The sequence below is a fragment of the Oncorhynchus mykiss genome, chromosome 27, assembly GCF_057628025.1.
Source record: "Oncorhynchus mykiss isolate SJ-2025 chromosome 27, ASM5762802v1, whole genome shotgun sequence".
NCBI classification, from domain to species: Eukaryota; Metazoa; Chordata; class Actinopteri; order Salmoniformes; family Salmonidae; genus Oncorhynchus; species Oncorhynchus mykiss.
The window spans coordinates 28035453-28323810 of record NC_143048.1 but is presented as its reverse complement, the minus strand read 5'-3'; the positions used below and the strand labels follow the sequence as shown (position 1 = coordinate 28323810).

At 44.2% G+C, this 288358-nt stretch overlaps 5 protein-coding genes and 1 pseudogene across 31 annotated transcripts in view; all 6 read left to right on the top strand.

The window, feature by feature from the left end:
- LOC110507883 (unconventional myosin-XVIIIa) overlaps positions 1–56787 on the top strand; it is a 168947-nt gene extending 112160 nt beyond the window's left edge. For 11 of the 23 annotated variants that reach the window (XM_090223785.1, XM_090223784.1, XM_090223788.1 and 8 more), the window contains 25 exons: positions 1264–1471; positions 1605–1714; positions 3648–3713; positions 8624–8752; positions 15674–15817; positions 16130–16219; positions 16421–16540; positions 16998–17109; positions 18837–18964; positions 20746–20900; positions 22331–22454; positions 27384–27584; positions 27702–27812; positions 28018–28122; positions 28311–28457; positions 28683–28796; positions 30903–31019; positions 31591–31674; positions 38919–39056; positions 39964–40149; positions 40383–40522; positions 41408–41452; positions 50291–50410; positions 51571–53082; positions 54370–56787. In XM_090223785.1, the coding sequence (XP_090079911.1) occupies positions 1264–1471; positions 1605–1714; positions 3648–3713; positions 8624–8752; positions 15674–15817; positions 16130–16219; positions 16421–16540; positions 16998–17109; positions 18837–18964; positions 20746–20900; positions 22331–22454; positions 27384–27584; positions 27702–27812; positions 28018–28122; positions 28311–28457; positions 28683–28796; positions 30903–31019; positions 31591–31674; positions 38919–39056; positions 39964–40149; positions 40383–40522; positions 41408–41452; positions 50291–50410; positions 51571–53074 (4398 nt within the window). In that variant the 3' untranslated portion in view covers positions 53075–53082; positions 54370–56787. Of the gene's footprint in view, positions 1–1263; positions 1472–1604; positions 1715–3647; positions 3714–8623; positions 8753–15673; positions 15818–16129; positions 16220–16420; positions 16541–16997; positions 17110–18836; positions 18965–20745; positions 20901–22330; positions 22455–27383; positions 27585–27701; positions 27813–28017; positions 28123–28310; positions 28458–28682; positions 28797–30902; positions 31020–31590; positions 31675–38918; positions 39057–39963; positions 40150–40382; positions 40523–41407; positions 41453–50290; positions 50411–51570; positions 53097–54369 lie in introns of all 23 variants that reach the window. The other 12 variants (XM_090223797.1, XM_090223799.1, XM_090223783.1 and 9 more) reach the window with 5 other exon arrangements.
- Positions 56788–98880: 42093 nt separating this feature from the next.
- On the top strand, positions 98881–227626 carry LOC110507882 (seizure protein 6 homolog). 3 transcript variants are annotated; one of them, XM_090223803.1, is made up of 17 exons: positions 98881–99598; positions 168954–169721; positions 171849–171982; positions 189713–189905; positions 207846–208031; positions 209618–209786; positions 214227–214393; positions 215979–216173; positions 216266–216404; positions 220699–220895; positions 221724–221918; positions 222625–222816; positions 225898–226092; positions 226235–226273; positions 226458–226566; positions 226942–227047; positions 227504–227625. In XM_090223803.1, exons 1-17 carry the CDS (start codon positions 99526–99528, stop codon positions 227546–227548), a joined length of 3102 nt encoding a protein of 1033 aa, XP_090079929.1. In that variant the 5' UTR covers positions 98881–99525; the 3' UTR covers positions 227549–227625. The 3 variants fall into 3 exon arrangements, with proteins under 3 accessions (XP_090079929.1, XP_090079928.1, XP_090079930.1); XM_090223804.1 differs by having other exon boundaries at positions 99215–99598; positions 225901–226092; positions 227504–227626; XM_090223802.1 differs by lacking the exon at positions 227504–227625 and having other exon boundaries at positions 226942–227233.
- A 3805-nt stretch (positions 227627–231431) lies between these two features.
- LOC110507881 (PHD finger protein 12) lies at positions 231432–247685 on the top strand. Of its 2 annotated transcripts, XM_090223778.1 has the most exons (14): positions 231507–232300; positions 232836–233017; positions 235032–235104; positions 235291–235901; positions 238896–239140; positions 243297–243429; positions 243776–243937; positions 244181–244327; positions 244560–245424; positions 245694–245864; positions 245956–246051; positions 246145–246227; positions 246364–246502; positions 246879–247685. In XM_090223778.1, exons 6-14 carry the CDS (start codon positions 243307–243309, stop codon positions 247298–247300), a joined length of 2208 nt encoding a protein of 735 aa, XP_090079904.1. In that variant the 5' UTR covers positions 231507–232300; positions 232836–233017; positions 235032–235104; positions 235291–235901; positions 238896–239140; positions 243297–243306; the 3' UTR covers positions 247301–247685. The 2 variants fall into 2 exon arrangements, with proteins under 2 accessions (XP_036821683.2, XP_090079904.1); XM_036965788.2 differs by lacking the exon at positions 238896–239140 and having other exon boundaries at positions 231432–232300.
- A 2028-nt stretch (positions 247686–249713) lies between these two features.
- On the top strand, positions 249714–252354 carry LOC110507880 (dehydrogenase/reductase SDR family member 13-like; annotated as a pseudogene). The gene is made up of 5 exons (XR_016492477.1): positions 249714–249917; positions 250047–250184; positions 250335–250458; positions 251283–251609; positions 251789–252354. The product of XR_016492477.1 is annotated as a dehydrogenase/reductase SDR family member 13-like (transcript).
- Positions 252355–254451: 2097 nt separating this feature from the next.
- LOC110507878 (dehydrogenase/reductase SDR family member 13) lies at positions 254452–260578 on the top strand. The gene is made up of 5 exons (XM_021588264.3): positions 254452–254796; positions 255949–256067; positions 256218–256341; positions 256625–256951; positions 259458–260578. The coding sequence occupies exons 1-5, from the start codon at positions 254670–254672 to the stop codon at positions 259715–259717; spliced, it is 957 nt and encodes a 318-aa protein (XP_021443939.2). The 5' UTR covers positions 254452–254669; the 3' UTR covers positions 259718–260578.
- Positions 260579–261342: 764 nt separating this feature from the next.
- Positions 261343–264973, top strand: dhrs13a.3 (dehydrogenase/reductase (SDR family) member 13a, duplicate 3). Its single transcript, XM_036965786.2, has 5 exons — positions 261343–262343; positions 262461–262579; positions 262728–262851; positions 263292–263618; positions 264479–264973. The coding sequence occupies exons 1-5, from the start codon at positions 262217–262219 to the stop codon at positions 264736–264738; spliced, it is 957 nt and encodes a 318-aa protein (XP_036821681.1). The 5' UTR covers positions 261343–262216; the 3' UTR covers positions 264739–264973.
- Positions 264974–288358: the final 23385 nt, after the last annotated feature.

Below are 288358 nucleotides of genomic sequence, written 5' to 3'. Positions count from 1 at the left end.
TTATGTCCGAGTTTCTCGTAGGATCTTTGTATGACAATTAAGCGTTATACAAATATAACTACAGTCAGGTCCAAAAATATTTGGACATTGAGTTATTATCATGAGCTGAGCTGAAAGTGCATCCTTTCAGCTTTAATTTGAGGGTATGTACATCCAAATCGGGTGAACAGTGTAGGAATTACAGCACTTTCTGTATGTGGTCCCCCCAATTTTAAGGGCTCAAAAGTAAATTGGACAAACTAACATAAATTAAATTGTGAGTTTTAATATGGGAAAAAATTTCAGTCTCTCGATGTGCAAAACTGATAGAGACATACCCCAAGCGACTTACAGCTGTAATCGCAGCAAAAGGTGGCGCTACAAAGTATTAACTTAAGGGGGCTGAATAATTTTGCACGCCCAATTTTTCCGTTTTGGATTTGTTAAAAAAGTTTGAAATATCCAATAAATGTCGTTCCACTTCATGATTGTGTCCCACTTGTTGTTGATTCTTCACAAAAAAATACAGTTTTATATCTTTATGTTTGAAGCCTGAAATGTGGCAAAAGGTCGCAAAGTTCAAGGGGGCCGAATACTTTCGCAAGGCACTGTATATGGACTGACTGTACAGTGCCTTGCAAAAGTATTCATCCCCCTTGGTGTTTTTCCTATTTTGTTGCATTACAACCTAAAACATTTCAAATGGAAAAGTGGTGCATTTACATTTATTCACCCCCTTTGCTATGATACCCCTAAATATGATCTGATGCAACCAATTACCTTCAGAAGTCACATAATTAGTTAGATTGCGCACAGGTGGACTTTATTTAAGTGTCACGTGATCTGTCACATGATCTCAGTATATATACCTGTTCTGAAAGGCCCAAGAGTCTGTAACACCACTAAGCAAGTGGCACCATGAATACCAAGGAGCTCTCCATACAGGTCAGGGACAAAGTTGTGAAGAAGTACAGATCAGGGTTGGGTTATAAAAGAATATCAGAAACTTTGAACATCCCACGGAGCACCATTAAATCCATTATTAAAACATTGAAAGAATATGGCACCACAACAAACCTGCCAAGAGAGGGCCGCCCACCAAAACTCACAGACCAGGCAAGAAGGGCATTAATCAGAGAGGCAACAAAGAGACCAAAGATAACCTCCGCGATGGAGCTGCAAAGCAAATATTTATACATGCAAATGTGCACAAACTTAAGTCTTTGTTTTTATGCTTGTGTGTGAGTGGAAATGCTTTAACTCCCTGTCCTCTTGTTTCTCCAGGATGCTCTGCTGGACACAGTACGCAGGTCCAGAGTTCACTTTGTCCACTGCCTACTGCCCAAAGCAGATGCGGTGGGGGTGGGTGGGGAGCCGCGCGTGGCCCACGGAGAAAGCTGCGACTCAGGCCTCATGCAGCTGGATGTGGGCCTCCTGAGGGCTCAGCTCCGTGGATCGAAGCTTATTGACGCTCTGCGCATCTACAGGCAAGGTAGGACTGGACACCCCACAAGTCAAGCTGAGTCATGGGAGGGACATTTTCCTCCTTAATTCTTCTTATTGAATTGTATAATTAATCAAAATTATTAAACAAATGTTGACCTTGTGCTGTCTTTTCCAAAAAGGATACCCTGATCACATGGTGTTCTCTGAATTCCGTCGCCGCTTCGATGTGTTGGCACCCCACCTGACCAAAAAGCACGGGCGCCACTACATCGTCACAGACGAGAAGCGAGTGAGTGTCGAGGCGTTCCCTCCACCTTGTAAACGAGTGATAATATAAAAGCCTCCCTCTCTTCTCCCTCCCTCCCCCCTCCTAGATCTGCTCTTGTGTGTAATTAATTATGATTACACTGGTTGGCAGCATATGGCTGGTGTGCTGATTATTTACGTGCAGCACAGAGAGCTCTCTCGCTCTCTCTAACTCTGTCCTCCCCTTCATCTCTTCTTCCGCTCTCTCTGTCTTCAGTACCAACTGTATAGTGTAATAGTTAAAAAGCTATTAACCTACCCTACCTACTCAGATGTGTGGTTAAAAGTTCTGAATCTAGCAAAAATAAATCTGATGTAGAAATATGTTAATTATTAACGGATGTAGCTGGAATTGAAGAAATGGAATAGACAGTATCTTGGCTGAAAAGTGTTATTTTCATTGTTGTGTAAGGAGGTTGTGTTTTTGAAGTAGGGCAGTTAAAGAGGTCCACTGTCACAGCTAAAACATACAGTGAGCTATGGAAGAGTTAAAGAGGAAACCAGACTCCTTGGAGACATGCAAAGAAAGAATAGCCTGCTCTGAATTAATGAATGGACAAAAAGGTACTTCATTCTCTGAGGATAGACAAACCAAGAGGGAGAGAGGGAGTTATAGAGAACTCAAACAAAGCACCCTTTCTCAGAGTTGGAAGCCTGTCTGTCACCTCCTCTTAGCTTGGGCTGTATGGCTGTGTTACTGTAGCTGTTTTACTGTTGCTGTGTTACTGTGGCTGTAGTGACTTCATCCTCCACTGAGTCTGTTTACCTACCAGACCCAGTACTCTTGCTGAGATCATCTTTGTCAAAAGTCCTTTAAGTAACTGTCCACTTTTAAAAGTTAGTATTCTTTTAGCTCAAACCCAAATAATGTGGTTGACTCATCCTATAATCGTATTTGTGGCCAAACCATAAAATAAATAAATAAATAAAATAAATACTTTAAAAAAATGCCTCATACAGGCTGTTTAACAAATGCTTGCCATTTCCTCTGAGAGGATGTCATTCTCCTGATGAGGATAAGCTGGCCAATCAGTGGGCTACTCATATTAATACTTTTAATGACCAGTATACACCCACATCATTCTGTTGTTGGGAGGAGAACACAGAAAAACTGCTTTTAACATACTTTATTAAACATTTTTGGAAGAAACTATTTCACTCATTATAGTTCATTCTAGGTCATATTTCATTGAATTCTGGAAACACTGGACAGTTACTTTAAAACAGCTAATTCAGTTCAACTCCCTCCCTCGAGGCTACAGCTGTCTTCCAACTTAACTTTGTACTCAAACGCCTCTCCAGAGACTGATTTAGATACAGTACACAGTCCATATTTAGACTTCTGTCACAGTAGTGACCTGAATCAAATCAAATTTTAGTTGTCACATTCGCCTATATACAACAGGTGTAGTAGATCTTACCGTGAAATGCTTACTTACTAGCCCTTAACCAACAATGCAGTTAAGAAAATAGAATTAAGAAAATATTTACTAAATAAACTAAAGTAAAAAAAATATTTTAAAAAGCATCAATAAAATAACAATAACGAGGCTATATACAGGGGGTATCGGTACCGAGTCAGTTTGCAGGGGTACAGGTTAGTCAAGGTAATTTGTACATGTAAGTAGGGGTAAAGTGACTATGCATAGATAAACCGTGAGTAGCAGCAGTGTAAAAACAGAGACAGGGAGGTTACAAATAGCTTGCTTGGTGCCTTAGCTGTAGCTTTGTTCACTGGTTGTTTTGGTCAGTGTCCTGTTGGATAGGCTGATGTTAGGGGAGCGTGCCTGTTGCTATGACACTATGTGCAGTCCTTTGGGGCGACGACAGAGGGGAGCTGACTTTACCAAAGCACTGTCTGTCTGTTTGTCCGTTCTCTTCATTGATCTGTCTGTCTGTCCATCTGTTTGTTTCAGGCTGTGGAGGAGCTGTTGGAGTCACTGGACTTGGAGAAGAGCAGTTACCACATGGGCCTGAGCAGGGTAAGTAACACACACACACACACACACACACACACACACAGACAGACACTGCATCTCAAAACACACATTATCTATGTCTCAAAACTTAAGATAACTTACATTAGGAGAGAATATGTAAACTAATAATGAACTATGTATAAACCATTAATAAATGCCTCGGAAAAGTGTTATGGCAAGTGATGCTGACAATACGTGTGAAGTCTTAGCACAGTCTAAATCAGGCCCAAGGTGTTCTATCTCTGCCTGGGAGCAGTGATTAAAAAAAGTACCCAATTTTCATACTTGAGTAAAAGTAAAGATTAAAATACATTTTTACTGTACTTAAAAGAACATGTCTCAAGTAACAGTGAAAGTCACCCAGTAAAATACTACTTGAGTAAAAGTTAAAAAGTATTTGTTTTTAAATGTACTTAAGTATCAAATGTATAAATCATTTAAAAATGTCTTATATTAAGCAAACCAGACCACACGATTTTATTGCTTTTTAAATGTACAGATCGCCAGGGGCACAGATCAACACTCAGACACAATTTACAAACTAAGCATTTGTGTTCAGATGTTCTCTTGATAGGTGCTGTAACGAGTGCTCTGAGAGTTGGGAAGCAAGTTCAGGAAGTGAGTGTTTTAATAAATAAACGTAACATAATACAAAACAAGAAAACACAAACAACGCACAGACATGACACAGAGACAGAATCAATAACGCCTGGGGAAGGAACCAAAGGGAGTGACATACAGTGCCTTGAAAAGTATTCATCCCCCTTGGCATTTTTCCTATTTTATTGCATTACAACCTGTACTTTAAGTAGATTTTTATATGGGTTTCAGAGTGAAATGAAAAAAAATACTTGTTTCAGAAAATAAATACTTTTAAAAAACGGAAAAGTGGTGCATGCATATGTATTCACCCCTTTTGCTATGAAGCCCCTAAATAAGATCTGGTACAACCAATTACCTTCAGAAGTCACATAATTTGTTAAATAAAGTCCACCTGTGTCCATTCTAAGTGTCACATGATCTCAGTACATATACACCTGTTCTGAAAGGCCCCAGAGTGCAACACCACTAAGCAAGAGGCACCACCAAGCAAGCGGCACAATGAAGACCAAGGAGCTCTCCAAACAGGTCGGGGACAAAGTTGTGGAGAAGTACAGATCAGGGTTGGGTTATAAAAAAATATCAGAAACTTTGAACATCCCACGGAGCACCATTAAATCCATTATTACATTTTTTTAAGAGTTTGGAAAAACAACAAATCTGCCAAGAGAGGGCCGCCCACCAAAACTCAAGGACCAGGCAAGAAGGGCATTCATCAGAGAGGCAACAAATAGACCAAAGATAACACTGAAGGAACTGCAAAGCTCCACAGTGGAGATTGGAGTATCTGTCCATAGGACCACTTTAAGCCGTATACTCCACCGAGCTGGGCTTTATGGAAGAGTGGCTAGAAAAAAGCCATTCATAAAGAAAAATATAAGCAAACCCATTTGGTGTTCGCCAAAAGGCATTTGGGAGACTCCCCAAATATATGGAAGAAGGTGCTCTGGTCCGATGAGACTAAAATGTAGCTTTTTGGCCATCAAGGAAAATGCTATGTCTGGCGCAAGCCCAACACCTCTCATCACCCTGAGAACACCATCATAATGTTTTTCATTAGCAGAGACTGGGAAACTGGTCAGAATTGAAGGAATGATGGATGGTGCTAAATACAGGGAAATTCTTGAGGGAAACATGTTTGTCTTCCAGAGATTTGAGACTTGGACTGAGGTTCACCTTCCAGCAGGACAATGACCCTAAGCATACTGCTAAAGCAACACTCGAGTGGTTTAAGAGGAAACATTTACATGTTTTGGAATGGCCTAGTCAAAGCCCAGACCTCAATCCAATTGAGAATCTGTGGTATGACTTAAAGATTGCTGTACACCAGCGGAACCCTTTCAACTTGAAGGAGCTGGAGCAGTTTTAAATTGAAGAATGGGCAAAAATCCCAGTGGCTAGATGTGCCAAGCTAATAGAGACATACCCCAAGAGACTTGCAGCTGTAATTGCTGCAAAGGGTGACTCTACAAAGTATTGACTTTGGGGGGTGAATAGTTACAGTATGTAGTTTTCAGTTTTTTTTGTGTTATTTCTTGTTTGTTTCAAAATAAAACATATTTTGCATCTTCAAAGTGGTACAGTAGGCATGTTGTGTAAATCAAATGATACAACCCCAGGTTGTAAGGCACCAAAATAGAAAAAATGCCAAGGGGGGTGAATACTTTCGCAAGCCACTGTATATAGGGAAGGTAATCAGGGAAGTGATGGAGTCCAGGTGAGTCTGACACGCAGGTGCGCGTAATGATGATGACAGGTGTGCGCCATAACGAGCAGCCTGGTGACCTTGAGGCCAGAGAGGGAACACACGTGACAAGTGCGTAAATTAGACAATTTTCCTGTCCTGCTAAGCATTCATAATGTAACGAGTACTTCTGGGTGTCAGCAAAAATGTAAGAAGTAAAAAGTACATTATTTTATTTAGGAATGTACAGTAGTGGAGTAAAAGTTGTCAAAAATATAAATAGTTAAGTACAGACCCCAAAAATCTAGTACTTAAAAGTATTTTTACTGAAGTACTTAAACCACTGCCTGGTGTACCATCTGTTTACCCAGCATGCACTTCTCACTGGAATCATGGATCCTCTGCTGTGGCGCTGGTTCCTGGCTGGGTCCCTGGGCTGGCAGCCTTTGTCTGTTAGTTGGCGGTTGGCGACACTGAGAGACAATTACCCCCCAATTCCCTCCTGTTGCTCCCTGTAGCCATTGATTTTGGCATGCGATAGCTCTCTTTGTTTGTGGCGCTTCGTCGTGACACGCCGATAACCCTCCACAAACACCAATCAGCACAGTGAGAGTCAAACCTTTCAGATGCAAAAGAGAAAATCCAAAGTAAAAGACAGCCTGATAAATTGCTAATTAGCATAGGAGGCTTTTTCTGAATGTCTCCGGAATAGAGGACAGTGAGAAGTATTGTTCTGAAGTAAACAGTAGGAAAAGGGTGTTTAGGGAAGTTTGACATTGGCTGTGTGTGTGTGTGTGTGTGTGTGTGTGTGTGTGTGTGTGTGTGTGCGTGCGCGTGCGTGCATGTGTGTGCGTTCCTTCCCATCTCTCGTCATGCTGAGAAAAATGAACGACTGACAAAACAATAAGCCCCAAGTGACCTCAGCCGACCTTTAGAGTTGCATTCAGAGACAAAGAGGTCCAATATGTTCCCCATGTTCCTTCGCCCACGCTGACAGTCATTGCTATGCAGAAGGTCATCCTGCTAGGGGGGAAGGCCTGTGTGACGGGGCCTTTTACTGTGACACATCACACATCCCATTGGCGTTTCTCAGCGGTTGCATCACTTGCGGGTCGTGATGGTGGGCGGGAAAGTCACAGGCTGGAGAGTTTTCTCTCAGCTCCTCATCATGATGTGATAGTGTGTCTGTGTTCTACTCAATCTACCGCATCGGGAATAGGGAAAGGGGGATAACTAGTCAGTTGCACAACTGAATGCATTCAACCGAAATGTGTCTTCCGCATTTAACCCAACCTCTCTGAATCAGAGGGGTGCGGGGGGCCCCCTTAATCGACATCCACATCTTCGGCGCCCGGGGAACAGTGGGTAAACTGCCTTGCTTAGGGGCAGAACGACAGATTTTTACCTTGTCAGCTCTGGGATTTCAATCCAGCAACCTTCCAATTACTGGCCCAACACAGGCTACCTGCCGCCCGTACAGTGTATGTTAACAGAATGCCCATACAGTGTATGAAAAGTCCTCTACACCTGACAATAGAGGTATCAAACTCAAGCCGATGTGTTATTCTCTGGAGGTGAAGACATCCCTTTGCAGTTGCATGCGTTGCCCTACGACAGAGAAGTGTGGGTGTGTTGGTGCTGTATGTTTTTACCGTGCCCAGCCCACTCCCTTCATGTGATATTTGCTTGGCTGTACACACACTTCCCTAAGAGCTCTGAGCTTTGATTGTCTGTGCAGGGTAGTGTTTTCTCTCCTCCTGTGCCTCTGATAAAGGATAATAGGTGGTTAAGGGCCCTGGAGTACTGTGATAGATCAATCCTGATGCATCATGATGAAATTGCTGCATAACACCACCACAGCTCTTATCTTCAGGAGCCGCTTGGTGAAATCTGAACAAAACACTCTATGGACTAACCATCCCAATAGTTTTTTTTTTAAGTTGAAGAAAACACAGTGCCTATGACTAACTGGAGATGATGGCTAAATCCAAGAGAAGTTTCACCATAAACTTTCCCTGTCATTTTAGAGTTTCCCCAGAAACTTCCTGTCTTTGTTAGTTTACTTTCTGTAACCGTGGCAGCCGCATATGTTGGTAACACAAGGGATTTTAATGAGGATTTTGTGAAGTTAAGCATAGCTCTCCCGCGAACACTATTAGCATGCTAATGCAATTAGGCAGCATTCAAAGAGTTTCATGAGCTCTCAGCTCTGGCCTGAGAAACCGTAGGGAAGTCCACCAGCAGCTCCCCACCCAATCTCCCAGAGCAGATCAGAGAATGGAAATGACTAAAGTGTTTGAGGTAATCCAACTCAATTAAACGTCCGCACTGTTAACACCATTGAAATGCAAAGTAAACGCAGGACATGATGTAGTTGATATGCAATCCCTGAATCCCCAATGTATGGTTGCAGATTTTTAGTCGGATTCCAACTCGGCAACGTTGAATCATGTAAAAACAAATGAATGTAATTTTTCATTTGTAAGCCACAATGACCCCAAACGAAAAAGTTGTATGTTTACTGTACTTCTATTCCATAGTATTGTGCAACCTTGCACACACACATATGCTCCATGTCCGAGCATTAGTGTCCTGATTAATCAGCATCTAACTGTATATCTCTCTCCAGGTGTTCTTCAGAGCTGGGACCCTGGCCAAACTGGAGGAGCAGAGGGACGTCCAGACCAGACGCAACATCACCATGTTCCAGGCTGCCTGCAGAGGATACCTGGCCAGACAGGCCTTCAAGAAGAGGAAGGTGAGTGAGCGCTCTCAACCCGGGCAAGTAGTCCTTACCAACCCAAAGCCCAGCTCAGATTAGATGACAAAAGGAGCAAAACTGACTATAGATCAGTAAAACTGACTATAGATCAGTAAAACTGACCGTTTCTTGCCGCTCGATCACGTCACACAGTGCAGGTAGCTAATGCCTACACTCAAAGCCGATGCTGAAGAGCTGTGTATCCCCATGCTTCTCTGGGACCCCCACATTCCCTGAATCACCACACCAGAACAAACACACAATTCTCAAAGTAATTGTCAATAAAAGCCTTTGACACTTATGAAATGCTTGAAATATACTTCATTATTTTATAGTAACATCTGACAAAAATATCTAAAGACACTGAAGCAGCAAACTTTGTGGAAATTAATATTTGTGTAATTTCCGCTAATGGAATATTTGTGCTTATAGGCTACTACCATGTACGCATTGCTGCGCTTATGTGAAGAAATAGCCTAGTAGTTTATCAACATTTTAAGCTAAACATTCTGATCTGTTGCATCAGCCACATTGCATATAAAAGGTTTGTATTAATTTGGGATCTATCGCAACCCACAACTGTCCCAGACTGTTTGGAATATTGATTTATTACACAGAATAGAATAGGTTGTCTTTCGTACAGTGGGGGATAGTAGATTGACATAGGCTAGTGCTTTTGCTGTTCTTTCTGCCTACTCATCTTGTTGGCTGACGGAAAAATATCTTACATATGCACCTCGGAATTGTATAAGGACGTCCGCAGTTGCATCCCCGATGTGTCTGTCTTAACTTGTAGCCTGTGAGAAAGACCCGATCATGTGACGGAGAGCCATGTGAGTGAGAGGCACTTCGGATTGCGCAGCACACTCAGAGAGAAGGGCACAACGTAGCACTCTGGGCCGCAAAAGGCAAGGATTTTTTTTAGGGTGCATTACGGCCACTAAGGGGATGTCGCCGTGAAATTCGAGGCATTATCAAGTGCTTGTCTAATTGTGAATGAGAGACTATTGGAGTGTGTACAGCCTGCACAAAAAAAACAAAGCAGAGCTCATGCCTTTCATGCAACTTATTTCAAATCATCATTAGTCGTCTCATGCAGCCTTACAATGTATTAAAAATGAAAACCTATAGCCCAACGTTTGTAGAACAACTAAAGTTACATTAATAACTCTACCTTAAGCATATAGGAATACCTATTTCTTTATTAACGGCTAAATACAGATTAGCCGCATGTGCGAACTCCCTTATCGTTTGGAGAAAATATTCATATTTTATTCAGGTTTGTTCAATTTTATTCAGCTTTGTTCAATTTTATTCTTCATACAATAAAATAATATAAAAATAATGCCACAGAATTATAAGCCAATCTTGTCTGCTAAGTGAACTGGTGTAGCCCACAGCCATTTGGCATAGCCACATCAGCCCCTGTACCCTGCCTTTCCCAACAATCTTTCTGTCAAAGCATGTTCTTGGTGGCTGGCACAGTGGAGTGGCGGGGGCAACTGGAGGGGGTAAACAGTGGGACTGGTCTTTCTACAGGGTGTGACTATTATTGTAGACGCCTGTCATAATCCCTGCTCCAGTCATGAGGGGGAGGTCTGGGACTGGAGAGAGGCAGGGGCAGGGCTGTGTGGGTATGTGTGTGTGTGTGTGTGTGTGTGTTTGGCGGATGACAACAGTCCACCCTGCATGCGCCACCACACCAGAGTGATCAAGACGACCAGGAATATAACACCCTCCACTGAGTGACTGGATCCACTGGTGGGGATCTGTTCAGCTCTGTGTGTTGTCCTGTTGTGTGTGTGTGTGTGTGTGCGTGTGTGTGTGTGTGTGTGTGTGTGCTTGTGTGTGTGTGTGTGTGTGTGTGCTTGTCTGTGTGTGTGTGTGTGTGTGTGTGTGTTTGTGTGTGTGTGTGTGTGTGTGTGTGTGTGTGTGTTTGTGTGCGTGCTTGTCTGTGTGTGTGTTGTCTCTGTGTTAAGAGTGTGTGAGGGAGAGACAGTGGTTAGCATGTGTGAACTAACATAGACCTGTGTATGAGTATGCAATGTGTACGTGTGTGGCAGTAGCCTACATGTGAGTCTTGGATTGTCCATGTGTGTTTGGAGAGATTGTGGATTCGACCACTGTGTCTTCCCTGCCATCCCCATCTCTGGTAGTTATTGGGCTCAAGGTTGCTGTCTGTAAATTGCTTTTCATGGACAGTGGGCTTATCTTCATTGCTCTGCCTCCTGTGAAGGAGTCCTGCCTGTTTCATTTGATTGCTGCCTCTCTTTGTAAGTTGTTTACCTTGATTGTTTGTTTTGATTTAGGATTAGGATACTGATAGTTTGCATTGTTGGAGACGTGTTTAGTTGTAAACGTCTCCACTATGAGTGACTGTCATTCCTCACAGTGTGGCTGGCTGAGGATCAGTCAGGACTGGAGAGTGTTGTGTAATGTTGGGAGGTAGAGGTCTTCATGGGTTCAAAAAGTTGGACCTGTTCCGAAATGGACCTGGGTCTTTCACACCCTGACCCGATATGCTTAAATATATTTTTTAAATATAGAGACCCCTTCCGGACAGACCCGAGGACAACTAGACCCGTTCCATATAGACCTGGTCTGGATCCGAGTGAGGGAAGCAGCATAAAAGCTCTTTATTTAAGATACTTTATTAACCGGAGCTAATAAAATGTGAGAGGAGGGGAAAGAGAGTAGCCGCTCTAGCAGGCGGGGAGGAGGGAGGGAAAGAGAGTAGCCCCTCTAGCAGGAGGGGAGGAGGGAGGGAAAGAGAGTAGCCTCTCTAGCAGGAGGGGAGGAGGGAGGGAAAGAGAGTAGCCGCTCTAGCAGGCGGGGAGGAGGGAGGGAAAGAGAGTAGCCCCTCTAGCAGGCGGGGAGGAGGGAGGGAAAGAGTAGCCCCTCTAGCAGGTGGGGAGGAGGGAGGGAAAGAGAGTAGCCCCTCTAGCAGGCGGGGAGGAGGGAGGGAAAGAGAGTAGCCGCTCTAGCAGGCAGGGAGGAGGGAGGGAAAGAGAGTAGCCCCTCTAGCAGGCGGGGAGGAGGGAGGGAAAGAGAGTAGCCGCTCTAGCAGGCGGGGAGGAGGGAGGGAAAGAGAGTAGCCGCTCTAGCAGGCGGGGAGGAGGGAGGGAAAGAGAGACTGCGCACTAAAGTAGACCTATAGCTGCCATAGCTAGGTTATTTATCATGAAATATGTTTACTTAGTACCTGTCTTGACTACATCAAACCAGGAGAAGCAAGTTAAGCTAGCTATGCTAATTGAGGCTACAGTACATGTGCTTTCCCATCCTACAGTTACTAATAACAACGCCATTCAGAATATTAATTAGCAGCCTTTTAATTCCGTCATTTTAATGTAATCTTTTATTGATTAGATATCTTCTAACTTTTGCTACGCGGAGGCTCTATGACTGTAGCCTATTGCCGCTTTGATGACTTATGATTGGCCAACAACAAGCTACATGCGCCATGCTCCACTCTCGTGATAAGCAAGAGCAGCAGGATAAAGGAAAGAAGTCTCTCTCTGCTGCAGCAGTCACATTCAGATCTGTACGGGCCCTTCTGGACAAGTCCGAGACCGCTGACAATCATGTCACTTCTGACCCAGACGCTTTACATTATTTAGAATTCTGGATCCAGACCTGCTACGGTCCCGGATTGGGTCTCGGGTATTCTCAGGTATTCGGGTACAGGTGGATCCGTGAAGACCCCTACTGCGAGGCCCAGGGGGCAGGAGGGGAACAATATCACAACTTATTGGCTCTAGAACACTTATCAGAAGGCTTTTGTGAGCCAAAGCTCTGCTTTACAATGTGTTTCTGTGTACAGTACAGTACCCTACCCTCCAGCAGTTATGAAAGGTACATTACCAGTCAAAAGTTTGGACACACCTACTCTAAAGTACAAGGCATTCTGCAGCGATATGATCTCCAATCTGGTTTGCGCTTAGTGGGACTATTATTTGTTTTTCAACAGGATAATGACCCAACACACCTCCAGGCTGTGTAAGGGCTATCAGCCAATCTCAACCCAATTGAGATGGTTTGGGATGAGTTGGACCGCAGAGTGAAGGAAAAGCAGCCAACAAGTGCTTAGAATATGTGGAAACTACTTCAAGACTGTTGGAAAAGCATTCCAGAAGCTGGTTGAGAGAATTCCAAGAGTGTGCAAAGATTCCATATGTGCTATTTCATAGTTTTGATGTCTTCACTATTATTCTACAATATAGAAAATAGTAAAAATTTAAGAAAAACCCTTGAATGAGTAGGTGTGTCCAGATGTTGGACTGGTTACATTTAGTTCAATGTGTTTTAATTTTGATCATCTGATTCTCAGGAAGTTGAGACAGGAAGAGTAAGTTGAATATTGTTTTATTTAAAGTTGAACTCAACGATGAAGTATCTATTTACACACACGGTGAAGACTTTGCACCATTCCAGCTAAGAAGCCCTTGGCTTCGCCGGATCATGTTGAAGCATGTTTAAGAGGAAAATGTGTGTTGAGGAGAGTGGTACTGGTGAATATCTGAGGCTTGTGTCGTATCTTTGGTACGCTGGTTTGATATTTACAGGAAAATGTGTGTTGAGGAGAGTGGTACTGGTGAATATCTGAGGCTTGTGTCGTATCTTTGGTACGCTGGTTTGATATTTACAGGAAAATGTGTGTTGAGGAGAGTGGTACTGGTGAATATCTGAGGCTTGTGTCGTATCTTTGGTACGCTGGTTTGATATTTACAGGAAAATGTGTGTTGAGGAGAGTGGTACTGGTGAATATCTGAGGCTTGTGTCGTATCGAGGTACGCTGGTTTGATATTTACAGGAAAATGTGTGTTGAGGAGAGTGGTACTGGTGAATATCTGAGGCTTGTGTCGTATCGAGGTACGCTGGTTTGATATTTACAGGAAAATGTGTGTTGAGGAGAGTGGTACTGGTGAATATCTGAGGCTTGTGTCGTATCTTTGGTACGCTGGTTTGATATTTACAGGAAAATGTGTGTTGAGGAGAGTGGTACTGGTGAATATCTGAGGCTTGTGTCGTATCGAGGTACGCTGGTTTGATATTTACAGGAAAATGTGTGTTGAGGAGAGTGGTACTGGTGAATATCTGAGGCTTGTGTCGTATCTTTGGTACGCTGGTTTGATATTTACAGGAAAATGTGTGTTGAGGAGAGTGGTACTGGTGAATATCTGAGGCTTGTGTCGTATCTTTGGTACGCTGGTTTGATATTTACAGGAAAATGTGTGTTGAGGAGAGTGGTACTGGTGAATATCTGAGGCTTGTGTCGTATCGAGGTACGCTGGTTTGATATTTACAGGAAAATGTGTGTTGAGGAGAGTGGTACTGGTGAATATCTGAGGCTTGTGTCGTATCGAGGTACGCTGGTTTGATATTTACAGGAAAATGTTCTCCAGCATTGAAAGCTAAGCATGCAGACTCGCATTTGATTACAAGGCAGTGCAGGGTGTTACACTTGAGCTTTTGGCCTATATTTCTCAGACACAAGACATGACCATGCAAGTGTTGACTTCCTCGTCTGAACACTGACATCCCCTCTGCCAAAAAATATATATTAGTTTGTTTCTCTCTCTGTCTGTTTGATTGCTCCGGGGGGCTCCCCACACCTTGAAGTCCTCCCGGCCTGAGCCAAACCCTCACAGGGATTTTGTTTTCAAAGCGCTTTGAGGGAGAAAGAGAGGGAGAGAAAGAGGCGGAGAAAGCATGAGAGAAAAGAGCGAGGGAAAGAGTGCCGCTGCTCGGAAACGGTGCTTCACCATGGGGGAATAGATGAATAGAAGGGATCCGGCGTGGCGTTTGAAGCCCACAGTCTGCTCTCTCTTTGACATGTTGTGGAATGAACTAGCGACGGCATGGCAAAGCAGAACATTGGTGATTCCTCCTTCAGCCACTCGGCCCATAGTGTCTAATTAAATGGTTGCCTTAAGACAAAGCTTCTTCCCCGACTGGGAACAGGTGTGTGTCAGAGCATGCATCCGTTACATCTATAGCCCTGTGTGCTCAGCAAAGGCCATGTAGCTGCACAGACACTCAAAAGGAGCTCTGTAAAAGGGGAGGCAAAAGTCAGAGTAAAAATGGAGAGTGAGACAAAGAGATAGGAATACATTCTGTTCCTGTGTCTCTCTAAGACCATCAATACCTGTTTGACATAGACAGATCCTATTTCTAAACGAAGGCTGCAAGATCTAAGTCTAAATCCCTCTAGTGGTGTAGATGAGCTCTCTGTATGGCTGAGTAACAGAAAGATCAACACTGACATTTTCAATGGGACCCCCCCCCCTTATTGAGTCTACACAGGATTTGTTAAACTTGTTTAGGTCTAAGCATGACAAACAAACTTTAGGGGGCATAACCTGTATGCCTGTTCAGTCAGTGACTAGGATGGCTAAGAGGCATTTAGGTGCTCTCATGGCGTGACAAATACGTATCGTGTTCTGTCATGGCAACCCCATTGGATGCGGTTGCATTGTGCTGCTCTAATTGGGTTGCCAGATAATGGGTGGTTTATTGGAGATGCCCATGTAGCTGGAGCATGTAGCTCCTCCTAATGCCTTTTTAACAGGCTGCCAAAGTGTTATTGATGTTTGATTTGAATTCTCTGAAGAGCTCTGTCTCAGCTCTTAAACCCAGAAGATCTTTTCAATGTCTTGATTCTAGCTCGCCCAAATTGTCACACTTGATGCAAGTGCCTGTTAACGTGCCAGTAGACAATGACCCTAAGCAATGGCATTTTTTATTTTCTTTATCAAAAGTTACAAATTTGATACTTATTTGTGATACATATTTATATCCATGTCAAAGAACTTGAAGAATCCTACATGTTGGCAGACAACTGCAGACACAAACACACACACACACACACAGGTTCCTTCGTTGTAAGAACCCTCTGCTCCTCTGCGTGCGTTTCAGATCCAGGACCTGGCCATCCGCTGTATCCAGAAGAACATCAAGAAGAACAAGGGCGTGAAGGGCTGGGCCTGGTGGAAGGTGTTCACCACAGTACGCCCCCTTATAGAGGTCCAGCTCACAGAGGAGCAGATACGTGGCAAAGACGTGAGTACACAAACTGTACACACCCTCCATCTACTGTTGATCAGGGGTGCATCATTACGCCAAACAGGGATGGAAACTAGCGTTTATATTGGACAGGTTCAGCAAACAGCAAACCTAACTGAATCTGTCCAATAGAAATGCTAGTTTTCATTGCAAAATGTAATATTTTGCAACTGTTTGGAGTAATGATTACTCCCCTGCATTTGATTCCCTCCCCTTGCTTTATAGACTATACAGATTTAGCTCCCTCTAATACTGTAATACGTTTTCCCTCTTCCCCCTCCCTCTCTCGTTCTGTCTATCTGTTCCCAGGAGGAGATCCAGCAGCTGAAAGGGAGGCTGGAGAAGGTGGAGAAGGAGAGGAACGAGCTGAGACTCAACAGTGACCGCCTGGAGAGCCGGGTACACATACACACACACACACACACACACTGCGCTGCAGACTAATATAAGAGACATTGTACCAGCAGCTCTGTCTCTATAAATAAAGGATGAACAGATGAAGGTTGTAAGTATGTCATGAAGTTGAACTGTATTGCACTATATGCATAAGACCGGGTGCATGTGTAACCCTCTTGCTAATTGTGATTGTGTGTATGCCAGATCACAGAGCTGTCGTCGGAGCTGGCAGACGAGAGGAACACAGGAGAGTCGGCCTCTCAGCTGCTGGAGTCTGAGACCTCAGAGAGACTGAGACTGGAGAAAGACATGAAGGACCTGCAGGTAAACACAGCCAAGGAGAAATTACACATCCTTAACTGTTGTAGGATGTACACAATTATTTCACTCAACCCATTATTTGAACCAGATAGGTAAATGGAAAACCGATTCTGATTTGCAATGACGACCTTGCCAGTTCTGTTGGCTGAAACCTAATGGTGTGATCAGATTGTTGACCCTGCCTCCCCCAGACTTTAGTTTTCTATTTGACATTTGACATGATGTTTTTTTTCCGGGTGTTCCAACTAGCTGGGATAGATTTTTCCACTGACTGTTCAGATTGCACATGCTGATGGGCTGGGCTGGGTACAAATGACCTCGCTTCTAGAAATGAGCGATTGTGTCATTTAGAGGAAGTGTGCGTGTGAGAGCAATGTGAGGCCTATCTGTTAGTATTTCTATCTCTGTCTTGGTATAATGTGTTTGTGTATTAATGCATGGCCTGTGGTTCTCTCCCCAGACTAAGTTTGACTCGATGAAGAAGTCTATGGACTCTATGGAGATGGAGGTGATGGAGACCAGACTCCTCAGAGCCTCCGAGCTCAACGGAGAGATGGACGACGACGACACAGGTCAGCGGCACACACACTTGCTTGTTTTACTATCCTTGTGGGGACCAAAACATTTATTTCCATTTAAAATCTTATTTTCCTTAACCCTAAACATAACCCTTAACCTAACCTTAACCCCTAAAACTAAACCTAACTCCTAAATCTAACTCCTAACCCAACCTTAATTCTAACCCTAATTGCAACCCTAAACCTAACCCCTAAGCCTAAAATAGCCTTTTTGCTTGTGGGGACTGGCAAAATGACCCCACTTGTCTGAATTTTCCTTGTTGTAATATCCTTGTGGGGACTCACAAGGATAGTAAAACCAAACCACACACACTGTTGCCATGGTGACAACTTAACACCATGAAAACCAGCACACAAAGGTAGACCCCAAGATCAGGATGGAAGTAGGCTGTTTCTGGTTGGTGGAATCAAGCTGACCACCCTGTAGACTGATGTGGCTGCCTGAAATCAATGAGGAGACAAAAGGTTTGTATAAATGGATTATAAAAGACAGCAGGCGTCCTCAAATTATATTCGACTGCATGCCGAACAGACTTCCAGCTAGACTGCGAATGCAGTCTTTGTTTGGCTATTCTGAATGTAGAATAGATTTTGTGTCAGTGTTTTGTTTTTAATTTTCAACACCCCTCATTTTAAGTGGAATAGACAACCCTGTTTAAGAGACACTACATGACCAAAAGTATGTGGACACCTGCTTGTCGAACATCTCATTCCAAAATCATGGACATGAATATGGAGTTGGTCCCCCTTTGCTGCTATAACAGCCTCCACTCTTCTGGGAATGCTTTCCACTAGATGTTGGAATATTGCTGGCATACCTGGCATCTGCCAAACCCAGATTCATTTGTCGGACTGCCAGATGGTGAAGCGTGATTCATCACTCTAGAGAACGCGTTTCCACTGCTCCAGTGTCCAATGGCGGCGAGCTTTACACCTCTCCAGCCAACGCTTGGCATTGCACATGGTGATCTTAGGGTTGTGTGCTGCTGCTCGGCCATGGAAACCCATTTCATGAATCTCCCGACATCAGTTTTTGTGCTGACGTTGCTTCCAGGGGCAGTTTGGAACTCGGTAGTGAGTGTTGCAACCGAGGACAGACTATTTTTACTCACTTCAGCACTCGGCTGTCACATTCTGTGAGCTTGTGTGGCTGTATGACAGTGCCACGTTGAACGTCAATGAGCTCTTCAGTACGGGCCATTCTACTGCTAATGTTTGTCTATGGAGATTGCATGGCTGTGTGCCTGATTTTGTACACCTTTCAGCAACGGGTGTGGCTGAAGTAGCCAAATCCACTCATTTGAAGGGGTGTCACATACTTTAGTACATTCTGTACATGTACAGGCCATAACAGTACTGTACCGACTCTAATATGGCTTCAATACAGTTTGATACATTACCTCCTGACTCATGCAAACCCCTTCCATGGTCAAACAGACTTCCTTTCAAACTGGCTATTCAATTTCTACTTAGTTCTATTTGAAGACATATTGAATGCAGTGGAGGTTGCTGAGGGGAGGACAGCTCATAATAATGGCTGGAACAGAGTGGATGGAAACCATGTGTTTGATACCATTCTGCTCCAGCCATTACCACAAGCCTGTCCTCCCCAATTAAGGTGGCCACCAACCTCCTGTGATTGAATTGTGAACTGGTGTGGTTCTTGTAGTGCTGTCCATGACCTGTATGCTAACTGTGCTGTATCATGTTGTGTCTGTTAGGGGGGGAGTGGAGACTGAAGTATGAGAGAGCCATCAGAGAGATCGAGTTCACCAAGAAGAGGCTCCAGCAGGAGTTTGATGACAAGCTGGAGATGGAGCAGCAAAACAAACGACAGCTGGAGAGGAGGGTAAGGCCGCATCGGACACACACACTTCTGACAGCTCTAGAGGAGGGTAAGGCAGCGTAGGACATACACACTTCTGACAGCTGGAGAGGAGGGTAAGGCAGCATCGGACACACACACTTCTAACAGCTGGAGAGGAGGGTAAGGCAGCGTAGGACATACACACTTCTGACAGCTGGAGAGGAGGGTAAGGCAGCATCGGACACACACACTTCTGACAGCTGGAGAGGAGGGTAAGGCAGCATCGGACACACACACTTCTGACAGCTGGAGAGGAGGGTAAAGGCAGCATTGGACACACACACTTCTGACAGCTGGAGAGGAGGGTAAGGCAGCGTAGGACACACACACTTCTGACAGCTGGAGAGGAGAGTAAGGCAGCGTAGGACACACACACTTCTGACAGCTGGAGAGGAGAGTAAGGAGCGTAGGACACACACACTTCTGACAGCTGGAGAGGAGAGTAAGGCAGCGTAGGACACACACACTTCTGACAGCTGGAGAGGAGAGTAAGGCAGCGTAGGACACACACACTTCTGACAGCTGGAGAGGAGGGTAAGGCAGCGTAGGACATACACACTTCTGACAGCTGGAGAGGAGGGTAAGGCAGCATCGGACACACACACTTCTGACAGCTCTAGAGGAGGTTAAGCAGCGTAGGACATACACACTTCTGACAGCTGGAGAGGAGGGTAAGCAGCGTAGGACATACACACTTCTGACAGCTGGAGAGGAGGGTAAGCAGCGTAGGACATACACACTTCTGACAGCTGGAGAGGAGGTTAAGCAGCGTAGGACACACACACTTCTGACAGCTGGAGAGGAGGTTAAGCAGCGTAGGACATACACACTTCTGACAGCTGGAGAGGAGGTTAAGCAGCGTAGGACATACACACTTCTGACAGCTCTAGAGGAGGTTAAGCAGCGTAGGACATACACACTTCTGACAGCTGGAGAGGAGGGTAAGCAGCGTAGGACATACACACTTCTGACAGCTGGAGAGGAGGGTAAGCAGCGTAGGACATACACACTTCTGACAGCTGGAGAGGAGGGTAAGCAGCGTAGGACACACACACTTCTGACAGCTGGAGAGGAGGTTAAGCAGCGTAGGACATACACACTTCTGACAGCTGGAGAGGAGGGTAAGGCAGCGTAGGACACACACACTTCTGACAGCTGGAGAGGAGGGTAAGGCAGCGTAGGACACACACACTTCTGACAGCTGGAGAGGAGGGTAAGGCAGCGTAGGACACACACACTTCTAACTCAACCTCCCCCTGCTTACACACACTTGCACGTTAGTATTTACACCTACCTCATTTACACACGCACACAGGCTGAAATACTTCTCATATCCTTCATTCCTTCCTGAGTTGTCAAGATGTAGTTGACTACTGCTCTTGGTGGGTCTGTCTGTCTCTCCTTTTCTCTCACCTGCCCAGCAATGAGGAAAGGAATCTGCCCATCCCTGTCTTTGTCCAACTCTGTCTGGCTTTTCTTTCTGTCTTTTTCTCAGCCCCTTTCTCTGTTTTTGACAACTCCTCTGAGCTTTCCCATAAAACGTCAAATAAAGCTTTACACTCCCCGAGCGCTCACTCAGTGAGACGTAAAAGGAGCAGTGAAGCAATAACTAGTCTTTTCTTTCTCTCACCTGGTCGGCCACTCAGACAGACAGCTTGACAGAAGCTAACAGATGCTTTGACCTATTTCATGCCTCTGCTTATTTTGAAAAAATATTTTAAATGTTACAATCTCTCTCTCTATCTCTCTCCGTCCCCCTCCAGCTGAGTGACCTCCAGGCAGACAGTGAGGAGGTGCAGCGTACGGCCCAGCAGCTGAAGAAGAAGTGTCAGAGATTGACGGCTGAGCTACAGGACACCAAGCTACACCTGGAAGGCCAGCAGAGCCGCAACCATGACCTGGAGAAGAAACAGAGGAAGTGAGTTCAGTTCATACCGCACACACTCTGTAGGGCGACAAACACACGTGCACACAGACCATAGAAATAGATAGAGGACTATAGTACTCAAAAGTCTGTTTTAGCACGGGCAGCGCCATTGAGGACTTTCACCATTTTGAAGTAATCAACTGCGTAGGACTTCCAATGGGTTAAGAAAGGATCACATAATTCCATCCAGGTCATCAGGAGGGATCAGCCAATGAATTAAACTTTCCTTAACTGCAGTTGGCAGTAAATCGCCAACCTTGGATTTATACCTGTTCAAACAACACACTCCAGGTGGCAGTATGCGCCCTTTCAGTTTGTTTACCAACTCCGTAGAAGAAAAAGAAAATGGTCTACTTCAAAATGAAGATGTCCTGAATGGCGCTGCCTGTGCTTTCCTTGACGCCATAATAGGACAAATGCAATGATGCGATGTCTATCTGAGTCTATGATACAGACACACTCACCTACACACAGGTGTGCGTCACACACACACTCATACAGTACGTTCAGATCTGCAACTACAGCCTGATATTACTCATACACTCACCCTCACTGTGACCTGAAGAAGAAACCAGAGCTCACTACCTTAGATCTTCACTGTAACTTTAAATATTTTAAAGCCCTGGGTAAAACACCACAGTACTCTCTCAATCTCTCTCTCCCCTGTTCTCTCTCTGTCTGTCTGTCTGTATGTCTGTCTGTCTGTCTCTCTCGCTCTCACTCTCACTCTCGCTCTCTCTTTGTTTCTTTCTCTCGCTCTCCCTGTGGTAATGGTCACTGAGTGATGTCACACTGAAGCACAGTAGGCTAGATATAATTAAGCAATAAGGCCCGAGGAGGTGTGATATATGGTCAATATACCACGGCTAAGGGCTGTTCTTAAGCATGATGCAAAGTGGAGTGCCTGGATACAGCTCTTAGCCGTGGTATATTGGCCATATATCACAAACCCCTGAGGTGCCTTATTGCTATTAAACTGGTTTCCAACGTAATTAGAACTGTAAAGGTCTGATATATCACTGCTGTCATCATTCAGGGCTCAAAACACCCAGTTTATAATACAAATGAATCAAGGAGATCAGTAAAGTCTATGAAACTTACTGGGATGCCGCAACCACACTGCAAATGTTTGGTGTGCGTATGTGTACACACTTGGCTTCCAGCCTGCTGACCAGAGACTTTTTCACCATGGACGTCTCCTGGAACTCAGGGGGGAGAAACATATACACACACACACAGACACACTGTGTGGTCTCTAAACTTCGCTGTGCTGGTTAGAGGCCCCTGCTGTCTAACCCCTTTAGTTCACTAAGTAAACAGAACGACAAACACTCGAGTATGTTGTTCTATGTCGATAGGAGACTCACGGCAGGGTGTGTGTCTAGCCAGACAGGGCATTAACATGTCTGTGTGTGTGTCAGGTTTGACTCCGAGCAGAACCTGTCTCAGGAGGAGGTTCAGAGGGAGAAGAATATTAGAGAGATGCTGAGCAGAGAGAAGGACATGCTGACTGGAGAGGTGTTTAGCCTACGACAGCAACTGCAGGTACTGTACTCTACTGGCCTACCACATCTCTGTGTGTGCCAAACATTTATTCAAATAGTATTTGAAGTCTTTCAAGTACTTTGAGCATTTGAGTCTTCCCGAAGTCTCAGGTGACAGACTTGTTGTGACTATTCTAGTGGCTCCATGGCAAGCTCAATCAAGCACAGCTATTTGAACAATTTAAAAAAAAAAATGATTGTGTGTGTATACACCTTTAGGACATGGATATGTGTGTTTAGGATGTTTTCACACATAGTCCTCTTTAAAATAACTGATCTCAGTCCTCTTTAAAGTGAACTCTGGGGTAAAATAACTCAGTTGTCTTTGTATTCTCACTGCCCTTACCTTTTGATGAGGACTCAACTCTTCTGCCAGTTCACTTCACCTATTTTGTGTTCTGTGTCCTCTTTGCATTCACATTGTTATGTTTATAAAGGAACCAAAATCTTTTTCCAACATTCACTCAATGCACTCTGGGTTTTTACAAAGTGCAGGACAAGCCCTTCCATCAGAATGTGTTATCGGACAGCTAGATATACCTACATTTTGGAAGCTAATAGATTGCATTTAGTTAAAAGATGAGACATAATAATTGTAATCAGAAGATACTATTAACATGTCAATATTATTGGTAAGAGAATAAATAGCAGAATAACTGCAGGTTAAATAATGCAGAAATTGAAAATTGTACACCCAATGTAGACTACTGCCCCTTTAAGAGCTAGAATTGATTTTGTCCTCGATGTGATTCTCATCAAATACACTACATTGCCAAAAGTATGTGGACGGACACGCCTTGAAATTAGTGGATTCTGCTATTTTAGCCACACCCATTGCTGACAGGTGTATAAAATTGAGCACTCAGCCATGCAATCTCCATAGACAAACATTGGCAGTAGAATTGCCCGTACTGAAGAGCTCAGTGACTTTCAACGTAGCACCGTCATAGGATGCCACTTTTCCAACAAGTCAGTTCGTCAAATGTATGCCCTGCTAGACCTGCCCCGTTGAACTATAAGCACTGTTATTGTGAAGTGGAAACATCTAGAAGCAACAATGGCTCAGCCACCAAGTGGTTGGCCACGCAAGATCCCAGAACGGGACCACCAAGTGCTGAAGCGCGTAAAAATTGTCTATCCTCGGTTGCAACACTCACTACATCAGTCTTTTCATTAGCAGAAAACTACCGAGTTCCAAACTGCCTCTGGAAGCAACATCAGCACAATAACTGTTCGTTGGGAGCCTCATGAAGTGAGTTTCCATGGCCGAGCATCCGCACAAAACCCTAAGATCGCAATACCAAGCATTGGCTGGAGTGGTGTAAAGCTCACCAACATTGGACTCTGGAGCAGTGGAAACACGTTCTCTAGAGTGATGAATCGCGCTTCACCATCTGGCAGTCCGATGAATCTGGGTTTGGTGGATGCCAGGAGAATGCTACCTGCCCCAATGCGTAGTGCCAGCTGTAGGGAGTTTGGTGGAGGAGGAATAATGGTCTGGGGCTGTTTTGCATTGTTCGGGCTAGGCCACTTAGTTCCAGTGAATTTAAATCTTAGTGCTACAGCATACAATTACATTCTAGACGATTCTGTTGTTCCAACTTTGTCGCAACAGTTTGGGGAAGGCCTTTCTTGTTTCAGCCTGACAATGCCCCCATGCACAAAGTGAGATCCATTGAGATATGGTTTGTCGAGATCGGTGTTGAAGAATTTGACTGGCCTGCACAGAGCACTGACCTCAACCCCATCAAACATCTTGGAACCCCGACTGCGAGCCAGGCTTAATCGCCCAACATCAGCGCACGTCCTCACTAATGCGCTTGTGGCTGAATGGAAGCAAGTCCCCACAGCAATGTTCCAACATCTAGTGGAATGCATTCCCAGAAGAGTGGAGGCTGTAATAGCATGAAAAGGGGACCAACTATATTAATGCCCTTGATAGTCTGTGGTGCGGGAATAATGACAAGCGAACCTGGGGAGCTTTTTGATTACATTACCCTAAAAAAGGGAACCGGACTTGGGAATTCAAGCGAACTGAACTCAGACCCCCTCTGGACATGGTCACAGGTCGGTTTGCTTCAGGGGCTCTTTTGAGGGGTCTGAGTTTTTTTTGGAGTGTTCACACTGCACTAAACATTAAGTGAACCACACTATAGGACAAGGACCTGGAGATGTGTGTCTCCTCTCTCCCTATAGGACAAGGACCTGGAGATGTGTGTCTCCTCTCTCCCTATAGGACAAGGACCTGGAGATGTGTGTCTCCTCTCTCCCTATAGGACAAGGACCTGGAGATGTGTGTCTCCTCTCTCCCTATAGGACAAGGACCTGGAGATGTGTGTCTCCTCTCTCCCTATCGGACAAGGACCTGGAGATGTGTGTCTCCTCTCTCCCTATAGGACAAGGACCTGGAGATGTGTGTCTCCTCTCTCCCTATAAGACCACGACCTGGACTTGTGTGTCTCCTCTCTCCCTATAGGACAAGGACCTGGAGATGTGTGTCTCCTCTCTCCATATAGGACAAGGACCTGGAGATGTGTGTCTCCTCTCTCCCTATAGGACAAGGACCTGGAGATGTGTCTCCTCTCTCCCTATAGGACAAGGACCTGGAGATGTGTGTCTCCTCTCTCCCTATAGGACAAGGACCTGGATATGTGTGTCTCCTCTCTCCCTATAGGACAAGGACCTGGAGATGTGTGTCTCCTCTCTCCCTATAGGACAAGGACCTGGAGATGTGTGTCTCCTCTCTCCCTATAGGACCACGACCTGGACTTGTGTGTCTCCTCTCTCCCTATAAGACCACGACCTGGAGATGTGTGTCTCCTCTCTCCCTATAGGACAAGGACCTGGAGATGTGTGTCTCCTCTCTCCCTATAGGACAAGGACCTGGAGATGTGTGTCTCCTCTCTCCCTATAGGACCACGACCTGGACTTGTGTGTCTCCTCTCTCCCTATAAGACCACGACCTGGAGATGTGTGTCTCCTCTCTCCCTATAGGACAAGGACCTGGAGATGTGTGTCTCCTCTCTCCCTATAGGACAAGGACCTGGAGATGTGTGTCTCCTCTCTCCCTATAGGACAAGGACCTGGAGATGTGTGTCTCCTCTCTCCCTATAGGACAAGGACCTGGAGATGTGTGTCTCCTCTCTCCCTATAGGACAAGGACCTGGAGATGTGTGTCTCCTCTCTCCCTATAGGATGAGGACCTGGAGATGTGTGTTTTAATGTGTATCTCCTCTCTCCCTTTAGGACAAGGACCTGGAGATGTGTGTCTCCTCTCTCCCTATAGGACATGGACCTGGAGATGTGTCTCCTCTCTCCCTATAGGACAAGGACCTGGAGATGTGTGTCTCCTCTCTCCCTATAGGACAAGGACCTGGAGATGTGTGTTTTAATGTGTATCTCCTCTCTCCCTATAGGACAAGGACCTGGAGATGTGTGTTTTAATGTGTATCTCCTCTCTCCATATAGGACAAGGACCTGGTGATGTGTGTCTCCTCTCTCCCTATAGGACAAGGACCTGGAGATGTGTGTCTCCTCTCTCCCTATAGGACAAGGACCTGGAAATGTGTCTCCTCTCTCCCTATAGGACAAGGACCTGGAGATGTGTGTTTTAATGTGTATCTCCTCTCTCCCTATAGGACAAGGACCTGGAGATGTGTGTTTTAATGTGTATGTCCTCTCTCCCTATAGGACAAGGACCTGGAGATGTGTGTTTTAATGTGTATGTCCTCTCTCCCTATAGGACAAGGACCTGGACTTGTGTGTCTCCTCTCTCCCTATAAGACCACGACCTGGAGATGTGTGTCTCCTCTCTCCCTATAGGACAAGGACCTGGAGATGTGTGTCTCCTCTCTCCCTATAGGACAAGGACCTGGAGATGTGTGTCTCCTCTCTCCCTATAGGACAAGGACCTGGAGATGTGTGTCTCCTCTCTCCCTATAGGACAAGGACCTGGAGATGTGTGTCTCCTCTCTCCCTATAGGACAAGGACCTGGAGATGTGTGTCTCCTCTCTCCCTATAGGATGAGGACCTGGAGATGTGTGTTTTAATGTGTATCTCCTCTCTCCCTTTAGGACAAGGACCTGGAGATGTGTGTCTCCTCTCTCCCTAGAGGACATGGACCTGGAGATGTGTCTCCTCTCTCCCTATAGGACAAGGACCTGGAGATGTGTGTCTCCTCTCTCCCTATAGGACAAGGACCTGGAGATGTGTGTTTTAATGTGTATCTCCTCTCTCCCTATAGGACAAGGACCTGGAGATGTGTGTTTTAATGTGTCTCCTCTCTCCATATAGGACAAGGACCTGGTGATGTGTGTCTCCTCTCTCCCTATAGGACAAGGACCTGGAGATGTGTCTCCTCTCTCCCTATAGGACAAGGACCTGGATATGTGTCTCCTCTCTCCCTATAGGACAAGGACCTGGAGATGTGTGTTTTAATGTGTATCTCCTCTCTCCCTATAGGACAAGGACCTGGAGATGTGTGTTTTAATGTGTATGTCCTCTCTCCCTATAGGACAAGGACCTGGAGATGTGTGTTTTAATGTGTATGTCCTCTCTCCCTATAGGACAAGGACCTGGAGATGTGTGTTTTAATGTGTATGTCCTCTCTCCCTATAGGACAAGGACCTGGAGATGTGTGTTTTAATGTGTATGTCCTCTCTCCCTATAGGACAAGGACCTGGAGATGTGTGTTTTAATGTGTATGTCCTCTCTCCCTATAGGACAAGGACCTGGAGATGTGTGTTTTAATGTGTATGTCCTCTCTCCCTATAGGACAAGGACCTGGAGATGTGTGTTTTAATGTGCATGTCCTCTCTCCCTATAGGACAAGGACCTGGAGATGTGTGTTTTAATGTGTATGTCCTCTCTCCCTATAGGACAAGGACCTGGAGATGTGTGTTTTAATGTGCATGTCCTCTCTCCCTATAGGACAAGGACCTGGAGATGTGTGCGCAGAATGTGAAGTTAGAACAGCTGGAGGCGGAGCTGCTGGACCTGTCGTCCCAGGAGACCAAGGATGAGGCGTCGCTGTCCAAGGTGAAGAAGACGATGCGTGACCTGGAGGCCAAGGTCAAAGACCAGGAAGAGGAGCTGGATGAACAGGCCGGAACTATACAGATGCTGGAGCAGGTACAGAGTTATATATACACACAGATACCCACACACTTGTACACACACATGCAGACGCGCGCACACACACTCTACTGAGGATGACACTCATATATACTTTGTCTTTGTGTTGTGCAGGCTAAGCTGCGTCTGGAGATGGAGACAGAGAGACTGCGCCAGACACACTCCAAGGAGATTGAGAGTAAAGATGAGGAGGTGGAGGAGATCAGACAGTCCTGCAGTAAGAAGGTACTGCACACACCGGCAGCACACACCGACAACCTTATATGACTCTAAAGGCAAATGATTAGTTGTGACAATGTGCGACTTTAGTCGCCACAAATAGCTGGTTTCGTCACCAAAGCACAAACATAAACGATGACTTATGTAAACACGTCTCTTTCAGTTGGATCACATTTCCTAGGTCACATATAGTGTTTTCCTGTGTTGTCAGCTGAAGCAGATAGAAGTCCAGCTGGAGGAGGAGTATAATGACAAACAGAAGGTCCTACGTGAGAGGAGAGAACTGGAGACCAAGCTGCTGTCTGCTCAGGACCAGGTACTGTCAGACACCCCACTACCAGTCCACCTTGGACCGTCTTTACTCAGACTAGCTATATGTCCTGTGGCTGTCAACCCTCCTACTGGATAGTTACAGATTATGCAGGCTTTTGTTGGTACTGTGATTAGTGTGTGGTGTAATATGTTGAGCTGGTCGTAATCTGGTTGTGTTGCTGCTGTCCCCAGGTGAACCCCAGAGACGTGGAGACAGAGAAGAGGCTGAGGAAGGATCTGAAGCGCACCAAGGCCCTGCTGGCCGACGCCCAGATCATGCTGGACCACATGAAGAACAACGCCCCCAGCAAGAGAGAGATTGCCCAGCTCAAAAACCAGGTAGGTACGACCCCTAGCACCCTCGCCCAGTGATACACCATGGAGATACTGACACACCGCGGAGATACTGACACGCCACGGAGATACTGACACGCCACGGAGATACAGACACACCACGGAGATACTGGGAAAGTCAAGAAACATCACAATAAGAATTCAATAGAATTTCGATATTGGAAATGAAATCTCTATCTCTCTCCCTCTCTCTCTATCCCTCTCTCTCAGCTGGAGGAGTCAGAGTTTACTTGTGCGGCAGCAGTGAAGGCCCGTAAATCTATGGAGGTGGAGATTGAGGACTTGCATGTGCAGATGGACGACATCTCCAAAGCCAAACAGGCTGTCAGTACAGTTCACCATTCCTTCCTACCTCTAACCTATTACATTCACCATCACTTTTATTCAGAGCACGCAAGGGGTTGGGGAAGAGTGCTGTGAGATTATTTAATATACTATTTTCAAGAGGTAGGGTTTCAGATGGGCAGGGAAGATGGGCAGGGACTCCACTGTCATAGTTTCAAGGGGAAGCTGGTCCCACCATTGGGGTACCAGGACAGAGAAGAGCTTGGACTGGGCTGAGCGAGAGCCAAGAGACCAGAGGTGGCAGAACCGAATACTCGGGTTATGGTGTAGGGTTTTAGCATAGCCTGATGGTAGGGAGGTGCAGTTCCTCTTGCTGATCTGTAGGCAACCATGGTCTTGTAGTGTACTCGAGCTTTGACTGGAAGCCAGTGGAGGGAATCTCTCTCTCCTTCTTTCCTTCCCCGTCCTCACCTCTCTTCCTGTGAGATTGACCACTGCGACTGCCATTATGAGTGCAGGGAAATGATTTCTGCCCATGATGGCATGTTTCATCAACATTTCTAACTTGAACATGACATATCACCTTGAAATCCATTCCAGTTTAATACAGCAGTCATTGGGTGAATATTATCTTTGCAGAGAGAGGGAAAGGTAATTGAGTTCACATAGCAGCAGGTCAGGAACAACAGCTACTGGGAGAGATGAATGGATAGATGTTTTGCAGGTTGCGGTACACAACCTGATTTTCATCAGTCTCAATGTGCTTTTTAATGGAATGATTGTCTATGGTTTATTTCATGTTTTCCTGGCATGGAAGTACAACAGGAACAAACACATCAACGTTGGGGTTGATATTTACTTTACTTGTGCATATTTTTGGGAAATTAGGGTATTTATTTGGTCTAACATAGGAAATAAACATTGAATGGGTATTAATACCAGTATGAAATCTTGCAATTCCTTTCCAAGGAATTCTGTTGGTTCTATTTTGGTGAAATTCATCAGATGTGGTCCATTATCCATTCCCCCAGTCTGTTTTTCCCTCCATGTTAACAAGACGGATGTCATTGTGCCAGCAAGTCCTGTCATCTCTCAGCTATGTACTAAAGGATTAATTATCCTTTTCTGATATCCACATTATTCATCATGTATTAATACATCCCCTGACTGTCCCCAGCCCCTCTCATTTTCCTGCTGCCCCTCTCAGCATTGTTGAAGTAATTATAGAAATGGGATTACACCTCTGAAATTCACACAGAAGTCAGTTAGGAGCAACCTGCAAGCATTAGCTGCTAATTGGCTCAGTTGATCAGTTTTTTTTATTTAACCAGAACAAATTCTTATTTACAATGACAGCCTAGGAACAGTAGGCTAACTGCCTTGTTCAGGGGCAGAACAACAGATTTTTTTACCTTGTCAGCTCGGGGATTTGATCTAGCAACCTTTTGGTTACTGGCCCAACACTCTAACCACTAGGCTACCTGCCACCCCAGGTGACTGGGAACAGTCTTTGTGGGAGGGGTAATATGCCTCCACTGTAAGATTCTACAATATTAAACTGTACTGATGAGCATTCTTATGGTTTATAACATATGGAGTATATTGTGGATATATCCTGAAACAACATTATTCTATGGTCAGTTGGTTGGATCAATATACGTTTCACAATATTGAATGTACCGTTACAGAAGTCAGCATCCTATTTTACACATTCTATAAATCTCTCTCTTTCCCCCCTGGCTCTGTCTCGCTCTCTCTCTCTCTCTCTCTGTCTCTGTCTCTCTCTCCCTCTCTCTCTCTCTGTCTCTCTCTCTCTCTCCCTCCCTCTCTCTCTGTCTCTCTCTCTCCCTCTCTCTCTCTCTCTGTTTCTCTCTCCCTCTCTCTCTCTCTCTCTCTCTCTCTCTCTCTCTCTCTCTGTCTCTCTCTCTGTCTCTCTCTCTGTCTCTCTCTCTCCCTCTCTCTCTCTCTGTCTGTCTGTCTCTCTCTGTCTCTGTCTCTCCCTCTCTCTCTCTCTCTCTCTCTCTCTGTCTCTCTCTCTGTCTGTCTGTCTGTCTGTCTGTCTCTCTCTCTCTCTCTCTCTCTCTCTCTGTCTCTCTCTCTCTCTCCCTCTCTCTCTCTCTCTCTCTCTCCCTCTCTCTCTCTCAGCTGGAGGAGCAGTTGAGCAGGCTGCAGAGAGAGAAGAATGATCTGCAGTCTCGTATGGAGGAGGACCAGGAGGATATGAACGAGCTCATGAAGAAGCACAAGTCAGCTGTCTCCCAGGTAACACACACACACACACACACAGTCACATTCTGGTAAATCTGCATTATTTCAATGGTGTAAGTAGTATTAGCTAGCAGCTTAGTGTTAATGTATATGTGTAGAGCAGATTGCTATCAAGTGGAAATGAAAAGTGAGCTCTGTCTGTCTAACACTGGTAGAAATATGAGTGATCAGCTTCCACTAGATTCAAATGAATGTATCCCGTCTAAAGTGAGAAAGCTGTTCCCCTGGGCTCGCTATGCTGAGCGCTTCATGTAGCAGAAAAAGCACTCATCTCTGATAAGTGATTTCACAATGAGATGTATTGATGTCTCCCCTCCCTGCTTGTGCGTTTAAAAATATGTCCCTGTGACATTGTCCCCATCAACATGTTTGTTTATGGTTGTTGATCAATCTGTTGTCTGTGTAGACCAAATGGATAAGAATATATCATGTTATACTGTGCTAATAAAGGAGACATCACGCAGTACACTGTAGAGATAAATGAGTGTTAAAGTAGCTAACCTGTGTGTGTGTGTGCGTGTGTGTGTGCGTGTGCGTGTGCGTGTGTGTGTGTGTGTGTGTGTAGTCAACTCAGAACCTAGCCCAGATCTCTGACCTACAAGCCCAGCTGGAGGAGGCCCTCAAGCAGAAGCAGGATGTCCAGGAGAAGGTACAGTTTACTGGGACATAGTTGTTTAGCCGGGGAGGGTATAGGATAGTCCTGTCTATTCCCTAATGCAGCACTTTGTCTGCACTTAGAACAACATAATGAGACTCATTGAGCAGGACTAGCTAGCTGACATAAGTCATCCGCCCCATGGAATTTAAATTCATCCACCCCTATCCCCTCTCTTTGCATGGCAGTCTTAACAAATTATTGACTTATAATCGATGTGTCATTTTGGAGAGATGTGTCTATCAGATTAACAGAATTGGTCAACTCCGTTTGACAGTTGAAGATGGAGAACGTCTGTCAGACTGTCGCGGTGCCCAGTCGGGTGTTCAACTTTAGTAGCCTCCAGCTTTAGCATATGCACCCTTCAGTCCTAGTGATTTCAGTCTAGTGCTGTGTAGTGTGGTCACAGTCTGTGGCTGTTCTTGTCAACATCAAATCAAGGTGACCCTGTATGGGATCAAGTCTGTAATACCTTTACCTCTCTGTCTGTTGCCCCTTAGTAGCACCCAGACATGGGACATTTGTGTTGTAGCATGACACTCACGTTGTGCCGCTCCAATCTGGAGATAACCATCAGAGACCCTGGGCTCGGAACAATTATCCCCGCTGTCGCTGAGGGAGAGGTTGGATCTAAGATCATCAGGCTAAGAGGGCCGTGTCCAAATCCCCCCCCCTTTTCTCTCACTCTCTCTTGCTCTCTGATGCCTAGTCAGTCATTATGGCAGTGAAGCTGTCATCTTATTGGTGCTCCCAGGGACTCCCTCATACAGGAGCTTGTAAAGGACAGTTTCTTTCACTTCATTTCACATCATAATAATAATTATATAGTCAGTATGTTTTAAAACTGTCAACTTTTCTTTCCTTAAAGATTACGGCCTATTTAAAGACTTGAGTTGGACTGGAGGGCATAAAGCTAGATGTTCTTTTATTGGTTTCAGATGAAACAAAGAGGCCTCGTCTGACCGCCCACGCATGTCCCAAAGTCAATATTCAGGAAATTGTTATTCCTAGCAAATAAACTCAAGCAAAAAAAGAAACGTCCCTTTTTCAGGATCAAAATAACTTCACAGATCTTCATTGTAAAGGGTTTAAACACTGTTTCCCATGCTTGTTCAATGAACCATAAATAATGAATGAACATGCACGGTCGTTAAGACACTAACAGCTTACAGATGGTAGGCAATTAAGATCACAGTTATGAAAACCTAGGACACTAAAAAAGCCTTTCTACTGACTCTGAAAAACAGCAAAAGAAAGATACCCAGGGTCCCTGCTCATCTGCGTGAACGTGCCTTAGGCATGCTGCAAAGAGGTATGAGAACTGCAGATTTGGCCAGGGCAATAAATTGCAATGTCCGTACTGTGAGACGCCTAAGACAGCGCTACAGGGAGACAGGACGGACAGCTGATCATCCTCACAGTGGCAGACCACGGGTAACAACACCTACACAGGATCGGTACATCCGAACATCACACCTGCGGGACAGGTACAGGATGGCAACAACAACTGCCCGAGTTACACCAGGAATGCATAATCGCTCCAACAGTGCTCAGACTGTCCGTAATAGGCTGAGAGAGGCTGGACTGAGGGCTTGTAGGCCTGTTGTAAGGCAGGTCTTCACCAGACATCACTGGCAACAACGTCGCTTATGGGCACAAACCCACCGTCGCTGGACCAGACAGGACTGGCAAAACGTGCTCTTCACTGACGAGTGCCAGTTTTGTCTCACCAGGGGTGACGGTTGGATTCGCGTTTATCATCGAAGGAATGAGCTTTACACCGAGGCCTGTACTCTGGAGCGGGATCGATTTGGAGGTGGAGGGTCCGTGGTACCCTTCCTGCAGGCTCATCCTGACATGACCCTCCAGCATGACAGTGCCACCAGCCATACTGCTCGTTCTGTGCGTGATTTCCTGCAAGACAGGAATGTCAGTGTTCTGCCATGGCCAGCGAAGAGCACGGATCTCAATCCCATTGAACACGTCTGGTGCCTGTTGGATCGGAGGGTGAGGTCTAGGGCCATTCCCCACAGAAATCTCTGGGAACTTGCAGGTGCCTTGGTGGAAGAGTGGGGTAACATCTCACGGCAATAACTGGCAAATCTGGTGCAGTCCATGAGGAGGAGATGCACTGCAGTACTTAATGCAGCTGGTGGCCACACCAGATGCTGACTGTTACCTTTGATTTTGACCCCCCCTTTGTTCAGGGACACATTATTCCATTTCTGTTAGTCACATGTCTATGGAACTTGTTCAGTTTATGTCTGTTGTTGAATCTTGTTAAGTTTGCTGAAAATTATTACCACAGTTAACAGTGAGAGGACGTTTCTTTTTTTGATGAGTTTAGTTTGTCTCCTTTGAAACAGCGGAGCAACTTTTAGAAATAATGAAAATTAATTCAGTCTGGTGCACGGCTCTATGCTTTGAATAATATAAATTAAATGAGATGTGAACAGCACCCAGTAGAGATGTTTTCAACTTTTCACTCGGGCAAGAACAATGACAAAGATGTGCATGGCTCATAGAGTAACCCTCAGGCCTAAGGCCCTGGTGTGGCTATAGAGAGTAGCCCTCAGGCCTAAGGCCCTGGTGTGGCTATAGAGAGTAGCCCTCAGGCCTAAGGCCCTGGTGTGGCTATAGAGAGTAGCCCTCAGGCCTAAGGCCCTGGTGTGGCTATAGAGAGTAGTCCTCAGGCCTAAGGCCCGGGTGTGGCTATAGAGAGTAGCCCTCAGGCCTAAGAACCTGGTGTAGCTATAGAGAGTAGCCTTCAAGCCTAAGGCCTTGGTGTGGCTATAGAGAGTAGCCCTCAGGCCTAAGGCCCTGGTGTGGATATAGAGAGTAGCCCTAAGGCCTTGGTGTGGCTATAGAGAGTAGCCCTCAGGCCTAAGGCCCTGGTGTGTCTATAGAGACTAGCCTTCAAGCCTAAGGCCTTGGTGTGGCTATAGAGAGTAGCCCTCAGGCCTAAGGCCCTGGTGTGGATATGGAGTAGCCCTAAGGCCTTGGTGTGGCTATAGAGAGTAGCCCTCAGGCCTAAGGCCCTGGTGTGTCTATAGAGACTAGCCTTCAAGCCTAAGGCCTTGGTGTGGCTATAGAGAGTAGCCCTCAGGCCTAAGGCCCTGGTGTGGATATGGAGTAGCCCTCAGGCCTAAGGCCCTGGTGTGGCTATAGAGAGTAGCCCTCAGGCCTAAGGCCTTGGTGTGGCTATAGAGAGTAGCCCTCAGGCCTAAGGCCCTGGTGTGGATATGGAGTAGCCCTCAGGCCTAAGGCCCTGGTGTGGCTATAGAGAGTAGCCCTCAGGTCTAAGGCCTTGGTGTGGCTATAGAGAGTAGCCCTCAGGCCTAAGGCCCTGGTGTGGATATGGAGTAGCCCTCAGGCCTAAGGCCCTGGTGTGGCTATAGAGAGTAGCCCTCAGGTCTAAGGCCTTGGTGTGGCTATAGAGAGTAGCCCTCAGGCCTAAGGCCCTGGTGTGGCTATAGAGAGTAGCCCTCAGGCCTAAGGCCCTGGTGTGGATATGGAGTAGCCCTCAGGCCTAAGGTATTGGTTGGCTGTAACACTGGTAGTGTTCTGAGAACATTAGCACTATTACTGTAGGCTGTTGCATTCATATATGATAACATAATATACGCTGAACAAAAATATAAATACAACATGTAAAGTGTTTGTCCCATGTTTCATGAGCTGACATAAAAGATCCCAGAAGTGTTCCATATGCACAAAAAGCTTATTTCTCTCAAATGTTGTGTACAAATTTGTTTACATCCCTGTTAGTGAGCATTTCTCCTTTGCCAAGATATTCCATCCACCTGACAGATGTGGCATATCAAGAAGCTGATAAAACAGCATGATCATTACACGGGTGCACCTTGTGCTGGGGACAATAAAAAGCCACAATAAAATGTTCAGTTTTGTCACACAACACAATGCCACAGATGTCTCAAGATTTGAGGGAGTGTGCAAATGACATGCTGACTGCAGGAATGTCCGCCAGAGCTGTTGCCAGAGAATGTAATGTTCATTTCTCTACCATTTCTCTACCAACGTTGTTTTTGAGAATTTGGCAGTACGTCCAACTGGCCATCAGCAAGAAGGCGCCGACAGACATGTCAGCTCTGCTTCTAGCTCCTAAGCAACTTTATAGTATTTTTTTGTGTGTGTGTTATTTCTTACATTATTAGCCCGGAACGTTTTTTTACATTACATACAGACGGAAATAACTTTTGGATATCAGAGCGGCGGTAACTCACCAGCATTACGACCAGAAATATGACTTTCCCGATTTGGATTCTTTGTTTGTACCCCACAGGGAAATCAAACTTATCCCAGAGGCTGCTCCAAGTTACCGCCGGCAGAGAAGAGGTGTTTGGAGTGGACTTCTAGTCATCCACCGCTTCCGAGTATATTACTTGCTAAATTCAGTCCCTGGACGGTAAAGCTCAGGGTGAGGATCTCCTTCAAGAGAGACATCCGGGACTGTAACATACTCTGTTTCACATAATTATGGCTCTCTCTGGGTATACTGTCCCCGTCCGTACATCCAGCTGGGTTCTCAGTTCATCGCGCAGTTCATCGCGCAGACAGGAATAAAGAACTCTCCGAGAAGAAGAAAGGCAGTGGTGTATGCTTCATGATTAACTACTCATGGTGTGATTGTGATAACGTACAGAAACTCAAGTCTGTTTGTTCACCCGACCTAGAATACCTCTCAATCAAATGTCGACCGTATTACCTTCAAAGATAATTTTCTTCAGTTATAGTCACAGCCTTCTCCCCCAAACCGATACCACGACGGCCCTGAAGGAACTACACTGGACTTTATACAAACTGGAAACCACATATCCTGAGGCTGCATTTATTGTAGCTGGCGAAACGCTACCAAATTTTTATCAACACATTGACTCTAGCACTCGCTTAGGAAAAACACTAGATCACTGCTACTTGCCTTTTTTCGAGATGCCTACAAGGCCTTCCCCCACCCTCCCTTAGCCAAAGCGTGTGCGAGCCAGGAGGCCTACAAAACTGACTCAGTTACACCAGCTCTGTCAGGAGGAATGGGCCAAAATTTACCCAATTTATTGTGGGAAGCTTGTGGAAGGCTCCCCAAAACATTTGACCCAAGTTAAGTTAAGTTAACAATTTAAAGGCAATGCTTCCAAATACTAATTGAGTGTATGTAAACTTCTGACACTGGTAATGTGATGAAAGAAATAAATGCTGAAATAAATAATTCTCTCTCTATTATTCTGACATTTCACATTCTTAAAATGAAGTGGTGATCCTAACTGACCTAAGACAGGGAATTTTTACGAGGATTAAATGTCAGTAATTGTGAAAAACTGAGTTTAAATCTATTTGGCTAAGGTGTATGTAAACTTCTGACTTCAACTGTATTTCAATTGACTGATTTCCTCATATGAATTGTAAATATTTTAAATTGTTACATCTTGCATTTTTTTAATACATTTTATATATACAGTTCACTTCGAATAGTATTCAGACCCCATTACTTTTCCCACATTTTGTTACGTTACAGACTTATTCAAAAATGTATTAAAAACATTTTTTATTCATCAATCTACACACAATACCCCACAATTAAGGTTTTAGAACATTTTTGAAAATGTATTACAAATTTTAAAAAACGTATTTACATAAATATTCAGACCCTTTGCTATGAGACTCGAAATTGAGCTCGGGTGCACCCTGCTTCAATTGATCATCCTTGAGATGTTTCTACAACTTGATTGGCGTCCACCTGAGGTATATTAAATTGATTGGACATGATTTGGAAAGGCACACACCTGTCTATATAAGGTCACACAGTTGACAGTGCATGTCAAAGCAAAAACCAAGCCATGAGGTCACAGGAATTGTCCGTAGAGCTCCGAGACAGGATTTTGTCGAGGCACCGATCTGGGAAAGGGTACCAACAAATGTCTGCAGCATTGAAAGTCCCCAAGAACACAGTGGCTTCCATCATTCTTAAATGGAAGAAGTTTGTAATCACCAAGACTCTTCCTAAAGCTGGCCAAACTGCGCAATCGGGGGATAAGGGCCCCTTGGTCAGGGAGGTGGCCAAGAACCCGATGGTCACTCTGACAGAGCTCCAGAGTTCCTCTTTGGAGATGGGAGCACCTTCGAGAAGGACAACCAACTCTGCAGCACTCCACCAATCAGGCCTTTGTGTGCATCCGAGTAGTGCAGTGGTCCAGATTTTGCCGGTGTAGGCCGTCATTGTAAATAATAATTTCTTCTTAACTGACTAGTTAAATAAAGGTTAAATAAAAAAACAATTATGATAGAGTGGCCAGACTGAAGCCAATCCTCAGTAAAAGGCACATGACATCTCACTTGAAGTTTGCAAAAAGGCACAAGAAGTACTCTCAGACCATGGGAAACAAGATTCTCTGGTCGGATGAAACCACGTTTGAACTCTTTGGGTTGAATGCCAAGCGTCCGGCCTGGCACCATCCCTATGGTGAAGCATGGTGGTGACAGCATCACGTTGTGGGGATGTTTTTCGGTGGCAGGGACTGGGAGACTAGTCAGGATCAAGGGAAAGATGAACAGAGCAAAGTACAGAGAAATCCTTGATGAAAACCTGCTCCAGAGCGCTCAGGACCTCCGACTCGGCAGAAGGTTCACCTTCCAACAGGACAATGACCCTAAGCACACAACCAAGACAACGCAGGAATGGCTTCTGGACAAGTCTCTGAATGTCCTTGAGTGGCCCGGACTTGAACCCAATTGAACATCTCTGGAGAGACCTGAAAATAGCAGTGCAGCAACACTCCCATCCAACCTGACAGAGCTTGAGAGGATCTGCAGAGAAGAATGGGAGAAACTCCCCAAGTACATGTGTGTCAAGCTTGTAGCGTCATACCCAAGAAGACTCAAGGCTGTAATTGTTGCCAAAAGTGCTTCAGCTAAATACTGAGTAAAGGGTCTGAATACTTCTGAAATATGAAAAAAATCTAAACCTATTTCTGCTTTGTCATTATGGGGTATTGTGTGTAGATTGATGAGAGAAAAATAACAATTGAATCCGTTTTAGAATAAGGCTGTAACGAAACAAAATGTGGAAAAAGTCAAGGGGTCTGAATACTTCCGAATGCACTGTAAATACAGTATACTGTATATACATAATATACTGTCATATCAGTTTATTGCTGCTACAGTATGTTGTTTATTCTAAAACTCTGCCTTGTGTGTATGTTCCTAATCGTGTATTTCACTCTTAGCTCTCGGCACTGCAAAGCCAGCTGGAGTTCCAGGAGACTTCTATGGTGGAGAAGTCTCTGGTCAGCAGGCAGGAGGCCAAGATCCGAGAGATGGAGACCAAGATGGAATTTGAGAAGACGCAGGTCAAACGCTTGGAGGTGAGAGCAGTCAGGGGGGCTGAGGGGCATTCTAGAGGAGGAGTGTTGGTTTTTGCCTGGCAGCCTACCCAGCGTGTGTGTATGGGGGGTGGAAGGTCATTGCTGAAGAATTGCCTAGGGGATGAATGGGCAACTTTTTGGGGAGCAAATGAAAACCATTTCCTCAAGACGATTGACTCCTACTACCTCTGTTATACCATGCAAGTTTTGTCCCCTCAGTGCTGGGTTCAGCCTCACATAACCTTCTTCTAGCTCGGACTGTTAGCATATCACAGTTAGTTAGAAAATCTGCTCTGTTCGTCATCGGACTAGCTCATATTCTATTCACTCCACAATATAATTTGTTATTCTGTCAGTTTCAAATTACATTCTGCGACAAACGTTTACGTGAAGGATAAAGGTTACTGTTCGCACACAGCCAGGGAACATTTTTAATCAATTTTCTGCCCCTCTGACAAATGCATCTTTGCTCATTTTGGCAACTTTAAGACGTAATTACCAGCAATGTGCAGACAGCCAGACACACTGCTTTAACTTGCTCAGATAATTCCTATCTTTCAATGTTCTGCACTGGCTGGAATAATAGAAAGAATGGCTAAGCATTGTTCAGCTTTGGGAAAGATGCATCCAGAGTTAGAAGGGCTTTTAAGGTCGTATTTAGCCATGTCTTTTTGCTACCCATGGCATTTTAAACCACTATTTAATTAGTAGGCCAAGTTTCTTGCCATTATTTGGGGAAATATCTCAAGGCAAGGAAGTGTAGTTTTTTTTTAAAATCCCCTTTTAGATATGGAGTATCTCTCATAGCTGCATGCATGATAAGGTCTCTGACCTGTGCCAGATACTGTATAGGCTGTCAGTGCAGTGGTTCTTCTAACACGGTCCCTGTCTGCTGTTGGTCATTCAGAGCCTGGTGGCCCGCCTGAAGGAGAACCTTGAGAAGCTAACAGAGGAGCGGGATCACCGCAGCACGAGCGAGACCCGGGAGAAGGAGCAGAACAAGCGGCTCCAGAGACAGATCAGAGATATCAAGGAGGAGATGGGAGAACTGGCCAAGAAGGAGGGAGAGGCCAGCCGCAAGAAACATGAGCTGGTAAGACCCAAAGTCACAAATGGGTCGAGGGGACTGGGACACTGTACAGACTGCCTTTTTAAAGTGGGGCACTTTGAAGATATTAAATAACGGCTGCAATTCCCATCAACCTTGCATTGTTCTGGAGTATTAGACATTCAGGGAAATGAGACTGACAAAGAGACTTCAGAAATGGTCTGATGTAGGTGTAATGCTGGGACCTTAGCTTAGATTTTCTCACTCTCTTCCAACAGGAAATGGATATTGAAAGCTTGGAGGCAGCCAATCAGAGCCTGCAGGCAGACCTTAAACTAGCCTTCAAGAGGATTGGTGACCTCCAGGCTGCCATCGAAGATGAGATGGAGAGTGACGACAACGAGGACCTCATCAACAGGTATAGTTGTCTATTTAGTGCCCGAACATTTACCTCATGTCCTCTCATGACAGCAAGTGTCAGCAAGTGAGCACGCACTCAGCATATAGAGTAGCTACTGTTGCACAGTTAAACTGTAGATAAACTTTGAAGCAGAGGGAGATGGAGAGAGAATGACCCAGTCAGGATGGATGTTCCATTGAAAGAGGCTTTGGATAAAGCGATCAGAGAACTCTCCCCAGACTCCGTCATTTCTTATTCACACACTCTGAAAGATTTATGACCTGAAAACTGCTGGGCTTAATTTTCGGGCATTTTTTAAATTGAAATATTACTCCTGTATTTGATGAGATAGGCGGCTAGCTAAAGCTACGTCAGTGAAATAGAGTTCTGTCTCCTCACGTTCCTTATTTATTTACTCGCTCTGTGCTCCCTCCAAGCCTGGTTTGTTTATGAGTGCAGTCCCGGGGAGAAGGCCTTTCTTCCCTCTCTTCCTCCCAGAAGTAAATAGCTCTGTGAGTCAGGTTTGAGTATACTGTGTACTCTTCTCCATGCGGTAACAGGATGTGGATCAGGATGATGTGGGGTGCAATAGGCAGCGGTTGAATCACTCCCACTGGGAGGAAATATTTTTAATAGAACCACATGGTCATCATCATAGAATTAGGGATTAAAATACTTAATAGGATCTCTATGGTCATCATCATCATCACCACCACATCAGCCATGATATCCACAATGATTTAGGATGTAGATCCTTCAACCATTATCCTATTCATCACGTTATTTTGGTTTACTTGGACTGTACCTACCAACTTCCTGTCTCACTTTTCTTTTGTTTGTTTTGTGTTTGTATTCTTTCTTTCTTTCTTTGTGTCTCTGTCTGTCATCCTTCATCATGACCAGTTTACAAGAAATGGTGACAAAGTATCAGAAAAGAAGGAACAAAACGTGAGGAACTTGAGCTCATGTCTGACATTGTGTGTTTTAACTGCTGTTTTGGAATAGTCTGTTGCCCTTCACTGGAAAAGATGCAATATCAAGCAGCAAATCTATTGTCAATGTTCAAGCCATCTCATATAAATTCAAGTTTAGGACTCATATGTCACTGAATAAGGACTGAACTATGGGATACCATTCAACGAACAAGCTCAGTGATACTGCATCGTTATTCCAGGGCTCAGCTATTCCCCCATAACCTAATTTGCTCCACTCTTCACTGCATGACGCCACATGCTGAACTGCATGAATGCCATTGACAACATGCTTTTCTAAACCAAGCATGAAACATCCCCTTCCCCAGAGTGTTTGTGTGGTTATTCATCCAGTAACCACTTCAACTGAGGGTAACACATAATACCTAACAGGTGTAGTAAGCATCCATAGCTGGGTAAGTGTGTTGCTGGTCAGTCCTTGTGGTGTCCCCCAGGGCTCAGTTCTTGGACCTCCGGGGTTCTGTCGCACACCACTATGCCTTGTTTGAACAGTGTTATGTGCCCAGCGGCCACCCCCTGCTCTCAGGGCCTACTGAATATTTCAGAGCCTTGCTCTGGGGTGGATGTGAGACGTGACTGTCTGCCTCTGACGACGGAAAGACGAAGGGTGTGTTCTTCATCAATCTTTCACACTCACTATATAATGCAGTACCCTCAAATGTCTTACAAAAAGCTATTTGCTAGTCTGGGAAGCAGCTCACACGTAGTGCTAACCTCTGGCTCTGGGCCATTTCAGTCCCATGTCAATGTTCCCTTACAGCAGTCACTGACGTTTCTGCTGTTAAACCCTTGTTAAGCAGTATTGTGTAAAGTGCTGCTTTTTGTTAAAGCAGAAAGGGTTCTGAATGTTAAAGGTAGACTCAGCAAAATGATGTAGATGACGTAGACGGTCATTTTCTGCAACAACAAAGAACGTTGAAGCGTTAAACTTCTCCGCTGTTTTGGTCCTGTCGACAGCATGTAGTAAACTCGTGCATATGCACAGACACTGTATGTGACTGTCTGAGAGCGAAGTCTTGCATCTCACATCTCATTATCTGTGGTGCTGCTCGTGGTAAAAGTCATTTCGCTACCTTTAATGACGGACTTGTACATTACAGTAGAGCAGGTATTCCCAAACCCCCAGGGGTACGCGCAATGCCGTCGGGGGTCCGCCAAATAAAAATGTGCATTTTATTCCTTTTTTTTTCCCTTCACATTTTCAAACAGTCCATTTATTTTCCAACGGGACAATTCATTTGGGGGAGTTTTCTCGCCTGAGTAGCATCGTTTCACTTACAAAAATACAATTTAAACTATCTCGTGTTCAGCGAAATAACAACACAATGTCAAATACAGGCAGCCTAGTCAAATAATTAACATCCAATCACATTAACTGTTACTCTCTCGTGGGAATTCCCATAACGGTCTGTATGTAGCCAAACGTAGCTGCTGCTCATGTTGATATCTGTACTGATGGCACAAATGCCATGACAAGGAGACATAGTGGAGTGGTAACGCGCGTGCAAGCAGTTGCTCCTGACGCCACTTGGGTACTGTCACGCCCTGACCATAGTTTACTTTGTATTTTCTATGTTTTGATTGGTCAGGGTGTGATCTGAGTGGGCATTCTATGTTTCATGTCTTGTTTGTCTATTTCTATGTTCAGCCTGATATGGTTCTCAGTCAGAGGCAGGTGTTCGTCATTGTCTCTGATTGGGAACCATATTTAGGTAGCCTGGGGTTCACTGTGTGTTTGTGGGTGATTGTTCCTGTCCTATGTGTCCCTGTGTTCACACTATATAGGCTGTTAGGGTTTCGTTACGTTTTGTTTTGTAGTATTGTATTGGAGATTCGTGTTTTCGTATTATTAATAAACATGGATCGTAAACCACACGCTGCATTTTGGTCCGACTCTCCTTCTCACCAAGAAAACCATTACAGAATCACCCACCACCAACGGACCAAGCAGCGTGTCAACAGGCAGCAGCAGCAGCGTAAAGAGGAATGGACATGGGAGGACGTTTTGGATGGCAAGGGCTGTTACACTTGGGAGGAGATACTGGCTGGAAGAGATCGCCTCCCATGGGAACAGGTGGAGGCACTTAGGAGAGCAGAGGCAGCCGGAGAGAGGAGCCGGCGATATGAGGGAACACGGCTGGCAAGGAAGCCCGAGAGGCAGCACCAAAAATTTCTTGGGGGGGGGCTAACAGGGAGTATGGCTACGCCAGGTAGGAGACCTGGGCAGACTCCCTGTGCTTACCGGGGGGCTAGAGAGACCGGACAGGCACCGTGTTATGCAGTGGTGCGCACGGTGTCTCCAGTGCGGGTGCATAGCCCGGTGCGGTATATTCCAGCTCCGCGTGTCGGCCGGGCTAGATTGAGCGTCGAGCCTAATGCCATGAAGCCGGCTCTACGCAGCTGGTCCCCAGTGCGTCTCCTTGGGCCGGTTTACATGGCACCAGCCTTGCGCTCGGTTTCTCCGGTTCGCCTGCATAGTCCAGTGCGGGCTATTCCACCTCGCCGCACTGGCAGGGCGACCGTGAGCATTCAACCAGGTAAGGTTGGGCAGGCTCGGTGCTCAAGAGCTCCAGTGCGCCTGCACGGTCCGGTTTTTCCAGTACCACCTCCACACCCCAGCCCTCCGGTAGCAGCTCCCCGCACCAGGCTTCATGTGCGTGTCCTCGGCCCAGTACCACCAGTGCCAGCACCACGCATCAGGCCTACAGTGCGCCTCGCCTGTCCAGCGCTGCCAGAGCCTCCCTTCTCTTCAGCGCTGTCGGAGTCTCCCGCCTGTTTAGCGCTGTTAGAGCCTGCCTTCTCTACAGCGCTGCCGGAGTCTCCCGCCTGTTCAGAACTGCCAGTTAGCATAGAGCTGCCAGTTAGCATAGAGCTGCCAGTTAGCATAGAGCTGCCAGTTAGCATAGAGCTGCCAGTTAGCAAGGAGCTGCCAGTTAGCAAGGAGCTGCCAGTCTGCAAGGAGCTGCCAGTCTGCAAGGAGCTGCCAGTCTGCATAGAGCTGCCAGTCTGCATGGAGCTGCCAGTCTGCAAGGAGCCGCCAGAGCTGCCAGTCTGCAGGATGCCGCCAAAGCTGCCAGTCTGCAAGGAGCCGCCAGAGCTGCCAGTCTGCAAGGAGCCGCCAGAGCTGCCAGTTAGCATGGAGCAGCCAGGGCCGCCAGTCAGCATGGAGCAGCCAGGGCCGCCAGTCAGCATGGAGCAGCCAGGGCCGCCAGTCAGCATGGAGCAGCCAGGGCCGCCAGTCAGCATGGAGCAGCCAGTCAGCATGGAGCAGCCAGTCAGCATGGAGCAGCCAGAGCAGCCAGTCAGCATGGAGCAGCCAGAGCTGCCAGTCAGCATGGAGCAGCCAGTCAGCATGGAGCAGCCAGAGCTGCCAGTCAGCATGGAGCAGCCAGTCAGCATGGAGCAGCCAGAGCTACCAGTCATCATGGAGCAGCCAGAGCAGTCTGCCAGCATGGAGCAGCCAGAGCAGCCAGTCTGTGTCGACCAGTCTCTTCCAGATCTGCCAGTCGTCCAGACTCTTCCAGATCTGCCAGTCGTCCAGACTCTTCCAGATCTGCCAGTCGACCAGACTCTTCCAGATCTGCCAGTCGACCAGACTCTTCCAGATCTGCCCGTCGTCCAGACTCTTCCAGATCTGCCAGTCGTCCAGACTCTTCCAGATCTGCCAGTCGTCCAGACTCTTCCAGATCTGCCAGTCGTCCAGACTCTTCCAGATCTGCCAGTCGTCCAGACTCTTCCAGATCTGCCAGTCGACCAGACTCTTCCAGATCTGCCAGTCGACCAGACTCTTCCAGATCTGCCAGTCGACCAGACTCTTCCAGATCTGCCAGTCGACCAGACTCTTCCAGATCTGCCAGTCGGCCAGATTCTCCCAGATCTGCCAGTCGGCCAGATTCTCCCAGATCTGCCAGTCGGCCAGATTCTCCCAGATCTGCCAGTCGGCCAGATTCTCCCAGATCTGCCAGTCGGCCAGATTCTCCCAGATCTGCCAGTCGTCCAGATTCTCCCAGATCCGCCAGTCAGCCAGGATCTTCCGGATCCGCCAGTCAGCCAGGATCTTCCAGAACCGCCAGCCAGCCAGGATCTGCCGGATCTAACCACCTGCCTGAGCTTCTTCTCAGTGCTGAGCTTCTTCTCAGTGCTGAGCTTCCTCTCAGGGCTGAGCTACCCATCTGTCCCGAGTTACCTCTGTCCCGAGCTGTCCCTCTGTCCCATGTTATCATTGTGGTGGGTAACCTATTTAGGGACGTTTAGGAGGGGGATTAAAACTGTCATGGAGTGGGGTCCACGTCCAGCGCCAGAGCCGCCACCGCGGACAGATGCCCACCCAGACCCTCCCCTATAGGTTCAGGTTTTGCGGCCGGAGTCCGCACCTTGGGGGGGGGGGTACTGTCACGCCCTGACCATAGTTTACTTTGTATTTTCTATGTTTTGATTGGTCAGGGTGTGATCTGAGTGGGCATTCTATGTTTCATGTCTTGTTTGTCTATTTCTATGTTCAGCCTGATATGGTTCTCAGTCAGAGGCAGGTGTTCGTCATTGTCTCTGATTGGGAACCATATTTAGGTAGCCTGGGGTTCACTGTGTGTTTGTGGGTGATTGTTCCTGTCCTATGTGTCCCTGTGTTCACACTATATAGGCTGTTAGGGTTTCGTTACGTTTTGTTTTGTAGTATTGTATTGGAGATTCGTGTTTTCGTATTATTAATAAACATGGATCGTAAACCACACGCTGCATTTTGGTCCGACTCTCCTTCTCATAAAGAAAACCGTTACAGGTACACTGAGAGGCTCTTGCTGCCAAGGGAATGCCTGGCAGCTTGAAAGGTGTTTTGGACATTACAGTGAAAATTGTTAACTTTGTTAAAGCATGGCCCCTGAACTCGTGTATTTTCTGCAATATACAATGAGATGGGCAGCGACCATGTGACGCTTTTACAACATACAGAAGTGCGCTGGTCATCAAGGAGCAAAGAATTGACACGTTTTTTTTATTGTAAGAGACAAGCTTAAAGTTTTCATTACTGACCATCATTTTCACTTCCCTGACCACTTGCATGACGACGAGTTTCTCACACGACTAGCCTATATGGGTGATGTTATTTCTCGTCTGAATGATTTGAATCGAGGATTACCCAAACTCTTCGCAACTATATTCAATGTGCGGGACAAAATTGAGGCTATGATTAAGAAGTTAGAGCTCTTCTCTGTCTGCATTAACAAGGACAACACACAGGTCTTTCCATCATTGTATGATGTTTTGTGAACTTTTTTTTGTGTTTTGTGTACTTTCCCCAAACGGATGACGCAAACTGGATTCATGCTTTCATGCCCTGCCTCCAGTCCACTTACCGATATCTGAACAAGAGAGCCTCATCAAAATTGCAACAAGCGGTTCTGTGAAAATTGAGTTGAATCAGAAGCCACTGCCAGATTTCTGGATTGGGCTGCACTCAGAGTATCCTGCCTTGGCAAATCGTGCTGTTAAGACTCGGATGTCCTTTGCAACCACGTACCTATGTGAGAGTGGATTCTCGACCCTCACTAGGATGAAAACTAAATACAGGCACAGACTGTGTGTGGAAAATTATTTAAGACTGAGACTCTCTCCAATACAACCCAACATTCCAGAGTTATGTGCATCCTTTCAAGCAAACCCTTCTCATTAACCTGTGGTGAATTATTCACAATTTTCGATTAACAAAATGTTTTATATGTAAGATGGTTAAATAAAGGGCAGAATTATTGTTGATTATTATATTATTATTTGTACCCTGTTCCTCTAAGAGCTCTTTGTCACTTCCCACGAGCCGGGTTGTAACAAAAACTCACACTCGTTCTTATGTTTAATAAATGTATTGTATAGTGTGTGTGGCAGGCTTACAATGATGGCAAATAACAACATTTGAGAGTGTGCTGACCCTGGTGCTAGAGGGGGTACGCAGCTGGAGGTTGAATGTTTGAAGGGGTACGGGACTATAAAAAGTTTAGGAACCACTGCGGTAGAGAATACAGTGTTGGGAAGTTCATGTAACTTCTTTCCAGGGTTTTTGATATTGAATCATAATAACCATGTACTTTGTTTTTTAGCACTAGGCAGTAATAGTAATATGGCATTAATAGCTACTGATTTGATACATGTTTTGTTTGGATGGGCACGTTTAGATGGGCACGTTTAGATGGGCACGTTTAGATGGGCACGTTTAGATGGGCACGTTTAGATGGGCACGTTTAGATGGGCACACTTAGATGGGCACGTTTAGATGGGCACACTTAGATGGGCACGTTTAGATGGGCACGCACACAATACATAGAAGTAATTGGAGACTATTGATTGACACAGAATTGAGTTATTTCAACATGCTATGCTTTAATTTCTGTTTTCAAATAGATTGGAGATGTAATCCATGTCTGTCGTTGTTTGATCACGAAACAGGCGGCAAGTCATTTTAGACTAAATGAACAACATCAGGATGAAATCATTTTCCTGTCGCTTTAACAAAACAAACCTGCGTCACAATCTCCCCTTTTTAATCTGGCATTGGAGATCACAGCAATTCTCCCAGCATATGTGTCTTAATAGGTTTTGAACAGATGTGTATGCCTGGCTGGCTGGGTTGAACCCCCATAGGGAGCTGCTGTCTAGGCTGAGCTGCCTAATAAAAGCCCCAATATTGTGGGAATCAACACCCAGGGACACCAAGGAGGAGCAGGGCGGAGGAAGCAGAAGAGTGTCCATAGGAGCTAATGATGAATGTAATAGTGTGTAACAGAGATGTACAACCACTGGAGGCAGATTGTCACAGACAATTAATGTCTCCCTCCACACACTGTGTTTGTTTGCCTCCCCTGGGCTCTCGGCACGGCTTAACTAATGGTATGGCGGTCAAAGATATAAATTGTGTGTGACACCATGTGTGAAGTGCTCGATTACAAAGGGTCCGTCATCCCGTCGGTTTGTTTTGGCCCCGGCCTGGGAAGGGAAGGCCTCTGATCTGAATGCATCACCTCCATTTACCCACTGGCTCCTCCTTGGACAAAATGCACAAGGGGAAAGAGAAGCACATCCTTCAAGTCGTGGATAGGTCTCCCCCCAAAAAACATTTGAATCTCAACAGGATTGTACTTGTATAAATGAATAAAAAAATGAGTGCTTAAGGAAATTCTCTCCATGAAGTAATGGAATTATGACTATTTTGTAGAGAGGGTTTCGACATTGATTTTGCATAATGATAGCTAATGTAATTTTGCCCTGGGGAACTCAAGCGATGTCATCAAGGTCAAGAGAAAAAAATACCAGCCTTTTTTTCTTTCTTCAAAGCAACATCAGTGCTCTTAGTATTCCTGGAGCGGCTATAGTTATTTTAAGCAGTATGTTGCCAGATAAGTGAACGGATAAAAGACAAATCTTAAGAGGCTGGTCTGGTGTTGACTCGCAAAGCCCAACAAACACACAAATCCACGTGTTTGTTTTTTTTCTCTGAGGAGACGAGAAGAGTAAACAGCTGTGGAATTGTCTGCTCCGGTTAGCTAACATTAGCTCCTTTTTCCCAGGGCTCCTTCACTCTTTGTTTACTCCCCTTATTGACAAGGCCTCTGTGCCATAGACAGCCAGCCGCTCACTCACAATAACAATTCTCACTGACGTTCCCCACATTGCAGGCCATGCCTGGCCTATTAGACAAAGTTGATTACAGCCTCCCTCCTAGAGAAATGCTTTTATCTCGACTCCCAACCCTTCCCTTCTTAACACTACCATCTTAGTGCCTAGTATTTGAAGTTATTGTACAGTTTTAAACAGAGTGGGCTAGTTATGACCAAACCCATAATTAAATAGTTTCTTCAGCGATCAGGGGAGACTCTTGTATCTCTGCCTCATAATGATTTTAATTGTAGCTACTGTATGTGGTTGTGGGCCAGATTACGTGCTGAAAAACTGATTTGCCTAGTTAAATACAATAAAAATAAAGTGTTGAAAATCTATTTTCTTTCTCTACTCCACAGCAAGACAATAGGTTTTTAAAAGCAGATGTGGGTATTTTGACCCCTCACCCCCAGGCCATGTCTCAGTTTTATTATTAGGCTGTAACACCTTCAGCACCACATGAGTGTTGGGCTCTGACGGCACTTAATGAGTGTCATGCTCTTTTCAACCGTGTCAAATTTCTAACAACCCTCCATTTCTCCTCACGCTTCGCAGTAGGCTGTCGACGGCGTAATGATAATTTAGAGAGAAAACAGCTCAACAACCGAGCTGTGCATCAAATCATTTTGTCAAGAGCTCAACTGCAATTTTGTGAGACTGTGGAGGGAATAGATAAGTGAGAGCGATGAAAGTGAAAATCTCTCCATTTTGTGCCCACTCTCTTCAGTTTCCACTTAGTCCCATTCCTGGTCTCTCTCCTTGTGCTCTGTCTTAACTCGAGTGGCTTTGGATCAGAGTGAATGGAGTTTAGCCCTCTTTGGGCGACACACTGTGCCCCATTTCCAACTAACCACAGGGCCACAGTGATAACCAGTGTAGGGGGGGGTGTTTCCTAGGTCTTCTAGGATCTAGTGCATGTGGTTTTCTGCGGTCTTCTCTTCCAAAGTAATAGATGTGGTCCTCCTCGGGTTCCTCAGTAACACAATATAGAATCTTTCTCTCCCTGTCGTTTTCTCTCTTCCCTCCATCATTCTCTCCTCAACTTCACTCCATCTCTCTCACCCCTCCCTCCCTCTCCTCCTCTTTATACCTTTTCTCTACTCCTCTCTTCTCCCACTGACGTTGTGTTTTGTCCCTCCCCTCCACACAGTGAGGGAGACTCATCTGACTCGGAGGTGGAAGACCGTGTGGACGGGGTCAAGTCCTGGCTGTCCAAAAACAAAGGCTCGACCAAGAACCTCTCAGATGACGGCAGCCTCAAGAGCTCCAGGTCAGTATGGCACCCCCTTCCCCATGGGTCCTATCTTCACCACTGCCAAACACGCACATGCGCACATTCCCCCTGCTTACAAAGCAGACCAAATTGGTTTTAGTATCCAGTCACCCCCTATCAGGATTTTACGTGGTCCAGCCTAGCACTTAGCCTCCAATGCAGATAAAACAATTGGAAGGGAACACTTGGCTAGATATAGGGGGGGTGTTATTATTATTATTATTATTATTATTATTACTGGTGTTTCCTTTATCCTCTTTGTCTTTTATTGTCACTGCCTTGATGACAGCCGCCTCCCTGGCAGATGTATCGACATGCCCGGATGCCAGCTGGCATGCATACCTACACCCCCTCTCCCCCTCACCTCCTCTCTCCCGTTCTCCCCTCTCCCTGAGATTAATGGATGTATCTGCCAGCTGATAGCTTCGATTGCCCTAGATTTGTCTCCTTACCAGAATATTTAACTGTCCCACCCCCCACCCCCCCCTCAGCTGCTCACAACTTTGAACAACTTTTAAAGAGTTTTTAAATCTCTCTTAACTGTGTGTCTCCACGGTCACCCTCCCTTTCTTCAGAAGAGCTCAGTTCCTTGATCCCAGCTCTGTGTGTTGGTTAAGACGTGCACACACACACACACAATTGGAAAATGTGTGTCCAGCACCCTTGCTGAATCACTCAACATATTTCACCACAATGAGATGCTTGACTAGAATTCTGTGTAACATTTACATACAACAAATTCAAATGCATACCCCCATACTAAACTATTTAAATACCGAGACTTTGATTTTGCATAAAGGAGTTGATTAGGACAAGACAGCACATGTTGTTTGAGGGTTTTTCTCCAGTCAGTACATGTCTTGTTTTTGTTGTGTCCATCTTGCGTTGTGAATCCAAACAGGCATTCTCTACCCCACAATAATTTGAATCATTGTTCTATCTACTTGTCTTTACTTTCTTCCTGCTGATTTCAATCTGTTGCTCATCCAATTCCTGTTTTAAGTATCATTCATCTCTCTCCTTTTAAGTATGTAATTCCATCTATCATTCTTTCTCTTCCTCCTCTTCCACTTCCTCTATGTACATCAACGTTTCTCTGTCCTGCCACTCCTCCCTCTCTCTCTCTCTCCTTCTTCCTGCCTCCATCCTCTGTCTAGATTTGCCGTAAACGTAGACGCAGAGGAAGGGAAAGAGGGTAAGGAATGGAAAGAGGGCAAAGAGAAAGCGGTAGATCAGAGCAGGCCGGTGTCTGTGATGAGTTCCCTGAGCTACAGGAAGCGCTCCAACATCAATGACTCCATCGGAGGTAAAGGGGACGACAGCTCCCTCTTCAGTTCCCTCAAGAATGACCAGGAGTCCCAGGAGTCTATCTCCTCCTTCCGTAAGGCCAAGCCCAAAGGCTCCTTACCCCAGGATGACTCCTACTCAGTCAGCTCCAGCTCCTGGAGGAAGTCCCAGACTGGGAACGATGATGGCCGTGGCTCGGTTATCTCCCAGGCCTACACTGAAGCCACCAGCAGGGCTAGGAAGGGCATGGACAGCCGCTGGGGAGATTTCGACAAAGAGTCCACCGTGTCCTCCATGGTCCCCAGCCGGGCCTCCGTCGCTACCACGTGCCGTGGCCTGAGCCCAGACGACACCATTCCCAGTCCCCTGAGCCGCCGCAGCAGCACCTCTCTCAGTCGCCGTTCTGGGGGCAGGAGCCCTGGCAGTGTGAGCTGTGCTGACTCACGCATATCTGACTTCCGCAGCTGCCGCCTGAGCGAGTTTGATGACATGGAGGACAGGCACAGCGTGGCCCTCACTGAGCGCTCCTCGGCCTACAGCTCTCACTCCTCCACGGGACGCAGCCTGTCCATGCCCCCGCCACACGCCCGCTCCTCCTACAGAGATGATGACGAGCTCCCTGACACCTCGGACGTCAAGCCGGCCACCGTCGGCCACCGCAACTACCTGGACCCCGACCTGGAGAAGGCCATCAACGAGGTGCTGAACTTCAAACCCATCAAGTTCAAACGCACCAGCCTGGAAGACTCAGAGGCCGAGGCAGGGAGGAAAGAGGATGATACAGAGGATGACAGGAAGGGTGTGCTTAGTGTCAGGGGGGTGGACAGCGGGCGCAGCACCAGCAGTCTGAGACGGTCCGCGTCAGCTGTGGACTGTAGGAGGTCCTCGAGCAGCATGAGCAGCCACAGTCGCAGCCACAGTCGCAGCCACAGTCGCAGCCACAGCCGCAGCAACAGTCGCAGCAACAGCCGCAGCCACAGTCGCAACAGCGGCAAGAAGAGCCAAGGTAAGAAGAAGAAGAAGAGGAGGGGCCACGTCTCCGAGTCAGACAGCTCCAATGATGACTGCCGCAGCAGGAAGGGCAGCTCCAAGAAGAAGGACAAGAAGTCCAAAAAGGAGTCTTCTTCCTCATCCTCAGATTCAGAGTCTGACTCAGAGTCTGGCTCCAGTTCAGGTGCCTCTACCGTCTCCTACAAAAGCACCAACAGCGTGAAAAGAGCCCCTGGCCGCCAGGCCTCTAGCCCAGAGGGGGAGAGGGAGGCGGGGACGCCTTCTGAGGGGCAGCCCCCTCCTAACAAGAAGGAGGAGAAGAATAGGAAGAAGAAAGTGGACAACCTGATGATGAAATATCTGTACAGACCGGACAGTGACTGAGGCTGGCAGTAGGTGTTGCCTGGTGTGTACTGTGTCTACTGCATGGTGTGATGATGCCAACCACAGAGAGAGTTTCCTCAGTCAATCCTCTTCTGCTGAGTCTCACATTCAGCAGGACCCCCACCCCCCTCCTTTATAATCTAACCCAGTCACCTTTTGAAAACATCAGCTGTGTTATGAATGATACATCACTTTGACTTATTATTTACTTATTCCTGTTAGGGCTTCAAACTTCACTTGGTTCATCTTAAGACATTTTTGTTTTTTAATTACACTCCATCCCTAAATACTAATTGAAGTAGTTGAGGTCCTTAATTCACAGGAGCTCATCCGAAAGCAATTACAGTTTACATCTCTTCAATGGCAGTTGTGACATTGCTTTGCACTGCTGTAATTCCGTTATGGTATTTTGGGGGGAAAGATAGAGAGAGAAGGGTATGAGCGTGTTGTGGATGCATTACAATGTCGATTAGCCTAGTAGCAGGGATGTTAGAGCCTAGGAAAAGGCTAAGCTCACGTGGCTGTACCCATAGTGCTGCTGGCTAGTTCTCCACCCAAGTGTCAGCCTGATTTATGGCACCGGAAATAAGAAAATACCAGGTGTCGTCAATTACGACGGCCACCATAGATTTCCCCCTCCAACCCCCTAAACTCTGGCAGTAATTAGACCCACTGCATCGATTTACACAAGCAGCAAGTACATTTAAGATGCACGATTGACAGTAATTAACCCTAGGTTTGCATAATTTAACTGGGCTTGAATGTTAAATCAGGTTGAAACACGCAGTAGCAGTAGGCAGGTAGAATATCTAAAGACAGAGAGAGGGTACGTCAGAGTTGCTCTACTGACGATTCATACGGAAGATTTGCTCTATTGTTTAGAAGTCATTAGAGTGAAAAAAGGTTCACTGGTATTTTCTTCTTTAAACTGAATGGTATTTGATTGTTCTACACTTGCGAGGCCAGGCAGTGCACGGTAGGTGTGCCATTGTTCTGTTTTTGGAGAGGAAGCCACAGTGCATAGCAGATTCATTCAACCACAAACCAGAACCATACTCCCATCACATGCTCTCTGTGGAATAAGTGTACTTTTTTTGTGTCTAAAAATGTAGTTTTATAACTAGAGCTATGGTAGTATGCATCCGTCCATGTGTTTGTGCACATTTAGTTGGTTGAAGCACAATATGTGTAACATTACATAAAAGATAAGAACATTTGATCAATGTTTGGTAATGATCATGCTCCACTGTGTAACTATCCTCAGGACCTGTCATTGATTCTTTCTCTCCCTCCAGTCCTCCTAGCCGAAGACGGTTCTGCTTTGACAAATCCGACGAAGAAGAGGAAGAAAAAAAAGAAGGTGGTGTGTCCCGAGGGTCCTACCGCTCCAGAAACACACGGGGCAGCTACCTGAACAACAGTGACAGCGAAGACAAGCCCTCTGAGACAACATAGTTCACACACCAGCCAACAAACCCTGCATGTTGAGAGGGCCCCTGTGGTGCTGTCATCACACACAACCACTCTACTGTTCTTCTAACCCTGCAACATGGCAATGATACTATACACTATCATTATTATTCTACTGTTACAAAGCAGCTTGCATTGCTAAGGTCAAGAGAAGTACGTCAGTGTACAGTACACAACACTAATGGTTTCTCTCACTCTCCACTGGGCCAACCATCTCTTAGTGTATTTCACCAGTCACATGTGACAATGTCTCCATCTTGGATCTGGCCCCTCCAGTTGAACAGCACCTCCATTAATAATTTCTTGTCTCTGCTGGCTGCATGAGGACAGATGCTGCTTGGCTGGCGCCATCGTCTCCTACTTCCTAGACTCTGTCATCGTCATCATGGTTGTAACTGAGCCAAAGAACTAGCTATGTTCCCTTGTGTTTTATTTCTGCATCGGGGGACCAGAAAGAAAAAAAATCTAACAAAAAAAGACGGAGGAAATAAGTACCAAAAAAGCCTTTGTTGCCAGTAGGTGTACACTGTGTTATTGCTTATCAAGTAGATGTGTACACTGTGTTATTGCTTATCAAGTAGACGTGTACACTGTGTTATTGCTTATCAAGTAGATGTGTACACTGTGTTATTGCTTATCAAGTAGATGTGTACACTGTGTTATTGCTTATCAAGTAGATGTGTACACTGTGTTATTGCTTATCTGAGTCCTGGTAAAAAGACCAGAGTTTATTTTTGGGAGAAGTGCCGCTGATATACAGTACATAGGGTCCTCTACAGCTGTGCTTAGATTCTGGCTGCAGCGCCGCGCCACCCCCCTGAAAGAAGACACTTTCATCGGCTCATCTGCTTGTTTTAGCAGGAGAATAATGCTTCCTAACAGGAAGACAACAGAAGAGAGCTGCTGCGCCAAACTGCTTCGTGATGAAGGTTTTGCCCTTCTCTTCTTTTTTCCATCTTTTTGTTTTGATGTTTGAAAGAAGATCATTTGTTTTCGAGAGTCCTGCCATCAAGAAAATGAATTTCCAGGAGGTTGGAGCGTAGCATACCCTATGAAATGCCTTGCCTTTTATTTCAACTTGAATTGAACTAAGTACTTTGCAGAAATGCTTTTGGGGTGAGAGTCTTTGACTCAGCTGTTTTTCTTTCTTCCCTCTGTCGTTGTGGTTGTTGTTGTTCTCGTGCTTTTCACTTTTTTTTTTTCTCTCCATTTGACGTTTGCTTTCCAAAGGGAACGATAATGAACACCATGCTTTATGGTGGTTTGCCTTTAGTTTATATCTCCTTCAACACCCACATGTTTTCTTTTTCTGATAAACCATACTGGATTACACATGGTGAGGATTTGGGTTCTTCAACGCGCATGTTAAATCCTCCTGTGTTGCATCACCACTCTGTAAACGGGATATAATGCATTCAAATCCTTTTCAGTGTCTCTGAAGCCTATTTGTCATGTAGGATTCATCAGTATTCTGTCCTGAACCAATGCTACTGTTCATAACAGAGCAGCAGTTTAACCAGGAAGATATTAAAGACCCATGCTTTTACGGTTGCTTGGTGTTACATTGAACCCTTCGGCTGTCTCTTTAGTATTTATGAATTAGCGTTAATGAATTGAGCAGGCCTGCCAAAATGTGTATTATCCAACTGTACAAGGCAAGTGGGGCTGAAAGGATTTTGTTGATACTTTGCGTGAAGGGAGAAGTTTGGTGCGTTTGTATTATACATGCTTTTTAAAGACACACCTATCACCTTTTCCCTCAATGCCAGGGTGTCCCCAACTCGGTCTTGGGGCCTGCCAGGGTGCACGTTTTGGTTTTTGCCCTAGCGCTACACAGCTGATTCAAATAATCAAAGCTTGATGATGAGTTGGTTATTTGAATCAGCTGTGTAGTGCTAGGGGGAAAACCAAAGCGTGCACCCGGGGTGGGGGGGGACAGGACCAAGTTGGGGAAACCCTGCTCTATGCAGTCAACATGAGTTTTAAAAGAAATTGTAAACTGTTTTATGATCTTGTTTTATGATACTCTTAAACCATGTAAACACCAGGCAAAACAAAGAGATGAGCCAACATAACATTGCTGACTGTACACATTAATATTTATATAAATATCTGTACTGATTCATGCTAGCTTTCAAAATAGTATATTTTTATTTTCGTTATTGAACAAAATGACCACTTATTATGAGTAATTTTGCATTACAGTTTAATATATTGTAAATAAATGATGACTCAGACTGTAATTTTATTTTCTCTGTGGGTTTTTGTTTGACATTTTCTGCATTGGTGTTTCAGCCTCCAAGCTCCTATCTGTCTTTTCAGACTTAAATATGCACATTAGAAAATAGTCTCCCACTTAACATTTCTGGAGGGCATACTGTGGTATTTTTTTAAATGAAAGGCAAATAAAAATAAATTCTGTTCTCTGATGCATCCACTGTTTTCTACAGATTTGAGAAATGTCAACAGTATCACTGACCCTGACTCTGAGGCCTTTCAAATCAGGAACACAAGTTCAATTGGCTTTGGCCTTTATCTTGTTTCCAAAGAAATCTTTTCCCTCTCTTGTGTATGTTTTGATGGCAAATGATTATCAGAGCAAGGAGAAATGGATTACGAAGCATAGTGCTTTCTTCATCATCTTCAACACAACAGCTATTAGCAGGGACACTTTGATTACTGTGTGGGAGACGCCACAACCACCACGGTAAATGCCATCAGTTTCCACCATTATGTTAGCATTCTACGTACTGTACGCAAGGTGCAACTGATAGTCGAGTACTGAACTGAACAAATGGAAGCCCATTGTACTTATATGTACTTAATTACAATTACTGTATGTACCAAAACATTAAGGTTCCTTGGTTAGTCTTTGACAATCATCACCTTCCTATGTAACTGGAGGCACGGTGCAGCAGATAGCCAATTACTGCTAACGCCGAAGAACAAAAGGGTAGACGCCCATTGTAGCATTACATTACTGTATGTCCCAACAGATAACCATTGACAGAAATCATCATCTCCCTTTCCACCATTATCAAATACGACAGCCATGCCCACATTGCCAAGGTGACCTTTTAATCCTGCACCTTCCAAATACCATTGTTCAGAATCAATACATATTCTCTACAACAGGGATACTGCACTCTAGTTCCTAAAGTAGCCACTCAATCACGGTCTCTCTCATTGTAGTTGACTGTGTTTGAAAAGTGGTCGCACAATGTCCAGCACTAAAATATGATACAACTCTAGTATAATGTACTGTACTTTTCATTCACACACATAATTGTCTTTGAAATTATGCAATACACAGCACACAAGACATAACTCTCCATGGACCTATATAGGGGAACACTATAACTGTGAAGAATGTCAATGAGCAATATTTTTATGATGGGCCTTATTCTATCGTAGCACTGTCATATAATTGTCTGGTCTTTGAGAATTGCTGACAAGATAGAAATTGTTCTGGAAAATGCTAGAAGGACAATGGATTTACATTTGGGGAGGAGCAATATCTCATCTGTCAAGCGCTCAATATTCAATCTCATATTTTGATTTGGGCGTAGATTGTGCCATGCATTGTACCCCTCATTTAACTCTGTGGCTCCTCTCCTGCTGTGATCAGAAATACAGCCATTAGAGGTTCTGTTCCAGGAAAGATACGAGGACAAAATGACAAAGTATCCAATTCTATCTCATGTTAATGAGTTTAAAGACTGGGCGACAGGTCTGCTTTGTTTTTGTATAAAAGGTATAGGGCACTTAGGGCACAAATGACTGCCTCTCAGCCAAGCCAATGAGTAGTTATCAAAAACAAAGAGGATGACATCTCTGATTATTGGTGTTGTGCCATGTTATAGGCCTTTAGTCAGTCATAACATTACTAAATACTGTAGCCTACATAAAATCACTAAATTATTTCTATCAATATACCCATGGCATTTTAGCAGTGATTTATTTGACACATGATGTGTATTAATAGGTTGTTAATGTCAAGTAAAATGCCACTAGATGGCAGGTGCTAAATGGGTGCTTGACGTGTCTGGTGCACACATGTCAGAAGCTTTAATTGAAACTGAAATGTTCATTTAAAATATAAAAAGCTATGAATCACTTGTTCTTATTATTTTTCATGAAATAACAGTGTACATTTCTCATGTTAAACTTTTCCTGTGAAAGTGTGTTTGGAATTAAGACTTAATCGCAAATAATTATAGACTTTAATAAGTGGGAAAGCTTGTGAGGCCGTTATTTGAGTTTGATTGATCTTCGTCATCGTACCATCTGGTAGGAAATGTTTTTATTGAGATTCATTCATCAAGATCAAAGAGTAATTATGACAAAGATCTTATAAAATATTGCAAGGAATTACGATTATGTATGAAGAATACCTTTAACAGTTTCAAAAGCCTGCTCTTGTTTGATGTCCTTGCACCCAGTTTGACAAGGTAATACTTTATAATTTCTTGGAAATGTCTAAGTACCACATTTGCATTCCAGAATGACATCCAGAATCAAGACATTCTAGAATAACATCCAGAATTCAGACATTCCAGAAGGATGTCCAGAATCCAGACATTCCAGAATGACGTCCAGAATCCAGACATTCCAGAATAACATCCAGACATTCCAGAATGACATCCAGAATCCAGACATTCCAGAATAACATCCAGAATCCAGACATTCCACAATGACGTCCAGAATTCAGACATTCCACAATGACGTCCAGAATTCAGACATTCCAGAATGACGTCCAGAATCCAGACATTCCAGAATGACGTCCAGAATGACGTCCACAATTCAGACATTCCAGAATAACGTCCAGAATTCAGACATTCCACAATGACGTCCAGAATTCAGACATTCCAGAATGACGTCCAGAATTCAGACATTCCAGAATGACGTCCAGAATTCAGACATTCCAGAATGGCATCCCCTCTGTGCTACAGGATGCTTCTCGCAAATTCAATGTCTTTATCTGCCAAACCGTTTTAAGGCACAACATTAGTGTTATGTCATGCTCTAATTGTCTCACGTATGAACACACTCTTGGACTGGCGCTGAGGCCTGTGGGTGGACTCTGATTTGTGTTAGCAGAGTGTCATGCAGAGTCCTCTTCCTGGGTTTAACAGTGTACCATACGGCTTCCTCATTTCAGACTACCTGGGAAGATCTCAATTGCATACTCCTCACGTCCTCTATCCTTGTCTCCTTCTCAGATGGGTTTTGAGAAGGAGATGAGAGAGGACACGAGAAGTATGCAATTGTGATCTTCCCCCTTTTCTCCCTGCTATTCCCACCAACAGCCCGCTAGCAGGAAATGGTCAAATGTGTGCCAGTGTTTGTAAGTGATTCTGCTTCCTCCTGCTCAGTGGGAGTTCTCAGAAAGACTTCCCTAAACTAGCGGGTATCCAGGCATTCGACATCGTGGGCAGAAGCCACCTCTTACTGTAGCTACAGTAGCCAGAGGCAATAGGGGGTAGAACTAGATTTACATCGGAAGGGATGTGTTGCACAGTTTCTGGATGGCAGGCAGCAAATTAAAAATAAATTCTACCTTAATTAAAAAACCTTTACGTTTGGGGCCTTCCTGCAATTATATTTCTCCCTCTTTTCAGATAGAACTGAATTGAAATGTGTGTGAGGCGGATGTTACTCTCTTGGATTCTTTGCTATTGCTAGAGCTAGTTTTCCCTGACTGGAAAATAACCCACTACTCTCCAGTAGATTACTAACTCCCACCTCTTGAATCAGTATAGCACATTATTCATTAGAATAGTGAAATAGTGCCCAAAATAGTGCCCATTTTGTAGTTACCCTTGCCAGAGAGAGAAAGAAGAGGGGAGGAAAGGATAGTGGGAATGGAAGGATAAGATGGGGACAGGAGAGTGGGGAATGGAGAGAAGAGGGAGGGCGGGAGAAATAAGATGAAGAGATGGCGAAGAATGGGAGGGAAGGAGGGAGGGAGGTTTGGTGGGGAATGGGAGGGAGGGAGGTTTGGTGGGGAATGGGAGGGAGGGAGGTTTGGCGGGGAATGGGAGGGAGGGAGGTTTGGCGGGGAATGGGAGGGAAGGAGGTTTGGCGGGGAATGGGAGGAAAGGAGGGAGGTTTGGCGGGGAATGGGAGGAAAGGAGGGAGGTTTGGCAGGGAATGGGAGGAAAGGAGGGAGGTTTGGCGGGGAATGGGAGGAAAGGAGGGAGGTTTGGCGTGGAATGTGAGGAAAGGAGGGAGGTTTGGCGGGGAATGGGAGGAAAGGAGGGAGGTTTGGCGGGGAATAGGAGGCGAGCATGGCTCCTACCTTTGGTGGTGACAAGGAGATCTAAAAGCATCTAATGCCTTCAGTGTTCTCCTTGTCTCCCGGCAACAGTGCCACCAAGCTCATTACACTTCCAAATTCTGCTGTATCCCCTTCCTCCTGGGCCTCCTCGTGACAAGCCCTTGTGTTTTGGCTGACTCGTGACCCCTGCTACTCACCCCCCTGCCACATCAACTGCACACTGCCCAGCGCAACTGTCATTTCCTCTGACATGCAAGCTGTTCGATAATGTTTCATCTTCAACTAGAAGGGAGGAGACGGTCAGTAGGAATAGTACTGTGTGGTCCTGCCTGTTCTGTCTCTGTGTGGTGGTCAGTGTTGTCTGGAAGCAACAAAAAACTGTTTAATAAGCTGTCCAATGACATGTCATGCAGTACTTTACATTTGCTATGCAATTTAGTAAGGGACTAAGGAATGGGATATTGATCGGCCATTTTGCACCATGCAGTGCAGTCCTCAACGCACCATAAACACCAAGATCAATGAATCAATGCACCATCAATACGTACTCTGCCAGTCCTCCTAGTATTTGTTAGGATATTCATCTGAAGCTCTTATTTTACGGTTTGGTTCTCCTTTCCCTATCCATCCCCCTTCAGGAGTAAACTATGACATCATAAACCACTCCATCCACCCCCATGGTTCTCTGAAGGCAGGCAAAGCAACAGCGTTTAGGCTATATTAGTCGAACTACTCAACATATTCATCAACCTGACGAACAGCGGTTAAATTGAGTCAGGCTCCTGCACCTTGGGTCAAGAGAAAAGTAGGATCAAAAGTAGCATAAGTAGGATAAACCAAAGTAAGGGTTATTCCAAATGTTAGGGTTGTGGTTGAGGCTACGTTTAGGGTGAAACTGGGATGTGGACATGAAGCTAGGGTTAGGGTTGTGGTGGAGGCTGGAGTTAGGTTTGTGGTGGAGGCTGGAGTTAGTGTTGGGTGGAGGCTGGGGTTAGGGTTCGTGGTTGAGTCTGAGGCCAGTGTTAGAGTTGATCTGGGATGTGGACAAAGGTTAGGGTTATGCCATAATTTTGGCACAAACCTAACCCTAGCCTCTACCATGAACCTAACCCTACCCTCTACCACAACCCTAGACTCCACCACAACCCTAACCCCAGCCTCCACCACAAACCGAACTCCAGCCTCCACCACAACCCTAACCCCAGCCTCCACCACAACCCTAACTCCAGCCTCCACCACAACCCTAACTCCAGCCTCCACCACAACCCTAACTCCAGCCTCCACCACAACCCTAAATCCAGCCTCCACCACAACCCTAACCCCAGCCTCCACCACAACCCTAAATCCAGCCTCCACCACAACCCTAACCCCAGCCTCCACCACAACCCTAACCCCAGCCTCCACCACAACCCTAACCCCAGCCTCCACCACAACCCTAACTCCAGCCTCCACCACAACCCTAACCCCAGCCTCCACCACAACCCTAACCCCAGCCTCCACCACAACCCTAACCCCAGCCTCCACCACAACCCTCACCCCAGGTTCTACCACAACCCTAAACCTAGCCTCTACCACAACCCTAACCCCAGCCTCCACCACAACCCAAACCCCAACCCTAAGCTGGCTCAATCTTACTCCTGACCCGCCCAAGTAACGTGACCCTACCTCTGAATTCTCAATTTAACCCATGCTGACCAACCTGGCTTTATCAAATGAGCTGAATTGAAACATCACCCTTGGGCTAAGAGCAGCAAACAGTGAGTTGGAATTCCCTGCCTTTCCCTAGATGTGTATTGTTCTGTCCAGTTCCTGTAACTACTTCACCACATGGATGTGTGTGATTCCTCCCACTCTGTTTGCAGGCAGGCAGAATGCCTTGAGTTTTTAACCTCCCACAACCATCATGCCCTGGAGACCTCTCCCTTGCCCTCCTGCTTCATCCTCCTCCCCCGTAGGTCCCTAACAGGGCATGGTGGGTGGATGGATGGTGGATTGTGGATGCCCAGCAGCTCAGTAACCCATGGATACTGTTAATCATGGAAATAGGTGGGCCAACTGACGCCATGCTTGGAGCCTGGGGCTTTGCATGGAAGACTGACCTTACGCCAATGCTCACCTCTGGGGTTTTGTGTGGGAGGGCCTTGACCATATGGCAGTGGTTTACCTCAAAAGGACTATGCTTTTTACATTACAGATGGTGGTGAGGTCATCAAAAGGTCTAAAAACAATACTGTACTTACTGCACAGATTTCACCGTATTTAAGATTACTTAACTTCTCATTGGGATTGTTCCTCAGTTTACATTATGAAATAGCATTTTCTCTCAGTTTCACCTCATTCTGACCTTTTTAAACCATGATCTTCACAGTGGAGTATCTAACATTTAATTTCTTAATGGTGAACTAAATATGGATACATTTGCCACACTATGCAACAAGTTTAGAAGTTACTTTGTACATTTTTGAGTTATGAGGTTAATTCAAACTTTGGATTCATTTAACACTTGATAATGTTGCATTTTAATGTCAAATATAATTATGTTTGTAAAAACAACAACTGATGGATGACATTAGCTCCAAGCAAGCGGAGTATGCTTACGAAACTAATCTTTCAAGTCCAGAATGACTACCACCCAAAAGGTTATTGTTTTAAGTGAAGTAGAGTAGCCCTTGAAACACCCAAACTCAAACTCATTTGAATATTAATAGACAAACACAACCTGTACGTGCTAAAGGCCAAATCACAGCTTATCGTGTGGTAAACACAACATTTCCATTATCATGTGTTACCAAAATGTAACCAGCCTATGGATGTCTCATAGCAGGACTTATTTCCCCCCCATCTGGTCTTCAGTATGAAGGGACTGTTTCCAGTTGTCACCTTGATGCTATTTTGATAACAGGTAATGAAGAGGAAGATGTTATCTGTTAGTAGTTCAGACAGGTGCCTAGACTACCCCTCATTACTCACACCATTCCATTTACCTTGCACAAATTCTTCCAGATCACAGTCATTTCCATGGCTACAGTCCCGTGAAAAAGTATTTGCCTTTTCTGATTCTCTATCTTTTTAACCAAAACCTAATATTAGATAAAGGGAACCTGAGTGAACAATGACAAAAAATACACTTATTATACTTATTTCATTTATTTAATAAACAAAGTTATGCAACACTCAATTCCCCTGTGTGAAAAGGTAATTGCCCCCTTACACTCAATAACTGGTTGTGCCACATTTAGTCTCGCTGATCGCGGTGGAGGAATTTTGGTCCAATTTTGCGTGTAGAACTGGACGACATGGGTCCCATTATGTCTGGCAAAAACCAAACAATGCATTCCGCAGTAAAAACCTCATACCAACTGTCAAGCATGGTGGTGGTAATGTGATGGTTTGGGGATGCTTTGCTGCCTCAGGACCTGGATGACTTGCCATCATTGAACGAACCATGAATTCTGCTCTGTATCAGAGAATTCTACAGCAGAATGTCAGGCCATTCGTGTGTGAACTGAAGTTGAAGTGCAGCTGGGTCATGCAGCAAGACAATGGTCCAAAACACACATTCAAGCCTACATGAAAATGGCTGAAAAGCAACACATTTTATGTTTTGGAATTGGCTAATCAAAGTCCAGACCTAATCACAGTTGAGATGCTGTGGCAGGATCTGAAACGACCCACAAATGTCGCTGAGTTAAAGCAGTTCTGCAAGCAAGAGTGGGCCAAAATTTCTCAACAGCGATGTGAAAGACTGATCAACAACTACAGGAAGCTTTTGGTTGGAGTCATTACAACTGAAGGTGGTGCAACCAGTTATTGAGTTCAAGGGGGCAAGTAGTTTTTTACAAGGGCACTGGGTGTTTCATCATTTAGTTTATTAAATTAATTAAATAAGTATGTAACTGTGTTATTTGTTCACTCAGGTTCCCTTTATCTAATATTAGGTTTTGGTTGAAGATCTGATAACATTCAGTATAAAAATATGCAAAAATAGAGAAACTCAGAAAGGAGGCAAAAACTTTTTCACAGCACTGTACCTAGCATTCACTCGCATAGTTGACAGTCATTTTGTGCTTTCTGACTCTCACACGTTTGTTTTTATTCTTAAGACTCTGACACATCTGGGCCTGTTTAGAAGTCTTGTGACAGATGGGGGCAGACAGAGAGGGGGGGGGGGGGGATGAAAGGAAAACACACTGAGTGGAATCTGTGTTATGCTAGTTGTTTTATCTTACATGGAAGCTGACAGAGCTCTGATTGGTGAAATAGATCAGCCATCGCTCTATTGGCATTGAAGCAGTGGTAGAAAAATATTTGAATATGCAAATCAGAGATGAAAACCTTAAGACCCTTAAGCACATCTTTTCAGATTCATGGCAGGTGTTCTATCTGATAGGAGCACCATTCTTAACCTCTGAACCTACCTGACAGATAGGACAAATAACCCTCCTGAGAGGAGATCATTTTTAAACATTTCTTGTTTATCTGTCTGTGTTACCGCCTTCTAGCAGTGTGGTGATGTGGAAAAAGCTGCTATCAGTGTAAGTTTCCTGTCATTCTCTGAGCTACATTTCTCCCTGTTTCTCCATGTTGTATTGGCAGCAACAAGGGTGAGCTTATGGTTCCTCATGGTGGCTTGTCCTCTCAGGCTACATTCATTCCAGAACCACCAGCCCCCCTTTCCTGTCAGCACAGGTTTCTCTGCCTATACTATAACATGGCCTATGTCTGATTACCTGAGGTTAAAGTCTAAATGCCCACTGACAGACCATCATTATCATTTGACAAGTGCTTAAAGGGATAGTTCAACCAAATTACATGAACTTGTATTTGTGACAAAAAAAAGGCGCTAGCACCCAGAACCATGAAGCTGGATAGAGAAGCAGAAAAAGGGCACTACTTTCAAACGTTACTCTTCTTCTTAAAAGCGTATCCCATACATACATGTTTGGAAATAGATGATCCAGTGTGTCCTTTCCCCCTGAATATTGCTGGGTGAATATTTGCGTTTGCATGTTTAATGGTCTCCTAATTTTCTATCAATTCAAAGTCACTTAGAGCCAAGAGACTGAGTGGTGCGCTGATCTCTCTGCGTCTCGCTATGCCATTTTCTTATTCCCGCTGAAGGCAGTGGTTGGCAACCATTGTAACAGGCTGGCTGGTTAGTGATTCAAATGTTTACATGGGAAAATAGGTACAGGCAAGAGGCACACACGAGCCACTGAAGGCTGCACACTGCACACACACTGCACACACACTGCACACACACTGCACATGCACTGCGCAAAGACAAATGGTTCCACGGCTGATGTCTTTTTAACTATGTGCTTCGCTTGAAAAAGCCCTCATTTGGGAGAGTGAGAAGGGAGGAGGTAGTGATGCATAAAATCATACAAGCCAATAAGGGTGACGTATTTTAAGTTTAAGACCATTTGTCACAGATTAACGCGTTTACAGTCTTACAACAATGTTATAGTTGGACTTTAGACTCACCTCTATCAGCTGGCCTCCCATTATGGCCTTCCTCTTAGACTTTGATTGTTGCTTTCATGATGTGGTTAGATAATGGATGTTTGTTTTGTTATTTTATATTTTATTTTGTGCACTTTGAGATTATTCTTGTATAATTAAAAGTGCTTTACAAATGTAATAAAATATTATTAATATTGTTATTATTGGTCTGGTTTGAAATGATGCAGAATGGGTCCCAGGTCTAAGTAGAGGCTATGAGAGTATGATTTCTCAATGATTATCTAGAAAAGCTAGTCTTTATTTGCCAGCGGCCATTGTTTGTGTTGTATTCAGCCACACTGGTATGAAAATGGTTAAGACCACTGCTATCTTTCAGTTATTCTTTGTGCTGTTTGGTGCATTGAAATCTTCGTTGCTATAGCCAGCGAACCCGATCCTACAGTGCTGACTTGGAGTGGGCTTGGAAGAGTCTGATTCTGAAGTGGGAGAGGTCATAGGAGGGCACTTCTCCCATGACTCAGTTCACACAGCAGCTTGCCAACGATTGGGCCAAACTTAAATCTGTGACCTGGGGGGAGAACCAATCACAGTGAGTGAGGCAGGTAGGTCCTCAATCACCCTATAGGCTTTATATAGCCACTATAAAGGCTTTATATAGGCACTATAAAGGATTTATATAGGCACTATAAAGGATTTATATAGGCACTATAAAGGCTTTATATAGGCATTATAAAGGATTTATATATGCACTATAAAGGCTTTATTTAGGCACTATAAAGGCTTTATATAGGCACTATAAAGGATTTATATAGGCACTATAAAGGATTTATATAGGCACTATAAAGGATTTATATAGGCACTATAAAGGCTTTATATAGGCACTATAAAGGCTTTATATAGGCACTATAAAGGATTTGTATAGGCACTATAAAGGCTTTATATAGGCACTATAAAGGATTTATTTAGGCACTATAAAGGCTTTATATAGGCACTATAAAGGATTTATATAGGCACTATAAAGGATTTATATAGGCACTGTCAAGGCTTTATTTAGGCACTATAAAGGATTTATATAGGCACTATAAAGGATTTATATAGGCACTATAAAGGCTTTATATAGGCACTATAAAGGATTTATTTAGACACTATAAAGGCTTTATATAGGCACTATCAAGGCTTTATTTAGGCACTATAAAGGGGGGAAATAGTGCACTAAATATGGCAACGGGTGTAATTTCAGGTTGGCCTAGAGTCTATAATGTACTGAAATATATAACCTGCACCTTGTGGCACACCACAATGGGCCTCTATAAATAGCCTGTGTGTTTCTGGCCCATTGTCTGAGTCAGGCAGCCTGTTTGAGCCCTGCATGACGGAGCACATTAAAGAGGACAGAAGCTATTGCTCTGACCATAACAGGGCGTCTATTCATTTAAGTGGGCTCAAGCAAGAGCAAAATTAAGGAGATTTTTCCCTCCTTTCAGCGATGAGCGTGCCGTCAGCTGTCAGCCTATGGGTGAGATGAGGAAACAGACACTGTAGTCAGGAGAGGTGAATTATTCTTGTTGCTATGGGTCTGAGGGAGGGAGGAAAACTCTGAATGTCAACCGGGCTTAAGAATGCCTTGCTTTAGTTTTCTCTCTGCCTGATAAAGGTCTCAGAGCTCCCGAGCTTTGAAGTCATAAAAGCCTCAGCACTGTGCGTCCGGGGCTATAGCGAACAAACTGTATGCCACTCTGATATTCGTTTTTTGTTGGAAGAGGTGAGGGGCCCTCGATGGTATGCCCAAACCCACTGGGCGCCTTTGTAACCATGGCAACCCCCAGGACTTGTGCCCATGGCTTTTGATACCTCAAGTGGAGAAGGAGGGGGAGGTGGCAGAAGAGATGCAAGTTTTTTGTAGTATTGCGATTATCCCTGTGCCCTGACTGAACACAGCACAGTGCTGCACAGTCTTTACTAGAACACATGTTAAAACACTGATGATATGATACATGCAAGTGGAACAGGTTAATAGACCGTGATGAACAATCATCCTATTATGGTTACTTTTCCAGATTCCACCACCAAGGGACCAATGGGTTCAGAAGCAAACCACTTCAATTCATACTTTCCCCTGTATTGATTATGTGGCTTCTCAAATGGAGTTAATCCTTCCTGTTATAGAGTAGCACTCTCTCTCTCTCACCAGACAACTGCACTGTGTGCCAGCCAGGTCCTTTAGCATCTATTACAAGTGGAAATGAAGTACACACATAAATACTGTAGGAGGCGGCTATCCGAGCAGATGGAACAGGAGCCAGGAGGACCCAGGCGTCGGCCCTTTGGGACAGGGAGAAGACAGGACCCCTCTCTCTCTCTCTCTCTCTCTCTCTCTCTCTCTCTCTCTCTCTCTCTCTCTGACAGACAGACAGACAGACAGACAGACAGACAGACAGGCAGACAGCTGACAGAGAGGGCCGCTGGCGCCTGAGGGCACCACAAAGACGTTAATTAGTGAATAAAACAGGTCTGGACTCAAAGCTCAACTCTTCACAGCCGGCTTCAAAGACTGTCTAATTAAAAGTTGTCTGACTTGTCCCGTGTAAGATCGCACTCTAAGACACAACTACAGCACATGGTGTTGAAGTAGGTTCAGAGGGCTCTGTGATGTTCAGCACCACTCTGGACCTGAGTGTGTGCCTGGTCTCTGTGGTGATTTCTTTTTTTAAAGCCAAACTCTTTGGGCTTTGCTCATCCACATACACAAAATTAAGATTGTTCTATATATCAGTTTGGGTCTCAATAAGCTTCAATATGAGGTCCTAAACCTAGCAAGATAGTGCATCCTTGAAGCTGCGTGTGCTAATATAGTCAACATGTTTACCTTGGGGTAAGTTGAACCAATGGTTGAGCCAATGGCAAGCTGAGCAAATTGAAGCGTTTTCTTCCCAGGCTTAATGCAAGGCATTATCACTGGGATATGAGGTAACAACAGGGCTTGGCCTATGTAAAAAGTACAAAGTATTTGTTAGGTGTTAAGCCTGTGTTAAAATATACTTAAAATGATTAAAACACTAAAAGTGATTGTGATTGTGTTGAATTGTGTTTGAGAAATAAAGATAGACATGGTTTTAAAAATGTGTGGTAATATTTCATTCAGTACAGAAATGTGTAGTTGGCTTAATTTACCCTGTCCCACGGCTCAGCTTGTTCTGCCAAGAGACCACTTTTTTTGGACAAGCTATGTTTTCAAAACTGTAATGTTTACATGAATTTACAGGGATACACAACATCCTGAAATATATGTAGATATCTTTGTTACAAAGACTCCTATATTTCCCTTGGTGGAGTGATGCTGAATATAAAAAGTGTCTCAACTTCTCCCACTCTCCTCTACAGTGCTTTAATAATTCTCCATGCAGTAGGCTACTCTGACTACGGCGCAGGAATGACATGTGGTTTCCAATCATATTCAGTGTCTGTGATGTTTTCCATTAGAGTTTGAATCCCAAAGGTAATGCAGTCATGCAGCATGTGATGTGATTGGCATGGCAAACAGGACAATGGTTCTCTCTCTGCATTTTCAACCTTAATCATGTTTCTATTCTATACCTTGCCATAGTGGGAAGATCAAATATTAAAATAGGCTTAATTATTTATCATTTAAAAAAAAAAGTCTAACTGAAAGGATGATGGTACACTGATTGTACACCGATTCAGAGTAAATTGCCATTGTGGGTCAATTTAATATGGCCACTACTGTGATACAGTAAGCAGCAGAGATGTTAACATGTTAACATTGTATACATGCAGCCCTGAGAGTATTAATACACACTGTGTACATGCAGCCCTGAGAGTATTAAAACTCATTGTGTACGTGCAGCTCTAAGACTGTTAATACTCACTGTGTACATGCAGCTCTGAGAGTATTAATACTCACTGTGTACATGCAGCTCTGAGAGTATTAATACTCACTGTGTACATGCAGCTCTGAGAGTATTAATACTCACGGTGTACATGCAGATCGAAGACTGTTAATACACACTGTGTACATCCAGCCATGAGAGTATTAAAACTCACTGTGTACATGCAGCCCTGAGAGTATTAAAACTCACTGTGTACATCCAGCCCTGAGAGTATTAAAACTCACTGCGTACGTGCAGCTCTAAGACTGTTAATACTCACTGTGTACATGCAGCTCTAAGACTGTTAATACTCACGGTGTACATGCAGCTCTGAGAGTATTAATACTCACGGTGTACATGCAGATCGAAGACTGTTAATACTCACTGTGTACATGCAGCTCTGAGAGTATTAATACTCACTGTGTACATGCAGCTCTGAGAGTATTAATACTCACTGTGTACATGCAGCTATATGGCTGTTAATACTCACTGTGTACACGCAGCTCTGAGAGTATTAATACTCACTGTGTACATGCAGCTCTGAGAGTATTAATACTCACTGTGTACATGCAGCTATATGGCTGTTAATACTCACTGTGTACATGTAGCTCTACGACTGTTAATACTCACTGTGTACATGTAGCTCTACGACTGTTAATACTCACGGTGTACATGTAGCTCTACGACTGTTAATACTCACTGTGTACATGCAGCTATATGGCTGTTAATACTCACTGTGTACACGCAGCTCTGAGAGTATTATTAATACTCACGGTGTACATGTAGCTCTACGACTGTTAATACTCACTGTGTACATGCAGCTCTGAGAGTATTGTTAATACTCACTGTGTACATGCAGCTATATGGCTGTTAATACTCACTGTGTACACGCAGCTCTGAGAGTATTAATACTCGCTGTGTACATGTAGCTCTACGACTGTTAATACTCACTGTGTACATGTAGCTCTGGGAGTATTAATACTCACATTGCACATGCAGCTCTGATAGTATTAATACTCATTGTGCACATGCGGTTCTGAGAGTATTAATACTCACTGGGTACATGCAGCCCTGAGAGTATTAATAGGTCCGTCTGTCTGTTCCTCTTGTCAAGGTCCGTCTGTCTGTTCCTCTTGTCAAGGTCCGTCTCAGGGCCGTGTGGTATCAAAACAACATCAACTGACCTTTTATGTAAAAAAAACTGTATTGAACTTAGGCTGATTGCCCTTAGCAGGAACATCGACTGTATGCAGAATAGTATAACGCCTATGTCATGTAAATGCAATGTTTTATGAAGTGTTATTTTGAAAGGTAATTAAGTGTGGCAACATTTTCTTTTGAAAGGTAAATAAAATGCTTTAGCCTGACCTGAGCATCAGCCATCTATCTACAGTACATGGGTTACAAAGCACTGTTGACTACACCACAGAGTGAATAATGTGATATGGCACAGCCATCTGTCCATCTCCTTTGCATGCGTGTGCTGCTATTACTCTCCCAACTCCTGTTGGCTCGCCATCATGCTCAAAATAGAGATGGAATAGAAAATGGAAGCGCAACACAGTCAGAATTCTGCTGTGATCATGTATCCGGAAGTGTTGGAGAACTCTGGAGGCATACAATGTTGCTGCAGGTCTGTCTTGATCAGGTCAGGTTACAGGAGACCACAACCCTACAGATTATCTCTCAACCCCAACAGAGGAGGAGAGATCTAGGGCTCTGATGATGTGGGGGGTTTTATGGCCCCTCACGGCCCTGGTAAATCTCTGGTAAATCTCAGGCCACAGAAAAATTCCTTTTGTCCTGTTACTATGGAGAACCATCCTCAGATCATTAAACATGAAATAAAGGGACTTTGGAACAATGGTTTCCGTCAGCCACAGTGGTGGTCATGACGATAGATGGAATATGAGAATGTATGTCATTTTTGTTTTGTTATTAAAGGTTAATAGATGACGTTATTACGAAAACATTGTAACATGAAGGGTTTTCCTAGTATATGTGTGATGTTTATACATTGTACGTTGTGTGGAAAATGTCCAAATCAAAGGGAATGTTTTGGGGAAGATGAAATGTTAAGTTAGTTGTCTAAAATGGGATTTGAGAAAAATCTAGCCCTTGTCTCATTAACTTGGTACGCCCAGAGAATTGCCCTAAAGGCGGCTACACCCACTTCTGACCCAAGGGTATAAAACCTGTTAGTATAGATTTTAAAATATGACTACGTGACCCCAGCTGCAGCAGGGTCTGAAAAAGTCAACCAACCCAGAACACAACGCAAGTTTGAGGACAAAGAAATCCTTTTCTACCCAAGCTACGGATGAGTAGCTGTGTCTAAGCGGGTGAATTCAAGTCAAACCACCTAGCCTCCATCACCCATCGAATAGTGGTATCTAAAGGGTTTCATTCCTATGCTGTGAGCTCTGAGCTACAGAGCTGTCTGTCCTCAGAAGACCCCTTCCAGAGAAAAGGGGGAGGGAACAGACTCCTAAGCCAAAAGGGACACGGACACCGGGAGGACGAGCAACGAGGTGCGCAGGAGAAGTGCGTCATCGAACAGCGGAACGGTCCACGCAGAGAATCCTCAGAGATCATCCCCCACGTAATTACATCATTATATTCTGACCCATAAGAGCGGCAGTTTGAGGCAAGGCTAGGGTTAGAATATAATAGCTGACAAATTCACCCAAATGTATATTTCTCTTGTGTACTTCTTTTTCTCTCTCTTTTGAAATTCCCATTGTGGGTAACACGCGCCATAGTGTGTTGGCCCGTTATACTAAGTTCTAATCAATATCCTATAATGTCTTTTGTCTATGTATATATTTTATCATCATTTTAGCTTTTTAGTAAATAAATATTAAATTAAGATTGGTGTGGTACGAATTCATTAGTGGGACCAGGGTCCGTGCAGATTCAAGGGCTATACGACGTTCAGATTATGAGACTGAGAGAGGCAACTGGTTAATTAGCGGCTGTTGTAAAATCGATATTCTGATATTCTTTGAGTTAATTTGGGAAATAGAAACTCAATAAAAACTAGTTTTCCCATGGTGCCCCAGGTTAATGAGTTAATAATTGCTTGATTCAGTTACAGTTTTTCTCAGTCGCTTTGGTGCATTTTTCACATCATCCCTAACATGTGCAAAATAATAAGTGCATTTCTCAGAACAATTTGTACATACTGCAATATACAATAGATATGTTTCTAAAGCTAGTCAGTCACTAAAAATCCTTAGTACATCTCTCAAAAGTAAATACTCATGCCAATGATCATGTCAGTGTCATCAGAATGATAAGTCATTGAGTCATTGTTCACGAACAAGGTCGTCAAAATGTTTAGGCATGTTGTCAATGTAACTGTGTACTTTGACAATATTACCTGATGTAGGCTACAGTTTGGATGACCGTTACTGTATTGAAAATGCACAAGACTGCACTTCTATGGCATATATCAATTTCAACAGTACTATTTACATATTACTGTATGTGGGTTATTGATTGAAAGATACTGGACAACCCAAGGGGCACAAAGGAAAAAAACTTAATTAGAAAGAAACACAGGAAACCACCCCTAAGGCACAACTTTGCCCGCAGCACTGTTGTGCTGTCTCTACACATCCAGACGTTCCTGTCTGTCGGCCCACATATTCTCATCCACATCACACCGGATATTTTCCCTTCCAATGCAACGTGGAAAGAATCTTTTTGAATGCCTTATCCATCCTCTGCAGGCGTCTACTGTGATGTCCTCACATGCTGCATCAATTGCAGCCAGCAGGGTCATCTGTGTGTGTGGCTGACGATCGTACACCTTCCACCTCCATGCTGAAAATAACTCCTCAATTGGGTTAAGGAATGGTGAATAAGGTGGGAGGAATTCTATGAGCATCCTCGGGTGGGTCACAAACCATTGCCTTATGATGTTTGATCGATGGAAACTCACATTATCACAAATGACCACATACTTTGGCAAATCCTCTCTAAACAGAGCCCTGTAGAGAGTCTCTAAAAAGTTGAGTAGATGCTGGGTGTTGTATGGCCCTATAAGGGGGATATGGGTTAGGACACCATGCTCCGAAATAGCAGCACACATGGTGATATTTCCTCCCCGTTGGCCTGGCAAATCCACAGTAGCTCTGTGACCGATGATATTCCGACCCCGCCTTCTGCATTTGGTCAGGTTGAAGCCAGCCTCATCCACGTATACAAAGTTGTGAGAGGGTTCACTTGATTCCAACTCCATTATACGCTATATCCCAGAACACACAGTTGAATTTGTTTTGGTAAGGAAGAGTGACATAAAATGTACATATATTGCATGTTCCTTCCACAGCAATGTAAATGTGTGCAGTTTATGCTTACTGTACTATGTATCACTATAAAATGTTGCTGTAAAGTAGTTACATAGATATATGTTTTACCTGTACATACTGGTACCGTAGCTCCTTAACTCTGTCCTCAATTCCTTTGGAATGGTACACGGTACAGCTGTTTCATACTCATCTGGTTTCTATGCAGCACCCTGTCGATGGTTGAGATGCTAACCGTATGGATGTTTTCAAAGACATCGTTGTCTTCTATAATGGTCCTTTGTATTTCCCTGAGTCTCATGGCATTGTTTGCTCGGACCATGGTGCAAATAGCCTCCTCCTGTTGAGGTGTGAAAAGGCGTCCTCTGCCACCGGTTTGAGGTAATCTTGCAGTCCTATGTGGGGAAAAATGCAGGGATGCATCGCACACTTTCACATAGACAAAAACTATGCGAACACACATTTTACTGTAAAACATGCAGGTGGGTGCATGTAAGGTGCAGTATGTATCTGTATAGAGTATATCTCTGTATGCTGTGAAATACAAGTGGACTACTGTAATATGAAGCATTGTAGGAAGTATACAGTATACTGCTTATATACAGTAACAGTGCACTGTACATTGGTGGACAGACCTGTTCTCTCTTCGAAACGTTTGAACTATTGAGGACACGGTTGATCTCCCAATATTCAGCTGCACCCTTCGACCCGCCTCAGCCATTGTAAGGCCATGATTGACAACATGGTCTACAATAGTGGCCCTTCTGTCATCAGATATGTGCCTATGTCCTCTTCTGCCTCTTCCTCTGTTTTGCCTTCCACCACGCATCCTTGCTCCTCTTCTTCCTCCTCTTGGCTGTTGACCCTGTTCGTTTCCTGGTCCATCCATTATTGGAAAATTACTACTCTGTGTTGTGGTCTGTCTATATATGCTTGCCAATTGATTCTTCATGAGATGCACCTTTGAGCAATTTAGACAACTGGTTGATTGTTGGTTGAACTAACACTTTACATTCCTTCATGAGTGAGGGTCAATTTCACCTGCACTATTCATCAATTCACGTTTTTGTACAAAAGGTCTAATAGAAATGTGTAAAATTATGCTTGACAGTTTATGACAAATAGTTCAACAATTGTGCATGTAATGGCTTATGCAAGGAACTAATGCCTAGATGTTTTGAGGGGTAAGACTATTCAACAGAGAACCATCTACTATATTTTGATCAACATGACATGAGCAATTGATAATGTGGAAAAAAGCTGACACTTGTACATTATCAATTGCAATTTGTTCAAAGGAATAAGAAATTGCTTTAATGATGTGCACAAGTGACTAGATGATTTGGAATTTGTACAAGTAGTATCAAGAATTGCACTTTTGATCTAAGAAATGCACCAAAGCGACTGAGAAAAACTGTAATCACGTAATTAGAAACTTGTAATTATTCTATGAGCAACAGTCGTCACATTAACCAATACAACGTCACGACAGGAGCAACAGGCAGGCAGACAGACAGACAGACAGACAGACAGACAGACAGACAGACAGACAGACAGACAGACAGACAGACAGACAGACAGACAGACAGATGGGTGCAGGGATTTAATTAAAGAAGATCTTTACACTTGGGAAGATGTTTCCCTCCCCCGTCCACCTCACCTCCCTCTAGTTACCCATTACCATCGTTGTATCTAATCCAATGCGTACACACTCATACAAATCACATCTTCCCAGCACTTGGTAATAAGGATACAATGTATGCTAGCTTTCAGTTTAATGAAGTTACAGGCAGCCATCTCATTCTGGGGACCATCAAAATTCAGTAGAGAGAGAGAGAGAGAGAGCAGTATACCTCATACTTTCTCTATGTGCTCACTCAGGCATGGCTTCCACGGGCCCGTCTCGCTATCCTAAATAATGCAATTTCAATACAAACTCCAATTCTCGACTTAAATAACGCCCAGTATTTCATCAGCTTTTCTTTTGGGTGGGTGACATATTCTGAGATTGCTTGGCTCGATCCCTCCGTAGCACCCTGTGTAAAAGATGGGAATGGTTGTTTTGTTTATCCATCATAGTAGACAGAGTGTTCCATCACAGGGCTGCAGACTCTCCCTCTTGGTTTGCTGTGAAACAACCAGAGCTATGGCGAGTCATCCCCCCCTGCTTATAACCTGGGGGAGGGAGGCTATATTTAGGGAGATTGGACTTGTTTTCGACCTGAGGTTGGACAAAATGTTGCCATTATCTACTGACATTAATGATGTGATGGGGTATGGCTTTTATGGTTGCATGCTGAACTCTGGAATAGAGCTTTAAATCCTTTCTGCTTTAAATCCTTTCTTAAATCCTGTGTTGTCAAATACATGCGCGTAAAGCTTGATTGCAAGTGCCATACTGTCTATTTGTGTTTCAGTGCATAACATGTGTGACAGTGCGGTTTGACCATATCAAAGATATGGAGCGTATCATAGCATGCCTGGTGTGACAGTAGTGGACTGCATTCCACTGGAGTGCCTTAGAGTGTGAGCTCATGTTAGAGGTAGTGAGTTGACTGGTTCTACAGTGAGTAGCCTTCCTGCAGTGTTAGCTGAAGGCCTGTGTGGGACAGCAGGGTCCAGCTGTGATCACCAAGCTCATAGCTATGTATACCCCGCTGACTGTCGTCACCGTTACCACAGAGCCCGGTGTGATGTCAATCACCTTCTGTCCATTCTTAATCACGCCCCGCAGTTTTTGGAACTGTCCCTGGTGATGGAGAAAGAGAACGGTTACTATAGTGTGAGGTACGCAAGGTGTGTTCAAAACGAATGAGACCAAACTGACACAGAGGAACCTTTGTAACTAAATTGGAATAGTATCAATCAGGTAACATATAAATACACAAAAGTGTAAGTGAAGTTTACAGTATATATAAGCATCCAAGGCATTGTGACAGGTGAGTTATTGTGCAGAATGGTGGAGTTGTCTAGAAGTCTCTGTGTACAAAGGTACAAGGTCAAGGAGGCCCAGAATGATACAGTCAGAGAAGGGTAGTCTGTCTGTCTCCGCATGGTAACAGCTGGGTCTGACAGAGCCAAGCTGGACATCTACACCAATCTTTCCCAGAACTACTGTTGATGCTGGAAGTCCAGTTAGAGGTATTAACATGACTGAGATATAAGAAACCTTGGCTTGTGAGAGTAGTTTGTTCATAATCACACAGTTAACACACGTATATTGGAAAAACACTCAAGGTTATGCACATGTGCAAACTCTCAAAGACACAGACCGCCCCTTCACAAAACATCAAGGAGAAAATGATTGATGCTGGCAGATTGTGAGACAGAATGATAGGATGTTATGAAACTAGACATTCAGACAGAATGAGAATGCATGGTGGTAATCTTGGCGGCTGTAGAAACATCTATTATCACGACTAATGACAAGCTGTAATGTATACTTTATGCTTGATCGGCACAAAAGAGAGGACAAATCTGTTCAATCAATACAAGACAGGATAATTGTTCCGAGGCAGCAGTAAAATAACAAAGTGTTTCAGATGGTGTTTTCAGGCTGTTTCTCTCCCGTGCTTTGTTTCTCCTTGCCAATGTCTGAATAAACTCAATTCAATGCTATAAACAATTCCTGAGTAGGTTGTTATCATTGTTGAAAAATACTACTTTTCTCATGGTAGTATGTGTACCGAGGCATATGAATTAAATATGGTATATGAGAGCTACATGTCATTGTTCAGTTCATATGTTCTTTGTTTATTTGTCTCCCTGACGCCATATACAGTATTCCCAAATTGTGTGTACAAGCCATCAAGTATTTCCTAATTAGTGGTCAGTACATAATGGCTAATTACCTAGCTGCTGATAAACACTAATGAATGATCATTACAGAGTCTGACACTCATTGGGGTAATGTAGAGGATTAAGAGAACAGCACTAAAGTAAAGGGAGAGCTGTACTTTATGGAGGTCTTATCACACCCTAGAAGCAGCACTGAGACAATGTGGGTTAAATGTGCAAGGCCAATCAATTAACAGAATCTAGTAATAAGGACCTCTTCTAGGTTGCAAACATAATCCAGAATGCCTTTTAGAGATTTGTAAGAAATACATGCCAAACTGTTTGTCATTTTTACCTGTACCAGTTTCAGTGTATGGTCAGCATACAGCATCTTACCTGTACCAGTTTCAGTGTATGGTCAGCATACAGCATCTTACCTGTACCGTTTTGAGTGTGCGGTCAGCATACAGCATCTTACCTGTACCGTTTTGAGTGTGTGGTCAGCATACAGCATCTTACCTGTACCGTTTTGAGTGTGCGGTCAGTGTACAGCATCTTACCTGTACCGTTTTGAGTGTGCGGTCAGCATACAGCATCTTACCTGTACTGGTTTGAGTGTGCGGTCAGCATACAGCATCTTACCTGTACCGTTTTGAGTGTGTGGTCAGCATACAGCATCTTACCTGTACCGTTTTGAGTGTGCGGTCAGTGTACAGCATCTTACCTGTACCGTTTTGAGTGTGCGGTCAGCATACAGCATCTTACCTGTACTGGTTTCAGTGTGCGGTCAGCGTACATCATCTTACCTGTACCGGTTTCAGTGTGCGGTCAGCATACAGCATCTTACCTGTACCGGTTTCAGTGTGCGGTCAGCATACAGCATCTTACCTGTACCGGTTTCAGTGTGTGGTCAGCGTACAGCATCTTACCTGTACCGTTTTGAGTGTGCGGTCAGCGTACAGCATCTTACCTGTACCAGTTTCAGTGTGCGGTCAACATACAGCATCTTACCTGTACCGGTTTCAGTGTGCGGTCAGCATACAGCATCTTACCTGTACCGGTTTCAGTGTGCGGTCAGCGTACAGCATCTTACCTGTACCGTTTTGAGTGTGCGGTCAGCATACAGCATCTTACCTGTACCAGTTTCAGTGTGCGGTCAGCATACAGCATCTTACCTTTACCGGTTTCAGTGTGTGGTCAGCGTACAGCATCTTACCTGTACCGGTTTCAGTGTGCGGTCAGTGTACAGCATCTTACCTGTACCGTTTTGAGTGTGCGGTCAGCGTACAGCATCTTACCTGTACCGGTTTCAGTGTGCGGTCAGCATACAGCATCTTACCTGTACTGGTTTCAGTGTGCGGTCAGCATACAGCATCTTACCTGTACTGGTTTCAGTGTGCGGCCAGCATACAGCATCTTACCTGTACTGGTTTCAGTGTGCGGTCAGCATACAGCATCTTACCTGTACTGTTTTCAGTGTGCGGTCAGCATACAGCATCTTACCTGTACTGGTTTCAGTGTGTGGTCAGCATACAGCATCTTACCTGTACTGTTTCAGTGTGCGGTCAGCATACAGCATCTTACCTGTACTGGTTTCAGTGTGCGGTCAGCATACAGCATCTTACCTGTACTGGTTTCAGTGTGCGGTCAGCATACAGCATCTTACCTGTACCGGTTTCAGTGTGTGGTCAGCATACAGCATCTTACCTGTACTGGTTTCAGTGTGTGGTCAGCATACAGCATCTTACCTGTACCGGTTTCAGTGTGTGGTCAGCATACAGCATCTTACCTGTACCGGTTTCAGTGTGTGGTCAGCATACAGCATCTTACCTGTACTGGTTTCAGTGTGTGGTCAGCATACAGCATCTTACCTGTACTGGTTTCAGTGTGCGGTCAGCATACAGCATCTTACCTGTACTGGTTTCAGTGTGCGGTCAGCATACAGCATCTTACCTGTACCGGTTTCAGTGTGTGGTCAGCATACAGCATCTTACCTGTACTGGTTTCAGTGTGTGGTCAGCATACAGCATCTTACCTGTACCGGTTTCAGTGTGTGGTCAGCATACAGCATCTTACCTGTACCGGTTTCAGTGTGTGGTCAGCATACAGCATCTTACCTGTACTGGTTTCAGTGTGTGGTCAGCATACAGCATCTTACCTGTACTGGTTTCAGTGTGCGGTCAGCATACAGCATCTTACCTGTACTGGTTTCAGTGTGCGGTCAGCATACAGCATCTTACCTGTACCGGTTTCAGTGTGTGGTCAGCATACAGCATCTTACCTGTACTGGTTTCAGTGTGTGGTCAGCATACAGCATCTTACCTGTACCGGTTTCAGTGTGTGGTCAGCATACAGCATCTTACCTGTACCGGTTTCAGTGTGTGGTCAGCATACAGCATCTTACCTGTACTGGTTTCAGTGTGCGGTCAGCATACAGCATCTTACCTGTACTGGTTTCAGTGTGCGGTCAGCATACAGCATCTTACCTGTACTGGTTTCATTTCATTTGTGGAAATAAAGATAAACTAAGGCCTGGATTCAATCTGTATCACGGAAGATCCGCACAATAGCGCAATTAAAATTTAAAAGCAATGTTTCCACGTTTACGGAGACTGCATTCACGGTATACGCTGCATATGTTGGCTCAACCAGAACATACCTTTACATTTCAATTGCACTATAACGCGGATCTTACACGATATGGATTTAATCTAGCCCTAAGTTAAAATCATGTGGGTTCAGAGATCCATGCTCACATGATGAATAACCAATCATTACTGTGAGCCCGTCCCCCCCAGTTAAGGTGCAACCAACCTCCTGTGAATTCAGACATAGAAGATTCAGGTTCAAATCACTTAGAAATGTGATGACTGGGTTTGAACCTTAACATCTGCAACATACAGAAAGCCTTGTCAATCAATCAACAGCTTGCCACACATTACAGGAGGTTGGTGGCACCTTAAGGACAGGCTCGTGGTAACAGCTGGAGCAGAATGGGTGGATGGTGACTAATAAAATCTATATGTTTGATGCCATTCCATTTGCTCCATTCCGGTCATTCTTATGAACTGTGCTCCCCTCAGCAGCCTCCACTGCCATGCAAGTATTCCATTCAAGTATTCCATTCAAGTATTCCATTCAAGTATTGCATTCAAGTATTCCTTTAATGTATTCCATTCATGTATTCCATTCATGGCCACCGGAGTATTTATATTTATATTAATAAGGGCTTGTAAGTAAGCGTTTCACGGTAAGATCTACACTTGTCGTATTCGGCATTTGACAAATAAAGTTTGATTTGGTTTTGATTTGATTTGTAAGTATACTGTCAATAAGGTCACAGATGGCCTTTTACAATCTAATCTAATGGAAGCAATCTGAAGAAACAACCGTTTGTAAACAGAGTACACTGAGAATAATACATGTTCTAAAATGATAGGGTCTCAGAGTGAAAGTTGAAACACAGGGTGCCCTAATGAAGCAGTATGGTTGATGGATGGCCTGCCCTATGAGTACAGTGCTTTCTAAAGGCTGCTCCAACATTTGTCAACGGACATGACGCATGGGGCAACACCTGCTAACGGCCTTACCCATTCATCAGAACATTTTACGAGTGTGTCTCGCTCCCCATTGTGTGTATGTGCGTTGATGTGTGTTTGTGTGTGTGCGAGCGTGAGTGCATGTAAGGTCTTAAACCTGATGCATGTTTCCATGCCACCCATGTCACGCTGTGTGATGACTGAGTGACGCTGGTTTTCTGGTTGCAATGTATGTGCTTGGCCATAGCGCTACACAGAATAGCCTGTAGCCAAAGGGCTTTTGGTTATCGCCCAACCCATCTCAAAGTCTATCCCCAGGGCTGAGAAACAACAGAGGCGTAAAGCATTGCTCAGAAAGATTCACGCAGCCATAGCATCAACATTTCTCATTGTGCTGCAGTTTTTGCCAGCCCAAGGGCACAGGTGGCCTTAGTTTGGGGATCGATCAGTCATCTGCCAGGGACGGCTGCTCCAAGGGAGAGAGCTTCGTACTGTGTGGGGTAGGAGACTGGTGATTGATTCATCAGTCATCTAACAGTATAATGATCAATGTGTTACGCAGCTGACTGATACTGACAACCAAAAGGGGTTTCAAACTAAGACAATGGTTCAGGGAAGCTTTAGATGGGGAGGCAGAGGTTGAAGTCTCTGACTGTCTGGCTTTAACTTTGATCCTGCTGTAGTATTTACAAGAACAAACCCTCCTCGCTCTGGGAATGAGAATTGGGGTTTATTGAGCTGAAAAATCCCTGTTTCACATTCAAAGGCAGGCAGGGAGCTGTCTGGGGTGACTCAGTGACGTGTGAGGTAATGAGAAAGTCATCCATCTATAGCTCACATAGATTGAGTTGCTGCTTGAACACTGGTGAGACACATTGAATGCGACAAATCTTAGTGTTCTGGTATAACGTTTTTACAATGTTCCATTAACGCTGATTCCCCCTACTGAGACAGACCATATACTTTGCTTATGCCAATCACCTGTACAGCTTGACATTGTCCTCTTTCTCCAGCTGAGACCAGAGCTGATAGCACTCCTCCATCATGTGGGTGTAGTAGTCCTCGTCATAGACCTTGTGGATGATGCGTGTCTGGCCATGAGAGCTGCCTTGAGAGCTGCCATGAGAGTGCGGCAGGACAAACTGAGGAACAAGGAATTCAGAAACAGAGTTGGAGTTGCCATTTTCATATTGACAGGACATTTTTCCCTAGCCTTTTGGGGACCCTAAAGGCATAGAGGAAATGTTGCTGTTTTAAAGCAAGTTTGCGTCAATTCTACACATTATACCATGCATGGGGTGGAGAGAAGGTTTTTTAATTTGATCAATCATGCAATTCTACTCATTGTGCCCTGGCTGGAGAGAAACTTTTGCATTTTCACAGGAAATGTTCTTCCATTTTTAACATTTTGCCATGTTAATATGATATCTGAGTGAGTGACTAACACAATCATTGGGGTTCCCCCTGGAGGTCAGGGCCTCTGTCACGTGCCCTGCATGCCCTGTCAGTAATTTGAACATGATTACTTCAAGATGAGATAGCTGGCTAGACAAATTGACCAATCTAAAAAAATGTAGGTGACATGTGTAACTGTCAGTTATTGACATAACAAGAGAAAAACTTGTGTTTTCTAATATTTTAACGTTCAACAGTACTTTGAAAACCGACTTTGTCCCCCCACACACACACACCAAAAATATAGATATAAAAAATGAAGGAGTCGCTTTTGTCGCCTATGCTTATAGCCGGACCTGCATGTTCACATGGAAGTTTGAAACATGCTGAAACTATAGCTAGGCCTACTCAGCTGTAGGCCTACATACAGTGCCTTGCGAAAGTATTCGGCCCCCTTGAACTTTGCGACCTTTTGCCAAATTTCAGGCTTCAAACATAAAGATATAAAACTGTATTTTTTTGTGAAGAATCAACAACAAGTGGGACACAATCATGAAGTGGAACGACATTTATTGGATATTTCAAACTTTTTTAACAAATCAAAAACTGAAAAATTGGGCGTGCAAAATTATTCAGCCCCTTTACTTTCAGTGCAGCAAACTCTCTCCAGAAGTTCAGTGAGGATCTCTGAATGATCCAATGTTGACCTAAATAACTAATGATGATAAATACAATCCACCTGTGTGTAATCAAGTCTCCGTATAAATGCACCTGCACTGTGATAGTCTCAGAGGTCCGTTAAAAGCGCAGAGAGCATCATGAAGAACAAGGAACACACCAGGCAGGTCCGAGATACTGTTGTGAAGAAGTTTAAAGCCGGATTTGGATACAAAAAGATTTCCCAAGCTTTAAACATCCCAAGGAGCACTGTGCAAGCGATAATATTGAAATGGAAGGAGTATCAGACCACTGCAAATCTACCAAGACCTGGCCGTCCCTCTAAACTTTCAGCTCATACAAGGAGAAGACTGATCAGAGATGCAGCCAAGAGGCTCTGGATGAACTGCAGAGATCTACAGCTGAGGTGGGAGACTCTGTCCATAGGACAACAATCAGTCGTATATTGCACAAATATGGCCTTTATGGAAGAGTGGCAAGAAGAAAGCCATTTCTTAAAGATATCCATAAAAAGTGTTGTTTAAAGTTTGCCACAAGCCACCTGGGAGACACACCAAACATGTGGAAGAAGGTGCTCTGGTCAGATGAAACCAAAATTGAACTTTTTGGCAACAATGCAAAACGTTATGTTTGGCGTAAAAGCAACACAGCTCATCACCCTGAACACACCATCCCCACTGTCAAACATGGTGGTGGCAGCATCATGGTTTGGGCCTGCTTTTCTTCAGCAGGGACAGGGAAGATGGTTAAAATTGATGGGAAGATGGATGGAGCCAAATACAGGACCATTCTGGAAGAAAACCTGATGGAGTCTGCAAAAGACCTGAGACTGGGACGGAGATTTGTCTTCCAACAAGACAATGATCCAAAACATAAAGCAAAATCTACAATGGAATGGTTCAAAAATAAACATATCCAGGTGTTAGAATGGCCAAGTCAAAGTCCAGACCTGAATCCAATCGAGAATCTGTGGAAAGAACTGAAAACTGCTGTTCACAAATGCTCTCCATCCAACCTCACTGAGCTCGAGCTGTTTTGCAAGGAGGAATGGAAAAAAATGTCAGTCTCTCGATGTGCAAAACTGATAGAGACATACCCCAAGCGACTTACAGCTGTAATCGCAGCAAAAGGTGGCGCTACAAAGTATTAACTTAAGGGGGCTGAATAATTTTGCACGCCCAATTTTTCAGTTTTTGATTTGTTAAAAAAGTTTGAAATATCCAATAAATGTCGTTCCACTTCATGATTGTGTCCCACTTGTTGTTGATTCTTCACAAAAAAATACAGTTTTATATCTTTATGTTTGAAGCCTGAAATGTGGCAAAAGGTCGCAAAGTTCAAGGGGGCCGAATACTTTCGCAAGGCACTGTAATTGTCTCGTGAGCTGTCAGTGCTCTAAACAATTGTGGCGCGCTTGTGAACATGGAGAACCATGCGGCAAGGGAAATTCTAAAAACTCTGGATTTTTTTTGCAGACTATAGGTTTGGTCTAAATATAAAGTCATATTTCAAATACAATGAAAGATCATAATTTCATACAATTTCCAAAATGTATAACTTCCAACTGCCGAGGAACATATGTGTCACGAACGTGGTCAGGGATATGACCGGACCAAGGTGCAGTGTGGTGAGCATCCATTATCCTTTATTAAGAATGTCGCCAACAAAACAAGAACCACCAAACACAACCGTGACGCTGACTAGGGCTATACAGGCCACTAACACAGACAACTACCCACAACTAAGGTGGCAAAACAGGCTGCCTAAGTATGATTCCCAATCAGAGACAATGATAGACAGCTGCCTCTGATTGGGAACCACACTCGGCCAAACACACAGAAATACAAAACATAGAATGCCCACCCCACATCACACCCTGATCTAACCAAATAGAAAAATAAAACGTCTCTCTAAGGTCAGGGCGTGACAATCTGTTACTTTACAAGAGATGGCAAGTTTGCAACCCTCTTTGTCTTCAGCATTTTCAGACTGTCAATCCTGTTGGCCAAATACATGAGAAAGAGTGGATTCTCACTCCTTTTAGATGGATGCAAAGTCAAATATATTGAGGGTTTAGTTAGCTCAGAAAGAACAATAGATAGCCCCGCCTACCTAGGATTGTTGATACTGTTAAAGTTGCCATGGTTATATGAGGTACCCCTTCCCAATTTTCTATGAGGACACCTCCATGCTCCAATTGTCCTTATGGTTACAATAATTGCACTCCATTTATGGGTTAGTGTAAAGGTAACGATAGTATCTTCCAACTCAACCAACAACCTGCCACAAACAAATTGTGCGTATGTCTTTTTTCATTAGCTTACTTAATTTCCAGAATTCACAACTTTACATAGAGTCACCTCCTGACCAATTTGGCTTCCTAAAATAACAACAAAAAATGTGTTTTATTGCCACATACACCAGGTAGGTGCAGTGAAATGTGTTGTTTTACAGGGTCGGCCATAGTGGTATGGCACCCCTGAAGCAACTTAACAAGGTTAAGTGCCTTGCTCAAGGGCACATTGACAGATTTGTCACTTTGTCAGCTCAGGTATTCAAACCAGCGACCTTTCGGTTACTGGCCCAACCGCTAGGGTACGCGCCGCCTGCTATCTGAGAATCATATATGTAAATGCACACAACCTCCCATTCGCTTAGAATTGGTCTGGTTGTGACATGTATTGAGAGGAGACTCCAACAGCTCATTGATTTTCCCTCCCTCCCCCCTCCCTCCCTCTCTCTCTCTCACACTCCGCGGACAGATGGTGCTTTTCCCTCTGAATGGCTCTCATTTGCAATCGATCAGCACACAGATAGCTCATCCCCATCAACCCCAGACAGACAGACAGACAGACAGACAGACAGACAGACAGACAGACAGGCAGGCAGGCAGGCAGGCAGGCAGGCAGACAGACAGGCAGACAGACAGACAGACAGACAGACAGACAGACAGACAGACAGGCAGGCAGACAGACAGACAGACAGACAGACAGACAGACAGACAGACAGACAGACAGACAGGCAGGCAGGCAGGCAGGCAGGCAGGCAGGCAGGCAGACAGACAGACAGACAGACAGACAGACAGACAGACAGACAGACAGACAGGCAGACAGACAGGCAGGCAGGCAGGCAGGCAGACAGACAGACAGACAGACAGACAGACAGACAGACAGACAGACAGACAGACAGACAGACAGACAGACAGACAGACAGACAGACAGGAGAATAGAGGGACCATAGGGCGGAGGTGAGGCACATTCTCATTTAAACACACAACAGCACCCAGCACATTCTCCCCTGTATACTCACATCCTGACACTTTGACCAAAAGTATCTTCTTTTCAACACACTTTTTGGAATAAAGACTTTAATCTCAAATATACTATTCTCAATCTCCTGCACTGGGATATGATGAGACCTGTTGAAACTGATATCGATCCCCTCTCATGGTTAAGCGCATGAAGTAGTTAACCTATCGGTGATAAAATAGTCACCACCCCAGTCATGAATTGGATGGAGTTAGAGCTATTGAGGGTGTTATTAGCCTGTATTTACCATATATCTGCAACCTGTACATTAAGAACAGCTTTAGGTGGTGAAAAGATGGAGGGATGAGTATAGGAGGAGAGTGATGGTGTAATAATAAGACATGGGTGGAGGAGGGTGGAGGGCTGACCATAGCAGTGTCTCTGTGTGTAACGGGTGGTTGGGGATGTGGGTGGAGGAGTGTGGAGGGTTGAGGGTTGACCATAGCAGTGTCTCTGTGTGTAACAGGTGGTTGGGGATGTGGGTGGAGGATGGTGGAGGGCTGACCATAGCAGTGTCTCTGTGTGTAACAGGTGGTTGGGGGTGTGGGTGGAGGAGGGTGGAAGGTTGAGGGTTGACCATAGCAGTGTCTCTGTGTGTAACGAGTGGTTGGGGATGTGGGTGGAGGACGGTGGAGGGCTGACCATAGCAGTGTCTTGTGTGGAACGGGTGGTTGGGGATGTGGGTGGAGGATGGTGGAGGGCTGACCATAGCAGTGTCTCTGTGTGTAACGAGTGGTTGGGGATGTGGGTGGAGGAGGGTGGAGGGCTGACCATAGCAGTGTCTCTGTGTGTAACAGGTGGTTGGGGGTGTGGGTGGAGGAGGGTGGAGGGCTGACCATAGCAGTGTCTCTGTGTGTAACGAGTGGTTGGGGATGTGGGTGGAGGAGGGTGGAGGGTTAACCATAGCAGTGTCTCTGTGTGTAACAGGGTTATGGTCTGTGGCGTGGACAGCGGGCAGGACAGCAGGCTGAGCAGATGGGTCCTGTGGCACATCGGGCCTGCAGAGGGTCAGCTTGTCACATGCCCCACTGTTCTGCCCTGTCATGCACAGAGGAAATGTGAGCCTCCCAACAGATCTGGGCTGCCATATCACACTTCATTAACCTGGCAGAGAGCACATCCTTCCTCTTTAGGACTGTCACACCCACAGTGGATTGCTGCTAGACTGATACAAATATTTGATGTTTTCTGATGAGACTTGCTGACATTACAGTATATTTATACAGACTATATTAACCATCTGCATTTAACCCTATTTACACTATAATCATATTACTATATGGTCAATGTTCAAATGCTAGATTACCTGTGTCTCTGCTATTATTTACTGTTGAGGCCTGTGTATCCTGGCCATGTGTACACCGCCTGCTCATCGTGGCATCGCTGATCGTCATGATTGTTCCCAGCCAGAGAGTAGCTAGACTGCTAAAGAGAAACAAACGAGACAGATTGTTGTTTACGACTGGAGAGCCTTGCTGGGACACTGAAATCACCATCTGCCCGGCAGTGAAAGTTTATTCCCTGCCGCTGAGACACCAGCGAAGCACAGCAGTCCTGCCTCTCCCCCTGCTGTAATATGATGAACAGCATATTACCACTTTACTTTGTAAAGTCTGCTCCTCTTGCTGCTCTGCCTGCAGCTAGCAGCATTTAAAACTGCAATGTCAGGACATTCTATTAGCATGTCTCAACATCAGGAACCGTTTGAATGGAGAAGGATGATGTTGTTGCAAAAGTTTTAGTGACTCAAGGGGAAAAGATTTGCAGTTAACATTTCTTTGATGTTGGGAGCTACTCTATTACGTAAACTCTGTTCACATTTTCCACTTAGAACTTTCCAAAGAAAATTTGCAGGTTGTCTTTTTGCGACCTTTACAATTTAGACCAATAATATCAATGATTTCCAGACTTTTGGGGTTAGCTCTAAATGTTTCATGTATGGCTACTGTCATGCTTCTAGACTTCTCCCTGGATAGATTGTTGCCCAGAAAATGTTGGAAAACAAGATGTAGTACCGCTCCATATTGGAAAAGGTCAAGCTTGAAAATAACATCCCGCACCAGTCAGAACCTCAAGTACCATTCTAGTGCTATTTACCTGGCATTTACTGCCAGCTATTTATTTCAAGTCATGTTTAAATATAAAGTACCTGGTGTATAAATTCATGATTGCCCAAGCCAACATTACAGGAGGAGGCTCAGGTCTGTCTAATGAATAACTGAAGAGCCATGAATAATAAGTAGCTTGTGCTTTACCCCCTCGCCTCACAGACTGAGTATCTTTCAGCTGGTAGCTGTGCCCGTAGAGGTAAGAGAATATAAGCACCAAACGGGGGTAGTTTGTTGTCTTATACCCTATGTGATGGTACACTATAATGTAGACAGAGCAAATGTTTTAAAATGTCTCCCAGAATACATCTGTTCTGTTTGACCCAAATCATTCCCCCTTCCCCCTACTTTATGTCTCCATTGGGCTAATGATTCCACCGGAGTGCTCATCTCCTCTCCTCTGTACATGAATGGGTTGAGGATTAGATGGGGAAGGTTCCATCTCTCCATGGCCCTATTGCTGCCAATTGAATTTCTGTTCTTTGGTGCACAGATAGATTTGTGATCACTCAGGGAGAACGGGATTACCTTTGCTTCTGGAGTGTGTTCTTGGATAAGGGCTTTTGGCTGTAATATTTGTGTGTGTGTGTGTGTGTGTGTGTGTGTGTGTGTGTGTGTGTGTGTGTGTGTGTGTGTGTGTGTGTGTGATGATTGTGACGAGAGGCTGATGATTATGGGCATCAACAGAGACACACACATAACTATATTTTGGAATATGTTGTTTGTCCGTTTGGAATATTTGTTAAGCCTGCATTCATGAAACATTTTCTGGAATAATGTACACTCCATCATTAAATACCATATCTCTGGGTAGCCTGGGTCTCAACGGGGGAGGTAGGGACAGATGTCGATATCTCTCCCTCTGGAGCTGCCAGACAAGCAGAGATTCACCAATGAAAAACACAGGGGGACAAAGCCCAGAATCATCCTACAAAGGATAGTTTCATATTTAGTAACATGCATAGGTCATTTCTATTGTTCAATGGAATTGTGTTGAAAATGTCAAGACTATGTTCATGATACATATTGTGTTGAATTCCCTCTACTTTGAAACCCTTTATCACATAAAAAATAACCTAAAACACTTAATGGTTAATGTCTGTGATGCTGCTTCCTCATGCAGGCCTAAATCTCTAGTGATATAGTTGACTTGATTCGAGGTTCCAGGGGGTCCACTTAAAAGGCTTCTTGAACATTGTTTTCTTCGAAACGAGTAAAAACTGTCCTCAAAGTACCTTCTGCTTGCTGTGGTGGTTTTGCCCCCAGGCTGTGTCCAGGACAGTACAGATGAACTTTGCCCTTTAGCTTTTATTTGGGGAGGAGGAATGTCAGTGCAGATGAAATTTGCTGTAGGCTCTGCAGCGCACTGTGAACATTAAACTGATGGTCTGAGAAAGCAGGAAGCTGTGAAGATATGTAGGGCAATGAGTCTGTCAGGACTTTACCTGGTAGAATGCACTATGTCTTGACAAGATGCACAACAGTCTTGGAGATACTAAGGATACATCATATGAAGCCTGCATCATTTTAAGGAAGTAATATTATATGATGTGTTACGCTATTTGAAACATCAGTCAGCTATACCTGAAATACAGGAGATTTTGTTCGATTTTTTATCACATAATAATTATACTTTTTTGGCATCTGGGAAGCTTTCAGTTCAAGGAGATTACCGGCTCACCTGAAGAAACTGTCAAAACTGGTGTCCATACAAAATTAAACTCGAAAACGAAAGACAAAGTGTATTTATTTGAAACAAATGAGTTTTGAGCGCAGAAGTTGCAGGTTCAGTGGATTTCATCCTCTACCAACCAATTCACAATTTTTTCTTCTATGTTTTGTTGTTGAACCAGTCAGCATACACAGAAGCACCATGTGAAACAATTATTCTTTGAGACAGGTGTCGCCATGGCGCAAGGCTCTCCATTCCCCCAAGCTAAATGGTTTCTGCTTCCCGTTGCATTTATCTGGGAGACCAAACACACGGATGTCGGCAGAGAAAATATCTGGCCAGCGGAGATGTGTCCCGGGGAAGAAGGGTGGAGGTGGTGGAGATGAATGTGTCCCCAGGGAAGGAGGGTGGTTTAGTTTAGTTTATTAGGATCCCCATTAGCTACTGCACATGAAGTAGCTACTCTTCCTGGGGTCCACATAAAATGTACAAATACATGACAAAGTACAGAACAATAATAGACAAGAACAACATAAGATATTACATTCAATTCCAAAGAAAATAAATAAATAAGAGTTGGGGGTGGTGGAGATGAATGTGTCCCTGGAGAAGGAGGGTGGAGGTGGGGGTGGTGGAGATGAATGTGTCCCTGGGGAAGGAGGGTGGAGGTGGGGGTGGTGGAGATGAATGTGTCCCTGGGGAAGGAGGGTGGAGGTGGGGGTGGTGGAGATTAATGTGTCCCTGGGGAAGGAGGGTGGAGGTGGGGGTGGTGGAGATGCATGTGTCCCTGGGGAAGGAGGGTGGAGGTGGGGGTGGTGGAGATGAATGTGTCCCTGGGGAAGGAGGGTGGAGGTGGGGGTGGTGGAGATGAATGTGTCCCTGGGGAAGGAGGGTGGAGGTGGGGGTGGTGGAGATGAATGTGTCCCTGGGGAAGGAGGGTGGAGGTGGGGGTGGTGGAGATGAATGTGTCCCTGGGGAAGGAGGGTGGAGGTGGTGGAGATGAATGTGTCCCTGGGGAAGGAGGGTGGAGGTGGTGGAGATGAATGTGTCCCTGGGGAAGGAGGGTGGAGGTGGGGGTGGTGGAGATGAATGTGTCCCTGGGGAAGGAGGGTGGAGGTGGTGGAGATGAATGTGTCCCTGGGGAAGGAGGGTGGAGGTGGTGGAGATGAATGTGTCGCTGGGGAAGGAGGGTGGAGGTGGGGGTGGTGGAGATGAATGTGTCCCTGGGGAAGGAGGGTGGAGGTGGTGGAGATGAATGTGTCCCTGGGGAAGGAGGGTGGAGGTGGGGGTGGTGGAGATGAATGTGTCCCTGGGGAAGGAGGGTGGAGGTGGGGGTGGTGCAGATGAATGTGTCCCTGGGGAAGGAGGGTGGAGGTGGGGTTGGTGGAGATGAATGTGTCCCTGGGGAAGGAGGGTGGAGGTGGGGGTGGTGGAGATGAATGTGTCCCTGGGGAAGGAGGGTGGAGGTGGGGGTGGTGGAGATGAATGTGTCCCTGGGGAAGGAGGGTGGAGGTGGGGGTGGTGGAGATGAATGTGTCCCTGGGGAAGGAGGGTGGAGGTGGTGGAGATGAATGTGTCCCTGGGGAAGGAGGGTGGAGGTGGTGGAGATGAATGTGTCCCTGGGGAAGGAGGGTGGAGGTGGGGGTGGTGGAGATGAATGTGTCCCTGGGGAAGGAGGGTGGAGGTGGTGGAGATGAATGTGTCCCTGGGGAAGGAGGGTGGAGGTGGTGGAGATGAATGTGTCGCTGGGGAAGGAGGGTGGAGGTGGGGGTGGTGGAGATGAATGTGTCCCTGGGGAAGGAGGGTGGAGGTGGTGGAGATGAATGTGTCCCTGGGGAAGGAGGGTGGAGGTGGGGGTGGTGGAGATGAATGTGTCCCTGGGGAAGGAGGGTGGAGGTGGGGGTGGTGCAGATGAATGTGTCCCTGGGGAAGGAGGGTGGAGGTGGGGTTGGTGGAGATGAATGTGTCCCTGGGGAAGGAGGGTGGAGGTGGGGGTGGTGGAGATGAATGTGTCCCTGGGGAAGGAGGGTGGAGGTGGTGGAGATGAATGTGTCCCTGGGGAAGGAGGGTGGAGGTGGTGGAGATGAATGTGTCCCTGGGGAAGGAGGGTGGAGGTGGGGGTGGTGGAGATGAATGTGTCCCTGGGGAAGGAGGGTGGAGGTGGGTGTGGTGGAGATGAATGTGTCCCTGGGGAAGGAGGGTGGAGGTGGGGGTGGTGGAGATGAATGTGTCCTGGGGAAGGAGGGTGGAGGTGGGTGTGGTGGAGATGAATGTGTCCCTGGGGAAGGAGGGTGGAGGTGGGGGTGGTGGAGATGAATGTGTCCCTGGGGAAGGCCGGTGGAGGTGGGTGTGGTGGAGATGAATGTGCCCCTGGAGAAGGAGGGTGGAGGTGTGGGTGGTGGAGATGAATGTGTCCCTGGGGAAGGAGGGTGGAGGTGGGGGTGGTGGAGATGAATGTGTCCTGGGGAAGGAGGGTGGAGGTGGGGGTGGTGGAGATGAATGTATCCCTGGAGAAGGAGGGTGGAGGTGGGGGTGGTGGACATGAATGTGTCCCTGGGGAAGGCCGGTGGAGGTGGGTGTGGTGGAGATGAATGTGCCCCTGGAGAAGGAGGGTGGAGGTGTGGGTGGTGGAGATGAATGTGTCCTGGAGAAGGAGGGTGGAGGTGGGGGTGGTGGAGATGAATGTGTCCCTGGAGAAGGAGGGTGGAGGTGGGGGTGGTGGAGATGAATGTGTCCCTGGAGAAGGAGGGTGGAGGTGGGGGTGGTGGAGATGAATGTGTCCCTGGAGAAGGAGGGTGGAGGTGGGGGTGGTGGAGATGAATGTGTCCTGGAGAAGGAGGGTGGAGGTGGGGGTGGTGGAGATGAATGTGTCCTGGAGAAGGAGGGTGGAGGTGGGGGTGGTGGAGATGAATGTGTCCCTGGGGAAGGCCGGTGGAGGTGGGTGTGGTGGAGATGAATGTGCCCCTGGAGAAGGAGGGTGGAGGTGTGGGTGGTGGAGATGAATGTGTCCTGGAGAAGGAGGGTGGAGGTGGGGGTGGTGGAGATGAATGTGTCCCTGGAGAAGGAGGGTGGAGGTGGGGGTGGTGGAGGTGAATGTGTCCCTGGAGAAGGAGGGTGGAGGTGGGGGTGGTGGAGATGAATGTGTCCCTGGGGAAGGCCGGTGGAGGTGGGTGTGGTGGAGATGAATGTGCCCCTGGAGAAGGAGGGTGGAGGTGTGGGTGGTGGAGATGAATGTGTCCTGGAGAAGGAGGGTGGAGGTGTGGGTGGTGGAGATGCATGTGTCCCTGGAGAAGGAGGGTGGAGGTGTGGGTGGTGGAGATGAATGTGTCCTGGAGAAGGAGGGTGGAGGTGGGTGTGGTGGACATGAATGTGTCCCTGGAGAAGGAGGGTGGAGGTGTGGGTGGTGGAGATGAATGTGTCCTGGAGAAGGAGGGTGGAGGTGTGGGTGGTGGAGATGCATGTGTCCCTGGAGAAGGAGGGTGGAGGTGTGGGTGGTGGAGATGCATGTGTCCCTGGATAAGGAATGTGGAAGTGGGAGTGGTGGCAGGAAGAGAGCCAGATAATGAGGATCTGTTTCTGAGGCCTTGTGTCTTGCCCTTCTCTTTCCACCTCTGAATCAGAGGCAGGGGACTCCAGACAGTTCCTCTCTCTTGACTGATAGTAGTGTAACAACAGGGTTGGTGAGGGGAGTCTTGGTTATGCAGCTCACACCTAGTCAAGGTGCAGTCTGTCTGCGTCACACTGAGAGAGGGAAGAATTAGTAAAACACTCTTCACTGAGTAGCGCGTAGTTGGAATGTTCAAACAGCTACAATTTTTGGACGAATTGAAAACTAGTTGTGGATATAGCATACAAATTGTTAGAATACGTAACTTTAAAGTCTTTATTTTATAATCTATAAATGGATGAACAACATAAAAAAAAGAATTGTTACATGATATGCTATGACCAGAAACATCAATATCTCAAAAACCCTACTGATTTTCACTGTCTCACCTTGATATGTTATGTACATACTTCGTATTCCACTTAGAAAGCCGGCCATGTCTGTATTAAGGCATAAAGAAAACTAGTTATTTATACCACATAGCATATCATGCCGAATAAAACCTTGATTAGATAGTGTTTTGTCTCTTTCTTCCTTATTCCCTTGTTGTGCCAGACAGACTGCACATCCAGAATACCTTCATCAGGAAGGAAGCGACTGGGATCTATCCTTGGGGCAGAATGGAAATGTATTCAGGGGATGGATGTCTAATAGAGCTGGCAAGGACACTTTTCCTTATTAAGACAAATAGGCCCCTGAAGGTGGAGAGCTTTAATATAGGAGGAAGGGAAGAGGGGAGGGAAAGAGAAGTGGGGGGGGAGTGGGTAGGGTTAGGGGAGGAGGGGGGGGGGGGGAAATGGAGGTGAGGGGGGGTGGGGTAGGGGAGGAGGAGGAGGGGGGGGGTAATGAAGGTGGAGAGATGCTTTAATATAGGAGGAAGGGAAGAGGGGAGGGAAAGAGAAGTGGGGGGGGGGAGTGGGTAGGGGTAGGGGAGGAGGGGGGGGGGGGTGGAGGTGAGGGGGGGGGGGGTAATGAAGGGAGGGGAGGTATTTGGTGCCAGTATTACTCCCATTTTGCATTCAATTAAATAACATGAAGCCAATGGGGTGAGTTAATTAGTGTTACTTGCAGGATGAGTATAAGGATTTGATTTATTTATTGGACAACATAACACAAGGCCTACTTTTGTAGTTGGTCACCCAGGTGTTGGTCAACCCTATGGTCTAAAAAGCAATTAAGTCCAAAACCTTGGATATTTACTGTGATAGTTTTCTGTCTCCTAGCCTTTTGCAGCCTTTCACCAAAGCACACAATGAAGAGCTTTTGTATGTGATTTGATTTTCTGTTCCAATGGCTGCTGTCTACGCTGGGACAGTGAGTGACAGTGTGATTGGCAGACTTTGAGTGGAGAGCGTGGGATTTCAGCAGAACCAGAGCAAAGCAACATCTAAAGACAGCTAACTCCCTGAGCTCAGAGCTAAACCATGACTGGCACAATGCGATGTTGGGCTTATTAGATTCCTCAAGACATTACACAAATTGACAAAGAGAAAACTATTGTTGTGGAGGAATGAGCATACAGGAAAGGATTGTAGAAATTGCAGTATTTAAATGTATCAGATGGTATGAAATAAGATTTCACTCTTGCGCATAATTTGAATATAGTTTGAATACAATTATTCATAGTGGCATCTTTTGATTATAATCCTATTGGTACTATTTGAGTATGTATGAGCATATTTGTTTACAGTGTGTGTGTGTGTTTGTGTGCGTGTGTGTGGCTACTTATAGCTGATTTTGTGGGCAAGGCCAGCATTGAGAATGTAAATCTAGTTTCTATGCCAGAGGCTAGTTTGAGACACGGCATACATTTGTTTGTTTTTGGAATCTAATGTTGTCTCAGTAAAAACACCATACCATACTCATTCTCATGGTGAGACAATCGATAGCTGAGGGTCGACACATACAAACTAGGACAGTAGCTGCGTCTGAAATGGCCCTCATTTCCCTATAGCGCTATATAGTAAATAAGGTCCCATTCAACTACAGCCAGTGAGATCAGTTACCCAGTGTACCCGGCTGCTCTGTGTCCGCACAGCATGACACTCTCGTTCAGAGCTACATTTAGCAGGACCCTCAGTTGAAATAAAGCAAGGCATACACATTTTACATTACATTTACGTGTTTTAGCAGACACTCTTATCTAAAACAACTAGGGTTAGCTGCCTTGTTGAAGGTCACAGCGACAGATTTGTTTCACCTAGTCAGCTTGTGGATTTGAACCAGTGACCTTTTAGTTACTGGCCCAATGCTCTTAACCGCTAGGCTACCTAACAGCATTAAGACCAAAGACTCATTCGCAAAGGAGTCCTGCATACACACAATTTACAAAATACACTGAACAAAAATATAAACGCAACATGTAACAAGTTCAACGATTTTACTGAGTTACAGTTCATTTAAGGAAATCAGTCAATTGAAATACATTCATTAGGCCCTAATCTATGGATTTCAGATGAGTGGGAATAGAGATATGCATCTGTTGGTCACAGGTACCTTTATAAAAAAATAGGTAGGGGTGTGGATCAGAAAACCAGTCAGTATCTGGCGTGACCAGCATTTGCCTCATTCAGTGCGACACATCTCCTTCACATAGAGTTGATCAGGCTGTTAATTGTGGCCTGTGGAATGTCTTTCCACTCCTCTTCATTGGCTGTGCGAAGTTGCTGAATATTAGGAGCAACTGGAACATGCTGTCATGCACATCGATCCAGAGCATCGCACAAATGCTCAATGGGTGACATGTCTGGTGAGTATGCAGGCCATGGAAGAACAAGGACATTTTCAGCTTCCATGAATTGTCTACAGATATTTGCACCATGGGGTTGTGTATTATTATGCTGAAACATGAGGTGATGGCAGATGAATGGCACGACAATGGGTCTCAGAATCTCGGCACGGTATCTCTGTCCATTCAAATTGCCACCGATAAAATACAATTGTCCTCGTTGTCTGTAGCTTATGCCTGCCCATATCATAACTCCACCACCACCATGGGATACTCTGTTCACAACGTTGACATCAGCAAACCACTCGCCCACACGACGCCATACAAGCTGTCTGCCATCTGCCCTGTATAGCTGACAACAGGATTCATCTGTGAAGAGCACACTTCTTCAGCGTACTAGTTGCCATTGAAGGGGAGCATTTGCCAACTGAAGTCAGTTATGATGCCGAATTGCAGTCAGGTCAAGAAGTGTAGGACGACGATCACGAAAATGAGCTTCCCTGAGACGTTTTTCTTCGGTTGTGCAAACCCACAGTTTCATCAGCTGTCCGGGTGGCTGGTCTCAGACGATCCCACAGGTGAAGAGGCTGGATGTGGCGGTCTTGGGCAGGCGTGGTTACACGTGGTCAGCGGTTGTGAGGCTGGTTGGACATATTGCCAAATTCCCTAAAACAACTATGCACTCCTTCAAAACTTGAGACATCTGTGGCATTGTGTTGTGTGACAAAACTGCACATTTCAGAGGCATTTTATTGGCCACAGCACAAGGTGCACCTGTGTAATGATCATGCGGTTCAATCAGCTTCTTGATATGGATTATCTTGATAAATGCTCACTAAAAGGCATTTAAATACATTTGTGCACAACATTTGATAGACATAAAGCTTGTTGTGCATATGGAAAACTTCTGGGATATTTTATTTCAGCTCATGAAACATGGGACCAACACTTTACGTATTGCGTTTCTATTTTTGATCAGTATACAATACACACACACACACACACACACACGCACACACGCACACACGCACACACGCGCACACGCACACACGCGCACACGCACACACACACACACACACACACACACACACACACACACACACACACACACACACACACACACACACACAAAGCCTGGAAAAACAAATCCAACATGAGGCAAGATATGCTTTTTAGCAAGAATCTACTACACACCAAGATCTTTAGAGATTGAGGTCTTCAAATCTGTCCTTCTATTTAGCCTAAATTGCTAGTTTCATTAACAGGCTTTGAATGGTTATGAATCTGAGGCAGTGTACCCAGTGTGTGGTCCCACAGTAAACAGGTTTCAGGAGAAAGAAAGGACATTCCCCCTGAAACCGATACACTCCTAGATGAAACACACAGAAGAAAAGCAACCTGCATTACCATTCAATTAGTAATACCAATCCCAATACCTTAGCACTGGCAGCATCACTTAACAATTCTATATTATTTCCATAAACCCATCTGTCTACTCTCTCTCTCTCTCTCTCTCTCTCTCTCTCTCTCTCTCTCTCTCTCTCTCTCTCGCAGATGTATCTATTGCCAGAGTGCCACATACCAATGAGAAGCTCGAAATACTAAAACTTTTTCATGAATAACATAAACAACGTATTTACAGTTCTACAAATAAGAGCAACATGATGTTTTCATTGTAATGCTAGTGCTACATTATGCCTGTTAACAAGACTGTTAGCGTTCACAGTACTTGTGAGTTTGTAATCGATTGAAAACGGGTGTAGTCGATTTGTCAATTGATGCTGCAATCAAAGGTAATGAACTAAACACAGCCATTGTCATATGGAGGTAATTGACTTGAGGGTAGTATTACATTAGGTATGTATGGTAACGGTACAAACTTTCCATGGTTCTGAATTCAGTTGTTCCAGTTGCTGTCGCTAGGAGCTGTCCGCAGTGCTGAAACGACGGTGGTGCGCTGACTTGAAGAAAGAGAACGGCATACCCAACGATCTATCTATCTATCGATTTAGCGAACGTTGAAATTGAAGTCTCTGTCTATCAGCTGATAACGACATGAGAACATAGCTCTCAGTGGAGCGCCAGTGCTGCGCAGTGTGCGATCCCGAGGTCTCACAGCAAGTGGCTTTTGCTGTACGAGCAGTCTCTATTTCATTTTAAGGAAAAGTGTTGATCCCAAGGACATTCCTTTCTATTAGCAGAGGACCAATACTGAAAGCAAGCATGAGTGCGGCACGAGATTACATAGTCGTTCTGATGGTTCTTTTTGCAATGATGACTGACATAGGCGCTAAAGGTAAGATTCTCAATAATATAACGGAAAGCTATTTGGTCGCTTATGCACATGTGTATTGCAATGTAATTATGTTCCCGACCCACCGGTGTTATAGTGCCACTGTATCCAATTATGTGTGAACCTGTTTGTTGGTAGGTTATCTGGGAAACTACAGATGGAGATGTGTTTGTGGTAGGTCAGTCGGCTATCAGTCGTGTTCTTCCTTTAATGAGGTTTAAATGGTCCCCTCCACCGTTATGGCAATTATTCTCAAATAATTAATGTGGAGGAGAGGATATAACGTATACATATCGTTATTTTAAAGGCAGATGTTGTAGCCTATTACTTTCTATAATATTATGATATTTTATAGTGTTGGGCGATACAGTAGCCTATTTATTGCCTGCAATGAAGAATTCACAACAAGCCATACTAATTGCAATCGGCTATAAGGTTAGTTAAATACATTAATTTCATTTAAAAAAGTTATACATTGACTAGTGATTGTAATTTAGCAAGTTCCAAATCCAAACTTTAAATAATTGTAAGTATTGTAATAACTGTTAAACAAACTTAGACTAATAAAGTGTGGTAAACGTATCTTAATTAGTCTCAAATATCTTCCTTTTGAAGTGTATTTTAATCGGTATTTATTATAACCTACATGGATGGAAAATATAATTACTTCTTGCTTCGCAGTGCGCCAATCATTTTGAATAATTAATGATTAATGTGTCAACTTCTATCTCATATTTAAAAAAAATCTGTTTAAAGGAGATCTAATCATGAAAGAAGATGTATTCGTTCTAAGAACATTGGAATGACATGCACTGATTTGCATTGGTTTTACAGCTGGCTGCGCTATTCATGCTTTTGATTTGACGACATTCATTTATTAAAGTACTATCTTATCTTATTGAGAATCCTCGAGCTGCGCAGTGTACGGGTAGGGGGGTTGGGATAGTTTAAAGAGGAATAAATAAACCTATGAAGACAACCAGACAATATTTTCTCGGCCTGCATCTGATCATTCTACCCACATAAATATTTATTAAAAGGTTTGGTCTTGACTTGCACCCATGATGTACTTCACACGAGTCTCTCATAAACATGCATGTCACACAACGTCGATCATGACGGACCCATCAGACGTTTCTGTCCAATCTGCTGAATTTGTTTTATTCTGTTATGTTCCAATATTTTAGTGACCCTGTGCAGGGCTGGAAACTATTACATTTCCGTTCATGTCATATCAGAAATGATTGAAATTCAAATTAAAGAATTGTAAAATCCTCATTGAAAACAAATACTATAGAATATTTCAAAAATTGGTCATTCAATTGAATTGACTTTTGAGGAGATGTTTGATAGAATAGAACAGGAAATTAGCAAAGGAAAAAAAGGGAGGTTATCTATGTTGTGGGATGAGATGTGAGACTTTGGAAGAATCATGCACATACAATATTTACCTGATAAAGTAATACATCAACCTATTATAACACCAATTTACACAGTGTTTTACTAATAGGTATTCGATATTCCATAAAACAAATAGCTATTACGGCTTCTTCATGCCTGCGGCTGGGAAAACCTGGCTCCAGAGAGAATGTTGCATCATATTCTGCATTGATCCCAAGTCATCAGCCTGACCTTATGATCTCAGAGGTCCGTGGGCCTCCCTGTCCTTATCAGTCACCTTCTACTGAACCTCTGAAGCTGCACTTTACTGCAGAGAAGAAGCACCTGTAAAAGCACTCTAGCTAATGTGAGGCTCCATCAGTCCAGATTGAGCACTGAGCGAGAGGTTCAGTGAGCTAAAAGCAGGAGCCCATATTAAATTGATAGCATTGTGCTGTGCTAAAAATGGGTGACAATTGATGAGGAATGGGTGAGTATAGGTTCACTTGGGTGAGTATAGGTAAATATAGGTTGACTTTAGGTCGGTCAGTAATCCTCCATCTTTTTTGTTGTTGTGTCAATATCAATGAGTGTACAAAACACTAAGAACGCCTGCACTTTCCATGACATAGACTGACCAGGTAAATCCAGGTGAAAGCTATGATCCCTTATTGATGTCACCAGTTAAATCCACTTCAATCAGTGTAGATGAAGGGGAGGAGACAGGTTAAATAAGTATTTGTAAGCCTTGAGACAATTTAGACATGGATTGTGTATGTGTGCCATTGAGGGTAAATGGGCAAGACAAAATATTTAAGTGCCTTTGAACAGGGTTTAGTACTAGGTGCCAGACGCACCGGTTTGTGTTTGTCAAGAACTGCAACACTGCTGGGTTTTTTACGCTCAACAGTTTCCCGTGTGTATCAAGAAGGGTCAAGAAGGGTCCACCACCCAAAGGACATCCAGCCAACACGGGCCAACATCAATGTGTAATGCTTACGACATGCTCTGACGAATTGAGCCTGTTCTGAGGGCAAAAGGGGGTGCAACTTAATATTAGGAAGGTGTTCCTAATGTTTTGTACACTGTGTGTGTATACAATCTGTCCATAGATATAATTATCTCATAGGTTGCATTAATTGAGGGCGGGATGCATAAGCCTGCGTAGTTGTGTGTCATGGGCTCTAATGTCAACATGCTGTTTCAAAGTACATTGTGTGTATCTACTGGTTTATGTTGTGTTTGTGAGACTCATAAGGGAGGTGGACGTTTGTGTCTGCTCACAGCGAGAATGCATACCCCCTACTGCTCCTCTCTGATACTAATGAGAATTACAATACAATCTCAGAGCTATCATTGACACTGCAGAGTGCTGTGTCTGTATTGGCCGTTAGGGGGCGCATGAGGCCACTGATGCTGCCGCTTTTGAGCATCCCCTCTTGGTAATGGTCCTCGGGGTGGACTGTAATCATAATGGGGACAGGAGAGAATCAGTTCCCTCTCCCAGGAACATCCTATTCCTCTCTGCCCCTAAAAATGTCCGTGTGAGACGGCTTCCTGTGCTCGGACACCTCCCACAACTCTCTGGCACCACCATGACGTATGAGTGGGGGGACAGTGGACTGGAAAGGGGAGATTTGGGGTCACTCTCTGTGTTTATTTTCTCCAGATTGATGCCCTGATTTAAAGAAAACTTGCCTGGCACTGAACTGGAGGGATGGAGGGCTGGGGGTCTGGAGGGCTGGGGGTTTGGAAGACTGGAGGGCTGGAAGGCTGGGGGTCTGGAGGGCTGGGGGTCTGAAGGGCTGGGGGCTGGAGGACTGGGGGTTTGGAGGGCTGGGGGTCTGGACGGCTGGAGGTTTGGAGGACTGGAGGGCTGGGGGTCTGGAGGACTGGATGGCTGGGGGTCTGAAGGGCTGGGGGTTTGGAGGACTGGAGGGCTGGGGGTCTGGAGGACTGGATGTCTGGAGTGCTGGGAGTCTGCAGGGCTGGGGGTCTGGAGGGTTGGAGGGCTGGAGGGCTAGGGTTCTAGAGGGCTGGAGGGCTGTGGGTCTGGAGGGCTGGGGGTCTGGTGGTCTGAAGGGCTGGAGAGATGGGGGTCTGGCGGTCTGGGGGACTGAAGGGCTGGGGTTCTTATGGCAACTCCCTGCATTGCCACCTCTGTCATCTACTGACACAGATCTGATGGGAGATCAGCATGGCTATTTGAGATAGAGAGAGAGAGCGAGAGAGAGAACGAGAGGGGAGAGAGAGAGACAAACGGCTGGTGCAGGAAAGACTGGCAACAGCTAGAACAACATCAAACACATGCACACACACACATGGATGCACACCCTTGGAGTACACACACACACATGGAAACACACATGCATGTACGTAGAAATGAATCCTCCTGTTTTAACTTATTGAATCGATTAGATCTGAACATAGGAAGTATCCATGTAATGTAGTGAATTGAACAAAAGCTCCCGCCTGTATTCCCTGTTCTGTGTGAGCTCAGAGCACAGCTTTTAATTTTGCAATGATAAATCACCCCAGACACCCAGAAGTGGGATGAAGGGTCGGTTTGAGAACAAGCTTGTGTGTATGTGTGTGTAAAAGAAAGAAAATCAGTGTTAGAGATTATACATGTTTCGGATTTGAAGTCATTGTCAATCACTCTGTATTGGAATATCAGAACAAGCTACATCAATCTGTCTTTGATGTTTTAGTTTAGCTTTCCATGTCGGAACTCTGAGCTTGACCTGAATATGTCACAGTCAGTAATCTCTTCTAATCGTAGCGGTTGTTTTTCTCCCTATAACACGCAAACACTTTATCTGTCTGTGTGTGTGTATACACGCAAACACTTTATCTGTCTGTGTGTGTGTATGCACGCAAACACTTTATCTGTCTGTGTGTGTGTATACACGCAAACACTTTATCTGTCTGTGTGTGTGTATACACGCAAACACTTTATCTGTCTGTGTGTGTGTGTACACGCTAACACTTTATCTGTCTGTGTGTGTGTATGCACGCAAACACTTTATCTGTCTGTGTGTGTATACACGCAAACACTTTATCTGTCTGTGTGTGTGTATGCACGCAAACACTTTATCTGTCTGTGTGTGTGTGTATGCACGCAAACACTTTATCTGTCTGTGTGTGTGTATGCACGCAAACACTTTATCTGTCTGTGTGTGTGTATACACGCAAACACTTTATCTGTCTGTGTGTGTATGCATGCAAACACTTTATCTGTCTGTGTGTGTGTATGCACGCAAACTCTTTATCTGTCTGTGTGTGTGTATGCACGCAAACACTTTATCTGTCTGTGTGTGTGTATACAGCCAAACACTTTATCTGTCTGTGTGTGTGTATACAGCCAAACACTTTATCTGTCTGTGTGTGTGTATACAGCCAAACACTTTATCTGTCTGTGTGTGTGTATACAGCCAAACACTTTATCTGTCTGTGTGTGTGTATACAGCCAAACACTTTATCTGTCTGTGTGTGTGTATGCACGCAAACACTTTATCTGTCTGTGTGTGTGTATGCACGCAAACACTTTATCTGTCTGTGTGTGTGTATGCATGCAAACACTTTATCTGTCTGTGTGTGTGTATGCACGCAAACACTTTATCTGTCTGTGTGTGTGTATACAGGCAAACACTTTATCTGTCACACACGCATGCAAAAATAAATCATAATCGAGCTCTGCTAAGCTTTTTTAACTTCCTCCCCCCTAATTACTGGCTATTAAAAATCAGTGTGAACTCACAATGTGATCTCTGGCTGCAGGTGCCACAGAAGCCCCTTCTCAGCCATTCCACTGATATTCTCAGAATAAACTCACCATTATGGAGCCCCTGAGATAAGCGATAAACTTCCATCCAGCTTCCTTCCTCTCTCTCGCTCTCTCTCTCTTTCTCTCCCCCTCCCTCTCCCTCCTCGTTCCTCTCTCCTTTTCCCTGCCTCAGATAAAAAGCTATTTGCTCTGGGTGTCAATGATCCGACGGAATCAGCATTGCTTCATGGCGTAGGACAGAAAAAGCTGGAAAGAGGGAACATCTCTTTTAATTAAACACCATAGATGCTCTCGAGATCTGATGAAAATGATATAAATTGGGAGAATTGAAAATGTTCAACACATGCTTTTCTATTACGGGTGATTAACCTGTCCCAGCGAGCTCCTCCCTGTGCCATCAGAGGCTATTCAGACCGTGTATACCCTCCAAATTGTGGGGAGTTTCCCTTTTGACACACTCAATTGGAAATGAGTGTCATTGTAAAGCTGCCGTTGGTTCCCGTCTCCCGGGGAAGGAAGAGGGCTCAGTCTGATAGAGCTTTTGACACACTCAATTGGAAATGAGTGTTATTGAAAGCGACCGTTGGTTCCCGTCTTCCGGGGAAGGAAGAGGGCTCAGTCTGATCTTTTGACACGTCCCAGGCGGTGTGGTGAGGTAGTGAGAGGACGGTGGAACCACACACTCTTTCTCTTCTCCTCTGTCATTTCCTCTCTGCATGATATATACCCCAGCTGCTGTCAGCTGGGGTATATATCAACGTCAAAGCAGGTTTCCTGAAGGCTGTGTTCACCTGGTTTACTATATCCCCATCTCTGAATGGAACATTATGTCCCGTTTGTGACAAAAGCCTTCGAGTTATACATCTGAGTAATTCTAAACTCTATCCATTTACGCTCCATTACTGTGAATGCAGCTCCCTGTCATCTTCAAACATAATTTCTGCTCTGGTGTATTTCGACATGGCTTGTACCATCACAAAAAAGAAGCAAAACTCTTCCTTTGTTGTCCTGCCTCTCTGTTACATAGTGCACAGTACCACCCTGTGTTTCTCCAGATCTTTCTTTGGTTCTACTTGAACAAAAGCTCTGCTTTCAGACCGTGGGTCTGGTCTGAAAGCAGAGCTGTAGAACATTAACACTATTCATGTGTGAATGACTGGTGATATCACATAGCAGTCTTTGGTTTCTCTCCCGGCTAGCTGGCTGCTGAGAGGCTTGGGGACAGTTATTACAAATCAATGGCCAATCTAGTCTGCACTCTGGCCCATGTCCTCATGCATTACTCTCCAGGCTGTCTCCATAATGTAAATAAATCTTGCCTCCCATTTGCATTGCGTTGCTTGGACAAATGACCTGACGCACACAGTCAGTAAGAGACATAACATCATGTGACACACAGTCAGTAAGAGACATAACATCATGTGACACACAGTCAGTAAGAGACATAACATCATGTGACACAGTCAGTAAGAGACATAACATCATGTGACACACAGTCAGTAAGAGACATAACATCATGTGACACACAGTCAGTAGGAGACATAACATCATGTGACACAGTCAGTAGGAGACATAACATCATGTGACACAGTCAGTAAGAGACATAACATCATGTGACACAGTCAGTAAGAGACATAACATCATGTGACACACAGTCAGTAAGAGACATAACATCATGTGACACACAGTCAGTAAGAGACATAACATCATGTGACACAGTCAGTAAGAGACATAACATCATGTGACACAGTCAGTAAGAGACATAACATCATGTGACACAGTCAGTAAGATACATAACATCATGTGACACAGTCAGTAAGAGACATAACATCATGTGACACAGTCAGTAAGAGACATAACATCATGTGACACAGTCAGTAGGAGACATAACATCATGTGACACAGTCAGTAAGAGACATAACATCATGTGACACACAGTCAGTAAGAGACATAACATCATGTGACACAGTCAATAAGAGACATAACATCATGCTTGAATTGAAATCCACTAGATAAGTTTCCGAATGTTCTTATTAAGATTAAGTTTGTTGTTTATTTTTTTCACACACTCCTCAGCTGCTGTGCTATTCCCTCCTCCCTCGCTACCTCATCCGTCCTCACCATGAAGCTCGGTCAGTTTCAGCCTCCCTATCTCAGACCCGTGGCTCTATCGATCTGACCACTGAGGAGGAGAGCAAACATTAGTGCAGGGAATCAGTACCAACCCATTCGCTCCCTCTCCTCTCTCTCTCCTCTCATGGATTGGCACACTGTGTACACCAGGCTAATTGGGGCTAGCGTGTGGTGAGCATGCAGAGCTGAGGACCTCTCTGGAACCATTAGGCCCTTGGACAGCTCTCTTCCTCTTCTTCACGTCTGGTTCACACTGCCAACTCCTGTCTGGATGGCTCTTCATCTAGATGGGCAAACCAGGATCAGGCCAGACCAGACCTGGAGGATACCAGAGCTGGTCGTGTGCTCAGGCAGTAGGTCAACACTTCCACAGGCAGCAGGTCAACACTTCCACAGGCAGCAGGTCAACACTTCCACAGGCAGCAGGTCAACACTTCCACAGGCAGCAGGTCAACACTTCCACAGCAGCAGGTCAACACTTCCACAGGCAGCAGGTCAACACTTCCACAGGCAGCAGGTCAACACTTCCACAGGCAGCAGGTCAACACTTCCACAGGCAGCAGGTCAACACTTCCACAGGCAGCATTCAACACTTGTCTAACTCGTCTGAAAGTAAACAAGACACTTTGTTTCTTCTCATCAGACATGTTTTGGACCTTCGTGTTTTATGCAGGAGGGGTCAGGTAGATAAGGGTGACAGTGTTGTTTGTTTGTTCTTAGTTGGTCACCTCCAGTCATTTCTTAAATGCACTATGTTGACTGTCCCCAAAACTTTTGGTGGAATATGGGCCCTCTACCACTTCTACTGTAATTGTAATTTCCTACCATCACACCCACTTCAAACTTGTCTTTTACCATAAAGTCTCTCAGTCCCCATAAAGATCTGATTGATGTGTTGCATTGCCTCCTCCGTTCAGTCGCTTTTGCTCGACTGCAAAGAGTCAGCGATGTTGATGATGGTCGGTCGGTAACCCCTACACCATAACCCTCAACATTCAAATGGAGGTGCAAGCAGAGGGCTTCAACTTTGGCCTATGACTCCTTTCCTGTCTACAGATCCTGCTGGCTCTACCAGCACATCCTTCCTCTTCAGGACATGGAGCCACTTCTTCAAAAGTTGCGGGTCCTTGGTCAGTCGATGGTAGTTTACTGAGGGATTTGTTTTGAGCCAATTCATACAGTCTGGTGCTATACAGTTCATGTTTTAATTACTACTTGTTGTTGCCATCTTCATTGTCTGCACCTAACCTCACTCTCTTTGAGTCACTCTCCGTGAGAAAACTCAATACCACAGACAATTTGCTGATACCTGCCAGTGACACACTGGCGTCAGTGATGACCATGGCAATTTAAAATGGCGCTGACCATAGCTTAAATAAATCTTGTCGACGATCAAAATACTAAATATAGAGATGATTTTATGTTAAATGCACATGTTTAGAATTAGTAGATTGAATACATATCTTTTCTTAGATTTACTTCCTAGTGTTTCCATTCCCCTTTAAGGCATAAAAATCCTAGCCAGTCCTCAGTCCTACTCAGTACAACTCAGACATCCATTCCCCTTTAAGGCATACAAATCCTAGCCAGTCCTCAGTCCTACTCAGTACAACTCAGACATCCATGGCTTACGTATAGGACATCACATTGTTACTAACAGTAGGCCGAAACGCAAAAAGATTGTTAGTTAAAGCTGCTACTAGATAACAAGAGACCTACCTCCCTCTCCATTCTTTCTTCTCTGAATGAGCATTTTTAATGAGCGTTTATTAGGCAGCTCTGTTCATGCCCTAGTGGAGTTGCATACAGCTCTGACAGACTTCAAATATAGATGATGTGGAACAGTTTGTGTAAAGTTCCAGTAGTGTTCTGTTGAGGTTATTGTCAGTAGCCCTCTGTTCATTGCCACATATGTACATACTTTGTAGTCAAGCTGTTTCACAGCTTTTGCTTATTAACAGTTAGCCAAGCCATTATGCTCTCCTTGATGTTGGTATGAAAGCAGAGACTGTCAGTCAAGCTGCTGTGATGAGATGTTGCCATATAAATACTAGAGACTCTTTCTCTCCCCCTTTTCGGTTTGCAAATACTGTATGTACATCACAGTCATGAAACATGTTTTTATTGTAAATGGTTTAGTGAAAGAAATGGTGAGTTTAAATGCATGCTTGCGCCTGTGAATTTGATCCTTCACAACTGATTTAGGGAACATAACACTGAGGTTGTGAGTGAATGTTGGCCCTGAACTTTTGAAAGGATATTATTTTAGGAGAAATCACTCTGGGCTTATCAAGATTGGCATTGGCAATGATATAAGTAGAAGAGGAGCGTAAACGTCCATTCTCCCGTGCATGTAGCGCAGAACGGTCTGTCTGTCGTTAATGAACTGACCATGTGACGCGACCCTGTCAGGTATCCTTGGAGCCCTAGTCTGCGGTAATAAAGATGAATAATGTAAATCCTCGGAAACGGCGGCAGATCCCATCGGAATGTATCAGCATCATCGTTATTTACCTTGTTGTCAGGCTGGCTGCAGCGCAGCATAGAGAGGGAAACAGATGGAGATGCATAATTAAGAAAAATGCTGTAGCTCAGGGTTTAGGTGGTAATCTTACGGCATACACTCTCAGCTCAGGTTGTATACAGAATAGTGGGGGTTTATACAGAGGCATTCATAGAGACACCTGAGACTGGACTTTTAGCCTGTTCATTGTGCATAGCTCACTTAATTTAGGTAATGTGAGGTATATTTCAATGGGTAAAGGTTATTCCTTTTCAAAGTTTACACAGAAGCCGACACTGCTAGTTAGGTTGGGAACACTGCTGTGATGCATTCCACGTCAATAATAGTTGAATTTCAAACCAGTTTTTTTCATAGGCATTTCTGAAAGTCAATAAATAGGGATTATTTAGCCAGGGTGCAGGACAAATTAACTCTGCAGGGAAAATGCTATGTCTCGAGTGGCTAGAGGATGTGAGTAAGCCCCCCCCCCCCCACCCCCACACACACAGAGAGAAAGAGCGAGAGAGAGAGAAAGAGAGAGAGAGAGAGAGAGAGACCTACTACGGTGACAGCCACCTGCATTGATCCACAGAGCATTGTATTCCTATGTTGAAAAGCACAGGCTGTGTTCTCTCAACATAAAGACTGAAGCAGCCTTTTCAATCAATCTTCCATTTTCTCTGCACCACCTAGACATAGATGGATGAGGAAGGCAAATGAAACACACTTAGTTCAACCCCAAAACACTTATTTATTTAGAAATGAGGGTATTTGGGGATATTTATGTTGCTAAAGCAGGCAGGGAGGCCTGAGGGACTGTACATGGTTCTTTGGACATGGGTCTATGTGTCTTTCTGCCTTGGCCACTTTAAACAATGCTACCTTATATAATGTTACTTACCCTACATTATTCATCTCATATGCATACGTATATACTGTACTCTATATCATCGACTGTATCCTTATGTAATACATGTATCACTAGCCACTTTAACTATGCCACTTTGTTTACATACTCATCTCATATGTATATACTGTACTCGATACCATCTACTGTATCTTGCCTATGCTGCTCTGTACCATCACTCATTCATATATCCTTATGTACATATTCTTTATCCCCTTACACTGTGTACAATACAGTAGTTTTGGAATTGTTAGTTAGATTACTTGTTGGTTATTACTGCATTGTCGGAACTAGAAGCACAAGCATCTGCTAACCATGTGTATGTGACAAATAAAATTTGATTTGATTTGATTTGATTAATTTGAGGTATACAATTAATCTACTACTGTAATTGAACATCACAATGGTGAGGTTGTCTGTTTGGTGGTTTATCCAACCCCCTCAGCAATCTGAAGCTTTTCAGGGCTTTTCATGGTTCTCTCTGTAGCCTGGTTCATTTCCTTCCTGAATATACAGTGCATTCAGACCCCTTCCCCGTTTCTAATTTTGTTGTTGTTGACATTATAGCCTTATTCTCAAAATCCTCTTAAATCTACACACAATACCTCATGATGACAAAGAAAAACAGAAATACCTTATATAAATGTGTATTCAGATCCTTTGATATGAGACTGAAAATGTAGCTCAGGTGCATCCTGTTTCCATTGATCATCCTTGAGATGTTTCTACAACTTGATTGGAGTCCAACTGTGGTAAATTCAATTGATTGGACATGATTTGGAAAGGCACACACCTGTCTATATAAGGTCCCACAGTTGACAGTGCATGTCAGAGCAAAAACCAAGCCATGAGGTCGAGGAATTGTCCGTAAAGCTCCGAGACAGGATTGTGTCGAGGCCTGGGAAAGGGTACCAAAAAAATCTTAAATGGAAGAATTTTGGAACCACCAAGACTCTTCCTAGAGCTGGCCGCCCGGCCAAATTGAGCAATGGGGGAGAAGGGCCTTGGTCAGGGAGGTGACCAAGAACCCGATGGTCACTCTGACAAGGCTCCAGAGTTACTCTGTGGAGATGAGAGAACCTTCCAGAAGAACAACCATCTCTGCAGCACTCCACCAATCAGACCTTTATGGTAGAGTGGCCAGACGAAAGCCATTCCTCAGTAAAAGGCACATGACAGCCCACTTGGAGTTTGCCAAAAGCCACCTAAGGGACTCTCAGACCATGAGAAACAAGATTATCTGATCTGATGAAACCAAGAATTAACTCCTTGGCTGGAGGAAACCTGGCACCATCCCTACGGTGAAGCAGGGTGGTGGCAGCATCATTCTTTTGGATGTTTTTCACCGGTAGGGGCTGAGAGACTAGTCAGGATCGAGGGAAAGATTAACGGAGCAAAGTACAGAGCGATGCTTGATGAAAACCTGCTCCAGAGCACTCAGGACCTCTGACTAGGGCGAAGGTTCCCCTTCAGGAAAATGACCCTAAACAGGAAAATGACCCTAAGCACACAGCCAAGACAACACAGGAATGGCTTCGGGACAAGTCTCTGAATGTCCTTGAGCAGCCAAGCCAGAGCCCGGAATTGGACCCAATTTAACATCTCTGGAGAGACCTGAAAATATCTGTGTAGCGATGCTCCCCATCCAACCTGATAGAGCTTGAGAAGATCTGCAGAGAAGAATGGGAGAAACTTCCCAAATACAGGTGTGCCAAGCATGTTGCGTCATACCCAAGGAGACTCAAGACTGTAATCGCTGCCAAAGGTGCTTCAACAAAGTCATAAGTAAAGGGTCTGAATACTTATGTAATATTATGAAATATTATATAATATGTGATATTTCAGTTTGCAATTTGCAAAAATATCTAAAAACCTGTTTTGGCTTTGTCATTATGGGATATTGTATGTAGATTGATGAGTTTAAAAAAATTTCATCCATGGAATTTAATTAAAAAAATTATCCATGGAAGAATAAGGCTGTAACGTAACAAAATTTGGAAAGAGTCAAGGGGTCTGAATACTTTCGGAATGTACTGTACACATCCATCCCATAGGAGACAGCTACTGACATACAATATGCAATATAGATATTGATTATTTAGCACGGGACAAATTGCTGTGCCCCTGTTTACCTCAGACTTCTGGATGTCTCTGTGAAGCCTGTATTTCAGAAAACTGCTCACCCAAAAGAAGTGCTATATTTCCTCCAGCTCAGTCACCATCAATGTGAAAAAAACATTTCCTTTGATGTGACAAGCCATTTCAAAGCACATAAGTTGCTATTGGGGAATACAGTGGCTTGCGAAAGTATTCATCCCCTTGGCATTTTTCCTATTTTGCTGCCTTACAACCTGGAATTCAAATATATATTTTTTGTGGGGTTTGTATCATTTGATTTGCACAACATTACCACTTTGAAGATGCACATTTTTTTTTATTGTGAAACAAAAAAACGAAAACTTGAGCGTGCATAATTATTACCCCCCCCCCAAGTCAATACTTTGTTGAGCCACCTTTTGCAGAAATGACAGCTGCAAGTCCCTTGGGATATGTCTCTATAAGCCTGGCACATCTAGCGACTGGGATTTTTCCCATTTTCAAGGAAAAACTGCTCCAGTTCCTTCCAGTTGGATGGGTTCCACTGGTGTACAGCAATCTTTAAGTCATACCACAGATTCTCAATTGTATTGAGGTCTGGGCTTTGACTAGGCCATTCCAAGACATTTCAGTGTTTCCCCTTAAACCACTTGAGTGTTGCTTTAGCAGTATGCTTAGGGTCATTGTCCTGCTGGAAGGAGAACCTCCATCCCAGTCTCAAATCTCTTGAAGACTGAAACAGCTTTCCCTCAAGAATTTCCCGGTATTTAGTGCCATCATTCCTTCAATTCTGAGCAGTTTCCCAGTCCCTGCTGATGGAAAAACATATTTGGTGGGCGGCCCTCTCTTGGCAGATTTGTTGTGGTGCCATATTCTTTCCATTTTTTAATAGGGGTTTTAATGGTGCTCTGTGGGATGTTCAAAGTTTCTGATATTTTTTTATAACCCAACTCTGATCTGTACTTCTCCATAACTTTGTCCCTGATCTGTTTGGAGAGCTCCTTGGTCTTCATGGTGTCGCTTGCTTGGTGGGGCCCCTTGCTTAGTGGTGTTGCAGACAATGGGGCCTTTCAGAACAGGTGTGTACATACTGAGATCATGTGACAGATCATGTGACACTTAGATTTCACACAGGTGGACTTTATTTAACTAATTATGTGTCTTCTGAAGGTAATTGGTTGCACCAGATCTTTTTTAGAGGCTTCATAGCAGAGGGGGCGAATACATATGCACGTACCCCTTTTCAGTTTAATTTGGTTTGAAAAAAGTAATTGTTTGACTATTTTGTGTATATCCATTGCATGAAATCCAAATAAAAATCAATTTAAATTAGGTTGTAATGCAACGAAATAGGAAAAACGCCAAGGGGGATGAATACTTTTGCAAGGCACTGTATAATCATCAAAGCACACGACCATCCATTTGAGATAATATCTATGAATAAAATACACAAATCAATCTGTGGTTAAAAGGCAAAGGCATAAACTATCAGTGCTCTGGGTCGTTAGGACCAATGGAGCTTGCCACCCTTGATCAAAACATCTAACATAACTGTTAGATCGATTAGAATACACAGTTTGAAAATCAATTCAATTAAAGCTAACAGAATCCTTCTTCCTCTTCTGATCCTGAACGTCTCTCATCTCCTCTCTGAGTGTAATCACGCCATTCAGTTGACCCAGGGATCTCCTCTGGAAACTCAGGGTCTGAACTGTACAGTTCCCAGGGAAATTGTCCAGCTGCTCACTGCAGCCCTGCAACCCTGCCCGCGGTGGAACCTCAATTAAACAACATGTCCATCCTCAACCCCCAGCATGCTCCATTGTGTCATGGCCACAATCTACTGCCACCGCAGTGAGTTGACCGTACTGAAACTGTCCCTAACCTCTGTCAGAAAAGATTGGAGGCGTGTACGAGGGCCTTCTGTACTCTGATTTAAAGGGTTCTTGAGTGGAAAAGGTGGAGAGCTTTGGATAGATCGGTCCTCTTGAGTCAAGGCCATGGTTATCGATCTTGACTAGGTCCACTGCATTCGTTGTGCAGAGTCATGGTTTAGCAAGTCACACAGTGAGTCAAGCATGCATGTGTGGCTGTCAGGAAACTCTCCTATCCAATCAGTAAACTTTTCTGTTAACTTTGATGCTGGTAATATCTTATTCAATGTTGGAATGCATTTTTTTTAGTCCCGTAGCTCATGGAAGTGGGTTGACCAGAACTTTTAGATTTAGGTACTTGAAATTAGTGCTTGAAATGTTATTCTAGTGAACAGTCATTTCCCAATAGAAGATGCAGCTTCATCTGTCAGTGTTTCATTTGTTTTGTGGTGATGGTGGCCCCCACCGTGCACCCTGTGATTAAAAGGCAATCTGATCCTCAAACTTACAACATCATCTACACTTCATTGACAGGTTTAATTGCCAAATCTGATTGCTTGGACTTTAGTCCCCATGACAACACACCTGGGCACAATCGGGCACAGTTATCCTCCTTGGCAAGTGAACTTAAATCACTGTGGGCGGATACTATTGTTCAGAGGGATAGAAAAACCTTTGAAATGACTGACAGGCACCCCAATGCCATGGAGAGAATGAAACAAGGGTGTTATTGCTCTAAGGACAAATCCAATCCAATTATATTTGTCAATTGCACTGAATACAACTGGTGTAGACATTAGTGAAATGCTTTCTACCTAACCTTTTCCAACAATGCAGTAAAAAAATATATATATATATATACACACACAGTACTGTGCAAATTATTAGGCAGGTGTGAAAAAATGCTGCAAAGTAAGAATGCTTTCAAAATGAATAGATTATATATATCAATTAACAAGATGAAAAGTGTGTGGACAGAAGAAAAATCTACATCAATTCAATATTTGGTTTGACCACCCTTTGCCTTTGAAACAGCATCCATTCTTCTAGGTACATTTGCACACACAGAACTCGGCAGGTAGGTTGGCCCAAACATCTTGGAGAACTAAGCACAGTTCTTCTGTGGATTTAGGCAGCCTCAGGTGCTTCTCTCTCTTCATGTAATCCCAGACAGACTCGATGTTGTTTGAGATCAGGGCTCTGTGGGGGCCATACCATCACTTCCAGGACTCCTTGTTCTTCTTTACGCTGAAGATAGTACTTAAAGACTTTCACTGTATTTTTGGGGTTGTTGTCATGCTTCAGAATACATTTGGGGCCAATCAGATGCCTCCCTGATGGTATTGCATGAAGGATAAGTATCTGCCTGTACTTCTCAGCTTTGAGGAGACCATTAATTCTGACCAAATCCCCAACTCCATTTGCAGACATGCAGCCCCATAGGAACCTCCACCATGCTTCACTGTTGAACCTCCACCATGCTTCACTGTTGAACCTCCACCATGCATCTCTGTTGAACCTCCACCATGCTTCACTGTTGAACCTCCACCATGCATCTCTGTTGAACCTCCATCCATGCTTCACTGTTGAACCTCCACCATGCTTCACTGTTGAACATCCACCATGCATCTCTGTTGAACCTCCACCATGCTTCACTGTTGAACCTCCACCTTGCTTCACTGTTGAACATCCACCATGCATCTCTGTTGCCTGCAGACACTCATTTGTGTACCGCTCTCCAGCCCTTCGGTGAACAAACTGCCTTCTGCTACAGCCAAATATTGAGTCAGATTTTGACTCATCAGTCCAGAGCATCTGCTGCCATTTTTCTGCACCCCAGTTCCTGTGTTTTCGTGCATAGTTGAGTTGCTTGGCCTTGTTTCCACGTCGGAGGTATGTTTTTTTGGCCGCAAGTCTTCCATGAAGGCCACTTCTGACCAGACTTCTCCGGACAGTAGATGAGTGCACCAGGGTCCCACTGTTTTCTGCCAATTCTGAGCTGATGGCACTGCTGGACGTCTTCCAATTGCGAAGGGAAGTAAGCATGACGTGTCTTTCATCTGCTGCAGTAAGTTGCACAAGAACGGAGCTATATACAGGCAGTAGCAGTACCAGATCAACTTTACAACTGAAATGAAGATTAAACCTTTGTGGTTATCCAAGTTTGCACTGGTCCTGCTGAATAGAGGACGTTTCAATGAAATGTGTTGTTGCCAAGTGACTCTGTGTCTCATCCTTCAGCCTTATTTAATTTAGTATGGAATTAATAACAGTCTTGCTTTAAACCTGTTGTATGGAAAAAGTGTGTTGACAAAATGTGTTGTGCATTGCATCCACAAGACAGCAGCTGCCAAGCAGTTAATAGGTAGTAACTGATTAAAAAAACAACAGGAGGGGCCTCCCGGGTGGCACAGTGGTTAAGGGTGCTGTACTGCAGCGCCAGCTGTGCCATCAGAGACTCTGGGTTCGCGGCCAGGCTCTGTCGTAACCGGCCGCCACCGGGAGGTCGTGGGGCGACCCACAATTGGCCTAGCGTCGTCCGGGTTAGGGAGGGCTTGGCCGGTAGGGATGTCCTTGTCTCATCGTGCACCAGCGACTCCTGTGGCGGGCCGGGAGTTGTAGCGATGAGACAATTGGATACCACGAAATTGGGGAGAAAAAAGGGGTACAATTTAAAAAAATAAACAATAAATAAATTTAAAATACATTTAAAAAACAACAGGAATGCAGAATCTCATCCATGATTTACAGCTTAGACAGTCTTGTCAGTCAGTCATGCAAGAAATCGGTGCATCAGTCCTTCGAAAAAGGCACGTTTTCATTAATGAGCGAAGGGCTATAGCAATCTCCCTGTGAAGAATAAAGCAGGAAGGACAGGGGGAGAATTGAAAAGGAAAAAAAGAGAGTGGAATGTTTGAAGGAGAAGCGTTCCAGCCACTCTCCTCAGGAATTGCTTCATTCCATCCATGTAATTGTCCTTGGTTCCGTTTGTTGTTGTGGGGATGGAGAACTGTGACACGCACGCACAGACAAGCGTTTAGATTTCAAAAACAGCCCTGCCTTTGACCTCCCTCCAACCCACTCTGGGAGCAGGCAGATTACATTGATAGTGTTGTATAGCTTTCCTTGATTTGCTTTAATTCACAATATGTCCCTCATCTGTGTTTTACTGGGCGCACTGAACGCTGTCTAGGGAGTACAGTGGTGGACCAGTGGCCCTCAGCAACAACACAGCCTGGCTTCAGCTCAATTACCCACAGTTAATTAACAGTCCTCCCACGCCAGTCAGAGCTGTCACTCTGCTGTTGGAACCACTGTGAACACAAATGACGAATACACTGTTTATGTTCTATACTGGATGAATGTTTAGGACTTACTATGGATGTGGGATTTTTGAAAGCATAATATTTCTGGACTATTGAATATAATCGATTTGAGGCATTCATGTGCATCAGTGTACATTAGGCTGGAAATTAAATTAGAAACTGTATGTCTGAGGCATACCAAGTTGGTGAGTTTAAGGTCTGTAGGTAATGTATTGATTTAAAAAGTAAGCATATAAAGCCATCCTTTTCCCCTTCATATTTTTCCCTCCTTTCCTTTTCATGTGTGGTATCTGGCCCTCGCTCTCCTCTCATCTGCCTTTATTACATTACCTCCTCACCTCTCTCTTCTCCTCTCCTCTGCCTCCATTACATGACCTCCTCATTCCTCTCTCCTCTCATCTGCCTCCATTACATGACCTCACTTCTCTCTCATATGCCTCCATTACATGACCTCCTCACTTCCCTCTCCTCTCATCTGCCTCCATTACATGACCTCCTCACCTCTCTCTCCTCTCATCTGCCTCCATTACATGACCTCCTCACCACTCTCTCCTCTCCTCTTCTCTGCCTCCATTACATGACCTCCTCATCCCTCTCTCTTCTCGTTTGGCTCCATTACATGACCTCCTCACCTCTCTCACCTGCCTCCATTACATGACCTCTCACCTCTCTCTCCAGCCTTGATAGAAGATAATCTAGAAGGAAAGGGAATTTGGAGCAGCATTAACCATGGCTTGACCTCTGACCCTGCTCCATGATGTTAAACATTCTACAGTAAAATGCTGTTGCTGTCCAACACACACACACACACACACACACACACACACACACACACACACACACACACACACACACACACACACACACACACACACACACACACACACACACACACACACAACTAACCCTGGGAAGTTCTTCACCTGCAACTAACCCTGGGAAGTTCTTCACCTGCTGACCTCAAACAGAGACAGGGATTATACCAGTCTGTGGGAGGAATGCCAGAGCAGAGAAACAAACTGCCCTTGTGGAAATTTTCTGTATACATATACCGAAATAAATAAATAATCTCATTCCAATAGATTTGTATAGAAAGTTATCTAAAATAGGTAAGATATTGCTACCATGGAAAAATCTATCTGTCTATTTGTGGAAAAATCCCCCTGATTATTAACTCTTTAGTCATATCCCAGTTGACCTATTTGCTTATGGTCTTGCCTACACCAAAATGAAACGGGCCTATTTATACAATGAATATGAATTCGGAGGGCAGAAATGATTAAATATTAAAGCATTAAACCTCTCACCTCTCACTTCAGTTATACAAAAGTTATATTTAAATCCGAACTGGTTCTCTAGCAAATTTGTCTCACTCTATGTTCAAGAAAGACCTTCTCCCTTTATTCAGATTGCAACCGCTCACTTTCAGTTATTTGAAAAGGAAATCATCTCCCAAATATCACTATTTTTAAAACAAGCCATAGAAATTGGTTGTAATTTCAGTTTAATCCACCAGAAAAGACAGAACAAATATTACAACAAATATTGTGGTTAAACTCAAATATACTAATTGATAAAAAAAATATTATCCTTTTTAAAAATTATTATTAAAAAAAAGTCATCATTGTAAATTATATCATAAATAGGACTGGTGGAGTTGTTACACATGCAGCTAACAAAAACATATGGAAGTGTCTGCTACCCAAAATTACAACCAACTAATTGCAGCATTACCGCAAAAATGGAAGAGGAAAGTGGAAGGGGGAAAAAGTAAGGAACTTTTCTGTTGGTCCTGCATTAAAGACATAATTGGTTAAAGAAAAGTATTCATTTAAGATTTTTGACGTACCGATTTCATTGCACATGACTTATGAACTCAAAACGACGCCGGATTCAGAATTGTTCAATATAAATGATTATACAACATTCTTGCAACCAATAGAATATTATTTATATGGGGGATACAACATTCACAGCTCTGCAGATTTTGTTTTGAAGAGACAGAATCATTAGATCATTTGTTTTGGTACTGTCCATATGTAGCATGTTTTTGGTCGCAGGTTGAGGAATGGCTGAAGAATTGCATCATTTACCTGGAGTTAACTCTGCAGATAGCACTACTGGGCGATCTAAAAAGTAATAGTCAATCGATCAAAAATATAATATTACATTTAGAAAAACATTTTATTTTCAATTTACAATCTGTAGAAACATTGAGAATAGAAAGGTTCAGAACTTTTGTGAAACATTACAGCCCAGTTGAAAAATATATGGCAAATAGAAATCCAATATGGATTTTGATAAGCGATTGATGGGAGGTGTTGAATGGAGCTGAATTTTGGGACTAAAAACAACTAATAACAACAAGATAACTAATGTAAAACATACTGTGTCTGTAAAATGTATATAGGTTCAGAACTTTTGTGAAAGAGCACAGTGAAAGATATGGCTAATAGAAATCAAACCGGATGGACATCAGAAATAGATGGGAGAGGTTGAGGGTAGAGGAAGGACATCAGAAATAGATGGGAGAGGTTGAGGGTAGAGGAAGGACATCAGAAATAGATGGGAGAGGTTGAGGGTAGAGGAAGGACATCAGAAGTAGATGGGAGAGGTTGAGGGTAGAGGAAGGACAGGAGTAAAAACAAACTAAATAAAACTATTGTAAAATAGACTGTGTCCATAAAATGTAAATAGTATGTATAAGCTGGAAGTAGAGGCCTAAGCGTTGTTGTTCACTAGTTTACTCAAATTAGAGGAGGGGTGGTAGGGTTAGAAAGTGTCACATGTGCTCCCTCTCCGGTCTCTAGGTCACCAGGCTACTCGTTATGGTGCACACCTGTCACCATAGTTACACGCACCTGCATGTCATCAGACTCACCTGGACTCCATCACCTCCCTGATTACCTTCCCTATATGGTTCATTCTCTTTGGTTCCTTCCCCAGGCATTATTTTTCTGTTCCTGTGCCATGTCTGTGCGTTGTTTGTGTTTCTTATTTTGGATTATGTTGTGTTTATTTATTAAAACACTCACTACCTAAACTTGTTTCCTGACTCTCAGCGCACATCGTTACAGAAAGTAATAAAGGAAAATATATATTTAAAAATATGTTTGTATATCTGTATGTATTTATATGTATACAGTACCAGTCAAACGTTTGGACACAACCCCTTGGATGAATAGGTTTCTTTATTTGGACTATTTTCTACATTGTAGAATAATAGTGAAGACATCACAACTATGAAATAACACATATGGAATCATGTAGTAACCACAAAAGTGTTAAACAAATCAAAATATATGTTATATTTGAGATTGTTCAAAGTAGCCACCCTTTGCCTTGACAGCTTTGCACACTCTTGGCATTCTCTCAATCGGCTTCACCTGGAATGCTTTTCCAACAGTCTTGCAGAAGTTCCCACATATGCCGAGCACTTGTGAGCTGATTTTCCTTCACTCTGCAGTCCAACTCATCTCAAACCATCTCAATTGGGTTAAGGTTAGGTGATTGTGGAGGCTAAGTCATCTGATGCAAAACTCCATCACTTTCCTTCTTGGTCAAATAGCCCTTACACAGCCTGGAGGTGTGTCGGGACATTGTCCTCTTGAATAACAAATGATAGTCCCACTAAGTGCAATGCAGATGGGGTGAGGTATGGCTGCGGACTGCTGTGGTAGCCTTGCTGTTTAAGTGTGCCTTGAATTCTAAATAAATCACTAACAGTGTCACCGGCAAAGCACTCCCACACCATCACACCTCCTCCATGCTTCACGGTGGGAACCACACATGCAGACATCATCTGTTCACCTACTCTGCGTCTCACAAAGACACGGCGGTTGTAACCAAAAATCTCAAATTTGGACTCATCAGATCAAAGGACAGATTTCCACTGGTCTAATGCCCATTGCTGGTGTTTCTTGGCCAAAGCAGAGGCAAGTGTTTTAACAGAAACCAAATGAAGTGCGCTGACAGGAACCTCAGTAATCTCTGGGTTTTTCACTTTGTTATGAACTCCAACTGCTTTCACTGATGCTCAGCTATGTTTATTATTCTTCCTCAGTTTCGATCGTGGCAATAAAATCTCAAGGATTCTGTAGTACTATTTCAAGGTTTGCTTCATTGCTGCTTTTCGCAACCAAATACAATCTTTGTCAGGGAATGCACTTAAGCCACTGAAAAGTGAGAATCGCTTACTCCTCTAATTAAGTGCACTAGCCTCGGCCTCAAAATGTCTACTTTATTATTAATGGCCTAGTGCTGAATTAAGGTAGAAATGTCAAGAGGAACCACCCATTGCTGGCTAGTTTGTGTGCAGGTCTGGAGCATGTTTTTTTCCAGGGTGTTCTTTAGCTTTAATAAAAGACTACCAGCTTGTTTCAGGCACCTGCTACCTATAAATAAACAAAGCTGTGCTTCTGAATGATTCACACCGTGCCGTGAGTCACAACAAGGCGGTGCAAACACATACCGTCTATGATTACTCCTCATTAGTCTACACTTAGTGACTGACTTTCATTCATATCCTAACCTGCTCATCCTGTCCACTATCATGGTAGATGGTACGCCATAGTTGTATCTCCTATCATAAGACGTATAGCAGAGGCCCCAGTCAGCCCCGTGCTGAACAGAACTGTTAAAATGACTCACACCCAGATCATATGAAGTAATAACTGTAATTCGCATGTTTCTCATGGCTCATTGACTCCGTGCTCACTCTGAGGTGGACTCCATTGAAATACGGACTGAGTCTACTGAGGCTTTTCTTCAACAGTCTCCATCAGTTCCCCATTAAAGTGTTATTAGGCCCAGGTCATGCTCACTGCACTGTCTCGGTCTCACCTGGTTCACTATGGCTGTTACCTCCTATACATCATAATGACAATGCCACAGAGACTACAGCCGTATGAGTAAACACTAGTCTTTGTCATGACGTTTAATGACACTGCTAGTGCCAACACACTAGGTTTGTAGCCAACATCTGACTGACTTTTACACATCTTAGGCCTCCATATTTGACACTCAATCCCCTCTATTTGCCCGGAGTCCTGCGAAGCACATTATGTTGTTTCCTTGAAAAAGAGGTCTTTGACCTCAAGAGCACTACCTGGTATTGTAAGAAATCATATTTTTTTCCACGGAGATTTAGGGTGATGAAATGTAATGGAAAGCAATAGGGAGGTACATCATCAGACAGACTTCAATGGGAAATGAAGTTCTGACCTGTGATTTCAAAGTGATACTACTGAGACAGGCTCAGGCTCTCTCTCTAGCTGTTGCATCTGGTGGTTTTCCAGCTAAATCATGCTCCTTGATCTCAGTTTACAGAGAAGAGTAGAGGAGTGGGCTCCTAACAGGAGAGAGCCAGTTGGCTGGGAGATCAAAGGATGCTCCCCCTTAGACAGAGAGCAGAGGAGGCAGTGAGTAGGAAAGGCTGCTGTTTCTCTCTGGGGCTGGTCCAGCTGGTGGGCTGGGAGGGCAGGTGGGCTGGGGAGGTGGGGCTAGTTAGGGAGGGTGGTATGTACATATTCATTACGGACACATCCAGTACTAAATGAGCTGTTGGAATCACTATTGAGTCCAGGCCTACCAGCCTCCTTGCTATGAGGGAGACTCTGCCTTCTCTGCTCCTGCTAATTCAGTCCGCTTCAGTTGAATGGACCATTCTCTCAGTACATAATCAGTTTCTCCAGCAGAACGAGGGAGGGATGAATGCTTTGCTAGGCTGATTTGACCATCCCCTTCTGGCATTACATGTTTTTACTGCTTTAATGGTGTGAATTAGATGTGCTCTGTTTCTGTGTATGTCAACCTTCTTAGGGGCTTTCACATCAAATTGTTTTGGACAGGTTTTTCCTAAATCTGGTGTGTTTTCCCCCTCAGTGCGGTTCTATCTGCACTCGGGAGCGCACTAAACAGCATACCGTGGTTCACTCAAAAAGGGTGGTCTCGGTCTGATTTCATTCGTACTGTGTTGTGTTTTTTATTTGTTTTATTGTCACACACCGGATAGGTGCCGTCTGTTATTTTACAGTGTCAGCCATAGTAGTATGGCACCTCTGGAGAAAATGTGGGTTTACGTGCCTTGTTCAAGGGCGGCAAGATTTTACCCTTATCGGCTCAGGTATTCAAACCTTTCGGTACTGTACCAATACTCTAAACGCTAGGCTACCTGCTGCCCTACCAGAACTAGAGCCGTGCAGTATAAGGCCTATTGGTTGTTTGACTGCCAGCATGTGATTAAATGCGTGCAGTACCATACCTTGATTTCTCTGAAACATTATGTGAGTAGCACGAGCAACACATTTATGAGTGCATCCGATGCAGATTAGGGGAGACAAGGGCTATACTGGGGAAATAGGCTACTGCCTACTAAATATATTGTTGGAAGACCAACGCGAAAGGAATATGCCATTTGAGACACACAGGTTATGCTTCTTGATAATCAATCAATTAGCCCACCCTAGCCCCTGCATATGAAAGGGGGAGAGGAGATAAGTGAGAGGAACGGAGTTGGGAAGGAAAGGAGTGAGGGGAGAGGGGAGGAGGCAGGAAAATGGAGGAGAGGAAAGGAGAAGTCAGGGAGAGAAGAAGAGTGAGGGGAGAGGAGGAGGTAGGGGTGAGAGTATTCTGTAGAGGGGAGACAAGGTGCCTGCTGTGATAAAACAGGAAACATTCTTTCATTTGTCTAGACCATATCTATCTGAAATAGAAAACCCATGATGGAGGACAGAAAAGATCAAGCAGTTGTAATCCTCATCAACAGTTGGAACGCTACATAGTAGTCATTGAACACTGGTCACTTTAATAATGTTTCATACTGTTTTACCCACTTCATGTATATACTATATTCTAGTCAAGGCTCATCCTATATAACTATTGCTGTACACACCTTTCTATTCACATACAGTCCATAATGTCTAAACACACCGTTATTAATGTGTGGAAAATTCCAAATGGTTTGCATAGTCAATTTACACACAGCTCTGACACACACACACTTACCCCACCAGACATGCCACCAGGGGTCTTTTCACAGTCCCCATGCCAGAACAAATTCCAGAAAGCTTACAGTATTATATAGAGATATATTGCATGGAACTTCCATTTCATGTTGCTCAAATGTACAGCAAACTTGGTGAAAAAAACGATTAAAACAACACCTCAAGGCACAACACCGCTCCCCTGTTTGACCTAGATATTGTGTGTATGTATTGATGTGGAGGCTACGTGTGCCTTTTTTAAATTGATGTAGTTCTGTCCTTTAGCTGTTCTTGTCTATTCATGTTCTGTATTATGTCATATTTCACATTTTGTGTGGATCCCAGGAAGAGTAGCTGTTGCTTTCGAAACAGCTAAAGGGGATAGAATACCAAAACCAACGTATATATATATATATACAGTTGAAGTCAGAAGTTTACATACACTTAGGTTGGAGTCATTGAAATTTGTTTTTCAACAACTCCACAAATTTCTTGTTAACAAACTATAGATTTGGCAAGTCGGTTAGGACATCTACTTTGTTCATAACACAAGTAATTATTTCAACGATTGTTTACTGACAGATTATTTCACTTTTAATTCACTGTATCACAATTCCAGTGGGTCAGAAGTTTACATACACTTAGGTTGGAGTCATTGAAATTTGTTTTTCAACAACTCCACAAATTTATTGTTAACAAACTATAGATTTGGCAAGTCGGTTAGGACATCTACTTTGTTCATAACACAAGTAATTAGTTCAACGATTGTTTACTGACAGATTATTTCACTTTTAATTCACTGTATCACAATTCCAGTGGGTCAGAAGTTTACATACACTAAGTTGACTGTGCCTTTTAACAGCTTGGAAAATTCCAGAAAATTATGTCATGGCTTTAGAAGCTTCTGATAGGCTAAATGTGTCATGTTCTGACCTTAGTTCTGTTATTATATCTTTGTTTTAGTATGGTCAGGGCGTGAGTTGGGTGGGTAGTCTATGTTGGTTTTTCTATGTTTGTTTTTGAGTTCAGCCTAGTATGGTTCTCAATCAGAGGCAGCTGTCAATTGTTGTCCCTGATTGAGAATCATACTTAGGTAGCCTGGGTTTCACTTTTGGGTTGTGGGTGTTTGTCTTCCGTGTCAGTGTTTGTTCTCCACACGGGACTGTTTCGTTGATGCACGTTATTTTGTTTTGTTCCAGTGTTCTGTTGTTTTTATTAAACATTATGGACACTTACCACGCTGCGTTTTGGTCCTCCGGTCCTTCTCGCTTCTCCTCCTCAGAAGAGGAGGACGAGGTTCGTTACAGAAACACCCACCACAAAAGGACCAAGCAGCGTGGTAACGGGCAGCAGCAGCAATCGCAGGACTCATGGACTTGAGAGGAGATTCTGGACGGCAAGGGACCATGGGCACAGGCTGGAGAATATCGCCGCCCCAAGGCTGAGCTGGAGGCAGCGAAAGCCGAGAGGCGGTGGTATGAGGAGGCAGCACGGCAGCGCAGCTGGAAGCCCGAGAGGCAGCCCCAAAAATTTATTGGGGGTGGCACACAGGGAGTGTGGCGAAGGCAGGTAGAAGACCTGCGCCAACTTCCCGTGCTTACCGTAGAGAGAGAGGGACCGGGCAGGCACTGTGTTTTGCCGTGAGGCGCACGGTGTCCCCGGTGCGTGTGCATAGCCCGGTGCGGTACATACCAGCTCCTTGTATCGGCCGGGCTAGAGTGGGCATCGAGCCAGGTGCCATGAAGCCGGCTTAGCGCATCTGGTCTCCAGTGCGTCTCCTCGGGCCAGTGTACATGGCACCAGCCTTATACATGGTGTCCCCGGTTCGCCAGCACAGCCCTTTGCGGGCTATTCCACCTCGCCGCACTGGCCTGGCTACGGGGAGCATTCAACCAGGTAAGGTTGGGCAGGCTTGGTGCTCGAGACCTCCTGTGCGCCTTCACGGTCCTGTCTATCCGGTGCCACCTCCACGTACCAGCCCTCCTGTGTCAGCCCCCCCGCACCAGGCTGTCTCTCCGTCTTCTCCCTACAGGTGCTACGGCCTGTCCAGCGCTGCCAGAGTCTCCCGTCTGTCCTGAGCTGCCAGAGTCTCCCGTCTGTCCTGAGCTGCCAGAGCCGCCAGTCTGTCCTGAGCTGCCAGAGCCGCCAGTCTGTCCTGAGCTGCCAGAGCCGCCAGTCTGTCCTGAGCCGTCAGTGAGCCAGGAGCTGCCAGAGTCGTCAGTCAGCCAGGAGCTGCCAGAGCTGTCAGTCAGCCAGGAGCTGCCAGAGCCGTCAGTCAGCCAGGAGCTGCCAGAGCCGTCAGTCAGCCAGGAGCTGCTAGAGCCGTCAGTTAGTCAGGACTGCCAGAGCCGTCAGTCAGCCAGGAGCTGCCAGAGCCGCCAGTCAGCTAGGACCTGCCAGAGCTGTCAGTCAGCCAGGAGCTGCCAGAGCCGTCAGTCAGCATGGAGCTGCCAGAGCCGTCAGTCAGCATGGAGCTGCCAGAGCCGTCAGTCAGCCAGGAGCTGCCAGAGCCGTCAGTCAGCCAGGAGCTGCCAGAGCCGTCAGTCAGCCAGGAGCTGCCAGAGCTGCCTGTCACGCCGGCAATGCCAGAATCGCCCTTCACTCCGGAGCTGCCGGAGTCTCCCACCTGTCCGGCGCTGCCGGAGTCTCCCACATGTCTGGCGCTGCCGGAATCTCCCGTCCATTCGGTACCCGTGGCCAGGGTCCCCAGTCCGAGGTCGGCGGCGAGGGTCGCCGCTCTTAAGAGGCCACGGAGGCGAATAGAGAGGCGGAGAAGGACTATGGTGGAGTGGGGTCGACGTCCCGCGCCAGAGCCGCCACCACGAACAGACACCCACCCAGACCCTCCCCTATAGGTTTAGGTTTTTAGTCCGCGCCTTTGGGGGGGGGGGGGGGGGGGGGTACTGTCACGTTCTGTCCTTAGTTCTGTTATTATATCTTTGTTTTAGTATGGTCAGGGCGTGAGTTGGGTGGGCAGTCTATGTTTGTTTTTGAGTTCAGCCTAGTATGGTTCTCAATCAGAGGCAGCTGTCAATTGTTGTCCCTGATTGAGAATCATACTTAGGTAGCCTGGGTTTCACTTTTGGGTTGTGGGTGTTTGTCTTCCGTGTCAGTGTTTGTTCTCCACACGGGACTGTTTCGTTGATGCACGTTATTTTGTTTTGTTCCAGTGTTCTGTTGTTTTTATTAAACATTATGGACACTTACCACGCTGCGTTTTGGTCCTCCGATCCTTCTCGCTTCTCCTCCTCAGAAGAGAAGACCCTTCGTTACAAAATGACATAATTTGAGTCAATTGTAGGTGTACCTGTGGATGTATTTCAAGGCCTACCTTCAAACTCAGTGCCTCTGCTTGACATCATGGGAAAATCAAACGAAATCAGCCAAGACCTCAGAAAAAAAAATTGTAGACCTCCACAAGTCTGGCTCATTCTTGGGAGCAATTTCCAAACGCCTGAAGGTACCACGTTCATCTGTACAAACAATAGTACTCAAGTATAAACACCATGGGACCACGCAGCCGTCACACCGCTCAGGAAAGAGATGTGTTCTCTCTCCTAGAGATTAATGTACTTTGGTGTGAAAAGTGCAAATCGTTCCCAGAACAGCAGCAAAGGACCTTGTGAAGATGCTGGAAGAAACAGGTACAAAAGTATCTATATCCACAGTAAAATGAGTCCTATATCGTTATAAATTGAAAGGCAGCTCAGCAAGGAAGAAGCCACTGCTCCAAAACCGCCATAAAAAAAGCCAGACTACGGTTTGTAACTGCACATGGGGACAAAGATCGTATTTGGTCATAATGACCATTGTTATGTTTGGAGGAAAAAGGGGGAGGCTTGCAAGGATTAAGTCTTTAATCATGAAGATGATGAGAGCGAAAGATCAGTTTGCCCTCCAGTCTCTCTGTCTCTGTCAGGCTGGTATTAACATGAGAGCTTGTCTGTCCGTCTTGTCTGCCTGGTGGTGAATACATTGTTGATTACCTCCCTGACAGTGTCCAGATGCCCTTCATGTTAGATTAAGTCATTAGCACTGTTTTATTGAGGTTATTTTGCATGTCTTGGAGGGAGCTTTGCTTATGATACAAATAATGACACCAAAAAAAATAAAACATGTAAAACATGAGCTGGCGCACACCCAGAATAATAGTTTGTGTGGAGGTGCTGACTAACGGCGAATAAACTATAAACTGTCAAATTAAAGAAAGTCGAACAGTCCATGTTTAATCTCCCAGCAATTTAATGGGTATTTACCAATGTTTCGGCAACACTGACCCTGAGGAAGATACACTGACCCTGAGGAAGACACACTGACCCTGAGGAAGGCACACTGACCCTGAGGAAGACACACTGACCCTGAGGAAGACACACTGACCCTGAGGAAGGCACAGTGACTCTGAGGAAGACACACTGACCCTGAGGAAGACACACTGACCCTGAGGAAGACACACTGACCCTGAGGAAGACACACTGACCCTGAGGAAGGCACAGTGACCCTGAGGAAGACACACTGACCCTGAGGAAGGCACACTGACCCTGAGGAAGACACACTGACCCTGAGGAAGGCACACTGACCCTGAGGAAGGCACAGTGACCCTGAGGAAGGCACAGTGACCCTGAGGAAGGCACACTGACCCTGAGGAAGACACACTGACCCTGAGGAAGGCACAGTGACCCTGAGGAAGGCACAGTGACCCTGAGGAAGACACACTGACCCTGAGGAAGGCACACTGACCCTGAGGAAGGCACAGTGACCCTGAGGAAGGCACACTGACCCTGAGGAAGACACACTGACCCTGAGGAAGGCACACTGACCCTGAGGAAGACACACTGACCCGGGGGAAGGCACAGTGACTCTGAGGAAGACACACTGACCCTGAGGAAGACACACTGACCCTGAGGAAGACACACTGACCCTGAGGAAGACACACTGACCCTGAGGAAGACACACTGACCCTGAGGAAGACACACTGACCCTGAGGAAGACACACTGACCCTGAGGAAGGCACACTGACCCTGAGGAAGACACACTGACCCGGGGGAAGGCACAGTGACTCTGAGGAAGACACACTGACCCTGAGGAAGGCACACTGACCCTGAGGAAGGCACAGTGACCCTGAGGATGGCACACTGACCCTGAGGAAGACACACTGACCCTGAGGAAGACACACTGACCCTGAGGAAGGCACACTGACCCTGAGGAAGGCACACTGACCCTGAGGAAGACACACTGACCCTGAGGAAGGCACACTGACCCCGAGGAAGACACACTGACCCGGGGGAAGGCACAGTGACTCTGAGGAAGACACACTGACCCTGAGGAAGACACACTGACCCTGAGGAAGACACACTGACCCTGAGGAAGGCACAGTGACCCTGAGGAAGACACACTGACCCTGAGGAAGACACACTGACCCTGAGGAAGACACACTGACCCTGAGGAAGGCACACTGACCCTGAGGAAGGCACACTGACCCTGAGGAAGACACACTGACCCTGAGGAAGGCACAGTGACCCTGAGGAAGGCACACTGACCCTGAGGAAGACACACTGACCCTGAGGAAGACACACTGACCCTGAGGAAGACACACTGAACCGGGGGAAGGCACACTGACTCTGAGGAAGATACACTGACCCTGAGGAAGACACACTGACCCTGAGGAAGACACACTGACCCGGGGGAAGGCACAGTGACTCTGAGGAAGACACACTGACCCTGAAAAAGACACACTGACCCTGAGGAAGACACACTGACCCTGAGGAAGGCACAGTGATCCTGAGGAAGACACCCTGACCCTGAGGAAGGCACACTGACCCTGAGGAAGGCACACTGAACCTGAGGAAGGCACAGTGACCCTGAGGATGGCACACTGACCCTGAGGAAGGCACAGTGACCCTGAGGATGGCACACTGACTCTGAGGAAGGCACAGTGACCCTGAGGATGGCACACTGACCCTGAGGAAGGCACAGTGACCCTGAGGATGGCACACTGACCCTGAGGAAGGTACAGTGACCCTGAGAATGGCACACTGACCCTGAGGAAGGCACAGTGACCCTGAGGAAGGCACAGTGACCCTGAGGATGGCACACTGACCCTGAGGAAGGCACAGTGACCCTGAGGATGGCACACTGACCCTGAGGAAGGCACAGTGACCCTGAGGATGGCACACTGACCCTGAGGAAGGCACAGTGACCCTGAGGAAGACACACTGACCCTGAAGATGGCACACTGACCCTGAGGAAGGCACAATGATGCCGTAACGTTGGTAAATACCCATTAAGTTGCTGGGAGATTATACATGGAGTGTGCGACTTTCTTTATTTTGAAAACGAATAATGATACCAACACATCAGTATGCTGCTATGCCAGGACTGAAGCCACCTCAGTTCTCTACAATGAGCTCTGCTTTTGTCGGTCAGTCCACTCCCCTGCCACCACACTGTACTGTGAGTTGTTATAACAACTGTGCTCCATTTTAAGTTCCACCCAATCAGACTGGAGAAACACATTTAAAGCATCTGTCCTGTGTAGTTCAGAGCTTTCCACTAGAAGGTTGTTTAACATGCTGTCAGTAGTTTAGGCAGCACTGCTTTCACTCTGCACTTACGCTGAGGTATTTTTAGGGCATAGTAGACAACTTTTTTAGATTCGCTTCTATTGAAGAGTTGTTTGCATAGACATCTGGCATTAGAGTAAGCATTCAGATCACAAAATATGTTTTTGTTCTGAACTTCTTGTGGTGTTTAGTGTATTTGTGTCTCAGATTGGGACAAGAGGGATGTAAGCCGTGTGAGCTCAAAGCTCCTGCTTCCCGCAGCAGCAGACCGTGGAGTTGGTGTACATGTCTACAGTTTCATGATCAGTTCCATATGATGAGTCCTTGGTGGTGTTCTAAACTCCATCTGTTTGACCAGTGAAGCAAGTCCAGACTGTGGTTGTCTAACTAATGCTATATAATCACTGTATGTTTTCACAGACGTCAGTAGACTCAATAACCCAAATAAATCATAAGGAACGTAATTGGGTTTTAATGTGCGTCTGGTTGTTCTTACCAACGTTGCAAGAGCTTGTTTTCAAAGGAGCACTACAGGTTAATCAGTAGCATCTTGATTATGATTAGTCGAGCCACAGTAATGGTGCAACCAGTCACAAGCCATTTCTTTATTAATTATGAAACACTTTCGACTTCTCTGGAGAGCTGAAGGATGTTGGACGATAGCATCACCCTCCCTCCCCGACATTTGGATGATGCATAGTGAGCCCTCTGCTAGGCAGCAGCCAATACAAAATGAATACTCACATCACAATATCAACACAAGAGGATCTATACCAAATTATTAAACACTATCACATTAACCCTAATAATCAGCTATAATACAACTCTATTTTTTATTTTTTTTTATCAATGAAGTGTTGGTTGAATTTGGAATTCATATTCCCTTCAAAGAGCTAGATTAGAGAAAAGGCCTACAGTTTAGTCATCTCCAATCTGATTTAGACCACATTTTCTCCAACATTTTGACTGGTGTCTAATGGCCTAAAGCAGATTACATAAATGAAACGGATTATTCCTGCAGATGTAAGGAGCTCCAGTATTAATACGAGGGAGGCAGGGAGGGAGACCTCTCTTTGCTCCAGGCAGTAGCACTCCCATCCACTCCCATTAATTGAACAGTCTCTCATAAGGTGCTCACATACTGTACAGTGCTATTGATTAGTCCAGTCAAGCACATTAGCAGTGACAGAGGATTGCTGTATCTTCGGTCTCTACCTGTCATTGGGAACTAACTCTGTGTCAGTCAGACTAACAGCAGAGGCGTCAGTCTGTAGGGACCAGACTTCTGTCAGACAGCAACTTTGACTCTAAGGACTAACATGGGCTCTTCTGTTAGTTAGGGAGCATTAAGTCCCTAAAGTAGGGAATCCTGCCCTGAACACGAGCCAATGTGTACGCCAAGTATACTGTATGTGTGTGTGTGTGTGTGTGTGTGTGTGTGTGTGTGTGTGTGTGTGTGTGTGTGTGTGTGTGTGTGTGTGTGTGTGTGTGTGTGTGTGTGTGTGTGTGTGGCCAAAGTTATTGACCATTTTCAAATGTCTTCCTGGTTTATGGGTACAGATGGGAGGCTCTTTGACGCTGAGCCATCGCTCACGCACCGTTCCTTACAAAGCATTCCATGTACACTCCCCTCCGCTGGCATGATAGTTCAATCTCCTCTCTCGCTCAAGGTTAGGCTGTTTCATTGGCCTCCCGAGAGCAGGACTTGACAGCTGATCAGGAAGTGGATTGACACACAGGCACATAGGTTGGTTGAAAGAGAGAGAGCAGAGCAGAGCAGGTGTCTATAGCTCCAGTACAGGCAGATCTGATCTGTAGTCTATTTCCTCCAGGTGTCATGTGCTTTATGGCTTTGACTACCTGTCCTCGTGTCTTCTTCTCCCACTCTCTCTCAATGCACTTCCTACTATATCTCCAACCCCAATTGGATTTCAGCATTACAAACAGAAGAGATGTTTCTCAGCATCTCCTGAGGATGCTCTCCACAGGACAATGCAGGAAGATCCTCCATTAAGACACTCAGATTCACCACTTCGCATGTGTCCTCATTGTATGTGCTAGACACAGAGATCTGTACGATGCTCTTACCCTCAAACACAGAGAGAGAAGAAATCTGTGAGGAAGGTTTATACAAAGGTGATCTACAGGGGTAGAACTGAGGTCACAGGAGGCTCTTTATGCTGGACTATATATTTGAGGTTGAATATTTCCTTTGGGAATAGTGGCCTGGCGAAGCCCCACATGCCTTCAGGGAGTTGGTGGGATGGCTGGGCGGTATTAATGAGATTTAAAGGACTCCTTGGCTTTTGTCTCTGTCCCGGTGTGACTGGAACCCCCCTGGAGAGACCAATGCTACACGCTTGGGTCCACACACTCTTTCATTAAGGGAAATCATTGCACTGCAGACATATCTAGAGGGCTTTACTTAATGCCTTAAACACAGCTAGCCACTGGCTCTGCCGTATTTCACCTAAAGCTGTCTGTCTTTGGACGTGAAAAACCGTGTGTGTGTGTGTGTGTGTGTGTGTGTGTGTGTGTGTGTGTGTGTGTGTGTGTGTGTGTGTGTGTGTGTTTGTGTGTGTGTGTGTGTGTGTGTGTGTGTGTGTGTGTGTGTGTGTGTGTGTGTGTGTGTGTGTGTGTGTGTGTGTGTGTGTGTGTGTGTGTGTGTGTGTGTGTGTGCGTGCGTAGGTGGCTTAGGAAGAAAGAATGAAGAGTCTCTGGGAAACAGAAGAAAGAATGAAGAGTCTCTGGGAAACAGAAGAGAGAATGAAGAGTCTCTGGGAAACAGAAGAAAGAATGAAGAGTCTCTGGGAAACAGAAGAAAGAATGAAGAGTCTCTGGGAAACAGAAGAAAGAATGAAGAGTCTCTGGGAAACAGAAGAAAGAATGAAGAGTCTCTGGGAAACAGAAGAAAGAATGAAGAGTCTCTGGGAAACAGAAGAAAGAATGAAGAGTCTCTGGGAAACAGAAGAAAGAATGAAGAGTCTCTGGGAAACAGAAGAAAGACAGGTGCAAGAAAATAAAATGCATACTGGGTCTGTAAACTCCACACCTCCACCACTCCTGTCTGGGACATGATAAATAGTTGTTTGTGGAAAGGCCTTGGCGAGCGGTGTGGAGGCATGGGGGTGGAAAGGCCTTGGCAAATGGCGCACAGCGTGGAGGCAGGGAGGTGGAAAGGCCTTGGCGAATGACGCGCGGCGTGGAGGCAGGGGGTGGAAAGGTCTTGGTGAGTGGCGCGGGCATGGAGGGGTGGAAAGGCCTTAGCGAGTGGCGCTGGCATGGAGGCAGGGGGGTGGAAAGGCCTTGTCGAGTGGAGAGCGACGTGGAGGCAGGGAGGTGGAAAGGCCTTGTCGAGTGGAGAGCGGCGTGGAGGCAGGGGGGTGGAAAGGCCTTGGCAAATGGCGCGCAGCGTTGAGGCAGGGGCGTGGAAAGGCCTTGTCGAGTGGTGCGCAGCGTGGAGGCAGGGGGGTGGAAAGGCCTTGTTGAGTGGAGAGCGGCGTGGAGGCAGGGAGGTGGAAAGGCCTTGGCGAATGACGCATGGTGTGGAGGCAGGGAGGTGGAAAGGCCTTGGCGAATGACGCATGGCATGGAGGCAGGGGGTGGAAAGGCCTTGGCGAGTGGTGCGGGCGTGGAGGGGGTGGAAAGTGGAACAGCCTGTTGAAATGTCAGCAGGATAATGTGTTGGTGGCTGTGGAGCACAGATATCTCTTCAGGAGCAGTTTACTACCACTAATCTGGCTGTGGTGAGGAAAGGTCAGCAACACAGGGAGGGATATCTGCTTCCTCCTCCTCCATCTCCCTGCTAACTCCTTCTGAGGAACACATCACTGGAATGATTACTGTAGGATTCACGCCATCTGAATACATATGAGTTCCAGTCCAAGGTTTGGTTTAAATTCATAAAATTCACCCCCTATGAAAACATATGACTTCCAGGGTTTGGGTTGATGTGTATTCAGGCAGATCGGGGAAGATGCTTGGTGATTTCCAGGCATGTTAAGCAGACAGGTCCAGGGTGAGGAAGAGCGCTCTCAGAAGAGTATAATGAGATGATGATGCTCCACTGGAGAGGACACACTTAAACCAAGGAATGATTAGAATGGCCAAGCACAGCAGAGGCTCAATAACTTACTGCTCAGTGAAGCAAGCACAGGCTATTTCCAGGCTGGTCTTACTGCTGTGTACGGTACATAATGGATCAATTTACGAACTGTTTGCACCTGAACAATGTCTTCTGCTTTTTTCAGAGAGGACTGGAGAGAGAAAACAAAGAGAAAACATGACATTTCATTGACACTTTGTCCATAATTTTCTTTGCACCCTTTCCCTTTAATTTTCATCCGGCCTACACCTTTTGGACTACCAGTCTCTCTTGGTCTTATAATAACGATTGGGGACCTATACACTGTAGCATGATGCAGCTTTTCTTCTCTAGTTTGTATCATCCTGGTTTTTCGCTTGGACAGCTGCAGCTAGTGTCTTAAATGTAACTGGTCATTATCATTCAGGTCCTAACCATGGGGATGTGGAGGGGATTTGCAGTATCTCTCCCTGGAGGATAACGGTGAAATCCCATTATACCTCCTGTACTTCCTGAGGCAAAATACTCTCCTTCCTAAATGCTTTCCTTTCCCCTCGTTTGATATCAGCTTCCCAGAGCCTGCTGCTGCTGCTGCTGTGGAGAGATACTTTACTGTTGACATTCTACTCTATTTCCATTCTTTCTGGTCTTCAGTTTGAACAGTGTCATGGTAATGATCTGATGCAGCACAAACATCTGTCATCGAACGATGGATCTCAGGGACGGCATCTTCTGTCTGCAAAAAAGTCCCCAGAATCTTCTAAAAGAAGAGAAAATCCAACCCTGTTGTCTGATTTAAAGTTGTCTCTCCATAAATGTAACTTTAATGGGCAGTATTTGTCTCTTTCCTGCCTGACCACCACAGGGTTCATGCTGGCTAATGCTATAAATCCCATTATTGCTCAAGGGAGAGTAGATTGACTTTCTCCACTTTTAACCTCTTAGCTTGTTTTGTTTAGCAAACGTGCGGAGCACGTATAAATATTACAGATACATACACCAAATGTGACAGATATATACACCAAATATTACAGATATACACCAAATATTACAGATATATACACCAAATATTACAGATATATACACCAAATATTACAGATATATACACCAAATATTACAGATATACACCAAATATTACAGATATACACCAAATATTACAGATATACACCAAATATTACAGATATATACACCAAATATTACAGATATATACACCAAATATTACAGATATATACACCAAATATTACAGATATATACACCAAATATTACAGATATACACCAAATATTACAGATATACACCAAATATTACAGATATATACACCAAATATTACAGATATATACACCAAATATTACAGATATATACACCAAATATTACAGATATATACACCAAATATTACAGATATATACACCAAATATTACAGATATACACCAAATATTACAGATATATACACCAAATATTACAGATATATACACCAAATATTACAGATATACACCAAATATTACAGATATATACACCAAATATTACAGATATATACACCAAATATTACAGATATATACACCAACTATTACAGATATATACACCAAATATTACAGATATATACACCACTGCCACCCACCATCTTGAGTTAGTGTTGAAATTCCCTCCTCTTCTTAAGAGAAACACTTGCTCAGTTGACAGCTGTTTTTCCCCAAGCTGTCCTCCAGTGTTTAATATGGTATTTGTATTTTATTAGGATCCCCATTAGCTGTTGTAAAAGCAGCAGCTACTCTTCCTGGGGTCCACACCAAACATGCAACATGACATAATACAGGACATTAATAGACAATAATTAAGATAATACGGCACAGTGTGGGAAGTGGGATTCTGATACGGTGAGTGCTACCCACAGCCACTTTTAAACAGCACAGATCACAGGCTTGAGGGAAGTTGTACAGTACATTAGCCTTCCCTCTCTGTTATAGCTCTGGCATATACTTTTGTCAGACAGCATCAGTTTTTCAGATAAATCCTGCAATGTCCTGGATAAGCATCTGAAGAAAGGCAATGTAGTTCTAATTAGAATAGTGCAGTGAGCTTAAGGCTATTGGCTGACAGACATGTTTCATGCTCTCTTCTTCTGCGAGTTTCAAACCTAAAACAACAGCAGTTATCATGTCAGATACTGGCTGCAATACACAGTTTGGTCTCCAACTAAAAGAGTGAAACGGCAAGTTATCTGAAAATGACACCTTCCTGTATCTGTGGTTCTACCATTAAGAATGTTTGTCAGGATTGCGAGAGCCACAACTCCAGATTGTGGATCTGCCAGTGTTTGGCTTCACATCTCTGTAGATAAAGCCAGTGTAGCTGTGGTACCCTCTCCCAATGATCTGATCCCACAGTAAATACAGCTACACACTACAGTGTACCAAATCTAACCTGATGTTAATCTGTCTGGCTCTGGAAGGCTCTGAGTTTTTTCTGCTCTGGAAAATAGTACTACCAGTAGTAGGCTACCTACGCCCAATTTTTGCCCTTCAAAAGTCATATTGCAAGGATGAAGTTGAAATCATATTTGATTAAGCTTTATGTTGTTCTTCAAATCCATTCTTTGGAGCAGATTTGGAGCAGACGAGTATTACTGAATAATTTCCATAACTCCATGTCACTGTGGCTGTAGACAGGGTTTCTGATAAGCACACAGGCGTCTCTCTGTGCTTGTGGTAAACATAGGAGATTAGCTCTAATGTTTCTGTGAAGAGAGTAACAGGCTGCAGAGGCTGATTACAACCTGCCGGACAGTACTCTTAACTCTACAACACACACACTCCTCTTCCTCTCATCTCCTCCAGTCAGCACAGAAAGAACCCACTCACTCTACCCCACAGAAGAGCAGAGGAGAGAGGGAGAAAGTGGATGGATTGGGTGGTAAGAGGAGGGCCATGATAGGTGAAAAGGAGCGAAGAAAGACATTTAATTGAAAAGGAATTGAAAGACAGGAATTGGACACTGTGAGCTTTGGAGGAGGGGCTGGGGTGGTGAATGCATCTGTGGCTAGTCTACAGTCTCGTCCAAAAGTTTTGGGAATGACACAAATATTAATTTTCACAAAGTCTGCTGCCTCAGTTTGTATCATGGCAATTTGCATATACTCCAGAATGTTATGAAGAGTGATCAGATTAATTGCAATTAATTGCAATAAGTCCCTCTTTGCCATGCAAATGAACTGAATCCCCCAAAAAACATTTCCACTGCATTTCAGCCCTGCCACAAAAGTACCAGCTGACATCATGTCAGTGATTCTCTCATTAACACAGGTGCGAGTGTAGACGATGACAAGGCTGGAGATCACTCTGTCATGCTGATTGAGTTCGAATATCAGACTGGAAGCTTCAACAGGAGGGTGGTGCTTGGAATCATTGTTCTTCCTCTGTCAAACGTGGTTACCTGCAAGGAAACACATGCCGTCATCATTGCTTTGCACAAAAAAGGGCTTCACAGGCAAGGACTGCCAGTAAGATTGCACCTAAATCAACCATTTATCGGATCATCAAGAACTTCAAGGAAATCGGTTCAATTGTTGTGAAGAAGGCAAGGTGAGCGCTACCATCAGTCCTGTGTCATGCCAACAGTAAAGCATTCTGAGACCATTCATGTGTGGGGTTGCTACTCGGCCAAGGGAGTGGTGGGCTCACTCACAATTTTGCCTAAGAACACAGCCATGAATAAAGAATGGTACCAACACATCCTCCGAGAGCAACTTCTCCCAACCATCCAGGAACAGATTGGTGATGAACAAGACCTTTTCCAGCATGATGGAGCACCTTGCCATAAGGCAAAAGTGATAGCTAAGTGGCTCGGGGAACAAAACATCAATATTTTGGGTCCATGGCCAGGAAACTCCTCAGACCTTAATCCCATTGAGAACTTGTGGTCAATCCTCAAGAGGCAGGTGGACAAACAAAACCCCACACATTCTGACAAACTCCAAGCATTTATTATGCAAGAATGGGCTGCCATCAGTGTGTGTGGCCCAGAAGTGAATTGAAAGCAAGCCAGGGCGGATTGCAGAGGTCTTGAAAAAGAAGGATCAACATTGCAAATATTGACTCTTTGCATCAACTTCATGTAATTGTCAATAAAAGCCTTTGACACTTATGAAATGCTTATAATTATACTTCAGTATTCCATAATAACATCTGACAAAAATATGTAAAGACACTGAAGCAGAAACCTTTGTGGAAATTAATATTTGTGTCATTCTCAAAACTTTTGGCCACAACGGTACACATCAGGATAAATAAATCTAAAGCTGGAGTGTTTGTGAATGAGAGAGGGAGAGATGAGAGATGGTGGAGGAACAACAGTTAGTGAACAGCATGGGAGAGCCCGGAGGCGGCGAGTGAGAGGACCCTGTATGGATATGAGGAGTACTCAGCTCTGAGAGGACCCTGTACAGATGTGAGGAGTACTCAGCTCTGAGAGGACCCTGTATGGACGTGAGGAGTACTCAGCTCTGAGAGAACCCTGTACGAGCGAGAGGAGTGCTCAGCTCTGAGAGAATCCTGTACGGACGTGAGGAGTACTCAGCTCTGAGAGAACCCTGTACGGATGTGAGGAGTACTCAGCACTGAGAAGACCCTGTACGGATGTGATGAGTACTCAGCTCTGAGAAGACCCTGTACGGATGTGAGGAGTGCTCAGCTCTGAGAGGACCCTGTACGGATGTGAGGAGTACTCAGCTCTGAGAAGACCCTGTACGGATGTGAGGAGTACTCAGCTCTGAGAGGACCCTGTACGGATGTGAAGAGTACTCAGCTCTGAGAAGACCCTGTACGGATGTGAGGAGTACTCAGCTCTGAGAGGACCCTGTATGGATGTGAGGAGTACTCAGCTCTGAAACTCTTGATCTGCCCTGTGTGTCTTTTTGTGTCTTTCATTTTTTTCTGTTTACTTAAAAGGGAGCACGTTACATAATAAGTTACATAAATGTTTAAAAAAAAATTGTCATGAGAAGTCTTCTTGCATTTTCTTCATGTTGTTCAAGTTCACAGTTTGTAGTAAATCACTGTATGTCTACTTTAACCAGCCTCTGTGTGATATTCTGTGGTTTACCAGGGTATGTTTGATCCTGTAGTGTTGGTGCTCTATTCCATCTGTATATCTGAAGCGTTACAGATTGCTCAATGGAAATGTAAAGGTAATTTTTGATTGAGCCGACATGCAGTGTTTGCGGTGATTGCAGTCTTCATTAATGCAGGCACATTGCCTTTAAATTTCAATCACACTGCAACTCTGAACTTCAGAGATACAGAATTAATAGAGCCCTGAATGCAGTGAGCTGTCCATAATGTGTTATATGTGGAGTTAGTCTCTGGCTGGACATCTGATCCTGTAATCCAGAGGACTGATTAGCTGCTACGTGGAGCACAGGGCAGCTAGCCTCTTTATGTTGTTGTTCCGTTGGGCCACGTGGGGAGGGAGAGACGTAAGGATGAGAGATGGTCCAGTTGTGCAGCAGGGCCTCCACAACTAGTCTGCCTGTTGGGGAGTGTCTACAACCCATGGATGTCGCTAGTCTTAGCGATAGATAGGACACCAAGGGCCTCTATTTCAGACCCAGACTAAGCCTGAGCCAAGATTAAAATACATCTGATTTGAAAGTGCTTTTGAGTCCATTAGTAGGTTTCAATTTTTTTTTTATTTTGTGTTGAAATTCAGTCAAGGTTTGAGCATGGTCAAATAAAGATGTTGGAGCTGACACTGGAAGTAATGGTAGTGATGATGGAGTGGATGGTGGGGCTCGTCACTCACAGGAACGCCTCCATTACCTCTTCAGGGGAGAGAATTACACACACAGAGAGAGAGAGAGAGAATGAGAGAGAGAGAGAGAGAGAGAGAGAGAGAGAGAGAGAGAGAGGTAATGGTAGTGATGATATGGAGTGGATGGTGGGGCCCATCACTCACAGGAATGCCTCCATTACCTTGTCAGGGGAGAAGACCAAGGCAGGGGGTGGCAGATGGAGAGGGGTGCTTCAAATAGACTGCTGATTTTGACTGACTTACCTGGGAGAGAATTACACTCAGAGAGACAGAAAGAAAGAAAGAAACAAAGAAAGAAAGAAAGAAAGAAAGAAAAAAAGAAAAAAAGAAAGAAAGAAAGAAGAGAATATAGAGAAAGACAGAGACAGAGAGAGAGAGAGAGAGAGAGAGAGAGAGAGAGAGAGACAGACAGACAGACAGAGACAATGGGAGAAACAGAGAGCACACAGACATCCCGTGTTGTGAAACAAATTAGCCTTGACAATTGCATTTAATGCCATTCTTTCTGTGGGAAAGGCTCCATTGGCAGGGACGCTGTAGTTCTGGAGCCTTACCAAATGTGAACAGTGCAGTGCATGGTTGGTCAGCAGAGCCATTTGGTTCACTGTAGCAGCCCTCTGCTCTGAGACTATAGGCCTACAGTAAACAGCTGCCAGCAACATTTTAGTGTGTTTAGATCCCCAACAGATCAGTGTTGAAACCTTCCAATTGGTATTGATTAGTTCTCTAGTCTACACACCCGCTGGTGAAGTCAACCTCAATATTTTGCCATGTCATAGCTTCAGTAGAAGCCACTGTTCTATTTCAGTCTCCCTCAGTCAGTCTGCCCTCATCAATGATGCCTGCTGTATCCACTGGCATAGCAACCCCCCCCCCCCTCCCCCAGCCCCCAAAAGGTGGGTTGGCCACAAGCTTTGGAAGCCCCAAACCCCCAGAAACCATATTAACACTTCATAAGGCATTCATTTGTTTGTTGAGTTACGGGAAATGAGTTTTGAAACAACACATTTTTCTCTCAGCCTCATGGCAAAATGTGTAGAATTCCAGCAGGGAAACTTTATTTTTTATAGTTGAAGAAATGTATTTTGTTGCATTCATTTAGTTTAAAATTAGCGTTACGGGGAATATATAAGGAAAATATACAAATATATGGGGAATATTGTAAGGAAAATATTTGCTTTTGGAATTTTCCAAATACTTTCAATATTATTCATTTCCATGTTGGATCTATGCCTGGAAATGCCATTGTCCGGAGCAATGGATCCCAATTTCAAAACTCTCCAAAAAGGTGTTAACAAAAAACATTTCACTGGTAATAATGGATATTAGCTGAAAAATGATCTTATGTAGTTTCATGCAATAGCCCTCTGTGACTTTAAAGAATATCTATTTCAAAACTATGATTCCTAAAAGATGTGTCCGGATATTTGGTCAACTGTGAGATTTGTCTAAAATCCTAAATGAATCTGGAATGAACAGGGTCAGTTACACCATAAAGACCCCTTGTTCATGTCCTCATTACATGAAATACCACAAGACCAGTTCTTAAGCTATTTGTAAAGTTCTCTCCTTTTTATAGATTTAAACAAACAATATTGGAATCACCATGGTCACAAACATGAACTGTCAACTCCATCTGCCTGACAGATTACGATAGAATATAAACTTTGGTTCAAATATGTTACATTTAATTATGTTTTATAAAGCAACTGAGGAGAAACTAAATTGCTACTGTATATACCACTTGATTGAAGAAGCAAAAACATCAACTCAGTCAGAGTTTTGTCTAATGTCAACTCCTTCAGAGTGCTGAAAGATCTGATAGAATGGTTGTTTTTATTGGGATTTTCAAATGAAAATGTTCCATATTTTACAAATGTTGCTTTTGAACTTTTCTTTTTAGTGGCAAAAATATGTGTCAGGTCCTGACCATAGAAAGCATTTATTTTCTATGGTGGAGTAGGTCAGGGCGTGACTGGGGGGGGTGTTCTAGTTTATTATTTCTATGTGTATTCTATGTTTTCTATTTCTTTGTTGGCCAGGTATGGTTCCCAATCAGAGGCAGCTGTCTATCGTTGTCTCTGATTGGGGATTATCCTTAGGCAGCTTTTCCCACTTGTTGTTTGTGGGATCTCGTTTTTGTATTGTTGCTTTTGAGCCCTACAAGACTGTATGTTCGTTTGTTTGTTACTCTTCATTGTTTTGTTGCTGGTTCACATTTAAAATAAATTATGATGAACCCAAACCATGCTGCGCTTTGGTCCACTCCTTATAACGATCGTGACAATATGTCTCTTTTGAGTATTTGTTGTCAACTCTGTCTTGTCAACTCTGTCACTGACTCTAATCCCCTTAAAATAGATGTTTTTGTCAATATTCATACAAAATATTTTAATCACTTTTCTGCAACATGTGCTTATTAAACAACAAACTGCACTACACCACAGGCTATATCCTCAGTCTGCCCTCAACAATGATGTCTGCCCTGTCTTCCCACTTGGGCTATAGGCAGGACTTATCAACATAATGGACCTCTCCCTACTGTGGTGTCAGTTCTGCTCCCCGCAGACGTATTACCTGCGTGTTCTCTCCGCAGACTTATTACCTACGCATTCTCCCTGCAGACGTATTACCTGCGTGTTCTCTCCGCAGACTTATTACCTGCGCGTTCTCTCCGCAAACTTATTACCTACGCGTTCTCCCCGCAGACGTATTACCTGCGTGTTCTCCCCGCAGACTTATTACCTACGCATTCTCCCTGCAGACGTATTACCTGCGTGTTCTCCCCGCAGACTTATTACCTGCGCGTTCTCTCCGCAAACTTATTACCTACGCATTCTCCCTGCAGACTTATTACCTGCGTGTTCTCCCCGCAGACTTATTACCTGTGTGTTCTCCCCGCAGACTTATTACCTGTGCGTTCTCCCTGCAGACTTATTACCTGCGTGTTCTCCCCGCAGACGTATTACCTGTGTGTTCTCCCCGCAGACTTATTACCTGTGTGTTCTCCCCGCAGACTTATTACCTGCGTGTTCTCCCCGCAGACTTATTACCTGCGCGTTCTCTCCGCAAACTTATTACCTACGCATTCTCCCTGCAGACTTATTACCTGCGTGTTCTCCGCGCAGACTTATTACCTGTTTGTTCTCCCCGCAGACTTATTACCTGCGTGTTCTCCCCGCAGACTTATTACCTACGCATTCTCCCTGCAGACGTATTACCTGCGTGTTCTCCCTGCAGACTTATTACCTGCGTGTTCTCCCCGCAGACTTATTACCTGCTCGTTCTCTCCGCAAACTTATTACCTACGCGTTCTCCCTGCAGACTTATTACCTGCGTGTTCTCCCCGCAGACTTATTACCTGCGTGTTCTCCCGCAGACTTATTACCTGCTCGTTCTCTCCGCAAACTTATTACCTACGCGTTCTCCCTGCAGACTTATTACCTGCGTGTTCTCCCCGCAGACTTATTACCTGCGTGTTCTCCCCGCAGACTTATTACCTGCGTGTTCTCCCCACAGACTTATTACCTGCGTGTTCTCCCAGCAGACTTATTACCTGCGTGTTCTCCCCGCAGACTTATTACCTACGCATTCTCTCTGCAGACGTATTACCTGCGTGTTCTCCCCGCAGACTTATTACCTGCGCGTTCTCTCCGCAAACTTATTACCTACGCGTTCTCCCTGCAGACTTATTACCTGCGTGTTCTCCCCACAGACGTATTACCTGCGTGTTCTCCCCGCAGACTTATTACCTGCGTGTTCTCCCCACAGACTTATTACCTGCGTGTTCTCCCAGCAGACTTATTACCTGCGTGTTCTCCCCACAGACTTATTACCTGCGTGTTCTCCCCACAGACTTATTACCTGCGTGTTCTCCCCGCAGACTTATTACCTGCGCGTTCTCACTGCAGACTTATTACCTACGCGTTCTCCCTGCAGATGTATTACCTACGCGTTCTCCCTGCAGACTTATTACTTGTGCGTTCTCCCTGCAGACGTATTACCTGCACGTTCTCCCCGCAGACTTATTACCTACGCATTCTCCCTGCAGACTTATTACCTGTGCGTTCTCCCTGCAGACTTATTACCTGCGTGTTCTCCCCGCAGACTTATTACCTGCGCGTTCTCACTGCAGACTTATTACCTACGCGTTCTCCCTGCAGATGTATTACCTACGCGTTCTCCCTGCAGACTTATTACTTGTGCGTTCTCCCTGCAGACTTATTACCTGCACGTTCTCCCCGCAGACTTATTACCTACGCATTCTCCCTGCAGACTTATTACCTGTGCGTTCTCCTTGCAGACGTATTACCTACGCGTTCTTCTCGCAAACTTATTACCTACGCGTTCCCGCAGACTTATTACCTACGTGTTATATTTTTTAGACCATAACTGCGGTCTTATCACCAGGGTTATTATTCACTGTGCAGGCTTTGAAAAGTGCTGTCAAACTGTGAATTAGATTCAGTGCCGTAGTCAAAAGACCTCTCCTTAATATGAGTGTCAACCCTTTGTTTAAACCAGGCAGGTATAGAGGTTTAAATGGCTGATGTGCAGTACTCAGATGTAGGCTGGATGGATATAGACAGGAGAAAAGAAAGGTGTTGGCCTTGTCTCTGTTTGACTTGAACTAATGTAAAAGCGTGACTGCTACAGAGACCTTGAACTGGATGTCAGTGACAGACTATAAAAGAGGAAATGGCGAGGATTCTACTTTTAAATTCTCAAATATTGTCATATTTTATTCTCATTCATGAGCGTATATGTTGGAGAGAATGTAGCAGCCCCTTTGGTGTACTACACAACCAGCCTGTCCTCATATCCAGCAGCAGAACGGGGTGTTCTTTCTCCATCTCCAGCTCAGAAAAATCCAATACATTTGTTATCAGTTTCACGTTACTCAAGGGCATCTCCCGGTCAGTCTATCTCACAAATCCATCAGTTTATCAGCCCACCTGCCTCCCAGATCTCTTCTCCTTTAGGCTGGAGAGATATGCAGGGATCTGCAGAGATATGCAGGGATCTGCAGAGATATGCAGGAATCTGCAGAGATCTCCGCTCCACCTCAGAAATGATGTATGATCTTCATCACAAGTAGAGCTGCTCCCTATTTTTACACATGATTGATCTGTCCTTTATTTATATAGGTGATCCCATTGAAATTACTTGTGTTCCAAATCAAATCAATGCTATACATCACACACTTTGTAAACAACAGGTGTAGACTAACAGTGAAATGCTTACTTACGGGCCCTTCCCAACAATGCAGAGAGAAAGAAAATAGAGAAATAATAGAAAAGTAAGACAGGTAATACAATTAATAATATATACTCAATGAGTACTAATAACTTGGCTATATACACTGGGTACCAGTACCGAGTCGATTTGTGCAGGGGTACAAGATAATTGAGGTGGATATTTAGGAACAAAGTAGCTAGGCAACATGATAGATAATAAACAGTAGCAACAGGGTTGTCACGTTCTGACCTTAGTTCCTTTATTATGTCTTTGTGTTAGTTTGGTCAGGGCGTGAGTTGGGGTGGGTAGTCTATCTTCTTTTTTTCTATGTTGTGTTTATGTGTTTGGCCTGGTATGGTTCTCAATCAGAGGCAGGTGTCGCTTGTTGTCTCTGATTGAGAATCATACTTAGGTAGCCTATTTTCCCCATTTTAGTTGTGGGTGATTATTTTCTGTTTAGTGTTTTTTGTCACCTCACACGACTGTTCGTTTGTGGTTTTTGTTCAGTGTTCAGTTGTTTTATTAAAAATATGAACACTTACGATGCTGCGCTTTGGTCCTCCTCTCCTTCCACCAACAACAGCCGTTACAAGTGTACTTAAGTTTAAAACAAATGTATGCAAAAAAGGTCAATGCAGCTAATCTGGGTAGCTGTTTGGTTAACTATGTATCAGTCTTATGGCTTGGGGGTAGAATTTGTTCAGGGTCCTGTTGGTTCCAGACTTGGTGCATCGGTACCACTTGCCGTGCAGTGGCAGAAAGAACAGTCTACAGTATGACTTGGGCTGCTGGAGTCTTTGATAATTTCTAGGGCCTTTCTCTGACACCGCCTGGTATAGAGGTCCTGAATGGCAGGGAGCTCAGCCCAAGTGATCTACTGGGCTGTGTGCATTACCCTCTGTAGCGCCTTACGGTTAGATGCCAAGCAGTTGCCATACCAAGCAGTGATGCAGCCAGTCAAGATGCTCTCAATGGTGCAGATGTTTTAACTTTTGAAGTATCTGAGGGCCCATGCCAAATATTTTCAGCCTCCTGAGGGGGAAGAGGTGTTGTCATGCTCTCTTCACTACTGTGTTGATGTGTGTGAACTATGATAGAGCCTTAGTGATGTTGATAGAGGAACAGGGTGTTAAAATGGGAGTGTATCAGTTTAGGGGGTACAATATGGTGTGGTACTGTATGACAAATAGGGAGCCTGATGGAACATCTGAGGACGTGCGCCACCTGCACCACATCTCTGAGAACAAGCACCACCTGCACCTGCACAGCCATTGGCCAGATGCAAATCAACAGCTGCAAGCCACCGTCACGCACAGATAGGCTTATTGAATTAAGGCTAAAAGCCGGATGGGCTGCAAGCTCCATAATTATAAGCCAAGAATAATGACAGGAGCATAATTGATGTAGTAATTGTGTTTGCTTTCTTAGAGCCAGAAACTAAAGTCGGGTGGCTGAAGTGGTTGCTGTAGTCAAAACAAACTCACTGGGCAGAGACGTCAGTTCAATGTCTAGTTTTTGTTTACTTTTGGTTGAGTTGTCAACTAACGTGAATTCAACGTGAAATCAATAAAACATTTCATCATGTCATTGTATTTAGGATAAAAGTTGGCTGAAAAAAATAAGAAATGCCCTCACGTTGATGACTTTTTGCAAATCCAATCAGTTTTCCACGTTGATTCAACGTCATCAACATGCTAGTTCATTCAGTAGCACAAGGCAACATTGGAGGAAAGTCCCCCCATTATTTCCAGTTATGGTATACAGTCTATCCCCAACCCTTTAAGGTTGTGTGTCTGTCAGTGAAGGTGTGTGTGTGTGTTTTGGGAGATGAGGAGCTGGAGGGGGCAGGCAGGAGTGGTTGTGTGCCCATCTGTGATTGAATCAGTGTGTGTCTGTCTGGTCTCAGTTATCTAGATGTGTCAGACAGACAGCCAGGTGGTGCTGTGGCCTGTCTGTCTGGCAGGCTGCTCTGATAAGACTGCCACGTCTTTCTGCCACAGGATGCTATCACATCACATACAGTTTGATCCCTTAGATACTGTATCAAATCAAATGTATTTATATAGCCCTTCGTACATCAGCTGATATCTCAAAGTGCTATACAGAAACCCAGTCTAAAACCCCAAACAGCAAGCAATGCAGGTGAAGAGGCACGGTGGCTAGGAAAAACTCCCTAGAAAGGCCAAAACCTAGGAAGAAACCTAGAGAGGAACCAGGCTATGTGGGGTGGCCAGTCCTCTTCTGGCTGTGCCGGGTGGAGATTATAACAGAACATGGCCAAGATGTTCAAATGTTCATAAATGACCAGCATGGTCAAATAATAATAATCACAGTAGTTGTCGAGGGTGCAGCAAGTCAGCACCTCAGGAGTAAATGTCAGTTGGCTTTTCATAGCCGATCATTAAGAGTATCTCAACCAATCCTGCTGTCTCTAGAGAGTTGAAAACAGCAGGTCTGGGACAGGTAGCACGTCCGGTGAACAGGTCAGGATTCCATAGCCGCAGGCAGAACAGTTGATACTGGAGCAGCAGCACGGCCAGGTGGACTGGGGACAGCAAGAAGTCATCATGCCAGGTAGTCCTGAGGCATGGTCCTAGGGCTCAGGTCCTCTGAGAGAGAGAAAGAAAGAGAGAAAGAGATATTTAGAGAGAGCATACTTAAATTCACACAGGACACCGGATAAGACAGGAGAAGTACTCCAGATATAACAGACTGACCCAAGCCCCCCAACACATAAACTGCTGCAGCATAAATACTGGAGGCTGAGACAGGAGGGGCCAGGAGACACTGTGGCCCCATCTGATGTTACCCCCGGACAGGGCCAAACAGGAAGGATATAACCCCACCCACTTTGCCGAAGCACAGCCCCCACACCATTAGAGCGATATCTTCAACCACCAACTTACCATCCTGAGACAAGGCCGAGTATAGCCCACGAAGATCACCGCCACGGCACAACCCAAGGGGGGGCGCCAACCCAGATTTTGGGCGCCAATCCAGTACCAGCCAAAATTTTGGAAACACGTACTCATTCAAGGCCTTTTCTTTATTTTGACTATTTTCTAAGTTGTAGAATAATAGTGAAGACATCAAAACTATGAAATAACACATATGGGATCATGTAGTAACCAAAACAATGTGAAACAAATCAAAATATATTTTAAATTTGAGATTCTTCAAAGTAGCGACCCTTTGCCTTCATGAGAGCTTTGCACACTCTTGGCATTCTCTCAACCAGCTTCATGAGATAATCACCTGGAAGACGTTTCAATTAACAGGTGTGCCTTGTTAAAAGTACATTTGTGGAATTTCTTTCCTTCTTAATGCATTTGAACCAATCAGTTGTGTTGTGACAAGGTAAGGGTGGTATACAGAAGATACTGTAGCCGTATTTGGTAAAAGAAAAACAGCTCAAATAAGCAAAGAGAAACGACAGTCCATCATTACTTTAAGACATGAATGTCAGTCATTGCGTCAAATTTAAAGAACGCAAAAAAACATCAAGCGCTATGATGAAACTGTCTCTCATGAGGACCACCACAGGAAAGGGTGATACCTCTGCTGCAGAGGATAAGTACATTAGACATACCAGCCTCAGAAATTGCAGCCCAAATAAATGCTTCACAGAGTTCAAGTAACAGATACATCTCAACATCAACTGTTCAGAGGAGATTGTGTGAATCAGGCCTTCATGGTGGAGTTGCTGAAAGAAACCACTACTAAAGGACAGCAATAATAAGAAGAGACTTGCTTGGGCCAAGAAACACCAGCAATGGGCATTAGACCAGTGGAAATCTGTCCTTTGATCTGATGAGTCCAAATTTGAGATTTTTGGTTCCAACCGCCGTGTCTGTGAGACGCAGAGTAGGTGAATGGATGATCTCTGCATGTGTATTTCCTACCGTGAAGCATGGAGGAGGTGTGATGGTGTGGGGGTGCTTTGCCGGTGACACTGTCTGTGATTTATTTAGAATTCAAGGCACACTTAACCAGCATATCTACCACAGCATTCTGCAGCGATACACCATCCCATCTGGTTTACGTTTAGTGTCACTATAATTTGTTATTCAACAGGACAATGACCCAACACGCCTCCAGGCTGTGTCAATGCTATTTGGATGACCTAGCTTCCACATTCACCCGACCTCAACCCAATTTTGGACCGCAGAGTGAAGGAAAAGAAGCCAACAAGTACTCAGCATATGTGGGAACTCCTTCAAGACTGTTGGAAAAGCATTCCAGGTGAAGCTGATTGAGAGAATGCCAAAAGTGTGCTGTCACCAAGACAAAGGGTGGCTGCTTTAAAGAATCTCAAATATAAAATATATTTTGATTTGTTTAAGACTTTTTTGCTTACTACATCATTCAATAGAGAGAGAGAGAGAGAGAGATATGATGGGGTGATAAATAAAAAAGAATACACATTAGACTAATCTGAATTATCTCTTTCAATAAGACCCAGTGGTGAAATACAATTAAATTGAGTTGAACTGTGTCTTTAGTTGCAATATCTTATTTACCATACAGGATTCATAATTTAACATAAGCCATGATTCATAATGTATATGATGACTTTCTGACCTTTGAACTTTCTGTTTGAACTGTGAATAAATATTGATATAGAACATATATAATGAAAACATGTTGTGGTATCTAGTATCGTACATAGCCCACGTTAATGCAAAACTGCTGAGTGCATTCAGGGTCAACCTGAGAGTGTTCTGCTCTGCAGACCTGTCTGTAGCCCGGGGCTTTGTGAATTCTGTGTCTACTGCCTTCCCTCCCTCTGTCCTTGTCCATTGAATCTCATTCGGCTCTTTATGCTAATATGCAGAGAACTTTGGTGGTGGAATTTTTAATCATTCTCAGTATGAAATATTTCCCTTTTTATTCAGCTCCAATTCAAACTTTTCTAATCGTGAAAACCCCCATAGGATATAGTGCACAGACAGACAGACAGACAGACTGCAATGTTTGTTTGTTTATCTAATGTTTTATCCCTTAAGTCAACTTTCCTCCCACACTGCTGTGATTACAACTTGCACTTGGGAAATCAAGAGAGAACCTGCACTCAGGCAAGTAAGACAAACCACAAGAAATAACACAAGAGACCTGATTGCCTATTTTCCTGTTGAGTGCTCTCACCGTGGACAGACACCATGTCTAGTTCATCGGTCACTCCTAGCCACAGTGTTTTGTCTAGGTCTGTCCCCTGTGCCAGACAGATCCTTGATGCTGATGTCTCCTCTATTCCACACCACTGAACACACACACACACACACGTTTTCACACCTGCTCGCAGGGCCTGAACGTCTACCAGCACCACATCTCAGTAAGTCCCTCTGTGCTGTGTTTACTGGGCCATGGTCAAAGGTGAAATAGATTGTGACACGCTAAGCCCTCATTTTCTTAGCAACTTTACACACTGAGGGGTGGTTAACAGATTGGAAATATCACAGGAATCATTCATATGTAGGATCTTAATTTGATCACTCTGTTGTTCCAGGACAGGAAATGCAAACTTGTAGTGTATTCAAGGTTAAAAAAGGCAAATAAAGTTGTTAATTTCCACTTTGAAATGTCAGACTTTATTTGCCCTGACAACAATTCTATCAACCCTTGCAAAAATTCTCATTATAATCCATACTATAATTCACATTTCCTGTTGCGCAGGATTATTTTCCTGCTGTGAGAAACTAGTCAAATTTAAGATCCTACACCTGTTATGTGTAAGGAGCATATCTTCCAGACGTCAGTAGAGCTAGTGTAGAGCGCCAGCTACAGGGTAAGTTAAGGCCATGTTAACTGTGTTTAAGGAGATTTAGCCTGCCAGATTGTAACTCATTAAAACCACATCTCTGTCTTCACTTCACTTCCCTTATTCTAATTTTCCCCTCTCACCATGCCTCCTCTCGTCCACACTCTCTGCTCTCTCTTTCCCTTCTCTCCCTCACTCCTTTCTCCTCTCTGCTGTGATCTGAGACCTCTCTCAACCTATTGGAATAGAGAGGCCCATCTCTAGGCTTATCTTGCTGTGCCTGAAAGCAGTAAACTCTCAGTACACTGAAGACAGGCAGCCATGTGGAACACCCTTACACCAGTCACAGAGTAGAGAATCGAGGAGAGATTCGGGACCAAGAGTTTTGAAGCAGCACGCTCCACACAGAGAACAACGTTATTACTGTTTACGCTATTCTGTCAAATTTATTTAGTGCTTATCCTGCGTGTTTTCTGTCTTGAAATGTGAGAAATTGATGGGTAATCTACTGACGTGTAACCTGTTTAACCAATCTAGATGTTAATTTCCACATAGTTTATTTTTGTTGCAAGATGCTTAACTTAATTTTACGATTATAATTTATTATTTGTATTAATGTCACCACAAGCTGCATGGTGGTGATGTGTCTGGTTAGGGTGTGATCCTGTCTGTGGGTAGAGTGTAGAGTGGTTGTGGCAGTCTGGCAGGTGATCCATCAGGGGGCAGAGAGAGACAGAGCCAGCAGCAGCAGTGGTAAGCAGCAGCAGCAGGGTGCTTGATCTTCCCTAACACTGCCAGCCACTGATGGGTCCCTGGTCACACCGTGTCTCCATACACTGCTCTGCCCCCATACTTCACCATCTAATTACATAGCAGCCTGTCGGCAGCTCATTTGGATCTCAGACTCCCTCCGTCTCTCTCAGGCTCCTCTATGGCTCAGGGTTCCCTTTTTAATGGAAGCAGAACCTAGTCTAGTGAGCTATCTTTGAATCTCCATCCTATCTTTCGATCTCTATCCTTAAATATGCCCCTCTTTCTTTCCCTTTACATCATTATTTCTCTCCACCTCTCCCTCCTTCATTACCCTCTGCTTACTCTTGCTATCCTTTACTCTCCTCTTTCACTCTCCTCTGCTTCATGATACTCACCCTCCTCCCTCCATCTCTCTGCCACTCTCCATCTCACGGTCCCCCTTCTATCCTCTTCTGCTTTCTTTCCACCCGCTTGATTTCAGAAAGTCTGTCATTGCTGAATGCCTCAGTGTGTTATATGGGTTAAGATGGTGAAACCTGTGCTTGATGGGGACAGACAGAGAAACAGACAGATACAGGTGTAGAGACAGTACAGATACAGACAGACAGGTGCAGAAGCTTATATTACAAAAAAGGGGTTAGGACAGGTGCATCTGCTACTGGTTCCAGATATCCCACTGCAGTGCACCTGATGGACAGGGCTTCAGAATGGTGAGACTGAATCTGATGGCAATATGAATAGTGAAGTTGGGTGACTGTGACAGTCAGCCTCTGGGCTGGTGGCTCATGTAGTGATTTACTTAGGGGGTCAGCTAGAGTATCTTGTCAAGAAAAGGCTTACAGGTTCAATAAACTTGTCTGTCCAACTTTATGTCTAAATAGGAACATAAGTATCTCAGTCTCTACAGCAGGGCTCTCCAACCCTGTTCCAGTACCACAGGGCTCTCCAACCCTGTTCCAGTACCACAGGGCTCTCCAACCCTGTTCCTGTACCACAGGGCTCTCCAACCCTGTTTCTGTGCCACAGGGCTCTCCAACCCTGTTCCTGTAGCACAGGGCTCTCCAACCCTGTTCCTGTAGCGCAGGGCTCTCCAACCCTGTTCCTGTAGGGCAGGGCTCTCCAACCCTGTTCCTGTAGGGCAGGGCTCTCCAACCCTGTTCCTGTAGGGCAGGGCTCTCCAACCCTGTTCCTGTAGGGCAGGGCTCTCCAACCCTGTTCCTGTAGGGCAGGGCTCTCCAACCCTGTTCCTGTAGCGCAGGGCTCTCCAACCCTGTTCCTGTAGGGCAGGGCTCTCCAACCCTGTTCCTGTAGGGCAGGGCTCTCCAACCCTGTTCCTGTACCACAGGGCTCTCCAACCCTGTTCCTGTAGGGCAGGGCTCTCCAAGCCTGTTCCTGTAGCACAGGGCTCTGAAACCCTGTTCTTTTAGAGCTACCCTCCAGTAGGTTTACTCTCCAACCCTGTTCTTTTAGAGCTACCCTCCAGTAGGTTTACTCTCCAACCCTGTTCTTTTAGAGCTACCCTCCAGTAGGTTTTCTCACCAATCCTGTTCCTGAAGTGCTACCCGCCTGTAGGTTTTCACTCCAACCACAGTTGTAACAAACCTGATTCAGCTTATCAACCAGCTAATTATTAGAATCAGGTGCACTAGAATAGGGTTGGAGCGAAAACCTAAAGGATGGTAGCTCTCCAGGAACAGAGTTGGAGAGTAAACCTACAGGACTGTAGCTCTCCAGGAACAGGGTTGAAGAGTAAACCTACAGGACTGTAGCTCTCCAGGAACAGGGTTGGAGAGTAAACCTACAGGACTGTAGCTCTCCAGGAACAGAGTTGGAGAGTAAACCTACAGGACTGTAGCTCTCCAGGAACAGGGTTGAAGAGTAAACCTAAAGGATGGTAGCTCTCCAGGAACAGGATTGGAGAAAAAACCTACAGGATGGTAGCTCTCCAGGAACAGGGTTGGAGAGCCCTGCTGCACAATATGTATTGTGCAGAACCAGACAACAACCATGACTGTGCTGATGAGATGTTGGATGTTAGTTCTTCCATTACTTGCCAGGCAGTCAATGTCTCAAGCCAATGTTTAAAATAGACATGAAAGTGATGAAGCCAGAAGCGGCAGCTATTCCTAGTGGCGACAGCACCATTCAGACTCTCAACAGCTACAATAATCATCAGTACAATTTCCTTCTCAAATGCCAGACATTGGCTTTATAGTCATTGCTATCCAGGTTCCTTGGGACGTCCCTGCCCAAGGTCCCTACGCTCCCTACCCCCCAAAGAAACCTTTGGTACATCTGTCTTTATTACCAGTTCTGTAGTTGGCTGTGTTGTGTGTTTAGCGAGAGGGGCCTTTGTAGTGTGATGTGGGGGATACGTGGAGCTGTATTGACAGACAGCTGCATTATGGTGTTGTTACACTAAATCATTCTGTTCCTACACTGACACTCTCCATCTGTTGGCTGCTTGGCTTTCTTTCAGCTCCACACAAACAGGTTCATCAGCAGATTTGGCTACCAAGCTCATTTTTACCTGTGGTCCCTCATCTGGGTTTTGAGAGTAAAGCACCCTGTGTGTGTGTGCATGCATGCCTGTGTGTGTGCATGTATATGTGTGTGCATGTCTGTGTGTGTGAGAGTGTGTTTGTATCTTCACTGAGACACTGCTGACATTGCCTTGCCATAACACCACTCTGATCCCAGCCCTGGATGGATGAATCACTCTACTCCACGGTCCTGTTTCCTGAACCAGCCTGTCAGGCCATTGGCATCAAAGTGACTGCAGTGACAGACTAAGTGGTTTTTATGAGCCACAAAATCCCATCTGAGCTAATTGCCTAATTGACCACATAATGGTTTGGACCACTTCTATGGTTTTCAACACCAGCTAATCAGCATTGGCTTTGAATCAGACGTTAATTGATCCGGTGGCTATAATTGTTTAAATTACATATATAATTATATATATATGTGTATGTATATATATGTATATATATGTTGCTGATGCTCAAGATACTCAACTAGTTTAATAGAGAAGGCCAGTTGTATTGCTTCTTTAATCAGCAGTTTTCGGTTGTCAGCTGTGCTAACATAATTGAAAAAGGTTTTCTAATGATCATTTAGCCTTTTAAAATGGTAAACTTGGATTAGCTAACTCAATGTGTCATTGGAACACAGGAGTGATGGTTGCTGGTAATGGGCCTATGTAGATCCATAAAAAAAACTGCTGTTTCCAGCTACAATAGTCATTTATAACATTAACAATGTCTACACTGTATTTCTGATCAATTTGATGTATTTTAAAATGTACAAAAACAAGGACATTTCTAAGTGACCCCAAACTTTTGAACGGTAGTGTTTATGCTGTACATATATAATATATACATATACATACATATACATACATTATTATATTATATATGTACAGCATATACACTACCGTTCAAAAGGTGTGGGGGTGCTTTGCTGGTAACACTGATTTATTTAGAATCCGATGCACCCTTAACCTGCATGGCTACCACAGCATTCGGCAGCAATATGCCATACCATCTTGTTTGCGCTTAGTGGGACTATCATTTGTTATTCAACAGGACAATGACCCAACACACCTCCAGGCTGTATAAGGGCTATTTGACCAAGAAGGAGAGTGATGAGTGCTGCATCGGATGACCTGGTCTCCATAATCATCTGACCTCAACCCAATTGAGATGGGTTGGACCGCAGAGTGTAGGAAAAGCAGCCAACAAGGGCTCAGCATATTTGGGAACTCCTTCAAGACTGTAGGAAAAACATTCCAGTTGAAACTGGTTGAGAAAATGCCAAGAGAGTGCAAAGATGTCAAGGGTGGCTACTTTGAAGAGTCTCATAAAATACATTTTTATTTGTTGAACACTTTTTTTAGTTACATGATTCCTTGTGATATTTCATAGTTGTGATGTCTTCACTATTATTCTACAATGTAGAAAATAGTACAAATAAAGAAAAACCCTTGAATCAGTAGGTGTGTCATGTTTAATGATAAGAGAGATTTTATTTCTGTACCCAAAAGAGTACGTCATAAACGTAATAAATGACGGGGAAGAATCCCCACATTACACACACGCACACGCACACCACAGGGCTGTAACCCAAAGAAAGTGTGAGGTGTAAATCTCTAATAAACACGGGACAAGACCCGTAATAACACTACACGGGATAACAAGTGCACACTAACACGGTAACCGATACAGCAGAGCCCAGCTACTCACAAGACCAACGTACATGGAACAATAATCAACAAGGACAATGGGGAACAGAGGACACATAGTATATACACATACTAATCCGGGGGAATAGGAACCAGGTGTGTGTAATGAGACAAGACAGTCCGGGGTTGGTGGTAATGATCCAGTTCAGTGACGCCTAGAAGGCCGGTGACATAGATCTCCGGAGCTGGTGAATGGAATGAGCAGCAGTACCGGGGACAAACAAACCTCATTCAACTCATCGAGGGCTTGATGATTAATATGCAAGTTGAATCAGGTGTGCTTGTCCAGGGTTATAATACGAATGCGTACTGTGGGGAGGGGGAGGGGGAGTGGGAGGGGTGTACTCAGGGTTGGGAAACACTGGGATAGACTGAGGAATCACCAAACTCCTGAGAGAAGTTTTGAGCTCCAGTGGCAGGCAGACAATTGACTGTGCATGTTCGTCTGCCTGCCTGGCTGTATAAGTGACAGCAGAGTTTAGTCTCTGAATACTCCCAGATGATTGCTACACTTTGAGAGCTAGCCTAGCAGGCCCATTCTGTCTCTCTCAGTGCTTTGGCACAGCCAGCCAGCGAGAGAAATGAAATAAAATGAAATGAAAGCGTGTCTGGATTAGAGCTTGTTAAGGGAGAGAAGAGCCTTTAATTGCCCTGGCTTTGTGCAGCTTCACAAAGAACCAACATCGCTAATCTGTAGCTCAGGGGTGAATGTTTGCAGCAAACCAAACAAAGACGTACACTAGACAGGCCTATCTAGTAGAATAAAAATAAAATTTCCTGGAAGACGATTTAGAAGGAATTGGCATAAAACTGCAGGATTTCAATTAGAGAAGCAGATGATAGCAGAAAAACATTTTAAGTATTGCAGGAGGGTGTTAGCATGATATTAAAGCACCTGTTTTTTGAGGAGTGGAAATGTGTTTGACATTTCTAGAACATGTTGCTTCAATGTCTTCGTTTTTGGTTTTTGGACATAACATATTTGTCTTTCTCTGCAGTATTTTCTTAGTGTACAGTATACTGGTAATCTGAATCTGAGAAGATTTTACACTGCATTATAACTTTACTGCCATAGCGATCGCAGCTGTTTCAGATAGCCTATTTGTTCCAAGCCTCTCCAGTTGTGATGTGGTGGTCTGGTCATCCAGAACAGTAATCTGTCTTGTCATGCACCGGTGGTATCTCTGCTCTGTCTGCACGCCTGGAAAGAAAAGCAATTGCTCAACTTTCCAACTTCAAACCAAGCTGAGCAAATCAGTCTTACACATTTTAAGGAAAAAGGATAGGGTGGCAGAAAGTCTAGAAAAAAACACTTGTTGAAGAGGAAGCATTTGACCAATGTGTCCACTTTATAACATAGAGACCTGGCTGCCAGAAGTGCGCAATTTGATGCCTTCCCTGATTTACATCACATTACTGTGTCGGTCTTCTCAGTCAATAGGATTCTATTTTGTGGCACATTCTTCCTGATAGAGATGTTTCAGTATACTTTACATCTATCCAATCTTGAAATATACTTATTCTTCTCAATACCTCCGGACCTCTGGCCGTCTCTATGGGGGTGCCACAGGGTTCAATTCTCGGGCCGACTCTCTTCTCTGTATACATCAATGATGTCGCTCTTGCTGCTGGTGATTCTCTAATCCACCTCTACGCAGACGACACCATTCTGTATACCTCTGGCCCTTCTTTGGAAACTGTGTTAACTAACCTCCAGACGAGCTTCAATGCCATACAACTCTCCTTCCGTGGCCTCCAACTGCTCTTAAACGCAAATAAAACTAAATGCATGCTATTCAAACGATCATTGCCCGCACCTGCCCGCCCATCCAGCATCACTACTCTGGACGGCTCTGACTTAGAATACGTGGATAACTAAAAATACCTAGGTGTCTGGCTAGACTGCATCTCAGCCACGCTCAAGGTCCTTAACGATATCATAACCGCCATCGATAAGAGACATTACTGTGTAGCTGTATTCATCGACCTGGCCAAGGCTTTTGACTCTGTCAATCACCGTATTCTTATCGGCAGACTCAACAGCCTTGGTTTCTCAATTGACTGCCTCGCCTGGTTCACCAACTACTTCCCAGATAGAGTTCAGTGTGTCAAATCGGAGGGCTTGTTGTCCGGACCTCTGGCAGTCTCTATGGGGGTACCACAGGGTTCAATTCTCGAGCCGACTCTCTTTTCTCTGTATATATCAACAAATTCGCTCTTGCTGCGAGGTGATTCCCTTATCAACCTTGACTCAGACGACACCATTCTGTATACATCTGGCCCTTCTTTTGACACTGTGTTAACAAACCTCCAAACGACCTTCATTGCTATACAACACTCCTTCCGTAGCCTCCAACTGTTCTTAAATGCCAGTAAAACAAAATTCATGCTTTTCAACTGATCGCTGCCCGCACCTGCCCACCCGACTAGCATCACTACTCTGGACGGTTCCGACTTAGAATATGTGGACAACTACAAATACCTAGGTGTCTGGCTAGACTGTAAAGTCTCCTTACAGACTCACATTAAGCATCTCCAATCAAAAATGTAATCTAGAATCGGCTTACTATTTCCCATCAAAGCCTCCTTCACTCATGCCGCCAAACATACCCTCGTAAAACTGACCATCCTACTGATCCTTGACTTCAGCGATGTCATCTATAAAATAGCCTCCAACACTCTACTCAGCAAACTGGATGTAGTCTATCACAGTGCCATCCGTTTTGTCACCAAAGCCCCATTTACTACCCACCACTGCGACCTGTGCGCTCTCGTTGGCTGGCCCTCGCTTCATACTCGTCGCCAAACCCACTGGCTACAGGTTATCTACAAGTCTCTACTAGGTAAAGCACCGCCCTATCTCAGCTCGCTGGTCACCATAGCAGCACCCACTCATAGCACACGTTCCAGCAAGTATATCTCACTGGTCACCCCCAAAGCCAATTCCTCCTTTGGTCGCCTTTCCTTCCAGTTCTCTGCTGCGACTGACTGGAATGAACTGCAAAAATCACTGAAGCTGGCGATTCCCATCTCCCTCACTAGCTTTAAGAACCATGTGTCAGAGCAGCTCACAGATCACTGCACCTGTTCATAGCCCATCTGTATACAGCCCATCTATCTACCTCATTCCCATACTGGATTTATTTATTTTTGCTCCTTTTGCACCACGGTATCTCTACTTCCACATCCATCTTTTGCACATCTACCATTCCAGTGTTTAATTGCCATATTGTAATTACTTTGCCACCATGGCCTTTTTATTGCCTTAACTCCCTTATTTGACCTTATTTGCACTTACTGTATATAGACTTTGTTTTATTTTTTTCTACTGTATTATTGACTGTATGTTTTGTTCATTCCATGTGTAACTCTGTGTTGTTGTATGTGTCGGACTGCTATGCTTTATCTCGGCCAGGTTGCAGTTGCAAATGAGAACTTGTTCTCAACTAGCTTACCTGGTTAAATAAAGGTGAAAAAAATAAATAAATACATGGGTTGGACCTCAATCAATAGTCTTACCTTGTTTCCCTGTGTCCTCCTCTCACCACCATCCTTCACTGGCTCCCTACTCAGAACATCAGAAGGAAGCAAAGAATATTGCTGCATTGTTAGAGCTAGAAACAAAAGCATGCACCTGCAATAACATCTGCAAAACTGTGTATGCGACCATAAAACTGATTTGATGATTTGAGATAGAAATATTGAAACAAGGCTGCAACAAGGACTCGTAAGAAAGGCGCATGTCCTTGTCCAAGACTGTGTTGCACTTTGTTGCAAGGGAGATAGATATCTGGTATTGGTCCTGTGCTGCTCTCTGCTCCCTCTCCTCCCCCTCCTGAGTAAAGTAGCAGGCTCAGTTCACCTCAGCAGAGTTCATCAGTGCTCTCCTCTCATATCCACAGATCAGTACAGCTCCACTGATTGCAGGTGTCCTTGCATTGATCTAACTGGCTTGGGCTTTGTCCCTAGTCATTAGGGAGATGAGACAATGACCTTTTCCAAAGGTGCCTAGCTGGGTGTGATTGGGTAAGTGTAAAGGACATGGTTTTACAGGACAAGAGGGGAAATGGGCTCTTTGTGAATGTGTTTCTGGCCTCAGCCTCTATTCTCCCCTATTAGGAAGTGTTCTACCATAACCAATCAATATGAGCTATCACCCAGCCCTATATTGTCTGACTTTTGTGAAGTCAATATTACATTTCAGACATGCTACTGTCCTAGCAGAGAACTGTGCAATTGATTGTTCATACGGTATTATCTACCTACTCCTCATATTCTGAGGGAGGGAAGCAGAGTCTGTTCAGACAGGACAAGGGAACTCCAAAGATTGAGAGAAATCAAATCAAACTGTCTTATTGTGCATGTTGCCATGCAGAATACACTATTTTGACATCTGGTTGATATTTTTTTCACACACCACTTGATTGATTTGCTCAAGGCTTGGAAGCGTCCCATCATTCTCTTCTCACTTCCTGTTTGCATGTTGAAGCAGTGTCTCGTGCAGCTGCTGTAAATGGCCTTTTGTTGTGTGATAAATTGTGTAAGATGTCAAATATATTCTATGTGCTTCAAAGAAAAACTGCTTATCATATTTTTACAGAATACGGTTGGAGAGAGAATTTCTGCTATTTTGAAATACGTATAAACATTTATTTGAAATATCACGTCGCTAAACTGCAGTACACCCCTGTTGTGCTTGTGTGAGTCAAGTGCCCTGTATTGCATGCTGTCTGTAGCTCTGCGCTGTGTGGAAAGCTTGGTCTATGTATTGTAAAGGATAACTGGGCTAAAGCACAGTGTCTCTCTTGATTTCACTGCCCACGTAATTAGCCTGATAGCAGCATATGGCCAGAGGGTTGCCATCTCAATAGATTCATTATCAGGCCCTGTGTGTGTTATACTTAAGTGGGCGAAACAATCTAGCAAGTAGGACAACAAATCAAAGACATTACATTTGAGACAGTCAGAGTTTTCTCTTTTCCTCTTCATCCTTACTAGTTTTATATCTCTAGTCCACTTTGAATATGTCCTCCATAATATGAATGTCATTGGTCAAGATGCTCCTCACAATAAGTGTGTGTGTGACTGTGGGGGACGGGGTAGATGTGAGGAGGAGAACTGCGCTGTTCAGGAGAGGGTACGAAAGAGAAACCATTGCCTGAACCAAGGGTTGCTACCAAAATTATGTTCCAATAGTTTCTTCTGAACAGAGGCATTATTCTTTTCGTTCCATTCCACTGTTCTGACCAGCAAAATAAAAGTCTGAACAAGTTAGAATTTTAAAAAAGTATCGGTTTATATCTTTCCTTTCTGTTCCTTTCTAAACCTCTGAAATCATGTTTTTTTTTTAAACAATTAGCTCAACATTAAATTACTTCACAAATCACGCAGTGCGACTAGAGAAGCTTGCTATGGAGCTGGCAAGCTACAGCATAGTGAGTCGTTTACAGACGTGATAGAAAGATAAGTGTACGGCGCGACTGGAATTTTGCGGGTTGGGAGAGAGAGAGAGAGAGAGAGAGAGGGTGGAGGAGGAGGCTTGGCTTTAAGTGGTGGGCATCTTGTGATGACATGCAATTATCTGAATTTGGCTCAAAGAATTATACCTATGGAGGAACTTTGAATGTCTTTGAACTGCAGAGTTGGCGTAATGTTGGACCAGAAAAGCTAGCTAGCGAACAAGTGTGTTTGTGCAGAGTGGCACCAGAATTAAAAATCCATCTTACCTTTTGTAGTTAATAAATCCAATGTGAAATGTGATAACTATAGTATCCCCAACTAGCATTGAAAAAGTTAATCCATTCTCTCCCAATCTTCTGAATCATGCTTGTAACGTCAGGCTACAGCTATGCTTCGGAGGGTAGGCTACACACACACACACATTAGCAAAGATGTTCAGCTGGAAGGAAAACACTGGAAGAGGTTTCTGATCGACAGAGGGAGGGCTTTGCATAGGAGCTTTCTCGTGTTTTTTTGTGGGACTGGAACAATAATAATCAGAATGTAAAAGAATGTTATTAACTGGTTCTCATGCTTTTAAAATAACAGTTCTGTTCCAGAACAGTAGATATCACTTTCGTTCCCGGTTCTGATTCTGTTGCTGGAAAAATGTAGTTATTTTCCGGTTTTTGGTTCTGTTCCCTAGACTGTTTCCAACCAGTTGATTTATGGCACACTGTGTACTAGTGTTGATTCAAGAGCGAGAGCTTTAAGATCCTCACCCAGGCCCTGACCCAAGGGAGACCCAGGCTACTCAGATGAAAAAGACACCAACTTAGCCAACTTGCAGTGTGTGTGTGTGTGTGTGTGTGTGTTTGTGTGTGTGTGCGTTCACCCATGTGTGCGTGTAATGTAGTTTCAATATAAAATGCAATCTACTGGATTTCTTTAAACTGAATTGACCGTGCTTCCACAAGAAGGGGTTTTGCTTCCATGTTTTGAAGCCTTGAGCCGAGGCCTCACTGAACAGCGCAAACTGGCTCTAACCAGAATAGAAAGTGGAGTGGGAGGTCCCGGTGCACAAATGAGCAAGAGGAAAAGTACATTAGAGTGTCTAGTCTGAGAAACAGACGCCTCAACTGGCAGCTTCATTAAATAGTACCTGCAAAACACCAGTCTCAACGTCAGCAGTGAAGAGGCAACTCCGGATGCTGGCCTTCTAGGCAGAGTTCCTCTGTCCAGTGTCTGTGTTCTTTTCCCATCTTAATCTTTTCTTTTTATTGGCCAGTCTGAAATATAGCTTTTTCTTTGCAACTCCGCCTAGAAGGCCAGCATCCCGTAGTTGCCTCTTCACTGTTGACGTTGAGACTGGTGTTTTGAGGGTACTATTTAATGAAGCTGCCAGTTGAGGACTTGTGAGGCATCTGTTTCTCAAACTAGACACCCTAATGTACTTGTCCTCTTGCTCAGTTGTGCACTCCTCTTTCTATTCTGGTTAGATCCAGTTTGTGCTGTTCTGTAAAGGGAGTAGTACACAGCGTTGAACGAGATCTTCAGTTATTGGCAATTTCTCACATGGAATAGCCTTCAGTTCTCAGAACAAGAATAGACTGACGAGTTTCAGAAGAAAGTTCTTTGTATCTGGCCATTTTGAGCCTGTAATCGAACCCACAAATGCTGATGCTCAAGAGACTCAACTAGCCTAAAGAAGGCCAGTTGTATTGCTTCTTTAATCAGACAACAGTTTTCAGCCGTGCTAACACAATTGCAAAAGGGTTTTCTTATGATCAATTAGCTTTTTAAAATGAAAACTCAGATTAACTAACACAACGTGCCATTGGAACACAGGAGTGACAGTTGCTGATAATGGGCCTCTGTACAAGCAGAGGACCATAGTCCATATGCCCAAGAACACGAAGGCAACCTGCCTAAATGACTACAGACCCACAGTACTCACGTCCATAGCCATGAAGTGCTTTGAAAGGCTGGTAATGGCTCACATCAACACTATTATCCAAGAAACCCTAGACCCACTCCAATTTGCATACCACCCAAGCAGACCACCCAACCTCTATTGCACTCCACACTGCCCTTTCCCTCCTGGACAAAAGGAACACCTATGTGAGAATGCCTTTCATTGAATACAGCTTAGGGTTCAACAGCATAGTACCCTCTAAGCTAAGGATCCTGGGACTAAACACCTCCCTTGGAGGAGCCCCGCAGGGGTGCGTGCTCAGTCCCCTCCTGTACTCCCTGTTCACCCACGACTGCATGGCCAGGCACGACTCCAACACCATCATTACGTTTGCAGATGACACAACAATGGTAGGCCTGATCACTGACAACGATGAGACAGCCTATAGGGAGGAGGTCAGAGACCTGGCTGGGTGGTGCCAGAATAACAACCTCTCCCTCAACGTAACCAAGACTAAGGAGATGATTGTGGACAACAGGAAAAGGAGGACTGAGCACGTCCCCATTCTCATCGACAGGGCTGTAGTGGAGCAGATTGAGAGCTTCAAGTTCCTTGTTGTCCACATCACCAACAAACTATCATGGTCCAAACACACCAGGACAGTCGTGAAGAGGGCACGACAAAGCCTATTCCCCCTCAGGAAACTAAAAAGATTTGGCATGGGTCCTCAGATCCTCAAAAGGTTCTACAGCTGCAACATCGAGAGCATCCTGACTGGTTACATCACATCAATTGCTCAGGCCTACGACCGCAACGCACTACAGAGGGTAGTGCGTACTGCCCAGTACATCACTGAGCCTGAGCTGCCTGCCATGCAGGACCTCTACACTAGGTGTGTCAGAGGAAGGCCCTAAAAATTCTCAAAGACCCCAGCTACCCCAGTCATAGACTGTTCTCTCTACTATCGCATGGCAAGCGGTACCGGAGTGCCAAGTCTAGGACAAAAAGGCTTCTCAACAGTTTTTACCCCCAAGCCATCAGGTAATCAAATGGCTACCCGGACAATTTACATTGTGTGCCTCCCCCAACCCCTCCTTTACGCTGCTGCTACTCTCTGTTTATCATACAGTGCCTTGCGAAAGTATTCGGCCCCCTTGAACTTTGCGACATTTCAGGCTTCAAACATAAAAATATAAAACTGTATTTTTTTGTGAAGAATCAACAACAAGTGGGACACAATCATGAAGTGGAACGACATTTATTGGATATTTCAAACTTTTTTAACAAATCAAAAACTGAAAAATTGGGCGTGCAAAATTATTCAGCCCCTTTACTTTCAGTGCAGCAAACTCTCTCCAGAAGTTCAGTGAGGATCTCTGAATGATCCAATGTTGACCTAAATGACTAATGAGGATAAATACAATCCACCTGTGTGTAATCAAGTCTCCGTATAAATGCACCTGCACTGTGATAGTCTCAGAGGTCCGTTAAAAGCGCAGAGAGCATCATGAAGAACAAGGAACACACCAGGCAGGTCCGAGATACTGTTGTGAAGAAGTTTAAAGCCGGATTTGGATACAAAAAGATTTCCCAAGCTTTAAACATCCCAAGGAGCACTGTGCAAGCGATAATATTGAAATGGAAGGAGTATCAGACCACTGAAAATCTACCAAGACCTGGCCGTCCCTCTAAACTTTCAGCTCATACAAGGAGAAGACTGATCAGAGATGCAGCCAAGAGGCCCATGATCACTCTGGATGAACTGCAGAGATCTACAGCTGAGGTGGGAGACTCTGTCCATAGGACAACAATCAGTCGTATATTGCACAAATCTGGCCTTTATGGAAGAGTGGCAAGAAGAAAGCCATTTCTTAAAGATATCCATAAAAAGTGTTGTTTAAAGTTTGCCACAAGCCACCTGGGAGACACACCAAACATGTGGAAGAAGGTGCTCTGGTCAGATGAAACCAAAATTGAACTTTTTGGCAACAATGCACAACGTTATGTTTGGCGTAAAAGCAACACAGCTGAACACACCATCCCCACTGTCAAACATGGTGGTGGCAGCATCATGGTTTGGGCCTGCTTTTCTTCAGCAGGGACAGGGAAGATGGTTAAAATTGATGAGAAGATGGATGGAGCCAAATACAGGACCATTCTGGAAGAAAACCTGATGGAGTCTGCAAAAGACTTGAGACTGGGACGGAGATTTGTCTTCCAACAAGACAATGATCCAAAACATAAAGCAAAATCTACAATGGAATGGTTCAAAAATAAACATATCCAGGTGTTAGAATGGCCAAGTCAAAGTCCAGACCTGAATCCAATCGAGAATTTGTGGAAAGAACTGGAAACTGCTGTTCACAAATGCTCTCCATCCAACCTCACTGAGCTCGAGCTGTTTTGCAAGGAGGAATGGGAAAACATTTCAGTCTCTCGATGTGCAAAACTGATAGAGACATACCCCAAGCGACTTACAGCTGTAATCGCAGCAAAAGGTGGCGCTACAAAGTTTTAACTTAAGGGGGCTGAATAATTTTGCACGCCCAATTTTTCAGTTTTTGATTTGTTAAAAAAGTTTGAAATATCCAATAAATGTCGTTCCACTTCATGATTGTGTCCCACTTGTTGTTGATTCTTCACAAAAAAATACAGTTTTATATCTTTATGTTTGAAGCCTGAAATGTGGCAAAAGGTCGCAAAGTTCGAGGGGGCCGAATACTTTCGCAAGGCACTGTATATGCATAGACACTTTAACTATACATTCATGTACATACCACCTCAATTGGCCCGACAAACCAGTGCCCCCGCACATTGGCTAACCAGGCTATCTGCATTGTGTCCCACCACCCACCAACCTCTCTTTTACTCTACTGCTACTCTCTGTTTATCATATATCCATAGTCACTTTAACCATATCTACATGTACTGTAACTCCAAGTCAATCACACTTCTGTGAAATCAAACTGTCCACTTAGGAAGCAACACTGATTGACAATACATTTCACATGCTGTTGTGCAAATGGAATAGACAACAGGTGGAAATTATAGGCAATTAGCAAGACACCCCCAATAAAGGAGTGGTTCTGCAGCTGGTGACCACAGACCAGTTCTCAGTTCCTATGCTTCCTTGCTAATGTTTTGGTCACTTTTGAATGCTGGCGGTGCTTTCACTCTAGTGGTAGCATGAGACGGAGTCTACAACCCACACAAGTGGCTCAGGTAGTGCAGCTCATCCAGGATGGCACATCAATGCGAGCTGTGGCAAGAAGGTTTGCTGTGTCTGTCAGCGTAGTGTCCAGAGCATGGAGGCGCTACCAGGAGACAGGTCAGTACATCAGGAGACGTGGAGAAGGCCGTAGGAGGGCAACAACCCAGCAGCAGGACCGCTACCTCCGCCTTTGTGCAAGGAGAAGCAGGAGGAGCACTGCCAGAGCCCTGCAAAATGACCAAATGGTTAGAAACAGACTCCATGAGGGTGGTATGAGGGCCCGACGTCCCTCAGCAGCCTCCTGGTAGGCTGTTGTAGAATGACAGGCTCCTGGAAGGCTGCTGTAGGATGACAAGCTCCTGGAAGGCTGCTGTAGGATGACAGGCTCCTGGTAGGCTGCTGTAGAATGACAGGCTCCTGGAAGGCTGCTGTAGGATGACAGGCTCCTGGTAGGCTGCTGTAGAATAACAGGCTCCTGGTAGGCTGCTGTAGAATGACAGGCTCCTGGTAGGCTGCTGTCGGATGACAGGCTCCTGGTAGGCTGCTGTAGAATGACAGGCTCCTGGTAGGCTGCTGTAGGATGACAGGCTCCTGGTAGGCTGCTGTAGGATGACAGGCTCCTGGTAGGCTGCTGTAGAATGACAGGCTCCTGGTAGGCTGCTGTAGGATGACAGGCTCCTGGTAGACTGCTGTAGGATGACAGGCTCCTGGTAGGCTGCTGTAGGATGACAGGCTCCTGGTAGGCTGCTGTAGGATGACAGGCTCCTGGAAGGCTGCTGTATGATGACAGGCTCCTGGAAGGCTGCTGTAGGATGACAGGCTCCTGGTAGACTGCTGTAGGATGACAGGCTCCTAGTAGGCTGCTGTAGGATGACAGGCTCCTGGTAGGCTGCTGTAGGATGACAGGCTCCTAGTAGGCTGCTGTAGGATGACAGGCTCCTGGAAGGCTGCTGTAGGATGACAGGCTCCTGGAAGGCTGCTGTAGGATGACAGGCTCCTGGAAGGCTGCTGTAGGATGACAGGCTCCTGGAAGGCTGCTGTAGGATGACAGGCTCCTGGAGTGCTCTAGATTACATCTGAAGGTGCATAAGGTGGAGCGGGAGATCCATTTAATTTCCCACATTTGACAGGCCATCATATCCTGAAAGCAGCTAAATAATTAATATTTACTAATTGATGAGGAAAAATAAGCAATCACAGAGAATCTCTTTGGGCTTCACTGCCCTGTGTTTTCAGAAGGGACTCTTATCAAAACCTACAGCATGTTACAGCGCTACGCTTCACTGCTTTAAACAGTTTTGGGATATTATCTTTCCTGTGACACAAAATGTACCTGGTATGTATGTGCTCTGTGTGTGTTGTTCCAGGCTCCTATTCTGAGGATGGGACGTCCGTCACACAGAGGGGACAGTCTGAGAGTGGTGGCCCCAGCCTGTACCCCACCACACGGGACACAGACAGAGAGGTCCCCCTGGTGACAACCGCCCCGACCCTGAATGTCCCCAACCACCACCCTCTCTACAAGGGCTTCCTCTTACAGGAGTCCCTCCAAGGACAGGGGCATTTCTTTGAGGACAGTGGGGGTGTGGAGACCCACCCCGCTATGCCACCCTCAGGTCCCCACTTTGCCAGGGACCCCTCCTCCACTCACACGGTGCCACACAAGGACGCGCTAGTTTTCTCCGATGTTGCCTCAACCACTACCACTGTGGCAACAGCCACGTCACCGTTGGCAACAAAGGGCAGCATTGCTCCAGAGGGGCGTGTCTCTGTGAATCAGAGAGTAGCGTTGACCAATGGCAGGGGAGGGAGGACAGAGGAGGAAGCTGATGCCATGGATACCCTGACCACTCCTGTCATGCACACCTCCGCTCCCTCACCCCACTCAAACACCCCCAACCTGGCTGCTCCTATGGGTGATAGGTACTCTGAGGTCCCCACTGCATCCACCATGACTCCCCCAGCCTTGACCACTTTGGTGGAGAAGGTTGCAGGGAAGTCAGAAGAACACAACATGGGCCACGCCAGTGATGGGATAGAGATTGGGACATCGGCAGTATCTGGTGTTGTGGATGAGGAGACCACTTCGACCACTATAACCACAACCACCATCATCACCACCATGCACTACCCAGGTAATGTAACACAGACAGGCTACACACTTGTAATGATCACCTACTCTTACCCAGAGTAGGTACCCAATATCCTGCAATACACCTAACACCAGTTTCCGTGATTCTGTCTTCATTGTGAAGGTATAATGAACAGCAAGCTCAGATTCTCATTATGCAGTCCTAGAGATAATCCTGGGCCTTGGTGGGTTGTAAAGTGCCTGTGTTTCACCATCTCCAACAGAGCAGCCCCGTGTCTGTCTGTTTGTCTGAGACACCAGTGTGCTCGCTCTCTCAATCCTCTTTGTTTGCAGCTCACATATCTAAACAACCAACGGGCTTAAATTAATTATAACATCAGTATTCCTCCTCCTCTCACACTCAATCAAGTGCTCCTGAAATGGAATGGAAACCAGATTACAAACATGAGATACGGAGACACATTTGTGTTATGGTGGGAGAGAAGAAAGAGAACTTTCAGCCTGGTCTCATAGACTAGACATAACATAATAAATGTAAATACAGGACACTCAAATTATTATGTTAGGTTTGGTATGGTTACTTAAGACAGAAGGTTGCTTAAGGCAAAAAAACAACAACAAAAAAACAAGAGGGTGATTAGTTGGGATGGATGGGTTGACATTTAACGTGAACGTCTAGCAACCCAAAGGTTGTGTGTTTGAATCTCATCACTGACAACTTTAGCATTTTAACTAATTAGCAACTTTGCAACTACTTACTACTTTTTAGCTACTTTGTTAGCTAACCCTTCCCCTAACTTTAACCCTAACCCCTAAACCTAACCCTTGGCCTAGCAAACGTTAGCCACCTAGCTAACATTAGCGTTTAGCCATCTAGCTAACATTAGCCACACACACATCACACCACACACAACACATCACACCACACACAACACACCACACCACCACACCACACACACACACCACACCACACCACCACACACCACCCCACACACACCACACACACACCAAACACTACACCACCACCACACCACACTCACACACCATACACCACACACACACGTTCCTACACACCTTTATATTTATTTATTTTATTGAACCTTTATTTAATTAGACAAGTCAGTTAAGAACAAACTCTTATTCACAATAAAGACGGGGACGGGGGCTGGGATTAAAAATAAAAAAAGTTAATAGAAATATAGGACAAAACATACATTACGACAAGAGAGACAATACTACACAAAGAGAGACCTAAAGACAACAACATAGCAAGGCATCAACACATGACAACACAGCATGGTAGCAACACAACATGACAACAACATGGTAGCAACACAACATGGTAGCAATACAACATGACAACAACATGGTAGCAACACAACATGACAACAACATGGTAGCAACACAACATGGTAGCAACACAACATGGTAGCAGCACAAAACGTGGTACAAATGTTTTTGGACACAGACAACAGCACAAAGGGAAAGAAGGTAGAGACAACAATACATCACGCAAAGCAGCCACAACTGTCAGTAAGAGTGTCCATGATTGAGTCTTTGAATTAAGAGATTGAGATAAAACTGTCTAGTTTGAGTGTTTGTGCAGCTCGTTCTGGTCCCTAGCTGCAGCGAACTGAAAAGACAAGCGACCCAGGGATGTGTGTGCTTTGGGGACCTTTAACAGAATGTGACTGGCAGAAGGGGTGTTGTATGCGGAGGATGAGGGCTACATATGAAGCACACACACAAGCACACAGTAGCGTCCTGTGTCATCCCTCTCTCTGGAGGAAACTCAAAGATAGAAATAAAACAAGGCAGTCGAACAGAAAGACCTCAAGGCAACCAGAAAACCGTCTGTGGTCATTCCCTCCACCTGATCTGTCCCTCGAGCACACAATCAAAGAGGAGAGAGAAAGGGCCCCACACTATTAAAGTGGGGGGTGCTGGTGTGAGTGAGAGAGAGAATGGGACCAGGGAGGGTCCTTTTGGAGTGAGGGGGTGTCTTACTTACTTGGGCCCATCGCTCCTTTAGAGCATAGACCATCGACAAAACCTATCCAACGCACTCTGCTCTGGGCAGTCTTCTCCAGATTGTTCCCCCCATGCCGGGTTAGTTAGGGGGTGTAACTGGTCCTCAATGTTTTGCTCTCTGTATTTTTTGTCCTTGCAGCTCCCTGCATCTTCAACTTGACATCACCAGAGGGCTACATAGAGACGCCCCAGCCGTCCAGCTCTCATTCCTACTCCTCTGTGGACTGCACCTACACCGTCACGGTCTACACGGGCTATGGAGTAGAGATACAGGTCAGACCACCACTATTGTTGCCAGAAGAGTATTCATTGTGTCCATCAAAAGCAGTGATTGTCTATACAAAGATGGTAGATTAAACATGGAAACACACAAGACTGGCACATTCTGTTGAGAAATTACATTAGATATCCAAATGCAACATCCAAAATGGGCAATTGGCTCATTGGCAATAGCACACTAGTTCTTCAAAATGATGATGGCCACTCAGTCACCAAGGTCTTTACTGTCATTCTGCAGCGACTGACCTTTGGAAGCTGACACAGTGATTTGAACAGGGAATCTGCCTCCACCTGAACCGCCTCATTCACATGACTAACTCTCCAGCTAAACTTCCTGCTCTCATAAAATATAAAATAGCCATTACCCCTCTGACCGTCCAGATGTTTGGCCTAATATATTTAGGATGAAAATGGATATGTACCACAAGTCATTCTCAATGATGCATCCCAGCTGCTTCCTGTCTTCAGCGAAAGAGGAGAAAATGAGGAGGAGGGTGGAGAGAGGTGAACATTCCTCCTCTCCTCTGTTCCTCCTCTCATTGGCTGCCTGTGCTTTCTATCACCCGGGACAGCAGCACATGTATATATCCATCTTCTCTCTCATTGCCTTTAATTATTCTAAGTGATTTAGATTTAGAGCTTCTTCTCTTCATCAATTACTTATGGATTATGTTGGTCTACGGGACTCTTTTAATGCCATCCTGCTAAAATGTCTCCACAGAACCTCTTAACTTGATTAAAGAGACCTTACCCTCGGGTTGATTGACTAAATAGTATGGGATTTAGACAATGGTTGGATCACGCCTTTACACCCGCTATACTCCTCTACACCTAGTCTACACCCCCGTACATCCCGCTACACCCTTCTACACCCATCTACACCATACAGCCCCTCTACACCACACTATAGCTCACCACACTGAATCTACATCATCCTATACCCTTCTACATGCAATCTACACCCCTCTACACCCCTCTACAGCCCTCTACAGTCTTTTACAGCCCTCTACAATCCTGTACAGCCCTCTACACCTCTCTCCACCCAGTCTACACCCCTCTAAACCCATCTACATGCCTCTAAACCATTCTACACCACTCTACACCCCTCTACAGCTCTCTACACAACCCTACACCCATCTCCTTCTCTCTACACCTCCCTACAGCCTACTATACCTGCAGCCCTCTACACTCGTCTACACCCCTCTATACCATTCTACACCTCCAGCCCTCTACACCCAGTCTACACCCATCTACACCCCTCTAAACCCTCTACACCCCACTACACCTCCAGCCCTCTACACCCTTCTACACCCCTCTACACCTCCCTACACCTCCAGCCCTCTACACCTGTCTACATACCCTTACAACCCCCTACATTCTACCTAACCCCCAACCCTCTACAACCCTGTACATCTCTTTACACCTCAATACACCCCTCTGCACACACCCCTACACCCCACTACACCCAGTCTAAACGCCCTACATCCCTCTAAACCCTTCTACACCCATCTACACCAAGTCTACACCCCTCAACATCCCACTACACCCCCCATCTCTCTACACCCTTCTACACCCCTTTACAGCCCTCTACACCCAACTACACCCCTCTACATGCCTCTTCACCCAGTCTACACTCCTCTACAGCATTCTACACCCATCTACTCCCCACTACACCCCACTTGACGGTGGAGAGGAATGTATGTTTTAAGTGCATTTCCTGCTATTTTTTTTCTTCTAGTTTTACCATATTCACCTCTACATCAAGTCTACACCCCGCTACACCCCACTAAATCCAGTATAAACCTCTCTACACCCCACTTCAACCCTCTACACCCAGTCTACACTTCTATACACCCCTATACACCCCCGACACACCCATCTACACCCCTCTAAACCAGTCTAAAGCCCTCTACAACCCCCTACACCCCTATACACCCATCTACACCCCTCTACACCCAGTCTACTCCCCTCTACACACACCACATCCCCATACACCCTATAGCCCTCTACACCCCTTTACAACCCCCTACACCCCTCTTCACCCCACTACACCTCCTCTATACCCCTCTACACCCCCTGACCCTACACCCCACTACACCCAATCTACACCCCTCTTCACCCCTCTACACCTCAATACACCCCCCTGACCCTACACCCCACTACACCCAGTCTAAACGCCCTACATCCCTCTACACCCTTTTACACCCCCCACACTCCACCTCTACCTTATACACCCCTCTACATCATAAACCCCTCTACATCACTATACACCGAGTCTATACCCCTCTACACAAAGTTTACCCCCCTTTACACCATCTACAACCCTCTACACCTGCCTACACCCTCTACATCCAGTCTACACCCCTCTACAGCCCTCCACCACCCTCCACACCCATATACACCACTCTACACCCCCCTACACCCACCCGTCTGCACCCCTCCACACCCTACATCCCTCTACACCCCTCTACATCATATACCCCTCTACACCACTATACACCCGTCTACACAAAGTCTACCCTCCTTTACACCCATCTACACCCCCCCCCCCACTTGCCCTGCGTGACTGGTTGGTATTCGGCCATGATTACTACAAGTTTAGACAGCTGATGAGACTAATTTACCAATCACATTTTTTTTTATCTGACATGGCATATTGAGTGACTGTCAGTGACTAACATAAGAAAATAAAAATTGCTGATGCATAACCAAATGTCAAACTTGCACCTTATATATATTCTACTTTTCTAACTCTCTTTTTTTGTTGTTGCGTTGGGGGCCCCTTAGCAGCCTGGGACCCTAATCGACCACTTATGTCGCTTATGCCTGGAGCTGGCACACCCCTCTATAGCCCCATACACCCCTCTATAGCCCCATACACCCCTCTATACCCCCATGGACCCCTCTATAGCCCCATACACCCCTCTATAGCCCCATACATCCCTCTATACCCCTCTGCACTTCAGCTGGTATCAAGTCTACTGCCGCTCTCTCTCTCTGGCGCTCGTTGTCGCCAGTTTACTCATTATTACACACACCTGCCACCATTGTTACGCACTCCTGCTCCTTATGAGACTCACCTGGACTCCATCACCTTCCTGATTACCTCCCCCATATCTGTCAGTCCCCTTGGTTCTTTCCTCTGGCGTTATTGACTCTGTTTCTATTTCATGTCTGTCCGTTTTTGTGTTTCTTGTTTTGTACTATGTTCTGTACTATGTTCTGTTAATTTTGCGCTCCCTGTACTTGCTTCCTGACTTCCAGCGTACACATTACAGGTAGCTTAATGGTCAGATAGTCGATTTGTGTCATCCTTTTCTTAAAGACTGGGTTGATTATTCCTCTTATCTGGAAATCTTTTGGATTAATCTACTTCAAAGGACTTCTCTAGGCCAGGGGGCTTTATAGAATGTGGGTCTGAACAACTCCAGTTTATCCTCCACTTTAGAGTAAGGATTTAAACGTTTGCCTTCATGTAGGCCTTAGAAGATCAAGACTGATGTGGATTAACCACCCAACAGTGTAGTTGTCATGTGAAGGTAGGATAGTCCGCAGTGATTAACTTTACGCTGTAGGCCCAAGTCTGTGGGAGTTCATAGATTAGTGCACTGCTCTGCACCCAACTAAAATATGCTCATTTCCTAACCAAGGACTGCATTTGATATGAGAGTCCAGACCAGTAGTTATGTCCACTCCAGCAGTGTGTAGGTGGTGGGACAGGATCTTTAAGCAGCTCACTGAAGCCATGGTGGGTAGAACTGTAGAGTATTGACTGATGGGTCAATATTCACAACTACTCTGGCTTAAGTGGACCTTGGTACGGTTCAATAAAGTACAGTTCTATCTGCAGTCTCTGTCTGGGTTGATGGCAGAGATTGATTAGGATGTATCTGTCACTGCTTTAATAAAGGGTAGCGCAATCTGTCAGTTCAATATCCGGTGAGTTTCACCCTGATACTTTTTTGGAGGACTGAGGAAGAGTGCTTCACTAAAGACTGTCTGGGATGATAGTTAATATCTAAATATATGGAAATATTGACTACTAGGCTACAACAAAATTGCTAGAAAATACAGTGGGTCTTCACAAGGTTTTCACACACTGTTGCTGGTATTTTGGCCCATTCCTCCATGCAGATCTCCTCTAGATCAGTGATGTTTTGGGGCTGTTGCTGGGCAACACGGACTTTCAACTCCCTCCAAAGATTTTCTATGGGGTTGAGATCTGGAGACTGGCTAGGCCACTCCAGGACCTTGAAATGCTTCTTACGAAGCCACTCCTTCGTTGCCCGGGCGGTGTGTTTGGGATCATTGTCATGCTGAAAGACCCAGCCACGTTTCATCTTCAAAATCTCACGATACATGGCCCCATTCATTCTTTCCTTTACACGGATCAGTCATCCTGGTCCCTTTGCAGAAGAACAGCCCCAAAGCATGATATTTCCACCCCCATGCTTCACAGTAGGTATGGTGTTCTTTGGATGAAACTCAGCATTCTTTGTCCTCCAAACATGACGAGTTGAGTTTTTACCAAAAAGTTATATTTTGGTTTCATCTGACCATATGACATTCTCCCAATCTTCTTCTGGATCATCCAAATGATCTCTAGCAAACTTCAGTCGGGCCTGGACACGTCTGGCACTGCAGGATTTGAGTCCCTGGCGGCGTAGTGTGTTACTGATGGTAGGCTTTGTTACTTTGGTCCCAGCTCTCTGCAGGTCATTCACTAGGTCCCCCCGTGTGTTTCTGGGATTTTTGCTCACCATTCTTGTGATCATTTTGACCCCACGGGGTGAGATCTTGCGTGGAGCCCCAGATCGAGGGAGACTATCAGTGGTCTTGTATGTCTTCCATTTCCTAATAATTGCTCCCACAGTTGATTTCTTCAAACCAAGCTGCTTACCTGTTGCAGATTCAGTCTTCCCAGCCTGGTGCAGGTCTACAATTTTGTTTCTGGTGTCCTTTGACAGCTCTTTGGTCTTGGCCATAGTGGAGTTTGGAGTGTGACTGTTTGAGGTTGTGGACAGGTGTCTTTTATACTGATAACAAGTTCAAACAGCTGCCATTAATACAGGTAACAAGTGGAGGACAGAGGAGCCTCTTAAAGAAGAAGTTACAGGTCTGTGAGAGCCAGAAATCTTGCTTGTTTGTAGGTGACCAAATACTTATTTTCCATCATAATTTGCAAATAAATTCATTCAATATCCTACAATGTGATTTTGTCATAGTTGAAGTGTACCTATGATGAAAATTACAGGCCTCTCTCATCTTTTTAAGTGGGAGAACTTGCACAATTGGTGGCTGACTAAATACTTTTTTGCCCCACTGTATATATATGTTCAAACACAGTCGTTTGTCCATTTTCTTTCTGTGTGAGTCGAGGAAATGTTTCTCTCATATGTAAATCATTCTCCACTGTGCACACGCTTCGTAGTGAAATGACATACAGTTTGTGCGCCACAGACTGCAGAAGATTACATAAACCTGGGAGCAGAGGGTAATGGATTTATCAACCTCAGCCATGAGCCACCCACAGCTGGAACACGTAGGCTACATTATGCCTGTAAATCATTATTACCATAAACATGATGTTTGTCCTGAACCTTTGACTAATGTATTAGGTTACTGTGTGCCAGAGGGAGGAGGCATGCAGCATTCAGTCACCTGGATGACGCCGACAGAGATGGTCACCTCGCTTCGCGTTCTTAGGAAACTATGCAGTATTTTTTTTAATGTATTATTTCTTACACTGTTACCCCAGGAAATCTTAAGTCTCATTACATACAGCTGGGAAGAACTATTGGATATAAGAGCAACGTCAACTTACCAGCATTATGGCCTGGTCAAAATAAAACACAATAAAAAGTACATTTGAATGACACTAAGTGGCAGTGCAGGTGTTTGTACACATGCATATACACACACAGTCTCATTCAAATAAACACATACAAGGACAGACATGCACACAAACATATACAGTTGGCATTGCTGTTATGATTTTAGATGTCCTTGATGTCCTTTGTTTTGAATATATTATTTTGCTTCATTATTGTTTGCTGTTTTCTGTCTTTTCCTTTTTTCTCTTTAGTTAATTCTCTTGGTTGTTGGTGCATTGGGGGGGGGGGGGGGGTTCTTGGGGGGGGGGGGGGGGGTGGAATTAAATGTATTTTCTATTTTTCTTCCTGGGGGAGGACTGTGGGAGGGGTCTCAAATGGTTGAGGGACAGTGATTTGGGAACTGTGGGGGGGATCTTGGAGGGTTCGGCTTCACGTTTTTTGGCCTGGTGGTAGATTGGTCAATGTGCCCTTGAGCAGGGCAATGACCCTGGATGCTTCTATGTGTCGCTCTGAATGCGAATCTGTTGGATGACTGATATTGTATGTTTCGAAAATTCAATAAATAAAATAATAAATACACATATTAAAACATTATGACCAGGAATACGACTTTCCCGAAGCGGATCCTTTGTTTGGACCACCACCCAGGACAATGGATCGGATCCCAGTAGGCGACCCAAAACAACGCCGCCGCAGAAGGGGCAGACGGAGCAGTCTTCTGATCAGGCTCCGTAGACGGGCACATCGCTCACCACTCCCGAGCATACTACTCGCCAATCTCCAGTCTCTTGACAACAAGGTAGACAAAATTCGAGCAAGGGTTGCCTTCCAGAGAGACATCAGAGACCCCCCCCCCCTCTCCCCAAGCAGACACCTCGACGGCCCTGAAAGAAATTCATTGGACTCTATGTAAACTGGAAACCACATATCCGGAGGGTGCATTTATTGTAGCTGGGGATTTTAACAAGGCTAATCTGAAAACAAGGCTCCCTAAATTTTATCAGCATATCGAATGCACGACCTGGGCTGGCAAAATTCTGGATCATTGCTACTCTATACAAAGCCACCCCTTCCCCTCCTTTCAGCAAATCTGACCACGACTCCATTTTGTTGCTCTCAGCCTATAGACAGAAACTAAAACAGGATGCTAAGGACTGTTCAATGCTGGTCCGACCAATCTGATTCCACACTTCCAAGATTGCTTTGATCACGTGGACTGGGATATGTTCCGGATAGTCTCAAACAACAACATTGATGTATATGCTGATTCTGTGAGTGAGTTTATTAGCAAGTGCATCGGTGATGTTGTACCCACTGTGACTATTAAAACCTTCCCCAACCAGAAACCGTGGATGGATGACAGCATTTCGGCAAAACTGAAAGTTCGAACCACTGCTTTTAATCATGGCAAGGCAACCGGAAACATGACTGAATACAAACTTTCTAGCTATTCCCTCCGCTAGGCAATCAAACAAGCTAAGCGTCAGTATAGAGACAAAGTAGAGTCACAATTCAATGGCTCAGATACGAGACATATGTGGCAGGGTCTACAGTCAATCACAGATTACAAAAAGAAAACCAGCCCGATCGCAGACACCGACGTCTTGCTCCCAGACAAACTAAACAACTTCTTTGCTTGCTTTGAAGATATTACAGTTCCACTGACACGGTCCGCTACCAAAACCGCCGGGCTCTCCTTCACCGCAGCCAACGTGAGTAAAACATTTAAACGTGTTAACCCTCGCAGGGCTGCCGGCCCAGACGGAATCCCTAGCCGAGTTCTCAGAGCATGCGCAGACCAGCTGGCTGGTGTGTTTACGGACATATTCAATCAATCCCTATCCCAGTCTGCTGTTCCCACATGCTTCAAGAGGGCCACTATTGTTTCTGTTCCCAAGAAAGCAAAGGTAACTGAGCTAAACGACTATTGCCCCATAGCACTCACTTCCATCATCATGAAGTGCATTGAGAGACTAGTCAAGGACCATATCACCTCCACCCTACCTGGCACCCTAGACCTACTCCAATTTGCTTACCGCCCGAATAGGTCCACAGACGACGCAATCGGAATCACACTGCACACATCCTAACCCATCTGGACAAGAGGAATACCTATGTAAGAATGCTGTTCATCGATTACAGCTCAGCATTTAACACCTTGGTACACTCCAAACTCGTCATCAAGCTCGAGACCCTGGTTCTCGTCCCAGCCCTGTGCATCTGGGTCCTGGACTTTCTGACGGGCCACCCCCAGGTGGTGAGGGTAGGAAACAACATCTCCACCCCGCTGACCATAAACAGTGGGGCCCCACAAGGGTGTGTTCTCAGCCCTCTCCTGTACTCCCTGTTCACCCATGACTGCGTGGCCATGCATGCCTCCAACTCAGTCATCAAGTTTGCAGACGACACTACAGTGGTTGGCTTGATTACCAACAACGACGAGACGGCCTACAGGGAGGAGGTGAGGTTCCTCAGAGTGTGGTGTCAGGAAAATAACCTCTCAGTCAACATCAACAAAACAAAGGAGATGATCGTGGACTTCAGGAAACAGCAGAGGGAGCACCCCCCTATCCACATCAACGGGACAGTAGTGGAGAAGGTGGAAAGTGTTTTAAGTTCCTCTGTGTACAGATCATGGACAAACTGAAATGGTCCACCCACACAGACAGCGTGGTGAAGAAGTCGCAACAGCACCTCTTCAACCTCAGGAGGCTGAAGAAATTTGTCTTGTCACCAAAAACACTCACAAACTTTTACAGATGCACAATCGAGAGCATTCTGCCCACAAGCGTAAGGCTCTCCAGAGGGTAGTGAGGTCTGCACAATGTATCACCGGGAGCAAACTACCTGCCCTCCAGAACACCTACACCACCCGATGTCACCGGAAGGCCAAAAAGATCATCAAGGACAACAACCACCCGAGCCACTGCCTGTTCACCCCTTTATCATCCAGAAGGCGAGGTCAGTACAGGTGCATCAAAACTGGGACCGAGAGACTGAAAAACATCTTCTAATTCAAGGCCATCAGAATGTTAAACAGCCATGACTAACATTGAGTGGCTGCTGCCAACATACTGACTCAATCTCTAGCCACTTTAATAATAAAATATTGGATGTAATAAATGTTTCACTAGTCACTTTAAACAATGCACCTTTATACAATGTTTACATACCCTACAATACTCATCTCATATGTATATGCTGTGCTCTATACCATCCACTGCACCCTCCTATGCCGTTCGGCCATCGCTCATCCATATATTTATGTGTACGTATTCTTATTCATTCCTTTACACTTGTGTGAATAAGGTAGTTGTTGTGAAATTGTCAGATTACTAGTTAGATATTACTGCATTGTCGGAACTAGAAGCACAAGCATTTTGCTACACTCACATTAACATCTGCTAACCATGTGTATGTGGCCAATAAAAATGGATTTGATTTGACCTGCAACATGTTAATAGCATAGTGGCTCCCTCCCTGACTGAACCCTGATAGAGTTCAGGCTGTAGCCCACAGGGCTTTAGCTGTGCTTAGCCAGTCTCACTGACTCCCAGTACACTAAAGCACACGGCTCAGACCTTTTACTGAATCAATACCCTGGCCCATTCCACTCTGATCTCCTGATAGATAGTCCACAACTCAATCATAACTAGGCAGCTGGAGGCAAGTGAAAACAAGGGCCTGTTGATGACCTGTCCTCATCTGTGGGAGAGAGTGCTCTCGCACATTGGCTAACCGGGCTGTCTGCATTGTGTCCAACCCACCACCCGCCAACCCCCTCTTCTACGCTACTGCTACTCTCTGTTCATCATCTATGCAAAGTCACTTAACCATATCTACATATACATTCTACCTTAATCAGCCTGACTAACCGGTGTCTGTATGTAGCCTCGCTACTATTATAGCATCGCTATAAGCCTGTCTTTTTACTGTTGTTTTATGTCTTTAGCTACCTATTGTGCACCTAATACATTTTTGCACCATTGGTTAGAGCCTGTAAGTAAGCATTTCACTCCTAAGGTTGTATTCGGCGCACGTGACAAATAAACTTTGATTTGATTTGAGTGAAACCAACTTCATATAGCAACCCAGAAGAAAGGCACACGGACACCCACACTTCAGTTTGACTTAGTTTTTATCTGCAGTAAAATATATAAAACAGTGATGACCGGCATTGACAGGAAGATCACACTCACACGTTCACTACTCTCAGAATATCTCTCTCTGACTGAAGAGCAGACAGACCAACTTTCCAAATAGGGGAGAAGCACTTAAAACCCACTAGTTGTTCTTTCAAGGAAAATAATAGAAAAATGTTACGTCTGAAGACCTCTCATATTGCCAACCTTATTACAATGGCATCAAATATTTACATGACAACACATAATGAAAGGACACTTTATTTATATCACACCTTTTTTTTTAAGTGAATGGTTTCACCCACTACTCTGCCCGTGAACTGTGGTGTTATTTGATATCTACATTGCACGCAGTGCGAGCGAGGTTGAAGGAAACTCTACATTTTCGCTTTGTCACAAGAGCAGTATCTTCAGCAATGAGAGCTCACCAGTAATATGTAGTATACATTAACCTAGTAGCATGTGTGTATCAAACTTGTATCTATATCTCTGAAATAAGATAACTTTGCACTCCCAAATGGCTCTGATGTTTCAGCTCAGGCAGAAGAAGCTGTCAAACAGCTACCTCCACATCCTATAAAATGTAATTTTATAGCCTCTTCTCTCCGATCCTCTCTCCTCCTTCACAATCACCAGCTCTCTCTGTACCAGGCCTCTCCTCTCCTCTCCTCTCCTCTCCTCTCCTCTCCTCTCCTCTCCTCTCCTCTCCTCTCCTCTCCTCACCTCACCTCACCTCACCTCACCTCTCCTCTCTCTGGACCAGGCCTCTCCTCTCCTCTCTTCTCCTCTCCTCTCCTATCTCTGGACCAGGCCTCTCCTCCTCTCTCCCCACCCCCTCCTCTCTCTGGACCAGACCTCTTCTCCTCTCTCCCCTCCCCTCCTCTCTCTGGACCAGTCCTTTCCTCTCCTCTCTACTGTCTGGACCAGACCTCTCCTCCTCTCTCCTCTCCCCTCCTCTCTATGGACCAGACCTCTCCTCCTCTCTCCTCTCCCCTCCTCTCTCTGGACCAGACCTCTCCTCCTCTCTCCCCTCCTCTCTCTGGACCAGACCTCTCCTCCTCTCTCCCCTCCCCTCCTCTCTCTGGACCAGACCTCTCCTCTTCTCTCCTCTCCCCTCCTCTCTCTGGACCAGGCCTCTCCTCCTCTCTCCTCTCCCCTCCTCTCTCTGGACCAGACCTCTCCTCCTCTCTCCCCTCCCCTCCTCTCTCTGGACCAGACCTTTCCTCTCCTCTCTTCTCTCTGGACCAGACCTCTCCTCCTCTCTCCCCTCCCCTCCTCTCTCTGGACCAGACCTTTCCTCTCCTCTCTTCTCTCTGGACCAGGCCTCTCCTCCTCTCTCCCCTCCCCTCCTCTCTCTGGACCAGAACACTCCTCTTCTCTCCTCTCCCCTCCTCTCTCTGGACCAGGCCTCTCCTCCTCTCTCGTCTCCCCTCCTCTCTCTGGATCAGGCCCTTGTGTTTTTCTTTCCTCACAGTGAATGTTGTCCTGTTGTCAGTTGCACTGATGCCTGTTAGGAACCATGCAGGGGCCATGGAGGAGCTGGGAGAAGCGCAATTAGCATGTTCCACATGGGCTCTGTGAACACAGCACTGGGGGAAAGAGAAGCAAGGAGATGCACTTAGTGGCAGTGAGAGAGCACAGCTCTCTCTAATCTCACTGTACTTGTTTGTCTTGTCAGCACTACTGAGCACCGGTACTGTGCACCACCTGGGTGACAGTGTAAATAACTTGCCATGACAACGACGACTGTTGTTTTCTCACAGCTCTTCCCTCACTGAGTCAAGAGAGGGTTGAACACCACAATCTGGAGTCTGTTTCAGCCCAACGGCATCCCAGCACTAGGGCTCCCGAGTGGCGCAGCGGTCTAAGGCACTGAATTTCATTGGTTTGATTCCAGGCTGTATCACAGCAGGTTGTGATTGGGAGTCCCATAGGGCGGCGCACAATTGTCCCAGCGTTGTCCGGGTTAGGGTTTGGCCGGGGTAGGCCAAATTAAAAAGTCTCCGGGACACCAGGTTTGTGAACTTGAGCTTTCTGGCTAAGACAACAAAGGTCTTTACAAGACCGTAATGTCCTCTGACTGGTTATTTTCAGTGTTATTCATTTCTATCCCTAACACTGAACTCAGCGGGACAAGTGGCAGGAATGGCAGCCATGTTAGTTCACATCCTGAGTTTCCTCTCCTTTCGTGATGTGCACCTGCTGTCTCCAGGCAGACACTGACAGGATCAGGCAGTAGATGAGACTGCTGACCTCTATCTGGGAAAGCTCCCACATGGTGACCCTCACAACACCACAGCCACTCTCTGGAAGTGGCTACAGTCACACCTGCTGCCACACAGGCAAATCTCCAGTGCCATGGCTGATAGTCAGAGAGTCATAGAGGGAGTGTGAAAGGAAAGAAAGAAGAGAGGGAGGGAAAGTCCATTACTCATCTCTCCTTCTGCCTTGTACTCGGTTTGCCTCTTTTGTACCTTGCTATTGTTGGGAGAGGATTTGAAGTTCACCAATGTGGCGGTGGCAGGGTTTTTAGATGTGGAGAGTGCAGCACTTTAGAATCCTTTCTGGTGGGGTTTTTAAAGATGCATTTTGTCCTGGTCAAGGTGGGTCAGCTACACTATCAGCTATCAGCAGCCTGCTCATCTGTCTTGGATTCAGTCTGCTGTAAGGCTGTAGGCTGGAAGACAGCTCCCCTTACTCTCCTCTCCCTACCCCTCCCACATCACCTTGTTGTAAACTTCACAGACCATTTTATGAGAGGAAATAACAAGGAATGGACAGAGATTCGAGGAATTAAGAGATCAGAAAGGGTTTCAAGAGGTCTTCTGAGATTTAGAGACAGAACAAGGAGGACAGAGAGAAAGAAAGCAAAGAATGGAGGGAGAGAGAGAGATGGAGAATTGTATGAATGAGAATCGGATAGAAAAGTTCCAGAGTGTTTCAGTTGGAAGACTAACAGGATCATTATAACACAATGTTAATAAACATTATGCAGGCTCCTCCTCTTAGGAGTTGTTATATTGTTCAATCAGTGTTAATGTTAATAAACATTATGCAGGCTCCTCCTCTTAGGAGTTGTTATATTGTTCAATCAGTGTTAATGTTAATAAACATTATGCAGGCTCCTCCTCTTAGGAGTTGTTATATTGTTCAATCAGTGTTAATGTTAATAAACATTATGCAGGCTCCTCCTCTTAGGAGTTGTTATATTGTTCAATCAGTGTTAATGTTAATAAACATTATGCAGGCTCCTCCTCTTAGGAGTTGTTATATTGTTCAATCAGTGTTAATGTTAATAAACATTATGTAGGCTCCTCCTCTTAGGAGTTGTTATATTGTTCAATCAGTGTTAATGTTAATAAACATTATGTAGGCTCCTCCTCTTAGGAGTTGTTATATTGTTCAATCAGTGTTAATGTTAATAAACATTATGCAGGCTCCTCCTCTTAGGAGTTGTTATATTGTTCAATCAGTGTTAATGTTAATAAACATTATGCAGGCTCCTCCTCTTAGGAGTTGTTATATTGTTCAATCAGTGTTAATGTTAATTCAGCTCATCTAGACAATGAGATTTAGAATCAGCAGCTATTAACCTCAGTAAAACAGGTCAGAAATGAGAATGGACAGATAATGTTTTTCTGATGCTCTACTCAATTCAATTCAATTCAAGGGGCTTTATTGGCATGGGAAACATATATTAACATTGCCAAAGCAAGTGAGGTAGATAATATACAAAAGTGAAATAAACAATAAAAATGAACAGTAAACATTACACTCACAGAAGTTCCAAAAGAATAAAGACATTACGAATATAATTTGATGTATATACAGTGTTGTAAAGATGTACAAATGGTTACTCTCTACCCTCTAAATAATAGTGTAGAGGAGATGCAGCTTTAGCACTACTTACACTTTATACAACTGGATCCTTGACTTCCTGACGGGCAGCCCCCACGTGGTAAGGATAGGCAACAACCCGTCTGCCACGCTTATCCTCAACACTGGGGCCCCTCAGGGGTGTGTACTTAGTCCCCTCCTGTACTCCCTTCTGTACTCCCAAACATGACTCCAACACCATCATTAAGTTTGCTGACGATACAACAGTGGTAGGTAGGCCTGATCACTAACAACGCAACGACAAGACAGCCTATAGGGAGGAGGTCAGAGAACTGGCTGTGTGGTGCCAGGACAACAACCTCTCCCTCAATGTGAGGAAGACAAAGGAGCTGATCGTGGACTACAGGAAAAGGAGGGCCGAACAGGCCCCCACAAACATCGACCCGGCTGAAGTGGAGCCAGTCGAGTTTCAAGTTCCTTGGTGTCCACATCACCAACGATCTGTCATGGTCCAAACACACCAAGACCGTCGTGAAGAGGGCACGACAAAACCTTTTCCCCCTCAGGAGACTGAAAAGTTTTGGCATGGTTCCCCAGATCCTCAAAAGGTTCTACAGCTGCACCATCGAGAACATCCTGACCGGTTGCATCACCGACTGGTATGGCAACTGCTCGGACTCTGACCGTAAGGCGCTACAGAGGGTAGTGCGTACGGCCCAGTACACCACTGGGGCCAAGCTTCCTGCCATCCAGGGCCTATATACTAATCAGGTGTTAGAGGAAAGCCCATAAAATTGTCTGAGACTCCAGTCACCCAAGTCATAAACTGTTTTCTCTGCTTCAGTATGGGAAGCGGTACCGGAGAGCCTAGTCTAGGACCAAAAGGCTCCTTAACAACTTCTACCCCCAAGCCATAAGACTGCTGAACAATTAATCAAATGGCCATTGGACTATTACATTGACCCCCCCCCCCCCGCCCCCCCCATTTATTTTGTACACTGCTGCTACTCGCTGCTGCTACTTTATCTATGCATAGTCACTTCACCCCTACCTACATGTACAAATGACCTCTAGCCTCTTAACCCGATCTGTGGGATCGGAAAGGCAAGCTGATGGGATACATTCAGTATGTTTTTAGCATGTTCTACAAGTGTTGAGCATGGACTTGAGTCTTTCGAGGCCAATGGATTTTTTCTCTACATTTTATCTTTTGTCCTCAGTACATAGTTTTGGTGCCTGCTGTCCAGTTTGGTTCCACATACTGTAATCTCTTCTCTCTGTAGACAACTACTCAGCTCTTCACCTTCAGCTGACCTTGGCTCAGCAGGAACAACCTCCACAGATCTGCATTCAACTGGCCCCTCAAGCCAGGATTACTCAGGTGTTCAAGTAGAAACAGACTTTCAGGAAGAAAGACTCAGCTCAGGGTGACACAGTCCAATTTCCTCCGGAAGAACTTAACTAGTTTTACTGCTTCTCTCTTACCATTCAGTGGCCTCAGGTCTCATGTAATAGCAGCTTTTGTTTGTGCCTGACTTGCCAGAACCTTTCAAGGACAGGCATATCAATGCACACAGGAAACCACACAAAGTCTCCCTTTTCAGTGTGTGTGCCACGATTTGTACCTGTGTGATCTACACAAATTTGTGTTTTTTTGTGTATGGTATTATGTGTGTTATATATGGTATGTAAATTGTCTATCAGTGTGTTTTGTGTCTGCAGTGTCAGCCCAGGTGTCACTGTGTCAGGTGGCCCAGACAGACAGACCTCTCAGCCTCCCTCAGTATGGGGCCCTCACTGTGGGGGCCAGGGGACGACTGTCTCTTTATCTCTCCTCTCCTCCTCATGGCCCAGTTCTCCTGTCTGGAACAGATGTTAGTGCTGGTGCTCTATCCCTTCCCTACCCCCAACTGAATCATTCTCTATAATTAGCTAGCAGCCCTCATACTGTAGTACCCTCACAGACACTCACACAACGTACACCTAATTAGTGGAGATTTCTCCTTTATTCTCTCTCTTTTATGTTTCCCTCCTCCCCCTATTCCTTCATACCTCTGTAGAGGTAGAAGGGAAATCTCTGGAGAGGAGGACTGGTTTGCTGCAGGGAGAGATACAGAAAGCTCACTGTCGACTGCATACGTCTCCTCCCCCACACGCGCTCCAAAATATGTTGTTTATTTTATGAGGAAGTGTCACATGAATGATTTAGTTTTCATGTGTTGCTTTTACATAGTTAGCAGCACAGTCCGTTTTGATTGGGACGTATTTTATTATTCTGGCGGAGGAGCTGAATTCATATTGTAGTAATTCCCCTTGAAGGGATTATGATGCTTTTAACCTTAATGTGCTGATGACCTCCTGTTTGCATATTAACGAAACAAACCACGTCCGTATCGTCAGACAGACGTGTGTTGATCCAGGATTAGATCAGTGTGAGGTAGACAGTCGGGACTAATGCCAACACAAATTGGATTATCCCAACAGTTTTCTAGAAGTATTTCATTGTCATGGGGATTTCAGTATAATAATGTGATTAGGTCGTATTGCCCTTTGTTGAATGGGACTATTATCCAATGCTTTAGCTATGAGTTCATTCATTCATAACACTACATTAACTTGTTGTTGTGCATTATGTATGTCTTTAAGTTGACAGCTGTTGCTAGGGTAGCACTGTCCTCATATGTCACACCCTGACCTTAGTATTCTTTGTTTTCCTTGTTCTTTTGGTTAGGTCAGGGTGTGACATGAGTGATGTATGTGTTTTGTCTTGTCTAGGGGTTTTGTATGTTTATGGGGCTGTTTCCTTTCTAGGTGAATTGTATGTCTATGGTTGCCTAGATTGGTTCTCAATTAGAGGCAGCTGTCTATCGTTGTCTCTGATTGGGAACCATATTTAGGCAGCCATATTCTGTGGGTACTTTGTGGTTGATTATCTATGTCTATGTTAGTTGCTTGTGTCAGCACAATTTTCATGTTACAGCTTCACATTCGTTTGATTGTTTTGGTTCAGTTTACTTCATGTTCTTTCTTCAATAAAGAAGAATGTATACTAACCACGCTGCGTTTTGGTCCTCACCTTCTACTCCATACGACGAACGTGACATCATAAGAGCATAATCACAGAAGCTTTATATAGTTACATCATAAGAGCATAATCACAGAAGCTTTATATAGTTACGTGTTTAGTAAACATATGTCAGATGAATACTCATCCTTTCGTGCGCACTTAGAGGCCCCACAGAGTGCCCCTTGCACCCACAGAGTGCCCCTTGCACCCACACAGTGCACCTCTCACCTCTAACCCTTTCTCTTTTATGTGGTCTCTCATTCACATCAGGGCAGTTTGGTGTTTTCTGTTCTTCTGTTTTTCATTTTTCTCATCCTTCTATCTGACATGTCTATTGCCCCTGTGGTACAGAGCTTTCACAGGTCAGGCCTGGAACCATCTTCTCTGTCCACACGTTCTCCAATCATACACTGGAAATCCAGCTGATGGATTCTGCCCTACATGTTCATTATCTGTTATTTAATGTTTCCATCCACACTTTCTCTGAGGTGGACTGCCTGAAATAATGACTTTTTTCCCTTCCTGGGGGGAGGTACTGTAGTTGATATGATTTCATATGGAGTGACATGGAGGCATATCTCTTAAGTGTTTTTATATGAGAGTAAACTCAGTGAAGTGACATTGAGACATATCTCTGGGTTTTAGATGAGAATAAACTCTGCAGAGTGACATGGAGGCATATCTCTTAGGTGACATCGTACGATGGTAAAAGCTCAGTGAAGGAGGCAGGCGGCTTCATCTCAACACATTTCTCTGTCACCCTGTTTACAAGTCTATGTACCTGTATGTATTGATGTGTGTCCTTTACTGAACTGGTCTCCTCTGTGTGTGTTTGTCCATGCAGGTGATGAACGTGAGCCTGTGGGAGGGGGAGCGGGTGACGTTTGAGGACCTGGGGGGCGGGGAGCCCTCTGTTCTGGCCAACGAGTCTATCCTGTTGAAGGGCCTGGTGGTACGCAGCTGGAGCAACCACATCACCATCCAATTCCACAGCCAGAGACAGACCCAGCCTGGGTCCTTCCTGCTCAGATACCAAGGTAAGACCCGAGGGCAACCAAACACCCCAGCACTAGCACAGTCACCAACCAAACACCACAGCACTAGCACAGCCACCAACCAAACACCACAGCACTAGCACAGCCACCAACCAAACAACACAGCACATCGACCTAATCAAATACTGCACAACATCTAACCAAGTTTCAGAATGTGAGTTGCAACCCATATGAAGTGATCATATAGACAGGGCCTGAGAGGTTGAACTCTCCTCTCCTCTCCTCTCCTCTCCTCTCCTCTCCTCTCCTCTCCTGTACTCCATTAGCCTCCTCCATTAGCCTCCTCCAGTACACTGGTGCTCACCCTCCCATTATATCTTGTCAACATATTGTGCTCATGTTAGCCACAAAATGACAACAGCTGTCAATTGGCAGCATAATCAGGTGGAGAAATTGCTGTGATGATGCTCTTCTAATTGTCATTTACCAGAGATTGCAGAAGGAGACTGCATGCAGTTATGAGCCGTGTTGCTTAGACATGGTGGTAAAATAGAAAAGCTACAAATATTTTTTTCCAGATTCTTTCGTTTTTGTGAGCTAATGAACTGTGGCAGGTTTGCAAATGGGGTAGTTCCATTCTGAACAATGCCTAGATTACAGGTTGAATAAGAATTGCATTTCCCACTCACCCATCCCTCTCTGAATCATGCTATGACCCCCCTCTCGCTCGCTCTCTCCCTCTCTCTCTCCTTTGTAAGGTGTGTGGGTGGTGTTCACCACCCAGTGAGGGGGACCTTCAGGGCTTTCTGTGGCAGGCTTCTGCTGCTCTATTAAATAACATGGCAATCATACGGCAGGGCACGGAACAGCACCACTGATAATAACTTTCCGCTTCTTTACAAAACTTCCAATTACCTCACACAGTGGCGTGTGTGTGTGTGTGTCCCCGCTCCACCTGTTTGATATTCTCTGAGCAGCGCGTCATGCTGATCTGTGCTGGCAATGAGGGTGGCCTATAACTTTGATTATATTTTCCCCTGTCTCTGACGTACAGTATGGTGCATTCTGTAGCGGACAGCAACAGTGGAAATAAATAACCTAGGGGAGAGTAGTTTGACGAAATCTGGCATGTTCATAGACGGAATCTCTCTTTCTTTTGTTTTTTCTCTATCTCCCTCTCTCTCTCTTTCTCTCTCTCCCTCCCTCCCTCCGTCTCTCTAGCAATGTTAATAACTGTTAATAAAAAAAATATGGTTCTGGGGGCATGCTGAATAATTTGCATATCTATTGGTCACCTTAATCACAAGTGCATTAAATCTCAATGAAACACTGCCTGGAAACAAATTGAGATCCCATTAGGATACATCACATTTAAGTTATGAATCCAGCAATCAACGAGTCAGCCATCTTTCTGCATACCTGTGGCAGAACAAGAGTTATCCTACTACACCAAGACAGTGCTTGGTTAGAGGAATTGTTTGCTCAAAATACATATATTAATGATTTCCCACATACTTTGGCCGTTTCAGTTTTTTTTATTTTGGTATAGGCTACCTATAGGCAACCTGTACAAACTCTGTGCGTGAAGCATTGCTCTTCTGATTACTTTGGAGTCACTTTGAGGACATCTTCATGCTTTTAAGGGCTTCCTACAATGTTCCCTTTTGGCTTCCATACATTTCTGGTCCAAGGACGCAAAAATCATCAATCTGGTATCTTCTGCTCTTTTGATGTGTTCAGAAAGATCTGTAATTGTATATTTTAACACCAAAACATTGATGTCTATGTTAATAAAAATGTTATCTCAAAGTAAGCTAAGAGTCTGATTGTCTACCAGGTGACATAAGCTGGAGATGGAGGGCGGTAACATTTTAATTTATACCCCATGACAGTTTTACGTGTATTGAGATGATTGCTCTGATGTTACAATCTTTTTGCTCTGCAAGATCACCTTGTCCCGTAATGAGGTGTGGAGAATGTGATCAGACAAGCAGTGAGCAGGAGACTGATTTGTTTTAAAGATGGACGCCGGGCAATCGGAAAGTGTCTGTCATTAAATCCTGCATAATCATCTCCTCTGGCTGAGGTGGCCGGTAATGAAATCAACACTGTCTTCATAGATTATTCCTGGGCGCAGATTGATCAAACAGTGAATTTGAGGGAACTAAAGAGCAAATTGTGTTGATCATTGCGGGTGATATAAACATTTGCTCAGTATTTATGAAGCAAACATATATAAATGAGTTCTGTATTGGCATTTTACATTTAAATCGATAACCCTAGGAGAATTGGAATGCGTGCTCTCCTGCCTTGTCTTATCTATTTGTACCTTAAATACCTCTCTTACTCTCCCTCTCTTTCTTACTCGTGTCAGGTATATACAATCAGTGTTGGTGTGTTTCTCTTCATGTACAGAGCCAAGGATTTTTCTTTCTTTTTACTATTTTCTACATTGTAGAATAATAATGAAGACATCAAAACTATGCAATAACACACATGGAATCATGTAGTAACCAAAAAAGCCACCCTTTGCCTTGACAACAGCTTTGCACACTCTTGGCATTCTCTCAACCAGATTAACCAGGAATGCTTTTCAAACAGTCTTGAAGGAGTTTCCACATATTCTGAGCACTTATTGGCTGCTTTTTTATTTTTATTTTATTTTATTTCACCTTTATTTAACCAGGTAGGCCAGTTGAGAACAAGTTCTCATTTACAACTGCGACCTGGAAGCAAAGCTTTGCGACACAAACAACAACACAGAGTTACATATGGAATAAACAAACGTACAGTCAATAACACAATAGAAAAAAGTATATTTACAGTGTGTGCAAATGGCGTGAGGAGGTAAGGCAATAAATAGGCCATAGTACCAAAGTAATTACAATTTAGCAAATTAACACTGTAGTGATAGATGTGCAGATGATGATGTGCAAATAGAAATACTGGTGTGCAAAAAAGTAAATAAAAACAATATGGAGATGAGGTAGGTAGATTGGATGGGCTATTTACAGATGGGCTGTGTACAGCTGCAGCGATTGGTTAGCTGCTCAGATAGCTGATGCATGAAGTTATGGAGGGAATTATAAGTCTCCAACTTCAGCAATTTTTGCAATTCATTCCAGTCATTGGCAGCAGAGAACTGGAAGCAAAGGTGGCCAAAGTAGGTGTTGGCTTTGGGGATGACAAGTGAGATATACCTTCTGGGATGCGTGCTACGGGTGGGTGTTATCGTGACCAGTGAGCTGAGATAAGGCAGAGCTTTACCTAGCATAGACTTATAGATGACCTGGAGCCAGTGGGTCTGGTGACGAATATGTAGCGAGGGCAAGCTGACAAGAGCATACATGTCATGTATTGTCATGTTGTGTCTTTCTGTCCTTTCCTTTCACCCTGTCTCCCTCTGCTGGTCGTATTAGGTTACCTTTTCTCCCCCGCTTTCCCCCAGCTGTTCCTTGTCTCCTCCTGACTACCTCGTCACCCCGTTTCCCACCTGTTCCCTTTTTCCCTCTGATTAGTCCCCTATATCTCTCTCTGTTTTTGTTCCTGTCCTTGTCGGATTCTTGTTTGTTGTGTTTCATGCCTGAGCCAGACTATCGTCATGTTTGCTGTAACCTTGTCCTGTCCTGTCGGAATCTGCCGGTCTATCTGAGCCTACCTATGTTTGGTTATTAAAGAAGCTCTGTTTAAGTTAGTTCGCTTTTGGGTCCTCATTCACTCACCGTAACAATACAGGTCACAGTGGTGGGTGGTATATGAGGCTTTGGTGACAAAACGGATGGCATTGTGATAGACTGCATCCAGTTTTCTGAGTAGAGTGTTGGAGGCTATTTTGTAAATGACATCGCTGAAGTCGAGGATCGGTAGGATTGTCCGTTTTACGAGGGTATGTTTGGCGGCGTGAGTGAAGGAGGCTTTGTTGTGAATTAGGAAGCTGATTCTAGATTTAATTTTGGATTGGCAATGTTTAATATGAGTCTGGAAGGAGAGTTTACAGTCTAGCCAGACACCTAGGTATTTGTAGTTGTCCACATATTCTAAGTCAGAACCGTCCAGAGTAGTGATGCTAGTCGGGCGGGCGGGTGCGGACAGCGATCAGTTGAAAAGCATGAATTTAGTTTTACTGGCGTTTAAGAACAGTTGGAGGCTACGGAAGGAGTGTTGTATAGCAATGAAGGTAATTTGGAGGTTTGTTAACACAGTGTCAAAAGAAGGGCCAGATGTATACAGAATGGTGTCGTCTGAGTCGATAAGGGAATCACCCGCAGCAAGAGAGAATTCATTGATATATACAGAGAAAAGAGTCGGCTCGAGAATTGAACCCTGTGGTACCCCCATAGAGACTGCCAGAGGTCCAGACAACAAGCCCTCCGATTTGACACACTGAACTCTATCTGAGAAGTAGTTGGTGAACCAGGTGAGGCAGTCAATTGAGAAACCAAGGCTGTTGAGTCTGCCGATAAGAATACGGTGATTGACAGAGTCAAAAGCCTTGGCCAGGTCGATGAAGACGGCTGCACAGTACTGTCTTTTATCGATGGCGGTTATGATACCGTTTAGTACCTTAATATCATTTAGCGTGGCTGAGGTGCATCTGTGACCGGCTCGGAAACCGGATTGCACAGCGGAGAAGGTACGGTGGGATTCGAAATGGTCAGTGATCTGTTTATTAACTTGGCTTTTGAAGACTTTAGAAAGGCAGAGCAGGTTGGATATAGGTCTGTAACAGTTTGGGTCTAGAGTGTCACCCCCTTTGAAGAGGGGGATGACCCCGGCAGCTTTCCAATCTTTAGGGATCTCGGATGATACGAAAGACAGTTTGAACAGACTGGTAATAGGGGTTGCAACAATGGCGGGGGATAATTTTAGAAAGAGAGGATCCAGATTGTCTAGCCCAGCTGATTTGTACGGGTCCAGGTTTTGCAGCTCTTTCAGAACATCTGTTATCTGGATTTGGTTGAAGGAGAAGCTGGGAGGCTCGCGCAAGCAGCTGCGAGGGGTGTGGAGCTGTTGGCTGGGGTTGGGGTAGCCAGGAGGAGAGCATGGCCAGCTGTAGAGAAATGCTTATTGAAATTCTCGATTATCGTGGATTTATCGGTGGTGACAGTGTTTCCTAGCCTCAGTGCAGTGGGCAGCTGGGAGGAGGGCTCTTATTCTCCATGGACTTTACAGTGTCCCAGAACCTTTTGGAGTTAGAGATGTTCCTCCTCCTTCATGTTTCACATTGGGAACCACACATGCAGAGATCATCTGTTAAACCTACTACGTGTCTCACAAAGACACAGTGGTTGGAACTCATCAGACCAAAGGATAGATTTCCAGCGGTCTAATGTCCATTTCTCATATTTCTTGTCTCAAGCAAGTCTCTTCTTATTATTGGTGTCCTTTTGTAGTGGCGTCTTTGCATCAATTCGACCATGAAGGCCTGATTCACGCAGTCTCCTCTATGAACAGTTGAGATCTGTTTCTTGAACTCTGTGAAGCATTTATTTGGGCTGCAATTTCTGAGGCTGGTAATGCTAATGTACTTATCCTCTGCGGTAAAGGTAACTCTGGGTCTTCCTTTCCTGTGGCGGTCCTCATGAGAGACAGTTTCATCAGAGCGCTTGATGCTTTTTGTGACGGCACTTTTGCAACTACACTTTCAAAGTTCTTGAAATGTTTCTGATTGACTGACCATGTCTTAAAGTTATCAACATATATTTGGATTTCTTTAATAATTGTTTGGTTATTACATGATTCCATATGTGTTATTTCATAGTTTTCACTATTATTCTACAATGTAAAAAATATTTAAAAAATAAAGAAAAACTTGAATGAGAAGGTGTGTCCAAACTTTTGACTGGTACTGATAATTTGCTCTACTTCATCATACAGAACAGTATGTTAGTCATCTAGTGTAGCAGGCCAGTTCTGAGAGTCTATTTCTGGCACAGTGTACTGTAGCTCTATTGGCATGGAAACACTGATGGTTATCAAAGCTTCAGCTACCATCTCCCATTTGGCCAGCAGTCATAAGAGCAGTAACTGCGTGCAGATAGATTTCAAGCAGCAGGTGGTAATATCATCGTCATCTATCAGTGAAGAGAGTCTTTATTTACCAGCTGCTCTGGGAGAAAGATCAATGAAACAAGAGCAAAACAAGAATCAAATGGAGGAAAACAATCTCCACACAGATTTTGGATAAAGTTGATCAGTGATCGTGATCAAGACCTTGTTCCAACACCTCCCCTTGGCAGCTGTTTAGTAACAACCTTTCACAGACTTGCGAGAGAATGTGATGCTCAGCACGAAACTTGCCAAAACACTTGTTTCCTTTCCTTGTCTCCTTTTCTTTATAACCATTATATGAGAGTATTGGGGCTTCATCATCATTATCATCAAGTGATTTGCCAGGTGGTTAGTAGAAGTTAGACACCTAAGAGAAGTAGAGAGATGAAGATGGAGGAGAGTGAGAATGAGAGACAGAAATAGGTAGAGGGATTGTGTGCATGAGCGAGTGCCATGCGTGTATACACAAGTTAGAGTAGAGGGCAGTCGACAGAAACATGTCCTTCCCCAGGCTCCCCTCACCCTTGGTGACGTCTCACTACTGACAGCCACATCTGTCTGTGTCGTCCCCTCGTCTCAGAACTCCACAGGCTGCCCCCTGGGGTACCACTCCAGCTCCATATCACTCTCTGTCTCTCACACACTTGTTTATCAGCCCCTCCATCGCTTCCCTACTGAGACAGTGCCTCTGATGGTGCAGAGACTGGGCCAGATCAGGGCCAACCCCAGAACCATCCACACACATACTACATATGCAGTGCATTCGGAAAATATTCAGACCCCTTGACTTTTTCCCCCTCATCAACCTACACACAATATCCCATAATGACAAAGAAAAAACGTTTTTAGAATTTTTGAAAATGTATTAAAAAGAAAATCTGAAACATCACTTTTATTCAGTACTTTGTTGAAGCACCTTTGGCAGTGATTACAGCCTCAAGTCTTGGGTATGACGCTACAAGCTTGGCACACCTATATTTGGGGAGTTTCTCCCATTCTTCTCTGCAGATGCTCTCAAGCTCTGTCAGGTTGGATGGGGAGCGTTGCTGCACAGCTATTTTCAGGTCTCTCCAGAGATGTTCAATTGGGTTCAAGTCCGGGCTCTGGCTGGGCCACTCAAGGACATTCAAAGACTTGTCCTGAAGCCACTCCTGCGTTGTCTTGGCTGTGTGCTTAGGGTTGTTGTCCTGTTGGAAGGTGAACCTTCGCCCCAGTCTGAGGTCCTGAGTGCTCTGGATCAGGTTTTCATTAAAGATCTATCTGTACTTTGCTCCATTCATCTTTCCCTCAATCCCGACTAGTCTCCCAGTCCCTACCTCTGAAAGACATCCCCATAGCATGATGCTGCCACCACCATGCTTCACCGTAGGGATGGTGCCAGGTTTCCTCCAGACGTGACGCTTGACATTGAGGCAAAAGAGTTCAATCTTGGCTTCATCAGACCAGAGAGTCCTTTAGGTGCCTTTTGGCAAGTTCCAAGCGGGCTGTCATGTGTCTTTTACTGAGGAGTGGCTTCTGTAAAGTTAGAAAATGTGGAAAAGGGGAAGAGGTCTAAATACTTTCTGAATGCTCTGTACAGTGTATGGATTTAGCATTAAATAACACACATCTAATTTTCTGATTGAAAATGAATGTGACTGTAGCCCAGGCAGATCAGATCAGTATTACCAGTATAGCTTGTGTGATTTAATGTGGAAAACAATATTTGTTTCACCCTTCACTCTCCCAAACATCACATTCCCCCTGTGTTTCTTAGTCTCTTGCCAAATACTGCTGTTAGTCTGCCTGCCTGACATTAGGTCTCTGCTGCCTCTCCTTTCAACAAATACATCTAAATTATTCCACAGATGAAATATGGATAAGGGCGGAGTGCTTGCCAAAACGGTCAATAGTGACTTAACTCAGCTTAGAAATGTATGCCCAATTTCAGCGATACAGCGGTTATAGTTTTGACACGCCCTCTAAGGGCATGTAAGATTAGACGACACGGTTTTCATAAATACTGTAATAAGTTTGAACCCGCTATCTCTGCTAACAGATCAATGTAAAAAAAAAAACACTGTAATTCAGAACAAACCATGAAGCTTCCAACAATTGACAAGATGCTCACAGCAATCTTCTATAGAAAATGTGGGTCCTGAGACAAACCAGTTGAGAACCTCTCTAGAAGATTAAAGGTTAAAAATGGACCCTTTTCAGTAAGTACAAGGCCTTCAGGCCCAGACTCCATTGCTATTGAACCCTGAATAGCAGTGGCGATGCAGAACCATAATGATTGTGTTGATGATTACTTGTGGTGTAGTAGGGAAACCATTGTAGTGTATATGATTAGAACTGTAAAGTATTGTATGAACAGGAGAGCATTTTAGATTGACATGAGTCAGTAGCAGACACAGTAGTGTGGCTGATGTGTGAGTGGTGACAGAGAGAGCAGTGGGATTGAATTGGAGTGTGTCTCTGTCAAACTCCTTTGTCCCTTGTGGCCGTCTTCAGACACACTTCACATCACAGCCACCGTTAGACAAGTGTGATTTAATGTGCAGTACGTTAGACAAGCGTCCCCCGACACCCTGTCAGACAAACATGTCAGAAATGCTGCCACTGAATGACGCAAGATTAAGACCCACTGACCCTCAACACTACTCCTCATCCTCCTCCTCCTCTTCTGATCTGTGTACTCTTGTCTAGTCGGCCTCCTCCTCTCCTCTCCTCTCCCCTCCCCTCCCTCCCTCCCTCCCTCCCTTCCTCCCTCCCTCCCTCCCTCCCTCCCTCCCTCCCTCCCTCCCTCCCTCCCTCCCTCCCTCCCTCCCTCCTCTCCCTCCCTCCCTCCCTCCCTCCCTCCCTCCCTCCCTCCCTCCCTCCCTCTCACACACTCTCTCTCTCTCTCTCTCTCTCACTCTCACTCTCACTCCCTCTCTTTCTCGTTCTCTCTCTCTCTCTCTCTCTCTCTCTCTCTCTTCCTCTACTTTTCCACTGTCTGGTAACCTACCAGTCTGGTTAATAATCATTCTCTTGTAGAAAGAACCCCATGTTTCACTTAATCCTTTTTTAATGAAAACCATTAAAGTGGTGGCAAATTGATTTCAAACTTCCACTGATATAATGATCTTTTTAAAATTCACTTTGTCCTCGCCCAGTTAACAGTGATCCATCTCCTTATTATTCAACTATTGTTGAGAAGTAATTACAGCCAGAGGATTTCATTTGAACTTAATTGTAGAACAGAATAGATTCTTACTAAATTCAGTTACCAACACATTAGTGTTTAATAAGAAGGGAAATGGCATGGAATGCAATGGTTGCAAACAGAATGAAGTACTTTAAAGAGCAGGTCAAGCATAAACAAGGCAAGGACTGATAAGAACCAAACCCTGCTTAACAGCAATAAACTGGGCTTGTCTGTGAATAAACAGCAGTGGAATTATGAATGAACTACCGTTAGGATTATTAAAGTCATTGTGTTTTGTAAGGTAAAGGTTAAAAAATGCACCAAATTCCAAAGTACTATCAAACGTCTAACTCTATAGCTCTAATGTGTAAGGTACCTATAAAATATAACAAAAAAATAAGCAAAAGAGTCACAGAGAAAAGTTCATGGGAATGTTTGTCATTGCAGTTCCCTATCAGGGTTGATTAACAGGCCATGTGCATCCTGATTCTGGTCTACATCTTTCCACAGCAGAGCAGAAGTGAAGACATTAACATGTCAGCCACGCATTATTATGCCTAGCATAATCACCACCCCACTCAGAGAGGTAGCATGACCGATTCGCCTCTACTGCCTTTCATGTGTTTGCATCCTAATGATTCTGTCCCCACAGATTAGTCTGTGATGATGGGATGTTTTAAGTCTGTTAGTGATAGTGAACCATCCAGGCCACCTCAGAATAACCCAAACCTACGGCTAATCATCCAGCTAAGCTTAAAATAAACGAAATTTAGGGCTAATTTGGTTACTTTTTCTGTGTAAGACTTTGGTAGATGCCCAGTGAGCGTGGAATAAACCTCAATCAAACCCCAACATTTCATAGAACCACACCATCCATGTGTCCAGTCAGTCCGTATTTCAGACATTCCAAGTGAACCTCCTGAAGTTTTGCTGTACTTGGGCCTTTCCCTCTCTCTCTTCGGGCCTTTTCTTTGTAGACCCCACATCACAATCTCATTAGCAAAGCCATATAAAAACTGAGGACCATGGGTTTTTAACTGCATTGGCAACCAATAGTCTATTCACTTTTAATGAAGTTATTATATTTGCTGGCAGTTAGCTCCTATAGCAGCTCCATGGTGCTCTGCTGTAGTGAGACATTTCATGGACTCATATTATTACACCATTCACCCGTTACCGAGAGAGCATCACAGCATGCTGTAAATTTAATGAAGCAAGAGCCTTTTATTGCCTTTGTGCTTTAGGCACCTGAGGTTTGAGTGGGAATAAGAGGTGTGTGGGTTGCTACTGTAGTATTTCCATGGGAACGTGGTAGACTTGTGTCTCTATGAAGTCTATGTTTCTCTGTTTTCATGTCTGAATGACAAACTAGGCTACATCCTGGAACCAAAACCCAACACCGAACTCAAACCGGCTGAGCGCGTGCACCATTGCGCGCAAGCGCCATCGTGTATTTTGTCCGCCCACACCAAACGCGATCACGACACGCACGTTAAAATATCAAAACAAACTCTGAACCAATTATATTAATTTGCGGACAGGTCAAAAAGCATTAAACATTTATGGAAATTTAGCTAGCTAGCTTGCACTTGCTCGTTAATTTGTCTTATTTAACTAGCTAATTTGTCCTGTTGTTATTTTACCTGAAATGCACAAGGTCCTCTACTCCGCCAATTAATCCACACATAAAAAGGTAAACGACTCCTTTCTAGTCATCTCTCCTCCTTCCAGGCTTTTTCTTCTCTTGACTTTATATTGCGATTGGCAACTTTCATAAATTAGTTGCATTACCGGCACTGACCTCGTTCGTCTTTCAGTCACCCAAGTGGATATAACCAATGAGGAGATGGCACGTGGGTACCTGCTTCTATAAACCAATGAGGAGATGGGAGAGGCAGGACTTTCAGCGCGATCTGCGTCAGAATAGAACTGACTTCTATTTTAGCCCTTGGCAACGCAGATGCTCATTGGCGCACACGTGGAGTGTGGGTGCAATAATTGAATAACATGTATGTCTACATTTATTTTGCAATGCTCGTGCATGCGATGCCAGCGGTGTAGTCAGCCTGTTAAACGTAAGAGTATGAAGCTATGAAATAAAAATAAAATGTATTTCTGTTGGTCCCTAAAACTTTCTGTCTGCTCTTAACATGAATTTAAGTGTACATAAATATGGTACACTATTTCCCAAAATGGGAATATGGCATAGAAATGCATGCCATTTGCCAGGTAAATTAAATGTCATTCTCGCAGGTGTTTTCTCCTTTCCATGATGGGCAGAAGGACACCCATTCCACACCACCTCATCTTGCATATCCCATAGGGGCCTTCAGACACACAGTCACAGGTCTGAAAGGTAATTTAATCCTTCCTTTGCTCTCCCTGCTCTGTGGGGTTAATGTGAGGCAGCGTTTAATCCAATCTAAACACTGAAACAGATTTCCCATGTGCCCCTGTCCTCTCTCCTCAGTGACCCTGTCACACACGGTTATTCTCAATGAGACCTGATGAGCCTGGCTGCAAATGAATCCCCTCTGTGTTTCATAATTAATGCCCGTGGATGGTTTGGAGGAGGATGCATCTTCCATTAGGTCATGTAAAATACAGGAGTTTTAATAGACCATTAGTCTCTGTTAGCGAGTTATCATTCCCGACAGTGTGCTTACGTTGGATTCATAAAAGATACTGAGCATAAAAAACCTTGCTTACGCAGGTTCTAAGAGGCCCATTTGTAATTTACACAGCTGTGATCTATTAATCTAAAATTTACTTAAAATTGACGGCACCTGAACGTGCCTTACAATCAGCGATTTCCCCTTATAGAATGCTAGCACAAATGAGGGTTTAGTCAGGAATAACCATGGACCAAAAGAGAAAAGCAAACTTTTTGGAAGACGAGATCACTTGTGGCAGGATGCGGCTGAATGATGGCTGTGATATACCCAACCTGTCACTCATTCCCTCTGGGATGTCCCAGTAGCGAGGAATCCCAGAGTGGACAGTACTTGGACATATACGGGTACGGCATGATTAGAGCATGTCTTCCTTTCCAGATTAGGGGCTAAATCTGCTCACAAATCTAACAGAACGTTTATTGGGAGACGATAGCGACTTATAAACAATGGATCATCATGCTCAAAAAAAGTCATTTGAAGAAAGTCTCTGAAAACTCTCTCCCTTCTACAAGCACGGTTTCAATGTCTTCCAATAACGCAAGAACAGCCATGGTTACTTTTTTTCTAATTTCACACAGTATTTATAGAACATCACATCCTGTTTTTAATTCAGAACACCTTGCGTCTAGCAATTAATTCCTCACACCTTTAATTGATCATTCCTAACTGCAATACATAATACATAACCAGAAGGAAAATCACTTACGTCAAGTCTAGACTTTGCGTAGAGAGAAGATTATTTCCGCGTCAAAGGTTTTATAAATAACTACTTATGTGGTTTTCTGCGTAAGTCATACTTAAGATCAAAATTGATCGTACGTCCGTTTGAAAAATGAGGCCCCAGGCCTCTCTCTGATTGCAGGCAGAGCGAAATGGCTAGGGGACTGCGGTGACCTCTGTGATGGCAAACTGCCACCCGTTCTGCATTTCTTCTGTGCTACGAAACGAGAGTGTGTTTGGAATCAGTAATAAGACTGGGCGCTTAACAGTGTTTTCAACGTTTGGTTTGGTAGGGTGACCACGGATTGTGAACATGTTTAAGTTCTGGCAGAGCAGGAACCTGAGGAGGGAAAACTGGCCTGAGAATTCTGCTAACACTTCATTACAACTAGGTTGTGAGAAGGTTGGTAATGTCTTTACCTAGTCACTAGCTTACAAATTCACTAGCCTTGTAGTTAGAGTGTCTGCCCTGGCATTGGAAGGTTGTGAGTTCAGAACCTGGCTGAGTCATACCAAAGACTGTAAAATAATGGGACCTGATATATCTTGACTTTGGCACTCAGCATTAAGGAGATACTGTTGATTGGGGGTAAGGTCCTGTGATAGACTAGCATCCTGTACAGCAGGGGTACTTGTACATCATGCTGCCTCACGCTACAGAAACAGGAGCTAGATGCCTGCACTATTAGCTGTTCTGGCTTGTACAAGCCTGGGACTATCAGGTTCTATCTGCATTTTTTTTTTTTTAAATCAAAACTGAGTTAATGACATACCCTTGTTCTGTTCAAGGTATAGTATATAGTACTCTAAATACCCCAATTCATGTTGTTACTGTAAGTTCAAAAGAATACAAGATAGAGATTTCTGACACCATTCAAACCAATGAGTTCAGAACTTTAAATCCAATTATGTCAGAATCAATTTTTGCAGATAGAACCTTAGAGTCCAAAGCTCTCGTAGTGACAAAGGTTTACAGACAACACTATAAAGTCAGAATTTTGGTAAAAACATGGTGACGTATTTTGGCTAGATTTGGTTCCTCTGTCCCTGTGTGGTGTCCTAAATGTGGACTGAGCTCTACAGCCCAGTGTGCACTCTATCATATCTCTCCGGGGGGAGTTGAGGGCCTCTCAGAATATAAACATGGCCATTGAATCTGCTAGTGCTACTTAGCCGTCAGCTAATCTCCCAAGCCAGTTGTTCCAACAGCATCGTTACCAGTCTGAACCCATCTCATTTTATGGCCTCTATAACACAGTAGGAGGGGAAGACTGTGTAGATAGTGAAGAGGAGGAGGCTGGCTTCCAGTGTGATTTAGTACCTGGAGGATCAGCTCCACATTAGGCCAGCCTCCAGTGCACTCTCTTTATTAGTCTAATTGAAACAGAAACGGCGGGGTGATGATGCTATAACAACACCCCCATGCCTTCGCCCCTGAGCCAGAACCCGCTGCGCTGATACGCCCGCCGCAGCCTGCAATAAACCATAAATAAAATGGATAGCAGAGGGGACTGGGCCATGCTCATTGGCTCATTGACTCCGAGGAGCACTTTAACTTTCAAATCGCATGCACTAGAAAGATTAGACAGCAGCCAGCAGCAGGCCTCTTCTCTATGTCTGCATGGCCCACTCTTTCTGGCCTTTTCTCGCCATTGGTTTTTAAGTGTGGGAAGACCCAGCCAGTAAGGCCCAAGACGATAGACCTGGACCCAAGTTTTACACTCAGAGGAGCTCCTGTGAAACGCAGTGTGACTTAAACTGAACTGTACAGTATGTGTCATCATCTCCTCTATGGGTACCATGTTACAGGCATCATCTCCTCTATGGGTACCCTGTTACAGGCATCATCTCCTCTATGGTACCCTGTTACAGGCATCATCTCCTCTATGGGTACCCTGTTACAGGCATCACCTCCTCTATGGGTACCCTGTTACAGGCATCACCTCCTCTATGGGTACCCTGTTACAGGCATCATCTCCTCTATGTGTACCCTGTTACAAGCATCATCTCCTCTATGGTACCCTGTTACAGGCATCATCTCCTCTATGGTACCCTGTTACAGGCATCATCTCCTCTATGGGTACCCTGTTACAGGCATCACCTCCTCTTTGTGTTCCCTGTTACAGGCATCACCTCCTCTATGGGTACCCTGGTACAGGAGTCATCTCCTCTATGGGTACCCTGGTACAGGAGTCATCTCCTCTATGGGTACCCTAATACAGGCATCACCTCCTCTATGACAGGTAGCCCAGCGGTTAAGAGCGTTAGGCCAGAAACTGAAAGGTTGCTGGTTCTAATCCCAGAGCAGGTGAAAAACATCTGTCAATGTGCCCTTGAGCAAGGCAGTTAACCATAATTGCTCCTATAAGTCGCTCTAGATAAGAGCGTTTGCTAAATTACAAAAATGTCCCTTGTTATTGGCTTATTAGTGTCACCTGCTAAAACCACTAGCTATATCAAATTCTCTCCACTTCGTGAAAACACTTATCTCCTGGTTGTTGGGTGACACACCTCCCCCTTGGACACAGAAACGTGTCAGACAGAGAAATTTCCCTTGAGAAATCCTGTACCCAGCTCACCAAAGGGTTTTAATTTCTAGGAGGAAGTATTTGGGGTTGGACAACAACATAAGAGTTGGTTAAGTTAAAAGCTATCTCGCTTTGGTTAAAGTAAGAAAATGATTTTGTATTTTGAGACAGGAAAAATAGACATAAAAATAACAATTTTGCAGTTGCAAGGCTATTTGTCTTTGAGAAAAGACCATAATAACGCTGCTGTGATGACACTTCTATCTTGTATTTAAAACTGAAGTTCACAGAGTAGATGAGAGCCCGGTAAGCCTTGATATTTACTGCTGAGACTGACGCTCATAACACCTAGCTGGGTGAATGATGATAGAAGATGGTTTCGGAAGTCATCACTGGTGACTGGATAAATACTAGTCTGAATACTGCTCTAATAGGAAACACAGTCAGATGTCTGCTAGTTCTCTTATCTCTATGTGTGCTTGAGGAATCACAGAGCGAAGCAAACATCTTCCTGAGTGTGTGTGTGGTTGACAGGGCTGAGCCAGGTCAATGGATATGATTTATCACCCTATTTAAGCACTGTACATCCGTGAAAGCTGGTGGCATGAGCCTGTCCTCTTCTAGCTCCTCCGACCAGCCTCCACTGCTGTAATATTTTCTCTACTGAGGAGAGGCAACGTCTCCTTGAGACAGAATCAATGGTGGAGTGCTGCACTGCCTTCCAACAGGCTAACAATGAAGCTGCAACAATTACAGTCAGACACACAGCCTGGAACGAAGTCCACACATATCTCTGTAAATAGCTGGGGATGAGGGGAAAAACACTAACAGTTGTTTGTTAAAGATCCACTTGTGGGTCATTCTTGGTATACAGACAGGACAGTACTCCTGGTCCTTATTACATGTTCACAGATTGAAAAAAACAACAAAAAAACAGTACCGTTATTGATCTAGGTCCCTCAGTGGGTATTCAGCCAAGCAATGCATTCTGTTGAGCATGATAAGCATTAGGAAGCCATACTGTATGTGTGTGTAGAGTGTCATGAATGTACCTGTATGAAGAGGCAGAGGGGAGGGCAGATAGGCCTGTTTTATGGCCTCCATTAGGCATATGATGTATTTGATGACTTCTGTAACCGTTAAAGCATTGGTTTCATGCAATCAATTCTTGGGCCGACTCTCTTCTCTGTATATATCAATGACGTTGCTCTTGCTGCTGGTGAGTCTCTGATCCACCTCTACGCAGACGACACCATTCTGTATACTTCTGGCCCTTCTTTGGACACTGTTAACAACCCTCCAGATGAGCTTCAATGCCATGCAACTCTCCTTCAGTGGCTTCCAATTGCTCTTAAATACAAGTAAAACTAAATGCATGCTCTTCAACCGATCGCTACCTGCTCCTTTCCCGCCCATCCAGCATCACTACTCTGGATGGTTCTGACTTAGAATATGTGGACAACTACAAATACCTAGGTGTCTGGTTAGACTGTAAACTCTCCTTCCAGACTCACATAAAACATCTCCAATCCAAAGTTAAATCTAGAATTGGCTTCCTATTTCACAACAAAGCCTCCTTCACTCATGCTGCCAAACCTACCCTCGTAAAACTGACCATCTTACCGATCCTCGACTTTGGCGATGTCATTTACAAAATAGCCTCCAACTCCCTACTCAACAAACTGGGATGCAGTCTATCACAGTTCCATCCATTTTGTCACCAAAGCCCCATATACTACCCACCACTGAGACCTGTACGCTCTCGTTGGCTGGCCCTCGCTTCATACTCGTCACCAAACCCACTGGCTCCAGGTCATCTACAAGACCCTGCTAGTTAAAGTCTCATCTTATCTCTGCTCGCTGGTCACCATAGCTGCACCCACCTGTAGCACGCTTTACAGCAGGTATATTTCACTTGTCACCCCCAAAGCCAATTCCTCCCTCCTTTCTCCTTCCAATTCTCTGCTGCCAATGACTGGAATTAACTACTGGAAACACTTATCTCCCTCACTAGCTTTAAGCACCAGCTGTCAGAGCAGCTCACAGATCACTGCACCTGTACATAGCCCATCTATAAATAGCCCAAACAACTACCTCTTCCCCTGCTGTATTTATTTATTTATTTATTTTGTTCCTTTGCACCCCGGTATTTCTACTTTGCACACTCATCTACTGTCAAAACTACCATTCCAGTGTTAAATTGCTATATTGTATTTACTTCGCCACCATGGCCTATTTATTGCCTTTACTTCCCTTATCTCACCTCATTTACTCACATTGTATATAGACTTATTTTTCTACTGTATTATTGACTGTATGTTTGTTTTACTCCATGTGTAACTCTGTGTTGTTATATGTGTCGAAGTGCTTTCCTTTATCTTGGCGAGGGCGCAGTTGTAAATGAGAACTTGTTCTCAACTTGCCTGCCTGGTTAAATAAAGGTGAAAATAATAAATTAAATAAAATATGACCAGACCAATCCATCATGCTGAGACACTAAAGTTATGCTCTGGAATAACACAGGTCCGATAAACATGTACTCTGGTAGGATAGGGTCTATGACCTGTCAGTGTTCATACTCACACCTCTCTCTAAATATACTTTAGGTTTTGTTCCCCTCCCTCTAAAAGTCTTTATGATGAACAAGAAAGTGTTCTCTGTACTTACACTTTTATTTTGAGTCGGCGTGAATGCTGTTAGTCGCAGTTTGTGTCCAACTCTCATTCTCTCTCTCTCTCATCCTCCCTCTCCCCCTCCCTGTCTCTCTCTTCTCCTCCCCTCCTTCACTCTCTCTCTCTCTTCTCCACCCTCTCCCCCCTCCCTCTCTCTTGTCCCACAGCCTTTGTGTTGAGCTGTACCTTTCCCCAGCGGCCGGTCTGTGGGGATGTGTCTGTGAGCAGCCTCCACTCTGGTGGAGAGGCCTACTTTTACTGTCTGACTGGGTACCAGCTGCAGGGAACCAACACACTGACCTGCCTCAACGCCAGCACCCCCTACTGGAGCGGCACAGAGCCGCAGTGCCACGGTGAGGGCTGGGGGCAGCTAGCTACACACCTCTCACCCCCAAATACCACAATGGGACCAGTAGACCTTGCTATGCACACATACTTTCTCCACAGTTATTGAACATATTAATAGACACAAACACTTTTCTCTTCTCAATCCTTATCACATAGCCTTTCAAAAACAAATTCACATGTGATTTGTCCTGTAACTATTCCTACCAGAGCATCAACACAGTTCTTCCCTCTGCAACAAGTGAGACGTGTAACCACATGAATACGTTGAATGATCTCACACTCACTCAGCTTAGTGTTGCTCAAAAGTGAATTGGGGTTTAATCATTGTGAGCTGCAGTGTCTGTTGCACTGGGGTGGTGAATGTTAAACAGCCAGCCCTTTTCAGTCAGGCCTCGCCTCTAAGAAGTGAAGCACTAAACAAAACAAGACACGTTTTTGTTGTTGTTCTCAGCCGAACCAAGGACTGCGTCATATTTTCTCTTCCAAGAAGTTCACCTCTTGATTCTGCTTGTATTCGTCTTGCATAACAAGCACAGATTCAGACAGGGTTCAATCCCTGGTGGAGGACCGTTTAGAAGCAGGCAGTTTAGATGCAGGATCTCATTTTGGTGCTCAGAAGAGCACCAGTGATGAATAGTGAGTGAATGTTTTAGTCCTGGGTTGGAACAATGGGTCTCTACATTGTTTTAACACTGAATGGAGAGCAGGGAGGCTCCCTCCTTGCGTTGGGCATCGTCAAGGCATAGTTTAGAAAATGTGTGGAGAGACTATAAGGATTCTCTCTCCTACCATTCATACAGTGTGTGTGTGTGTGGGTGTGCCTGCGTGCCAGACAGTGGTCCCAGAGCCCACAGCACGGTGTCTGCCAGGGTATGATTACTGATGGCAGGGCAGAGTGCCACAGAGCAGGTTAAGGCTGAGGCTGCTGCTCTGCTTTAATTAAGCCTTGTGTCTACCTAGCTTACCTTCACCTCGTCTGTTGTGATACACTGTTACCAATACCAGACCCACTCTCTCTTTTATTTATTTACACAAGCTCAAATCTTGCTCTTACTCACCACCTCGACTCATTGTGTTCTCCGGATGTATCTCTAGTCATGGTTTCCCAAGGTACAGTATTCTCTGTCGTGACACATTCTGTTTGACTGAGATTTAAGCAAATGTTTCTCCCAGACTAAAATATGTCTCTCTCTCCCTCCTCCTCCCATCCCACCATTCTCCTTTCCTTTTCTCTCATCCCACCCTTCTTCTCTTCTGTCCTCTCCTCACATCCCATCCTTCTTCTCTTCTGTCCTCTCTTCCCATCCCATCCTTCTTCTCGCCCTCCTCCTCTCATTCCATCATTCTCTCCTCTCCTCTCCCCTCCTCTCCTCTCCTCTCCTCTCCTCTCCTCTCCTCTCCTCTCCTCTCCTCTCCTCTCCTCTCCTCTCCTCTCCTCTCCTCTCCTCTCCTCTCCTCTCCTCTCCTCTCCTCCCATCCCACCCTTCTCTCCTCCCATCCCACCCTTCTTCTCTCCTCTCATCCCATTTTTCTTCTCTCATCTATCTCATCTTCCTTCTCTCCTCCCATTCCTACTTCATGGGCATCCCAGTTGCCTGTGGTGGCATTGTCCGGAATGCCACGGTCAGCCGTATTGTGTCGCCTGGTTTCCCTGGCAACTACAGCAACAACCTGACGTGCCATTGGCTTCTGGAGGCCCCAGAGGGACAACGAGTGCATGTCCACTTTGAGAAGGTGGCCCTGGCAGAGGACGATGACAGGTTGGTCATGGGGTTCAATTCACTACAGTGTTCAGTCAAACCTGGGTTCAAATAGTATTCATTTTGTTCCAAGTATTTTGAGCTTTGATTAAGTGTGTCCAGCTCCGCTAAAGGATGGGACTAAAAACAAACAATGGATAGGCAAATTGACATCATTTAAGTCAATTGGAGGTGTACTTGTGGATGTATTTCAAGGCCTACCTTCAAACTCAGTGCCTCTTTGCTTGACACCATGGGAAAATATAACTAAATCAGCCAAGACCTCGGAGAAAGAAATTGTAGACAAGTCTGGTTCATCCTTGGGACCAATTCCCAAACTCCTGAAGGTACCACGTTCATCTGTACAAACAATAGTACGCAAGTATAAACTCCATGGGACCACGCAGCCGTCATACCCCCCAGGAAGGAGACGCGTTTTGGCTCCTAAATATGAACGTACTTTGGTGTGAAAAGTGCAAATCAATCCCAGAACAACAGCAAAGGACCTTGTGAAGATGCTGGAGGAAACAGGTACAAAAGTTTCTATATCCACAGTAAAACGAGTCCTATATCGACATAACCTGAAAGGCCACTCATTACGGAAGAAGCCACTGCTCCAAAACCGGCATAAAAAAAAGCCAGACTACGGTTTGCAACTGCACATGGGGACAAAGATCGTACTTTTTGGAGAAATGTCCTCTGGTCTGATGAAACAAAAATAGAACTGTTTGGCCGTAATGACCATCATTATGTTTTGAGGAAAAAGGGGGAGGGCTTGCAAGCCGAAGAACACCATCCCAACCTTGAAGCACGGGTGTGGCAGCATCATGTTGTGGGGCTGCTTTGCTGCAGGAGGGACTGGTGCACTTCACAAAATAGATGGCATCATGAGGAGGAAAATTATGTGGATATATTGAAGCAACATCTCAAGACATCAGTCAGGAAGTTAAAGCTTGGTCGCAAATGGGTCTTCCAAATGGACAATGATTCCAATTTGTGGCAAATTGGCTTAAGGATAACAAAGTCAAGGTATTGGAGTGGCCATCACAAAGCCCTGACCTCAATCCCATAGAAAATTTGTGGGCAGAACTTAAAAAGCATGTGCGAGCAAGGAGGCCTACAAACCTGACTCAGTTACACCAGCTCTGTCAGGAGGAATGGGCCAAAAAACTTATTGTGGGAAGCTTGTGGAAGGCTACCTGAACTGTTTGACCCAAGATAAAACATTTAAAGGCAATGCTACCAAATATTAATTGAGTGTATGTAAACGTCTGACCCACTGGGAATGTGATGAAAGAAATAAAAGCTGAAATAAATCATTCTCTCTACTATTATTCTGAGATTTCACATTCTTATTAAAATAAAGTGGTGATCCTAAATGACCCAAGACAGGGAATCTTTACTAGGATTAAATGTCAGGAATTGTGAAAAACTGAGTTTAAATGTATTTGGCTAATGTGTATGTAAACTTCCAACTTCAACTATATATTGAATATATATTGAATATATATATATATATATATATATTCAATATATATTCAATATATAGTTGAAGTTGGAAGTTTCCATACCTTCGACTGGTATGTTTTATATATATATATAAAACATACCAGTCGAAGGTATGGACACACCTACTCATTTTATAGTTTTTCTTTATTTTTACTATTTTCTACATTGTAGAATAATAGTGAAGACATCAAAACTATGAAATAACACATATGGAATCATGTAGTAACTAGAAAAGTGTTAAACACATCAAAATATATTTGGGTTTCTTCAAAGTAGCCACCCTTTGCCTTGATGACAGCTTTTCACACTCTTGGCATTCTCTCAGCCAGCTTCATGAGGTAGTCACCTGGAAATCATTTCAATGAACAGGTGTGCCGTGTTCAAATTTAATTTGTGGAATTTATTTCCTTAATGCATTTGAGCCAATCAGTTGTGTTGTGACAAGGTAGGGGTGGTATACACAAGATAGCCCTATTTGGTAAAAGACCAAGTCCATATTATGGCAAGAACAGCTCAAGTAACCAAAGAGAAACGACAGTCTATCATTACTTTAAGACATGAAGGTCAGTCATGTCAAGCGCTATGATTAAACTGGCTCTCTTGAGGACTGCCACAGGAAAGGAAGACTCAGAGACACCGCTGTTGCAGAGGATAAGTTCATTAGAGTTAACGGCACCTCAGATTGCAGCCCAAATAAATGCTTCACGGAGTTTAAGTAACAGACACATCATAACATCAACTGTTCAGAGGAGATGAATTAGGCCTTCATGGTCGAATTGCTGCAAAGAAACCACTAAAGGACACCAATAACAAGGAGAGACTTTCTTGGGCCAAGAAACACGAGCAATGGACATTAGACAGGTGGAAATCTGTCCTTCGGTCTGATGAGTCCTAATTTACGGTTTTTGGTTCCAAACGCTGTGTCTTTGTGAGACGTAGAGTAGGTAAACGAATGATCTCTGCATGTGTTTTTCCCACGAGAAGCATAGAGGAGGAGGTGTGATGGTGTGGGAGTGCTTTGCTGGTCAAACTGTCTGTGATTTATTTAAATTTCGATGCACACTTAACCAGCATAGCTACCACAGCATTCTGCAGCAATAAGCCATCCCATCTGGCTTGCGCTTAGTGGGACTATAATTTGTTTTTCAACAGGACAATGACCCAACACACCTCCCGGCTTTGAATAATCTTTGAAAATTCTCAAATATTAAATATATATCATGTAGTATCCAAATATTTTTGGTTACTACATGATTCCATATGTGTTATTTCATAGCTTTGATGTCTTCACTATTATTCTACAATGTCAAAAACACTTGAATGAATAGGTGCACTATTAGGTTTCACTATTGGAAAGCTGCTGCGGTCATCCCCCTCTTCAAAGGGGGAAGACACTCTAGACCCAAACTGCTACAGACCTATATCTATCCTACCCTGTCTTTCTAAGCTCTTCGAAAGCCAAGTTAACAAACAGGTTACTGACCATTTTGAATCCCACCATACCTTCTCCGCTATGCAATCTGGTTTCAGAGCTGGTCATGGGTGCACCTCAGCCACGCTCAAGGTTCTAAACGACATCATAACCGCCATCGATAAGAGACATTACTGTGCAGCCGTGTTCATCGACATGGCCAAGGCTTTCGACTCTGTCAATCACAACATTCTTATTGAAAGACTCGACAGCCTTGGTTTCTTAAATGATTGCCTCGCCTGGTTTACCAACTACTTCTCTGATAGAGTTCAGTGTGTCAAATCGGAGGGCCTGTTGTCTGGACCTCTGACCTCTGAGTCTCTATGGGTGTGCCACAGGGTTCAATTCTCGGGCCGACTCTCTTTTCTGTATACATCAATGATGTTGCTCTTGCTGCTGGTGATTCTCTGATCCACCTCTACGCAGACGACACCATTCTGTATACTTCTGGCCCCTCCTTGGACACTGTGTTAACTAACCTCCAGACGAGCTTCAATGGCATATAACTCTCCTTCCGTGGCCTCCAACTGCTCTTAAACGCAAGTAAAACTAAATGCATGCTTTTCAATCGATCGCTGCCCGCACCTGCCCGCCCGACTAGCATCACTACTCTGGACGGCTCTGACTTAGAATACGTGGACAACTACAAATACCCAAGTGTCTGGTTAGACTGTAAACTCTCCTTCCAGACTCACATTAAGCATCTCCAATCCAAAATTAAATCTAGAATCAGCTTCCTATATCGCAACAAAGCATCCTTCACTCATGCTGCCAAACATACCCTCGTAAAACTGACCATCCTACCGATCCTCGACTTTGGTGATGTCATCTATAAAATAGCCTCCAACACTCTACTCAACAAACTGGATGCAGTCTATCACAGTGCCATCCGTTTTGTCACCAAAGCCCCATACACTATCCACCATTGCGACCTGTATGCTCTCGTTGGTTGGCCCTCGCTTCATACTCGTCGCCAAACCCACTGGCTACAGGTCATCTACAAGTCTCTGCTAGGTAAAGCCCCACCTTATCTCAGCTCTGTAACTCAGTATAATCTTTGAAAATGTTAGCATTTATATTTATTTTCCTTATTGGAATCATAATGCTATGTGACTGCATCTACAAGCTGTTGTGAATGTTTGTAAGGCAATATAACACTTCACAAGAGGGGGCTTCAAATTAATTAATTGAATTGACTAGGACATGCTTATTTGAGTTGAGATAATGTTGTTTTTATGAGTGGTAGCCGCTGTGTCTGGAGACAATAACAAATGGACTTTTAATGAGGTAAGTAGGCTAGCTCCTCAGCTGTACTGAAATATATCATTGGTCTTATATGCAGAACAGTCAAGCCCGATGCTGTACGACCGTATCACATTCCTTCCTGTTGCTTCATCTCATTAGGAACGTGCCCACTACGCATATTACGAGGTCTTAGAAATCCAACCAGGTACTGATGTGTTTTCATTTCTCTCTTTCAGGCTTCTGATCAAAAATGGGAACAACATTGATTCTCCTCCGCTGTATGACTCATATGAGGTGGAGTACCTGCCCAACGAGGGCCTGGTGAGCACCTCCAGATCCCTCTTCATAGAGCTCACCACTGACGGTGCAGGTACCTCCACCGGCATCGCCATCAGATACCAAGGTAGACACATTGTCACGCCCTGACCTTAGAGATCCTTGTTATTCTCTGTTAGGTTTGGTTAGGAGCCTATCATTGTCTCTGACTGGGGATCATACTTAGGTAGCCCTTTTCCACACTTTCAGTTGTGGGATCTTATTTTCTGTTTAGTGTCTGTGCCTGACGGAATTGTTCGCTTTCGTGTTTTGTCGTTGTTATTTTGTTTTTTGGTGTCATCAATAAAAACACGATGTACGCCTACCACGCTGCACCTTGGTCTCCTTCTCCCAACGAGAGCCAAATCACACATCCCCAAGGGAGCTAACGCAAGTCTTCAGGTCTCGGTTACCCCTAGCCCCCCCTTTGACCTTCTCCATCTCACAGAGACCCATCCAGGTCATGGCACCAATGTTACTAACTGGGGTAGAAGGCAGGTTCCCTGTGTGCCACACGACTAGGCATGGGTATCTAACACAAGTCTTCAGGTCTTTGGAAAGGGTACTTGGCTGTGAAAAGCCAACTGACATTTACTCCTGAGATGACCTGTTGCACCCTCTACAACAACTGTAATTATTACTTGACCCTGCTGGTCATCTATGAATGTTTGAACATCTTGAAGAACAATCTGGCCTAAATGGGCATGTATTCTTATAATCTCCACCACCCACAGCCAGAAGAGGACTGGCCACCCCTCAGAGCTTGGTTCCTCTCTAGGTTTCTTCCTAGGTTCTTGCCTTTCCAGGGAGTTTTTCCTCGCCACCGTGCTTCTACATCTGCATTGCTTGCTGTTTGGGGTTTTAGACTGGGTTTCTGTATAGCACTTGTGACATCGACTGATGTAAAAAGGGCTTTATAAATACATTTAATTGATTTGATTGACACTCAAGGATACTCAAACTTCCCTCGCATACAGTCCAGCAGTGTAAAATTAGTGGAGATAAAAACTGTTGTTTAAGAAATGCATCACGCAGACTCCTCCAGGCACCGGTGTGGAAAAAAGACACTGCCCTCTCCTCTTCTTTCCCTCCTATAAATAATTGGAATGGAATTAAGTGAAACATAACATAACAAGTGACCAGTTTGGCTTCAAACTCTTAAATGTTAAATTTTTCTCTACGCTCATCCCCAGTCATCCTCTCTACTTATGTGGCAATTCATAGGTGGATTTTCAAAGGGCTATTCAGAGCTTGGAGTCAGAGCCACATCACAGGTCCTGGAGTCATTATCAAATCAGATCAATGTAATCTGTATTGGGCTTCAATTTACTGTAGCAAATGGGATTACGCTGTAAGAGAGCAGCGCTGCTTATCCTAATGGACCGTGTGTGGGTTGTCTTTAACAGCATTACCCTGTTCAATCTGACACCGTGTATAACTGCTTTAATAGTGCTCCTCTCATCCTGAAACCATTACATGTCAGTCAGTGGGTTGAAGCAGCAGACCACCAATTAAATGTACCTCTGGGTCTGCTCCGTCTCTGATAGGCAGCGAGCTAGCGAGCGGCTCGCTATCTGCAAAGTCAATGGCCCGCTGCCTATGGCAGACATGGGGCTCAGTGACACAGTCTGGCCTTTTTTCTGTGGTTGATCCACATATTCTCTCCTTCACAGCGTTTGCAGTGGGCCACTGCTATGAGACGTTTGTCAAGTACGGTAACTTCACCAGTAATGACAGCACGTGGGCAGTGGGGACGGTGGTAGAGTTCACCTGCGACCCTGGCTACACCCTGGAGCAGGGCTCTGTCATCATTGAGTGCATGGACCACAACAACCCCCAGTGGAACGAGACTGAGCCCGCCTGCAGAGGTATGCTGTGTGTTTTGGTTCTGTGCAGGAAATGAGCCATATGATATTGTTGCACAGAGTATTTTTGCTTACTGTGTGTGTGTGTGTTACAGCTGTTTGCAGTGGAGAGATGACTGACTCTGCTGGAGTGGTCCTGTCTCCTAACTGGCCGGAGGCCTACGATAGCGGCCAGGACTGCATCTGGGGGATTCACGTGGAGGAGGACAGGAGGATCATGCTAGACATCCAAGTGTACGTATCTTAATTATCTCTTCCGTTCTACACTATAGATTCTCCTGAACATTAGATATAACATTTTATGTCGACGCAGAAAAAGGATGTTAGCTATGGGAACCCTTTAAAACAAGGTCCTGGCTGCACATCCCCTTCCCATAGCAGTTCAAGTGGAGGACGCTCCACCACAGAATAGCTCTAACCTTTGTAAGAATATTGACCCTCACACGAGCTCTACAGCAGATCTCTACACTCAGATCATTAGGAGAAGCTTTACTGCTGATGTACAAACACGGCCCTGACTTCAAACAGAAAATGCCAGTGCAAAAAACTACCCCACTGTGACTGGTTAAACAAATCAAAAGAGAAAAGGGCTGAAGATAAAATAATATGTTGCTCTTGGATGGGAAACATCAGTAGCAGCAGACAAAGGTTAATTACCAGCTGGAAAGGAAACTAATTATTTCACAGGGGTTCGGACAGAGGTGGTGTGTGTGTGTTCTGCTGAATCAGATAGGTTGACTTGAGCAGAGCAGGGGAGAGGAGCGAGAGTTTTCCTTGATAGTGATGTCAGGTGAATGCTGGGAACAGAAGACCCTGCTGTGTCAGACCCTGATAGATTAACCATGCGTACAATCATTTGGCTTCCTAAATTAAGAACTGGCTCATTTGCATATGTTGTATCTCTTGCTCTTTTCTCTTCCCTCTCTCTTCGGAACGCCTCAACTGTGGTTGTACATTCTGAAGCATTGTAATAAATGGCATCCTCCATGTTTGGTACAAGAAGCTGTCAAAATAATGAATTTCATTCATTTAGAGGGGACGCGATTTGGGCAGATATGACTTTCAGGGACACTGGTGAAACGCAGAAAAAGGATGTTAGCTATGGGAACCCTTTAAAACAAGGTCCTGGCTGCACATCCCCTTCCCATAGCAGTTCAAGTGGAGGACGCTCCACCACAGAATAGCTCTAACCTTTGTAAGAATATTGACCCTCACACGAGCTCTACAGCAGATCTCTACACTCAGATCATTAGGAGAAGCTTTACTGCTGATGTACAAACACGGCCCTGACTTCAAACAGAAAATGCCAGTGCAAAAAACTACCCCACTGTGACTGGTTAAACAAATCAAAAGAGAAAAGGGCTGAAGATAAAATAATATGTTGCTCTTGGATGGGAAACATCAGTAGCAGCAGACAAAGGTTAATTACCAGCTGGAAAGGAAACTAATTATTTCACAGGGGTTCGGACAGAGGTGGTGTGTGTGTGTTCTGCTGAATCAGATAGGTTGACTTGAGCAGAGCAGGGGAGAGGAGCGAGAGTTTTCCTTGATAGTGATGTCAGGTGAATGCTGGGAACAGAAGACCCTGCTGTGTCAGACCCTGATAGATGAACCATGCGTACAATCATTTGGCTTCCTAAATTAAGAACTGGCTCATTTGCATATGTTGTATCTCTTGCTCTTTTCTCTTCCCTCTCTCTTCGGAACGCCTCAACTGTGGTTGTACATTCTGAAGCATTGTAATAAATGGCATCCTCCATGTTTGGTACAAGAAGCTGTCAAAATAATGAATTTCATTCATTTAGAGGGGACGCGATTTGGGCAGATATGACTTTCAGGGACACTGGTGAAAAGCGTTCAGCTCAACCTTGGAGCGTTGATGAGAATTCAGCCTGAGTGTGCATGTGGGTGAGACAGAGAGAAGGATCTAAGGATAATCTACAGGATTTCCTCCCCGTTTCCTCCAGTTTTGATGTGAACATCAATACCAGCACACACTGAGAGGTGAACAAGGGGAAATATGAGAACCTAACATCTGCAATCTCAGTTTAACGACATCACTCAAACCACTGTTATCCTTCAGTATATCCTCAAAGAAAGCATTCAGTCTCTGATCATAGTGATGAAACCAGGGTTGCACAAAGCGTGATTGTGCTTGGAGCACAGTCGCTGATAATCTGAACACACAGACTCTCGTGCCATGAACCTGCATATACCATGCCTGATGCCTCCCTCTTGGCCCACTAGTCACGCCAGCATTCTGAAACACCATTGCACAGTGTGCCTTCCTAAAGCTCGTTACCAGGATTTAGGAACACTTTACCACGATAATGAGAACAATCTCATTCCTCTATAGTCATTCATCACTGCCCAGTGTCCTGTTCACCGCTCCCACAATCACACAGGACCAGGGGCCCTAATGACGGCTGGGACACTCATTCAGGGGAACTACCAATGACGACTGGTAAATCCCGACCAACTAGGAGTACTAGCTAGGCGCTCGTTAAGAGCTCAGGTGCAGGAGATGGGGTTGTGAACGACATGCAGGTGTGGAGGATGGTACACCTGGGGAGTAGTTCAGCAGCCTAAGTTCAGACACTCCAAATGTTGACGGAGGGGTCCAACGTCTAAATAGTGTTTAGGAGTGTATGGGAATGAGAATAGGCTGTGCCTCTGCCTTGATGAACTTTGATTATCAGAAATACACATTCTGAATAAACACCTGCACACAAACACGCATGCATGTGACCTTCGGCAGTTCTAGTTAATGTGCATGGATACATTCACATACACACACATACTGAAATAGTTTGCAAGTTAAATAGGATTTGAAAGATAGACAGTGATTCTGGTAGTTCCATATTGGCTTCCATTAAAGTGTGCTTTGCCTTTGGTGAGAATTTAGTGAAAAGAGCGACAGGATATTTTATGCATCGATGCATCAAATATTAGTTATAGCACTTATCTTGATTAGGTTTGTCTCCCAGGGCTGGAAGTTGGCAGGAGAACTCATTGGCTTATTCCATCACAAGTATCGCTGATAAGTGTGTTGACTCTGAGCCTGCTAGTCTGGAGTATGTTAGCCTAGCACTGGGAGTTGAGTCTGAGTGAAAGGCAGTGGATCTGGATCCCCGTCCAGCCAAGATCTCACAAGCCAGAGAGGAGAGAACTAGAAACAGGATTTTCCATCAGAACGTTCATTCAGGTTTGGGAACTAAGAGGTGCAGGAGTGAGATAAAAGGAGAATGGTCTAATGACCATTGAGGAGCCATCATGACACCCAAATGACTGTGTTTAGTCTAATTGTGATTTGTATTGAGGGGTATTAATTTTGCTCAAACTAGTTTGAAACTTGTACTGGACATAAATGTCAAGTTCTCTCAGTGGTGGAGAAAAGCAAATGCGGGTACAGATGAGGAGTTGTCTGAGATAATGCATTGTGAAAGAACATGGTGGCAGGCATGTGGGCCTGTGAGCCGAGTCAATCTGAGCCTGTGTTTGAATTACACTAAATCAAATCACTGCCACACAATAGAAAGCATGATTGATTTTCTCTGCAGATATGGCAGCACAGCTATGCAAAGGCTTGTTTAACTCGATCACAACTAATTTTATGCAAGCTGATACAATTTCTCAATCTGTCCCGCTCTGTTGAGGTGAGATGCATTTTCAATAGTCAATGAATTACTGCAGATGTAGCTTTTTCTAGAGTTGCAATACAGATGCATCGGCAGAAAATATCCACTGGGCACACACTGGTTGAATCAACATAGTTTCCACATCATTTCAATGAAATTTATCCAAAGTGGAATAGTTGTTGAATTGATGTCTGGGCCCAGTGGGTAGGCTAAGCTGTGCATTAGTCTGAAACACCTGGTCTTTGCCAAGACGTGTGTGCATCATATCTTCAATGTCTTGAAACTGAACTCCGTTCACAGAGTGTAAGTTTACAAGACAGACATTTTTACACTATGTTATTCATGTCATACAATACACTACTGACACACAACTGCATTACAGCACCAACTGTCTTTATTGCCAAATTTTTCTGGATTTTTTTTCTGTTAAACTCCAAAGTGATTAATAGTACAATTGCTTGCCTTGTAATGAGTTTTATCAGGAACCATTTGTGATTAATTAGAGACAGGAAAGAGTAACTTGTCACTTCCCTATTCTGGCGGAGAGTCATTTCCTCCCTACTTCACATCCCGTCCTGGTGCTTAAGGAGAGGGCTCTGTCTCAGGTGACACATTTAAACAATAGTATAAAAAAAAATTAAGTGACAAATTACCACATAGCTCTACTTTCTTGTCAGTAGAGCTATGGCGCTCCAAAGTAAATGGAAAAGTGAAACAGAACGTCTCAAAGCAAGAAAAGTATTTTAGTGAGGGTGCATTCAAGTTTTTAAAACAGATACAGGAAACAATGACAAAGAAACTATAGGACAAATGAGCTAGTAATGTGAGAGTGTGCGTGAAGGCCAATTCATTGTGCACGGTGAAATATATTTTCCTTCTTGGTGCTCCAGCCTCAATATAGGGAAGAACGACCTGCTGACATTCTATGATGGTGATGACCTGACTGCTACAGTGCTGGGCCAGTACGGTGGCTCACGGCCACACTTCAAAATCTACACCTCTATGGCCGACGTCACCATCCAATTCCAGTCTGACCCGGCAACCAACATCTACGGCTATGGCAACGGCTTTGTGGTGCACTTCTTTGGTAAGACCCCGGAGTGAGTTACGAGAGTGTGTGAACAGAGAGTTGAAGAGCTAGACGACCAGTGAAGAGGGGAGATGAGTAAGGAGGAGGAGAGTTCTAGAGGGTTCAGGAGGAGGAGACACTCTTCCATGGTCAGAGGGGCCCCTTCCATCAGCACGGTCGGCACGAAACCAGAGCGGAGCCAACCCATAAAGCAGACATCTGATAAGATGCAGCGAGAGAGAAGAGTGAGTGAAAGAGAGAGGAGGAAGGGACAGAGAGAGAGTGAGAGGGGAGGGGGAGGAGAGAGAGGGAAGGGGGAGGAGAGAGAAGGGGGATGGGGAGCAGAGAGAGGGGGGGTGGGGAGGAGAGAGAGGGGGGGAGGAGAGAGAGGGGGGGTGGGGAGAGAGAGAGAGGAGGGTGGGGAGGAGAGAGAGGGGGGGTGGGGAGAGAGAGAGAGAGAGAGGTGGTTTTGTAGTCTGTTCATGCCTCTAACTGAGAGGGAAAGAAAGGCCCAGCCAAGTGGTGCAGCTGTCTGGTATTGTGCCCGTCAGAGGCCCAAACACAATTACTGCGTGTGTTTGTCTACATTAGCCTCATCTGCAGGGTGCCCTGCCCTCTCTGGCTTCTGCTGTGGCTAGAACAGGGACAACCATGCTGCCTGGCAGATAGAGTTCCCCATGCGTGGTACTTTTCACACTAGATTGAAATTCCAACAAAATGGATGTCCTCTATTGAGTTTGTCCTGAGGTTCATTCATTTGAATGCAAAACCACACCACTCCAGCTCTGTAAAGTAGTTGCCTTTTTTCTCTCGCTCTCTTTCTCTCTCCCTCCTTCGTGGATACAGAGGTACCTCGTAACGACACGTGTCCGGAGCTCCCAGAGATCACCAACGGATGGAAGAGCACCTCCCACCCTGAGCTGGTCCATGGCACAGTGGTCACCTACCAGTGCTACCCAGGTTTCCAGCTGGTGGGCACAGAGCTGCTCATGTGCCAGTGGGACCTGACCTGGAGCGGAGACCTGCCCAGCTGTGAGAGAGGTGAATACCACACACACACACACCTGCATACAAAAGGTGCATTGTAGGTGTGAGAGGCAGTTTCAGTTAAGGCAGGCTAAAGCAGAGGCTGATGGGTAACAACATTCACTGCTTTCCTGAAAACACAACCCATTTTCTCTATAAACCGATTTATCAGTGAGTTGAATAGGGTCTGTGTTCTAGCTCCTCCACACATTACTCCTGTTTTATCCAGATAAACTGGATGCTGTGGAGTAGAGACAGGATAGTGTGACAGAGTGTCCTTGGTCCTGATCCCGTCCCACACAGTGACAGGCACGGCATCACTGACCGGTAACAGGACACAGGGGTTTGGAGCCTCACACAGGACACAGGGGTTTGGCGTCTGTCACATAAACATTATTACCACACTGACCCCTATCCTACTGGGCCCAGGATTGGGTTTGTGGTTTGCTGCTGTGAGAGACTGAGACACAGAGATGATCTCTTTATTCTCCAGCTCGGTGGGTTTATGTGTCTGAAGGGTTTACTTAGAAAAAGGCACCACTCTGGCCGCATCGGATAACCACAAATAAGCAGTGACAAATACTAATAATATAATAAAATTGTATTGTATTCACTGCACATGAGTAAGCTCTGTTTTTTTCTGTCTGTCTGTCTGTCTGTCTGTCTGTCTGTCTGTCTGTCTGTCTGTGTGTGTCTGTGTGTCTGTGTGTCTGTGTGTCAGTGCTGTTGTGTGCCGACCCAGGTACTGTGGAGCACAGTCGAAGGGTGATGTCCGGCCCGCGTTTCACTGTAGGCTCCACAGTCCAGTACATCTGCAACAAGGGCTACACCCTCTCTGGAAACAGCCTGCTCTCCTGCTACAACCACGGCTCCTCCGGACCTAAGTGGAGTGAGAGGCTACCCAAATGTGTTTGTATGTACCCCCTGGACTTAAGCCTGATAACACGTATCCATCATACACACTTCCCAGCTAGCACATGGTTCCTTGGATGTTCTGGGAACATACATTTTTGGTTTCCCATTGGTTCTGGGAATGACTGTAAAACTGAACGTTTTTTAAACGTTTTGAGAATGGAAGTGGAAATTTTGCCCGTTCTGGGAACATACATTTTAGGTTGCAGGGAGATTCTGAGAATTTTTTGCTATGGTTCCCTAAAAGTTTTCCTGGGAGGTTTTATTATCTTAGATTTGCAGTTTTATAAACTGTTCTTCATCCTGTAAGCATTACATGTCAACGCAGGAATTTTGATAGTGGACATTTTGATGGGCTCCCGAGTGGCGCAACGATCTAAGGCACTGCATCTCAGTGCTAGAGGCTTCACTACAGATCCTGGTTTGATTCCAGGCTGTATCACAACCGTCCGTGATTGGGAGTCCAATAGGGCGGCGAACAATTTGCCCAGCGTCGTCCGGGTTTGGCCGGGGTGGGCCGTCATTGTAAATAAGAATTTGTTTTTAACTGACTTGTCTAGTTAAATAAAGGTTAAATAAATAAAAAGAAAACAGGGCTGCGGCCTAGAAGGTTGAGAGTTCGCATGATACAAGTATTTCCCTAAAAGTTGTCTGGGTTTAAACATCTACTATTGTACAGGAAGTTAATAGCTTAATCAATTGATAGTGACAGAATTAGATTACTTCCCAAGCAAAGTTTGCCATTATCTTAAATAAAAAGGTAGGCCTATGGAATACCCTCTCATACCCCCTCAATTTGAGTCTTTGTTTTAACTTAGCCTACCCCCGTGTCAGTGAAGGGCTGTTATTTAAAGAGTGTATGGTGGGTGGAGGAATTGACTGACAAATCTATGGATATAGCAGCCTATTCAGTTTGAGCCTAATGTCGTCTGTCAAACAGGTAGGCCTACCTCTTATTTCTTAACTAGGAAGATATAGGCTCCATCACAAAGCCCTCTTGTTGTTAGTAAAGTCTAATTAAAATGAAGACTGTTTAAATTAATTATGCCTACTCAAATTTGCCTACTTTCAGCACCATGAGCTGTCCATTTCCAATTGATTGTGCTACGGCTGCTGCTTCAAGTTTCAGCACCACAATGAAAGTTACTTGAATCTGGCTTATTGTGAAGTCAATACCTCTCATAAATACATCTTGGGCAAGAAACATTGTTTTTAGTCAAATCAATTATGGTAGTAGGAAGCTATCAAAGTTGATCTCCGGGCTTCACGCTCTCCTTCTCAAACTGAACAGAACATAGGCTATAGGCTAGTCTGTGCGCAAGCTGTGCAGCAATCTTACAAATACGGCTTTGCTCTGTGCTTCTCTGAGCATGCACTTCATAGCCTGTATGCAATGGATCATTTGATTGAGACCACATTAAATAGCCTATAGGCAGAATTGATATTGCGCGCCCAGCGGAGAATCAGACATGAGGGGCAGCATCGGGCACACCTCGATATGTAGCCTAATAAGCAACTAATTCTACAACCCTGAGAAATATTGAAATTTCATCAATTACAAAGTACATGATCGTCCCCTGGACTAGATTTAAAAAATACTGAAAGTGAAAAAACATGACCCTCCCCCATTTTCCTCCAGATAACCATTCTGTACATTTCTATCAGTCCCTTTAAGCATCAATCATGCAAGATTTTTTATATTTTTTTATTGCGGCATGGTGTCAGTGAGATTCAAACCTATGATCTTCTGTTCTCTATCCATGGAATTAGTACCTCGTCACCAGGATGGAGCCAGCATGCCATGTTTTATTTTACTTATACAAGAATTTGTTCTTAACTGACTTGCCTAGTTAAATAAAGGTTAAATAAAAATAAAAATTCTAAATGAATACAAAGCTGTTAATTTTAGTCTATTCAAACAGACCCCATTTCAAAGGAAACAAGTACTTCATTAAAAGTGCAACATGCAGGAATTGCAGCGCCATTTACTGGTTGCAAAAATTCAAATAATTCGCCTAATTTCAGTTTATGTGACAAAACAAGCCCTCAGAGTGTAGAGAATCATTGTACCAACTGTATTTTCAGTTGTTTGAAGCTGGTGTACAAAACCTAAAGTAAATGCAAAAATGAAACTTAAGAATGGGAAGTTAAAAACAGGTTAGATACAAAAATGTAAAAGAATAGAAATAGCGCACATAGAACTGATCTACCGCTTTTAGACATGCTTCCAATGAGAATGACAGATCTATAACTCACATTTCTATATACATTTGGTCAGGTCGCCCCCAAAAAGTTACATTGTTTTTGCATATTTTACTTTCGATTTTGTACACCTGCTTCAAATAACTGAAAATACAGTATTTTTTGTAATTGAAAATATATTTCACAGCGGTTTAGATGGTACGATGATTCACTACACGATACATTGCTTGTTTTGTCACAAAAACTGAAATTATGCAAAATATTAGAATTTTAACAACCAGGAATTGGCCGTGCTATTTCTGGATATTGCACCTTTAACATTCTCTGAACGTTCTGAGAACATTACTTTAAATAGAACCATGATGAAACCTGTAGAAAATGTTGTGCTGAAGTACTGAAATTCCCACAGAAGAAAGTTGTTTTTTAACGTTCTGAGAACATTACTTTAAATAGAACCACGAGGAAAAGCTATGCTGAAATACAGAAATTTCCACCTGGTTTTCAGAACGTTATGTGCTAGCTGGGTATCCTGCACCATTCCCAGAATATTGACAACCACGCTCTCACCAAGCTCTAAGAAACACATGGTTCTCAGAACGTTATGTGCTAGCTGGGTATCCTGCACCATTCCCAGAATATTGTGGGAAGGTTGTATAACCACAGGACAACCACGCTCTCACCAAGCTCTAAGAAAGACATGATTCTCAGAACGTTATATACTAGCTAGATTGGCAGTTTTACTAGCTGTTTAGAAAAATAAATGATATGACGCCTGTGTGTGTGTGTGTGTGTGTGTGTGTGTGTGTGTGTGTGTGTGTGTGTGTGTGTGTGTGCGCGTGTGTGCGCATGTGCGTGTGTCTCCTGTCCTCTCCTTTCTCAGCAGTGAACTATGAGGCTTGCAGGAACCCTGGCACCCCGTCATACAGCACCCAGATCTCAGAGAAGCCTCTCTATCAGGCCGGGGAGACGCTGCGCTTCTCCTGCCTCAGAGGCCATGAGTTGCTAGGGGAGCCTGTCCTCCGCTGTGTCCCTGGACACCCTTCACAGTGGAGCAGCCTGCCCCCTGTCTGTAGAGGTAGGAACATGTACTCTCCTTTGTGTAGTTCACACAGACTTAGTTCACAGTAGTTCACAGTAGTTCATGATGAACAATATATACAATATATATGTCTGTATGTTTTAACATCTGTGTTCTGATGTTTTTCATTTATTTACAGCCTCCTCAATGGAGTTTATAAATGAACGCAGGTTAGACAGTAAGTGTTGTCATATTTACACAGTAAATGTTAGATCATCATTCAAATTAATACATAAAATCAAGACCTAATAATAAAATGAAATACAATACTTCACAGCAAATTCAAGTGTGCTACATTGAAGAATGCATCTTTAGGTTATCATAGCAATTGAGTGTGTCCCTGTTGATTCCTCTACCACCAGTTGCCAGTGCCGACTACAGCATGGAGGGAGCCAACATAGCTCTAACAGTCTTTATACCAGTGGCCCTCATCGTGGTCTTCATCATCGGAATCTACCTTTACTTCTCTAAGTAGGTCTAGTAGGCATACTTTATATAGATAAACAAAATACTTTGAAAGTATGAAAGGTATCATCATCCATAGTACTTAGTGTAGTAGTCTAACCAGTGCTTGACTTGGACTGAAATAGGTTCTGGTACTCGTTTTGGGTGCCGGTACTGTTTCTATTTAGGTGTAGGAGCTCCACAATGCTTTTTAACTAATATTCTATAAGAAGAACAGAAGCTCAAGCAGTAGAATATTTCAGGTGCCGGTACTCCGCACCGGTGAACTTTTGCCCAAGTCAAGCACTGAGTCTAACCAATAGCTATAGACCGAACAGGCTCTGTAATAATATTGTAAAGTATACTATGCTGCCCTTATGACACTATGTCTGTGTTCTCTAGGGTTCAGGGGAAGCCTATGTGTCTTCCCATGTCCACCTCCTTACCATATGACCACATCCCAGGAGAGTCCACCTTCGACAACTCCCTCTACGAAACAGAGACTACAGTACGTTATGTTATAGAGATATTCACTGGTTCTTTAAGATGCCTGTTGGAATTAATAAGCCCCCAAAAAGGTTGAATTCAGGCACTGTCATTTGTGTATGAGATGATGCACTTAAAGCACCATCTGGTTTGACATATTGCAGGTTCATTCACCAAATTTAATTCCCCGTTAAGTGATGTTATAGAAATAGGATGAGGGGTGTAAAGCTATACTCCATTCACCTTCAGTCATTGATAAAGGCCATTTCATTACACCTGATACAGACAAAAGGTTACCTAGTTGATTTGACATTATTTGACAGTGCTATGACATGGTTTTCAGACATGGGTTCAAATAGTATTTGAAAGATGTCAAATATTTTACCCAGGTCTGATGCTTTCATGCTATAAATAATGATTGTTTGTCTGTCTATCTGTCTGTCTCTTTCTCTGTACTTCCTTGACTGCACTCCTGAAGAACAACGAGGTGAGCCCAAGCGCTAGGCTACAACATGCTTATTAAGCCTCCAGTGTGTCTGTCAGTCAGTCTTCATCAATTCCACACTGATTCTGCAGCCTGAACCTATTACACAGTGCGAGCTTATTAAACTAAAGCCCACAGTAGGTTGAGCACATTTAAAAATGGGTCAGGAGGAGAGGGGCAAACCTCTCAAATCAACTAAAAAATAGAATCAAAGTTTATTGGTCGCATACACAGTCTTACAGATGTTATCGCAGGTGCAGCGAAATGCTTATGTTTCCAGCTCCAACAATATCTAGCAATAAAATACAATACACACACAATCTAAAAGAGAAAACAATTACTAGAACGAACAAGAAATTAAGACATCAGAATGAGCAATGTCAGAGTCTGGAATATAAATAAATATATACTGGATGTATGTGAATGGTGTGTATAGACCATTCAAAGTCATTGTCTCCTCTCAGGAGAAAATGGAAAAGCCTCACAGTTTGGGCCACACACAAAATGTATCTCTGTGATATCCCTATCATAGTCTACAAACAGATGTCTGTTATCACATGGCTCATTCACAAAAAGAGGAATGGCGTTTGTGATCATAGTAGAAATGTGGTCTACTGTACTTCTCAGTCTCCCTATACCTTCTTGTGTACAAGCTTGTTCCTAATTCAGAACTCTGTCCTCATTTCACAGGACACAAGAGAGTATGAGGTTTCCATCTAGAGGCCGGACTATGTGTTTCAGCATTGACAGGTCTGGTCTCAAGCCGGTTTGCCTAGTGGAATTTTGTCTACACTCCACTGTCTGATAACACACACCGCTCTTTACTTGCCTCCACCTTTTCCTCTGTCTGCTGAACATATCTCTGCCCAGCCCACAGTGGAAATTGGCCATCACTGCAAAGACTTGAAAACATGATTATTTTTGTAGAGCTTCAACAGCAATGGCCTAACAGCAGTGTTTGTACAGTTTGTATCCTGATATGATCAAACCCTAAAGACGTCAGTCCAATGTGGAACCTCACAAATGGGAAATGCTGTATCTAGTCCGAAAAATGTATGTAGTCCGAAAAATACAATGTGTAAATACAACAGGATATGTTTTTCACACAGCTTGTAGGGCATTTTTATTTTGAGAGAAGGCAAATCACAATAGAGCTAGATTATTCAAGTGATGATTGGAGGGATATCATAATAACTTGATGGACTCTTAAAGCTTTCAAATACACTGGACAATTGAAACACATTTTCATTTTTTTGTACAGTATCTCCAAATTGCAAAGATGACCCTCTCAAAAACATGTAAACACACCTCTTTTTTTAGTGCAACCTCATATGATTAAAAACATCAGAATGTGCCTTAAATTAAAGGCCCTTTTTAAGCTATGTTCATAACATGTATATTTCTGATATGTCATTGGTTCAGTTTAGATTATTACATTGTTGATTTCATATGGATCATAAAATAGAGATATAGTAATGCAAAGAAAAAGTTTCTTCTCATTCACGTTTTTGTTCACAATTGTATGTATGTCTTCAAAATGCTGATTAAAAGGTATTCATTAATGATATTGGATTGGCAAACATCTGAAAAGTCCGTGGCAAAGTGTATGTAAGTTCTAGTGCCATTTGTTTTGTGATGAAAACCAGGGAAGGTTAAAGCTTAAGAAGTCAGTTTTGTGGATTGGGGAATTCTCAAAAACTGATGCAATGTATTTGCCAAAAATAATATAGCTGATTCTGTAGGAGAATGCATCACCATTCAAACTCAATTTTTTTTATCATTGTCACATTTTAATATTTATTCATACAAACAGGTATGATGACAATATTATAATTATATAATCTAGTTTTGATGCTTTGTATATATACTGATTAATCAACTTCATGAACAAAACACATCCTCAATAAAGTTACTATTCAGAATTTTTTTTGACACAATCTTATTAATTCATTTATTAAGGATTACTAGTTCACTTCAAGGTGCAGTTTACCATTTTTCCCTCTGAGTCATTCATCTGAATTGCCCTGATAATTATACATGAATAAAGCAGAGCTGAAAGAAGCAAGAACTTCCTTGAAAGAAGTGGAGAAAACTGCATAACACCGAGAAAGAAGTTGAGAAAACAGCATAACAGAGCACACTGGAGGAAGTTTTTGTCAGATGACCTATGCTCCTTAATGAGTCAAAGTAAGTAAAGTATACATGAATGGAGCTTCCTCTGACAGTGTAGAGCAGGGCTGCCCAACCCTCTTCCTGGAAATCTACTGTCCTGTTGGTTTTCAGTCCAACCCTAATTTAACACACCTGATTATGCAAATTAGCTGCTCAACAAGACCTTGACTAGCTAAATCAGATACGCTAAATTAGGGTTGGACTGAAAACCTACAGGAGAGTAGATCTCCAGGAAGAGGGTTGGGCAGCCCTGGTGTAGAGGGTTTGGAGCTGTAGGTGTAGCAGACTCGTGTCCGGTGTAGGGTACTAGTGTGTAGTTCAGAGTGTAACAGACTTACGCCCGGTGTAGTGTACTAGTGTGTAGTTCAGAGTGTAACAGACTTACGCCCAGTGTAGTGGTGAAGGGGTGGTCTTCCTGTATAGGCTACATAAATGTATACTGTTCCCTATACATTTTATTTGCCCCTATAGGCCCTTATACCAACCCTGGGTAAGATTACCAGTGTAGACAAGACGATCAACATGCACTGTGGTCTGGTACCATCTATAGCCAGGTAATGTATGTATGAACAATAGTCTAACATTTTCTGATATCAGCAGACATTTGTAACAGACAGCGATTGGGAATAACTGGCACAGATATATTAATAACTGCTGGGGAAACTGTGACTCGCTGTATACTTGTGGCTCACATTATTGTCTTGTCATGTGCACCAGCACCATCTACTGGTCAGCAAAAATACTGCAACTAGGGAGCGGTTTAACTTGAAAGATTGAGAGTGAGTCAAGTCTAGAAAATGTTGTGGACTCTGTTCGTAACAAATTATTTTGCGGGGCATAGAAACCTGTATTGATATTAGGTGTTTCCTGATCTGTGAGAAAATAAGCAGAATGTTGATCCAGTTTTGTCTTGTCCCACTGTTTTCCTCTGCCACTTCTAACCAAATATAGTTAGGCGAGGAAGCATCGATATAGATAAAACATTTGACAAAAGAGCAGACAAGACACACTGGCACCCTGTTTACTAAAATGGGGTGGGACTGGACAAAAAGTGCTTATGGTAAAATATCCTGACAAATACTCCCCAAAAAAGACAACATTATGTACAGTACTATCTGTCCTCATTCAAACTAAAATGCGGTAGCCTAATAGCAAATGGCGGCGTTAACGAAATAAAATGAATAATACTGCTGTCAGACGGCAGGTTGGGCAAAACTAACTGTCCAACTAGATGGAGGGCACCATAGCGTAGGCTACATTGAAATGAGGAGTGTAGTTTTGCTCGCAAGCTTCGTCGGTGGTCATTCATCAATAGAGGGGGAGATAGCTCGTTGAAGCGGGAACATGATGCAAGCTAGGCAAACGGTGGTGTAGTTAACTAATAGCTAATGTTAGCTAGATGTTATTTCACAATTTAGTAGCTCTAACTAATATGAATAACGTTCGCTAGCCAGGTGATGGCTATCTATCAAAAAACGGAATGAAACCCGCAACCAAAGATTGTATTTGAGGGCTTCTCTAGCAGCATAACATTTGTATTCCTTTCTGACGTCGTCGTCTCAAGTTACCACAGTCACAAGGTTGTAATTATGGCTAAACCCCGCCCTTTTCTAAAATGTATCTTCTTAAAATGTCAATTTATACATAACCTTATGCCTAACCGTATAATTAAATTAAGACCAAAAATGACATTTTATTTTTCATGAATTTTTACGATATACCCAATGCAGATTTTGTGGCTGTGTTGACTAGTGACAAGCGTTTCTCTACTGTGGCGGCCATGGTTTTCAACAATCTTGAAATGCGCATGCTCAAACGTAATTTCGTTCGCGGTTGCGCCAACTCGGATAGGATGTTGCCACTAGCAGCATTGATGCATAGGCTTTTTCAGAACAAAAATACATTTCTTGAGGATCCGGCACTGTTGGACGAATAACAACAACAACGCATTTTGCAACCCTTGATTGGAAGGAACACAACGTTGCGAGCATTTTACATTTAGTGTATTCTGACTGTTGACAATGCAAAGTGGAAGCGAGCGGGTTTGCAGAATTTTCAAGCGTCTTCTAATTTCAGCTAGTAGGAGCAGTAGGAGCAAAAACAAGAACCATGGCTAGGCCTCGCAGATACATTCAGTCGTTCAGCAACCTGACAACAAGACAGTTTAGAATAGGCACAAAGTTGAGGTTTGTGAGAAACTCGTAACATTCGTCATTCTTGCCAGCAGTTAGCAAGCAAACATTGCTTAATGGATGGTGTTGCTAATTAATCAGTCAGTGTGTGTCTGTATCACATTCAGATAAAGCAGCTAGCTATCGGTTGCCAACTTGCATACGAGGTCGCTACGTACGGCTAGTTAACTGTTAACCTTGGCTGATTCCGTTATTCCCTCCAATATACAGTAATAGGCAGAGAAAGGCAATTTTTAGTAAAACGTGCGTGTGTGTGGGGGGGTCGCCTGTCACTGCCAGTGGGACTGGGCGTGAAACGACACTACTAGCTAGCTACAGTAGCTGGTTCCATAGGGTTATTTGCAAGAAGACTGCTGGGTGAATGTGGGACAAAATGGAGACGCCAACGATTGTGTACGATTTGGATACCTCTGGGGGTTTAATGGAGGTGAGGCATGTCACCACACAACGTTACTTATGTCCGTTAAAATGCAGCCATTTAAGTTTGTTAGATATCTAACTAGCCAGAGAAATTGACATGTTAGCAGATACTGTAGCAAGATGGAAGCAAATAACGTTAGCTATCTAGTTTGAGGCAGCAATTTTGTCCTAACGCCGCGTTGGCTAGGATGAAGTTGAAGACAAAACACCCATGTTTGCAATGTGTAGCTAGCTAGTTTATGGGAAACACTGTGCTATTACTCTAGTTATAGCGTAACTAACATTTTAAAGCCATATTTTAGTTGCCAGCAGTTATCACTGCTGCAGACTAAACGTTACAGTAAAGACCCTAGCTTCCAGCTGGGGGCGATTTATAGTTTACCCTTAACTAGCTAGTATAAAAAATATGTTACTGACATGATATTGAATCATAAACTGTTTTTAGCTTTATTCGTTTGATGTGCTAGCAACCAAGTAAACAAGCCTAAATTGGGAGTGAAGATAGTTCGATCCAGATTTCTGACATGTTCAACTTGTTACAGCAAATTCAAACACTGCTCGCACCACCCAAGTCAGAGGATGGCGAAAAAAGGAGTCGGAGGAGTGAAAGGGACGTTCGGAGAAAGAGCAGGGCCACCAACCACGATACCTGTGATAGTTGTCATGAGGGAGGGGACCTTCTGTGTTGTGACCATTGTCCAGCCGCCTTCCATCTACAATGCTGGTATGTGTGAAAAGTATCCCACTAACGTTAGCTTGGGAAGGATCATGCATGGTTTACTGGATTCAGAATGACTGCGGTTCTCCTGTCTAGACAGTCCATCATCTTTACAGAACCATGCCGCTGTGCAAAATGTCACACATGAGATTCGGGGGGGGGGGGTTGTTTTTTCCAACCATACTGGGAAGATGATTGTGACACAGCAACTAGGACTTGGTTAAAATTTGCCGCCGAATGGTTGCAACCAGCCCCCGCCTCGGTCTGCATGTCTCCAGGCATCGTCACTCACCCGCTCTAACTGAGAGCGCTGGGAAACGCTGGCAAAAAATGGAGTCGAGGCTGCTCTTCGCTCGTGTGCCTCTGTTTACAATATGGCGACCTCCCTTGTAGGAAAAAAAAACGTTTTTATTTCAGCGCCATTTTACTGACATTTCTCTGGGCTTTAACAGGAATATAATTATGACAATACAGGTGATCAAACGCGGTTATAAACACGATTTGAGATTAACATAGTATTCTTTGTATTTCGGGGACTCATCCATTCAGGTATTTACACCACACAGCTGTGCAAGATCTGACTAACAATCATGTTGGTTGGTAGCTACAGTGCAAGGCTTTCCACCTACAATAAGCTCAGTCTTTGCCAATTGAACATTTGCATATCCCCTTGGGTAGTCATTGACTGTGAAATTTGACATGTGATTTAAGTTACATACTACAATCACCTTGACAACTGCCAAAGCAGTAGCTGCATTATTTGAATATTTTCTAGATTAGAAACATCTGAAAGCATTCCAACAATTAATTACAATGGCAGCCTGTATTAACTGGGTGATATAATGTAGGTTATGAGCATCACAGCCAGGTGTTGTGTTCGAGACTAATTGAAGGCCATGATTGTAATTGTATGAAATCACCAAGATGCTAACAGTTCAACATGTTCTTTGTTCAAATTTAAAGAACGTATTGATTCAGAATGGGGAAACTAAATGCATGCTGAGGGCAAATGGAGAGCCACTCTGCATATTACCTGTAACTCATGTCTATAAAATATAAAAAATACAAAGTATGTTACAACTTCCCTGGTCTCCCCTTACTAACAGTAAGCATGCCACTTTCAAATAATTTCCCTCACTCTTCACCCCTAAGGAAATTCTGACGAGCGCGACAAAGTTGAAAATAAAGGACACACATGTTACCAGTAAAGTAAGAAGCCCAGGTTTCAATAGGCAATAAGAAATTGATGTGAAAGGAGTGTTGGTATTTGGCCTGGTGAAGTGGCTTTATGCGTTGACTGAATGGGAGTTGGTAATTTAGGAGTTTTTTTTTTTTACTCTACTGGTCTCCAGAAGAAATTGAGTCCTCATTGTCAGAGACGGATTAAAAATGTATCTGACACCGGTCTCGAATACAACATGGTTGTGGGCCATGTTTCCCAGGCATTAGTGATTTAAAACTTCAAGTAAAAACTGTGTTCAATATTGACTAAGTCTTCTCTTGTTTGGGCATGCCAGGCACATTAATCCCACTAGATGGAGACAGGCATTTGGAAAAGAAGACATTCTAACAGTAAACACTCAAGCCTGAAAGTAGGGTTTGGCATTCAGTGTTAAAATGTGTATTTTGGTGTGCTTTACACATTGTTGTGGTATTTCAATACAGATCTATTCCAGCACAGGTCAATTACGTCATCACTCCCCTATACCCCTATTATAGTCTATGCCTCAAAAGTGCATATTCTGTATTTATTTAACTAGGCAAGTCGGTTAAGAACAAATTATTATTTACAATGACGGCCAAACCCGGACGACGCTGGGCCAATTGTGCGTCGCCCTATGGGACTCCCAATCACGGCCCGTTGTGATACACGTTTGGTCAGAGCATCCAGGCTGTATTGTGAGTTTGGCATTAGGCCTTATAAAGCTTACATGGCAATTGATCCACAGTTGACCTATAAATGAAATGACTGTAGCATGAAAGTCCTTTTTTTATTGCGGTTTCTTTGTGGTTCCCACAGTGACCCACCATTGAGTGAAGAAATGCTGCCCCCTGGTGACTGGATGTGTCATCGCTGCAATGTCTGTAGAAAGGTGAGTGTTCAAGAATATGTGAGGATGCTCACAACAGAGAGGTGTTTTTATGCTTCAAATGTATTAGCCTGTTAACACCTGTTTTCAATGTATCAATACGAGTCCAACTATTTAAACAACCCTAGTGGTGGGGAATACAGTCTGATCCTTGCTGGTCCCTGACTGCTATTTGACTCTCACCCCCAGAAGCGGGAGCAGAAGGCTGAGAGGACAAATGGCCTGCTGGAGAGGGAGAGGCTCTTCTCCAAGCGCTCCTCCCCTGCAGCTGAACTGGAGCGGGGCACCACCACTATTACCACCACCATGCTGCGTCTGGACAGGCTGCCCCCCGGGGTCGGAGCAGCTGGACCCGGCCTGCGGGTGGCTGCCGTGCATCTCGAGCGTCTGGATCGCCTTGAGCGGCGGGCCAGCAGCCGCCCTGGCACGCCCACTTCCAACACCTCTTCCACAGACACGGACACCCCCTCGGAGGGGCAGAACGAGGTAGACAAGGAGATGGCCAAGGCAGAGGAGGTGGAGGTCCAGGGCTCAGAATCTGAGCAAGCCACCACCACCCCTACCTCCACACCACGGCTCCTCAAGAGGCCCTTCCAGCTGCTCATCGCCGCCGCCATGGAGCAGAACCCCTCGCAATTCCAGCTGCCCAACGAACTCACCTGCACCACAGCACTGCCAGGCAGCAGTAAACGGAGGAGGAAAGAGGAGCTGATCATGAAGACTTTCAGAAGGCCACAGCATGAGATGGACCCCAACGGCCTCGTTCCTCTGCCAGTCAGGGTGTGCTTCTCCTGCACCAGGTATGACCTATCCTACCAATAATTAGTCAATCAAACCCACAATTTTGTCATTACACATTATATCAACTAGGGCTGTTATGGTGACTGTATTACTGCCACACCGGCGGTCACGAGTCATAACGGCAGTCAAATTCCACATTACCGTTTAGTCACGATAATTGGGCATCTCCAAGCTCTAATGCTGCTCATGGTCATTAGTAACCTACCAAACTTGCTAACTGCCTTGTACTCAGCACTCTATTTTCCCTCTAATCACTCTGACATCAATGCAAATGTATAAAAAAAATGGAATCAAACACTTTGTGATAGCTCATGTTACACAACATTTCTATAGGCTATGCAATTGTGATGAGAAAACACAGTGATGGCCTCTATTAAAAATAGCTTTCTGCTTTCTATTATTTATTATATGTAAAGAAAAGATTAAATCAAGAATAGTGTCATGGGTGACCATTAGCCTATCACTTGTGAATGATGCCCAGCTTGTGTGCAGTAAGGCAAGAAAGCCAAGAAACATTGCATGTCTTTTTTTGCAACTTTTTCAAATCCTATTTGCACACCTCATGTAGCCTAGCCCATAGTCCTATATGTTTTAATAAGGTTAGTATCACACCTCATGTAGCCTAGCCCATAGGCCTATATGTTTTAATAAGGTTAGTATCACACCTCATGTAGCCTAGCCCATAGGCCTATATGTTTTAATAAGGTTAGTATCACACCTCATGTAGCCTAGCCCATAGGCCTATATGTTTTAATAAGGTTAGTATCACACCTCATGTAGCCTAGCCCATAGTCCAATATGTTTTAATAAGGTTAGTATCACACCTCATGTAGCCTAGCCCATAGTCCTATATGTTTTAATAAGGTTAGTATCACACCTCATGTAGCCTAGCCCATAGTCCTATATGTTTTAATAAGGTTAGTATCACACCTCATGTAGCCTAGCCCATAGTCCTATATGTTTTATTAAGGTTAGTATCACACCTCATGTAGCCTAGCCCATAGTCCTATATGTTTTAATAAGGTTAGTATCACACCTCATGTAGCCTAGCCCATAGTCCTATATGTTTTAATAAGGTTAGTATCACACCTCATGTAGCCTAGCCCATAGTCCTATATGTTTTAATAAGGTTAGTATCACACCTCATGTAGCCTAGCCCATAGTCCTATATGTTTTAATAAGGTTAGTATCACACCTCATGTAGCCTAGCCCATAGTCCTATATGTTTTTATTAAGGTTAGTATCACACCTCATGTAGCCTAGCCCATAGTCCTATATGTTTTAATAAGGTTAGTATCACACCTCATGTAGCCTAGCCCATAGTCCTATATGTTTTAATAAGGTTAGTATCACACCTCATGTAGCCTAGCCCATAGGCCTATATGTTTTAATAAGGTTAGTATCACACCTCATGTAGCCTAGCCCATAGGCCTATATGTTTTAATAAGGTTAGTATCACACCTCATGTAGCCTAGCCCATAGTCCTATATGTTTTAATAAGGTTAGTATCACACCTCATGTAGCCTAGCCCATAGTCCTATATGTTTTAATAAGGTTAGTATCACACCTCATGTAGCCTAGCCCATAGTCCTATATGTTTTAATAAGGTTAGTATCACACCTCATGTAGCCTAGCCCATAGGCCTATATGTTTTAATAAGGTTAGTATCACACCTCATGTAGCCTAGCCCATAGGCCTATATGTTTTAATAAGGTTAGTATCACACCTCATGTAGCCTAGCCCATAGTCCTATATGTTTTAATAAGGTTAGTATCACACCTCATGTAGCCTAGCCCATAGTCCTATATGTTTTAATAAGGTTAGTATCACACCTCATGTAGCCTAGCCCATAGTCCTATATGTTTTATTAAGGTTAGTATCACACCTCATGTAGCCTAGCCCATAGGCCTATATGTTTTAATAAGGTTAGTATCACACCTCATGTAGCCTAGCCCATAGTCCTATATGTTTTAATAAGGTTAGTATCACACCTCATGTAGCCTAGCCCATAGTCCTATATGTTTTATTAAGGTTAGTATCACACCTCATGTAGCCTAGCCCATAGGCCTATATGTTTTAATAAGGTTAGTATCACACCTCATGTAGCCTAGCCCATAGTCCTATATGTTTTATTAAGGTTAGTATCACACCTCATGTAGCCTAGCCCATAGGCCTATATGTTTTAATAAGGTTTGTATCACAACTAAAGTGGCCAAATAACTTTAGAAAATTTAAGCACATTAATCCACTTTACAATGGGTGAAGATCCTAACTGGCATACATACGCAGCGTGTGTTTTGAGTTTAGGAAAGATCATTTTCACCATAAATGCCTATTTATAATAAAAGCATTACATGCATAATCGCATTTGTGGTCACTTTTGCTAATGGTGTTTTCCTGCTAATGGAATATTTGCACTTACTGCAGTGTGCGTATTGCTGCGTGTATCTGGAGAAATAGCCTAATAGTTTATCAACATTTTAAGCTAAATGTTCTGATCTGTTGCATCAGCTTCTTTGTGTAAAAAAAAAAAAAAAAAAAAGTGTTTTGTAATAATTTGGGCTCTATCCCATCCCACAACTGTCCCAGACTAAGTTTGGAATATTTATTTATTGCATAGAATACAATGCCTTCCAAAGGTATTCATCCCCCTTGGCATTTTTCCTATTTTGTTGCATTACAACCTGTAATTTAAATGGATTTTTATTTGGATTTCATGTAATGGACATAGGGCTGGGCGACATGGCCAAACTCTCATATCCCGATAACGATACATATCACGATATAGCACATTTTCTGTAAATTCAATGAATAAATAGTTTATATAAAATTACCACATGTAAAGGCCTATTTCTTAATACATATTAATGGTACTTACTCATTTGATTATTTATTTGATTAATTACCTTCAGAAGTCACAATTAGATTGCACCCTGGTGGACTTTATTTAACTAAGTCACATGATCTCAGTTTATATACACATGTTCTGAAAGGCCCCAGAGTCTGCAACACTGCCAAGCAAGCAGAGAGGCACCGCCAAGCAAGCAGAGAGGCACCGCCAAGCAAGCAGAGAGGCACCGCCAAGCAAGCAGAGAGGCACCGCCAAGCAAGCAGAGAGGCACCGCCAAGCAAGCAGAGAGGCACCGCCAAGCAAGCAGAGAGGCACCGCCAAGCAAGCAGAGAGGCACCGCCAAGCAAGCAGAGAGGCACCTTGAAGACCAAGGAGCTCTCCAAACAGGTCAGGGACAAACTTGTGGAGAAGTACAGATCAGTTTTTTATAACCCAACCCTATCAGAAACATTGAACACCCCACAGAGCACCATTTCAATCCATTATTAAAAAATGAAAAGAATATCTCACCACAACCTGCCAAGAGAGGGCTGCCCACCAAAACTCACGGACCAGGCAAGGAGGGCATTAATCAGAGAGGCAACAAAGAGACCAAAGATAACCCTGAAGGAACTACAAAGCTCCACAGCGGAGATTGGAGTATCTATCCATAGGACCACTTTAAGCCGTACACTCCAGAGAGTTGGGCTTTACGGAGGAGTGGCCAGAAAAAAATAAGCAAACACGTTTGGTGTTCGTCAAAAGGCATGTGGGAGACTCCAAACATATGGAAGAAGCTACTCTGGTCAGATGAGAGTAAAATTGAGCTTTTTGGCCATCTTGGAAAATGCTGTGTCTGGCACAAACCCAACACCTCTCATCCCCACAGTGGAGCATGGTGGCGGCAGCATCATGCTGTGGGGATGTTTTTCATCAGCATGGACTGGGAAACTGGTCAGATTTTTAGGAATGATGGATGGCGCAAAATACAGGGAAATTCATGAGGGAAAGCTGTTTCAATCTTCCAGAGATTTGAGACTGGGTTGGAGGTTCACCTTCCAGTAGGACAATGACCCTAAGCATACTGTTAAAGCAACACGAGTGGTTTAAGGGGAAACATTTAATTGTCTTGGAATGGCCTAGTCAATGCCCAGACCTCAATCCAATTGAGAATCGGTGGTTTGACTTAAAGATTGCTGTACACTAGCAGAACCCATCTACTTGATGGAGCTGGAGCAGTTTTGCCTTGAAGAATGGGTAAAAATCCCAGAAGCTAAATCCCAGTGCCAAGCTTATAGAGAAATACCCCAAGAGACTTGCAGCTGTAATTGCTTCAAAAGGTGGCTCTACAAAGTATTGACTTTGCGGGGATAAATAGTTATGCATGCTCAAGTTCAGTTTCTTTGTCTTATTTCTTGTTTGTTTCACTATAATTTTTATTTTATTTTGCGTCTTCAAAGTGGTAGGCATGTTATGTAAATCAAACAAACCCCCCAAAATCTATTTTAATTCCAGGTTGTAAGGCAACAACATAGGAAAAATGGCAAGGGGGGTGAATACTTTTGCAAGCCACTCTAGAATAGGGCAACTTTTGTACTATGGGGGATAGTAGATTGCCGTAGGCTAGTGCGTTTGCTTTATGTTGGTTGAGGAAAGTAAATATGGACAGTTCTTCCAATATTTTATTTCACTTTTATTTAACCAGGTAGGCAAGTTGAGAACAAGTTCTCATTTACAATTGCGACCTGGCCAAGATAAAGCAAAGCAGTTCGACACATACAACAACAGAGTTACACATGGAGTAAAATAAACATGTACAGTGCCTTGCGAAAGTATTCGGCCCCCTTGAACTTTGCGACCTTTTGCCACATTTCAGGCTTGAAACATAAAGATATAAAACTGTATTTTTTTGTGAAGAATCAACAACAAGTGGGACACAATCATGAAGTGGAACGACATTTATTGGAAATTTCAAACTTTTTTAACAAATCAAAAACTGAAAAATTGGGCGTGCAAAATTATTCAGCCCCTTTACTTTCAGTGCAGCAAACTCTCTCCAGAAGTTCAGTGAGGATCTCTGAATGATCCAATGTTGACCTAAATGACTAATGATGATAAATACAATCCACCTGTGTGTAATCAAGTCTCTGTATAAATGCACCTGCACTGTGATAGTCTCAGAGGTCCGTTAGAAGCGCAGAGAGCATCATGAAGAACAAGGAACACACCAGGCAGGTCCGAGATACTGTTGTGAAGAAGTTTAAAGCCGGATTTGGATACAAAAATATTTCCCAAGCTTTAAACATCCCAAGGAGCACTGTGCAAGTGATAATATTGAAATGGAAGGAGTATCAGACCACTGCAAATCTACCAAGACCTGGCCGTCCCTCTAAACTTTCAGCTCATACAAGGAGAAGACTGATCAGAGATGCAGCCGAGAGGCCCATGATCACTCTGGATGAAATGCAGAGATCTACAGCTGAGGTGGGAGACTCTGTCCATAGGACAACAATCAGTCGAATATTGCACAAATCTGGCCTTTATGGAAGAGTTGCAAGAAGAAAGCCATTTCTTAAAGATATCCATAAAAAGTGTCGTTTAAAGTTTGCCACAAGCCACCTGGGAGACACACCAAACATGTGGAAGAAGGTGCTCTGGTCAGATGAAACCAAAATTGAACTTTTTGGCAACAATGCAAAATGTTATGTTTGGTGTAAAAGCAACACAGCTGAACACACCATCCCCACTGTCAAACATGGTGGTGGCAGCATCATGGTTTGGGCCTGCTTTTCTTCAGCAGGGACAGGGAAGATGGTTAAAATTGATGGGAAGATGGATAGAGCCAAATACAGAACCATTTTGGAAGAAAACCTGATGGAGTCTGCAAAAGACCTGAGACTGGGACGGAGATTTGTCTTTCAACAAGACAATGATCCAAAACATAAAGCAAAATCTACAATGGAATGGTTCAAAAATAAACATATCCAGGTGTTAGAATGGCCAAGTCAAAGTCCAGACCTGAATCCAATCGAGAATCTGTGGAAAGAACTGAAAACTGCTGTTCACAAATGCTCTCCATCCAACCTCACTGAGCTCGAGCTGTTTTGCAAGGAGGAATGTGAAAAAATGTCAGTCTCTCGATGTGCAAAACTGATAGAGACACACCCCAAGCGACTTACAGCTGTAATCACAGCAAAAGGTGGCGCTACAAAGTATTAACTTAAGGGGGCTGAATAATTTTGCACGCTCAATTTTTCAGTTTTTGATTTGTTAAAAAAGTTTGAAATATCCAATAAATGTTGTTCCACTTCATGATTGTGTCCCACTTGTTGTTGATTCTTCACAAAAAAATACAGTTTTATATCTTTGTTTGAAGCCTGAAATGAGGCAAAAGGTCGCAAAGTTCAAGGGGGCCGAATACTTTCGCAAGGCACTGTACAGGCAATAATACAGTAGAAAAATAAGTCTATATACAATGTGAGCAAATGAGGTGAGAAGGGAGGTAAAGGCAACAAAAAAAGGCCATGGTGGCGAAGTAAATACAATATAGCAAGTAAAACACTGGAATGGTAGATTTGCAGTGGAAGAATGTGCAAGGTAATGTCTTCAATATGCACCTCGGAATTGGATGACACGCGCACTTTCATCCCCAATGTGTCTGTCTTCACTTGTAGTCTGTGAGAAATACCCAATCACGTGGCGGAGAGCCATATGAGGTGCTTCAGAACTCCCAGCCGGGAGAAGGGAATTCTAATTATTATGTCCAGCCCAAGGACAAATCAGCCACTGGCCGCAAAGGCATGGATTGTTGTGTTAGGAGGGGTGTTACGGCCACTCAAAGGGATCCTGCCGGCCTTGTCAAATTGTGAATGAGAGACTGAAGTGTGTACAAAAAAACTAAGCAGAGCTCGTGCCTTTCTTGCAACGTTTTTCAAATCATCATCGTGCAGCCTTAGAATGTATTAACAATCTAAACATGTAGCCCAACATTTGTTTTCGCAACAAAAGTTACATAAATAACTCTAAATTAAGCACATAGGAGTACCTGTTTCTTTAACTGCTAAACACAGAATAGCCAGCCGCATGTGCATGCTCAAATTGTTTGGAGAAAATATATATCTTTTTTTTATATATTCACGTTCATTTGTAGTCTTCATACAATAAAATAATGCCACATAATTGTAAGCAAATCTTGTCTGCTAAATGGACAACTCACGATGCTATTCTGTTCTTCTGAAATAGACTACATTCTCTTCATATCATGTTTCTTTAGACCTATCTAAAATAATAATGGATATATTCAATTTGTTTAAATGTAGATGTTCCAAAGGTCTGCATCAGTGGATGGTAGGCTATGTGTGGAAGCCAGGAGACGCTAAATGTGTTTTTGTTAATTAGCGGTGAATTACGGTGAGATCCTCAGTTATTTGCTTGACAATCGCGACCGCCACAGCCCTAATATCAACACACCTTTGGGAATCTAGTTGGTTGGCTGACTTTACTAGTCCAAGCTCACTGCCTCCTCTTCGTCCTCCTCTCTATCGTCCTCCTGTCTATTCTATAGGAGCTGCAGAATGGCGCCCCTGGTTCAGTGTGACTATTGCCCCCTGCTCTTCCACATGGACTGCCTGGACCCCCCACTTACTGCCATGCCCACAGGCAGGTGGATGTGCCCCAACCATATGGAGCACTTGGTGGTAAGAGGAGCAGCTCCCCCCCCTGCATCCTTATGCATGGAACTGGGTTTGTGTTTCGGCAGGCCTAAACAATAAGGATATGGTGATTTTTAGACAGGAATGGCTCTGTAAATGGAATAGGGTTTGTAGTTCTTTGAGCAATATCAAGCTTCACCGATATGCGATAAAATTGTGATATCTCTCAACCCTGGTATGTAGAAGTTGTTCCATTACTGACATGACCTGTTCTCCAGCTGAGCTTTAGAGTCTGTAGACTTGTTACAAGTGCATAGGGTGTCAAGCTAGCGGTTGATTCAGGGCTATACGTCGCTTTGTTCTTGACATGGCCTCCTGTCCTGTTCTCCAGCTGAACCAGAGGAGCCTGTCCCTTACCAGCCGCTGCCAGCTCTTAGACCAGTTCCAGGATAGGATATCCCAGCACGCTGTCAAGGTGGGCTTCCTGCGACGGGTCCACCGACAGAATCCCCCTGTCCGCAGTGGTGTCCACCACAAGACGAAGGTGCTCAAGGTAGCTTATGCCCACTGAGTCTGTCCCAGAGTAAAATATAATGTTATGAAATCGGTTTTTGCTAGTCTTCACTTTGAAATGGTGATGAAAAGACAGATTGTCAACAAAGTATTGGTTTGTCACCTAAGCTGCTTCAGCTTCACCATATATCATTCTTAAGAATAGGATATATTTTTACCTTTATTTTATTAGGAACCACAGTGGGAGTTCACTGCTCCTGTAAATGTTTGTTTGTCCCTCCAGGTGCCCAACGCTATTAAGTCCCAGTACAAGAACCCCCCGGCCATTTTGGCTCCTGCAGGGGTGCGTAACGGGGAGCTGATCTGTAATGGTGTCCCATCCCAGGACTGCTCCCCTCAGCATTTTACCAGCCAGGCGGAGCAAAAGGAGGTAAGCATGGCAGAAACACACACACACAAGTATCTGTCTACTCTGGGACTCAGTGGTTCCTTTGGGCTGTGCCTGAGAAACATCTAAAGTGCTTATATTTTTTTGTGATGAACAAATCAATGGGATCTGTCCCAGCGAGGAGACAATGGTCCAGACATGATGGGGATTAACTGCCAATTATTTAATGTGTAATAACTGTAAATGTATTTACTTTTTTTCCTTTGTCATTCAGTGGCTTCGAGATGTCATCTCACTGCAGTGCAGCATCATGCGACATTTATCTGGCAAGCAGAAGTCCTCGTCAGACTGGCACTCTGAACAGACAAACAGGGAACGGAAAGACATTAAGCTCCGTGTGGCCCTAGAGGAGAACAGCTCTCTGCCCCTTGCAGAAAGGACAGCTTCAGCCCTGCCTGCCCCCTGCTCTAAGCCCTGCAGTACATCTGATGGCCCCCAGGGGGCCCAGGTACTGAAGGGTCTCTCGCAAGCCCAGGAGAGCTGCAGCTGCCCGGTGAGGCCATGTCAGAACTGTCTGAAGTGCAGGAAACCCAACGGGCCCCTGACTGAGCAGCCTGTGCAAGCCAACGGGCCAGTAGTGTGTAACGCTGCCTCTGACGCCTGCAAACAGACAGAGCTCCAGCTGCACAGACTCACCTCCCCAGCCCCACTCCCAACCTCTGCTCTGGGGCTGCCAAACCACCTGAGAGGAGGGGTGGAGGTTAAAACTGAGAAAGGCAGCCACCTAGAGTCTTGCACCCAGAAAGGTTGTCCACCTTCTTCTTTGATGTGTGTAGCCACAGGGCAGGACATAAAGAGCCAGGCCCACGGGACTCTTTCAGGCATGGCAGGGACTCAGGCCAACCCTCTGAGCTGCTGCAGTGAGCTGAAGCTCTGCCCCAGCCCCACCCCAGGTGTCCATGTCTTCACCCCACCCAGAGCCGTCAAAGACTCCAGCACAGCAAGACAGCCGACCACCACACCTCCCGGTTTCTCCCCAGGGACAGATCTTAAGGGCAGCTCCATGTTCCCCAGCTCTCTCTTCCCCTTAATAGCAGACCTGTCTGGTGGAATGAAGGCTGTGATGGAAGCGGATGGAGGTAAGTAGCTACCTCAACGCCATTCTACCGGTACCACTGTTCATAATTAGGCCTTGGTGATGAGCACCTCTCTCTGTCCAGTTTAAAAATGGGTACTTTATTCAACAACAATAAAGTTAAAATATTGCATTATTGTTTTGGCCATGCTGGTCTTCAAAAATAGTGATGATTAAATGGCCTGTAATGCTGCTGACAGATGATGGCTGTGAAACAGGATTGCTTCACGTGAATTCTGATGACGTTGAAACATGCTGATGTTGTTCATACAGAGATCGAACTGAGTAAACTGGATGAGGAGTTGGTCAAACTCCTGGCCTGGCAGAGGATACAGCAGCTGTTCCCCCACAAAGCAGCCCCAGTCCCCCAAGGCAGCGGTCTGACTGCTTCCTCTCCTCCCACCGTCGCCCTCAAACCTCAATCTCCCGCGCCGTGCACAGAGGGTAAGCCCCCAGAACCTGACGTGCGGCAGTTTAATTTGTGCCATAGGAATGTTATAAAATGTCATTCCTCCATATTCTGTCCCCATCACAGAAGAACAGAAGGTGCAGGCGAGAGCAACATTTTATCCACTCATGGGGAAGGGAGGAGCCATCAACATGTCTTATAGGACCCTGTACATAGGAGCTGGTAAGGACTGCCCATGCTGTTACAAAAGACTGATCTTTACTCAACATGGAACAAAGTCTCATCAGTCTTTCTCTCTCTGACAACCCACTGTAGGTGCTGACATGGATGTGTGCCTTACAAACTATGGTCATTGTAATTATGTATCTGGAAAACACGCCTGCATCTTTTACGACGGGGTAGGTTGTCTGTCCTGTTCGAGACACAAAGCTTGACAAAAACATATTTTTCCCATTGCTATGACCTGATCTGTGAGTACTATTTGAAATAACAGTAGCACTACAGACATGACTGTTGGTTTGTACCTGTGTGTAGAACACCAAACACTACGAGCTGCTCAACTACAGTGAGCATGGGACCACGGTGGACAACGTGCTCTACTCCTGTGACTTCTCTGAGAAGACTTTGCCCAGCCCGGCCAGTGGCCTGGTGTCCAAAGTGCAGGGCATTATCCGTAAGTAACACACACACACCTCATCATATGTACACACATACACTAGTAATTTAGCTGATTTTGAACCCCTCCATACCTCCTTTGTGCAACATGTGGGTGGGTGTACGCCCCATCACCTTAACCCTGTAGAGGCTTGGTGTGTGTGTGTGTGGTTTGACCAGCCCTGTGTGTGTGTGGTTTGACCAGCCCTGTGTGTGCGTGTGTGTGTGTGTGGTTTGACCAGCCCTGTGTGTGTGTGTGTGTGTGTGTGGTTTGACCAGCCCTGTGTGTGTGTGTGTGGTTTGACCAGCCCTGTGTGTGTGTGTGTGTGTGTGTGTGGTTTGACCAGCCCTGTGTGTCTATAGGAGACTTGAGTGATGGTGCCCTCTTTCTTCAGGCCGCTGTAAGATGAGAGAGCAGCAGCAGGAGGAGGGGACCGAGGCTGGGCACAGGACTGTTCTGATGCCATTGGAGGGAGTGATGAGCTGCCAGCCCCAGGGAGGACCCAGGCTCTCCTGCAACTGCAAAGCCAGCAGTTCCAGCCTGATCGGTGGCAGCGGGGCTGGTTGGGAGGGCACAGCGCTGCTCCACCATGGCAGCTACATCAAACTGGGCTGCATGCAGTTTGTCTTCAGCATTGTTGAGTTCGCCAGTAAGCAGCCTAAAGAAGAGGGATCCACTGGCACTGCCAATACCACCCCCGCCAATACCACCCCCAACCAAGAGGGGGCAGACAAACAGACAATCAAACTCCACCAATTGCAACTCTGTGCCAAAGCCCAAACTCTCCCTTTCTCATCTATTTCCAGTCAAACCTAAGGGGAGCAGGTTGTTACACAGGGAAAATATATATTTTTAATTTATTTTGTTTATACTTTTGCATGAAATGAAGTTTTATCTCAAATCTGTTTATTTAGATTGACTTACTGAAGAGTATGTGTCACTTATTTTTGCCAGTCTAGTTATACATGTATATACAGTACCAGTTAAAAGTTTGGACACCTCATTACAGGGTTTTTCTTTATTTGTACTATTTTCTACATTGTCGAGTAATAGTAATAATAGTGAAGACATCAAAACTATGAAGTAACACATGGAATCATGTAGTAACCAAAACAAATTCTTCAAAGTAGCCATCCTTTGCCTTGATGACAGCTTTGCACACTCTTGGCATTCTTAATTAAAAATTAACTTGTAAAATTTCTTTCCATCTCAATGCGTTTGAGCCAATCAGTTGTGTTGTAACAGGGTAAAAGGGGGTATACAGAAGATAGCCCTATTTGGTAAAAGACCAAGTCCATATTATGGCAAGAACAGCTGAAATAAGCAAAGAGAAATGACAGTCCATCATTATTTTAAGACTTGAAGGTCAGTCAATCCAGAAATTTCAAGAACTTTGAAAGTTTCTTCAAGTGCAGTCGCAAAAAACATCAAGAGCTATGATGAAACTGTCTCTCATGAGGACCGCCACAGGAAAGGAAGACCCAGAGCTACCTCTGCTGCAGAGGGTAAGTTCATTAGAGTTACCAGCCTCAGAAATTGCAGCCCAATTAAATGCTTTGGAGTTCAAGTAACAGACGCATCTCAACATCAACTGTTCAGAGGAGATTGCGTGAATCAGGCTTTCGTGGTTGAATTGCTGTGAAGAAACCACTACTGAAGGGTGTCTTTATGAGAAGCAGAGCAGGTGAACGGATGATCTCCGCATGTGTGGTTTCCACCGAGAAGCATGGAGGTGGTGTGGTGCTTTGCTGGTGATACTGTCAGTGATTTATTTAGAATTCAAGGCACACTTAACCAGCATGGCTACCACAGCATTCGACAGCAATACGCCATCCCATCTGATTTGCGCTTAGTGGGACCATTTGTTTTTCAACAGGACAATGACCAACACACCTCAAGGCTGTGTAAGGGCTATTTGACCAAGGAGAGTGATGGAGTGCTGCATCAGATGACCTGGCCTCCACAATCACCCGACCTCAACCCAATTGAGATGAGTTGGCGCGCAGAGTGAAGGAAAAGCAGCCAACAAGTGCTCAGCATATGTGGGAACTCCAGAACTGTTGGTTCTCCATGAAGCTGGTTGAGAGAATGCCAAGAGCATGCAAAGCTGTCATCAAGACCAATGGTGGCTACTTTTTGAAGAATCTACAACATCTTTTTATTTCTTTAACAGTTATTTTGGTTACTACTTGATTCCATATGTGTCACTTCATAGTTTTGATGTCTTCACTATTCTAAAATGTAGAAAATAGAAAAACAATTAAAAGCCCTTGAATGAGTAAGTGTGTCTAAACCTATGACTGGTACACTAACATTTTTTTATTTTTCAGACCGCTCATGTAGCCCAAACATTTTATTTTGTGATATTAAAGTTATAGTACTCACACTATTTGTTGTTGCTACGTTTGCACCACAGGTAGCTAGCACACTTACATGCTTATACACACATTTGTATGTACAGTATATTAATGTAAATAGGATTGATTCGGTGCTTTTCAGTTGGATATCCTGTACATCAGTCTAGGCTGGTGGGAGGAGCTATAGGAGGATGGGCTCGTTGTACTGGCTAGAGAAGATTTAAGTCAAGTGTGGTTTACATATGTTGTTTTGTTTACCGTTCCATTGATTCCATTCTAGCCATTATAATGATCCCGTCCTCCTATAGCTCCTCCCACCAGCCTACACTGATGGACATAAACCATTGTGGTTGGTTTGTATAGTGTACAGTACCTCCCATGGACTCCTTTTGTGATATTTTGTAGTTTTGCAGAAACGTTTGTTACACACCTGTTCCGAGTCCTGTGTCTTCCATGCTGAATGGTGTAAATAGTGTCAGATTGTTTTAGCTCTCGTTTAACACTCTTGTACTCTGTAAATAAGCGTTCTTTGTTTGTTTTGTTCCTGTCTGTTAAAACAATGTAAATACAGAAAGATTTTTTTTAAAGAACAAACTTAAAAATGCCTCCTTGTACTGTTATTTTTGATTACTTTGAGACCTGGGGTCAATGATCTAAAATGCTTTTCTTTCAGTAATGTGTTGAGTGAACTATCCAGAAGGTGGTGGTCGTGTACAGCTCTATGTCAAAGGTAACAGTTGCAATTTATGTAGGTCTAATGGTAAAACAATCTCTCGTATTTGACTATTTTTAATTGTTCCTTGGCCTGAGAGAGTAGAGACTGGTTTATCCAGTTGCACAATCACTACAGAAACTCAAACCATCTTGTAGCTGATAAGAGGGGTGTGATATTTTCACGGGCTCTCCCATGAGTACAAATTAGTTTGCACACACTCTTGAAAGCAAAGGTGTTTTCACACGGGAGACAAGGATGGCTACCTTTTTGCTTGTTGTCTGTGTAGTAGTCGGGATTGCATTTATTTTCCACGGTGTTGTGGTTAAAGGACAAAAACTGTCATCGTAAAGTCATTTTTCAGTGATTTCAATTTCATTAATGTTGGAATTTAAAGACGAGTTTAAAAAAAAATTTTTTGATCTTCTGCGTAAATTAAAGACTAATAATCATAAACTTATATTATTCACCCTTACATGTCCTTTCTTTAATTGTTTATGCCCACTTACTCCAGGAAGTAACACAGGCATAAGGAAGATGACTGCACTAGATCTGGCCAGGAGAGGTGCTAGAGTCATCCTGGCCTACCGCAGCAAACAGAACTGAGGCTGCGCTCGCTGACATCAAGAGGGTGGGAGGAGAATGAACACTATTTGACCATATAATAATAATGACCAGTAGTTTATGGCTAGTAATTTTTGTTTTTTCTACAGTGGTTTTAGGATTTATTAATTATGATTTGTGTGTATGAAAATAATAAAGTAACGTGTGTGTCCTGTAGGAGAGTGGGAGCAATGCGGTGGTGTTCATGCATCTGGATCTGGGCAGTCTGAAGTCTGTTCGCTCCTTTGCTGAAACCTTCCTAAAGACTGAGTGCAGATTGGACCTGCTCATCAACAATGCAGGTGTGGCTTGTACTGGTTGTTTGCAGCAACGCTACGACCAGCTATCAATACACTTGATCTTATACAACACTACCACGACATGACATTGCTTTTAATCATGTACAGACAGCCTTTTCCGGAGGGACTTGAAGTTAGTGCTAAATGAGGTTTCACAAGAGCCTGTGTACAGAGACAACATGCAGCCATGGTGTTGTAGGCTACACATTATGCTCCAGCCAAAAGAGCTTGCTGGACTGCTTTCTCAACTGCCCAAGCCCGCCAACCATGGCACCTGTCCAATATTACTCATGTAATATCCCAATTCTGACACCAGTGTAACATTTTTGGAAGTGAGGCAGCTGGTATCATTTTTGGAAGTGAGGCAGCTGGTATCATTTTTGGAAGTGAGGCAGCTGGTATCATTTTTGGAAGTGAGGCAGCTGGCATCATTTTTGGAAGTGAGGCAGCTGGCATCATTTTTGGAAGTGAGGCAGCTGGTATCATTTTTGGAAGTGAGGCAGCTGGTATCATTTTTGGAAGTGAGGCAGCTGGCATAATTTTTGGAAGTGAGGCAGCTGGTATCATTTTTGGAAGTGAGGCAGCTGGCATCATTTTTGGAAGTGAGGCAGCTGGCATCATTTTTGGAAGTGAGGCAGCTGGTATCATTTTTGGAAGTGAGGCAGCTGGCATCATTTTTGGAAGTGAGGCAGCTGGCATCATTTTTGGAAGTGAGGCAGCTGGCATCATTTTTGGAAGTGAGGCAGCTGGTATCATTTTTGGAAGTGAGGCAGCTGGTATCATTTTTGGGAACTGAAATGTTACTATTTTCCTCCCTGTTGTCTCAGGTATTTACATGCCAGGCACCACAGAGGATGGCTTGGGGATGATGTTTGGTGTCAACCACATTGGTCACTTCCTGTTGACCAACCTGCTTCTGGACCATTTGAATAAGTGCGGTCAGAGTCGAGTGGTCAACGTGGCGTGCGTGGGTCATAACTTCGGCACCATTGACTTCAACTGTTTGAACTCTCACAAGGAGGTGGGAGTTGGTGATTCGTTCATGGATGTCTTCACCACATACTGCAACAGCAAGCTGTGTAATGTTCTCTTCAACCATGAGCTAGCCAAGAGATTACACGGCACAAACGTGACCTGCTACACCCTCCACCCAGGTCAGTACACTACACCTCCGTATGTATGAAAGATTATGCCCAAGTATAGATTAGAATGACTTGTCCTGTATTGATATGTTGAAATGCAGTATTTGTTTTTGCATCCCCAGGTGGCTGAATAGTAAATGTATTGGCATGAAAGTTTTAACCCACAGGGACATGTTTATTTTGTTTTTCAGGAGCCATCAACTCTGAGCTGACTCGCGGCATCAACAAGGTGGCCATGATGCTGATGAAGCCTTTTTTCATGTTCTTTTTCAAGAACTATGTGGCGGGGTCTCAGACCACCCTGCACTGTGCCCTGCAGGAGGGCCTGGAGCCCCTCTCTGGATGCTACTTCTCTAACTGTACAGTCAGGAACGTCTATCCTAAGGCCAGAGATGATGCGGTGACCAAGAAGCTATGGGAAGTCAGTGAGCGTCTGAGTGGGCTATCATCTTAAGAAACTCACTCTAACTCAGCAGTTTTAACTGGACTGCAAGCTACTAACTAATATCCTGTGTTTTTTCAAAACTATTTTTGGGGGTTATCCTTTATAAAATGTACGTACATAGAAGTGCATTCGGAAAGTATTCAGGCCAATTGATTTGATTCCACATTTTGTTACGTTACATCCTAATATGTATTAAATTGTTTTTTTCCCCTCAATCCCTCAATCTACACACAATATCCCAAAATGACAAAGCAAAAACAAGTTTGTAGATTTTTTTGCAAATGTATTAAAAATAAAAAACATGAAATATCACATTTACATAAGTATTGAGACCCTTTACTCAGTACTTAGTTGAAGCACCTTTGGCAGTGATTATAGCCTCAAGTCTTCTTGGGTATGACGGTACAAGCTTGGCACACCTGTATCTGGGAAGTTTCTCTCATTCTTCACTGCAGATCCTCTCAAGCTCTGTCAGGTTGGATGGGGAGTGGCGCCAGAGCTATTTTCAGGTCTCCAGGGATGTTTAATCATGTTCAAGTCTGGGCTCTGGCTGGGCCACTTAAGGACATTCATAGACTTGTCCCGAAGCCACTCCTGCGTTGTTTTGACTGTGTGTTGAGGGTCATTGTCCTGTTGGAAGGTGAACCTTTGCCCCAGTCTGAGGTCCTGAGTGCTCTGGAGCAGGATTTCATCAAGGATCTTTCTAGTTTGAGGCGTTCATCTTTCCCTCAATCCTGACTAGTCTCCCAGTCCCTGCCGCTGAAAAACATCCCCACAGCATGCTGACACCGCCATGCTTCTCTGCAGGGATGGTGCCAGGTTTCCTCCAGACATGATGCTTGGCATTCAGGCCAAATAGTTCAATCTTGATTTCATCAGACCAGAGAATCTTGTTTCTCCTTTAGCACTCCACAAATCAGTCCTTTTAGATGTGTATTGGCCAACTCCAAGCGGGCTTTCGTGCCTTTTACTGAAGAGTGGTTTCTGTCTGGCCACTCTACCATAAAGGCCTGATTGGTAGAGTGATGCAGAGATGGTTGTACTTCTGGAAAGTTCTCCCATCACTACAGAGGAACTCTAGAGCTCTGTCAGAGTGACCATCGGGTTCTTGGTCACCTCCCTGACCAATGCCCTTCTCCCCCGATTTGCTCAGTTTTGCTGGGCTGCCAGCTCTAGGAATAGTGTTGGTGGTTCCAAACTTCTTCCATTTAAGAATGATTCGCGCCACTGTCTTTGGGGCCCTTCAAAGCTGTAGAAATGTTTTGGTCCCTTCTCCAGATCTGTGCCTCGACATAATCGTGTCTTGGAGCTCTACGGACAATTCCTTCGACATCATGGCTTGGTTTTTGCACTGACAATGCACTGTCAGCTGTGGGGCTGTCTGAAATTTTTACACAGGGACACTCAAAGTCAATCTAAATTAATTGTCTTTTATTTGTCAGCTCGCTGGAGAGCTTCTAACCAACTCAATGCACCATAGTACACATCTCAATCAGGATCTCTGCTTAGGCAGTTGTCTTATATACGGTATTCACAGACAAGTTATATTTGCATGATTTAGGATAATCAATGAATCATTACCGTTTTGTTTCATTCATGTGACCGACCAATACCTCAAGGCTTCTTCTCTCTAAGCTGAGACCTTGAAATGGAGATCTCTTTCATTCTCAAAACAAGGTCTGGGCCTACTGCAAAATTGAAGCCACTGATAGTGAGGATTCGTTCAGTCAGCCCCCTTGCATGAACACAGAAATTAATTTGTAGAAAAGCACATGAATAGAACACAGAGATTTGTTATAAGGAAAGCACAGACATTAAAATGTCCATTACAGGAACTTGTTATATAGACGTGTGCCTTTCCAAATCATGTCTAATCAATTGAATTTATCACAGGTGGATTCCAATCAAGTTGTAGAAACATCTCAGGGATAATCAATGGAAGCAGGATGCACTTGAGCTTAATTCTCATAGCAAAGGGTCTGAATACCTATGTAAATAAGGTATTTATGTTTTTTATGTCTAATAAATTTGCTCAAATAAAAAAAGTTTTGCTTTGTCATCATGGGGATACTGTGTGTAGATTAATGAGGAAATGTAGGAAAAGTCAAGGCGTCTGAATGCTTTCTGAATGCACCATATATGAATGAAGCGCTTGCTTTTTCTTACCAAGCATTGATTTATGGGACATTTAATTTATGGACATGTTTATATTCATATTTCTTACAAAACAGTAAGTAAACCTAAACTGTTAAGAATGTTTGCTCTTGATTGTTTTATGATGGCTCAAAGTGTACAATTCATAGCTTCTACCTAAGTATCCTCCTAACAATTTGTCAGCCTAAATTAGAATTTAAAGGCAGCACTTATGCCTGCCCTGCAGAAATAGAGAGATTTGAGCATGAAAGCTTCAGTAGAAGAATCCAAACAAAGCAAAGAAGGAAAAAAAAAAACTAATGTGCCTGTGCAGTCCAAAGGGGTGTGGTTTAGGCTTTCTCGGAACTCAACAGGAAGTAGAGCTCTTTGCGCAATAGAGTAACCATGAGAATAAGTGTGCAGTAAGAAATTCTGGAGTGAGCAGTGTGTTCTATTAATTCTCTTTACTGAGTGTTGCACAGGATCTGAGCTCAATGGCTGCATTTCTTCTTTTGGCTGGAATGGTAGTGGTGGGCTATATGATTTTCCATAATATCTTTGTCAAAGGGGCAGTATGCAAGAGCAATGTGAAACTGCATGGGAAAACTGTAATTGTAACAGGTGAGCCTGTTTTTGTCTGCTTTCTGTGTTTCCCTTCATTGACAGGAGGAAAGTTAATGTCACTGTTATGTAATAATGTTGAGTAGATGTAATGTTCTTTGCCTATACATAATTTAATATATATAGTGTTGTTAAATTTTTATTTAACTTTGTTTATTATTATTTATATATTTTTTTTAACGTTTTCCCTGGTTATAAAACTCAACAAATGACTCTTTCTGCGGCAAGCTATAGGGGAGACTGGGGGCAATTGTAACACCTTGAATTTCTCCAAACAGAAACAAACGAGTGATGAAACTCTCTCAGTAAATGCCCATTTAGGTTCTCTCCCTGCTTAAAGAGTTTCAGGCAAATATCTCAATATTTGTTAGGGGTAAAGTGTGTTTTTTCCCACCAACTGTATTTTTCTTGTACTGTCCTGAGCGTTAATGTTTAAGTATTCAAACTAGCATAGTGATGAAAATGATCTGTAAGATAAAAATTGACATGATTGATGTGTCTCAATTGTCTCTTGCTAGGCACATGAGGTGTTGTGTCATGGTTGGGGGCAATTGTAACTCAGTGTTAAAATGAACATGATCCAAACAGCCAAATGATGGGGGGGGGGGGGGGTGAATTAAATTATTCAAAACGAACATTAAATCACCTTGGCGTCCTGTAGAGTGGTAAATATGTTGTAAACAGTTATCATTTGGGCACAATCAGACTATTCAGATGTTTTGAGAGGAACCGAATGGCCATCCACAAATACGGGTGTTACTGTAAATATTGGTTATGTAGATACTATATGTATATAATCATTCATAAACAATGTATTTGAAGTTAATGGAGTTTATTTGGTTTATTTTTTTGGTGTTACATTTCACCCTAGCTACTGTTACAATTGCCCCTGGCACAGTGACAAATGTAACATCCCGATTTTAAAGATTAAAATCAAGATTGTAATCTGACCGTTTTATGTACAGACCTATAAATGGTATGAATGTTTAGGAGACTGATGTAAGTTCTTATATCAAAAAATGACTTCCGTAGTTCAAGTGGTCTCTGAGCAATAGAGTAAAATATTTTTATTTTTCATAAATATATTTTTTTTTTACTATTTCTCCCGGTCTCCCCTACATTGCAGTAATCCTAATAATACTAATTCTACAGGAAGTAACACAGGCATAGGGAAGATGACAGCGCTAGATCTGGCCAGGAGAGGTGCCAGGGTCATCCTGGCCTGCCGCAACAAACAGAGAGCTGAGGCTGCGCTCGCTGACATCAAGAGGGTGAGGAGAGATTCAACAAACTCTGACCTACTTTACATTAGCAGATTTTGTTATTTCATCACAACCTTCATGTGGTGGCTGTGAAAAGAGGAAATTTGGAAAATGTTCAAGAAATTTGGACCGAGTAACAAAGAAATGTGTGTCCTGTAGGAGAGTGGGAGCGATGAGGTGGTGTTCATGCATCTGGATCTGGGCAGTCTGAAGTCTGTTCGCTCCTTTGCTGAAACCTTCCTAAAGACTGAGTGCAGATTGGACCTGCTCATCAACAATGCAGGTAAAGGAGGCTTGAGGAGGTGTTGTTGGACCTCTCTCTCTCTCTGGGTGTATCTCAATGGTCCTAAACAGCTTCCTTTCCCTCTACTCTATCCTTTATTTGCACTGGCATGACAGGTGAAAGCAATACACCTGTCCTGTTCCTTTGCATCAATGCAGGATGAAGGAAAGGCTGTGAGGAGATGAGGCTACTAAAGACTATTAAGATGCACCCTGAACTCCCATCAACCTCCCATAGAAGTGATTATGGATAAATAATGGCTCGTTTCCATGTTTCCTCTCAGGTATTTACATGCAGGGCAGCACAGAAGACGGCTTGGGGATGATGTTTGGTGTCAACTACATCGGTCACTTCCTGTTGACCAACCTGCTTCTGGACCGTCTGAAGGAGTGCGGTCCGAGTCGAGTGGTCAACGTTGCGTCCTTGGGCCATAATTTTGGCAAAATTGATTTCAACTGCTTGAGCACTCACAAGGAGTTAGGTGTTGGCAAGTCTGCCACGGACGTCTTTAACATCTATTGCAACAGCAAGCTGTGTAACGTTGTCTTCACCCATGAGCTGGCCAAGAGACTGAAGGACACAAATGTTACCTGCTACAGCCTCCACCCTGGTCAGTGCTGCTAAGTCAGCTGTCCAATTTCATTTGATCATGTATAAAACTTTTGAATGTAACGGTATCTGCAGTTTTCAAGTTAGTTGTTGGCTGAATGTAACGGTATCTGCAGTTTTCAAGTTAGTTGTTGGTTGAATGTAACGGTATCTGCAGTTTTCAAGTTAGTTGTTGGTTGAATGTAACGGTATCTGCAGTTTTCAAGTTAGTTGTTGGTTGAATGTAACGGTATCTGCAGTTTTCAAGTTAGTTGTTGGTTGAATGTAACGGTATCTGCAGTTTTCAAGTTAGTTGTTGGTTGAATGTAACGGTATCTGCAGTTTTCAAGTTAGTTGTTGGTTGAATGTAACGGTATCTGCAGTTTTCAAGTTACAGTGCCTTGCGAAAGTATTCGGCCCCCTTGAACTTCGCGACCTTTTGCCACATTTCAGGCTTCAAACATAAAGACATAAAACTGTATTTTTTTGTGAAGAATCAACAACAAGTGGGACACAATCATGAAGTGGAACGACATTTATTGGATATTTCAAACTTTTTTAACAAATCAAAAACTGAAAAATTGGGCGTGCAAAATAATTCAGCCCCTTTACTTTCAGTGCAGCAAACTCTCTCCAGAAGTTCAGTGAGGATCTCTGAATGATCCAATGTTGACCTAAATGACTAATGATGATAAATACAATCCACCTGTGTGTAATCAAGTCTCCGTATAAATGCACCTGCACTGTGATAGTCTCAGAGGTCCGTTAAAAGCACAGAGAGCATCATGAAGAACAAGGAACACACCAGGCAGGTCCGAGATACTGTTGTGAAGAAGTTTAAAGCCGGATTTGGATACAAAAAGATTTTCAAAGCTTTAAACATCCCAAGGAGCACTGTGCAAGCGATAATATTGAAATGGAAGGAGTATCAGACCACTGCAAATCTACCAAGACCTGGCCGTCCCTCTAAACTTTCAGCTCATACAAGGAGAAGACTGATCAGCGATGCAGCCAAGAGGCCCATGATCACTCTGGATGAACTGCAGAGATCTACAGCTGAGGTGGGAGATTCTGTCCATAGGACAACAATCAGTCGTATATTGCACAAATCTGGCCTTTATGGAAGAGTGGCAAGAAGAAAGCCATTTCTTAAAGATATCCATAAAAAGTGTTGTTTAAAGTTTGCCACAAGCCACCTGGGAGACACACCAAACATGTGGAAGAAGGTGCTCTGGTCAGATGAAACCAAAATTGAACTTTTTGGCAACAATGCAAAACGTTATGTTTGGCGTAAAAGCAACACAGCTGAACACACCATCCCCACTGTCAAACATGGTGGTGGCAGCATCATGGTTTGGGCCTGCTTTTCTTCAGCAGGGACAGGGAAGATGGTTCAAATTGATGGGAAGATGGATGGAGCCAAATACAGGACCATTCTGGAAGAAAACCTGATGGAGTCTGCAAAAGACCTGAGACTGGGACGGAGATTTGTCTTCCAACAAGACAATGATCCAAAACATAAAGCAAAATCTACAATGGAATGGTTCAAAAATAAACATATCCAGGTGTTAGAATGGCCAAGTCAAAGTCCAGACCTGAATCCAATCAAGAATCTGTGGAAAGAACTGAAAACTGCTGTTCACAAATGCTCTCCATCCAACCTCACTGAGCTCGAGCTGTTTTGCAAGGAGGAATGGGAAAAAATTTCAGTCTCTCGATGTGCAAAACTGATAGAGACATACCCCAAGCGACTTACAGCTGTAATCGCAGCAAAAGGTGGCGCTACAAAGTATTAACTTAAGGTGGCTGAATAATTTTGCACGCCCAATTTTTCAGTTTTTGATTTGTTAAAAAAGTTTGAAATATCCAATAAATGTCGTTCCACTTCATGATTGTGTCCCACTTGTTGTTGATTCTTCACAAAAAAAATCAGTTTTATATCTTTATGTTTGAAGCCTGAAATGTGGCAAAAGGTCGCAAAGTTCAAGGGGGCCGAATACTTTCGCAAGGCACTGTAGTTGTTGGTTGAATGTAACGTTATCTGCAGTTTTCAAGTTAGTTGTTGGTTGAATGTAACGGTATCTGCAGTTTTCAAGTTAGTTGTTGGTTGAATGTAACGTTATCTGCAGTTTTCAAGTTAGTTGTTGGTTGAATGTAACGGTATCTGCAGTTTTCAAGTTAGTTGTTGGTTGAATGTAACGGTATCTGCAGTTTTCAAGTTAGTTGTTGGTTGAATGTAAAGTAGAATAAGAGGACTAATGTTCCAGTCAAAGCTCTTCTCTGTCCTGGCTCCCCAATGGTGGAACAAGCCCTAATGTCAGGACAGCGGACTCCCTGGCCATCTTCCGACAAAGTCTTAAAACCTGTCTCTTTTAAGCGATTATGTTATTGTCTCACCTAGCTGTCTTAAGATGAATGCACTAATGTAAGTTGCTCTGGATAAGAGCGTCTGCTAATTGACTAATATATATATATATTTTTTTATGGATGAATAACTTAACTCTAGTGCTTGTGTCTTTTTCTCCTAGGTATAATCGAAACTGAGCTGGGCCGTTACGCCAACTCTGCATTTTTAATGCTGTTGAAGCCCATCTCAATGTTGTTCTTCAAGAACTCTGTGGCAGGGTCTCAGACCACTCTGCACTGTGCCCTGCAGGAGGGCCTGGAGCCCCTCTCTGGATGCTACTTCTCTAACTGTACAGTCAGGAACGTCTATCCTAAAGCCAGAGATGATGCGGTGGCCAAGAAGCTATGGGAAGTCAGTGAGAGTCTGTGTGGACTCCTGTGAAAGCCTCCCACTGTGACTCAAGCTCTCCTCAGTGTGCAAGATGATTTTTGAAATTTGAGTGGACTTGCCCTTTAAATCATTCAACCATGTCAAAGAAATTCTAAAAGTGCTTACTCCGTGTGATTAGTATATAGGACTGATCTCGTGCATTAACTTCTAAGTTCTTACCATAGGTTACTTAGGGTGTTCCACTCTGCCCTAGTAGATATATCTGGAACATAATTCAACGACCCACCCAAAACTGTGCATGCTGGAATGAATTCAATCATGAAGTGGTAAAAAGGATGAAGAAGCATAGGCCTACTGGGCAATTCAAGACTTATGGAAATAAAGTATGTGTTCCTCAATGAGGCTGTTGTATATTCATTGGTTGTATAATAATTGTGCCAGCACTGAACAGTGCATCCATTCATATTTTAGATAATGTAATCCCATGGTTAAAGATCATGTGCACATGGCCGAGGAGCTGATGCTGTTTGTTGCCTTGATCATGTGCGTTTGAATAAAAAAACAGGGGTGGAAAGAGTACAGATATCTCACTCAAGTAGAAGTACTGTTACTTTAATACAATTTCTACTCCAGTTGAAGTCAAACAAATGGTGTGAAAAAACGACTTCAAGTAAAATTAATTGAGTTACTTTTAAAATATAAACATTGTCCTTGATAATTATCTAATTTTGCTAAGGTTACCTGAATATTGTTACACATTTTCCTTGCATTCAATTGAAAAAGGAATAGAGGCAATGAATTATAAGTCACATCTGTATGTAAAATTATGAACATTTTAATATAAACATTCAAAGCAAATCAAATGTATTGATACATTTTTTTTAACTATACAAAATAAAGTGCATAAACAAAGTTTCCAGAAGTCAATATATTTCAGTCTCCAGAAATAAACATGTCTAATTCTTTCAACCATTCAGCAGTCCCTCATTCATCCTTCTATTACTTGTTACTTGTCAATGGGACCGGCTGACATTCACTCACTCACCCTTTCACTCTTTCCTTCACTCACTCCCTCACCCAAACTCACTGCACAAACTCCCTCTTTCACTCACTCCCTCACCCAAACTCACTGCACAAACTCCCTCTTTCACTCACTTGTCATCAGTGGTGGAAAGAGTACTGAAATATCCTACTCAAGTAAATGTACAGTTTAATACAATTTTACTCATGTAGAGGTAAAATTACTAACTTTGAAAACTACTTTAAAAAAGTACAAGTTCTCAGAAAAACTGCTCAATTACAGTAAGGAGAGTAGTTGCAATTAATTACTTTACACCTTTAAAAAACATAGGCTTGTAAAATATGTAATAATGTATGAATCATTTGTGATTGAGAGGCCTAAAGAGGAAGTAAACTACTAGTGCCAATAAATGGTTTAGATTAGATTTACAGTGGTCACCAAACCATTCCTAGTCGATCACCAAACATTTCTTATGAAAAAGGCTTGCGTTCTCATTTGTTTTATTCGTTTTATTCAGCAGCGCTAGCGCCGGGAAGGCAAAGTGTTCCCATGTTGAACCATTTCATGTTTCTCAAGATATAACTCCGTTTACCCGGCAGGCCCAGAGAGCAAATCAAGTATACCTAATATCTACCGCTCGCCAAACAGGTAGCTCAGATCACCGTGTCTGCAGTTTTCTTGCGCCATTGACTAGAGACTCAACGGATAGAGCAAATAGATTTTTTAACGAGTAAATTCATGTTTAAATTGTTAGCACTGTCAACACTTTGTTCAACAGTTTTATAAGCCACAAAATGTGCGTTTTGATAGGCTTTCGGGGTTATTTGTCTTTTTTAATATCGAGGAATAGTACAATTTCTCTGGTCATAGGAGTAACAACATTAATTGCTGCATGAGGCAAAATGTATGCAGTGTGAGTTGAGTCATCAGCTGGGACTGGAAGACTGTCCGATTTCCTCAGTCGAGGGAGGAAGAGAGGAGGGACGGTGACGGTCGGGTGAGGTGCAGCTTCACGGCTGCTCCCTCCTTCCCCGCAGACTGACCATCAGATGCTGGCCACCTGTACAGTAAAAAAACGATTTATTATGCTCACTCGGCTCACAAGCAATACCACATATTATATATTACTAGTGTGATCATATAGGCCTACCTACATTTTTTAAATTGCAAAATGGCCTGAGAAGAACAACATTGGCAGGGCAATTCAAGCGTAGTTAATATGTAGTGATCATGTATTGGCATGTTTTTTTAATGAAGGTTTTTTTTTAAATCTGAGATGTTAATCTCGAATTTCACTTTCCATCCGAAAGTGATCTATGCCCTCAATATGGAGCCGATTTTCATGCAGATTACAAAAACGACATCTGGTGGAATTACTTCCGTACTGCAGGTATAAATTAAACCCGGAAGCTGTTGAGGGCGTAATAAAAACAAAAACAGCACATGCCGTATGTTAGCCAGCTGAACTTTGATAGCTTTCAAACTAAATTACATTCCCGAATTCGGAAACAACGCTCGGTACTGTAATAATGTCGGTTTTGCTATCTATTCTGGCAGTAGGGATTGCGTTGTATTTGATACTTTATTACAATGTGATCAGGGGATCAAGATGCACGAGCTCTGTGACACTTAAAGGAAAGACTGCTATCGTAACAGGTTAGTTAGGCACATTTTGTTGCCTTACTATGTGATGGGACTGATTTAGTGTGCGCACGTTTTAAGTGCGTTCATGTGGAAGACCTTTACATTAACATGTGTTTTGTTGTTCCCTAGGGAGTAACACTGGTATTGGAAAGGCTACTGCTTTGGATTTGGCCAAGAGAGGTGCAAGGGTCATCCTTGCCTGCCGCAGCAAACAGAAAGCTGAGGCTGCTGTCTATGATATCAGAAGGGTTAGAGGAGCCTTATTGATAACATAATAATCAAAATATTATGTTGTGGCATAGCCATCTCAATACATACTGATCAGGGATTTGTTTGCCCTGTGTGAAAATGTATGGTGTTGGAAATCCACTGTTTGATTCCTCCTCTGTTCTATAGGAGAGTGGGAGCAATGAGGTGGTGTTCATGCATCTGGATCTGGGCAGTCTGAAGTCTGTTCGCTCCTTTGCTGAAACCTTCCTGAAGACTGAAGTCAGACTGGACCTGCTCATCAACAATGCAGGTGTGGCAGAGAAAGAGGGATTGGAAACATTCATTCCCAATACATAAAACACACTTTCTCTATTCAGTGAACCCTATTGAATCAAATGTGACACATCTCTTCTTACCCTATGGATAAAATAATGCACACATTTTAAGACAAATATAGAAATACTTGGACATTATGTGTAGCCTTACTCCCTGTCTCTGGTCTCACTGTCTGTCACCTTGAATTACCTCAACTACCTCATACCCCTGCACATTGACTCAGTACTGGTACTCCTTGTAAATAGCCTCGTTATTGTTATTTTGTGTTACTATTTCCTTTTTTTATTTAGCAAATATTTTTCTTACTTTTTAGCTCTACATTGTTGGGAATGGGCTCATAAGTAAGCATTTCAAGGTACCCTCTATACCTGTTGTATTCGGCTAATGTGACCAATAAAATGTGATTCGTTTCAGGAATGCTGGGGCCTGGCTACACTGAGGATGGGTTCGGCATGGTGTTTGGTGTCAACCACTTAGGCCACTTCCTGTTGACCTGCTTGCTGCTGGACCGGCTGAAGGAGTGTGGTCCTAGTCGTGTTGTCAACGTGTCGGCTCTCCTACACCGGCTAGGCTCTGTCGACTTTGGCCTCCTGGGTACCCACAAGGACCTGGTGTCAGGCCAGTCCACCTGGCATAACTTCAGGGCCTACTGCCACAGCAAGCTGTGCAACGTGCTCTTCACCCGGGAGCTGGCCAACCGCCTGGAGGGGACCAGCGTTACCACCTACAGTCTCCACCCAGGTCAGTAGCTCTCCACCTTCAGCCTCCACCCAGGTCAGTAGCTCTCCACCTACAGCCTCCACCCAGGTCAATTGCTCTCCACCTACAGCCTCCACCCAGGTCAGTTGCTCTCCACCTACTGCCTCCACCCAGGTCAGTTGCTCTCCACCTACAGCCTCCACCCAGGTCAGTTGCTCTCCACCTACAGCCTCCACCCAGGTCAGTTGCTCTCCACCTACAGCCTCCACCCAGGTCAGTTGCTCTCCACCTACAACCTCCACCCAGGTCAGTTGCTCTCCACCTACAGCCTCCACCCAGGTCAGTTGCTCTCCACCTACAGCCTCCACCCAGGTCAGTTGCGCTCCACCTACAGCCTCCACCCAGGTCAGTTGCTCTCCACCTACAGCCTCCACCCAGGTCAGTTGCTCTCCACCTACAGCCTCCACCCAGGTCAGTTGCTCTCCACCTACAGCCTCCACCCAGGTCAGTTGCTCTCCACCTACAGCCTCCACCCAGGTCAGTTGCTCTCCACCTACAGCCTCCACCCAGGTCAGTTGCTCTCCACCTACAGCCTCCACCCAGGTCAGTTGCTCTCCACCTACAGCCTCCACCCAGGTCAGTTGCTCTCCACCTACAGCCTCCACCCAGGTCAGTTGCTCTGCCTTGGAGAACCTAGAAGGGATCCTTCTTACTTGGTTTTACATTTGAGTTTTTCTGTAATCTATATGCAGACTGTTTGATGTTTCAGATGGCTAGTATGTGTCAAGTGTGTATTGTATAGTGTGTTTTTACACAGCAGTACTGCGTTTGCAAAACATTGCAGACAATGTGGTTTATTCTATTCCATCCTATCGCATACTAAATTACCATTTGTCATTTAGGGGTCATTCACACTGAGTTCGGTCGCAACCTGAAACTATGGCAGAGGCTCTTTCTAGAGCCCATCTCTAAGCTTTTCTTCATGGATGTTGAGAGGGGAGCCCAGACCACCCTACACTGTGCCCTCCAAGAGGGGATCGAGCCGCTGAGTGGACGCTACTTCTCTTCATGTGCTCTACAGGAAGTAGGCGCCAAGGGGCGGGACGATGCTTTGGCTAAGAAGCTGTGGGAGGTGAGTGAGAGGCTATCCAACCTATCCTGAGAGACTCTGATTCTAGCCATGGCAAAGATTTTGGAATATACTGACAAGATATTGAACTGTCCACTATAACAATGGTAATCAATGTCCATGAAGGACTCTCTCTCTCTCTCTCTCTCTCTCTCTCTCTCTCTGACTAATGCCTTGTTATCACCAATGATGCCTTGTAACTTATGATTTTGCTTTGTATATTGGAATTAATTTCATTCACAATGTTATTAAATACTTACGTTCTGTTTCTAATGACCATTTCTTGATCTTAGTCAGCAATGTCAGTTAATAGACTTGGTTAATAAACAAATGATTCCAGGTGATTAATATAGTTCATATAATGTCCTCCTACACCACTACTTCACATTTGTATTTTTGCACGGATGGAAGGAGTCCTCGCTCTTGCTTTGCCTATTTGGTTCCAGTGTCCTTTAACAGCACAGAGGGATAACACTTCAAGTGAACTAACAGCACAGAGGGATAACACTTCAAGTGAACTAACAGCACAGAGGGATAACACTTCAAGTGAACTAACAGCACAGAGGGATAACACTTCAAGTGAACTAACAGCACAGAGGGATAACACTTCAAGTGAACTAACAGCACAGAGGGATAACACTTCAAGTGAACTAACAGCACAGAGGGATAACACTTCAAGTGAACTAACAGCACAGAGGGATAACACTTCAAGTGAACTAACAGCACAGAGGGATAACACTTCAAGTGAACTAACAGCACAGAGGGATAACACTTCAAGTGAACAAAGTCACTTTCCGATGACTGATGTGCCTTTTTGAAGGAGGCCTTACTACAGGTCCAAAGATGGACTTATACCATGTGCTTGTCTCACAATATTCAGTGGAGGAATGTTTTCTGAAGAAGAAAGCGCTGTACTGATATGTTTATATTTGTGTGCTTTTAAAGAGAAAGATTTACACTGGTTTTGTGGCACAATGTCATAGATTAGGGATTGATGACTAATGACTGAACTTTCCCACAGTTGTCAATCAGGTCATTCATAACATTCACTGACTGGGTAGCTACACTTACATACTCACCATGAACTTGCAGAAACTGAAGGAACTGTCAGTCATTCTGCTCGGTCATTATGACAGGCCATGTGTTCAGCACAGGCTAAGCAGACGATAGGAGTACTACTTGGGTTGGGTTCCATACAGATTATAAGGATGGACTTTCTTTGGAGGTTACTTATTAAACAAACACAAGTGTTATGTATACATTTCTGTTGAAACACACAACTTTTACAGGCTTTATCTAATCTTTAGTTTTCCATTAACTATGTGAATTGTGAAGATACAGTATGTTACACATTTCTTTTTTGAAAAACTTTTTGTTTTTAGATCACAACAGAATATATTACACATTTCAATCTATCAATGATATACATACAAAAATGATAATCTACCAACAATTTTATAGAATGGCAAATAGTCTTTCTGCTTCTGAATGAAAATATAGTATGTGTGTATGTCTGTGTGTACAATGAACAGGTAGGTGTTCATGCCCCTGTGTGGCTGTCATGTTTTCCCTGTACACCAGGGAGCAGTAGCATATCACTGCTCTTGTAGAAACTGCAATTTACCAAGCTGTTCCTTCCTTGCAGTTGTTGCTTGGAGCAAGGTTGTCGAGGACCTTGACCTATGGATTATGTTCATTATGAACACTGATTATTAACACTGGTACACTTGAAAGCGAGGTCAGTTTTGTATGTTAAGAGCTTCGCTCATGTAATTACTCAGGAGGACAGTCTCTGGTGCAGGCTTCAACTTTCACCTCTGTTATGTGTGGGGAGACATGCACCTACTATCGATTTCGCTCGCTCGCTCGCTCACTGTCCCTCTCCTTTCTCAGGTGAATAGAGTGGGGGACGACAGACTGGCACAGTGGACTATAGGACAGTGGTGAACTTCCTGTCCTGTTCTGTTCACCTCAGATCCAATAGTTATCAAGCCCCTCTCTACAGTCGCTGTACTATACTATCTCAGTCCACAGAAGAATTAACACAAGTAGGCAGTTCCTGAACACATTTCTATTTTTTATAGACCTAATTTCTAGTGATGTCGTGCTCTCGGTCCCATTCAGTGGCATTCTTTTTCAATTGCAATTATGTGAATCAGGTATTTAAGTGCCAAGCTGTAACAAACACCTGCCTGCCCAGTAGCTCTCCAGGACTGAAGCAGGAGACCCCTGTCCTACACTCTGCTCTCCTCTAACAGAGTGGTCTGTCTAATATTATTCCTCCTAGTCTCAGATCTGCAGCTAGTTGATAGGTATTCTGTAGTTGATAGGTATTCTAGAGTTGATAGGTATTCTGTCACCCTCTCCCCTCCATGGGTTAAGAAACGAGGCATTGATGACCTGCTCTGTTCTTGCTGTTTACTGTGGACATACTCCCGAGCAGAGGCCAGGAGGCAGTACAGTACTTAGTGACTGGATTAGTGCTTCAATTAGCTAGCTATCAATTAACATAGAGGGCCCTGATTGATTTACATACTACAGGCCTGATTTACTGAGTGCATCTGTTATTTTCAGAAGACAATACAATATAAAATGCATTACAAAAAAGATGACAATGGTGGAGAGAAGACAACTTTATGTTTTGGTGTAAAAAAACATGTATTTTTTCTCTTGTTCTTGTCTTTTGAAATTAACTGGTGGAAACATTGCACAGGGTGCTCAGCAAATCTATAAACACAAAGCCAGAAGGTACTGTTATATCTGGGGAGTGGTGGATGTGTGGTGTGGTCTGTTCTATGGCAGAGCATTCAGGACAGAAGGAAGGAGTAGGATGAGGAAGAGTAGTGGACGGCCCCTGGATCACTGAACCGTGGCATCCACATCACTCTGTATGTGCGCCGTGGCAACGCAGAGCAGCGGTTTCCTCGGCAACTGCAGGGGCCACGTTGGAGTGACAAAAGACTGAGTTCTTGACATGCATGCGTGCTACTGTCTGCCTTTTATAAGTTCCTCAGATCTACCATGGATGGATGCCTTATGCTGAGGCAATGTGTTACTCTGGCTGTTGTTCTGCCGAGTATGCTTTATATTTATCACACCTCAGAACCTAGACGTCCACTTGTTTATGTTAAGAGATGATGCTAGCATCATGCCATGTCAGGGACGCTTATTAGACCCAACTGAACCCATTGAACCTTTATGATCGCCTTCTTTGGGCATTATGCATACTATAAAATGTATAGCGAGAGTACAATATTGGTTTGTGTGAGTATGTAACATTTTGTGTGTGCATGTCTGGTTTTATCAATGTTTTTAAGCTTTTTAGTTATTTTTAAGACGTGTGATCGAGGGAGAGATGTTGTGATGTAATATTAATGGGAGTGTATGGTACTGGGAGCAGGGGGTGTGGACTTGGTACTGCTGGTAACTGTCAGGTAGGAGAGTAGCTCTGGTGATGGTGTCTGGCCTCGGTTGGGGGTTTGGAGAAACACTGGATTGTGGGTGGGTGGCAACAAAAGACTGTTGGTTTATTCCAATTCAGACCTCTCTTCCTCAGGCAATGTGCATCCCTTCACACACCCTTCCAGCCCAGCCTTTATCCGTAACAGAGGAAGTTGATAAATAGAATCATCCTCTGGGTCTTGTTATTCTCTAATCTGCTAATCTGTGATTAACGATGTTTACAAATATGATGCGCCGCAAAGTGTCAGAATCGTGGCTCACACCTTTCTCTGTCATATATACCCCCCCCCCCCCCCGAATTCTCTGAGGAGGTCTACTGCTGTACACCGTGTCACATCGCTCCACTGACAGTTTATAAACACCAATGGTGGGAAATTAAGTAGGGATTCCTTTGTCTAGTAATTGAAATGGAGACATTAGCAGTAATACGAATAGAGATCACAGAGGTCTGATTCTTTGTGAAGTTGATAAGTAAAAAGTAAAGTTGGCATCACACCAAGATCCCTAATGTGTTTTTAATAGTCACCAGTGTTTTGAGATTGTACTTTAGCTAGACTTGATCAGAGTTTGTATCTGAGTTTGTATATCGTGTAAAAGTTATCTCTGTTCTGTTCACGTTGTAATTAGCATAGTGGTTTCCCACTGTGTCTGGAAATCAACGAGAAACAGACATGGCGAGAAGAAATGTTTCTTTCATAAAAGCTTTATAAACATACATTCAATCACACCACTTAGGTAAATGAACCCATTTCCCATTTTCTGCAATTTGCAGTAATCTAATGAGGTAAAATGTGGCTTGCTGCGAGGGACTGCCAGGGTAAAGGCAGCCTACCAGGAAGGTTATTGCTGTAAAAGCTATCAATTAGACAAAAACTATAGCATTTTGCAATTGGGTTACTAATTGGCAATTAGATACTCTAAAATAAGTGCATTGTCTTGTTTTACTTGTGTGATTTACTATGAGCTATTGAAGGTATTTACTAAAGGTGAACTGTCAATCCCATTGCAGGGCTGATAGTCCTTCAATGTGGTGTTCTCTTGCTTTTCAAATGGAAAAGGTAAAACTGGAATCCCTGTTCTACACTAAGGCTAGCCTATTTAGTTGGCTTGCTAAAGAAGAGAGGGCAGAGATCCCTCAGTCATCAGGGCATACTACATATGATGGAGGACAGAATTAAGAAGCTGAATCCCCTTGTGTTCTGGGTCTGTGTGTGCAAATCGGAGACAAATTCCAATATCTCTCTAACATGGACACAAAAAGCTTTTGGATTGAACTGGGTTTAATTGTATACTGATATCTGTCTGCATTTCTTGCCAGCAGTCAGGTTGAGTTGTATATCTGTCTGCATTTCTTGCCGGCAGGCAGGTTGAGTTGTACATCTGACTGCATTTCTTGCCGGCAGGCAGGTTGAGTTGTACATCTGTCTGCATTTCTTGCCAGCAGTCAGGTTGAGTTGTATATCTGTCTGCATTTCTTGCCGGCAGGCAGGTTGAGTTGTATATCTGTCTGCATTTCTTGCCGGCAGGCAGGTTGAGTTGTATATCTGTCTGCATTTCTTGCCGGCAGGCAGGTTGAGTTGTATATCTGTCTGCATTTCTTGCCGGCAGGCAGGTTGAGTTGTATATCTGTCTGCATTTCTTGCCGGCAGGCAGGTTGAGTTGTATATCTGTCTGCATTTCTTGCCGGCAGGCAGGTTGAGTTGTATATCTGTATCTCTTTCTTGCCAGCAGGCAGGTTGAGTTGTATATCTGTCTGCATTTCTTGCTAACAGTGGGGCAAAAAAGCCCGGGCAACGAAGGAGTGGCTTTGTAAGAAGCATTTCAAGGTCCTGGAGTGGCCTAGCCAGTCTCCAGATCTCAACCCCATAGAAAATCTTTGGAGGGAGTTGAAAGTCCCTGTTGCCCAGCAACAGCCCCAAAACATCACTGCTCTAGAGGAGATCTGCATGGAGGAATGGGCCAAAATACCAGCAACAGTGTGTGAAAACCTTGTGAAGACTTACAGAAAACGTTTGACCTCTGTCATTGCCAACAAAGGGTATATAACAAAGTATTGAGATAAACTTTTGTTATTGACCAAATACTTATTTTCCACTAAATTTGCAAATAAATTCATTAAAAATCCTACAATGTGATTTTCTGGATTTTTTTTCTTCTCATTTTGTCTGTCATAGTTGAAGTGTACCTATGATGAAAATGACAGGCCTCTCTCATCTTTTTAAGTGGGGGAACTTGCACAATTGGTGGCTGACTAAATACTTTTTTGCCCCACTGTATGTCTTTCTTGCCGGCAGGCAGGTTGAGTTGTTATTTTACTGCAGTCACTCTGTATTGTTCCCTACTCATCCACTTGGCATACAACACAATAGTAATACAGTGCATTTGGACAGTATTCAGACCTTGCCTTTTCCCACATTTTGTTATGTTACAGCCTTATTCTAAAATGGACTCAATAAAAGCATTTCCCCATCATTCTATACACGATACCCCACAATGACAAATAGAAAACAGGTTTTTAGATTTTGTATTCAAAATAAAAATCAGAACTACCTTATTTACATAAGTATTCAGACCCTTTGTTATGAGACTCAAAATTGAGCTCAGGTACATCCTGTTTCCATTGATCATCCTTGTGATGTTTCTACAACTTGATTGGCATCCACCTGAGGTAAATTCAATTGATTGGACTTGATTTGGAAAGGCACACATCTGAATGTACAGTTGAAGTCGGAATTTACATACACTTAGGTTGGACTATGCCACTTTGTTTACATACTCATCTCATTTGTACATACTGTACTCGATACCATCTACTGTATCTTGCCTATGCTGCTCTGTACCATCACTCATTCATATATCCTTATGTACATATTCTTTATCCCCTTACACTGTACAAGACAGTAGTTTTGGAATTGTTAGTTAGATTACTTGTTATTACTGCATTGTCGGAACTAGAAGCACAAGCATTTCGCTACACTCGCATTAACATCTGCTAACCATGTGTATGTGACAAATAAAATTTGATTTGATTTGAGTCATTAAAACTTGTTTTTCAACCACAACACATTTCTTGTTAACAAACTATAGTTTTGGCAAGTCGGTTAGGACATCTACTTTGTGCAGGACACAAGTCATTTTTTCCAACAATTGTTTACAGACAGATTATTTCACTTGTAATTCACTGTATCACAATTCCAGTGGGTCAGATGTTTACATACACTAAGTTGACTGTGCCTTTAAACAGCTTGGAAAAGTCCAGAAAAAAGATGTCATGGCTTTAAAGGCTTCTGATAGGCTAATTGACATAATTTGAATCAATTGGACGTGTACCTGTTGATGTATTTCAATGCCTACCTTCAAAAAGTGCCTCTTTGCTTGACATCATGAGAAAATCAAAAGAAAACAGCCAAGACCTCAGAAAGAAATTCTAGACTTCCACAAGTCTGGTTAATCCTTGGGAGCAATTTCCAAATGCCTGAAGGTACCACGTTCATCTGTACAAACAATAGTACGCAAGTATAAACACCATGGGACCACGCAGCCGTTCTACCGCTCAGGAAGGAGAGGTGTTCTGTCTCCTAGAGATTAACGTACTTTGGTGAAAAAAGTGCAAGTCAATCCCAGAACAACAGCAAAGGACCTTGTGAAGATGCTGGAGGAAACAGGTACAAAGGTATCTACTGTGCCTTGCGAAAGTATTCGGCCCCCTTGAACTTTGCGACATTTCAGGCTTCAAACATAAAGATATAAAACTGTATTTTTTTGTGAAGAATCAACAACAAGTGGGACACAATCATGAAGTGGAACGACATTTATTGGATATTTCAAACTTTTTTAACAAATCAAAAACTGAAAAATTGGGCGTGCAAAATTATTCAGCCCCCTTAAGTTAATACTTTGTAGCGCCACCTTTTGCTGCGATTACAGCTGTAAGTCGCTTGGGGTATGTCTCTATCAGTTTTGCACATCGAGAGACTGACATTTTTTCCCATTCCTCCTTGCAAAACAGCTCGAGCTCAGTGAGGTTGGATGGAGAGCATTTGTGAACAGCAGTTTTCAGTTCTTTCCACAGATTCTCGAATGGATTCAGGTCTGGACTTTGACTTGGCCATTCTGACACCTGGATATGTTTATTTTTGAACCATTCCATTGTAGATTTTGCTTTATGTTTTGGATCATTGTCTTGTTGGAAGACAAATCTCCGTCCCAGTCTCAGGTCTTTTGCAGACTCCATCAGGTTTTCTTCCAGAATGGTCCTGTATTTGGCTCCATCCATCTTCCCATCAATTTTAACCATCTTCCCTGTCCCTGCTGAAGAAAAGCAGGCCCAAACCATGATGCTGCCACCACCATGTTTGACAGTGGGGATGGTGTGTTGCTTTTACGCCACACATAACATTTTGCATTGTTGCCAAAAAGTTCAATTTTGGTTTCATCTGACCAGAGCACCTTCTTCCACGTTTGGTGTGTCTCCCAGGTGGCTGCATCTCTGATCAGTCTTTTCCTTGTATGAGCTGAAAGTTTAGAGGGACGGCCAGGTCTTGGTAGATTTGCAGTGGTCTGATACTCCTTCCATTTCAATATTATCTCTTGCACAGTGCTCCTTGGGATGTTTAAAGCTTGGGAAATCTTTTTGTATCCAAATCCGGCTTTAAACTTCTTCACAACAGTATCTCGGACCTGCCTGGTGTGTTCCTTGTTCTTCATGATGCTCTCTGCGCTTTTAACGGACCTCTGAGACTATCACAGTGCAGGTGCATTTATACGGAGACTTGATTACACACAGGTGGATTGTATTTATCATCATTAGTCATTTAGGTCAACATTGGATCATTCAGAGATCCTCACTGAACTTCTGAAGAGAGTTTGCTGCACTGAAAGTAAAGGGGCTGAATAATTTTGCACGCCCAATTTTTCAGTTTTTGATTTGTTAAAAAAGTTTGAAATATCCAATAAATGTCGTTCCACTTCATGATTGTGTCCCACTTGTTGTTGATTCTTCACAAAAAAATACAGTTTTATATCTTTATGTTTGAAGCCTGAAATGTGGCAAAAGGTCGCAAAGTTCAAGGGGGCCGAATACTTTCGCAAGGCACTGTATATCCACGTAAAACGAGTCCTATATCGATATAACCTGAAAGGCCGCTCAGCAAGGAAGAAGCCACTGCTCCAAAACCACCATTAAAAAAGCCAGACTACGGTTTGCAACTGCACATGGGGACAAAGATTGTACTTTGGTCTGATGAAACAGAAATATAACTGTTTGGCCATAATGACCATCGTTATGCTTGGAGGAAAAAGGGGGAGGCTTGCAAGCTGAAGTACACCATCCCATCCGTGAAGCATGGGGTGGCAGCATCATGTTGTGGGGGTGCTTTGCTGTAGGAGGGACTGGTGCACTTCACAAAATAGATGATATTATGAGGTAGGAACATAGTGGATATATTGAAGTAACATCTCAAGACATCAGTCAGGAAGTTAATGCTTGATCAAAAATGGGTCTTCCAAATGGACAATGACCCCAAGCATACTTCCAAAGTTGTGGCAAAATGGCTTAAGGACAACAAAGTCAAGGTATTGGAGTGGCCATCACAAAGCCCTGACCTCAATCCCATAGAAAATATGTGGGCAGAACTGAAAAAGCACGTGCGAGCAAGGAGGCATTACAAACTTGACTCAGTTACACCAGCTCTGTCAGGAGGAATGGGCCAAAATTCACCCAATTTATTCTGGGAGGCTTTTGGAAGGTTATCCAAAACATTTGACTCAAGTTAAACAATTTAAAGGCAATGCAACCAAATACTAATTGAGTGTATGTAAACTTCTGAACCACTGGGAATGTGATGAAAGAAATAAAAGCTGAAATAATTAATTCTCTCTACTATTATTCTGACATTTCACATTCTTAAAATAAAGTGGTGATCCTAACTGACCTAAGACAGGGAATTTTTACTAGGATTAAATGTCAGGAATTGTGAAAAACTGAGTTTAAATGTATTTGGCTAAGGTGTATGTAAACTTCCGACTTCAACTGTATATACGTCCCACAATTGACAGTGCATGTCTGAGCAAAAACCAAGCCATGAGGTCGAGGGAAATGTCCGTGGAATGCCGAGACAGGATTGTGTCGAGGCACAGATCTTTTGTGGAAGTGTACCAAAAAATCTGCAGCATTGAAGGTCCCCAAAAACCCAATGGCCTCATTTACTGAGAATTTGTTGTTAACTGAGTTGCCTAGTTAAAAAGAGGTTAAATTTAAAAAATGAAAATCATTCTTAAATGGAAGAAGTTTGGAACCACCAAGACGCTTCTTAGAGCTGGCCGTCCGGCCAAACAGCAATGGGGGAAACGGGCCTTGTTCAGGGAGGTGACCACGAACCCGATGGTCACTTTAACAGAACTCCAGAGTTCTTCTGTGGAGATAGAAGGATAACCTTCTCAGCAGCACTCCACCAATCCGACCTTTATGGTAGAGTGGCCAGACAGAAGCCACTCCTCATTAAAAGGCAAATGACAGCCTGCTTGGAGTTGGCCAAAAGGCACCTAAAGGACTCTGACCATGAGAAACAAGATCCTCTGGTCTGATGAAACCAATATTGAACTCTTTTACCTGATTGCAAAGCATCAAATCTGGAGGAAACCTGGCACCATCCCTATGGTGAAGCATGGTGTTGGAAGCATCATGCTGTGGGGATGTTCTTCAGCAGCAAGGACTGGAAGACTAGTCAGGATCGAGGGAAAAATGAACGAAGCGGAATACAGAGAGATCCTCAATGAAAATCTGCTCCAGAGCGCTCAGGACCTCAGACGGGGAAGAAGGTTCACCTTCCAACAGGACAATGGCCCTAAGCACACAGCCAAAACAACAAAGGAGTGGCTTCAGGATAAGTCTCTGAGTGGCCCAGACAGAACCCAGACATGAACCCAATCGAACATCTCTGGAGAGACCTGAAAATATTTTTGCAGTGACGCTCCCCATCCAACCTGACAGAGCTTGAGAGGATCTGCAGAGAAGAATGGGAGAAACTCCCCAAGTACAGGTGTGCCAAGCTTGTAGCGTCACAAAGTACTGAGTAAAGGGTCTGAATACTTATGTAAAATGTGCTATTTAATTATTTTTTTTAAAACATGTTCATGCAAGTTTCTAAAAAACAGTTTTTGCTTTGTCATTATGGGGTATTGTGTGTAGATTGATATCTATTCAATCCGTTTTAGAATAAGGCTGTAACTTAATTAATAAAATGTGGAAAAGGTCAAGGGATCTGAATACTTTCTGAATGTACTGTATGTAGTACTACACACTGTGGCTGGACCACACAACACCAAGAGTTGGAGTGAGTCATAATAATATAGGCACATGATCCCCACTTAGGCCACAGTAGAAGTTGACCTCTTGCCATGGACGAAAGCCACTCCGCATTGACTATGTGTTTGTGTCCGTCTAAAAGCACAGCCTACATTGCTAGAAGTGTTTTAGTTGTTTTAGTTTGGTGAAAAGGTTTAAATATGAATAGACAGACTTGAGATACTTTTTCTCCTTTATCCACCAACACCATTCATATGTGTAATGTTCAGCAGTGTTGTGTTGTTTTGTGAAATGGTCCACTTAAGTCGCTTCTACAGACTTTCTACTGAAAGACAATAAAAAAAAAATCAATTACGTGACGTAAACAACTTCGCCTGGAGTGGGGTGAGTGAACGGGCCTCTTTTGACAGCTCAAGGCTGCTGTGTTTGTGTGTATTCCATTGGAAATTGATAGAGAAATTCTGAAGGAAGCATCGGTATCGATCAGGCTCTAATTGCACCTCTCGCTGGCTCGCTGAAGAAAAGCCTCCATCCTGGCAGGCCAGCACGGCTCAAAGCCAACCGTCATCTGTGCAATTAACACCGAGCTGTGTTCACAATGCACTGAATGAACGTCTCGGCAGCAGCCGCTTGTGTGTGTTTACCGCAGCAGCACAGGAATCTGGGATATCTCAGTAACGCATGTTTGTTTGCAGAAGGTCATTGTTAGTTATTTTGTGAAAAAGAGGGTCGTTGTTGGGGGGAGGGGATACGCAGAGAGATGTTTAAAAAACCACACAACCTCCAAAGAAGACTTTAAACATTAGCTGAGTGTTGCCTTGAAAACACATCCTGACAGCACAAGGTTATTCTAGGGGGTGTTCAGACCTTTAATTACCGACAACAGTTAACTAACTCTCCTTGGCTCGGAGAGACTGAGACAGCCAAGGCAAACGTTTACCAACCGATGTGTGGAGCACTCAAATGTAAAAATAAATCAATCCAAAAACGGTCCCTCTTCGAAAACACACAATAAGTAATGTCTCTTAAACCTTTTAATTTGCAGCTAATTGGCTGTAATTGCTGCAGCTGCTGTGGTCTCACTGGCTGGATCACCACGCTGCTGCTGCTGCCCCTCAGTTTATCCACAAGTGCTTTTCTGTGGAGATTCATTCACCGGCGGAACACTGCTATGCCTGTCTCTTACATTTGTCAGGCCTATCTCGTTAGGAGGAACGTCCTCGACCATATGTGACGAGGGGGCTGGAGCGAAGGGTGGAGGGGGGTTGAGAGGGGGACTGCAGCTGACTGGCCTGACGTCCATGATGTCTGTTTGGGGGTCTAGAGTGCCCCTCAGGTGGGGTTTTGTAAATCTGATTAACTCTGAGACCTGTTTACAGAAACAACTATATATGAGTAGTATGAGACTGGCGACCACAGCAGCTGATGCATGGAGTCTCTACGCCCACTCTCACCTGCTGCCCCAGAGACACAGCAATGCTCTTCATGTCTTATTGGAAAATACATCTCGTTCATCCCTGAAATAAAAGATCAGGTGGTTTGAAATGATTAGATCTGCATTCTTTGTGGCTTGATTAAAGTGTGTGAGAGGGAGGACGTGGCCAAGTTTGTGTCTACGCTCATGTCCTTTACTGAACATATGTGTGTCTGTTGGGCTGTACTCAACAAGTGAGGGGGAGGGAGGTGCACTCCCGCACCCACTACATCCCTCTAACGCCAACCCTGTGCTGCTGGCTGCTGGGAAGGGAACAGACAGCAGACAGGACAGAGTGATCAATATCGGTCACTGGCTATCGATCGGGTCCTTATCGATCAGGTGGGCAGCGGGAGGCCAGGGGAAGGGAAGTCTGCTGATCCTCGTCCCAGCAATTGTTTAGGGTCACTGACAAATTCAATTGCCTATCAGGGACCGATCATGGGAACAAACGTCTGCTGTCGATACATGGGCTTTGCCCTGTGGTAGCTGTCACTCAGTATCACCCCTGTTTTGAGCATGGGGGCTTGGTCAGTAGGCCAGGGTGGGTGTTAGGGGGGACAAACTCATGTCCAGAAGTGATCCAGTCAGATTCTGATAATGTACTTCAGAAAGTATTCGTACCCCTTGACTTATTCCACATTTTGTTGTGTCACAGCCTGAATTCAAAATGAATTAAATAGATTTGTTTATAATCACAAAGTGAAAACAACATGTTTTTAGACAATTTTGCAAATGTATTGAAAATTAAATACAGAAATATCTTATTTACATAAGTATTCACACCATTGTTAGAATCATGTTAGAATCACCTATGGCAGTCTTTTTGGGTAAGTCTCTAAGAGCTTTGCACCCCTGGATTGTGCAATATTTGCCAATTATTCTTTTCAAAATTCTTCAAGCTCTGTCAAATTGGTCGTTGATCATTGCTAGACAACCGTTTTTAAATCTTACCATAGATTTAAGTCAAAACTGTAACTCGGTCACTCAGGAACATCCAATGTCTTCTTAGTAAGCAACTCCATTGTAGATTTGGCCTTATGTTTTAGGTTATTTTTCTGCTGAAAGGTGAATTAATCTCCCAGTGTCTCGTAGAAAGCAGACTGAACCAGCTTTTCCTCTATGATTTTGCCTGCACTTAGCTACATTCCGTTTATTTTTTACCCTGAAAAACTCCCCAGTCCTTAATGATTACCAGCATACCCATAACATGATGCAGCCACCACCACTGATTGAAAATATGCAGAGTGGTACTCAGTAATGTGTTGTATTGGATTAGCCCCAAACATAACACTTTGTATTCAGGACAAACAGTTCATTGCTTTGCCACATTTTTTCAGTAATACTTTAGTGCCTTGTTGCAAACAGGAATAATGTTTTGGAATATTTGTATTCTGTACAGGTTTCCTTCTTTTCCCTCTGTCATTTAGGTTAGTATTGTGGAGTAACTACAATGTTGTTGATCCATCCTCAGTTTTCTCCTCTCACAGACATTAAACTCTGTAACTATTTAAAAATCACTATTGGCCTTATGGTGAAATCCCTAAGCGGTTTCTTTCCTCTCTGGCGCCTGTATCTTTGTAGTGACTGGATGTATTGATATATCATTCAAAGTGTAATGAATAACTTCACCATGCTCAAAATAAGGAATTCAATGTCTGCTTTTTTATTTTTAAAACCTCCATGGCCTTTGTGGTTTAATCTGTGTTTGAAATTCACTGCTCGACTGAGGGACTTTACAGATAATTGTGTGTGTGGGGTACAGAGAATCATGTTAAACACAGAGAGAGTCCATGAAACTTATTCTGTGACTTATTAAGCACATTTTTACTCCTGAACTTATTTAGGCTTTTCATGACAAAGTGGTTGAGTACTTATTGACTCGAGACATTTCAGTTTTTTATTTTTTATTAATTTGTAAAAATATCTAAAAACATAATTTCACTTTGATCTTATGGGGTTGTGTGTGTGTGTGTGTGTGTGTGTGTGTGTGTGTGTGTATGTGTGTGTGTGTGTGTGTGTGTGTAGGCCAGTGATACAAAATCTGAATTTAATCAATTTTAAATTCAGGCTTGTAACACAACACAATGTGGAAAAAGGCCAAGGGTGTGAATATTGTGCTTTCTGAAGGCACTGTAGGCTACAGCTGTGTGTAGGCTACAGCTGTGTGTAGGCTACAGCTGTGTGTAGGCTACAGCTGTGTGTAGGCTACAGCTGTGTGTAGGCTACAGCTGTGTGCAGACTGGAAAACATGAAGGGTCAAACCTCTTGCTTGTAAACTCAGAGATTTAGATTTTGTTGGTTGAAGCACAAGTTGTACAGTAATATCAGCGGTGACTTTCCTGAGCTGTAGCATAACATCTCCTGGCTCCAAACAGGGCAGGTAATCACACGTAGTTACAGCGTTTAATACCCCCACCAGACCTCTCAACTCGTCATGCACCTCTTTCTCCACCAAACCTCCTACATGTAATACTCTGTACATCACTGACCTTTTTTTTTCTTTCAATTCTGTGATTATCAGAATGGGAAGGACTGTTTTGTATTGTAAACTGCTCAAGCTTCTAGTAAGGATTCTGCAATAGAAAGCACAGGACTCAGCAGCGCAACCACTCATGTGCAGTCACTTTTATTTTAGGTCATATTGATGATTAGTTGGTCTACTTTCTCGTCACTTGATGGGTCTACTGTCACGTGACTGGCATACATCTGACTGTTGCCGCTGATGTTTGTCCAACCTAGTGTATGGATTTCACACATACTGGACACCTCTACATTGCACATCTATGTTTACACAGTGGCAGTGTCCCAAATGGAACCCTATGGGCTCTTGTCAAAAAGGCTGTGTTTACACAGGCTGCCCAATTCTGATCTTTTGCCCAATTATTAGCAAAAAAGCTGATCTGATTGGTTAAAAGACCAATTAGTGGAAAAAGGTCAGAATTAGGCTGCCTGTGTAAACACAACCATGGCATTATATGTCATCAGGGACACAGTGACGTTTATGACTTCTACGTCTCGTCCCCAGCTGGGCTGACTGTCCTGTATCCTCTGCCAGCGGAGAGCGGCAGGCAGACAAACGGATAGTAACGTCGTGGCTCGGAATTAAGTGTGACTCGGGGCACTTCGTTAACTAATTACTGAAAACAGAAGCCCTCGTTTTTTTGCCCCTCGCCCCACCCCCCCACCCCCTTTCTCACACACCCAAACATCCCATCAACATCCCCTCCCTCCCCTCCCGCCTTGTGCTTTTGATAAGGCTTGCACCCTTGTCAACAAACGCGTATTTAATTAGTGTTGATTGTTGTTAGCGTGTTCAATAGTTATTAATTAGGCCGGGGAGGGGCCCCAGCTCATCTTGATTGCATGCCTGGAGCTATGTGACACGTTGTGCCGTTTCACACTCCACAGTGACACAGACATACGCTACCAACGCTGTGAAAATAGAAAAGAGAGGGAAGGAGAAAATGAGAGGGGGTCATTTTCAAGGATTAGTGTGCTTAGTCTAGCACCTAGCTATGTAAACCGGGGGAGCTAAAGGAGGACAGGTTCATTGTAATGGCTGGAATGAAATAAATGGAACAATATCAAACATATGGAAATCACATGTCTGATTGTAAAGAGAAGGAATGTTGCATTACAGAGAACAAGGGTATGATGCTGGAACATAAATTAATCCCAGTTATTTGTAGAGGAGGGATCCGCCACCATCTACAACCTAGGCTCCACAATCTACAGTCACATTTCATTTATCTGGCTATTTTGGCAAGTTTATCTCTCAAAATATCAACTTATATGAAAAAGTAATAAACTACTACGAATCCATTTATGTGTAACAATTAAGAAAAATACATTTCTAAAGTATTTTTTTTATTTTTAGGATTGTCTGTGATTGGTCCTAATTGGAGGGGCCTAATGGGAGGGATATGTAACCTGAAAACCTGCAGTTATTGGCAGAGAAGTTTGAAACTCTCTTTCTTATTGGTCTTTTAACTTACACTGCCATGTGATGTCGCCAGTCAGGCCAAAACTCCACCCTTGCAAAACGAGCAGAAATTTCAGTCTGCCTTTTCAAACAGCTCTTACACTGAAAGGGTATTATCATAATTTTCACATTTCACAGTATTATTGCAACCTCATAGTGTGGAAATATACACTGAGTGTACAAAACATTAAGGACACCTGCTCTTTCTATGACAGACTGACCAGGTGAATCCAGGTTAAAGCTATGATCCCTTATTGATGTCACTTGTTAAATCCACTTCAATCAGTGTAGATGAAGGGGAGGAGACCGGTTAAAGAAGGATTTGTAATCCTTGAGACCATTGAGACATGTATGTCTGCCATTCAGAGTGTGAATGGACAAGACAAGCAATTTAAGTGCCTTTGAACAGAGTATGGTAGTAGGTGTCAGGCGCACCGGTTTGTGTCAAGAACTGCAACGCTGCTGAGTTTTTCACGCTCAACAGTTTCTCGTGTGTATCAAGAATGGTCCACCACCTAAAGGACATTCAGTCAACTTGACACAACTGTGGGAAGCATTGGAGTCAACATGGGCCAGCATCCCTGTGGAACACTTTCGACACCCTGTAGAGTCCATGCACACATGCATCTATATGTATAAGATGAAGTAGCTCCACAGATATCATGTGTGTTTATGTATATGATGAGGTAGCTCCACAGATATAATGTGTGTTTATGTATATGATGTGGTAGCTCCACAGATGTCATGTGTGTTTATGTATATGATGTGGTAGCTCCACAGATATCATGTGTGATTATGTATATGATGTGGTAGCTCCACAGATATCATGTGTGATTATGTATACGATGAGGTTGCTCCATAGATATCATGTGTGATTATGTATACGATGTGGTAGCTCCACAGATATCATGTGTGATTATGTATACGATGTGGTAGCTCCATAGATATCATGTGTGATTATGTATATGATGAGGTAGCTCCACAGATGTCATGTGTGTTTATGTATAAAATGAGGTAGCTCCACAGATATCATGTGTGATTATGTATACGATGTGGTAGCTCCATAGATATCATGTGTGATTATGTATATGATGTGGTAGCTCCATAGATATCATGTGTGTTTGTGTATACGATGTGGTAGCTCCACAGATAGACGACTGGGCAAAAAATATAATTTCCCTTCTGTGTGCCTCAGGATTTGTCTCTGGGTTCATTCTAAACTTCTGCAGTAGGGTGCATTTCCTGCTGTTCAGCTGAGCATATACCCTCATTCGGAGGCGGTGAGCAGCTCTGCCTATTAAAATGTAAATTCCCTCTCGGTGCAGTGGTGGCAGCAGCAGCAGGCCCAGACTGTGGAACTCAGTGGGGGAGGAGGGGAGACCTGGGTGGGGGTGTGATGGGGGTACAGGCATGATCTATATTTCACTCTTCTGCTCTACTCTTCAGATAGGCAGGTTGACTGTTGAATGTAAAGCTGCCATAGCCAGTGTTCATTACAACATGGCTGATAGACAGGTGACTCTTTATAGTGCATTCGGAAAGTATTCAGGACCCTTGACTCTTTCCACATTCTGTTACGTTACAGACTTATTCTAAAATGGATTAAATAAACATGTTTTTTCATCAATCTTCACTCAATACTCCATAAAGCGAAAACAGATGTTTAGAAATACCTTATTTACTTAAGTTTTCAAACCATTTTATATGACTGAAAATGTAGCCCAGGTGCATCCTGTTTCCATTGATCATCCTTGAGATGTTTCTACAACTTGATTGGAGTCCACCTGTGGTAAATTCAATTGATTGGACATGATTTGGAAAGGGACACACCTGTCTATATAAGTTCCCACAGTTTACAGTGCATCTCAGAGCAAAAACCAATCCATGAGGTGGAATGAATTGTCCGTAGAGCTCCTAAACAGGAACCTGCCAGTTTGTTGTGATTATTGGATTATATTTTTGTACTTTCAAATGTTATCACATGTTTTGTGCTTCAGGTGCTTCATTGAACTCAATGACTTGCATGTTTTGTTTTAGATTCAGGCACCTGAAGTTTTCCATACATTAGGGAAATAGTATGATGCCTCATACCAGTCACTAGATGGAGCTGTGAACCTATAGGACCCCGTAGAGAAATGTTGCATTGGCTCTGTTATTTTCAGAGCTGGGATCTCTATGCCCCTATAGACAAGAAGAAAATACATTATAGCGCTTTTATACACATAGAAAACGTGTTAAAATAATGCTTTAGGCTGTTTCTGGATTGCATTTATTTCTGTGATGACAAAACACATTGTGTCTCCAACACGTAACTTTTTTCGACATACATGACTCATTTAAGAATATGAAAAACCTTTCAAAATGACTGTTGTATTATCAATTTTTTATATGATGTAGTGTACATGGTGTAATGCTGCTTTATTTTTATCTATGTGTCAGTGGTTCTCCTCCACAGTGTGTCAGTGGCTCTCCTCCAGTGTCTCAGTGGTTCTCCTCCACAGTGTGTTAGTGGTTCTCTTCCACAGTGTGTCAGTGGTTCTCCTCCAGTGTCTCAGTGGTTCTCCTCCACAGTGTGTTAGTGGTTCTCCTCCACAGTGTGTCAGTGGTTCTCCTCCACAGTGTCTCAGTGGTTCTCCTCCACAGTGTCTCAGTGGTTCTCCTCCACAGTGTCTCAGTGGTTCTCCTCCACAGTGTCTCAGTGGTTCTCCTCCACAGTGTCTCAGTGGTTCTCCTCCACAGTGTCTCAGTGGTTCTCCTCCACAGTGTCTCCGTGGTTCTCCTCCACAGTGTTGCGTACACAGATTTGCAGATGTTATTGCAGGTGCAGCAAAATGCTTGTGTTTCTAGCTCCAACAGTGCAGTAATACCTAGCAATACAAATACAAAAAAAACAAAAAAACAATACACACATAATCAAGAAAAATTGAGAAATATTAGAATGAGACATATCAGAGACCAGAATATATACAGTACCAGTCAAAAGTTTGGACACACTGATTCATTCAAGGGTTTTTACTATTTTCTACATTGTAGAATAATAGTGGAGACATAACTATGAAATAATAGTAAAATTTTTTTTTAAAAGTGTTAAACAAATCAGCTTCATGAGGTAGACACCTGGAATGATTCGATATGTGTTATTTCATAGTTTGGATGTCTTCATTGTTATTCTACAAAATCAAGAAAAACCCTTGAATGAGTAGGTGTGTTCAAACTTTTGACTGCTACTGTGTGTATGTGTGTGTGTATATATATATATATATATATATATATATATAGTGCCTTGCGAAAGTATTCGGCCCCCTTGAACTTTGCAACCTTTTGTCACATTTCAGGCTTCAAACATAAAGATATAAAACTGTATTTTTTGTGAAGAATCAACAACAAGTGGGACACAATCATGAAGTGGAACGACATTTATTGGATATTTCAAACTTTTTTAACAAATCAAAAACTGAAAAATTGGGCGTGCAAAATTATTCAGCCCCTTTACTTTCAGTGCAGCAAACTCTCTCCAGAAGTTCAGTGAGGATCTCTGAATGATCCAATGTTGACCTAAATGACTAATGATGATAAATACAATCCACCTGTGTGTAATCAAGTCTCCGTATAAATGCACCTGCACTGTGATAGTCTCAGAGGTCCGTTAAAAGCCCAGAGAGCATCATGAAGAACAAGGAACACACCAGGCAGGTCCGAGATACTGTTGTGAAGAAGTTTAAAGCCGGATTTGGATACAAAAATATTTCCCAAGCTTTAAACATCCCAAGGAGCACTGTGCAAGCGATAATATTGAAATTCAAGGAGTATCAGACCACTGCAAATCTACCAAGACCTGGCCGTCCCTCTAAACTTTCAGCTCATACAAGGAGAAGACTGATCAGCGATGCAGCCAAGAGGCCCATGATCACTCTGGATGAACTGCAGAGATCTACAGCTGAGGTGGGAGACTCTGTCCATAGGACAACAATCAGTCGTATATTGCACAAATCTGGCCTTTATGGAAGAGTGGCAAGAAGAAAGCCATTTCTTAAAGATATCCATAAAAAGTGTCGTTTAAAGTTTGCCACAAGCCACCTGGGAGACACACCAAACATGTGGAAGAAGGTGCTCTGGTCAGATGAAACCAAAATTGAACTTTTTGGCAACAATGCAAAACGTTATGTTTGGCGTAAAAGCAACACAGCTGAACACACCATCCCCACTGTCAAACATGGTGGTGGCAGCATCATGGTTTGGGCCTGCTTTTCTTCAGCAGGGACAGGGAAGATGGTTAAAATTGATGGGAAGATGGATGGAGCCAAATACAGGACCATTCTGGAAGAAAACCTGATGGAGTCTGCAAAAGACCTGAGACTGGGACGGAGATTTGTCTTCCAACAAGACAATGATCCAAAACATAAAGCAAAATCTACAATGGAATGGTTCAAAAATAAACATATCCAGGTGTTAGAATGGCCAAGTCAAAGTCCAGACCTGAATCCAATCGAGAATCTGTGGAAAGAACTGAAAACTGCTGTTCACAAATGCTCTCCATCCAACCTCACTGAGCTCGAGCTGTTTAGCAAGGAGGAATGGGAAAAAATGTCAGTCTCTCGATGTGCAAAACTGATAGAGACATACCCCAAGCGACTTACAGCTGTAATCGCAGCAAAAGGTGGCGCTACAAAGTATTAACTTAAGGGGGATGAATAATTTTGCACGCCCAATTTTTCAGTTTTTGATTTGTTAAAAAAGTTTGAAATATCCAATAAATGTCGTTCCACTTCATGATTGTGACCCACTTGTTGTTGATTCTTCACAAAAAAATAAAGTTTTATATCTTTATGTTTGAAGCCTGAAATGTGGCAAAAGGTCGCAAAGTTCAAGGGGGCCGAATACTTTCGCAAGGCACTGTAAAAGGTTCCACAGTTGACAGTGCATGTCAGAGCAAAAACCAAGCCATGAGGTCACAGGAATTGTCCGTAGAGCTCTGAGACAGGATTGGGTCGAGACACAGATCTGGGGAAGTGTAAGAAAATAATTCTGCAGCATTGAAGATCCCCAAGAATACAATGGCCTCCATCATTCTTAAATGGAAGAACTTTGAAACCACCAAGATGCTTCCTAGAGCTGGTCGCCCGGCCAAACTGAGCAATCAGGGAGGATGGGCCTTGGTCATGGAGGTGACCAAAAACCCGATGGTCAATCTGACAGAGCTCTAGAATTCCTCTGTGGAGATAGGAGAACCTTCCAGAAGGACAACAATCTCTGCAGCACTCCACCAATCAGGCCTTTATGGTAGAGTAGCCAAACGGAAGCCACTCTTAAGTAAAAAAGGCACATGACAGCCCACTTGGAGATTGCCAAAAAGCATCTAAAGACTATCAGACCATGAGAAACAAGACTCTATGGTCTGATGAAACCAAGATTGAACTCTTTGGCCTGAACGCCAAACGTCACATCTGGAGGAAACCTGGCACCATTCCTACGGTGAAGCATGGTGGTGGCAGCATCAACCTGCTCCAGAGCACTCAGGACCACAGACTTGAGTGAAGGTTCACCTTCAAACAGGACAACAACCCTAAGCACACAGCCAAGACAAAGCAGGAGTGGCTTCAGGACAAGTCTCTGAATGTCCTTGAGTGGTACAGCCAGAGCCTGGACTTGAACCGATCGAACATGTCTGGAGAGACCTGAAAATGGCTGTGCAGCAACACTCCCGATCCAACCTGACAGAGCTTGAGAGGATCTGCAGAGAAGAATGGGAGAAACTCCCCAAATACAGGTGTGCCAAGCTTGTAGCGTCATACCCAAGAAGACTTGATGCTGCAACCGCTGACAAAGGTGCTTCAACAAAGTACTAAGTAAAGGGTCTGAATACTTATGTAAATGTGATATCAATTGTATTTATTTATTTTTATGAGGAAAAGGATGACTGTTTTTGTTTTGTCATTATGTGATAATGTGTATAGATTGAGGAATGAAAACAACAATAAAGTCAATATATATATATATATATATATATATAAAATCAAGAAAAACCCTTGAATGAGTAGGTGTATGTATATACTGTATAAAGTGGGTAAAACCATTTGTAAACATTATTAAAGTGACCATTGTTCAATGTACGTAGGTCAGCAGTCTGTAAGGTGCAGGATAGAGCATCGGGTGGTAGCCGGCTAGGACAGTGACTAAGGCTAGTGGTGTCTTTTTAACAGTCTGATGGCCTGGAGGTAGAAGCTGTTTCTCAGTCTCTCGGTCCTGGCTTTAATGTACCTGTACTATCTCCTCCTTCTAGATGGTAGGGGGTAAACAGGCTGTGGCTCGGGTGGCTGAGGTCCTTGATGACTGCAAGCATGTCAGGGTTTAGTAATATGCTGAAATGGGCAGTGTGTGTTAGGGGATCGGTGGCTATGGTATTCACTTGGCATGCTCTGCTGTCCATTGTTTTACAATAAGTAGCATTGATTTAGCAGTTTATGCATGGCAAAGGCAAAGGACAATGTAATGTCTCTTATGCCTCCTGCTCTTTGAGTGCTGCTGAATGTGACAGTCCTCACTGTGACATTGGCTTTTTTGTTAAGGACATCCTCTTACCATTTTAACCAATGCATACCCCAAAGCCTGATGATGTCTTGGGAATATCACTAATCCAACTAACATACCTATTTTCAGAACATTTTCTGTTAAATTAACATTCATGAAGGCTACAAGGTGCAACAAATCCAGTTCTATACAGTTTTGGAACTAAAACTGCCCCTTTGTGTGGTCTTAGTCATCATTAACTGTTTATTTAAACTCACCATAATGTGGAAAGATCTGTGTGAGAATAGCTTTTTAAATCGGGATTAGCCTACAACTGACCGGCCATACGGTCTCCTATAGCAGCCATGCTGTACTGGAGAGGGATGCTTGGTCTGATTGGTGAACATGTTTTCTTATGGTTGTTCAGTGTGGGCATTCAATAAGCAGAGAAATTACTCTGGTAAGTCAAATTCTTATAATTTCTGTGCACTGCAGATGTAGTATCAGAGACACAGCAGTTGTAGACAATAGACATAACTGCTTCTTGGAGTGAGTTTTGAAACGCCCAAGCCCCATCACCAGAGGTAAGTGCCCCACAAAATGCTGTGCATCCCTCTCAAAATGAAATGGTTTATGCCCTTTCAGGGAGACGGAGGAGTTCAAAATTGTTTGCCTGTCTTCTCCGGCAAAAATAATTCAGGGTCCAGCCAATTGACAGACCCATTGCAATTTAAAAGACGCCTCGAAACATCTTTTAAGTAATAAGAAGTAGTTTTAGAAATGGCAGTTAGACTAGGCCTATTTCGAAAGGGCCTCCATTCTGTGTGAAATGGTCCATTCAGCAGACAGGCGAACATACCGACCAAAAAAAGAGAGGCTGAATGATTCTCAGGCCTTTTGAACCTGGAGTTCAAATATC

Bases quoted from the DNA above. Each gene is read 5' to 3' on its own strand.
- dhrs13a.3 (XM_036965786.2), top strand. From the start codon at position 262,217: ATGTCGGTTTTGCTATCTATTCTGGCAGTAGGGATTGCGTTGTATTTG. The intron at 262,344-262,460 runs GTTAGTTAGGCA...GTTGTTCCCTAG, and splicing joins AAAGACTGCTATCGTAACAG to GGAGTAACACTGGTATTGGA. The intron at 263,619-264,478 runs GTCAGTAGCTCT...TTTGTCATTTAG, and splicing joins CACCTACAGTCTCCACCCAG to GGGTCATTCACACTGAGTTC.
- LOC110507878 (XM_021588264.3), top strand. From the start codon at position 254,670: ATGGCTGCATTTCTTCTTTTGGCTGGAATGGTAGTGGTGGGCTATATG. The intron at 256,068-256,217 runs GTGAGGAGAGAT...TGTGTCCTGTAG, and splicing joins CGCTCGCTGACATCAAGAGG to GAGAGTGGGAGCGATGAGGT. The intron at 256,342-256,624 runs GTAAAGGAGGCT...GTTTCCTCTCAG, and splicing joins CCTGCTCATCAACAATGCAG to GTATTTACATGCAGGGCAGC.
- LOC110507881 (XM_036965788.2), top strand. From the start codon at position 232,235: ATGTGGGACAAAATGGAGACGCCAACGATTGTGTACGATTTGGATACC. The intron at 233,018-235,031 runs GTATGTGTGAAA...TGGTTCCCACAG, and splicing joins GCCTTCCATCTACAATGCTG to TGACCCACCATTGAGTGAAG. The intron at 245,865-245,955 runs GTAAGCCCCCAG...TCCCCATCACAG, and splicing joins TCCCGCGCCGTGCACAGAGG to AAGAACAGAAGGTGCAGGCG.
- LOC110507882 (XM_090223802.1), top strand. From the start codon at position 99,526: ATGAGTGCGGCACGAGATTACATAGTCGTTCTGATGGTTCTTTTTGCA. The intron at 208,032-209,617 runs GTGAGGGCTGGG...TGGGCATCCCAG, and splicing joins CACAGAGCCGCAGTGCCACG to TTGCCTGTGGTGGCATTGTC. The intron at 209,787-214,226 runs GTTGGTCATGGG...TCTCTCTTTCAG, and splicing joins CTGGCAGAGGACGATGACAG to GCTTCTGATCAAAAATGGGA.